We start from the raw sequence: 247516 nt of genomic DNA on the forward strand, positions 1-247516 counted from the left end.
CTAGGGCAAATTCGCAAGCGTTCGGTACCCTGTGCGCAACTGAGGATCTTCGTGAATTAGCGTTATCCAGACAAATTTACACGGTGCGATGTGCGCGAAGCCAGCGCTGGCGGATTTTCGGAGGTAAGTAAATTTACCCCTTGGATTTATGGGTAATTATGTGGACTAAGAAAGGACTGCACCAGGTCAGAAATACCAACATGTCTGGATCTGGACTATGGGGCGGATTTATCAAAGGACGAAGTGAATTTTCAAATTCAAAAATTTTTAATTTCAAGCTATTTTTTGTGTACGTCAACTAGGGAGTAGTCCAAATTCGATTCAGATTTGAAAAAAATTAGAAAATTTGAATATCGAAAAATTCAACTTCGACCATTCGCCATCTAAAACCTGCCGAATTGCTGTTTTAGCCTACGGGGAACCTCCTAGAACCCATTTGGACTCAGTTGGTGGACTTTGAAAAATCTAAGATGACCTATTTGATCGAAATCGGACCTATTCAGACAAAAAAAAGACTTTGACTTAGTTTCGGTTGGTCTTTTTGAATTAAAATTTCGAAGGTTTTCAAACTCGAAATTCGAAATTTGATAAAAATGCCCCTAAGAGTTCATATGGAATTCCTTTTATTCTACACTCCAATAATTCAGCCCTAATTTAGCCTCTTTGACCCACATTATCTTGTACCTTATCTGCTTGTCTCTTGCAGATCCCTTTGTAAATGACTGACACCTCACACACAGATTGATATTTCTTTTTGTTGGTCATTTGACCTATGACTTGAATGTTGTGTATATGTATATATATATATATATACCAGAGAACAGCACAGCTTGAAAATGGAACTGAAATGTTCTGAAAACTTGTTATGATTATATTAGTTAGTCAATAAAGGGATCACCTTTACACCACTTTTGTTATTTTTTATTTCAAAAGGGTTGCCCTGTAACATGGCCACAGGGGGGAGCTCTAAAACAGAATCCACAAAGAGATCTTTATCCCTCTGTCAGGGCTGCTTATATAAACGGTTAAATAAGTTTTAGTGGCACCTGGAAATAGCAGCCCCTCCTATTAATATAAATATTAATATAAATACATAGTAACACTGCTGAGGGGCACGAGGCTCCGTGTTGTTTGCAGATAAACTCACCTGTGAAGCGGCAGACAGGGAAATCGCAGGAAATATTTTCTCGCCAGTTCTTGGTGGATTGGCGCTACCCATGGTGACTTGGCACATTACAACCTGTCAATAAAGAAACAGAATTAGAATGTTTTTTCCATTGCTGAGCAAGAAATAACTTGTTCCATATCAGCAAATCACACACACACATGCAAATCTCTCTCTCTCTCTCTCTCTCATATATAAACCCATTAGCTCTATAGGTAGGACATAAGTAAACATCCAGATATGGAGGCTCCATTCAATGCAGGAAAGATGTACAGGTATGGGATCTATAACCCAGAATGCTTAGGAGCTGGGATTGTTCAGATTCACATGACATGGCAGCATGGACGTCAGTGCAGTCTGCGCTGAATCCAGGATTTGGTTCGGCCACTTTCAGCAGGATCGGATTTGGCCGAATCCTTGTGCCTGGCTGAACTGAATCTGAACCCTTAAAATCATGTGACTTTTCATCATAAAACACGGAAGTAAAAAAATGTTTGTGCGGCTCTCTTTTTCCCTCCCCCTCACTGATTTGCATATGGAAATTAGGGTTTGGATTCGGTGCATCCCTAATTGATTCATAATCAGCCCTGTAGCATCAGCTTCTATGACAGATTTGACGTCACTCTCTGCTTGGTGATTTCCCCCGACCCCTAAGCTTAGCTCCTCCCCAGCAGCCCACTGAGCATGTGCAGTGCCACTGACACTCCTGGGACAACTTTGAAGGCCTGGATCATTATAGTTATAGAGATGTTGACCATTTAGGCTAATACATTAGGGGCAAATTTATCAAGGGTCGTTTTGAAAATTCTGATTAGAATTTTTCTATGGTCAAAACTGTCAAATTCGACTAGTGATTTTTTTGTAAAAAAAAATTCAAATTCGATTTTTCATACTCTGGCCCTTTAAGAATTTGAATTCGCCACCTAAAACCTGCAAAATTGCTGTTTGAGTCAATGGGAGAGGTTGAGGGATCAATTTGGAGCTATTTGCAGCCTTCCTGACGTTCGATTCGAGTTTTCGGGTTGATTCAATTCAAATTTTAAAAACCCATGTGAATTCGAAATTCGACCTTTGATAAATGTGCCTCTAGGTTTAGTATATAAAACGTGGCATTCTAGTATATGCTCCAGTGTGTGACACAAGTATCACATGGGGATTATGATTTCTAGGAAGTGTTGTATTAATATATAATGAAATTCTGTCACAGGGAGTGCAAAAATGTTACCCTCTCTTCCTTAAAATATTACTTAAACGGAGACAGTGAAATTCCAAGATGTCACAGCTATTTAAAGGCAAACTTCCTTTTTAATATTTCATGCAAATTTCTCTGTGATTCACACGGGGAGAGGCCCATGGACAAGTCACTCGGCACTTCTCAAACCCATATCTGATCCGAGGAACAAGAACAAGCAGGACTTGTGGGGCCCAAAACTGTATATGGGCATCTTGAGACTGCAGATCTAATGAGTAGGGTTCTCTTTCCCTCCTGTATCAGTCAGTGTTTGTTCAGTTAATTGTGTATGTTGCTTCTCTGTTGTACAGAGATATGAAATATGTTGGAGCTGTGTTATTGGTCACGGGGTTTGTTAAGGGGTTGTTCACCTTCAAACAACTAGTTGTTTTCAGATAGTTCACCAGAAAAAAATGACTTTTTCCAATTACTTTATATTTTTTATTTGTGACCTTTTCTCTAATATTGAAGCGTAAAGTGTAATTTTTCACCTTCTAAAGCAGCTCTGGGAGGGGGGTCGCCGACCCCCAAATCTGTTCTAAATTGATACATTTCTTATCTTTGTCCCTGCTGAGCAGAATCCCTGGATTTCATTACAGGCAGCTGTTAAGACTTGATACAATAGTTGCTCAATGTAGACATGTACAATGGCAAAGAGGACATTTTTTTTTCTTTCTGTTCTGTAATCGAATGTGAAGCTGGCGCTCCCCTCTGCGCAGGAGAGCATCTATGATCTGAAAGTAAAGAAAAAAAGGTTAAGTCACGATGTAAGTGAATAAAAAAGATTTGAAAAGAATTGATACAATAGTTGCTAAAACCCCAGAGATACTGCTGAGAAATGTATCAACTAAGGGGCAGATTTATCAAAAGTCGAATTGAAAATTCTAATTTCAAGCTAATTTTTGTGTACTTCGACTAAGGAATAGTCCAAATTCGATTCAAATTTGAAAAAAATTTGAAATTTATCATGTACTGTCTCTTTAAAAATTTGCCCTCGACCATTCGCCATCGAAAACTTGCCGAATTGCTGTTTTAGCCTATGGTGGAACCTCCGAGAACTTATCTGGAGTCAATTGGTGGACTTCTAAAATCTAAGTTTTTTTTTTTTTTGGAATGCACTATTACTTCGATTTGAAACTATTCGAATTCGATCGCAAACAGACCTATTAGGTCCAAAAAAAAAAAAAATTTGGTTTCATTTGATTAATCTGCCCCTAAATGTAGCAAAATTGTAACAGTTTAGAGTCTGCGCCTGAATTACTGAGATGCCAGACTGAAACACCAGAGACGGGGAAATGAAACTTAGATTTTGGAAAAACAGTAAAAAAATAAATAATGGAAAGTAATTGAAAAAGTCTTTATTTCTGGGGAACAATCTGAAAACAACTGAACTGAAAAAAGTGTTGGGAGGGTGAACATCCCCTTTAAATCTTCCCGCCTGCTGGTCAGTTCTTTGAGACAATATTGTTATACAGGTATAGGACCTGTTATCCAGAATGCTCGGGACCTGGTGTTTTCCGTATAAGGGATCTTACTGTAATTTGGATCTCCATACTTTAAGTCTACTAAAACATCAATTAAACCCAACAGCATTGTTTTGCTTCCAATAAGGATTAATTATATCTTAGTTGGGAAGAAGTACAAGCGACTGTTTTATTATTACACAGAAAAAGGAAATCATTTATTTTTAAAATCTGAATTATTTCATTATAATGGAGTATATGGTAGATGGCCTTTTCATAATTTTTAGCTTTCTGGATAACAGGTTTCCGGATAACGGATCCTATACCTGTATCTGATTAAACTGAAGGGTCATAACCCCCCAAATTGTTGACTTCCAGGTGATTAGCCCACTCAGAGCTGGTTGGCACTGCCAGTTTAGACTCATAACCCCACAATATATTGGCCCTTTAGTTAAAGCTCAGACTCACAGTGATAGGGCTCAGTCACCCCATTATGCACACTGGGTCCTAGCTCCCACAGCCATGCAAGCACACACCACCTGACATGCGCTGCCCATTATGTGTTCTCTAGGTTGCGGCTGGGCCCAGGCCTTTGTGACCTCCCCACAAATCTGAGTCTGTCAATATGTCACTCACTGACCCACACCTGCCTCTGGCACCATGAGCCTCCCTGTAGCCAAATGAATATGAGAGACGTTCAACCCCAAATAAAGTTACATAATGAGCATAAACACCACATATATCTATATTAATAGCAGTGGTGATGTGACAATGGAGGAAGGATAAATATTCCCTATATGTAATTCCCAAGTATCTTGTTTTACTTTCCTTATTCAGTGCAGCAAATGTCCCAATTACCTCATTATCTGAGCTGTAATGTCATCACCAGAAATATTCTGCTTCCTTGGGAGATTCCTTTACTCAATTTGTAATTTTAGAATATTACTTCCTTCTTTTCAGCCACCTCAATTTCTCCCTCCACCCATCCTCTGAGCTCCTGCCCCTCAGCACCCATCCTCTGAGCTCCTGCCCCTCAGCACCCATCCTTTTAGGTCCTACCCCTCAGCACCCATCCTCTGACCTCCTGCCCCTCAGCACCCATCCTCTTATCTCCTGCCCCTCAGCACCCATCCTCTTATCTCCTGCCCCTCAGCACCCATCCTCTGACCTCCTGCTCCTCAGCACCCATCCTCTGACCTCCTGCCCCTCAGCACCCATCCTCTGACCTCCTGCCCCTCAGCACCCATCCTCTGACCTCCTGCCCCTCAGCACCCATCCTCTGACCTCCTGCCCCTCAGCACCCATCCTCTGAACTCCTGCCCCTCAGCACCCATCCTCTTATCTCCTGCCCCTCAGCACCCATCCTCTTATCTCCTGCCCCTCAGCACCCATCCTCTGACCTCCTGCCCCTCAGCACCCATCCTCTGACCTCCTGCCCCTCAGCACCCATCCTCTGACCTCCTGCCCCTCAGCAGGCCCATAGACACTCACTATTTAGTGGGCTGGTGGGGGGCTAGTTGGGCATCTGATTGCTTGAAATGCTGGGGCCTATTTGGACTCCCAGTCCATGCCTGGTGCCAAATCTCTCAGTTTCTACTCTTCCCCCCCAATGCCCAGTCTATCAAAGCTGGCCATACATATGGAGACCCACTGGTTTGACAAGGTCACCAAATGAAGGATCTGTTCCCTTGAGGTGGGCAACATGAGGCTGATCTGAACATAATGAGGAGAGATTGGGCAGTCAGATTGAGGACCGCATCAACAAACCAATACGGCCCTCCATCCGAAGGGATTTTTAAGCCTGGCCAACTTTCAGACAGATATTGATTGGGGAAGCCCATCAGAGGGCCCCATACACTAGGTAATAAGCAGCCAACTTGTATGCCCATGTATGTGGCTTTAATTCCTTGCGTTCTGTTCAGTGCACAACCACCAAACCATAATAATAGAGAAGTAAATGTTGACTTTCACTTTATTTTCCTGACGGTCTCTCGACTGTTTATGGTTATTTTAGGCAAAAAGTGATCGGTGCCGACCAAGTTGTGGAGAAATATACAGGATTATAAATAAATATAATAAATAGTGTTCCCTGATGTGATTATTCATAAAGCCACAGAAATGAATGTAATTAGCGGTCGCTATATAATCAAATGCTGATGATGTGACTGATGCACTGAATTCCCATTGACTCTCCTCAGCCTGGAGGCGCTGATCACTTATTGACTGGGACAGTGCTGGGGAGGGATACACAGGGATGCCATTCCTTCACTTCTTTATTTCTGTAAAATACTATCCCCTCAGTGGGGACGCAAGAGTTTTGAATCTTGGAACTTTCTATTGCTCCTCTCCTGTATGCAAATACAACACTAAGGTAAAATACATTATATAGTGAATAAAGTACCCCCTTTTGTAAAATATAAGGATATTATAAGTTACCGAGGAGTTTCATGACCATACAGGGCATGAAACTCCGAGGTTACTTCTAATATCCTCATATTTTGCAACTGGGGGTACTTTATTTATTATAATACACACGTTTTAGTGAGTCATGTGACAGAAATGACATCAGAACTCACCGTTTATAACTGATGACATCAGAACTCACCGTTTATAAGGATATCATTTACAAGATATTCATGGCTTTTGTGTATTATAGTTAAATATATAGAAGATAAAAGGAGAGAAAAGATTGCTGGGAGAGAAGTAGAAAGATAGAGAAGTGCTAAAGAGATAAAGAAGGTGGAGGCATCAGAGGAGATTATAGAGAAAAGGAGAGAAGAAACAAAAAGAGAAAATGAAGGGATTAAACAGCAGCAGATTAAGGAATAGTCAGAGAATGATATATATATATATATATATATATATATATATATATATATATATATATATAATAATCTTGGGTAATACAGAATATGATGGGGTTAATATGACACACAATATACAGATAAGGAGAGGCAGAATTGTCAGCCAATACAAATCATCATTTTGGGGTCGGTCCGGGTCACAGAAGTAAATCTATACTTACTGGGAATTAGAAGGAAATAGCAAAATGGCTTTGCTTTAAAAGTGGCTGAAACCAGAAAGTAATGGTGGGCGAGGCTTTTTATAACAATGGGTGTGGCTTGTGGGAGGAGCTTGTATGTGCACGCCCCTCCCCACACTGAGTTTCCCTCCACTTTTATCAGAACAATTCAAAGCTGTGACTGGGGGACTCTCGGCTCCTGTGACCCCTCATGTCCAGTCAGGAGTAGAAATACACACAGGACACTTACTGACAAATCTTTTATTGCCAGAGACCAGTCAGTTCCAGAGAAGCCTCCGTGTCCCTCCCTCACAGCCCCATAATCAGCACTAGGGTCGCCGCCCCCTGTCCCTCCCTCAGTCCCGTGCCCAGACAGGCACTTCCCGCCATCACAGCTCAGCCTCCCTCCCCTCAGTACCAGACACAGTAAGTCCCGCCCCGCCCCTCCTATGTGACTCCCCTCCCAGGCCGCGCTCACTAAAGGCTTCAGCCGCTCTCCCACCTGTCAGGCCCCAGAGCTCCAGCAGCTGCTCGGATTCCACGCTCATTATCCTTAACCATCCGCACTAAATCCCCGGCACCCGCCTGACCATGGCTGACTACCACAAGCCCGACCAGCAGACTCTCCAGGCCCTCAGGGACACGGCCAACCGGCTGCGAGTTCTCTCCATCAAAGCAACCTCAGCTGCTGGTTCCGGGTAAGTGGTCACGGCTTATATACTTGTTGGATGTACCACCTGCAGCCTTAACTGGGGGGTTATCCGAAAACTCTTCCAATAGTTCCCGCTAGTGCTGTGTGTCACGTGTCCTCCCCTTATTCCTCCTGCCCCCCATTCATTTCTTTCTTATACCTGAGCCTCACGTGATGCGGGGGACCCTCCCCTTTACTTATGTCAGTGCCCCTGCACCCCTTATCTTATTATTGGGAGTGGGCTCCTGGGCTCCAGCATCTTCCTCCCACAATGAATAAGGGGATAGGAAATTGCATCTCCCCATTATAAAGACACCAATGTTTAAAGGGGTTGTTCACCTTTAAATTAACTGTCAGTATGATGTAGAGAGGGATATTCTGAGACAATTTGTAATTGGTTTTCATTTTTTTATTTGTGGTTTTTGACTTATTCAGCAGCTCTCCAGTTTGTAATTTCAGCCATCTGGTTGCTAGTGTCCAAATTCCCCTAGTAACCATGCACTGATATGAATAAGAGACTGGAATATAAATAGGAGAGGCCTGAATAGAAAGATGAGGAATAAAAAGTAGCAATAACAATACATTTGTAGCCTTACAGAGTATTTGTTATTACATGGGTCAGTGGTGTTTAAGGGGAGGCTGCAGCCCCAATGCCCCCCCCCCCGCTCCATGATTTTAACTTCCAGCGTCAGAGCAGGTCCAGCAGGGTCACATCGCTGGTGCATTTAGCTCGATTGCACTCGCTGCATTAGCAGAGCAGAATTTCCCTGTTAAAAAAACAGAAATTTGTCTCTTAAAGTTACCGATTTAGCCCCTGGTAATTGGCAGCTCCACTGAAGCAACGTTTTCACCTTGCCTCATGGCAGGAGCGGCCCTGGATGGGGTCAGTGACCCCTATTTGAGAGCTGGAAAGAGTCAGAAGAAGAAGGCAAATAATTCAAAAACTATAAAAAAGAAAAAATGAAGACCAATTAAAAAGTTGCTTAGAGTTTGCCATTCCATAACATACTAAAAGTTAAAGGAAAACCACCCCTTTAATATTTACTCCCATACATTCAGTTAGCAGGCCCACCCTGAGTCATATCCTTTGGTCAGGCACCATTAGCCCATAAACAAGCCACGGGCACATGACACAGCAGCCCCCCAATATCCAACAATGCAAACAAGCTCTATCCTCCCCAATTCTTTAACCTTAACTTCCAGGCTGGGCCCCACTCTTAGTGGGAACTTTGTATTGATATGATAAACCCCTGGGGCAGAGATGCTGCAGAACCTCCTGGGAGCCCCACATCTATCAGTCGACCCTCCCTAAGCTTAAATCTGTACCCCCGGGGGCTGCCTCTTGTCTGACGATGTTTGTATTGGTCTCTATCTATCGGTCTCTATCGGTCTCTATCCATCGGTCTCTATCTGTCCACCTGTCTCTATCTGTCTGTCCACCTGTCTCTATCGGTCCACCTGTCTCTATCTGTCTGTCCACCTGTCTCTATCTGTCTGTCCACCTGTCTCTATCTGTCTGTCCACCTGTCTCTGTCTCTATCTATCAGTCTCTATCTATCACTCTATCTATCAGTCTCTATCTATCAGTCTCTATCTGTACATGTTATTCTATGGCCCAGCACTACTATAGTGGGTGTGGGTACAGCCCTATATCATCAATTTTCATGGTGCAGAAGTGGTGTTGCCCCATAACTCAGGGCCCAGTAAGGGACTCTTATTCTTGTTGCACCAGCAGTCTGTTTCCTGCAGTTACACAAGGGAGCGATTGCGAGACAATCATTTCCTCATCTTAGGTTAAAGGGTAACTACAGTGAAAATGTCAATAAAAAGGGGCGTGTCAGTAGTTCATGCGTCGATACATACCGGGGACATGTCTGAAACTGAAGCCTTAGAATAATTCCTGCAGAGTCATGACAGCTTGCACTCTGGCTGTTTATTCTTTCCTCCGTCCTCCCATCCCCCTGCGATTCACATCACTGATCTCATGTGAATAAAAAGATTTGCATTTTTATTTCTCAGGTTGCAGCAATTCTTATACCAGCGACGCTGGGTTCTGGGAGTTCTGGTTCTGCCCCGGGTACTATGTGCATGCTTATCTTTTCACTGTCCAAAACACATTGCTGGCTTAATGGGCTCACATAAAAGTGTGTGGTTAGACTGTAAGCTCTTCAGGGCAGCGATAGCTATGTATAGTTTATAGGAACGTAGGGTCCCCTGCTTATTACTGCGGTTACCCTGACTTTTCTTCTAAATCCGTTATTGCTATTTGCAATAATTCCATTTATTACCCATTTAATTTTTCTATTTTATTTACATTAGAACATAGTAACCAGAGCTAAAGGTGTCTAAGAACCTATTATCTGATCTCTATTAAATGGGTGGTTCACCTTAAAGTTAACTTTTAGTATGTTACAGAATGATTAATGCTAAGAAACTTTTCAATTGGTCTTCATTATTTTATTTTATTTTTATAGTTTTTTAATTATTTGCCTTCTTCTTCTGACACTTGCAAGTTTTCAACTGGGAGTCACTGACCCCATCTAAAAACATATGCTGTGTAAGGCTACATATTTTTTTATCATATTCCAGTCTCTTATTCATATCAGTGCGTGGTTGCTAGGGGAATTTGGACCATAGCAACCAGATGGATGAAACTGCAAACTGGAGAGCTGCTGAATAAAAAGCTAAATAAGTCAAAAATCACATAATAAAAAATGAAAACCAATTGCAAATTGTCTCAGAATATCCCTCTCTGCATCATACCAACAGTTAATTTAAAGGTGAACAACCCCTTTAAAAGGAACTCCACCCAACAATAGACATTCATTACACTTTTTCACTGGTTTTATTTCTCAATACACTGCTGGTTCTTACTCCTGAAACAGTGTTGCAGAAGCTAACTGGTTGAGATACCAGTGAAAAGTACACACACAAGGCTGCTGACTTCGGCTACATTATTTCGAGAGTCAGAACAGGCAATTACCTGCATATCAGGAAGTTGCTTAGAATTAACATTTGCTTTTATTGTGCAAAAAGCAGGTTTGGGGGGGAGTTCCCTTTAAATAGGATAAGAAAGGGATATTTTGTTTGGACCAGGGCCAATTTTGTTGATGCAATGGTCGAAAAGGGGAAGGATCAAAATGCAGTTAATTATTGTATAAGAAAAGAAAACGTTAGCCACTCAGTTGGGTGCGGTTCGTAAAGCCGTCAGCCTTGATTTACCTTTAAAATACAGCGCACACCTGGAATGGAACTGATCATGGCGTCTTCCTATTGTAAATCCCCCGCCAGGTTATTAAGGACACAGTATCAGTCAATTGCTGATGCTAATGTATAATAATGCAAGCTACATTATTCACGCTGGGAACCTGCAGTGCAGCAGTTCAGTTGTGGGTAGGAAGTGACGGTTCAGTATCATTTCTGCCCAGCAGCCTACTTGTATACTTGTGGGTGCTGTACCCTCACATTGCAGTGCCAGGGCCCAGTTCATTGGTAGGAATCAGTTGGAAAGACACGTGGGCCGTGGAGCAGAGTTAGGGGTCTCTGACTCTTTTTGATCTATTTTCACCGGCAACTGACTGAGAATCATGGGAAGTGCGGTGCCCACATATAATCTGCCCACGGCCCTTGAAGTTTGTCTGCAGGAAAGTGCCAGTTGCTGAACGTTTGTGCTGTTCTTGGATTCAGCAAATATAACAAGAGAAACAGAGGAATTGTGCCCTTGGGATTAACGTTTCTCCCATTCACTCTGTTCAGCAGTGTCACATCCAATGAGCCACAAGAACAAGATGCCCCAGTGAGTGGAGTCGGCAAGATGCCCGGGGCAAAGTTCTGCCCATTGTCCTCCCAATAGTCGGCACTGACACAACAAATCGGGTTATTTCCTCCCTGACATCCCACAACTTTATAGAAACTTCTGTACATAAAGGGGAACTATCACAAAAATGAAAATTTAATATAAGGTTCATTTTACTGAAATAAGAAACTTTCTAAATGCAATCCATTAAATATTCTGTACTGTTTCAGTTGAGTGTCAGACAGGGGTGTAACTACAGAGGAAGCAGACCCTGCAGCTGCAGGAGGCACAGGGGCCCCATGAGGCCCTAATTAATGGGCCATTTCAATATATATTGGTAAAACCGAAAACCTCTAGATATTTAGGGGGGCCCTAAGATTAATTTGCTGTGGGGCCCAATAACAACTAGTTAGAGGTCTTGGGATATGAAGTTATGGTACTCGTATTGTATATTCTTACCCTTAAATAGAAAGCCCTATGTACATTAGCGGCTGCTTTATCAGCTGGTTAGTACAGCAGCCCTATGGCCGTGTAGGTGTTGGTGCTGCTTTTTTGGAGGTGTATTTTGGGAGTGAAACTAAACAGGAATGTCATGCCCGAAGGCACAGGGGATGGGTATAAAGTGTACACCTTCCACGGCTTTATGTGTAAATATTTTTATAATTGCCCCTCCCACAAATTGGCTCAGCTGAGAAGCTCCACCCACTCATCACTTTTTTTATATGGTATATATAAATATATATATATATATATATATAGAGAGAGAGAGAGAGTTTTTATTTATCTACCAGTGCTGTGACCAGCCCCCCCCCACCTGGGTAGTTGCACATTATATTAAAGGGATTGTTCACCTTTAAATTAACTGTTAGTATGACGTAGAGAGGGATATTCTGAGACAATTTGCAATTGGTTTTCATTTTTTATTATTTGTGGTTTTTGACTTATTTAGCTTTTTATTCAGCAGCTCTCCAGTTTGCAATTTCAGCCATCTGGTTTCTAGGAGCCAAATACCCCTAGCAACCATGCACTGATTTGAATAAGAGACTGGGATATGAATAGGAGAGGCCTGAATAGCAATAACAATAAATGTGTAGCCTTACAGAGCATTTGTTTTTTAGATGGGGTCAGTGACCCTCATTTGAAAAATGGAAAGATGTCAGAAGAATAAGACAAATAATTCAAAAACTAAAAAAAACAAAAAATGAAGACCAATTGAAAAGTTGCTGAGAACTGGTCATTCTATAACTAAAACTAAAAGTTAACTTAAAGGTGAGCCATTCCTTTTAAAGGGGTGGTTCACCTTCAAACAACTAGTTGTCTTCAGATAAATCTCCAGAAATAACAAGTTTTTCCAATTATTTTCTATGTGTGACGGTTTTTCTAATATTGAAGTGTAAAGTGTCATTTTTCACCTAAAGCAGCTCTGGGAGGGGGGTCGTCGACCCTGTAAACTGTTCTAAATTGATATATTTAGTTGACTCATTTATTATCTTCTGCTGAGCAGAATCTTTGAGTTTCATTACAGGCAGCTGTTAGACTTGATACAATAGTTACTGATACTCCAGAGATGAGAAATGGATCAACTCAATGTTGTAAAATTGTAACAGATCAGAAACTGCACCCGAATTACTGAGCTGTCACTCAGACACCAGAGACACCAACGTTCAACTTTACACTTAGATTTTGGAAAAACAATAAAAAAAATAATAATGGAAAGTAATTGAAAAAAGTCTTTATTTCTGGGGAACAATCTAAAAACAACTGAATTAAAAAAAAAAGTGTTTGGAAGGTGAACTTCCCCTTTAAGGACGTGCAGCGCTGGTGCAATAAGGAAGTTCTAATAGGAAATCTGGGGTCATTATTTGGAAAGAACCAAAACAGAACTGCAAATAAATCCTGAGATCTGCCCTGAGTCACTGGTTCAATCAGATGGGACGGCGGGAGTTACATTGGGTCAAATGGAGATTTGGGATAAAAGGGGTAATGTCATTTGTAATTGTTTGTACCAGGTCTAGTAACCCTTAGCAACCAACCAGCAGGCACTCACATCTGGTTGCTCTTGAATACTTGACCTGGATCAAACTTGTATTTGTCCTGACTGGTCAACCTTCCCTCTAAGGGGCCCCCCATTATTTACTGTATAACTCGGCCTGCAGCCCCCCAGCTATTACATTTCAACTGCAGAAGTTATTATAAGATGAGGCTGCAAAGCCAATAGGCAGGAGTTATAGAATTGCGAAGTAGCTGCAGACTGCAGAGATTTTTATGCAGCCATGAAGCGTAATGGGCAGTTAGCATTTCAGTGTAAATATTTGATGAGCCTGATTTTTAAAGGGGTGAAGTGTTAGCACTAGAGGAGTTGGGGGTGTGAGTTACACTGTCACAATGACTTTGCGCTGCACCTTCTCTAGTGATTGTGCACATAAATGCAGTGTAGAAGTGCAGGGAATGTTGTGCGTCTGTTTTATGTGCTGAATAAGCCCTCGCCTCCCCTTTCATTCCTTGTCTGTGATTGGATCAGAGAACAAACAGAATCTGCGTGTCCAACCCAAACATCTCACTCAGCCTGACTTGACATTTTCTGCCTCCCACGTCCCATTGTCCCTTTATTTCATGGAAAAGCCTCCGCCCTGGAGAATGTGTTTTGTACTACAACTCCCAGAAGCCACTGGCTCAGCTTCCTGCTCTTTATTTATTCCATCTAGTCTTCCATTCCCCACATTCTGTGAGTCAATCCGACCTCCTGACAAAATGCTCTTGTGCACTTTTCTATTTTGTAACTGTGACCACAGAATGGGAAGATGAACAGTTACACAATTCCAACCCACACAACTTTATTGATTCACTCACAGACACAAGCACTCAATTTCTCCTGATTATAATCACAGCCTGCAGCCTTGTGTCTTTATATGGTCACAGAACAACCCCTCAGTGACTTCTTATATCCTTATCATTTACAGTAGGGGGTACATTATCCCTTATAATACATGAGTGATACTCAGAGTTCCCTGTATAACTCAGCCTGCAGCCTTGTGCCTTTATATGGTCACAGAACAACCCCTCAGTGACTTTGAATATCCTTATCATTTACAGTAGGGGGTACATTATCCCTTATAATACATGAGTGATACTCAGAGTTCCCTGTATAACTCAGCCTGCAGCCTTGTGCCTTTATATGGTCACAGAACAACCCCTCAGTGACTTCTAATATCCTTATCATTTACAGTAGGGGGTACATTATCCCTTATAATACATGAGTGATACTCAGAGTTCCCTGTATAACTCAGCCTGCAGCCTTGTGCCTTTATATGGTCACAGAACAACCCCTCAGTGACTTCTAATATCCTTATCATTTACAGTAGGGGGTACATTATCCCTTATAATACATGAGTGATACTCAGAGTTCCCTGTATAACTCAGCCTGCAGCCTTGTGCCTTTATATGGTCACAGAACAACCCCTCAGTGACTTCTAATATCCTTATCATTTACAGTAGGGGGTACATTATCCCTTATAATACATGAGTGATACTCAGAGTTCCCTGTATAACTCAGCCTGCAGCCTTGTGCCTTTATATGGTCACAGAACAACCCCTCAGTGACTTCTAATATCCTTATCATTTACAGTAGGGGGTACATTATCCCTTATAATACATGAGTGATACTCAGAGTTCCCTGTATAACTCAGCCTGCAGCCTTGTGCCTTTATATGGTCACAGAACAACCCCTCAGTGACTTCTAATATCCTTATCATTTACAGTAGGGGGTACATTATCCCTTATAATACATGAGTGATACTCAGAGTTCCCTGTATAACTCAGCCTGCAGCCTTGTGCCTTTATATGGTCACAGAACAACCCCTCAGTGACTTCTAATATCCTTATCATTTACAGTAGGGGGTACATTATCCCTTATAATACATGAGTGATACTCAGAGTTCCCTGTATAACTCAGCCTGCAGCCTTGTGCCTTTATATGGTCACAGAACAACCCCTCAGTGGCTTCTAATATAATATAATTACATGAGTTGGGTAGAAGCAGTTTTGTGCAGTGATTTATCTTTTGTTGGCAGATCCCAGATTAGAGTGCTAGCGCTATGATCTAGAATTTGATTAGATGAATGAATTATTTCCTTTAATTAATGTTTGCCATTTTTATACCATAAGAGAAACTGTCATTTCTTACATGTAAGTTATTGCTATAATTCCGCTCGATGTTCCAGGTTGTTAGTCGTTAGGTGGAAGAAGGAGCGTGGGAGACACGTAGGAGATGGATAAGTATGAATGGAGCCTGCAGGACTGGAATGATTAAAACCCGCATGCGGAATCCCTTGACTAATCTTTGTGTAACTCAATTAACACATTTGTCCTGATGTTGGAATGTTTTATTCTATAAATATTCCCAGTGTGTCTCTTTCTGCGCATGAGATTGTGCCGTTTTTTACTTCCCTGGTGGAAAACAATAGTGACCTTGGATTGTAGCGCCCGGACATTGGCACAAACATCAGTAGAAGAGACGGATCAGTCCTGTGTTGATTTGATGGAATTTATTTTATCTCCGTGTGTATATGCATGGCAACCAGCAGTTTGTTTATTTGTGTGGTTTGGCCAAATATGGTCCAACAAAAAGCATCCGTGTAAAGGGGTTGTTCATCTTTAAATTAACTCTTAGTATGATGTAGAGAGGGATATTCGGAGACAATTTATAATTGGTTTTCATTTTATCAGTTTTGAGTTATTTAGCTTTTTATTCAGCAGCTCTCCAGTTTGCAATTTCAGCAGTCTGGTTACTAGGGTCCAAATTACCCTAGCAACCATGCACTGATTTAAATAAGAGACTGGAATATGAATAAAAGAGGCAAAAAAAAAGTAGCAATAACAATACATTTTTAGCCTTAGAGAACATTTGTTTGTTTTTTTAAGATGGGGTCAGGGACCCCGATTTGAAAGCTGGAAAGAATCAGAAGAAGAAGGCAAATAATTAAAAATCTATAAAAAGAAAAAATGAAGACCAATTGAAAAGTAACCTAGAATTGGCCATTCTCTAACATACTAAGCATTAACTGAAAAGGGAACCACCCCTTTAAAGGAGTAGTTCACCTTTAAATCAACTTTTAGTGATAGTCTGAGACAATTTGCAATTGGTTTTCATTCTCTATTATTTGAGGAGTTATTTAGCTATTCAGCAGCTCTTCAGCTTGGAATGTTAGCAGCTATCTGGTTGCTAGGGTCCAAATTCCCCTAGCAACCAGGTACGGTTGGAATGTGATCTGGAATATGAACAGGAAAGGACATGAATAAATATAGTAACAAAAAATAGCATTTCAATTGTACCCTTGCAGAACGATCGTTTATGGGTTAGGCGGGGTGTCACTGAACCCCCATTTAAAAAAGCTGAAAAAAAGAGGAAGGCATATAATTCAAAAACTGTAATAAAACGAAGACCAAGTGAAAAGTTGCTAAAAATGATAACATTCTATAACATACTAAAAGTTATCTTGCAGGTGGCCTACCCCTTTAAGAGCCATGGCTCACATGCTGCTACTTTCTCCAAATAACGTGATCCCCCATTTCTAGCATTTGAGGACACGTTGGAGTGATCTGGGAGGTGATACAGTGGCATCTGCCATTGCCGCTGTGTATCTAGGAGAGACTGAAAGCTATTAGTATCTCAGCAGCGCTGAGCCTGGCACTCAGGGATTGGTACCGGTAAGTCTGATGCCGCTACATGTGGCACTGAGAATGTGATTATACATAGGCCAGGGCTTTAGATTGGGCCTGTAACTGCCCTGCAGCTGGTTGGCATGTTTAGTGGCACAGATACAGTTCTATGACCGCGGCAGTCGGGTCCAGACCAAATACCCAGACCCAAAGCAGCAGCCACTGTATAATATGAGTGAATATTGTGTGTTTGCTTCGCAGGCACCCGACATCATGTTGCAGCGCAGCAGAGATCATGTCTGTTCTGTTTTTTCATACCATGAAGTACAAACCCAAGGACCCCCGGAACCCCAATAACGATCGCTTTGTGATGTCCAAGGTAAGACACAAGTGATAAGTATTTTTGTGCCCTGGGCCCCTGCACCTTCAACTGCCCCCTCCCCTCAGAATATGGACCAATCACAGAAGAGAGGGGTTCCTATCTATTCCTTCACCTCTACTGCTGCATTTACTTATACATAGGCACCTGAAGCACACCCCACCTTAAAGGAACAGTTCAGTATAAAAATAAAAAGTGGGTAAATAGATTGTATGTGCAAAATAAAAAATGTATCCAATATAGTGAGTTAGGCAAAAATGTAATGCATAAAGGCTGGAGTGAGTGGATGTGTAACATAATAGCCAGAACTTTACTTCCTGCTTTTCAGCTCTCTAACTCTGAGTTAGTCAGTGACTATAAGGGGGGCCACATGGGACATAACTGTTCAGCGAGTTTGTAATTGATCCTCAGCATTCAGCTCAGATTCAAAAGCAACAGTTATGTCCCATGTGCCCCCCCCCTCAAGTCTCTGATTGGTTACTGCCTGGTAACCAATCAGTGGAAAGCAAGAGAGCTGAAAAGCAGGAAGTAGTGTTCTGGCTATTATGTTACACATCCACTCACTCCAGTCTTTATATATTACATTTTTGCCTAACTAACTATATTAGATACATTTTTTATTTTGCACAGCCTATTTATTTACCCAGTTTTTATTTTTATACTGAACAATTCCTTCAAGCAGCTGTCCTGGGCCTGTATCGGTGTATCAGTCAAGCTCCATTTTGGGTGTTCGAGCTCGGGTGTTCAAGCTCAGGTGTTCAACTCTTCTGCTCAGCTCTACCTCTCCACTGAATCATTAATCCCAACACATAATGCAAGCATTAACAAAGGACGATAAAGAGGCCTCATATTTACTCTAAAAATTTACTTTTAACCCAGAGGCAGGCTTAGCGATGCAACCAATGACTGTGAGCCTTCCTGTGATGTCATCACCTACCCAACTCCTAACTAGGGATGTACCAAATCAACTGAATCCTCTGTGAATGATGCGGCCGATTACCAAACCGACTCTGATCCCTTATTTGCATATGTAAATTAGGTTAAAGAGGGCAAAAGCAAAGTAAAAATATTTTTGACTTCCTTGTTTTTGTAATGAAAAGTCGCATGATTTTTTTTTTTTCGATGAGGATTTGGTTTGGCCAGGCACTTGGATTTGGCCGAATCCTGCTGAAAATGTCAGAATCTTGGCTGAATCCTGAATTCAGTGCCTCTCTATTCCTAATTGGATCCAGTAGTAAGAAAATGGGTCATGTCGAGCCCAAGAATGTAGTTGTGTGCCCCCGTGGGAATATTATAAGATTAGGGAATAGGAATCTCATTGGTGTTTTGGGTTCCATTGCAGCCAGTCTGTTTATATTGTGTCTATGAGGCTTGGGAAGCGCCACATTTCACGTGTGTTTTTTATTTCAGGGTCACGCCGCCCCCATTCTCTATGCCGCTTGGGCTGAAGCCGGGTTTCTGCAGGAATCCGAACTGTTGAATTTAAGGAAACTGGACTCCATTCTGGAAGGACACCCTGTGCCTGTTAGTACCTAAAGCTTACACACCACGGGAGCTGCCATAGTGTCTCCTTTTAGGGTTGCCACCTCACCCCTTTAAAACCAAGCAGATATGGAACCCACAGCCCGTATGGCTAATTAGCAATTCATTGGCATGGCTGCACAAAAATCTGTTCAGTCTGCAGCATGCATCTAAATGAATAGTTAATTAGCCATACAGGCTGTGGATTCGTAGGGGTCGATTTATCAAAGAGTAAAGTTAGAGATCACCACTGTCCTCTAGAGTGAAATTCCGCCACTCTCCATTCATTTCTATGGGATTTTGAAAGGTGTATTTATCAAATAGAGGAACTTTCACTTTCTCCCATTGATAAATACTGTTTTACAAATCCCATAGAAATGAATGGAGAGTGGCGGAATTTCACTCTAAGGACTGTGGTGATCTCTAACTTCACTCTTTGATAAATATACCCCATTGTGTTCAGTATTAAAGGGGTGAGTTGACAACCCTATCTCCTTTTCTGTATTATATTTCTATATATGCAGCCAGCACATTGTGTGCAGATAACAAACACAGTCCTTATTTAAATTTATAAATAACGGAAGGAGCTGCCCTGCTGTTTATCTTCTTTGTTTAGGAAGCTTTTCTCCAGACCAGTAACCCCCCTAGTGTCCATAAGCAGCTGTCACAGGTAAAGCCTGGAGCTGGGTCTTGTGGAACTATAAGCCCGCTGACCATTGTATATTGGGACTCATTTTTGGCATAAATTGAATTTCTGTAGAAAGATCTTTCCACTGAGAAGAGAAATAAATGCCTTATTCTCATAGTTGAGCCGTTGGTACTGTTTCTATTTTGGGTGCAGTTTCTTTTGCAGATTGGGGAGACGCATTTCTCTTTCTGCGCTGTGATATTCTCGGCACATTGACAGTACAATGCATTTGATAGTCTCTCGGATATTATAATAAATGGCTTCCAAAACCCCCAGCTCCCTGAGTCAAAGCAAAATGAGTTGAGGCCAAGGGCGTAACTACAGAGACCCTGCGGCTGCAGTAGGAGATATAGGGGCCCCATGGGGCCCTAATTAATGAGCAATTTCAATATATAAAACAGGACAACCTCTGGATATGTTGGGGGGCCCTACATTTAATTTGCTGTGGGGCCCAGTAACAACTAGTTACGCCATTGGTTGGGGGTAGTAAAGCAAAAACATTATTCCTGAAATGGTTTTAGACCTCAACGTTTTCCGTCGGATCGAAGCCCGGTGAAAAAACGCATGTGACAAATCGGATGGAGACGCAGGCGTCAAAAATCTAATTGGCCTAAATGAAAAATCGCAGGTACAAACTACATTACATTGGACGCAACACGACTGTCAGATGTGGACGCAGTAAGCAGCGTCTTCATCCGACAGTCGGACCGCGTAGTTTTTACCTGCGACTTTTCATTTCAATTATATTTTGACGAGTGCGTTTTGTCGCCGGGCGTTGTTCCATCCGAAAACGCTTGTGTAGCTGAGGCCTTAGGCACCAGACAATACAGCTTCCGACTGTGCTTGAACTATATCTCCCACCCTAGTGGGGCTCATTTGCTGTTGCCTCCGACGCAAGTGCTTCCCCATTCAGGAACAAATGTTATATCAATGACTGTTATAGGCGGGGAGTAAATACAGGGATGTCCTGCACCAGAGTTTAACTAGATATTACTGGGCCCCACCACAAACTATTTTTCAGCCCCCCAAATTGTTGACTTTTTTTTTTTTTTTACACCAATATTTATTGAAACTTTTTATGGGGCCCCTATACCTCCTGCTTTCTCTGTAGTTTCGCCCCTGTCCTGCACCTCCTGTCTCCCGCCTAACCTGTACTTTGTAATTCCATGCTCCTTAAGATGCAACCTGCAGAGGAATGCGCCCATTTATTGCACTTTATCTGTGGATTCCTAAACGAGACCTTATAAGCAAACCGTTGCACCCCTTTTGCCTAGTGTGAATGTGCTCCCTCTGATACACTCCCTCCCGGTCCCTCTGGGATATCAGTAGAACAGGCGCAGCACCCAATAGACCCAACTGATAAGGAGTTTATGTCAATATACATTGGCGGGAGTATTGTGTATATGGCACGTAGAGCAGCTCTAACCATTACCTATTTAGATATATATAAATTGTAAGTTTACCTTTAAATGAACTGTTAGTATGATGGAGACAGTTTGCAATTGGTCTTCATTTTTTTTATTCTTTGTGATTTTTAAAATGATAAAGCTTATTTTGTTCAGCAGTCCTCCAGTTTGGACTTTCGACTATCTGGTTGCTAGGGTTCCATATACCCTAGCAATCAGGCAGTGGTGTGAATGAGACTGAATAGAAAGACAATAACATAACGGTAACATTGTAGCCTGACGGAGAAATAGGTTTGTGGCTCTTCATACGAAGCCTCCAAGTGAAATTTTGGCTTTTTTTTTGTTCTAGAAACAAGAGTTTGTGGACGTGGCAACGGGCTCTTTGGGGCAAGGGCTGGGCGCAGCCTGCGGGATGGCATACACGGGCAAATTCTTTGACAAAGCCAGGTAATGTTCAAACATGTTCATCTGTCGGATTTAGCTGCCAGATCTCTCGTGAGCACAATGGCAATTTTCCAGTTAAACTTTTTTTATTACCTTTCGCTTCATTCTATAGCACTGTCTGCTGAACTATAAGTCCCAGCCTCCTCTGCAAGACTTTGTAGGTAGCTGCAAATTCAGCAACAGCCAGAGGGGTAAAGATTTCCCAGCAGGGTTGCCAGGTGTAATTTTCAAAACCAGCCAAAGTCAGCTAAAAAACCAACCCATAACTAGCCAAGAGGCACTTCAAAAGTAGCCCAAAAATAGCACAATACGTTCAGTAAATAAAAAAAATCTAAAAAAATATGTGAAAATACGTCTTTTTCAATTTTTCACTGTTTGCATATTTTTCCATTAAAGGGGAACTCTGGGTTCCAAACCAAAATGTGATAAAGAGGCCCCACATAACACAGAAACCCCTAATATACTATCACACTTACCTGTTTCTTCAAAAAGTATAATTAAATGGTATTTTCTATGCTGAAGTCCAGCTGTGTAACAATTCTTCTCTTTCTGCATCATTTGAAATCCTGGCAGGGAAGGAGGGACTAAACACTGATGTTACACATTGTACTTACAGACAACATGCAGGAACTACATTACCCACAATGCATTGCACTGGGATGTTCCTTTCCTTATTGAAATCACTTGTGCAGGGAATTGTGGGGTTTGGAGGATGCAGGCTGAGGACAGATGCTGTTGATACAAAGTAACAGTAGTCAGACAGCACAGCAAAGTAGTCAGACAGATCAGCAGGAGAGCAGGGGGCTGGGCTTAGGGAACTGTCAGAAACCATTAAAAATCATGAAAGTCTGCATATTGTTTTATTGATGTATATTGCAAAGTTGCTTGAAATTATGTTTACTTTTCAAAAAGCTTAAGTTATGTTTTTTGTGGAGTTCCCCTTTAAGCAAAATGGGACAGAATCGTCCGTCACCACGGGTATATCTACAGGGGGGGGGGGTATAGATAGGTCCTAATATATATACAATAAATATTGGTAAAACAGATCAACCTCTAGACATTTCGGTGGCCAGTAGATTTTTGCCCCCAAAATTGAATCTGAAATTGAGTAAAGTCACTGGAAAATGTGGGGCACAGAGGCCAAAATCTGGTAATTCCCGACTTCTACACAACTCGGTCCCATTGCATGCTGGGTATTGTAGTCTTACATTTAACCTGGCAGTTGGCAAAAACTACATTAGCCAACATGCCCATTAGGGCAAGAAAAATCTTTTCTAAAGTACAAACCAGCCAAAGGCCCAAAAAGTAGCCAAAATCTGTACCTTGGCTAGTTTGTTCTTTGAAAACCTGCCTGGGCTTTAAATTAGTAGCCCAATTTAGCTGGAAAACTGCCAACCCGGCAACAATGTTTCCCAGTAACTTGCTGTGATTGTGCAAGTGCATTGTGGGTCCGGCCTTTTGCTGCCTCCACCCTCCAATATTTGCATTTAGAAATCAGTGGAGCCGACACCGGCATTATCAGCAATAGTTACTGACTAATCTCTATGGACTGATTATCAGCCTGTTTGTTCAGCCCCACCACTACCTGCACTTGGCCATAACATTCCCGCAGCACCATAAGCAAATTCCCACAATATATTTATTAACCATTCTAATTCAGAAAGTGACTGTCTGGCTGTTGATAGTATCTGCATTGCTGGTTCTCACTCTTGAAACAGTGTAGCAGAAGTCTGCTAATTAACAAGCCTGGAAGTAAATTGACTTCTGCTTCATTGTTTCATGAGTCTGAACAAACAGTGCAGAAAGAGATAACTGCTGCTATCAATAGCAATTCCATTTGTAATACAAATTTCTTTAATGTATATTGGAAAGTTGCAGTGTAAAATCCCTCCTACAGTGACTCTGTTTCTTCTAAATGACCAACTGCACAGCGGGGTTTCTGTCATTTATCCAGCGGCCAACATTACTCACGCCATAGGACTTAGGGCCGGATCACTAACCTGTGATGGCAATGGCCAATGTGTTCTTGATATTATCACTTTTAATAAATTAATAAATGAAATAAATAAATAAAAAACTAAATAAAAATAATAAATATAATAAAATAATAAAACTATCTCAATTGGTGACTTTGATTTAACCCTTGTGTTGTTGTTCCTGTTCAGGATAGGTACATGTATACCTACCTAGAAAAAAAAATTACAAAATAAATAATGAAGACCAACTGAAAAGTTGCATAGAACATATTGATCTATGATGATTAAGTTCTGCAGCTTGACCAGTTTGGAATTAGAACTGCCAGTAGGTTGCTAGGCCCAGCTGCCCTAGCAACATGGCAGTGGTTGGGCTGTAAGAATAAAGGATAGATAGATAAGTGCCAATAAATAATCATATTGATTAAGCTGTAGAGGGCAGTGCTTCATAGCAATAAACATAAAGAAAGAATAATAAACATTTCCTGAAAGGGCTTTTGTTAAACTACACTGGGGTCACTGACCCTAGCAACAGATTTCATCTTAAATTGCAGATTAGCGTAAGCAAGTAATAAACAAACCACAGAAATATTCAAAAGCAGACCAACTGCAAAGCTGATTTTTTTTTCCTACTTCTTGAGATGTTCTGAGGTTTTTGGTCACCATTCTAACTGCCATGTATTGAATATTGTGCAGTTACCGGGTGTTCTGCCTCCTGGGGGACGGAGAGGTCTCAGAGGGGTCAGTGTGGGAGGCGATGGCCTTTGCTGGATTTTACAAGCTGGACAATCTGGTGGCCATATTTGATGTCAACCGTCTTGGACAGAGCGACCCGGCGCCTCTCCAGCACAAAGTGGAAGTCTATCAGAAACGCTGCGAAGCCTTCGGGTAAGTGTAGAGATGTGCCCCGGGGGCAGAGTGGCAGCTTGAGGGGCACAATCCAGGGGCTGAATTACAGTTGGATATATGGGGGGGCAGGAGCATACACGTGGGTGTCTCTGGGGTGACCGGTGTCCTTGCATAATGTCTCCACTAGGTGGCACAGTGTTGTTGTGGATGGACACAGTGTAGAAGAGTTGTGCAAGGCTTTCTGCCATGTCAAGAACCAGCCAACTGCCATCATTGCCAAGACGTTCAAGGGCAAAGGGATTTCAGGTAAGATTTTCCCTAATTATTATTATGTGTCTCGTCATGAACCCCCTTACTGTAACTAATTGCTCTCTCCTGACCCCCTCTGCTGTCCTTGCTTATTTGCCCCACCTTCTTTTAATGTCAGCAGGCGGCTCTGCATTGGCCGGTGCCTCATCCACATCCCGGTACTTGTGTTTGCTCTGCAGATCTGAGCCTATTCTGTTTATACCCTCCAGGCTGTTCTATTTGCCCCTTCTTTCTCTGTTCTTGCACTTTAAGGGTAGTGTCACACAATGGGAAAACACTCAGAAATACCCGTGCATAGGCTACAGTAGTAATTGCACTGACCGTGCTGCTGCAGTTGCGTGTCAGGTACGACTTCAACGAACACAAATGGAATCCACATCTGCATGGCTAATTAGCAATTCATTTAGATGCATGATACATGGCTGCACATAAATCAGTTCAGTCTGCAGCATGCACCTTAGGATACAACTACACGGACGATTTCCCCATGTTTGTGCCGGATCCGATGCTGTGTGCCAAAATGCAGGCGTCAAGTCGGATGCGACGGAAAACAAGTTAAGCAACAGGAACGTCGGATGGTGTTGCAGCGTCCGTCCGATGCGACGTGACTGTGGGATGCAGATGCTGCATGCTTCGTCTGCATCTGCGGCACCATCCGACATTTGTATTTCTCACCTTATTTTTCGTCGTATTCCGACTTGATGCCTGTGTTTTGGCGCAGAGCGCCGGATCTGGCACAGCTGCGGGGAAATCGTCCGTGTAGTTGTACCCTAAGGTGCATGCTGCAGACTGAACTGATTTATGTGCAGCCATGTATCATGCATCTAAATGAATTGCTAATTAGCCATGCAGATGTGGATTCCATATGTGTTGGGTTTTAGGGCTCTTACACACGGGCAGTTTTACCTGCACTCCCCTGCATTGCGCTTTCTTCCGTTCAGCCACAGGGGAGCGCAGGAGTAAACACACTGAATTATTGTCAATGGGGCTATACTCACACAGACGCATGTAAGCGCCGAACGCAGGTAAAATGCAACATGCTGCGTCCCAACCTGCATTTGCGCTTACATGCGTCTGTGTGAGTACAGCCCCATTGACTATAATTCTGTGCGTTTACTCCTGCGCTCCCCTGTGGCTGAATGGAAGAAAGCGCAACGCAGGGGAGTGCAGGTAAAACTGCTTGTGTGTAAGAGCCCTTAAAGGGATGAGGTGGCAACTCTAGGGTCAGGTGATTATTATTCGCAAATACTGATTGGTTTTGTTCCATTGGTGTCTTGCGGTTGCAGGGGTGGAGGATAAAGAGAACTGGCACGGGAAGCCCCTCCCCAAAGAATTGGCGGAGCAGTCCATTAAAGAGATTGAAGGAAAGATCCAGAGCAAGAAGAAGCTTTCCCCCGCCCTCCCTGTGGAAGATGCCCCGGTCATAAGCATCAAAAACATCAAGATGCCCTCGCCCCCAAGCTACAAGTTGGGGGAGAAGGTAAGTGAGGAGTTAACTGTATAGAGATGAGCGCAGCCTAATAAAGCTCTTGGGCCAGACCAAGTTGGCAGTTTGTATTTAGTGCTGAGCGAATCTGTCCCGTTTAGCTTCGCCCGAAAAATTTGTGAAACTGAAATTTCGTGAAACGCATTAAAGTCAATGGGGTTTTTTTTTTGTCCTAATGCATTAGTCAATGGGAGTTTTTTCTTATGGGCGTTTTTTCATTGCAAATATTTGCCGCAACTTTGCAAAGAAATTCACACATGGCGAAATTCAGAATTTCACTGCAAATCCATGGCTGGCGAATAAATTTGCTCATTACTATTTGTATTGGGTCTCCAGGAGGTTCTGACCAATCAATCCCTGGGCCAGTGATCAGATCATAATGGGAGGAACACAGAGATGTATAAGTTATGGCACCCACAGATTTCCCTTATTTACCAATCTAGTCTACCTCCCGTTTCTCTAACAGATCGCAACCCGGAAAGCTTACGGTCTGGCCCTTGCCAAGCTGGGCCACGCCAATGACCGAGTGATCGCTCTGGACGGAGACACTAAAAATTCCACTTTTTCGGAGCTGTTTAAGAAAGAGCATCCGGGTCGATACATTGAGTGTTACATTGCTGAACAGAACATGGTAAATATGTGACAAGTAAACAATACTCTATTGGATGGGCCTATTACTAGTGACAGGACTGCTGCCTGGAGAAGCCTATGACTGATCTATAAGAGTTTATCACCCCCAGGATACACACGTTATTCTTATTTGCCCTTTAGGAGGACTGAGAGGTTTGAAAGTCCCCTGAGATTTTAGTTTAGAGCAAATGTAGGTTGCAGAGAGTTGTAGTTGTGTGTCGTATGAATATGTACAAAGGTGTTTCCAGAGTCTGACCGGATGCTTTACTGTAGGTCAGCGTTGCCATTGGCTCTACCACACGAGACCGCACTGTGGCATTTGCCAGCGCCTTTGCCACGTTCTTCAGCAGAGCCTACGACCAGATCCGAATGGCGGCCATATCTGAGAGCAACATCAACCTGTGCGGCTCACACTGCGGCGTCTCTATAGGTGGGTGCAGAGTATCCTGTCAGTATATTTGTAGTAATACACTTAGGCGGGAGTTGCCATTGTGCATATCTCTGGGGCTGCCATATTACTTGTATGATAAAGGAATTCATATTGTGTCCATACAATAGATATACCCTTATAACTGACCAGGTCATGGAAACCCTCCCTCCCTGTAAATGAAACCCGCACACTTTCTGTTTCAGATCATCTGAGTTTCCCTTTACCAAACCTCTGGCATTTTGCAAAGCCCTCTGCTCTTTGGAAATGTTTTCAGACAATTTTCCCCTTTCAGTTATACTCCGATTGATTTGGAAACATCCTGCAGAAATGTTGCAAATAAAACACAACCTCCTAATTGTGGAGAATTAAAAAGAGAAAAAAAGCTGCACCCCCCCATGTTATTGCTAATGAAATCCTGTGCTGTTTCCTGTTATTACTTTAGATGATAAACACGATTATTAATGAAGGTAAAGTGTTTGGTTTGTGTTCTGCATGTCTGGGCTGTACTGATTCCCATGTACACTCATAATAACACTTGCTGATTGATGGATCTTGTTCTGCTCTATGAGATAACTTACCTCTATGCATTGGCTTCTATACCAGCCCACGACCCCTTTGTGTCTCTAAAGATGCCCCAGTAGCTCCCCATCTTCTTTTCTGCTGATTCACTGATTCACATGCTCTGTGCTGCTGTCACTTACTGAGCTTAGGGAGCCACTCACAATATACAGTACACATAGAATAGAAATGTCACAATATGCAGTGTATATATACAATATAACAGTCACAATATACAGTATATATATACAATATAACAGTCACAATATACAGTATATATATATACAATATAACAGTCACAATATACAGTATATATACAATATAACAGTCACAATATATATACAATATAACAGACACAATATACAGTATATATACAATATAACAGACACAATATACAGTATATATACAATATAACAGTCACAATATACAGTATATATACAATATAACAGTCACAATATATATACAATATAACAGACACAATATACAGTATATATACAATATAACAGTTACAATATACAGTATATATACAATATAACAGTTACAATATACAGTATATATACAATATAACAGGCACAATATACAGTATATATACAATATAACAGGCACAATATACAGTATATATACATTATAACAGTTACAATATACAGTATATATACAATATAACAGTTACAATATACAGTATATATACAATATAACAGACACAATATACAGTATATATACATTATAACAGTTACAATATACAGTATATATACAATATAACAGTTACAATATACAGTATATATACAATATAACAGTCACAATATACAGTATATATACAATATAACAGTCACAATATACAGTATATATACAATATAACAGTCACAATATATATACAATATAACAGACACAATATACAGTATATATACAATATAACAGTTACAATATAACAGTCACAATACAAGACTGATTAGTAATGAATTCAGATTCACAAGAAATGGCAGCATAGAAATCCGTGCAATTGATTAATAATCAGCCCTGTAACATCAGCTTCTATGACAAATGTGACCTCACTTTCTTCTTGATGATTTCCCCCGACCCCTAAGCTTAGCTCCTCCCCAGCAGCCCAGAGCCCACTGAGCATGTGCAGTGCCACTGACACACAAAAGATACTTAACCAGATGAGAATTTAATTTATATACTGAACTTACTGTACAGCCCAAAGTTGGGGAGCTACTTCAGGGGCACATATTGTCATTGCTAAAGGGGCTGGGGTGACCTTAGGCTGGTACAGAAAAAACAAAACATAAGGTTCAGCATTTCTAGTCTAATTCTTTGTTGAGCTTTAATTTTCTTTTAACCTTTAACCAACGTTATATTTCCAGCGATTAGTTGAATGATTTGCATTGCGTTGCCTCTAGGGTGTGTGTGGGATGTAACTAAGATACAAAATAGCATATTATTGCCCCAATGTGACCTTCTGTTCCTCAGGGGAGTGGCCAGCATGATGGGTGTGGCCTGATTTTTTTACTCAATGTTTTTCTGTTCTCCTAATCCTGTGGTTGGTGCAGTGATAACTTGTAATGTGCTGATTTGTCTGGTGCAGGGGAGGACGGACCCTCTCAGATGGGTTTGGAAGACTTGGCCATGTTCCGGGCTGTCCCCACCGCAACCGTATTTTACCCAAGTGACGCCGTATCTACGGAGAAGGCGGTGGAGTTAGCGGCAAACACAAAGGTAATTGCCACCATTCCTGCCCCTTCTCTTTCAGCTGATTAATATTTATTGATTGTGTTTCCATTTAGGGTGGGGTCATTAGTTCAGATGTCCTACATGATTGGTCAGAGGGGCGTCTTCTCTGTGATCAGGCTCCTCCCCTTGTTCTGTCTTCTTTAGAAGTAATTCATATTATTCTCACCAATTCGTTGGGTAATGAATCATGGCTGATCTGCTGGAGCTGGAAGCCCTCACTTACCCAGGAGGAACTAATCTCATTACTGTACCTCCTGTGTTTTTATTAGTAATAATTGGATGTTCCACACTTGCACCCTATTCTAGGAGATCCCATATCACTAAGCTCCCATCATTTTCTTCTTCAGGGGATTTGCTTCATAAGAACCAGCCGCCCAGAGGATGCCGTTATCTACAGCAGCACCGAGGAATTCAAAATTGGACATGCCAAGGTCAGTACTAAAGGAAGTCATTCTTCCCATTGCCCATTGGGACTTACAGGGTCTGTGTATAACAAGGTGCTAGGAGGTTCCATATTGATTCCCTTAGACAGTACAGTATGAGGGTATAGCTTATTGTGTGCCCAGAACATTCCTCCTCTGTATATTTGTATTTATACATATGGGAGGAGGAGGTGCCATATTGATTCCCTTAGACAGTACAGTATGAGGGTATAGCTTATTGTGTGCCCAGAACATTCCTCCTCTGTATATTTGTATTTATACATATGGGAGGAGGAGGTGCCATATTGATTCCCTTAGACAGTACAGTATGAGGGTATAGCTTATTGTGTGCCCAGAACATTCCTTCTCTGTATTTTTGTATTTATACATATGGGAGGAGGAGGTGCCATATTGATTCCCTTAGACAGTACAGTATGAGGGTATAGCTTATTGTGTGCCCAGAACATTCCTTCTCTGTATATTTGTATTTATACATATGGGAGGAGGGAGGTGCCATATTGATTCCCTAGTACAGTATGAGGGTATAGCTTATTGTGTGCCCAGAACATTCCTTCTCTGTATATTTGTATTTATACATATGGGAGGAGGGAGGTGCCATATTGATTCCCTTAGACAGTACAGTATGAGGGTATAGCTTATTGTGTGCCCAGAACATTCCTTCTCTGTATATTTGTATTTATACATATGGGAGGAGGAGGTGCCATATTGATTCCCTTAGACAGTACAGTATGAGGGTATAGCTTATTGTGTGCCCAGAACATTCCTTCTCTGTATATTTGTATTTATACATATGGGAGGAGGGAGGTGCCATATTGATTCCCTAGTACAGTATGAGGGTATAGCTTATTGTGTGCCCAGAACATTCCTTCTCTGTATATTTGTATTTATACATATGGGAGGAGGAGGTGCCATATTGATTCCCTTAGACAGTACAGTATGAGGGTATAGCTTATTGTGTGCCCAGAACATTCCTTCTCTGTATATTTGTATTTATACATATGGGAGGAGGGAGGTGCCAGACAGGGAATGTATAGATTGTATTTCTCAGTAACTTCTGATGAATGTTCTGTTTGTGCATCAGGTGGTGGCGCAGAACAAAGATGATCAGGTGACAGTTATCGGAGCGGGTGTCACACTGCATGAGGCCCTCGCAGCAGCCGAGCAGCTTAAGAAAGGTACAGGAATATAGAAATGATCATTGTCCAGAGAGTGTCTATGTTTTTATAACACAAATGTGTCTGATTTAATGTAATGAATAGTCTCAAAAAATGATACGAGAGGCGCTGAATGACCCCCCTCGTGTAGAGAATTAATATAAAAATGGATTCTATGTTCCCTCCCTGCAGAGAAAATCCACATCCGGGTCATCGACCCTTTTACCATCAAACCACTGGACAAGAAGACGATTGTGGAGAATGCCAAAGCCACCAATGGGCATATAATAACCGTGGAGGATCATTACCACGAAGGTAAGTGCCGCATCACTAAACCCAGGACTTTCCCTTATATTCTAAAGATAATAAACCAGAACCACTGCCCAAGCACTATAGTCTCTTCCTCCATTTACACCCGACCTGCTTGTTAGTGACCCCGGTAACCAGATAACAAGGTGCCATAATGCAACACTGATCACGGACTCTCCCCAGTGAAACTCTCTTTCTAGGAAACTCCTCCTTATCATTAAACCTGAGACACAGGCTGCAGCCGGGGGCGTGAAGGGGAGTGTCCTGTTAAAGCAGACATCTTTTGATTAAAGGGGGAATGTGGTTGAGGTATTGAGGGTTAAAACAAAACAATGATCCCTTTACTTTTGGAAAGGAAATCATTTTTTTTAAAATTTGAATTAGTTGATTAAAATGAGAGGATGCCTTCCTGTAATTTGGTTTCTGGATAACGGGTTCTTTACCTGATTATGGTGATCCAGGGATTAGTCTGATTGCCATTTTGGAATCAGGAAGGAATTTTTTCCCCCTCTGAGACAAATTGGTTAGACTTCAAACTGGGTTTTTTGCCTTCCTCTGGATCAACTGACAGTTAGGCAGGTTATATATAGACTTGTGTGACTATTTTACCTGTATATGTGTGTATTTTCCATCATAAAATTAATTTCTCTTTCATCTCTTCTCATCCAGGCGGCATTGGGGAAGCAGTGGCTGCGGCGGTGGTCGGGGTCCCCGGCATTACCCTAAAATCATTGGCTGTGTCCCACGTCCCCCGCAGCGGCAAACCCACCGAGCTCCTCAGGATGTTTGAAATCGACAAGGAGGCCATCGTGGCGGCCGTGAAAGGGTTGGTGTCCCACGCGACCAACTCAAAGTAATTCCCAAACATTCCCCGAGCAGAAAGAAATAACCCAACGCTTCAATAATCACATTTTTTTGTATTCAAATAAAAGCTCTGAGAACAGATCGCTGATTCCTATTGTTTTCTTTAGTACTTTTCTTAAAGGATAAGTAAACCTTTAAAATGAGTCAATGTAGAAATGACGAGGGGGCTATTATAAGCACTTTTGCAATTTACATTCATTATTTATTTTGTTTTTATTCCAAGATATTAAAGGATACATGTACTGTTAAAGGGATACTGTCATGGGAAAAAAATTTTTTCAAAATGAATCAGTTAATAGTGCTGCTCCAGCAGAATTCTGCACTGAAATCCATTTCTCAAAAGAGCAAACAGATTTTTTTATATTCAATTTTGAAATCTGACATGGGGCTAGACATATTGTCAATTTCCCAGCTGCCCCAAGTCATGTGACTTATGTTCTGATAAACTTCAATCACTCTTTACTGCTGTACTGCAAGTTGGAGTGATATCACCCCCCTCCCTTTTCCCCCCAGCAGCCAAACAAAAGAACAATGGGAAGGTAACCAGATAGCAGCTCCCTAACACAAGATAACAGCTGCCTGGTAGATCTAAGAACAACACTCAATAGTAAAATCCAGGTCCCACTGGGACACATTCAGTTACATTGAGAAGGAAAAACAGCAGCCTGCCAGAAAGCATTTCTCTCCTAAAGTGCAGGCACACGTCACATGACTGGGGGCAGCTGGGAAATTGACAATATGTCTAGCCCCATGTCAGATTTCAAAATTGAATATAAAAAAATCTGTTTGCTCTTTTGAGAAATGGATTTCAGTGCAGAATTCTGCTGGAGCAGCACTATTAACTGATTCATTTTGAAAAAAAATTTTTTTCCCATGACAGTATCCCTTTAAAATGAATGAATTCTGTTACAACAGCGCCACCTGCTGGTCATTTTCCCACCAGTCTGACCACCAAGTAGTCAAGGAAGTTGACAAGGAATGAAAACTGATATATATTGGCAAAATATAAAGTTTCTTAGTAGCAGCTGTAAACAACAAAATTAGGTTTAACCGGAAAGTCAGGGGACTCTGGGATTTGGGTAGCCCCTTCAGACCGAATCGTGGAAAGTCCAGATGTAGAAGTGCAAATTTTGGGCTTAATTTAATTTGAAGTTTGAATTTGAGAATCAGAAACTTCTCCAAGGTTGACCATACCATGCGTACTTTAGGACAACACCAGAGGTAGTGAAATAAGTCTACATTTTATTAGGTACATTTTGGACAAAAAGACTGAGAGTCCAAGCACGGTGTCTCCTTGTACAAGTTCCCAAAGCCCACATGGACCAATTTAAATAATAATAAATAAAATATGAATAATAAATGAGTGAGTTGGGAAGGAGTAATTGCAGTATGTAAGTAACCAGACCACTTTTCTGATACTATTTTAAGAGGATGTTTTTGCTTAGTTTCCTGATGACCATAATTTTTGGGAAATGAGATCAATATTCATTAAATGGGGATTCTTGATAAAATCATTCCTAGACTTCACTAGCCAGTGTTTCTGAAGAGCAAAATATTCTTTATTTTGGACTCCAATCAAACCACGCTTCATGAACATGTACTTGAAGTGGTCACCAGGCTTGAGGTTGCTCTAACGCAGTGATCCCCAACCAGTAGCTCGTGAGTAACATGTTGCTCTCCAACCGATAGAATGTTGCTCCTTGTAGCCTCAAAGCAGGTGATTATTTTTGAATTCCAGGCTTGGAGGCAAGTTTTAGTTGCATAAAAACCATGTGTACTACCAAACAGATCCTCAAAGTAGGTTGACAATCCACATAGATGCTACTAAATGGCCAATCACAGCACCTATTTGGCACCCCAAGAACATTTTTCATGCTAGTGTTGCTCCCCAACTCCTTTTTCTTCTGAATTTTGCTCTCGGGTTCACAAGGTTGGGGATCCCTGCTCTAACGTCTAAACATCTAAACTCAGGCCCGTTTATTAAGTTACCATTAGCTGGATCTACCACGTTTTTCATCAGTAGAGGTAAATTATTCTTCTTACCGGTGAGAAAAGAAGGATAGTCAGTTTTTTGAGTTTCCCCAGACAAGATGTATGTACAAGAAGGCATAAAGGGGGTCTGCATGCGATTTCACTTGTGGCTTGAAAACAGGAGTTTCCAGGTGAAAAGCGAGTCTGAATAGGGGATTGGTTTTGAAAACATTTATTATGTACAATAGCCAAGATTCAGGTTAGTAAATGTATTACCCCCAGTTATCCACTCGATAATGTATCTAGTAGTAGAAGCTCGGTTGAAGGCCCTAAAATCAGGAGCCTTCAACCCCCAGTTCTTCAGGGCAATGTAACTTTGAAAGAGTAATTTTAGGCTTCTAATTCCCCCAAATGAAATTGTTCAAAGATGAATCTTGTTTTTTTTTTTTATATATCCGAATGCTTTACTAGACGCAGAAACTTTATTAGCAGAAAGATTAGTTTGGGGGGAAATTCAAATTTAAAAAAAGGCTATCTTCCATCTTAAGTTAAATGGAGCATTTTTCCATTTGTGACAAAGAGAAAGTACCTTTTTATATAGCCGAAGTGAGATTCAAAGCATAGAGCTTCCTCAAATCTGCTGGAATTATGAGCCCTAAGTAAGTTAAATGAGGTTTGGGGTTCTTCAACTTTCTTAGAAGGGATCTCAAAATTCTTACATTAATATTCATAAGTTCTGATTTATTAGCATTTATTTTATAGTCCGAAAAGGACCCAAACTCTTGAAGTAAACTGAAGATTTCCCCCAGTGAGTCATTGGCATTTTGAGTTATCAGTAACAGGTCATCTGCAAAAGCAAGTGATTTCAAATGAACTCTGTTGATTCTGATACCATGGAAGGAGATCATGTTATTTAATGCTCTAATCAAAGGTTCAAGCGAAATATTAAAAAGTAGTGGGGACAAAGGGCATCCCTGTCTTGTTCCTTTGAAAATTTAAAGGAGAAGGATTTTACTCCGGCTAATAGTATCAGGGATTCAGGGGAGGTATAGAAGTATCTGATAAAACTGGAAAGGGAGCCCATAATCCCAAAAAGTTCCATGCAATTAAAAAGATGGTACCAAACCATGTTATCAAAAGCCTTTTCAGCGTTGAGACTGACCATAGTGCATGGGAGTTTGTGCTTTTTGGCATAGGAAATAGCGGAGAGGACTGCTCTCTTCTGTAACAAGTTACCCTGGTGGTCTAGTGGTGCGGTGGGAACGCCCGCCGTGCCATCGGCGGGGACGCCCGCCGCTCCGTTCCTTCCTCTATGCTGGTGTCTTAGGTGCGTATTCTTCTCTTTTGTAGGCGCATGCATGCAATGGCACGAAGTTCAAAAGTATTTAAAGTGCCAAAACACAATTCTCACTGCCCATTATAGGATCTTGTTCCTGAGTTTCCTGGTGCTTCTGTGCTATTGAGCTTTTGCTATTCTGTGATTTTGGTTACCTGGTTTGACCCCTGCCTGCTTCTGACGATTCTGACTTCCGAAATCCTGACTCTGCCTGGTAACTGACTCCTCTATTCTGAAACCCTTCTGATTGATCTCCTGGTTTGACCCTTGCCTGTTTAACTCCGCTTGTACTCTGTCTGCCCTGACCCGGCCTGATCTGACTTTGCTTTCTGTCTACGCCTTGTACCACGACCTTCTGCCCAAAAGACTTTGCATTACCGTTGTAGTAATAGTTGCACCACTCTGCTACAGCGTTTGGAGGATCATAAGCGGAAGCAAGATTATCTGATGCAAGGCTTCCATAACCTGACTCGTAGATTGGACACTTCACAACAGTCACCAAGTCCAGTAGCCTCTCCACTTGTTACTGTCCAAGTGGGTTCCTCTTCTGCCGTGATAGGTAATATTCCTAAATCCCATGAACCCAAAATTTCTTCCTCCGAAAAATTTAGTGGGGATAGAACAAAATTCTTTGTCTTCCAGGAGGCATGCAAATTATTCCTTAGATTTTTCCCTCAATCCTTCACTACTGGTGAGGAAAAAGTAAGGTTTGTAATGACCCTGTTACAGGGTGACCCCCAAATTTGGGCCCTAAGATTAACCTCCACTGATCCTGCCCCGTTATTCCCTTGAAACCTTTTTTAGCACTATGGCGATACTTTATGATGACCCGGATCGTGCATCATCTGCCGATACCGCGATTCGTAATTGTACTGAGTTCCACCGGTGGGCTGTAGAAACTGGTTGAAATGACATGGCTCTTCGTAGCCAGTTCCGGATAGGGCTCTCTGATTCTGTCAAAGACAGCCTAGTAAATTACCCTCTATCTACTAATTTGGATGATCTAATGTCTCTTGCCATCCAAGTAGATAGAAGACAGAGGGAGAGAAGGGGTGAGAAGGGAACTTCCTTTCCTACTGGGTTTTTTTTAATGTTAAGCCATCTACCCCCTCTGTGCCTCTACATCAGGAGGAGCCTATGCAATTGGGCATTACTCATCTAACTCCTGAGGAAAAGGCCCGCAGGTGGACACAGGGTCTGTGTATTTACTGTGGGGAAAAGGGTCATTTTCTTAATCAGTGTCCTAAGAGGCCGGGAAACATCAAAGCCTAAATGGAGAAGGGGAGCTCCATTTGGGTTGAGACGTTTCCTCTCCTCAATTTTCCTCTAGGATTATGGTACCTGTTAAATTAATAAGGTTTCTGCTTTTGTGGATTCAGGGGCGGCAGGGAATTTTGAGGATGCTGCTTTCTCAGCAAGTTTTAAATTTCCTCTATTGTCCCTTATTCCTCCCATGAGAATCTTAGCCATTGACAAAAGCCCTTTGGGATCAGGTGTGGTAACTAAGAAAACTGGGGCCTTATCCATGTGCACTAACAACTTGCACTCTGAGGAGTTATCTTTCTATGTTATCAAGGGTTCTTCTTCTTCTCCTCTAATTTTAGGGTTACCTTGGCTATGGGTACATAACCCACATATTGACTGGGTAACTGGGGAGGTTCTTCAATGGGGTCAAAAATGTAAGGGCTCTTGCATAAGTGTTCCTCAATTGGTGGCAGTCACATCCCTATAAGGTTTACCCACGGCTTATGCTGATTTTTCCGATGTTTTCTCTAGAAAAGCCGCAGAAACATTTCCTCCTCATAGGCGGTATGACTTCCCAATTGACCTCATCCCTGGGTCTACTCCCCTTAGAGGGAGAACTTATCCTCTTTATTTGCCCGAAGCACAAGAAATGAAAGAGTACATCAGTGAAAATCTCGAAAGAGGTTTTATTAGGCCCTCTAGTTCTCCTGCTGGTGGTGGGTTCTTTTTTGTGGGCAAGAAGGATGATGGTCTTCGCCCATGTATTGATTATAGGGCCTTAAAGGAAAACTATACCCCCAAAATTTTCACCTGCCGAAGCCAATTATGACATTGGAAATAGAGAATTATTGGGCCTTTGAGGAATGGCGACACTTGTTAGAGGGGGCTAAACATACTTTAACGGTCTTTACTGACCACAAGAATTTGCTTGACATTGAGTCTGCCAAACGGTTGAATCGTAGGCAGGCTAGATGGGCTTTATTTTTTACCCGGTTTAATTTCTCTCTCACTTACAGGCCTGGTTCCAAAAACACTAAGGCCGATGCACTCTCTAGGAATTTTGAGTCTAATTTGTCTGAACCTAGTGAGTGTGTTCCCATCATTCCGGGTGAGTTGATGGGATCAGACCTTGCCACACTATTGTTCAATCAGTTCAATCCCTCCGGGAGGTTATTTGTACCTGAGGGCTTAAGGGAACAGGTTCTGGGTGAGGCTCATAATTCTAAAATGGTGGGACATCCTGGTATCTCTAAAACTGTGTCTTTATTGTGCCGTGATTTGTGGTGGCCTTTATTTAAACAAGACATCAAAAATGTTGTTAATTCTTGCCCTGTTTGTCAGAGATCAAAGTCTTTTAGGAACTTGACACAGGGATTGCTAAGGTCATTACCTATTTCTGACAGACCCTTGGTCCCTTTTGCTTTGAGTAACGAGCAAAGAAAGAATCTCTTAGGGTGGTGGAAGACGGGGAGGTTAGTCGCCCAGTGACAAATCTTCTCTACTTCGAGCAACTAATGCCTTCCCGCCAGCAAGAATACGAATCACCGGTGGGATGGTATACGAATTGCTTCAGATTTCCAAAGCTGCCCAACGTTTCCTTGTGAGGCAACTTCGGGCGACTTTGGAAATCTGAAGTGATTCATATGCCGTCCTGCCAGCAATTCGTATTCTTGCCAGTGGGAAGGCATTTCAGGGAAATTACTCGCCCGAAGTGGAGATTTGTTGCTGGGTGGCTACTCTCCCCGTCTGCCACCACTCTTAAGGTTATCCAAGATTTTAACGAAGCCGTTATCTCAGATCACATTCTCTTTGTTGCTTACTCAATTTCAAAAAATGTCATTTAATTTACAAAAAGACGGGCCTTATAGGAGGAAATTTCACCTCTAATCACAGCCTTCCACGTCTCCGACAACAAGGGAGTGTCGTCCTTATGCTGGGAATTTTTATGAAGGAATAGGTCCCATCTTTCTGAGAGCATTTTAGAAAATTCCGGTTGGTATAGATGAGTATGTTTGCAGAAACTTTAAAGGGGACCCATCACCCCCAAAAAAATATTCAAAATCCTATTTTATCACATTAGTCAAGCACAATGAACTTTAATTACACTATATAAATGATTTGAATCTTGTTTCCTTCAGTCTGGGAACTCATAATTATAACAAGCAGGCAGGAGCCATTTTGTGGGACACTGTTATTAAGACAAGCCTTGTATCATCTCAGAATCTTGTTTGTGCACCAGAATGTGGGACCTGATGTCCATCCCCATGTCCTGGTTACACAATTAAATGGTGAAGAGAACGGGGGGAATGTGGGGAGAGCAGTGACATGTAGGAAGTGCTGAATGGAAAGTGAAAGTAATTGTCTGCCTAAGGCATAGAGGAGGGGTCAATATTTGATTGACAGCTGAGCAACTTAAGAGGAGTTATCAGCCACTAACCAACATATCTTTCTTTTTAGCTACTAAGAGTCAAACACCATGACGTCTTCGCTAGAAAGTAACAGAGAAATCTTTTTAGATGAGAAAGGTGATCTGGATGTTGACCTTGCTCTTTGAGTATCACCTAGGTCAGGGGTAGGGAACCTGCGGCTCTAGAGCCTCATGCGGCTCTTCATCCTGCTTGCTGCGGCTCAGTCTTGCGGCTTTGCCTCTCAGGTCGCGGTAAGCACACTCAAGAAGCCGCCAGCAGGTGCGAGGGATGTATAGACGTCCTAAGAGGGGCAAGACTGAGCCACAGCAAGATCATTCATCATGGTCCTTACCGCGGTCACACACTCAAGACAAAAGAGGAAAGATCAACATGGAGCTTCAGAAACAGAAGTCACATTAAACAGATGAGAACACTAGCATTTAATAGGGCTTTTATTTCAAAGTAGCCCTGCATATATACGTACACAATGCACTTCTGTTTGTTGTATTCTGTTGTTGTAACAGTTAAAATTAAAAAAAGGTTAAAAAAGTTTATAAGCTGTGTTATGTTTTGCGGCTCCAGGCTATTTTTCTTTAGTGGGAGAGGGGCAAAATGGCTCTTTTGATAGTAAAGGTTGCTGACCCCTGACCTAGGTCTTGTCTAGGCTCTAGAACTTTGAGTTTGCTGTTTCTGTTCTCTTTGGTTCCTTTGAGTAAGGGAGTAAGATCCTGGAGAGTGACGAAGAGTATTACTGATCCAAGACTTTTATTGTATGGCCAGAGATGGAAAACATTACAACTGTGGGGTTTTACAACTTTTCACACATTAACCCTTTGATGCCTTTTAAAGTAAAGCTTACAATTACATAGAAATGACTTCATGGGGTCCCCAAGCTCTGATTAGGGGTTCCTAAAGGAGGTTCAGCTCAACGTTACAAGTGGTCCAGAATGCCATTCTGTATATTCTAGTTGCTGTATCTAAGTGCATGCTGGGACATGATGTGAGGATCAGCGTTGGATGTGCCATATAATGCAGCCTCCAGCCACAGATACATATTGCTGGCACCCTCCAGTCAGCTCAGTGTGACACAGGAATATGCAATTGGTTTGATTGTCCATTTCAACGTATTTCAGTTCATGATCAAAAGATAAAAGTAGAGAGGAGAAGATTTCCATAGCTTGATACAGTTCTACCGCTCCTTCTGCAAACCTGAAAAACACAAAATATCACCTTCAAAAAACTTTTTAGTAGGATGTAGAGAGGGACATTCTGAGATAATTTGCAATTGGTTTTCATTTTTTATTATTTGTGGTTTTTGAGTTATTTAGCTTTTTATTCAGCAGCTCTCCAGTTTGTGATTTCAGCAATCTGGTTGCTAGGGTCCAAATTCCCCTAGCAACCATGCACTGATTGAATAAGAGACTGGAATATGAATAGGAGAGGACTGAAAAGAAAGATTTCTGACCCCCCATTTGAAAGCTTGAAAGAGTCAGAAGAAGGTAAATAATTAAAAAAAAAAAAAAAAAATGAAGACCAATTAAAAAGTTAATTACAATAGGCCATTCTATAATATACTAAAGTTAACTTAAAGGTGAACCACCCCTTTAAAGGATAAGTAAACCTTTAAAACATGTGGATGTAGACTTGATGAGGGGGCTATTCTAAGCACTTTTATCATTTACAGTCATTATTTATTTTGTTTTTATTCCAAGATATTAAGGGAAATGGATGAATTTTGTTATAACAGCGCCCCCTGCGGGTCAGAGCAGCCTCTTTCTTTCTCCTGACAACTTCCTTGACTACTTGCTGGTCAGACTGGGGGGAAAATGACCAGCAGGTGGCGCTGTTGTAACAAAATTCATTCATATTAACAGTACATGTATCCCTTAATATCTTGGAATAAAAAATAAATAAAAAATGACAAAAGTGCTTAGAATAGCCCCCTTATTTATGTTAGAGGTTTACTTATCCTTTAAAGGGGATATAAACTCAGCCATAGCGCCCCCTAGTTTTCTATAGACGTTGCAGAAAAACATAATTATAGATGCAAGAAATTTCACTAATAATAATTCTACTGATCAAAAGCTTCATTATTAATGCAAAAGAACCGACTAATAAGAATTCTGATTCCCAACCCTATGTCAGGAATCTTGCTGTTATATTATACACAGAGATAATAATGTTATTTTCTTTTCTTCGTTATATGACAGTTGGTGTTCAGTGCCGGGAAACTGGGCTCAAAGCTTCCAACTCCAGTTACAGAGATAAAGAACATGGATTATTTACAGATCTTTTTGCATTGGAGCATTTTTTGCATTTTAAAGCAATCACTGGCTGTGGAGTTTTAGGGGAATATCAGAATCAGAATTGTCAGATGGTCCCTAACTGCTCTGCAGGGAAACAATCATACTTATGAACAGCAGGGGGAGCCCCCGCCTTACTTCCCAGCCATGCAGAACTCAAGCAGCTTTGTTTGTTTCCCTGTAGAGCAGTCGGCGACTGTGTAGAGATTTGTATTGGATTTTATTTTTGCCTTTACATCCCCTTTACTGTTTCCAATTCCAGCTGCAGGGACAAAGATCATGGAGCCAGATTTAAACAGATAAGCTGGGATTCTATTTGGAGGATTATTTTGCTGCAGCCACTGGTTCTGCAGAGTTGGAGAAAGTTTATATTAAACAATACAAAAACTATAAAATCCACATTAGATTACATGACAACACAGGACCCAGTGCAGTCTGTATATTCTGATTATTAATCAGTCTTGTTGTATCGGCTTCTGGCAGATATTATTTGACTTGTGCTGTTTTGATCATTTATGACGATCCCTAAGTAGCCCAGACCTCACTGAGCATGTGCACAGTCTTGGTCTTGCAAAGATGTATAACAAAGTTACAAGATGGTGACCCCCTGTGGCCAACTTTGAAAGCATAAATCATTTGTTTGATTAGACTTGTGGTGCAGTAAATTCATGTTTATAAAAGGAAAAATGCAGCTGTAATCTAGGCTCTAATCCCTCTTACTACATCATAAAAATTGTCTAAAGCACAAAACAATTTTATGTGCTCAAAATTCTGTAGTGTCAAAACTGAATGCAGAACTATAGCTCACCAAATGGGAGAGTTGACCTGGGTGTAGAAACCCCATGTCCGACACTTAGGATTAATCAATTCAATTAGACTTTTTATCCATTGAAGTCACCAAATATCGCACTCACCGAATCCGGCAATCGGCGCGGGTGCCGTGCCCCAAACCCGTAACTTAGGCGATATCTTAATCAATGAATGTACACGCACTCCTGCAGCCAGCCGGTGAAGTAAAAAGAAGCTTTATTCCATATTGATAAAAGCTACACGTCCTAACGCGTTTCATATCGAAGGATACGTAATCATAGGCACCTGGCTTCTTTTAAGTGCGTGTACATTCAAGTTCATGTTTAGTATAAAAATACAGCATTTCTAGCCTTGTTCTATTTTACACTTTACTTCCCCTTTAAGAATAGAACACTGATGTTGCTGGACTACAGCTCTCAGCATTATAGGTGACATTATTGTGGGATTTGCAGTCCTGCAGAAGCGGAGTAAAGTTTGGTTGAGCAGTGCAGCAGGGTTTACTTGCCCTTTAAAGGAACATGAAATAGAAGGAACATTTAAGCAGTCAGTGGTATTTCTGTTTTGTAAATTGCTCTTATTCCTGCCCCAAAAGCCTCGGGGAGACAAGGGCACGTCTGTACACAGCCAGGAATCTGATTATACTTTACCCAGGAGGTGAATATTGATGGGGCTGAACAAGTCCATGTTCAGAAATCCTGTTTATCCTGATTGATTCTGAACCAAACCCTTTATTTCTCCATTAAATCATTTTTGCATTGGATTTCTCAACTTCAGGAATTTTGATTTCTGTGCCAACGTTCTGTTTGACTTGCCCAATGGCCACATTAACCAGGGCTAAAGTCGAGTTACATCACTGGCAAGGGCTCTCCCTATTGGCTGCCCTTATTTATTAATTCATTTTCCTCCCACAAATAATGTTCAATGCAGCAGTTCCCCGATGTTCAGGGAATATTTCCCTTCCAGTTTCTCAAAACAATCTCAGTCAATTCTTTACCAACTTTATTTGAGGTTTTACTTGAGTTAAAACTCTTTATACTAATGAAACAATTAGTTATAGAATTGAAAATATTCATAACTGTTTTAAGTTCATATCCCAATGGAAAATTTTCTTTCATACCTTAGACTCTGAAGAAAGAGTTAAATTTAATAATATTCTTAATTGTTCTATAGATACTTTCATTCTTTTCTAGCCTTATTGGTTGCAATGTCAAGAAAATAACTTTTGGATTGTTTATCTCGTTGTTAAAGGGATACTGTCATGGGGAAAACATTTTTTTTTCAAAATGAATCAGTTAATAGTGCTGCTCCAGCAGAATTCTGCACTGAAATCCATTTCTCAAAAGAGCAAACAGATTTTTTTATATTCAATTTTGAAATCTGACATGGGGCTAGACATATTGTCAATTTCCCAGCTGCCCCCAGTCATGTGACTTGTGCTCTGATAAACTTCAATCACTCTTTACTGCTGTACTGCAAGTTAGAGTGATATCACCCCCCTCCCTTTCCCCCCCCCCAGCAGCCAAACAAAAGAACAATGGGAAGGTAACCAGATAACAGCTCCCTAACACAAGATAACAGCTGCCTGGTAGATCTAAGAACAACACTCAATAGTAAAATCCAGGTCCCACTGAGACACATTCAGTTACATTGAGAAGGAAAAACAGCAGCCTGCCAGAAAGCATTTCTCTCCTAAAGTGCAGGCACAAGTCACATGACCAGGGGCAGCTGGGAAATTGACAATATGTCTAGCCCCATGTCAGATTTCAAAATTGAATATAAAAAAATCTGTTTGCTCTTTTGAGAAATGGATTTCAGTGCAGAATTCTGCTAGAGTAGCTCTATTAACTGATGTGTTTTGAAAAAAAGTTTTCCGATCAGGATCCCTTTAATAATCTTTTTCTATAGATAATTGTTCTATAGATACTTTCATTCTTTTATAGCCTTATTGGTTGCAATATCAAGAAAATAACTTTTGGATTGCTTATCTCGTTGTTAATGATAAATTCTTGAGGTTAATTTTATTATTACAATCTTTAGTTAACTTGTTGAATTTATTTTGTTGTTGTTTCATGTTGTTATCTGCTTGTTTTCTTTTATGAAAATAATTAAAAAAACAAAAAAACAATCTCAGCAACATCAGGGTTAAATTCGCACAAAAAAACTTTTCCCCAAATCTTAAAAGTGATCGAGATTTGTAATATATTAATGTAAATAAACCCAATAGGCTGGTTTTGCTTCCAATAAGGATTAATTATATCTTAGTTGGGATCAAGTACAAGCGACTGTTTTATTATTAGAGAGGGAAAAAGGAAATCATTTTTAAAAATTTGGATCATTTGCTTTTAAAGGAGTCTATGGGAGATGGCCTTTCTGTAATTCTGCGCTTTCTGGATAATGGGTTTCCGGATAACGGACCTGTACATGCAATAAATACATATGGACTGAGTCATGTGGTTTCTAGTGAGATAAAATGACTACTGGTCTTCTGTCTCCCTCCCTCCGTACATCATTCTCCCTAGTGATGGGCCAAAAAACATTGCTCCAGGCATAGGCTTGTAGGGCTCCCTTAATAACCTGTTATTCCCTCTGTCTTCTCTGCCACCCCGGGGTGCTCCCCCACAAGCAGGTGCTGCTCCCCAAATTACATCTCCCAGAGCCACCTCATACCTCCCAACATTTTGGAAATAAAAAGAGGGACAAAAAAGTTGGAGCGCAGCAAAAAAAAATTGACCATGCCCATTTTGTGGCCACACCCCCTAATTACCATGTTCATTTTACAAAAATTGGCAGGTTATGAAAGTTTGAACATATTTCTGTGTTTTTTTTCAGTTATGACAGTTTTGCTAATGAAGGTGAATTGCCCTTTAAACTGTTAGTCTAACTTTTTCCAAGGGACCAGTTATCTTATATTGTTACAATTACTTATTTGCTTATCTACAAATTGTTACAAAAGTGTCTTATCTGCAGCTGTGGCTGTTCTGGGCTCTCTGCCAAAAGCCAATTAAGTTAGAAACGTTGTTTCTTTTTCTGGCTGTTCAGTGCAGAGAAAAACAAGACTTTCCAGTACAAACGAGGGACTGCGGGTTGAGCTGTCCCTGTGAAAATGGGACAGTTGGAAGGTATGCCACCGCCCTCCCCAGATGAAAACCAATGAAATGAGAATGAGACTCACCGGCCAGAGGAGACTTCCTGAGAAGTGGTAGAAAAGCTTCAATAACTGTCCTTATTCTGTAAACTGCACAGGAAAACAATATAAATCACAATCAATTGGAATTCATGAAAAAGTCACCCCTCCTGCAGTTGGGTCGGTGCTGAGAATGAGCTGAAGTGTTTGGACTAAATGAGCCCCCTTGTTACATTGTGCCCCTAATTCCAAACAACAATCACATCCCTCAATGCAGGACTTATATTTACCTGCTGCTACATCGGATACTGTACATAATAAAGGAAAACCTCACCTAAACCAAAATAAATGCCAATGGTTTCTAGAGAAGCAAAGGCAAGTAGCCCGATCCCAACCGACACAGTCCAATCTGCAGAAAAAGAAATATATTGTGGATTCCCAGTACAGACTGAGATGAGAGATAAAACTATTGCTCAGTACCATCTCCTCCTATGAGAATCATTGTATCCCTCATATCCTTACTGTATAACACTGCTCACACCATTCATCCTCCTGGATGTGCCCCATTATTCCTTGGAGTGCCCCCAATCTGCGCAAAGCCTCACCTATTTGCCATCACCGTCTTTACAGGTTCACATACACAATCATCTTTTCCAATCATAAACCAATACATTGCCAGGTATAACTGCACCTCCCATAATCCTCTGATGAGCAATCAGTGATACAGATCCCACTGCTGGACCTTCTAACTAATGAATTGTCTTACTGAGGCCTCACACTAAATCCTGTTCTTTTACCTGAATAATTGTAGGAAGAGATCAGTGAGGAGCCAACCGCAAAGCAAATGATAATAAAATGAAAAAACTCATCTGCAAAGCAAAAGATACAACCGTTATATGAATTTATTGTATAATTATTCAAATACAGAAACACTGGAGGAGAGTCCCTAAAACATAATTATCTTTTTCAATAATCCTGTTCTGTGACCATATAAAGGCACAAGGCTGCAGGCTGAGTTATACAGGGAACTCTGAGTATCACTCATGTATTATAAGGGATAATGTACCCCCTACTGTAAATGATAAGGATATTAGAAGTCACTGAGGGGTTGTTCTGTGACCATATAAAGGCACAAGGCTGCAGGCTGAGTTATACAGGGAACTCTGAGTATCACTCATGTATTATAAGGGATAATGTACCCCCTACTGTAAATGATAAGGATATTAGAAGTCACTGAGGGGTTGTTCTGTGACCATATAAAGGCACAAGGCTGCAGACTGAGTTATACAGGGAACTCTGAGTATCACTCATGTAGTATAAGGGATAATGTACCCCCTACTGTAAATGATAAGGATATTAGAAGTCACTGAGGGGTTGTTCTGTGACCATATAAAGGCACAAGGCTGCAGGCTGAGTTATACAGGGAACTCTGAGTATCACTCATGTATTATAAGGGATAATGTACCCCCTACTGTAAATGATAAGGATATTAGAAGTCACTGAGGGGTTGTTCTGTGACCATATAAAGGCACAAGGCTGCAGGCTGAGTTATACAGGGAACTCTGAGTATCACTCATGTATTATAAGGGATAATGTACCCCCTACTGTAAATGATAAGGATATTAGAAGTCACTGAGGGGTTGTTCTGTGACCATATAAAGGCACAAGGCTGCAGGCTGAGTTATACAGGGAACTCTGAGTATCACTCATGTATTATAAGGGATAATGTACCCCCTACTGTAAATGATAAGGATATTAGAAGTCACTGAGGGGTTGTTCTGTGACCATATAAAGGCACAAGGCTGCAGGCTGAGTTTTACAGGGAACTCTGAGTATCACTCATGTATTATAAGGGATAATGTACCCCCTACTGTAAATGATAAGGATATTAGAAGTCACTGAGGGGTTGTTCTGTGACCATATAAAGGCACAAGGCTGCAGGCTGAGTTATACAGGGAACTCTGAGTATCACTCATGTATTATAAGAGATAATGTACCCCCTACTGTAAATGATAAGGATATTAGAATCACATTCTTACCATCCTTTCTAATTCCCCAGTATCTTCTACTCTTGTTTCGAGGTCCATCAACTGTGAGAATCAAAATATGTCCAAGGGAGTAAAAGAGTTAGAATATTATACTAAAAAATATTTATAGTTGGCTATAAAATATAATATTCATATTCATATATAAACATATATTTGTAAACGTATTATTTTATTGAATATTATATCATGCAAAGCACATTCTGAAAGGCTTATGTGAGGAAACAAAGTTGTTAAAGAGGTAGTTGTGCCATTAATTTTTACTATTCAACAAGATCTCTCTAAATGTAAATATAAAAGGACAGTGATGTAAAAAGTAAAAAATATCTTTATTAGGATAAGCCTGATGTGTTTCATGCCATATAGAGCAATTACTCATAGTATTAACTACAGATATTTTTTATTTTTACTGTTTTTACCTTTTTTTGAGGGCCTTGTTTAATGATTAAAATTTCATATATGTATAAGCAGTAAGTGAGATTTTCAGCAATCTGTCCAAAGAGTGGTGATAAATGGAACATTTTCTAATTGGACCAGTGTTGTTAGTGGAGTACCGCAGGGCTCTGTACTAGGTCCCTTGCTTTTCAACTTGTTTATTAATGACCTGGAGGTGGCCATTGAAAGTACTGTTTCTATTTGTGCAGATGATACTAAATTGTGCAGAACTATAGGTTCCATGCAGGATGCTGCCACTTTGCAAAGTGATCTGTCTAAACTGGAAAACTGGGCAGCAAACTGGAAAATGAGGTTCAATGTTGATAAATGCAGGTTATGCACTTTGGCAAAAATAATATAAATGCAAGTTATACACTAAATGGCAGTGTGTTGGGAGTTTCCTTAAATGAGAAGGATCTTGGGGTCTTTGTAGATAACAAGTTGTCTAATTCTGGGCAGTGTCATTCTGTGGCTACTAAAGCAAATAAAGTTCTTGTATAAAAAAGGGCATTAACTCAAGGGATGAAACATAATTGTGTCTCTTTATAGGTCCCTGGTGAGGCCTCATCTGGAGTATGGGGGCAGTTTTGGACTCCAGTCCTTAAGAGGGATATAAATGAGCTGGAGAGAGTGCAGAGACTAAGTGCAACTAAACTGGTTAGAGGGAGGGAAGAGTTAAATTATGAGGGGAGACTGACAAGGTTGGGGTTGTTTTCTCTGGAGGGGACATGATTAGACTTTACAAGTACATTAGAGGACATTATAGACAAATAGCAGGGGACCTTTTTACCCATAAAGAGAATCACGTACCAGAGGCCTCCCCTTCAGACTAGAGGAAAAGAAGTTTCATTTAAAGGAACAGAGTAGGGGGTTCATCACAGTGAGGACAGTGAGGTTGGGGAATGCACTGCCGGGTGATGATTCAGTTAATGACTATAAGAGGGACTTGGATGATTTCTTGGACAGACATTATACAAAGGCTATTGTGATACTAAACTCTATAGTTAGTATAGATATGGGTATATATCATTTATGTGACAGTAGAGAGGGGGGTGTGTATGGGGCTGGGTTTTCATTTGGGGGGGTTGGACTTGATGGACTTCAACCTGATTTAACTATGTAACTGTGTAACTATGTACTTTACTGAATTAAACTTTACTTATTTTTTTGGGCTATAATATACAGTTCGATGTAGTTGAACATGATGAGTATTTCTTGTTTGTTTTGGAATGGCTAATTTTTAACAACATTTCTACTGGATCTTCTTTTTTTTATAACCAAATTCCTCTACTTCTTTCCAGCTTCCAAAAATGAGCCACCGACCCCCATCAGCCAAGAAACGGTTGCTCTTTTGTCATTTGTGCTTTTACTGATTTATAGTCGGATATTGGGAGCTTTGTTTCAGTAGTACTAGGCATGTACCTCATCTCCCTGCCTAACCCTAATTTGGCTTTCCATAATTCCTGCTCCCAGGCCGAGAGAGAGCACGGCAATGAGATTCGAGAGGCTAAAGCTCATCTCCAGATCAACCCACGGTTCTGCCTTTGGCACAGTTGGCAAAGTTCACACAGACTTCTGTGGGCGGAGTTCACACCAACTGCTGTGGGCGGAGTTCACACAGGCCCCACCCTCCCTGCTGACCTGCACCTGCAGACCCACCTTCCCTAATGGCCCCCCACCTCCTTGTTGGAGTAGACAAAGGAGGAACATGGCGGAACAGGAATTTGTGATGCGGTGGTGAGGGAGAGAGTTTGTGGTGGGCATGGCGGGCACTTAAGGTGATGGCCTTGGCTACCCCAGTCTGAGCCTGACCCTACTGGTACTGCTGGGAGAAACCTTATATCATGTGCCTTAGAGGGAACTGATGTGTTACACTCGGGAGCTTTGGGGGTTACCAGTATCAGCCACGGGGTGCTTCTCTGTTTCCTTCTTCTTCTTGTCTTTCTCTCTGCTTCTCTCTGGGGATAGAACATTCCATGTTACTCACAGGACATGTATGGGATCTGTTATCCAGAATGCCGTTATACAGTAAGCTCTTAATTATGGAAAAGCCGTCTCCCATAGACTCCATTTTATTAAAATAATCCAAATTTCTAAAACAAGTTTCCTTTTTCTGTGTAATAATAAAACAGTCGCTTGTACATGATCCCAACTAAGATATAATTAATCCTTATTGGAGGCAAAACCAGCCTATTGGCTTTATTTCATGTTTATATGATTTTCTAGTAGACTTAAGGTATGAAGATCCAAATTAGGAAAGATACGTTATCTGGAAACCTCCAAATCCAGAGTATTCTGGATAGCAGGTCCCATACCTGTACATTGTACTTGATCCAACTAAGATACAATTCATCCTAATTGGAAGCAAAACCAGCCTATTGGCTTTACTTAATGTTTATATGATTTTCTAGTAGACTTAGGGGCCCATTTACTTAGCTTGAGTGAAGGAATAGAATAAAAAAAAACTTAGAATTTCGAATGTTTTTTTTTGGCTACTTTGACCATCGAATGGGCTACTTCGACCATCAACTACGACTTCGTAAAAATCGTTCGACTATTCTACTATTTCATAGTCGAAGTACTGTCTCTTTAAAAAAAACTTCGACCCCCTAGTTCGCCACCTAAAACCTACCGAAGTGCAATGTCATTGTATGGGGAAGGTCCCCATAGGCTTTCTAATGTTTTTTTGGTCGAATAAAAATCGTTCGATCGATGGATTAAAATCCTTCGAATCAAACAATTCAAAGGATTTAATCGTTCGATCGAATGATTTTTCGTTCGATTGTTTGATCGAACTATTTGCGGTAAATCCTTTGACTTTGATATTCGAAGATTTGCGGTAATTCCTTCGAATTCGATATTCGAAGTCGAAGGATTTACATTCGGCAGTCGAATATCGAGGGTTAATTAACCCTCGATATTCGACCCATTGTTAATCTGCCTATTAAGGTATGACGATCTAAATTACAGTAAGTAAAGTTCCATTATCCGTAAAACCCCAGGTCTCGGCATTGTGGATAACAGATCCCATACCTGTATTAACCCGCCAATCTTATTAATCTTATAAAATATACCCAAATGCTCCTTTCAATTCTGTATATTTGAGCTTTATATCCGTCTATTCCACTGAATTATGTGCTGATTACTGGAGCTGCCACCTCCCCAATTCCAGGCTTCCCACAGCAGGTTGTGTCAATAGTCATTTGTCCCCTGTACATTTTGTCCACAAAAGCACATTCTGTACACAAAATGAATCCCAATACACAGAATGAATGTCTCTGGAGGTACAAATGTAATTTTGGCCATTCACATTGGCACAAAATATACAAAAGGTGAAGATTGCCAACAAAATCAAGTTTGTGCACAAAAGGATAGAATTATATTACCAACTCCATTCTGTAAATTTAACATGCTGTCCCTGTCTCACAAATGTACATGTGTAAAGATACTTGTATTGGGGACCCCGTAGGCTCTAGCAGTTGCTGAACTACATATCCCAGGATCCTCTACTGCTGCTGATTTATTCTGTTATAATAATGGAAAGACAAACAATCTATAAGAATTATCATCACCTGTTACCGGGCGTCTCTCCTTTTCTTTTTTCATGATGTCATCTTTGGTATCTAAACACAACAACAAGAAATATGAGGAAATACGTATGTAGCGGATAATTAACCCCCCTGTTATAAAATATAAGGATATTAGTCACCGAGGAATTACATGACCATATGATGACCGGGTTATGTGACACAAATAATCACTAAATACCAATTATAACTGATTACATCAAGAGCTGTTTATATAATATTACAGGAAACTCATAGTTGTTGTCTGATGTGTCTACTGTATATATATATATATATATATATATATATTAGGCAAGACCTCAGAACCCACAGACAAACCTGGATCTTCCGGTGCTTCGCCCTCTGTTGCCTCTTTATTAGGCACCGGCATCGGCCTCACTGTGGCAATGGCAGAATTGGGTCTCACTCCACCTGGGAAACCAATGACAAAGGTGTCAGACACAATCTGCCCACAGACTGGCACATCCAATAGATCTTACACAGACTGGCACATCCAATAGATCTTATACAGACTGGCACATCCAATAGATCTTACACAGACTGGCACATCCAATAGATCTTACACAGACTGGCACATCCAATAGATCTTACACAGACTGGCACATCCAATAGATCTTACACAGACTGGCACATCCAATAGATCTTACACAGACTGGCACATCCACTAGATCTTACACAGACTGGCACATCCACTAGATCTTACACAGACTGGCATATTCAATAGATCTTACACAGACTGGCAAGGATAACTGATCTCTCTAGTACTGGTTTTCAGCTCATATAAATGGGCAACTATCTGTTTAGATCACAGGGCATAACCCCAAATACACTGGGTAGTAAAGTAATAGTATGATTGAATTAAGTAATTTTCTAACCCACAACTTGCCCCTTATCCACCCAAGGCTGAGAAGGTACTTAAAAGGGTAATTCAACTTTGAGTCAAATTTTTGTATATTATAGAATGGCCAATTCTAAGCAGCTTTTCAACCAGTCTTCATTTTTAAAATTTTTTAATTATTTGCCTTCTTCCTCAGATTCTTTCCAGTTTTTAAATTGGGGGTCACTGACCCCATCTAAAAAAACAAATGCTCTGCAAGTCCACATATTTATCGTTATTGCTACTTTTTATTATTTATCTTTCTACTCAGGCCTCTCCTATTCATATTCCAGTCTCTTATTCAAATCAATGCATGGTTGCTAGGGGAATTTGGACCCTAGCAACCAGACGGCTGAAACTGCAAACTGGAGAGCTGCTGAATAAAAAGCTAAATAACTCAAAAACCAAAAATAATGAAAAAATAAAACAAGTTACAAATTGCCTCAGAGTGTCCCTCTCTACTAACAGTTTAAATGCACCCACAGTTGATGTCAGAGGGGGTGGAGTCTGGGAACACTATTCCACCAATGAGGAGGTAAGGTATGGGATGCCCTAAACCTGCATCACTGTGCATATTCTATCTATCCAATCAGTAATATTAATGAAAGGCCCTTGTACCCCCTAACTGGCAACTTATACCCCCCTTTAATGGAAGAGGTTGAAAATAAAATTCCAGACTAACCGAACAGATTCCCTAAATATTAGCATGCACCGAATCCAGGATTCAATTTGGGATTCAGCCTTTTTCAGCAGGATTTGAATTCGGCAGAATCCTTCTGCCCGGCCCAACCAAATCCCCCTCCCCACCCCTAATTTGCATATGCAAATTAGGATTCGGATTTGTTTTGGTATTCGGCCAAATCTTTCATGAAGGATTCCAAATCCAAAATAGTGGATTCGGTGCATAGAAAATAGTTGACTGTCTCCCCCGGGGGCCATCAGACTTGTTACACGAAGGTTTCCATTCCCCAAAGGTCACTGCTTGAAATACCTTCCGATCTTGATTTCTGGGCCAATTCCATGACTTTTTTGCGCAACACAAACAGGAAGTTGTCACGGGCGATCGATAAAATTCCCAACTTCTCATCTGCATTGGAAAGACTCAGTATTAGGAAACATTCAAGTGAGATTTAACAAACCCAATATTCAGTTGCTACAGCTGCGATGCAATGGAAACCGACACACAGGCATAAAATATTCATCTAAAAATACAATTAACAGATTCAGCTTAGGGAGAGTAAAAATTAAGCAAGTCGACTCATTTACATATTCAAATCACAATCTATGGGAAAAAATGTTTAAATTTATTCTGAAGCCCTTAGACTTATTGTTATTCATAGACTTTTAACTTTAGAAGAAAAGAAAATGATCACAACCAATTTGCATATTTCAATGAGTGAAAAAATGTGACATTGTTCCTGTGCTGCTTTACATAAACAGTGGCACTAAAGAACTGATCATCATTTTTCTCTCCCTAAAATAAATGGGATGTGTATAAATCCTCACTAAGTTGGTCCTACATTCACAGATTTGGTTGAGTAGTTTAACTGCTGTTGACATGGCAAACAATATTAGGGATGCACCGAATCCACTTTTTTTGGTTCGGCCGAACCCCCGAATCCTTCGTGAAAGATTCGGCCGAATACTGAACCGAATCGGAACCCTACTTTGCATATGCAAATCAGCGCACGAAGTCCGAGGCTAAAAAAATATATACTTCCATGTTTTGTGACGAAAAGTCACATGATTTTCGGCCAGTCTCAAGGATTCGGCCGAATCTGAATCCTGCTGAAAATGGCCGAATACCGAAACGAATCCTGGATTTGTTGCATCCCTAAACAATACTATTCTATTATGGCATAAATTAACTAATACCGGATTTTTTGGTATAAAACCTTTTTCCACTTTACTGAATACGGATGAAAAAATGATCAGAAGTGCCCAGAAGATCATTATTGTGCTAATGACATGCTGAGAGTTGGCATCTGCCCACTTGGGTTTGCCCACAGCCCCCATCAGTAGTCTGGCATAGCTTTTGTTAATATGCTTGTCCATTTCCATACTGGCATGTCTGGGGTTAATATGCTCATCTATATTCTGTAGCGATTATACTGGCATGTTTGGGGTTAATATGTGCTTTAATTTTTTGGTGTGATGATTATACTGGCATGTCTGGGGTTAATATGCTCGTCCATTTCCGTAGTGATTATACTGGCATGTTTGGGGTTAATATGCGCTTTAATTTTTTGGTGTGATGATTATATTGGCATGTCTGGGGCTAATATGCTCATTCATTTTCTGTTGTAATTATACCGGAATATCTGGAAAATTATACTTAATGGAATTAAACCCAATGGAAAGTGGGACATACAGTTCAGCTACAAGTCAGTTGCGGGAGGAGGTGCACCCCACTAAGGAACCCCTTTGATTATGGGCTGCACAAAGAAGAATTTCAGGGTTCCCTTGTGTCCTATATCCACAATTCATCAGAACAGACTGGACACAAGTTGTAAGGAATGTGTATTGGAGCAAATACAATTTTGTGTCCATTTGTGTCTGTAAATGAGCTTTAATCTCCACTATACGTGTGCAACAGAAATGTGACCAGTGGGACCAGTACTTACCATTATCCTTGGAGCTTGGCAGTTCTTCATAGCTCTCCTCATTGTTCAAATTTAGGAAAAGATAAAAGATAAATATTGCGCTTGGTCCTTTGTCTGCAACGGATTTCAGGACGGCGTCACGCTGCTGAGAGGGCGGGGCCAGCTGTAGTAACTGAATAGAAATAGAAATGTGTCTTATAAATGGTCTAGGGGAGCCCCTAACAACCCTACAATTCTGTGTAGCCCCCACTATTATGTCCCCCCCTATATTAACATACCTCCCAACATTTTGGAAACAAAAAGAGGGAAGAAAAAGTTGCCACAAAGAAATTTTTTGCCCACACCCCTAATTACCATGTTCATTTTACAAAATTTGGCAGGTTATGAAAGTTTGAACACATTTCTGTGTTTTTTTTCAGTTATTACAGTTTTGTTAATGAAGGTGAATTGCCCTTTAAGCTGTGAGTTTAACTTCTCCCAAGGGACCTGTTATCTTATATTGTTACAATTACTTATTTGCTTATCTCAAAATTGTTACAAAAGTATCTTATCAGCAACCAGGCCCGGACTGGCAATCTGTGGGTTCTGGCAAATGCCAGAGGGGCTGCTATAATGTGCCATAGAAAGTCAGTATTAAGTGGGCTGGTGGGGGCTGTTTGGGCCTCTGTTTGGGCTGATTGGGCCTCTATGTACCTAAAGTGCCAGGGCCTATTTTAATTCTCAGTCCGGACCTGTCAGCAGCTGTGGCTGTTCTGGGCTTTCTGCCAAAAGCCAGTTAACTTAGAAACAGTGTTTCTTTTTCTGGCTGTTCAGTGCAGAGAAATTCGGGATTTTCCAGTACAAATGCGGGACTGTGGGTTGAGCTGTCAAAAGAGGGACTGTCCCTCTGAAAACGGGACAGTTGGGAGGTCTGTATTAAGACTCCAGTGGGTGCAGGTGATTTGTTACTGGAGTAAAAGACCTTTCCCCTGTACTGAATGGGAATCACTTGGCCAATGGCTCAGAGCACAAAGTATCACAGGGCAACATGGAAGGCAGCGTTGTCTTGTGATACTCGCTACAGATTTATATTGTCGTCAGTAACAAGGATGTGCTGAACCCACATTGTGCTATTAACCACAGCCAATCAACTTACAGTCTGAGCCTCCTCTTGCGTCAGGATGGAAAGCGCCGGCGCTTGGCACAGGTTAATGAACAGATCCCAGAATGGAGCCCCCAGTCCCTCATTGGACTTCAGATTCTCTAAATCCCGGCTGAAACATTTCCTAAATATCTCTGTTAGGGGAACAGAAACACATGGGTCAGTGATATAAGGTGACTTGTTTGGGCCCAGAGCAAAAAAAAACCTTTGGGGCCCCGTTATGTTCCCAGTGATCCCCAATATCAGACAGGAGGGAAAGTGTTGGGACCCCGTCATGTTCCCAGTGATCCCCAATATCAGACAGGAGGGAAAGTGTTGGGGCCCCGTCATGTTCCCAGTGATCCCCAATATCAGACAGGAGGGAAAGTGTTGGGGCCCCGTCATGTTCCCAGTGATCCCCAATATCAGACAGGAGGGAAAGTGTTGGGACCCCTTCATGTTCCCAGTGATCCCCAATATCAGACAGGAGGGAAAGTGTTGGGACCCCTTCATGTTCCCAGTGATCCCCAATATCAGACAGGAGGGAAAGTGTTGGGGCCCCTTCATGTTCCCAGTGATCCCCAATATCAGACAGGAGGGAAAGTGTTGGGGCCCCTTCATGTTCCCAGTGATCCCCAATATCAGACAGGAGGGAAGGTGTTGGGGCCCCTTCATGTTCCAGTGATCCCCCATATCAGACAGGAGGGAAAGTGAAGTTGCAGAGTTTGCTGTATGGCAGTTCCACCCCTGCACCCTATGTATTATCAGTAGGTAAAGGCAGTGGTCCCCTCTGTGGGTTTCTGCAATTATTTTGCTACATTTTCTTTGCAAAAAATTTAATAATTAACACATGAAAGGGATAATCAGGGGGGCTCCTGCCATTGTGAGAACCTTGACTCAGGGGGACACTTGGTAATTATAAGAGCTGAAATTCTGGTTATAATTATAGTCGTATTATGGCACAGGAATAACAAGAGCAGACTGCAGGGGCCATTGGGAAAGGGGAGAATTAATGTAACTTGCTTCAACTCCCCCCATGTGGCACAATGAGATGATCCACATTAACATCCAGGATTTGGTTCGGGATTTGGACAGGATTCAGCCTTTTTCAGCAGGATTTAGATTTGGCCGAACAAAATCCAAATCCTCATTTGCATATGCAAATTAGGGGCGGGAGTAACTTTTTATCACAAAACAAGGAAGTAAAAATGTTTTTTCTACTTTTTCCCTTCCCAACCCTAATTTGCATATGCAAATTGGGATTCGCTGAATCTTTCATGAAGGATTCGGACAAATCCCAAATAGTGTTATTGGTTGATCCCTTGCTGACACTATATCTGGATCAAGGTTGAACTTGCTGGACGTGTGTCTTTCTCAATCTCATCTCTATATTCCTGAGTTACCTTGTTGATCCGGGGAGAGTTTAGGGACTCGGAACTGATCCACGTTCATTGTCTCTCCTGTAACACAAAGGAAATATTTCACTTTATACAGGAAGAGATTTTATTCCCTCGTTAAATGTCCCCGACGCTTTCACTGAACACAATCGGTGTAATTTATAGTGAAATAGTGTTCTGGGTCTCGCCTATCTAGGGACGCACTGAATCCAGGATTTGGTTTGGGATTCGGATAGGAATCCTTCCGCCCGGCCCAAATGAATCCTTATTTGCATATGCAAATTAGGGACGGAAATCGAGTGAAATCCCAAATTAGGATTTGGATTCAGTTTGGTATTCGGCCGAATCTTTCGCGAAGGATTCGGCCGAATCCAAAATAGTGGATTCGGAGCATCTCTACTTCTATCCAACTGCGCTGTGAGGGGTAATTGGAGCAGAAGTGGGGTTTGTGGCCCAACTGCCCCTTCTGTTTAATTCCTTCTGTGTTCTGTGTAGCAAATCACATTGGTTTTTGTATGAGAGCACAGGCAGCACAGGAGACAGGGATTTCATTGTAAAAAAAAAGAGACAATAGAAAGAGACATTTATATATATATATACACTGTGTATATAAAAAAGAGACAATATTTTGGCACTGATGCTGTATATATCTATATACCAATAAAATGACTATTTTTGCTAATGGTGCCTGAAGCAGAAATAAAGTCTGCCTGGTGACTAGGATCAGCAATGGAGGCAACATTTATTCTTATAACTCTGATTATTGTTATTAATTTCTATTAGCCCCCCCCCTTCAACTTCTGGTCTGTCATTCAAACCACTACACAGTTGCTAGGGTAAGAGGCACTTTAGCAACAACATAACCATTGCCTTCATTATTGCCTTTAAATTATTAGGATTTTATTCTGAAATATAAAATGCAATGTGGTTGCTATGGTCTTTGATGCTTGGCAACTATATAACAGATACGGAGACTTGATTTTTGTTGTGATTAATATCATTTTTTTTTCTGAGCCACTTCCATTCTCCCAGTCTATCAGTAAACCTCCTGCCTGGTTGCTAGGCAAAGTGAGGCCCTGGCAACCAGATAGTTTAAATAGCAAACTATTCAATAGTTCTAAGAACCACCTAAGCAAACTAATGAGCGGTTCTGGTATTGCTCCGTAACCCACTCACAGTAACACAAAAAAATGACAATTGATTCAATAAGATCATTTTAAGACAATGCACTTGGATTTGATCACAACAACTCCTGAAAAGTGTTTGGATCCAAATGAATCCAGAAGTAAATCCTGATCCGGTACTAGTAATAAGGAAATGACAGCAGGGATTTACCCCAGACATGGACCACATTGTGCAATAAAATGACAGCAGTGCAATTAACTGAGGAATCATCTGCTGATACATTGTTACACAGTCACATTGCTCCTTTATTAGTCATTCATTCACTAATTATCCAGTAATTATCCAATCACAGGCCTGGGGACCTATAGTGACCAATCAAGGGTCTTTTCCTGATATGCCCACCTTGAGGTAGGTGATACAAGGCGGATCCGGTCTTTGGGCTAAACAATTGGATCACATTGGATGCTGGGACTTGTAGTCCAGAACAAATGGGGCTGCATGAAGCTAATATTATATTTAGAGTAGGTACAGATGATATTGAATCATCCTTCCGAGTCCTACCCGAAGGCATGGGCTCCGATGCCCAAGCTGTTCCCAGCTACCGCCAGCGAACAGCTCGAACGGGTGGGTCCCCCTTCGCCGAAGCTAGGGAGGGCCCACCACCCCGCCCCCCCGAAGGGGTTTGGGGGACGTTTGGACTCCCCTTCGCCGAAGCTAGGGGGAGTCCCGTCTACCCTGGGTTCTGCCGAAGCTTCCCCCAGGGCGAGTCATGGCCTGCGAGTCCAGCCAAAAGACCGTGACCCCATAGGTACAGATAGTCTAACAGATGGGCCACCCTAATATCTGCATGATGCATGCTGGGGAATCCTCAGCGGCTTTGCAGATGGTCTGCCACCTGGTATGAGATTGAGCAACAGACTGGAATATGTATAAAAGTGGGAGGTAATAGAGAGATAAATCATAGAAATATCATTAGAAATGATCATTTTACTGCACTTGAAAAAGTACTGAACCAAAGTCCAACTTCATTCTTTCCCCCATCTCCTTTTTATACCCAACGACTGGCAAGGAATGCTGGGAGGAGAAGTTCATTAGCATATTAGACCGTCCGTGGTGTAAGGGTAGAACTCCGTAATCGTTTTTCGTTGGAACAACGCCCGGCGTCAAAACGCACGCAACAATTCGGATGGAGTCGCACGCGTGAAGATATAATTGGACTGAATGAAAAGTCGGAGTTAACAACTACACGGTCCGACTGTCGGATGAAGACGCTGCTTTCTGCGTCGCGTCGGATGTAATGTCGTTTTTACCTGCAATTTTTCATTCAGTCCAATTAGAATCTTGACGCCTGCGTCTACATCCGACTTGTTGCGTGCTTTTTGTCGCCGAGTGTCGATCCGATGAAAAACGACAGTGGAGTTCTACCCTAAAGGAATTTTGTGTGATTCCAACACTGAGCTGCTGAGCATGCTGGGTACTGGGAGGTTTAGAAGTGACTGTATAGTGAGTGGGGCCAGATGAACTGTGTGTCAGGGACGGGTGAATGTTTATGTGATTATCTGACTGCCGATTAGTAAGATGCCAGTTAGTAATACACCCTGCAGTGATTTTGTTGGCATGTCTGTGGTTGTAAATGGTCTCAGAATATTACTGTCTATAATATTATACTAAAATGTAATTTAAAGGTGAACATCAGAGGTGGGCCAAGCTGGCCGGGTGCCTTATCGTATGTGGCCACCTCTCCCGCTGTCACATGCTTGCGCTAGTTCAATTGGTGACATCATGCTCAGTTGAACGGTGACATCACTCAGGGGCCCACAGACTGCAAATTCTATTTTGAATGTGGGGAAAAGGGCCGGGATTAGGGGTAATTAGATGGAAAAGGTTCGCCCTGTCGCCCTCTCTCTCTAGGCACATGTCTCTACCCCTAGTTTCAGCCCTAGTGAACATCCCCCAGACATATTAGCATTTAAAATAACCAAGTTTATCCAAGTATATATGTGTTATGTCAGAATACATTTCCCACAACATGGGCCCCTGGAGTCACACGGGTTAATAAAGGGGCAATTTCTGGGTGTTTGGCTCCTGCAATTGACCCGTGTGATCCCTCCCTGAATCCCATTCACCCGGCACTAGGGAATGTGTTTGGGAATCTTTGGCTGCACTTCTACTGAGTCGTAATCACACAATCAGATTCAATCCGTGGCAGTCGCCAATTTGCAGGTAGCTCAGCACAGAGACAACTCAGAGACAGAGCAGAGACAGCACAGAGATAGAGCAGAGATAGAGCAGAGACAGAGCAGAGACAGAGCAGAGACAACATAGAGACAGAGCAGAGTCAACACAGAGACAGCACAGAGACAGAGCAGAGACAACACAGAGACACAGCCGGGACAGCACAGAGACAGAGCAGAGACAGCACAGAGACAGGGGTGTCGGAACAGTGTCAGGCCCAACTGGATAAAGGGATTAAACCAAAGACACAAGTCCCAGAGCTTCTTTATCTCACCCAAGTTCCTCCAGGCTCTTCCCTGGGTTTCTGTATCACAAAGGGGCCACTTACCTCCCGTGAGATTCCACGTCCAGCTGTTTCCTGCTCCTCAGTGTAATTCCCACTCACTCTATGGAGGAAAGAAACATTCACTCTGTGTTTTCCGCCTTGGGGTTTAGTCAGAGCTCATTTATAATCCGTGACCTCACATTCCAGTTGTTCTGCCTGTTGTGTCACACACACACACGTATATACACACACATATATATATACACACATACACACGCACATATATATATACACACACACACACATATACACACACACGTATATATATACACACATACACACACACACATAACACATCAGGCTGAATACTCCCGGCAGTAGGTGCTCGTGGGTCACGTGGGGGGAGCGTGTGCTGAGTCCAATGACTATTAATGAATACGTTTATTCTCTGTGAGTTACGTCATTACTATTCCATTAGCCACACTATATTTACTAAATATGATACAATTCCTCATTAAAGGGGTGGCTCACGTTTAAGTTAACTTTCAGTATGTTATAGAATGGCCAGTACTCAGCAGCTTTTCAATTGGTCTTCATTGTTTATTTGTTATAGTTTTCGAATTATTTGCCTTCTTCTTCTGAATCTTTCCAGTTTTCAAATGGGGGTCACTGACCCCATCTATTTTTTTTTATTTTTATTTATTTCTATTCAGGTCTCTGTTTTTCTCCTAAAGTCCTATGAGACTGCTTGTTGGGCCGTGAGTGTTCCTGCTGTAAAGCAAGAGAGAACTGCTGTAAAGCAAAGGAAGTAGATACATGAGTGTCAGTACATACCCACCTTTTTTCAGAAGTAATGAATAATTATATTCACTAATACAGCTGTTTTTTACTCTTTATCGCTCTCTCTATATTTATTTATCTCCCTCTCTCTACCTACCTATTTCTCTATCTGTATAGATTTAGCTCCGCATGTTACTCCCAATTACTCATGATCAGTCACTGGTTTGGATGCAAATAAACACGATGAAAGGTTCCCTTTAATTAACCCACTGCTTCCCTGACTCAGTTACATGCCGGGCGTGTTTGTGCGAAGAGAATGATGATGTCATATAATTAAGATCCAGTCACTGGGAGCGCTCACCTGACCTTCTCTAGCCAATATACATTTCTATGTGGGGCCCCAAGATCAAAACAATCTTTTTTGGACTTGGAAATGCCAATTGGAACTGTCCCAGGATCACAACTGAACTATAACTTTTAGCACCGGACACTTGTATTTTATCTTTTGCTAAAAAAAGGCATCCGGCCCTTCCTTGTACCTACTGTATATAATGTATCTGCCAGTACAGCTGATTTAATCCCACAACCTCCCAGCTCTCCCTGTAACACCCCTTTTCCCTCCTTAGATCTACGGCACATGGGGTGATATTTGTGAGTTTTTCCCTTTCAAGTGATTCCCAAATGTCATGGGTAAACACATCAGTTTATAGTGCTGCTCCCACAGAATTCTGCACTGAAATACAATTTTCAATAGAGCAAACAGATTTTTTTATAATTAAATTTGAAATCGGACATGGGACTAGACATATTGTTAGTTTCCCAGATGCCCTCAGTCACTCTTTACTGCTACACTGGAGTGATATCAAGCAGCCTAACAACAGAACAATGGGAAGGTAACCAGATAACAGCTCCCTAACACAAGATAACAGCTGCCTGGTAGATCTAAGAACAACACTCAATAGTAAAATCCAGGTCCCACTGTGACACATTCAGTTACATTGAGTAGGAAAAACAACACCCTTTCAGAAAGCAGTTCCATTGAGCAGTTCTGAAAGCAGAGGATCAGGTACAATGACCTGAGATGGAGCATACACAGCAATATTACAGCTAATAGAAAATACACTTGTTAGTTCAGAAATGACATTTTATGGTAGAGTGAATTATTTTCAGTATAAACAGTAACAGTGAAATAATCCCTTTCAGGGCCTTAAAGGAAGAGATCGAAATATAAATAAATGTAATTTATATTTAGTCAGCAGTAGATGAAGAGACATTTCTTTTAATGTTTTCAGATCATTAGCCTTCCTATTCTGCATCTTGCTGCTCTGCTTCTGATATGGTTCAGTCTGTTTAGGGGGTCACTGACCCCAGCAACCCAACATTAAAAAAAAACAAAATAAAAACAGACTGACAGTGAGATCAGTGGCATAACTACAGAGGAAGCAGACCCTGCAGGGGGCCCGGCAAGGCGCTAATTAATGAGCAATTTAATATATCTTAGTAGGATAAGCCAATTTATCAATATATTGGGGCAATAAATTGAATTTGCTATGGGGGCCCAGTAACATCTAGTTACACCACTGAGTGAGGGTTCAGTTTTATTATTATTATTATTATGATACAGTTTATTGCTAATATTTACATTTAGTGCTCATTAGCATCATTAACCCCTTAGCAACCAGACAGATGAGTGGGGGAAGTGTTTTGCTGCGCGCGCTTTACTTCCTGGGGTTTGGCTGCTTATTACAGAGCTTGTGTGGGTGAGGAAGCAGAGCAAAGGCATAATCACTGTGTGGCAGGAATGTTGCTCGACCGGATCCTTCTCCAGGGCTTGTCTGGGCAGCAGGCTGGGAGCCGACACTTACTCACACCCATCCAGGAGAATGTCGTTATATTGGAACCTCATATAGTAATAAATATTTCATAGAGAGCTTCTCTGCAGTTGCAATAATAAGTCCATGCGACATCAGTGGATTTACAATTGAGCAGGATCTTTATGCTGAGCCTGAACCCCTCCCATAGCACAGAATGGGGTTCTACTGCTTTAATCAACACATTGTAATGACAGTTGCACTTGCACCTTGCCCCTGATTAAAGGGGAACTCCACACAAACATAACTTGAGCTTTTTGAAAAGGAAACATAATTTCAAGCAACTTTGCAATATACATCAAATAAACAATATACAGACTTTTCATGATTTTTACTGGTTTCTGACAGTTCCCTAAGCCCAGCCCCCTGCTCTCCTGCTGATCTGTCTGACTACTTTGCTGAGCTTTCTGACTACTGTTACTTTGTATCAACAGCATCTGTCCTCAGCCTGCATCCTCCAAACCCCACAATTCCCTGCACATGTGATTTCAATAAGGAAAGGAACATCCCAGTGCAATGCATTGTGGGTAATGTAGTTCCTGCATGTTGTCTGTAAGTACAATGTGTAACATCAGTGTTTAGTCCCTCCTTCCCTGCCAGGATTTCAAATGATGCAGAAAGAGAAGAACTGTTACACAGCTGGATATCAGCATAGAAAATGCCATTTATTTATACTTTTTGAAGAAACAGGGAACTGTGATGGGAATATTAGGGGTTTCTGTGTTATGTGGGGCCTCTTTATCACATTTAGGTTTGGAAGCCGGAGTTCCCCTTTATTTAGTCTGGGAAACATATTTGTAACTTCTACCAAAGTTTATTGTAAATGTGTTTCTTTGGGGGGGTTCTACTTTTCTAGCTGGGGGATAAAGCGCCACCTAGTGGCTTCCTCATCATAATAGAGAGAAACATGAATGTTTTTATTTGGCCAAAAATAACGACCGTAGAGTAAATATCACTTTGTGGATTCAAAGTTTTAGAGCGCCCCCCTGTGTCCATTTGTTCACCTTTGAGTTAACCATTAGTATAATATAGTGACTTATATTTTGAGGCAATTTGCAATTGGTTTTCATTTTTTATTATTTGTGGTTTTTGAGTTATTTAGCTTTTTATTCAGCAGCTCTCCAGTTTGCAATTTCAGCCATCTGGTTGCTAGGGTCCAAATTCCCCTAGTAACCATGCACGGATATGAATAAGAGACTGGAATATGAATGTGAGAGGCTTGAATAGAAAGATGTATGGCTAGGAATAACTTTGAAAAGACATGAAATGAGTTAATTGAGTTAAATAACAACAGTTTGGGGGCTTCGAGGCACCTGGGAAGAACCCAGAAGAAATTTGCTTTTTCAGATTTAAAACTGAGAAAGGATCAAAACTGAAAAAATAAAATCATTATTACCTATTTTTAGGATACAAGCCTATAACCAAGGGGGTTATTTATCAGTCCGAATTTATCTAAATATTTTCTGGAAAAAACTCCGACCAAATCCGCATGGGTTTTTCCCTGAAAATTTTGTTTGCAGGAAAAACTCCGAAATAATTGTGAAAAATACAAACTTTAGGAACTTTTTGGAATTTCCTTCTGATTTTCATGATTTTTTCGGATTTTTCACCCGAAAACTCAGATTTCTTATGCTTTCTGCCCAAAAACTTCGGGGTATTGCAGGAAACCCAACAAACATCAAAAAAACATTGAGACTTCTCCTATTGACTTCTATGCAACCTCGACAGGTCTGAGATGCCGGATTTTCTGATTCAGACTTTTCCATCCTCAGGGTTTAATAATTTCCTTAAAAATAATTTTTTTTCCAATAAAAATTTAGATTTTATAGTAACAAAAAAAAACACATATTTTTCAGGTTTTTGGCATTCGGAGTTTAGTAAATAACCCCCAAAAGTTTGTAACATGAAACGCGTAAGGCTATGGTGATCTGACATAATAAATACTTGACTTATCTCATTGCCTGGTGGAACACTGCCTTTTTGGCTGCCTGCTCTACACATTTCTGGTTGGGAAGCTTTGACCAATAGTTTTCTGCAATGGAAAATCTCAAATCCAGAAGTGTTAAAGTGAGGGATTCTGATAGGAAAGTAACTGAGGGTTAAGAAGGAATTCCTCTGATTTTGACATTATGGTGAGAGATTTCAGAATAAGGGATTTCAAATGATTGAAAGTTGTCCACCAATGGGATTTGAGAGATAAAAAAAAGAAAGAACTCAGAGGCATTAGTACATACAATAATCATTGGCTAGAAATGCAAGAGATTTTGAAGAGCCATTGGAGGGTTCTAGAAGGAGACCTAACGCGTTTTGTATCAGTTGGGGCATTTACTCAGAGGCTTATGAGTTATTGCCCCAGCTGGCATGAAACGCAAATTCTTTCCCACTAACAATTTGAGTTTTTGCCCCACAAGGCCGACCAGATAAATTTGTGGTTTAGTAAATACAATCTCCATATTCTCAAGCAGAAATCTGGCAAAATACTGACTCAACCCCCGCTGTTCATTTTATGGTGAAAGAAAGAAGAGTTTACCGACACTTTTGTGAATATGTTGATTAAAAAGACAAAAACTAAACATTTTTAAACTGGAGTAAAACTTAGTGTAAGTCTTCTCCATCCTCAACTCTGCATTGTTCCCTCAGTCTCCATTCACCCCTCCTTCAGTCTCCATTGTTCCCTCAGTCTCCAGTTATGGATGTGCAATGGGCCACAGTTACGTTGGTGCAAGTGTAAGGGATGTGGTTGGGGATGATCTGTGCACTGCTGCGAAAACTAAACATTTGTTTGGAGGTTTTACTTTCTCTTTAACAGGAGACAATGCCTATTGGATATAACTCATGTGGTGCTGCATTTATCAACTGAGCGATTAGAAATTCACCCTATGGTATTCCCCCATATTGGCCAGGAAAACTTTTTTCTTTTGTATATTCTGCTTTATTGAACAAAATATTAATACATACTCCAGTTTAAAGCATTTAGTTCCATTATGTAAGCATAGCCTTCTTAAAGGGATACTGTCATGGGAAAACATGTTGTTTTTTTCAAAACACATCAGTTAATAGTGCTGCTCCAGCAGAATTCTGCACTGAAATCCATTTCTCAAAAGAGCAAACAGATTTTTTTATATTCAATTTTGAAATCTGACATGGGGCTAGACATTTTGTCAGTTTCCCAGCTGCCCTCAGTCACGTGACTTGTGCTCTGATATAATTCAGTCACTCTTTACTGCTGTACTGCAAGTTGGACTGATATCACCCCCCTCCCTTTCCCCCCAGCAGCCTAACAACAGAACAATGGGAAGGTAACCAGATAGCAGCTCCCTAACACAAGATAACAGCTGCCTGGTAGATCTAAGAACAACGCTCAATAGTAAAATCCAGGTCCCACTGAGACACATTCAGTTACATTGAGTAGGAGAAACAACATCCTGCCAGAAAGCAGTTCCATCCTAAAGTGCTGGCTCTTTCTGAAAGCACATGACCAGGCAAAATGAGCTGAGATGCACCTACACACCAATATTACAACTAAATACACTTGCTGCTTCAGGAATGACATTTTATATTGTAGAGTCACGTATTTGCAGTGTAAACTTAATTTATTATCACACACATAGTAAAGAATCTTAGCTCATACATTAATGTTTTCTGGACGATAAAGAACAACCAAACAATCGGTTTATTAATATCTTGTGTAGGATAACAAGGGGTAAGTCCCAAGGGAGGGACTGTAGTCGATTCTCAATTAATTTTTAATAAATGTTTTAGTAGGTATCTTCCAATTTTTCCAATAAAACTGCCTCCAGAAAAACCAAGTAGCTGTAAAGTATTATTTAATTATAGAAGTGTCTGTAAATGTAGATGGAACAAGAACAATGAACCATAATTCAGAAAAATAACATTTCCTTCTCTAACATGGACAAGAGCAGGTCAGACATTGAAAAAGGAAACAAATTCTCAAATTAATTAACTAGTTAATTAATATAAGAACATCAAAGTGACTGAGATGAAAAGCGCTCCTTAAAATTATATATATATATATGAACTTTCTGTTAATCTCCCTATCTTTAGAGTCAAGAATATTTAAAGGAGAACTAAAGTCTTAAATAGAATAATCCTAGAAATGCTGTATTTTGTATATTAAACATAAACTTACTGCATCACAAGCCTAATTAAACAAATGATTTATGTTTTCAAAGTAGGCAGCAGGGGGCTGTCATCTTGTAACTTTGTTATACATCTTTGCAAGACCAAGACTGTGCACATGCTCAGTGTGATCTGGGCTTCAGTTGGGAGGTTAATCTTAAGGATCGTCATAAATGATCAAAACAGCACAAGTCCAATGTTATCTGCCATAGAAGCTGATACAGCAAGACTGATTAATAATCAGAATATACATATTGCACTGGGTCTGTGGATACAAATCTCGACACAGTCGCCGACTGCTCTACAGGGAAACAAACAAAGCTGCTTGAGTTCTGCATGGCTGGGAAGTAAGGCGGGGGCTCCCCCTGCTGTTCATAAGTAAGATTGTTTCCCTGCAGAGCAGTTAGGGACCGTCTGACAATTCCTATCCACAGCAGTCAGAGCAAGTAAAATGAAGGGGGAATGCAACGCCGCTCGCGCATGTGCATGCCGGTGTTCATGCATGCACACTGAGCGGCGTATTCGCACAGTCGCAGTAGGGGGCGGGGGGGCCGGAGAGGAGCCCTGGTCCAGCAGTCCAACCCTTATGAGGGGAACTCCTAAAACCTATTTGGAGTCAATTGGTGGACTTTGAACAATCAAAGTTTTTTTTAAATCGAATGAAAATGGGCTATTCACCTAAAAAAAAAACTTTGATTTTTAAAATAAGTTTCGGTTGGACGTTTTTTTTTTTATTTGTAATTCAACCCTTGATGAATCTGCCCCTTAATGTGATTATTAAAGTTCTTAATGGAAGATAATAAATGACGAGGAGTAATATCAACTTTTAATAGAGACGACTAGTGATGGGCGAATTTGCGCCGTTTCGCTTCGCCGAAAAATTCGCGAATTTCGCGCGAAATTCGCGAAACGGCGAAAAATTCGCGAAACGGTGCCGGCGTCTCGTTTTTGACGCCGGCGCCCGTTTTTGACGCCGGCGCCCGTTTTTCCGACGCCGGCGCCCGTTTTTGGCGCCGGCGACTTTTTTCGAAAAAAAATTTTTTTGACGCCGGCGAATTTTTACCGCGAATTTTCGCTGGCGTTTCGCGAATTTATTCGCTCGACGCGAATCGCGCAAATTCGCCGCGAATTCGCGCATGGCGAATAAATTCGCCCATCACTAGAGACGACCAACTGCTAGTTGGGTTTTGTAAAGGGTGAGGACTTCCAGGAGATATTCAAAAGAAAAGATCGGTAATAAATGAAATTCTATCAATTCTATCATCTACAATATTCTGAATCACTTTACAGAAAGGAAGTTGGGTTGATAGCAATACACTTTTCCTGTTTGATAAGATCAATAACACATAAGAATCTCATATAAACCAGTCTGTCACATTCATTGAGGCAAAATTTGTTCAGTTTTCAGCAGGATTCGGATTTTAGCCAAATTCTTGTGCCTGGCCAAACTGAATGTGAATCCTAATTTGCATATGTAAATTGAGGGTGGGCAGGGAAAATCACATGACTTTTCATCACAACAGAAGAATTTTTTTCAATTTTTCCTTTCCTGCCCCTAATTTGCATATGTAAATTAGGATTCTGATTTGGTTTGGTATTCGGCCGAATCTTTCACCAAGGATTCGGGGATTCGGCTGAATCCCAAATAGTGGATTGGGTGCATCCCTGAAGGAATCCCTAGGTACAGACTCTCCTGTTTCAGCATCAACACTTTGTAACAATCCGGAGATTCCCTTCTTTTGTCTCAACACTGTGCACACAGCACATACTCCCAGTGTAATAATTATTATTATAGCCAGTAGGTGGCAGCACATAGTCACAGAGCAGCAGGTGTAGATATATATATATATATATATGTACATAACATTACAGGCAGCAGGTGCAAAGTCCGTGTTTGGTGCCATTCTACATATAATTAAGGAAATAAAATCCTCATAAAAGCCTATTGAGCAGACGCTGTGTGTGTTTTTTTTATACTTATACTACTGAGCAATGGTTGTTGTGTTCCATATTCAGTGGATAGATCAATAGGGGTGGTGGATTAATTGTGGGGTGGGGGGGATGAAGAAGAAGGAAGAAAGAAAGGGTTTGCTTTTTGTAAATAGTAAGAGAGAGGTAATTGCTCCATTTCGTTACGCTCTAGTTAAGGTTTTGTATACGTCTGTGTCTTTGAAGAGAGCCCAGTGTATCCATTTGGCTGTGAATTTTGTGGTTGTGTTGGAATCGGTATATGTATATTTATTTTGTGTCATCAGGGGGGCACAGGGGGTACTGCTGTAACAGGCCTGAAGAGGGGCCCGGCTGTGCTGCACTTTTCGAAATAGCTGGGCCCCCCTTGACAGCACAGAAGCAGTGCCGCCTCTCCTGAAGTGCTGAACAGCCGAAGTCCCGAAGCGGCGAAAAGACCCAAAGTCATGAAAGGAAGCGAAGTTGAAGTCCTGAAGCCATGAGTTCAATTCTACTGAACACCAATGTGTGTGTGTGTGTTTTTTTTAATCCCCTGGCCACCAATGTATTATCTATAGGCCCCTGCCACCAATGATTTTTTTAACTTCGAAGGGAGGCCCTGGCACCACTGCTTTTTTTTTTTAACTTATAGGGGGGCCCTGGTCACCAATTATCTTTTTAACTTGTGAGGGAGCCCTGACCACCAATTTTAAAAAAAAAACTTTTGTGGGGAGCCCTGGGGCCACAGTTTTTTTGGGGGGCCTTGACCATCAATAGCTTTTTATAACTTGTGTGTGGGGGTGGGGTTACCTTTTTTAGCATTGATGTCTGTGTGGTCTTTTAACTGTGGTGTGGATGGGATCTGGGGTGGGGCTTGCGGCCCTGGGCCCTGAAAATGTTGTTGTATGGCGCCCCGTGATTTCTAGTGGCAGCCCTGTATATAGGTATATATATACACTGTATTTGGGGATGTGTATAGAGCAGATGTATGCGCTGCACAAAGAGCTGACAGTCAGCGTGTACGTATAATAGCAGCCACTAGATGTCAGTAGACGTGGGCACATAGACACAGCGGACACACAAGGTGCTTATTATAAAGGGCAGCAGGAGGGTGGCAGCATTTGGGCACACAATAGTGAGTAGATAAACACAAGGCAGTGCCAGGCAGATTGTGCAGCAGTAGTGTCGCCTCTTGTCACACAGACACTAACCTCGTTGTGCTACAATTTGGGGGTCGCTTTCCTGCCATAGAGATGATTTAACTCCTCCAGGCCTGACTACGAATTGATCTTCCCCTCTCCTGTAATACTGGAGACTAATGACATGCCCTTGCCACCTGATGCTGCAGTCTGCACTGATTTCTATGCTGCCATGCCTATATAGTATTCGCTATGAATTCAGCATTGGGGATTATTCACAGGTCAGTTCTAAATTGCTGACTTGACAACTGTAATTCTACAGCGTATGTCAACTTGGTATCAAGAAGCAGCGCCCGTGTGCCAAGTGTTTAGCGTAACTGATGTGTGAGTTCATTGCCACTTGCTCTGTGCCAGGGAATAGGAGCCGACAAGTATCCAGCAGCTGCTTCTGGGCTTAGTCGGCCGCATAGTTTCACCGAATTCCTCCAAGTCCTGAAGTTGCTTTGGATTTCTCTGTGCCGACGACCCCCCTGTTAGACTTGGTTCTGCCTGACTGAGACCTGATCTTGAGCCTGTTGGGGTTTCTATTTCACAGGGAAGGGGCCCGACAGCTGCCAGTGTGGATGGAGTCAGAGATTCCTATATATGTGTATTTATATTTATACTGTATATGTGCCTGGAGGTGTTTATTAAGTGATATGGAGTGTAATGTACCCCGAAATGTGCCCCCCGAACTACCAACCAGCCCAAGTCTTACATCAGGGAAACGGTGGGTACAGAGGGAGACATGGCAAGAAAAGTCTGGTCCATTGTGGATGGGATTTAATATGTACACTCAAAGTCTATTTGTGAAATCCCCCTACATTTGGTTGCTATGGTGAATGACCTTGGCAACCAGTCGGTGGATAGAAGATGAGGACCTGGATGTAGGACAGTGTAGATATAATCAGTGTATTCACCCCCCAGAGAGGAACAATAATCTAAATAACAAGTTGCAGCTACTTTTGATACTTGGGGGAGTTTTTGTGTCTCTTGGAACAAGTTTGGCTGAATGAGCGGCTTCTCTTGTTGCCAAAACCTGCCCTTAGTCCCTGTACCTGGTGTGGGGTCGAGACGTCTGTTCCTTAAACCCAAGGGGGGGCTCAACAGCACCAACAACTTCTACTTCATTTAATAGAGGAACGCCAGCCGCCCCCCAGTCCTTTCACCTAATGAAGTTACAAAAGCTGCAAGCGGATTGGCTGAACCTTCTGGGCACAGACCAAACACTCAAACAGCCCCTCATATAACTGATATAATTGTATATTCCAAATAAATATCCCAGAATATTCCACTGATCCCTATTGATGTGCCATAAGCACTTGTGATACACGGCACTTACATTTCGCTGCTCATTCCTCAAACATGAAAGGTTGGAACCAAAAGTTCTTTTGGCTTTGTACCCACAGCTGGGGGCTTATTCACTGTTAAAGGAGAAGGAAAATTAAGTAAGATTTATCAGAAAGATCTATATAAATAAACCAGTAAACCCTCAAAGTAATGCTGCTCTGAGTCCTCTGTCAAAAGAAACATCACATTTCTTTCCTTCTATTGTGTACTCATGGGCTTCTGTATCAGACTAACTGTTTTCAGCTTAAACCTCCAGGGCTAGGGCTTGAGCATGCTCAGTTTGCTCCTCTCTCCCTCCCCTCCCTGCTGTAATCCGAGCCCAGAGCTATGAGTGAGCAGGGAGAGACTCAGGCAGGAAGTGATGTCACAGCAAGCTAATATGGCAGCTGCTATCCTTAACAAACAGAGAACTTCTAGAGCTAATTACTCAGGTATGGTAAAGCATTCTACATAAATAAATATAGTGTTATAGCTTGCACTATTGCAGCTAATCTATTGGCAATAAACTGCTTCAGTAACTTACCTTCTCCTTTAAGAAGAAAAGAATCCGTATAGCGGAGAATAACTTAAACAGGGGGTCTCACTACTGGGAATATATTATATTATTAAGGGGATTTGAAAAAGCTATGGGTGAAATGCGCATCGGGGTGGACTCGCAGTAATGGGACTAAAGGATTGGGCAGTGCCAGGCGGATGCCTTCATTGTAGCCTCTCAATTTTGTGAAAGGATTTATATTTGCTTATCACCCACTAGTATTGTTTGTATGGGAATCTTTTTTGAACACCCGGCTACTCAATTAAATGTGTTATTTTACTTTTAATGAAACAAATGGATTGACGCTGCACCTAACACATTGCTGCTATGTCTAGTTTTTTAATATGTGGGTGTATTTTAAATTTGGAATAAATAAATATATTCCCACTAGTGAGACTCCCTGTTTAACTATTTCTCCGCTATAAAGATTCTTTTCTTCTTAAATGTATTTTAACGTTACTTTGGGGGGGGGAGCTCCGGGTGTACTTTCCCTTAAAGATACAGGGTAACTATATGAATGTTGCACCTCCAGCTGCAGCTTTGGGATATTATTTTTCTTAGGATTATTCACTGTACAGGGGACTCTATGGAAAGTCTTGGCACTACTTTGTAACTCCTTAAATCTGCAGGGAAATGAGCAAACTCTGTGCCAAACAGGTCAGTGATGTGTAACCTGCGCCTGGTACTTGTATATGGGCAGTGCCCCTTATCAACTGCAACTGGACTCGGCCGTCTTTTATGAAGTGGAAAATTTTGCCAAGTTGAGCCAAAAGAAATGCCATAAAATTACTTTGTAAAAAGAAGGAAAATGCAGGTCAGTGGGTCAACCATTTGGCACAAACTAGGCAAAGAGCCATCAGCAAGGGGGGGCAAAGGATTCAGGAGGGGTGTGTGACTGTGATAGGGACCTTACATTGTAAGCTCACTGGGACAGGGACTGATGGGAATGTGATAGGGACCTTAGATTGTAACCTCACTGGGGCAGGGACTGATGGGAATGTGATAGGGACCTTAGATTGTAACCTCACTGGGGCAGGGACTGATGGGAATGTGATAGGGACCTTACATTGTAACCTCACTGGGACAGGGACTGATGGGAATGTGATAGGGACCTTAGATTGTAAGCTCACTGGGGCAGGGACTGATGGAAATGTGATAGCGACCTTCGATTGTAAGCTCACTGGGGCAGGGACTGATGGAAATGTGATAGGGACCTTAGATTGTAAGCTCACTGGGGCAGGGACTGATGGGAATGTGATAGGGACCTTAGATTGTAAGCTCACTGGGGCAGGGACTGATGGGAATGTGATAGGGACCTTAGATTGTAAGCTCATTGGGAGAGGGACTGATGGGAATGTGATAGGGACCTTCGATTGTAAGCTCACTGGGACAGGGACTGATGGGAATGTAATAGGGACCTTCGATTGTAAGCTCACTGGGACAGGGACTGATGGGAATGTGATAGGGACCTTCGATTGTAAGCTCACTGGGACAGGGACTGATGATAGGGAGCTTAGATCAGCCCCTACATGACATTGGAGCTGGTAGCGTTAGAGTGCAAGCTCTGTTGCCCAGAAGTCTGTTCAGAAAATGTTTATCAGATAACTCCGCCCACAGTCCCTCGTCTCCTAATAAGGATCTTCCAACTGAACCTCAGCCTCATGCACTTCCCCAGATGCCCTGCAGGTGGCGCCTCGTACAAAGCAGCTCTGAGAAATGATTGAGGTTTTGCAGCAGTTCATTGTGGCCCGGGGGCCAGTCTATTTGGAGCAAACATCCGCTGCCAAGAATTATCGGCAATTTTTAAACTATCCTGCCCTTCCCTCAGCTTCCAGATGTTCTGCCCTTAGTCTTGGCCCCGCCTTCCGGCTTTTCTGCGCTACTGAGCATGCGCACTGCCCGTCTTTTGCTTAGGGAGCGAGTGCAAAGTGTTGCGTCTGCAGGAAGGCTGCGCCCTGTACTTGTCATCTCGCTCCCTCCTCAGCCGCCCCCACTATTGACAGACGTTCCCTGCGCGCAGCCTGCGGTAGGGAATGCGGAGTCCGGGCTGGACAGGGGGTCGGTGCGGCGCCTGAGCTGTGGCCGGGGATCATGGCACTAAACACGGCGGAGGAGGAGGAGTACGAGCGCTTGTTACTGGAGTCCGGAGCGGAATGGCTGCGGGGGGAGGTTCGGCGGCTGCTGCGGGAACTGGCGGAGACAACACGGGAGAAGATCCAGGCGGCGGAGTACGGACTGGCGGTGCTGGAGGAGAAGCAGCAACTGAAGCAGCAAATGGACGAACTCGAGGCCGAGTGTGAGACGGAAAGACACGAACTGGAGCAGCTCAAAGAGGTACCGGGGGGGGGGGATCTTATTATTTATATGATGTATTATAGTGTGTAATATATAATCATGTATAGTGTGTAATGTATATCATAGAATAATTAGTGTATAATAATGTTGTGTATAATGTATCATATATAGTGTAATATTATAATATATAGTGTATAGTGTAATGTATATAATATAGTGTATAATAATGTAGTCTATAATATAATTGAATGTATCATATATAGTGTATATAATATAGTGTATAATGTAATATAATAATTAGTGTATAATCTAATGTATCGTATATAGTGTGTAATAAAATATAATTTATCATTCAGCCGCAGCATAGAGATGATCCTAATTGAGAAATATAAATGTTCTTGGGGTAAAACAATGACAAGTGAGGGGGATGTGCCCAGAAACTGCCCTGGGGCAATAAACTCTGTGTCTGGGGGGGGGGCAGTTACTGTGAATATTGTGCCACTTACTCCCCAAGATTATTCTCTGGAAAGAAGCAAAACACTGGGGATTCTTCTCATGGCACAAGAAAGCACAGAGTGGACCCCAAGCCAATAATAAATGGATCAGTCTGTTCTGTCCCATAAAGACTTTCTCCAACCGACCAACTTAATATTATTATTAGTATTATTAGTATTATTATTATTATTATTGCACCTACTGCAGGTTTCCTCTTTCTCTGCTGTTCTGTCTAAAACAATCAGACTTGCAGAACTGCAGTTCTCAGTCTCTGCTAGAAGCTGGTTGTGGTGCTTAGTGTTCTAGTTCTGCAGGAAGGGCTTTCTATCCTCAATGAGTTATATTTCATTTCAGAGTTTCCTTCGGCCGACTGGTCTTTATCTGGATCTTTCCTCTGGGCCCCTCTCTTACATTTACTTCTATTTGGCCCCTTATTCACATCTGCAGAATCATTCTGTGCTCACCCCCTGCCCCCACCACTGGTTCAGCTCTAAAGACCTTTCTTGGGCCCACCCTGCGCTTATAATGACTCTTTGTGATCACCCCCTGAATCCCCCTATTATATGACCTTAAAAGTTGGATTGATTCAGTTAAGGTGCTGCAATCGAAATGTGCCCGACTCACTGGCTGTTAGAGCGCTGGCTGTTAGAGCGCTGGCTGTTAGAGCGCTGGCTGTTAGAGCGCTGGCTGTTAGAGCGCTGGCTGTTAGAGCGCTGGCAGTTAGAACGCTGGCAATTAGACTGACACATTGTACTGCACATATATAGGTGCCAGGGAGTAATGCTGCAAGTTGGTACAGGTGCCTGGACTGCAATGGGTTAAGATTCTGATTTCCAGATCCAGTTGTGCTGTTCATAAGTAGCTGCTTCTGGTTATTCTGTATTCAAAAGAGGGATCAGCGGCTGAGAATTCCCACTTCCATAATGATTCCTTCCGCTGGGCTGTAGGGCCCTTCCTTCCTGGCACATCAGATCCGACAGTCGTTGCCCTTCTCAGTGGATGTGGCATCTGCCCCTGTGCTGGGAGTCTGCGCGTTCAGCCCCCTCTGTGGTTTTTCCACAGACATCTGCTCCTCCAACTCCAGCCTCCAGTATTCCCATCAGTATTCCCATCAGTATTCCCATCAGTATTCTTATTGGTATTCCCATCAATATTCCCATCCAGCTCCAGCGCTGGGAGCACAAGCCGAGGCTGATTATCCCGAGTCGCTGCCCCGGGGCATTAGAGTGAGACGTTGCTCAGTCAGTCGGGGCAGTGAGTGTGTCACATGTTGGACATTATTAGTAAATCTGCAGCTTTGTCTCCCCTGGGCTCATACACTTGTGTCACTGACTCCTGCAGGGAACGACTCCTATTTCCCAGCTGAGGGCTGAATGCCGGGGGGGGGGTACATATTATCTTAGGGGGGCAGAATTGATTTCACAGGTAGATCTGTGACTCCCCGACATTTGTCACTGTGATATGATTTTACTTCACTGCTGACAATTCATTTGCACCCCCACTTGTGCCACAACCAATCACAGCATTTGCTCTTTATTCCCAGAATTCCAGAGCCGTTCCAGTGCAGGTGCCACAGACACACAGATATAGATATACTGTAGATATATAGTCACTAGCACTGTGTGTGGGGTTAGCTGGGAGCTGCCATATGTATTGTCAGTGTGAGTGTTCAGCAACTCCGTGTGTCTCACAATCACTATGTCCCGTCTCCCCCGTGTGTGAGAAATGTCTCTAAATATCCAGTGCCCCCCCCAGCTTTCACTCCCAGTCTGTTCCACCTCTCGCTGCTTCCCTCTCACTTTGTGGCATTTCAGGAATTCTCACTAATTTGCCCTGACAGGAGTCACATGATGCACAAGTCACACAGGGGGGGGGGGTATTTGCACACTAATGTCACACTTGTGTTATTTACACTCAGGATTTCCAGTATTTATTCTACAGTGCAACTCCCTGCACCCTCCAACAAGCAGGGAGTAGATTTAAAGGGTGGTTCACCTTTAAAGTAACTTTTAGTATTTTATAGAACAGCCAATGGTAAGCAACTTTTCAATTCGTTTTCATTATTTATTTTTTTATAGTTATTTGTCTTTTGCTTCTGATTCTTTGCAGCTTTCAAATGGGCGTCGCTGACCCCTTCTAAAAAAAACCCCAAATGCTCTGTAGGGCTACAAATGTATTGTTATTGTTACTTTTTATTCCTCATCTTTCTATTCAGGCCTCTCCTATTCATATTCCAGTCCCTTATTCAAATCAGTGCATGGTTGCTAGGGGAATTTTGACCCTAGCAACCAGATGGCTGGAATTACAAATAGAAGAGCTTCTGAATAAAAAGCTAAATAAGTCAAAAACAACAAATATTACAAAATGAAAACCAATTGTAGATTGTCTCAGAATATCCCTCTCTACATCATACTAACAGTTAATTTAAAGGTGAACTACCCCTTTAAGCAATATAATGTCAGAGCTATATAAATAAATGATGATGATAATGATCTCCTTTCTGATTGGCTCTCAGAAGGCTGCATGTTTAGGTTTGTTTTGCCCCCCCCATGTTTCTCTTGGATATTTCTGTACCATCAGCTGCTTGTCTGGGTGGGGGGTCCCAGCTGTTCATTGGGGTGCGAATGTTTCTAGGGAGAGACACTTGTCTGTGAGTGACAGCTGAACTATAAGAGAGCGTTTTGTTTGTTGGGCTCCTGCAGCCCAGACACAAATCTCAGTCCTTGCCCAATAGTCATGTGACTCCCCCTGGTCGGGATTTGGTTGGGGAGTTGGTCGTTTTGGCAACAAACTAGAAAACGAGACTGAGTTGTCACATAATAAAGACTACGGGATAAGGAAGCTCCGCAAGGAAACTATTGGCTGAACTTATATCATGTGATCACTAGTGGGAATTTCTAATGATACAGAATTAATTTGCGATGATTGGAAATTAAATCAAATCTTTAGAAATGGAAATTTATAATTTAAAGTTCAAGATTGTGGCCCTTTATCACTTTATTATAAACACTGACCCCCCCCCCAAGGCCAACGAGTCGATGTTGAGCAGCCGAGGCCTCGTGTCCCTGGGAATAAAGTTACAATAAATACGTGCGAAACGCAACAAACGCCAGGGTTTTGGGCACAATAAAAACCCCAATGGGAAGGGACGGGGGGGGGGCGCATCATAAAGCAACAGCGTCATTTTCCCTTTGTTGTTATTAGCAGCAGATTTATTACAGGGGATTTGGGGGGGTTCAGTTGTTCCAGCGCATTGATCTTTGGCCCCCGGGATAGGAAAACTCCTTCTGCTGAATGTGACTAATGGGGGGAGTCCGAGGGCCAGAGACCCCCCGGGAAGCGAGTGATTCATTGTGTGAGTGTTTTGTTTCCCGGCGCTGGAACAACAAGCGTCAGTGTATTGGGGGGTAATCGGGTCCAGAGAGACGGGAGGGGGTTCTCTCTCTTAGTGTGTTTGTGAGTCAGGAAAGCAGTGCACCCGCTCATCAGGGATTTATACTGAGTCGCATCTTCACCCTACGAGTAAATACACAGGCAGTGGGTACAGACACATTAAAGGGGAAATAAAGCCTCGCATACAGTTTACATTTACAGACTTGTTAAAGGGGTATCACTGCTCTGACCCTCACCCCGTAGCTCACCTCCCCAGATGGGGGTTTCCCATGATGCATTTCAACAGCCTTGTGCCCTGTAATCAAATTCAAATATCCGGCCAATGGCACAGGCAACAATATTCTCCGACACGGCACAGTGTGAAGACATTTTATTTCGTTGGTGTATTGGGACACATACTGTAGCCATAAGTTACATTAGATAATCAGCCTTTTTGGGCAGGACCTTCGTTATTTCTCAGGCTTGAATCTCTACTGTACTGCACTGTGCGACACTCTAATAAATATAATAATGGAACAGATTTTTATTTCCGTTCTTAGTTGCCCTTTAATCATGGCAGAACCAGCTCCACGTGTGAGAGAGTAGGGACAATGATCTGCGGGGGAATCATGTGGATTCAGGGAAGAGACTGGTCTTTGTGGAACCCCATCACCTGCACTGGCCAATAATAAAAGCTCTCTACTTTCATCTCATATATGAGCAGCATCCGATTGCAAGCTTCTAGGTCCAGACTACCCCAGTCAGTGTGACACAGCTTATTAATGACATTCACACAAACCATCAGTTCTGTATCTGCACTGGGGTGGCTCCCAGTATTGGGCCCTTGTAGCCGGATGATGCTGAGCTCTAACACTAAGTAATTCTATGTGCGACTGACCACAGGGGGCGCTGTTTCATTGATGCCAAAATGAATCTACTTGTGTCCCCTGTACCCCATGTCTGTATGTTTTACTGAACTATTATATTTATATATATTTGTGTGTTTTCCCCTTATATGTTGTTTCCCCTTTAAGCAGAACTGCCTAATTATAACCCTAGTAAAATAGCAGCTCCCCTGGTTCTTGGGCAGGACAAGGCATTTGGGCTGGAAATGTGAGTTCCGTGACTGTGGCTAATAAAGTGCATTGAGCCTTAAGGTAGGAATGATAAATACATACCAGCATGTTCTGCACGTGGCCCATTAGTGGCCCATAAAACTCAAATACTCGGCTTGTTGTTTTGGGGATTTCATCAACAAATAACGTTCAGTATACGAGGGTTATACAAGAACTGAGCCCCCCTGTGACGTGTAACTGTATTTATATATACACACAAACACACACACGTGGGAGCTGCCATATTGTTTACTGACTATGAAGAACCATCCCTGCCCCCAACCTGAGAGTCTGATAAGATAAACGAGTAAAGTTCAGGCGGAATTATTTTATTGTTGTCGTGTTATTAGAGAACATTTTCATCTGTATTGTGACTTCCAACTGGAGAAGGATTTATCCTGCTGGGCTTTGAAACACGACTGTATCGATATTTATGTAACAGAAACCAACTGGTTAACAGACCTGGAGGAAATCTGACTTCTGATACATTGTTTCACCAGAACCAGCAGTGCAGAGACGAGAAAGGGACAGACACGACAGTTACACAGAACTATAAACCCAGTGAGAATGAGGAATGAATGGATATTGGGAAGTTGTATCAGGAGTCAGAAGCAGCAGTGCAGAGAAAGGGACAGACACAATGACAGTTACACAGAACTATAAACCCAGTTAGAATGAGGAATGAATGGATATTGAGAAGTTGTATCAGGAGTCAGAAGCAGCAGTGCAGAGAAGAGAAAGGGACAGACACAATGACAGTTACACAGAACTATAAACCCAGTGAGAATGAGGAATGAATGGATATTGGGAAGTTGTATCAGGAGTCAGAAGCAGCAGTGCAGAGAAGAGAAAGGGACAGACACAATGACAGTTACACAGAACTATAAACCCAGTGAGAATGAGGAATGAATGGATATTGGGAAGTTGTATCAGGAGTCAGAAGCAGCAGTGCAGAGAAGAGAAAGGGACAGACACAATGACAGTTACACAGAACTATAAACCCAGTGAGAATGAGGAATGAATGGATATTGGGAAGTTGTATCAGGAGTCAGAAGCAGCAGTGCAGAGAAGAGAAAGGGACAGACACAATGACAGTTACACAGATCTATAAACCCAGTGAGAATGAGGAATGAATGGATATTGGGAAGTTGTATCAGGAGTCAGAGGCAGCAGTGCAGAGAAAGGGACAGACACAATAACAGAATGGATTTTGGGAAATTGATTAAAATGATAATTTTTCTTTATTTGTGGGTGTATATGCCATTTAGGGTCAGGACACGCTCAGATTCGGGGAGTGTATTCGCCCAGTGACAAATCTCCTCTCCTTTGGGGCGAATAATGTCCTCGAACTTCCTCCCTCTTCGGGCGACTTCGGAAAACGAATCGCTCCGAGTGCCGTCCTGCCTATGATTTACATTCTAGCCGACGGGAGGCAATTCGGGGAGATTAGTTGTCGTAAAGGAGAGGAGATTTGTCGCTGGGTGACTAATCTCCCCAAAACTGAGCATGTCCCCCGACCTTTATAGAAGCACAAGGGTCTGTAACATTACTGGGGGTCTCAGTGCTGGGAATAGAGATGTGTCCCGGGATCAGCAGTTCCAGCACATTGAGTCTCAGTATAAAGTTGTATCACAAGTGAGTCCAGCGGGTGTCAGGGGGGCAAATGTGTCCTGAGAGGAGGGGGGAGTCAGTTCATTTAGAAACTCATGAATATTCATGGACCCCCCTCTCTCCGCTCAGCACAAACAAACAGAGGGAATTATTCTGCCCCCCCCTTCCAGATTTCCCTTTATTCCTCTCCTGGAAGGAATGTCCCCCCCCCGAGAGCAAAGTGTGGGAATTAGGGGGGCCACAGAGGCGACATTACTTTTGTCTCTTTGGGAAAGTGAGAGAAGGAGTTGGCTGGGGGGGGGGGACTAGCTGCTGGAGTTGGAGTTGCCATACAGTCTGTCACTGAGAATGTTAAAGGGGGGGGGGTCACCTTCAAGTTAACTTTTAGTTTATTATAGAACGGTCAATTATGAACAACTTTTCAATTAGTCTTCTTTCTTTTTTTTTAATAGTATTTGAATTAATTGCCTTCTTCTTCTGACTCTTTCTCCCTCCGGATTTCAAATGGGGGTCACTGACCCCATATAAAAAACAAATGCTCTGTAAGGCTACAAATGTATTGTTATTGTTACTTTTTATTCCTCATCTTTCTATTCAGGCCTCTCCTATTCATATTCCAGTCTCTTATTCAAATCAATGCTTGGTTGCTAGGGTAATTTGGACCCTAGCAACCAGATTGCTGAAATTACAAACTGGAGAGCTGCTGAATAAAAAGGTAAATAAGTCAAGAACCACAAATAATAAAAAATAAAAACCAATTGCAAATGGTCTCAGAATATCACTCTCTACATCATACTAACAGTTCATTTAAGGTTGAACAACCCCTTTAAGTGCCCTATAGAGGGGGGTCATTCCAGTATGGGAAACCATGAAACCTGCTGGAGATGCAACAAATAGGTGTCTATGGAGCAGGTCACACACAGAGGGATATGTTGGGATGTGGCCAGTGGACACACATGGAGGTTCATATTTAATATTTCTCCAAGGGCAACTACACCCACTGAAAACAAATAGACCCCAGGAAATGTTCACTCATGTGTTTGTATTTATCATCCTCCCCACACACACAGCTGTTCTGTGTTTGAGATGCACTCTTTGTTGCCAGAACAGAACACATCAGTAACATGCGCCTGCAGGTGCTGCTGCTGCATTCGCTGTGTCCTCCAGTGTTGTCTTTTTATGGGAATCAGATTTCTTTGCCCTTCTCATGTAACAAGTCCATATGCCGTTACAAAGGAGATTTTAGCATTAGTCGGAACCCCAGTTATTGGCTATGGGTTCAACCTGCAGTTATTGCCCTATGAATGCGCCAGTGCAATATCTGCTGCAACTTCCCACCATTCAAGTGCAGTTTCCAGTGAATATTACACAGATATTGATACATTGTATCATCATTGCCCCTATAGCAGCAGTACCACCCGTCTGACCACTAGGGGTGCTCTTGTTCTGCCAGTCCATGTACAATGGCACTTCTGAGCCAACTAATATGGCAGCTTCCACTTGGAGCAATAACAGGGTTGGTGTAATGGTGTCACCCAGCTCCTGTGCTGCCTGTGTACAGACATAAAGAATTTCCTTCCTTTGTTCTACTGTCTATTTAAAAAGTCCAAAAACAAAATAATTTACAACACGACCCACTGTAGTCAGCGACTTCTGCCCTCCCTGTACCCAGGGGTCGTGTGGGATCCTGCGCAGCTTTAGCCGGGGGCACAGACACTGCCTCACTTGCCCCAGACACGGGTTGAATCACTGCCAATGATTCACTTAAAGCCAATTGTTTTGAGAAATGCTTTGGCCCCTCGTGTGGCCCTATGAATGGGAACAGCGTCTCGTGTTAGAGGCGAGGCTACGCAGTGGGAGGGGCTGGCTTTTTTTTTTTTTAATGATCTGCAAGAATGTCTGGGAAACACTTCAAAGAGTGGAATCTCACCACGGCGTCTTCGGTTATTTTGTCTCGTCTTCTTTTAAAGGGGAACTTTGCTTAGAATAATATTTTCTATTATTAGGCAAATGCCCATTGTAAATTAATTCCTTATACTCGCTGGTTTTAAATGTAATTGCCGTTGAAATCAGTTTCTGTTTATATTCTCTGCACTTCTGGTTCTGACTCCTGAAACATTGTAGCAGAAGCTAGCTGATCAACAGACCTGAGGCAGAACTGACCTTGACTTATGTTGGCAGTTGAGATGAAAGTAGTTGCAGGTCGGGTAGAGGAAGGAGCGGGCGCAGACGTGGTTATTTTTATTTTTTTAAAGCTTTGTGCCGAGAGGTGACTACAGGGCATTGACTGGGCAGAATGATGGTTTCAGTAGTCTAATCCCTGATTATATTATTTATACTCTTATGTTCAGCCGCATCCTTTATCTGCAGGATTTGAGGGTATCTAGAATAAATACTATCCAATAAATCTCAGATCTGCCCCTTTAACAAACACCCCGGCTGCTTTATTGCACTCTAATCCCCCCCCCCAGCAGTCGCCTAATTAGCAGTGACCTTGTTGGACCGGCCAATCTGGCAGGAGGGATCATTGTATCCAAATGAAAAGAGCGATGTGCCCCCCTGGGGGTTCCTTTATTCACTTTAATTACTCGCCTGTTGCCAATTGTGTCTGGTTCATTTGCTGAAAGGCAGAGACTGGGGGTCATTTCATGAGGGTCTGGGAGAGGCCGTGTTTATTTAGTTACTGTCAGGGCAGTTCTTCATAAGAGAATCAATATGGCAACACCCAATCCTGTATATTAAGTTCCTACATTTGGTCTCAATTAGAGACCCGGGCATGAGGTTGGAGGATATTGAGGCTGAAACACGGTGCTGAGCAACCCTAAATCTCTTCCTGCCCAATGTATATAGTGTATAAAGTGCATATAGTGTATAAAGTGCATATAGTGTATAAAGTGCATATAGTGTATAAAGTGCATATAGTGCATATAGTGCATATAGTGTATAAAGTGCATATAGTGTATAAAGTGCATATAGTGTATAAAGTGCATATAGTGTATAAAGTGCATATAGTGCATAAAGTGCATATAGTGCATAAAGTGCATATAGTGCATAAAGTGCATATAGTGTATAAAGTGCATATAGTGTATATAGTGCATATAGTGCATATAGTGCATAAAGTGCATATAGTGCATAAAGTGCATATAGTGCATAAAGTGCATATAGTGCATAAAGTGCATATAGTGCATAAAGTGCATATAGTGCATAAAGTGCATATAGTGTATAAAGTGCATATAGTGTACAAAGTGCATATAGTGTATAAAGTGCATATAGTGCAGTGATCCCCAACCAGTAGCTCGCGAGCAACATGTTGCTCTCCAACACCTTGGATGTTGCTCTCAGGTTCCTCAAAGCAGGTGCTTGTTTTTAAAATCCAAGCTTCAAAGCAGGTTTTAATTGCATAAAACTTAGTATAGTGCCTAAGTACAGCCTCTTGTAGGCTGCCAGTCCACATAGGGGCTACCACATAGCCAATCATAGTCCTTATTTGGCACCCCAAGTGCCTTTTTTATGCTTATGTTGCTCCCCAACTCTTTTTACATTTGAATGTGGCTCACAGGTTAAAAAGGTTGGGGACCCCTGATATAGTGTATAAAGTGCATATAGTGTATAAAGTGCATATAGTGTATAAAGTGCATATAGTGTATAAAGTGCATATAGTGCATATATTGTATAAAGTGTATATAGTGCAAATAGTGTATAAAGTGCATATAGTGTATATAGTGCAAATAGTGTATAAAGTGCATATAGTGCATATATTGTATAAAGTGTATAAAGTGCATATAGTATATAAAGTGTATATAGTGTATATAGTGCAAATAGTGTATAAAGTGCATATAGTGTATAAAGTGCATAAAGTGCATGAAGCACATAAAGTACATAAAGCATATAATGCATATAGTGTATCAAGTGCATAAAGCGTATAAGGTTTATATAGTGTATCAAGTGCATAAAGTGTATATCACGGTTGGCACCCTAAATTCAGAACCAATGTTAAGCACCCTGATCTCGGCTCTTGCATCTGCCTTCAACAGCCGCCTTTCACCTCGGGAGGAGCCCTCGGCTAATCGGAAGCCGCTAGGTCTTAATAAGAGAGGTGCCAAGAGAGAGGTTCTGAACGAGCAAAGGGGCACGACTGTAAAGCAAAGTCTTTTGGGCAGACAGTCACGGTACAAGGCATGGACAGGAGGCATAGTCAGATCAATCAGGCAGGCAAGGGTCAAACCAGAAGATCATTCAGAAAGGGGTACAGAAACAGCTGTGTTGGTAATCAGGCAGGGGTCAGGATTCAGAAGTCAGGATCGTCAGTAGCAGGCAGGAGTCATAACAGAGAATCAGATTTACAAAAGCTAAACAGCAAAGAGGCACCAAGAAACTCAGGAAACAGGATCCTATAACGGGCAATGATCACAAGCCCAAATGCGCCTTTTAAACATTTTGAATTGCGCGCTGGCGTCATTACGCCAGCGCGTCTGCGCCTATAAACTGAGAGGAGGCGCGCTGCGTGCGCCCTTAGGAACCGGCGCATCAGGGGAGCAAGACTGGCGTGATGGGCGTCCCCGCCGGCCCACTAGGCCACCAGGGTGAGTAATCCTCACAGTGTATAAGGTACATATAGTGTATCAAGTGCATAAAGCGTATAAGGTTTATATAGTGTATAATGTGCATGAAGCGTATAAGGTGTATAGAGGGCATGAAGCACATAAAGTGCATATAGTGTATAAAGTGCATGAAGTGCATAAAGTGCATATAGTTTATCAAGTGTATAAGGTGTATAAAGTGCATGAAGTGTATAAAGTGCATATAGTGTATAAAGTGCATATAGTGTATCAAGTGCATAAAGTGTATAAAGCGCATAAAGCGCATAAAGTGCATACAGTGTATAAAGTGCATATAGTGTATAAAGTGCATATAGTGTATCAAGTGCATAAAGTGTATAAAGCGCATAAAGTGCATACAGTGTATAAAGTGCATAAAGTTGTCTCCTCCAGACTTACTCTTGTAGGACCCCAAAGCCTATTAAATGAATATTGGCGCTTCCCTGACTTCTGACCTCTCTATTGTTGTTGGTTCAGTCCCTGGGACCCCCCACCTGCAGGAGGCGCAGACGCCTACGTGATGTAATATGATTGGCTTGTCCCCCCTTGTTGTCACTCTCTGGCTGAAATGAAGGGGTTAAACACAGTTGTGAATAATGCGTTTGAGTCCCAGGCGTGTGTTAGTGCACAGTTAGTGTATGGGGGGGGGCAGTGTGTGAGTCCCAGGCCTCCCTTTTGGCCGAGTGAATGGGGGGCTTGTTTATGTGAGTCAGGGGCCGGTACTTGAGCAGCTGTTTGAGATACTCCCCTCCCCCATCACAAGCTTCTCTGTGTATAGCCCCCCCCCACTCTGGCAACTCCCCGCTCCCCTTGGGATTCCTCCCCGCTCACTCCCTGCAGCCTACAGACACATTAGTGTATAAAGAGCCTGTAGCCTGGGCTCTCCCAGCAATTAGAGTGTAAGCTCCTGTAAATAGCGCTAACGCCTAAATCCCCCCTCGTGTCGCTCCAGCGGATGATTATTTCTCTGTCAGACCCTCTCCCGCCTTTCCTCTGCCTCCTGCCTGAGCCTCATTTCTGGGGGGTTTCCAGTCAGAATGTTGGTTGTGATTTATAAAATGTCATTTTCTGTCTTGTCTCTAAAACAGGAAGTGATGAGTGCAATGGAAACTGCGTCCCCCGCCTGACAAAACATTCACTTCCTGATACCGTCACTCAGAAGTAACACTGGGCAAGATCAATGAATAAACGTCTTGCACGACTCATGAACATTAATAGGCAGGGCTTCCCCTATAGAATAGTGTTGCGTACATACGGACAGTCACGGGTCACCAATCAGTTGTATGAGACCACAAATATAACCGTGGATTGTCTGTGAGTGAGCTGAGTCTATCACTGATACAGTGTAATGAGGATATATTTGTTCCCCAGTTACATTCAGCCCATGTGACTCCCTAAAATACTGGTTCTCTGCCCTGGAGCTGCCATATGTATTTACAACAGTGTTTGTTTCACACTCGGTTCTGTGACTTCTAGAACAGATATTTACTTTACTGCCACCCAGTCTCTTGTAGGTCCCACCTCATAGTCTGTACAGAGAGATCCCATAAAACTATGACAGCATAGGTATTCCCTGTACTAAGCACAATTCAGCAGGAACAGTCCCTAAGTTTGCTCATAGTCTGTACAGAGAGATCCCATAAAACTATGGTACATAGGTATTCCCTGTACTAAGCACAATTCAGCAGGAACAGTCCCTAAAATGGCCATACACAGGCCCAACCCACATGATGTCTGACCCCAAAAATAGCTGTTTGACGCTGCAGCATCTTATTTCCGAAGAAAACTTTGTGAAAAGGCAAAAGTGTTGTCTGTGTAGGTGACACAGGTGAGATTATAGTGATCAGGTTATTGCCCGACGTATAAACAAAACACAGTGTTGGTCGGTATCTGGGCTGGAGCAGAAAGTCAACATAAATAATAACCCCCTGAGTTCAATCAGATGCTGATAGTGAATTTATTGCACATGAGCCCTAACAGCCCCGGAGTAGAACTCATTTATTGTTTCAAGAGTGAGAACCAGCAGTGCAGTTGGAGATAAACACAATGACACCAACACAGAACTATAAAATCAATTGGAATGAGGAACAAAGAAATATGTAGAAGTTGTTTAGAATATTTGTTTCATTTTGCAAAAACAGTTTTTTGGTGAAGTTCCCCTTTAAGTGCTCCATAGTCCCAGGGTTGGGTGGGGGTGCAGGTGGGTTGGGTGGGGGTGCAGGTGGGTGGGTGCCCTTCTCTCCCCTCTCTCTGTGCTGCTGACCTGTGACATGTAAGTGGCTTATCCCGACTCCCAAGCACAGGCCCCACTAATCACATGGACTATAAATAGCCGGAGCCAGGCTGCTGGGTCACATGACATGGGCTCTTTCCCTTTTATGTGCGGCACGAGGAAATGCTCTTCCTGTTGTGTTGCCTCTTCCAATAATATCCTGCGGCCCCTGTTGTTCCTGCTGTGTTTTGGGGCCACACGTGAATCACATGCAAATATTGCACACAGTGCCCTGAATATTTCTTTTCCTTTTGTTATTTATATAGCACTGACATGTTCTGCAGCGTTGTACATAGATTATACATCATTCCCTATCCCCTAGGTCCCTATCACATTCCCATCAGTCCCTGCCCCAGTGAGCTTACAATCTAAGGTCCCTATCACATTCCCATCAGTCCCTGCCCCAGTGAGCTTACAATCTAAGGTCCCTATCACATTCCCATCAGTCCCTGCCCCAGTGAGTTTACAATCTAAGGTCCTTATCATATTCCCATCAGTCCCTGCCCCAGTGAGCTTACAATCTAAGGTCCCTATCACATTCCCATCAGTCCCTGTCCCAGTGAGTTTACAATCTAAGGTCCTTATCATATTCCCATCAGTCCCTGCCCCAGTGAGCTTACAATCTAAGGTCCCTATCACATTCCCAGCAGTCCCTGCCCCAGTGAGCTTACAATCTAAGGTCCCTATCACATTCCCATCAGTCCCTGCCCCAGTGAGTTTACAATCTAAGGTCCCTATCACATTCCCATCAGTCTCTGCCCCAGTGAGCTTACAATCTAAGGTCCCTATCACATTTCTATCAGTCCCTCCCCACTGAGCTTACAATCTAAGGTCCCTATCACATTCCCATAAATCCCTGCCCCAGTGAGCTTACAATCTAAGGTCCCTATTACACTCCCATCTGGCTCTGCCCCAGTGACCTTACAATCTAAGGTCCCCATCACATTCCCATCAGTCCCTGCCCCAGTGAGCTTACAATCTATGGTCCCTATTACACTCCCATCAGGCCCTGCTCCAGCGAGCTTACAATCTAAACTCACTTTGATATTTACGCAGGCTAGGGTCTGGAGACATTGGAAGGACCTACATACTCTATGTGCAGACAGAGCTCAGGTTGGAATTGATCTCAGGGCCTGAGTATCACAAGGCAGCAGATGAGTATTTGTGAGACTGTTCCATTTGTAAAGGAACTGGGGGGAGTCGGCTGACTGAGTATAAACATGGAGCTAAACAGTATAAACAGTGGAGGATATGCAGGATTATATATATATACATATGAGTATCTTTATTCTGGGGTGTTGATGGCCCTATAAATATGTGGGAGTCTATCAGTTTTCCCCAATGCCGGGCATATGATATGGGTGTTCCCCTGTGTCGTCTGTTTGGAACAGAAGTGAATTGTGAAGTTGTAGCTTTGTATTCGTTAGTGATTCTTCTTTGTGCTCATCCTGATTGGCTGATTGGTCGCTTCCCACACTGGTTTTCTTGTTTCTGCTCAGGCTGAAAGCTGATTGGTCGGCTCGGGCAGTGCCAGTCATTGAGGGGTAATTGGTTCAAGATGCTCTGAGTGAGGACTTTGCCTTTGTTTTATACCGAGGGGCTTGTGTTTGTTTGGGACACTGAACAAATCATATGGGATTTATTAACACTTGTTTTTCCCTTATTTGTCCCCCCTAATCCTCTCTATTAACTGCAGCTCCTGCGCCGGGCGAGACTCACAGTTACGTTTGTTCTGCTCACGAGCCTCCCGTTATGTTCCCCAACCAGAGTCCCTTTATATGAAGGAGCCGGGCTGCTGGTCATTTAGGGGTGTCATTAGCACTTTGAGGCCTTTACAAACGTGTTCGTGGGGTCCCCGAGTCGTATCCAATTTTACATTAAAAAGCCGGTGCCCCTTTGGGTCATATTTGTATAGTAATTCCCCCAATTCATGTGATTCAGCTTTGGGGAAATAGATTTTATTTTGACCCTTTGCTTCTTCCCTAACTATTGTCTGACGTGTCATAAAGGTCCCAGTGTTTCCCAGACGGGGGAAAAACCCCTCTGAGACCAGAAGAGCAGAGTATTAATATCAGTACCCCGGTATTTCCTCCCTCAGTAAAAAGGCATCCGGCCCTTTCTTGAAGCTGCTGATGTAAGTACAGTATATGACTCAGGGAGAGAGGTGGGAATAATTCTGAATATATGAGACATCCCCAAATCCCTTATCTGTGCATCTCCCCCTCCAACATCTCTCGATACTGAGCTCGACAGGAAAGCTGATTGGCCAGATTGTGTGTCATTCTCCCGATTCCCCCAAACTGTGGGGATAAGTCTATTCTCGAGGCCGGGACTTGAATGAATCCCTTGTGAGCGCAGAGCCCTGATTGGGCTGAAAAGAGAAATGAAATCAGGGCTGCGTTTGGCTTTATACAAAACCCATTGATTGTACGAATAGTGCTGTGACCCCTGTAACGAGTCCTGGAATATTGCAGCTGATTATTAAACGTTGGCGTTTTCTGTAGTGATCTTACTGGCATCTGTGGGGTTAATGTAGTGCTCTGAATCAGTTTTCTGCAGTGATCATACTGGCATGTCTGGGTTTAATGCAGTGCTCTGAAACTTTTTCTTCAGTGATCTTACTGGCATGTCTGGTGTTAATTAAGTGCTCTGAATCGGTTTTCTGCAGTGATCTTACTGGCAAGGGTGGGGTTAATGTAGTGCTCTGAATCTTTTTCTGCAGTGACCTTACTGGCATGTCTGGGGTTAATGCAGTGCTATGAATCATTTTTATGCAGTGATCTTACTGACATGTCTGGGGTTAATGCTGTGCTCTGAATCGGTTTTTTGCAGTAATCATACTAGCATGTCTGAGGTTAATGCAATGCTCTGAAGCTTTTTCTGCAATGATCTTACTGACATGTCTGGGGTTAATGCAGTGCTGTGAATCATTTTTATGCAGTTATCATACTGGCATGTTTGGGGTTAATGCAATGCTCTGAATCTGTTTTCTTCAGTGATTTAGCGGCATATGTGGGTCGTTCATGGCTAAAGAGGGGAATAATAGATTTTCAATAAGGCACTACAGCTCTGCATTTTTGGGGGCCCTAGAGTGACATTTGTCTATATATTATATTTTGTTGAGGCGGCCCTTTAAACATTTAAAGGATCTTTAGTAGGACAGTGGCAAAAGAGCGTTGGGAATGTCGGGGTGTCTGGGTAACATGGGGGGGTCGATATGATCAGGATCCCGGGCTGTATAATTAGGTGTATAATTAGGTTTCCCATCACAGACACATTATTGTGACAAGATATTCTGTGAATTTCACTTCTTGTGCTACAATTGTCTGTGAGTCGCATCCTCCACTGCCTCCAGTAATGGCCGTATCCATGGTAACCGCAGCATCTCCACGTGCCAAACTCTACGCTGCATTTATTTTCCCTACACGAGAATTTAAAGAAAAATTCAAATCTTTACAATCAAAAACATTCATTGATTTACTTGCTGAGTTTTAAAGCTGTACCCCCCCATTAATGTTACTGGTTGGGAAGAATGGGGGGGGGGGGCTGTTCCTCGTTAGAGCCGCCAGCTCGTTAGGGGAGATGTGATGAGAAGCTGAAGGGTTTGTGGGTTTCTTGTCTTATTTTTAGCTGCAGATTCCTCGGCTTCACACCAGCCCCCGGCCCAGCGGCCCCCGGCAGTTTCACCAAATTGAATCAAGTCCAGAAAATATAAAAATATCAGATACATTTGTTCATTCATATTAAACTTTATATATAAGATTTTATTTGTATTCGAATAATTACAGTTTATTCCCCTTTGTATTCGCCTCTCTGGAGATGAACAGACATTTCCCTATAGACATTTGCTTTGACTTGTGGCTTCAGTCTGTTGTAAAACTCCATTGTTCTCACTGATTGGCTACAGACTTTCCATAGCCCTGAGTTACCTCCCAACAGCCACCAGTGATCCTGGTCTGTCATCTCTGTGCGGAGGGGCCGATTCCTTATGCCCAAATATGGAAATAAAATTGCTGAGCAACTTCTATAAAACTCCTTATGTGTGACTGGACCAGCATAGGTATTCCCTGTACTAAGCACAATTCAGCAGGAACAGCCCCTAAGTTTGTTCATAGTCTGTACAGAGAGATCCCATAAAACTATGGCAGCATAGGTATTCCCTGTACTAAGCACAATTCAGCAGGAACAGCCCCTAAGTTTGCTTATAGTCTGTACAGAGAGATCCCATAAAACTATGGAGCATAGGTATTCCTCTGTACTAAGCACAATTCAGCAGGAACAGTCCCTAAGTTTGCTCATAGTCTGTACAGAGAGATCCCATAAAACTATGGCAGCATAGGTATTCCCTGTACTAAGCACAATTCAGCAGGAACAGCCCCTAAGTTTGCTTATAGTCTGTACAGAGAGATCCCATAAAACTATGGAGCATAGGTATTCCTCTGTACTAAGCACAATTCAGCAGGAACAGTCCCCTACGTTTGCTCATAGTCTGTACAGAGAGATCCCATAAAACTATGGCAGCATAGGTATTCCCTGTACTAAGCACAATTCAGCAGGAACAGCCCCTAAGTTTGCTCATAGTCTGTACAGAGAGATCCCATAAAACTATGGCAGCATAGGTATTCCCTGTACTAAGCACAATTCAGCAGGAACAGTCCCCTACGTTTGCTCATAGTCTGTACAGAGAGATCCCATAAAACTATGGCAGCATAGGTATTCCCTGTACTAAGCACAATTCAGCAGGAACAGCCCCTAAGTTTGTTCATAGTCTGTACAGAGAGATCCCATAAAACTATGGCAGCATAGGTATTCCCTGTACTAAGCACAATTCAGCAGGAACAGCCCCTAAGTTTGCTTATAGTCTGTACAGAGAGATCCCATAAAACTATGGAGCATAGGTATTCCTCTGTACTAAGCACAATTCAGCAGGAACAGTCCCTAAGTTTGCTCATAGTCTGTACAGAGAGATCCCATAAAACTATGGCAGCATAGGTATTCCCTGTACTAAGCACAATTCAGCAGGAACAGCCCCTAAGTTTGCTTATAGTCTGTACAGAGAGATCCCATAAAACTATGGAGCATAGGTATTCCTCTGTACTAAGCACAATTCAGCAGGAACAGTCCCCTACGTTTGCTCATAGTCTGTACAGAGAGATCCCATAAAACTATGGCAGCATAGGTATTCCCTGTACTAAGCACAATTCAGCAGGAACAGCCCCTAAGTTTGCTCATAGTCTGTACAGAGAGATCCCATAAAACTATGGCAGCATAGGTATTCCCTGTACTAAGCACAATTCAGCAGGAACAGTCCCCTACGTTTGCTCATAGTCTGTACAGAGAGATCCCATAAACTATGGCAGCATAGGTATTCCCTGTACTAAGCACAATTCAGCAGGAACAGCCCCTAAGTTTGTTCATAGTCTGTACAGAGAGATCCCATAAAACTATGGCAGCATAGGTATTCCCTGTACTAAGCACAATTCAGCAGGAACAGCCCCTAAGTTTGCTTATAGTCTGTACAGAGAGATCCCATAAAACTATGGAGCATAGGTATTCCTCTGTACTAAGCACAATTCAGCAGGAACAGTCCCTAAGTTTGCTCATAGTCTGTACAGAGAGATCCCATAAAACTATGGCAGCATAGGTATTCCCTGTACTAAGCACAATTCAGCAGGAACAGCCCCTAAGTTTGCTTATAGTCTGTACAGAGAGATCCCATAAAACTATGGAGCATAGGTATTCCTCTGTACTAAGCACAATTCAGCAGGAACAGTCCCCTACGTTTGCTCATAGTCTGTACAGAGAGATCCCATAAAACTATGGCAGCATAGGTATTCCCTGTACTAAGCACAATTCAGCAGGAACAGCCCCTAAGTTTGCTCATAGTCTGTACACAGAGATCCCATAAAACTATGGCAGCATAGGTATTCCCTGTACTAAGCACAATTCAGCAGGAACAGTCCCTAAGTTTGCTCATAGTCTGTACAGAGAGATCCCATAAAACTATGGCAGTATAGGTATTCCCTGTACTAAGCACAATTCAGCAGGAACAGCTGCCATATTGTTTCAATTAGTACAGTATTGGGGTGCAGGTGGGGAGAGTGTTGGGCTGTTACAGTATAATACACAGTGAGTAACAGTCTCTCTGGGTCGCTGGCAGTAACATGAGACGTCAGTTAATATAAAGAGTCAGTATCTCACTTCTAAGGTTCCCGGTGCTGCCGTTGGGGTGATGGGATAGAGGACAATGGGTGCCGTGTGTCAGTTCTGCGCTCAAGAGAAAAGAGCAGTGTGTCCTTTATTAAAGGAATCCCCTTGTCATGTGACATTCTCTGGCCGAGTGTCACTCGGAGCTGTCTGCGGGGAGTTGTTCTGCGGGGAGTCACAAACAATAGATTCACATAACTGGTACAATGTGTTGAAGTCAGGGTTTCAGTGACATTGAATGGCAATTTGTGTGTAATAACTGCAAAATGTGCTGTGCCTGCAGCAAATGGAAACTGAGACTTGGATACAGAGCTTGCAATCTAATGCTGTGATTTCATGGAGTGGCTGCAGCAAGCGGTGCAAGTGTAGCAGTCAGGGGTTTTTAATAAAGATGCAGTGCGGACGCTGATTTATTGAGTCGGTAGAAAAAAAAGGAAGCAGAAAAAGGGGAAGTCAAGATTAATGATTTGCACTTTGATTTATTGGGACGGGAAGTACCTTAACCCTTAGTTGTTGGCAGTTTTTTTACAGATAAACGGTGGCCTTTGGCACGACTAGAGATGATCAGATTATTATAGTTGCAGTTGGGCTCAGAGATTGGGGGAACCTCCCTCCAGCCCGACCCAATTTAAAGGGGTTGTTCACCTTTAAATTAACTGTTAGTATGATGTAGAGAGGGATATTCTGAGACAATTTGCAATTGGTTTTCATTTTTTATTATTTGTGGTTTTTGACTTATTTAGCTTTTTATTCAGCAGCTCTCCAGTTTGCAATTTCAGCATTCTGGTTGCTAGGGTCCAACTTAACCTAGCAACCATGCACTGATTTGAATAAGAGACTCGAATTTGAATAGGAGAGGCCTGAATAGAAAGATCAGTAATAAAAAGTAACAATAACAATACATTTGTAGCCTTATTTCTAGATGGGGTCGGTGACCCCCATCTGAAAGTTATAAAGTGTCAGAAGAAGAAGGCAAATTCAAAACCTATTAAAAAGAAAAAATGAAGGCCAGTTGAAAAGTTGCATATAATTAGCCATTCTATAACATACTAAATGTGAAGCACCCCTTTAAGTACTAATACTAGTGAGACCTCAAATGCCATTGAACTGCCCAAAGGAGACGTCGGAGAACCTGTAGTTCCCAGTCGGTATGTATTGTAGGGCTGGAGGGTTGGAGTCCTGTTCTGCGATTAGAGCAGTGGGAATGACGTCCAACCTCTGTTTATTTAGACAAAGCTTCTCGGATGGATCCATTCGGCTTTATTTGCCCTCAGAACTGTGTATGGGAAACAAGCCGATCAAGCAGAACCGCCTGACTTGTGAAAGAAATTTCCATCTTTCCACGAAATTCAGACTTTTGCCCAGTTAAGAGACGACATACGGGAAAAGATCATCCGGTGATGCTTGTTGAGACTGATTGGGCCAGTCTGTAACTACATCTGATGGTGTCAAGCACCAGTGTGAACAGCCCCATAGACTCCCAGTGTATCAGTTCTTATTGGACATGTGAGTTAAGTTGTTGCTATAGATACAGATGGAAGGTGCCAATGTGCAGATAAATACCCAGTAATGATATTATGTGCCATTCTGCTATGTGACTCCTCTTGTACTGGTAACAAAATGCATTGGCTGATTAGATCAAACCCAACAGATCATTTGAGACCCAGCAGAACCTCAGATATATATATACACCCAGATAGGCAGAGATTAGGGTTAAAATCGACCAACCAATCAGCTCTCTAAATCTGGGCACCTTCATGTATATCCAATTCTTTTGGGATTTGCAGGATAGGACCAAGGACCCTTCCCATTAGTCACTGCCCATTGACTTGAAATGCCCAGCAGCACCAGTACTGATGTTATTCAGCCCAAAAAAATGGTCTAAGCGCTGGCACTGTTGGGCATTTCCCATTGATGTTGTGCCCATGTGCCAGGAGCCTTAAAGGAGAAGGAAAGCTACCGAAGCAGTTTATTGCCAATAGATAAGCGACAATAGTACAAGCTATAACTCTATATTTATTCTGTAGAATGCTTTACCATACCTAAGTAAACAGCTGTAGGAACTCTCTCTATTTGTTCAGGATAGCAGCTGCCATATTAGCTTGGTGTGACACTTCCTGCCTGAGTCTCTCCCTGCTCACTTATAGCTCTGGGCTCAGATTACAGCAGGGAGGGGAGAGAGGAGCAAACTGAGCATGCTCAAGCCCTAGCCCTGGAGGTTTAAGCTGAAAACAGTAAGTCTGATACAGAAGCCCATGAGTACACAATAGAAGGAAAGAAATGTGATGTTTCTTTTGACAGAGGACTCAGAGCAGCATTACTTTGAGGGGTTACTGGTATATTTATATAGAGCTTTCTGATAAAATTTACTTTGTTCTAAACTTTCCTTCTCCTTTAAGGAGGAGCATGTGGTGTCCCATGTGGTGTCCGGTGCAGACTGGTTAGAAACACAGTAATGTCACTTTTGGCTCATTTGCCCAATGGAGACAGAAAACAGGTGTCGTCGGCCCTGGGGGGAACATTAACCAAAAGTCATTATTTAAAATGGCCCTAAAATGTTGTTGTTCCACATGGGAACTGGAGGAGCTGGAATTGTCTGTGTCTCCCTGTGACCTTGAATCTAACGTCAACTGTCATTTTGCTGAGCAACTGCCGCCTGTCACCCCACTAGTAATTGGGCTCATTCTCAGAGAAAGGGAAGGACCTCGTTTCTCACCCTCTGGGCCGGAGTTAATTGCTTTTCATTGGCTGCAGACGCTCTGTTCCCTGCCCTGCTCCTCTGCCCGTTTCTCTCTGTCACATGAATTATGTATCAGCAGCCGACCCCATTATCTGCCTCAACTACTCCTTAGTCCCAGGCAGGCCACTGCAGTGCCCCCAGCTATATGTGTGCTACAGTCTCCTCAGTACATTAGCCCAGGGAGAGACGCAGAAAGTGGCGCCAAGCTGGAAACTAGAGCACAGGCTAGAGATGTACTTTATATAGAATTTGTATTTATCAATCAGAGTCATAGCAGTGCAAAATTACATCTTATATTTTGCAAAACTATTTGGGAGGAGTTCCCCTTTAACGCCTTTAAATTTTAGTATTATTTTTAACATATATTTTTAGTAGGGATGCACCAAATCCACTATTTTGGATTCGGCCGAACCCCCGGATCCTTCATGAAGGATTCAGCCGAATACCGAACCCCCCAAATCTTAATTTGCATATTCAAATTAGGGGTGGGAAGGGGAAAACTTTTTTTACTTACTTGTTTTGTGACAAAAAGTGATGCAATTTCCTTCTCCACCCCTAATTTGCATATGCAAATTAGGATTCGGTTTGGCTGGGCAGAAGGATTCGGCCGAATCCAAATCCTGCTGAAAAGGGCCGAATCCTGAACCGAATCTTGGATTCAGTGCATCCCTAATTTTTAGAGCACGAACATATTGTGCATCGCTGTCTATGGTGTATAGAGAGGGATTTACTGATAAAATTCGCAGTTGGTTTTCTTTTTTTTATTATTTGTGTTTTTTTAGTTATTTGGCTTTTTATTCAGCAGCTCTCCAGTTTCAGCCATCTGGTTGCTAGGGTCTAAATGACCTTGGCAACCATGCATTGAGACTGGATGGTTAAGAGACGGGAATATGAATACATAGGGCAGTACATTTGTAGCCTCAAAGAGCATTTGTTTTTAGATGAGGTCAGTGGCCCCATGTGAAACCTGGATAGAATCACAAGAAAAAGGCAAATTATTCAGAAACTATAAAAAAAGAAGAAATGAAGACCAATTATAAAGTTGCTAAGAATTAGCCATTCTATAACATACTAAAAGTTAACTTAAAGGCGAACCACCCCTTTAACCAATTGCAAGAGAAGTGGGTGTGGCTTTTCCATTAGTAGCAATTTGTTTGTCTAAACCAGGAGGATTAACACTTAAACCGGCAGTTGGGGATTGAGACTGGTAATTGTAGTCTGGTGGAGCTGCCATATTGTTAATAAAACAGATTCACCAATAGGATCGTCGTGTTCCGCACAGTGACTGCTAAATATAAACGTGTGAGTAAATATAGAAGGGATTTCCAGTGTCTGCTCTGAGATCATCATGGGGAATGTGTGGATTTAGTATCAACTGGATATTTATTTATTCTAGACTGATATTTATATACTCCTGTAGCTTCTAAATATGGACCAATAATCCCTGCCTGTCCCTTAACAATCATAATAATTACCCCTGCACTGGTTTAATTATTATCATCGTATATTTATAAAACTCCTACATATTCCCCAGCACGGTACAATAAATGGGTGTATGCACCGAACATACACAGCAACCAAAAGAGCTTACTTTCTAATTTCTAAAAATAAACGAACATTCCTTCTCTGTATATTTGTATTTATACATATGGGAGGAGGGAGGTGCCATATTGATTCCCTTAGACAGTACAGTATGAGGGTATAGCTTATTGTGTGCCCAGAACATTCCTTCTCTGTATATTTGTATTTATACATATGGGAGGAGGTGCCATATTGATTCCCTTAGACAGTACAGTATGAGGGTATAGCTTATTGTATGCCCAGAACATTCCTTCTCTGTATATTTGTATTTATACATATGGGAGGAGGAGGTGCCATATTGATTCCCTTAGACAGTACAGTATGAGGGTATAGGCTTATTGTGTGCCCAGAACATTCCTTCTCTGTATATTTGTATTTATACATATGGGAGGAGGAGGTGCCATATTGATTCCCTTAGACAGTACAGTATGAGGGTATAGCTTATTGTGTGCCCAGAACATTCCTTCTCTGTATATTTGTATTCATTTACATGCTGCTGGTAGAATATCAGAGCTGGTTATTGGGCACATGGAGCCTCATTTCTCAGTGTTTATGAATAAAGGGGAGAGGGAGCTGCCATACTGTCTCTGCCTCTCCCTGATCTGATTACATTAGAATGTCTCATCCCGGTGACATAGGGGCCCTTGGCCATGTCAGTATTTACATATTCTGTTACTGATCCCTAAATGGTTATATAATGCCCCCCTTTAGGCTAAATACTCCCCTAAGTTTAGTATTTCAGGACTGGGATTTATCATTGTCATTGACAACTGATGTGTGGCCCTACATATATACGTGGTGCCTGGGGGCCACACTTGTTATTATTATGTTGGGTTCCGGTGTCTCTGGGATGTGGGTGGCCGTGTCCTCAAATATCCCATTAACCCCCCCCCCATCCATTTTCCTTGGCTAAACACATTGTTGGTTTATAAATAAAGATACAGTTTGTCGTATCCAATCAGAATCATTTGAGCTGCTCACTGGAGTGTGGCCCCGGGGGACTGGATACAGACTCGGAGCCACTTGTAAAGTATCTTTATTCCATTAGTTTTGCTGTAGTGTAACATCAGGAATCCAGTGATTGCCCTTAGAGATATATATATATATATACACACACACATATACAGAATAATCCCTGTCATTAATAGTGAGCTGATATCAGGGCAGAAGGATTTGGGGGAACAAGTCTGTAATTACCCAGTGCCGGGGTATTAATATCTGATGTGGTTCCTCCAGGCTGAGATTCAGAGGGACATTTATCAAAGGTCGAATTTAAAAACTCCCATGAACTCGAAATGTATTTAAAAAAAAAAAAAATCGAATTTGTTAAATGCAGGTGAAAAGGACCACCCTGAAAACTCAAATCTAATTCAAATCAAATTTTAAAAACTCGATTTGAGTTTTTTCTCCGAAATAAACTCGAATGTCAGGAAGGCTGCAAACAACTCCAAATTGATCCCTGGACCTCTCCCATTGACTTAAACAGCAATTCAGCAGGTTTTAGGTGGCGAATAGTCAAATTCAAATTCTTAAAGCGCCAGAGTATGATAAATCTTGAAAATTTTATTAGAATTTTTTTGAAAAACTCTAATTGAATTTGAATGACTCCCTAGTCAAATTTGACAGTTTTGACCATCAAAAAAACCAGAAAATATCAATTTTCAATTCGACGCCTTGATAAATCTGCCCCTTAGTGTCACGTTGTCAAGATAAAATACATTTATTGGCCGTCGGGATGAGTGTTTTCCCCCACGGGGCCCTGGTTTTTTTTTCACTTTGGATCAAATAACGACTCGGCTTGTTGGCGGTTCTGGATGATTAAGCAATGGTTGAGGTTCCTGTTACTGGGGCAGTCGGTGCCGGTCGGATGTGTATAAATATAAATATATAGAGGGGATTGTTACATTCTGGTGCTACCGAATCCTTTTCATTAGCGCTTGAATACATAAGGACATCCATGCTCTGCCATATCTCCTTTCCTATAGGGCCCCTGGAGCCCACACCCACACTAGTGTTCTGACCGGACAAAGAATGGATGGGGTGGCGGGTCTGTATGCGTTTATTGTGTGTGCCCCCCATTTTTGTACATTTAGAGGCACATTTATCGCAGGTCAAATTTCTAATTCATGTAAGTTTTTAAAAACTCCCATGAACTCAAAATACGACTGATTAAAAAATTCTATTTTAAGAACAAATTTCAAACTCGGGTGAATAGGATCGACCCAAAAACTCGGAAAAACTTTTTTTTTCTCCGAATGTCAGGAAGGCTGCAAACAACTCCGAATTGATCCCTGGACGTCTCCCATTGACTTAAACGGCACTTCGGCAGGTTTTAGGTGGCGAATAGTCGAATTCAAGTTCTTAAAGGGCCAGAGTATGATCAATCTAGAAAATTGTCGGTCAAATTTTTTCCAAATCTCAAATCGAATTTGCCAGTTTTGACCGTATTCGAATGTTCAATTCGACTCTTGATGAATCTGCCCCTTACTGTGTAGCCCAGTGCTGCCCCCAACTGGCATCCTGCAGTGTGTGTAGGGGTTAAGTTAGTGGTGGGTACAGGGTTGGGGTGCGGCTCTCTAACACTGGGCCCTGTGATTGGTATAGGCAATTGTTGCTCATATGTACAGCATCGGGTTTCCAGCTGCAGCATCTGTACCTGTGCCCGAATGTGCTGCATCTGGCACCTGTGATGCACCTTTACATCAGATTCAGCTGCAGCCAATCAGCAATTAGAGTGCATTTTACCGACGTTCACAGTTTACTATCCCACTGAAATAAGATGATTTCCCAGTGTGTCTGTGTGTGAAGGGCATCTTGCCTCCCTTTATCTTAAAGGGGTTGTTCACCTTTAAATTAACTGTTCGTATGATGTAGCGAGTGATATTCTGAGACAATTTGCCATTGGTTTTCATTTTTTATTATTTGTGGTTTTTGACTTATTTAGCTTTTTATTCAGCAGCTCTCCAGTTTGCAATTTCAGCCATCTGGTTGCTAGGGTCCAAATTCCTCTAGCAACCATGCACTGATTTGAATAAGAGACTGGAATATGAATAGGAGAGGCCTGAATAGAAAGATGAGGAATTAAAAGTAGCAATAACAATACATTTGTAGCCTTACAGAGCATTTGTTTTTTAGATGGGGTCGGTGACCCCCATTTGAAAGCTGGAAAGAGTCAGAAGAAGAAGGCAAATAATTCAAAAATTAAACAAATAAGACCAATTGAAAAGTTGCTTAGAATTAGCCATTCTATAACATACTAAAAGTTAACTTAATCCAGCAGCCCTGTGTATTAACTGTAATGGGACGGACCCAACATTAAAAATAAAATTGCTCTTGAGATCAGATAAACATTGTTGGAAATCAGAGAAACTACATGAATAATGTCACCCCCTGGCACCCAGTCTCCTGGCGCTGGCACTCACCTCTACTTACCTGTCTCTCCCTCAGGCCTTCGGACAAGTCCATAGTAACAACAAGAGAGTAGCGAGAGATGGAGAGAGCCGAGAGGAGACGCTGATCCAGGAATCCCAAACTAAGGAGGAATATTATATGAAAAAGGTTCTGGAGCTGCAGACGGAGCTCAAACAGTCCAAAAACATTGTGACCAACACCCTGTCTGAGAATGAGAGACTCAACTCTGTGGCACAAGAACTGAGAGAGGTAAGTACCCCTGGAACCCCAATGTTTCTATATCTCTGTAAAGTCCAGTGTTATATTTACCGCACCCTCACCTTGTCCACTTTCCTGCACTGGTGGTGCTGGTTCACCGCGGGCCCGGCAAGGCCCCTCAACAAATTGCAGTATAATCACTGCTCCGCACACACTTCATAATCAGCAGGTTATTTATTGTTATTTTCACCACACATCAACGTTTCGGGGGGTTTTCACCACCCTTCATCAGGATAAAACACCCAAGTAACACAAACCCTTATAAGTGCAATGCTCCTCCTTCTATTCCCATGATGCAACTTCTGGTTAACCCTTTATATGGGTTAATACTTTATACATTTCTATTAGTGATATTTACTCTTTTCCATCCTTATTCTCATATATCATCAGTGTTATACAATAATTTAAATCGCACACATAAATATTAAGTTATATAAATAGTATAAAGCATTTATAAAAAATATTTATAAAAAACATATGAAAGTGCATTAGTGCCCATTACTCACTATCGGTGACCATATTAATTTTCTCTAACCACCACCCATTTTGATAGTCCTCACATGGATATTTCTCATCTAAAACAAAAAATGGAAAAGACACAAGGATCTTAAACTTTTGTAATTAAAAGCATATTAAAAGCATTGTGCGTTATCTTATAAAAAGCATGTCAAGCTGAAATTCTCATTTAGACCTCCCGGAGTTAATGTCTTAAGTTGCCAAATCCAGAAGGCCTCATTTTTTGTTTTAGATGAGAAATATCCATGTGAGGACTATCAAAATGGGTGGTGGTTAGAGAAAATTAATATGGTCACCGATAGTGAGTAATGGGCACTAATGCACTTTCATATGTTTTTTATAAATATTTTTTATAAATGCTTTATACTATTTATATAACTTAATATTTATGTGTGCGATTTAAATGATTGTATAACACTGATGATATATGAGAATAAGGATGGAAAAGAGTAAATATCACTAATAGAAATGTATAAAGTATTAACCCATATAAAGGGTTAACCAGAAGTTGCATCATGGGAATAGAAGGAGGAGCATTGCACTTATAAGGGTTTGTGTTACTTGGGTGTTTTATCCTGATGAAGGGTGGTGAAAACCCCCCGAAACGTTGATGTGTGGTGAAAATAACAATAAATAACCTGCTGATTATGAAGTGTGTGCGGAGCCGTGATTATACTGCAATCTATATATCTGTAACCTTGTTATGAGCTAAGGGGGCCCAGTCTGAAGGTCAGTTAGGGGGAGATTTGGGGTGAGTGCTTATTTGTACCCTGGGTACCCCTGGAACTATAGCAGGGTGACACCCCAATGTTTCTATATATCTGTAACCTTGTTATGAGCTAAGGGGGCCCAGTCTGAAGGTCAGTTAGGGGGAGATTTGGGATGAGTGCTTATTTGTGCCCTGGGTACCCCTGGAACTATAGCAGGGTGACACCCCAATGTTTCTATATATCTGTAACCTTGTTATGAGCTAAGGGGGCCCAGTCTGAAGGTCAGTTAGGGGGAGATTTGGGGTGAGTGCTTATTTGTACCCTGGGTACCCCTGGAACTATAGCAGGGTGACACCCCAATGTTTCTATATATCTGTAACCTTGTTATGAGCTATGGGGGCCCAGTCTGAAGGTCAGTTAGGGGGAGATTTGGGGTGAGTGCTTATTTGTACCCTGGGTACCCCTGGAACTATAGCAGGGTGACACCCCAATGTTTCTATATATCTGTAACCTTGTTATGAGCTAAGGGGGCCCAGTCTGAAGGCCAGTTAGGGGGAGATTTGGGGTGAGTGCTTATTTGTACCCTGGGTACCCCTGGAACTACAGTATAGCAGGGTGACACCCCAATGTTTCTATATATCTGTAACCTTGTTATGAGCTAAGGGGGCCCAGTCTGAAGGTCAGTTAGGGGGAGATTTGGGGTGAGTGCTTATTTGTACCCTGGGTACCCCTGGAACTATAGCAGGGTGACACCCCAATGTTTCTATATATCTGTAACCTTGTTATGAGCTATGGGGGCACAGGCTGAGTGAGTGGGGCAGTATCTGATATAATTACACATATATATATATATAACTGTGTGACAGATGAATATAACAATGGTGCCCGTCTCTTTACATTCATGGCACAAAGTGGCACAGATGGGTTTGTATAAGATTTAGAGGAGACTGCCCCCCCCATCCCCATTTTACTCTTTGTATTCAGATAATGAAACGTTTATTCTCAGTTTTCTGACTCCGGGGCCCCTCCCCATTCACCCCCCAGTGCAACTAATAGCCGGTCTCGTTGCAAGTTTTCCTGATAATTGTGCTAATTACCCGGGGAGCCGATTGTTATGCTAATTTGTTCTTCATTAATTTGCATGTATTGAAGTGTAATGTTAGGGCTGCACCGGGTGTCTGTGATTTATGCAAATGAGACGCTGCGACCGGCACTTGGGGACTGACAGTCGGAAGATACAGGGAAGTCAATTTCCTTCCCAATTGTTACTTTTTATCATTCACGGCCAAATATGGAGGGAACCTTGATACAATGTAGCAGAAGCCGCATGCAAGGGATTGTGGGAAACAGAGTATTGACTGGAGAGAGAGACCTGCTGCATTATTTCAGGAGTCAGAAGCAGCAGTGTAGAGAACAGGGACAGACGGGCATTGATTTCAATAGCAATGACATTCACAGATAACCTTATAACCAGTGACAATGTGGGTTTATATATTATATATATTAATGACACAATATTTTTGTTTCTTTGGACACCAGACATTTCCGACTTTCCCCCTAATTCCCGTCATTGTAAATCTGTAGGTAATGGGGTGGCAGGCGCTGGGGGTGAGCCAGAGACTCCCAGCTCCCTAGGCCGATGGAAGCCAAGCTGGACGGGAGTTTATATTTTTATGTGACACGGGATATTATCTAATCCTTCAGCCGGATGAAGCAAAAAGGAACAGTGACGCCCCGACTGCGAGATCTGTGAATTGCCGGGGGATTTAGGCACCGCGCTGTGGAACATGGAACGAAACACAGACATTAATAAATACTCTTCTATAAGGGTTTCTTCCAGAGGATGATGGGAGTTGTAGTTTTATAACAGTGCGATTGATATCCCCATTGTACAACCATTAATCTGTGTGGTTAATACACACTGCTTGGCCCAAGCTTGCTTCTGCTTTGAAACTACATCTCCCATCAGCCTCACTAACAAACAACATGGGCCTCATTGATTGGTGGGATTTAATGATTCAATTAAAGGGGTTGTTCATCTTGAATTAACTTTTAGTATGACGTAGAGAGGGATATTCTGAGACAATTTGCCATTGGTTTTCATTTTTTATTATTTCTGGAGTTATTTAGCTTTTTATTCAGCAGCTCTCCTGTTTGCAATTTCAGCCATCTGTTTGCTAGGGTCCAAATTCCCCTAGCAACCATGCACTGATTTGAATAAGAGACTGGAATATGAATAGGAGAGGCCTGAATAGAAAGATGAGGAATAAAAAGTAGCAATAACAATACATTTGTAGCCTTAAATTCGTTTTTTGGGATGGGGACAGTGACCCCCATTTGAAAGGTGGAAAGAGTCAGAAAAAGAAGAAGAAGGTGAATAATTCAAAAACTATAAAAAGAAAAATGAAGACCGATTGAAAAGTTGCTTAGAATTAGTCGTTCTGTAACATATTGAAAGTCCAGCCTCTCCTTTAATATTCATTACTAGGACAGAATTCTTTTGGCAGTTGATTCAGCGACAGTTTGAATATGATTTGATGGGAGATTGCAGGTTAATAAACGATTGCTCAGTACAGCAAAGCAAGACTTCTGCCATGTGTCAGGAAATCACCACCAGAGGGCGCTGTCCTATAAAAGTCAAGGGATGGGGAATACTAATGGGACAAATACACTTCTTTATTGCAGTTTTGTATCAAAATCTCCTTATACATAACAAATGGGAGAGACTCCCAGACACCCTTCTGTTGGTGCATTTTTCACATACTTTTTGCCACTGGACCTGCAAGTCAATAGCCCCCCCCCCACACCAGTGAATTCCTGAGGGTTTTTGGCTTCTTTCTTGAGGGTGAAATGACTTGGGAACAAAGGAGGGACATGGCTGGGATTCCTAATGAGCCGAATCTCTTGGCTGAAAGACTGGGACTGTTTGGTGACAGATACATTGAGGTATGTCGAGAGCTGCGGGGAGTTGCTGTAGAGAGGGGCGGGATCTGACGGGATCACTTCATGTTCTACTTGTGAGCAGAGGCGGTTCATTTGTCACAAACGCAACTCCTCGTAATAAATAAGATTTGTGACATTTCTGTTTAGCCAGAAACTCCCAGCACCTCTGACACCTGTTGTACTTCATCAATAACGAGGGCAGCACTGCTGTAAAGTGCAAGTTTCACCATCTACCCTACAGCATAATCATGCCCCACTGTACCCATCATGCCCTGCTACTCATGTGACTGTCTCTACTTCCTTTACACGGGGGAGTGTATTTCCTGTTACTCCTGTGACTTTCTCTACTTCCTTTACACGGGGGAGTGTATTTCCTGTTACTCCTGTGACTGTCTCTACTTCCTTTACACGGGGGAGTGTATTTCCTGGTACTCCTGTGACTTTCTCTACTTCCTTTACACGGGGGAGTGTATTTCCTGTGACTTTCTCTACTTCCTTTACACGGGGAGTGTATTTCCTGTTACTCCTGTGACTGTCTCTACTTCCTTTACACAGGGGAGTGTATTTCCTGGTACTCCTGTGACTTTCTCTACTTCCTTTACACGGGGGAGTGTATTTCCTGTGACTTTCTCTACTTCCTTTACACGGGGAGTGTATTTCCTGTTACTCCTGTGACTGTCTCTACTTCCTTTACACGGGTGAGTGTATTTCCTGGTACTCCTGTGACTGTCTCTACTTCCTTTACACGGGGGATTGTATTTCCTGGTACTCCTGTGACTTTCTCTACTTCCTTTACACGGGGGATTGTATTTCCTGGTACTCCTGTGACTTTCTCTACTTCCTTTACACGGGGGAGTGTATTTCCTGGTACTCCTGTGACTTTCTCTACTTCCTTTACACGGGGAGTGTATTTCCTGTTACTCCTGTGACTTTCTCTACTTCCTTTACACGGGGGAGTGTATTTCCTGTTACTCCTGTGACTGTCTCTACTTCCTTTACACGGGGGATTGTATTTCCTGGTACTCCTGTGACTTTCTCTACTTCCTTTACACGGGGGAGTGTATTTCCTGGTACTCCTGTGACTTTCTCTACTTCCTTTACACGGGGGAGTGTATTTCCTGGTACTCCTGTGACTTTCTCTACTTCCTTTACACGGGGGAGTGTATTTCCTGTTTCTTCTGTGACTTTCTCTACTTCCTTTACACGGGGGAGTGTATTTCCTGTTAGTCCTGTGACTTTGTCTACTTCCTTTACACGGGGCAGTGTATTTCCTGGTACTTGTGTGACTGTCTCTACTTCCTTTACACGGGGGAGTCTATTTCCTGGTACTCCTGTGACTTTCTCTACTTCCTTTACACGGGGGAGTGTATTTCCTGGTACTCGTGTGACTGTCTCTACTTCTTTGCATGGGGGAGTGTATTTCCTGGTACTCATGTGACTGTCTCTACTTCCTGTGCATGGGGAAGTGTATTTCCTGTTACTCCTGTGACTGTCTCTACTTCCTTTACACGGGGGAGTGTATTTCCTGGTACTCCTGTGACTTTCTCTACTTCCTTTACACGGGGGAGTGTATTTCCTGTGACTTTCTCTACTTCCTTTACACGGGGAGTGTATTTCCTGTTACTCCTGTGACTGTCTCTACTTCCTTTACACAGGGGAGTGTATTTCCTGGTACTCCTGTGACTTTCTCTACTTCCTTTACACGGGGGAGTGTATTTCCTGTGACTTTCTCTACTTCCTTTACACGGGGAGTGTATTTCCTGTTACTCCTGTGACTGTCTCTACTTCCTTTACACGGGTGAGTGTATTTCCTGGTACTCCTGTGACTGTCTCTACTTCCTTTACACGGGGGATTGTATTTCCTGGTACTCCTGTGACTTTCTCTACTTCCTTTACACGGGGGATTGTATTTCCTGGTACTCCTGTGACTTTCTCTACTTCCTTTACACGGGGGAGTGTATTTCCTGGTACTCCTGTGACTTTCTCTACTTCCTTTACACGGGGAGTGTATTTCCTGTTACTCCTGTGACTTTCTCTACTTCCTTTACACGGGGGAGTGTATTTCCTGTTACTCCTGTGACTGTCTCTACTTCCTTTACACGGGGGATTGTATTTCCTGGTACTCCTGTGACTTTCTCTACTTCCTTTACACGGGGGAGTGTATTTCCTGGTACTCCTGTGACTTTCTCTACTTCCTTTACACGGGGGAGTGTATTTCCTGGTACTCCTGTGACTTTCTCTACTTCCTTTACACGGGGGAGTGTATTTCCTGTTTCTTCTGTGACTTTCTCTACTTCCTTTACACGGGGGAGTGTATTTCCTGTTAGTCCTGTGACTTTGTCTACTTCCTTTACACGGGGCAGTGTATTTCCTGGTACTTGTGTGACTGTCTCTACTTCCTTTACACGGGGGAGTCTATTTCCTGGTACTCCTGTGACTTTCTCTACTTCCTTTACACGGGGGAGTGTATTTCCTGGTACTCGTGTGACTGTCTCTACTTCTTTGCATGGGGGAGTGTATTTCCTGGTACTCATGTGACTGTCTCTACTTCCTGTGCATGGGGAAGTTTTTTTTCTGGTACTCGTGTGACTGTCTCTACTTCATTTACATGTGGGAGACCAGTCTTGCCTTATGACGTAAGGGAAATTGGAAATTTGCAGAGATATTGACCAGGTCGGACACAAGTAAAGTTTGTAGCCGTGACTCAGAGGCCCGGGATCTCATGTGCCACCTGATCATAAAAATCAGCCCCCACACACTACAAAAGACTGCCCTGAGCTATTGATACCAGTTGATTACAATGTAATTCTCCTACCGCAGTTCACCACTCCTGCAAGCTGGTGGTGCGTTCCTTCCGTTGACCCGGCCGGGTCCCTTAGCAACCAATGTGTAAAAGAAAACGGATCCGCACACACACCGATTAGTGCAGTCGGGGATTATCCCCTTTTATTCAGCCACCAAACATCAACGTTTCGGGGGGGAACTCCCACCCTTCATCAGGATGAAGTTTTCTTTTACACATCTATTGATACCAGTGCCAGTACAATGGTGTATTCAGTAGATAATTTCAAGGAAGGGACGGATGCATTTTTTCAGTATTGCAGTGAATTCCTGTTTGTGTTACAGGGAGGGTTTGGCATGTGGCTCATAAGTCAGACGAGGTTGTTTCTCAGCCTGAGGATTAACTCACCTCTGATTTGGCGATGAAAATATATTCTCGGCTTTTTCACTCCAAAATGGCAAGTGAGATCACCCGCAAGCCAAGAAACCTTATGTGTAGCCTTAGATATGGGCTAGTGGACTCGTGCTCTGATAGAATGGGGTGACTGGTTTGGGGGGTCTGGGCTCTGTCTCACAGTAGGAAACGGGGTCGGACAAACAAGGAACCGGACAGGACTAGAGAATGAAGTCATGGGCTAAAGACAAAAACATGTGAGAGATTTCAGGGAGTTGAGTCATCGATGTCAGACTTCCCTCTTCTCCCTCCTCCTCCTCCTCCTCACACACCGGTGCTGGGGCTCTGGTCGGCTCTTGGGATGGAGACTGTACGACAGGAACAGGAAGTGCTGTGTCTGGGGCAGAGGGTTCAGGGAGTGCAGAGGGTTCGGGGAGTGACGCACTGAGATTCACAGAATAGGACAGGGCAAATGAAGATCAGTATCTCACACTTGGTCCCACCATCGTGGACTGGAACTACAACTCCCAGCATGCTTAGGCAGCCAGTAAATTAAGGAGCCAAGTTTTGCCACCCTTGAATAAACCTTTTTAATGTGTAGGATTAAAGGGGCGTCACACTGATCATTCATATCCACTTGGAGAAACAGGGGACATACAAATAAGGTTGAGTGCCCTTTAAAGCTACACAATGCCCCGGGGCCAATGCTAAACTGACATGTAGTGGCCAAACTGCCGAGTGCAGCTGCCGGTTGTGTGACACTTTGCTCTACTGATGTCTGACGTAGGGCCCTCTGACTTGATCTGCGGGGCCACAGGAGGGGCATCTCTGCTGTTCTGTGAGTGGCTGAAGTGAATCAGGGGAGTGGCCAAGAGTGCACTTATTTTTCCATTCTAATTGTACCTTCTGTCTAGGGGCCCAGGTGACAAATGAGGTAATAACTGGGGCCCCATAGATCGGAACACCCCATTAACAGGGTAGATACTGATTGGCTGGTGGGGGCCCAGGGTTCAGCTACTGGATGTTACTGCTGGGCCACTGGGAGGGGTATTATAGGGCAATTTGTTTGTTGTTAGCTGTTATATGGGGGGGGGGGCTTGAGCCGTGGCATTAGTAGAAGTCACTGGTCCCCACTGAAGATTTATTTTGGGGCCCTCCTAATGGGCATTTTTCATAAATATATATGGAAACTGTTACTGTTTGTGACTTCAGCAGCTGTTAAATCTATTTCCCGCTTAATAATAATAATAATAATAGACCTAACAGTATGCCCCATTCCAACACTGAACAGGTTAACAGGACCGAGACAAAGGGGCACCCCATCTGTTAATCCACTGGCAGCTCCAATTATTTCCCTATTTCTCAGCACAATGATGCGTCGGCCATAAATCCACTGTCCCCACCCTCCCCCTAGGCAGCCATTTTGTTTTGTTAATGTCTGCGGCAGAGAGCGGTGATTTGTGTGGCTTTGTCTCATCTGACACCGTAACCGCTGGTGATTAAGGGCTCCCGGCCGGGGCCCCTCCTGTCTTTCATGTGTTTGCCATGAACTCTTGGCTTCTCCCGGGGTGCATTGTTAGTCGCTTAATTGCCCTTTGTGGGGACCCTATATATCATCCTTGTAACTGCTGGGCACGAGGAATGAGTCTGTTGCACCTCTTTCTGAGTCTCATGTGCCTGTGATAATATTATAGGGATGGGGGGTCTCCTTTGGGTCAATGGGTAATGCGAATTTGATAGGGACCTTAGATTGTAAGCTCACTGGCACAAGGACTCATGTGAATTTGATAGTCACCTTAGATTGTAAGCTCACTGGGCAGGGACTGATGGGAATGTGATAGGGACCTTAGATTGTAAGCTCACTGGGCAAGGACTGATGGGAATGTGATAGGGACCTTAGATTGTAAACTCACTGGGACAAGGACTCATGGGAATGTGATAGGGACCTTAGATTGTAAATTCACTGGGGCAAGGACTGATGGAGATTTATTAGGGACCTTAGATTGTAAAATCATTGGTGCAGGGACTGATGGGAATGTGATAGGGACCTTAGATTGTAAGCTCACTGGGTCAGGGACTGATGGGAATGTGATAGGGACCTTAGATTGTAAGATCACTGGGGCAGGGACTGATGGGAATGTGATAGGGACCTTAGATTGTAAGCTCACTGGGTCAGGGACTGATGGGAATGTGATAGGGACCTTAGATTGTAAGATCACTGGGACAAGGACTCATGGGAATGTGATAGGGACCTTAGATTGTAAGATCACTGGGACAAGGACTCATGGGAATGTGATAGGGACCTTAGATTGTAAATTCATTGGGGCAAGGACTGATGGAGATTTATTAGGGACCTTAGATTGTAAAATCATTGGTGCAGGGACTGATGGGAATGTGATAGGGATCTTAGATTGTAAGCTCACTGGGTCAGGGACTGATGGGATTGATCTTTAGATAGCTGTGGAATATAATACAATACTAACTGTATAATCTTGTCCAGCTATGCTGCATTTTGTCCTGTGTGAGAGTGACCACTAGTGGTTAGATTGGGTAGTGAGTTGGTAAATGGGTTCTATTGTTGTGTACCTGGGAAGCTTCTCTTGCCCCACCTAAATCCTTTGTACTGATACTGGCAGGGCAGATACTTGCTGAATAATCCACAGAACATTCTTTTGTCATTCTGAGCCTGGGAGTGGAATGACCGGCCCCATTCATACAATTAATCATGTCCGTTCAAAAATCCACTTGTTGTCTCTGAAAATGGAGATTGTTACTTTTCCTTGGGATTTTATTTTCGTGGCCAGCAGAGGGGGCTGTTCTATTTGACAGGGTGCATTATGGGTAACTCGGCTTCTTATAATAAACTGCTAGTACTTGCTATTCCCATAATATAAATTTGTTTCTCCCCGCAGCTGAATCAGAACATTGAAGCCCAAAGAGGCCGCCTGCGAGATGACATCAAAGAGTGCAAGTTCCGAGAATCCCGACTGCTCCAGGACTATACGGAGCTGGAGGAGGAGAATATCTCCCTGCAGAAACAAGTTTCCGTCCTGAAACAGAACCAGGCAAGTACCAGCACCAAAACCCGCTGTATCTGTAGCTAGAGTGGTTTCTACGTGCCATACAGAAAGGTCTGAGGGGCCCTTGAGCAATGTGTGCCCCATAAAGAGGGCCACATCCAACATTCGGACCTTGAGTGGGACATCCATGATCTAGAAGTTAAGTGATAGGAACCCCCCAATACAAGGTTCTACTGATCATTTTCATGTCCATAAATGTCTTTTTCAGGTGGAATTTGAGGGTCTGAAGCATGAGATCAAGCGGCTGGAGGAAGAGACGGAATTCCAGAACAGCCAGTTGGAAGATGCCATCCGGCTGAAGGAGATTTCCGAGCGGCAGCTGGAGGAGGCGCTGGAGACGTTGAAAAGCGAACGCGAGCAGAAGAACAACTTGCGCAAGGAGCTCTCGAACTACATGAACATTAACGACTCCATGTACAGCAACCACCTCAACCTGTCTCTAGACGGCCTGAAATTCAGCGACGAAACCTCGGAGCCCAACAACGACGACCTCATGAATGGCTATGAGCAGAATGGGGTTATCAGAATGAACGGCAACAACAAAATGTCCACTCCCAAAAAGATGGAATTGGGGAACCCAGCACCCAGCCTTGTGTCTGATCTCCTCAGTGAGCTGAACATCTCCGAGATACAGAAACTGAAACAGCAGCTGATGCAGGTGCCATAACAAATCCTAACCACTCTCTCCCTCCCACTCACTGATAGATTGCTAGCCCTTCAGCCTAGTTACTGCTGACCAGCTTTTAGGCTAAACCTCTGCTTTTATATTTCATTGTAGAAGTTGGAAGAACACAAATATAGTGTAATATGCAAAATGTATACAGTGCAATGAAGTAATATGCAAATGAAGTTACATTTGACTATACATCTGTCTAAATGAAACCATATGGGGCATAAACCCCACATTAATCTGTAACTATTCATCTTGTGATATTGTTTTCTTGTTGAAGGTGGAAAGAGAGAAAGTCGGCCTACTGTCCACCCTTCAGGAGTCGCAGAAGCAGTTGGAGAACACTAGAGGGGCGCTCTCGGAGCAGCACGACAAAGTCTGCCGCCTGACCGAAAACCTAGACGCCATGAAGAAACTCCATGCCACCAAGGAACGACAGTCTGCTCTGGACAACGAGAAAGAGCGGGACAGCAACGAAGATGGAGATTATTACGAAGTCGACATCAATGGGCCTGAGATTCTCGAGTGCAAGTACAAAGTTGCAGTGTCAGAAATCCGTGACCTGAAAGAGGAACTGAAGAGTGTGAAGGCCAAGTATGAAGAGTACGAGTGTAAGTACAACGAGGAGAAGAACAGGTATGAGAGCGACACCCAGGTGATGACAGAAAAGATCTCTGTGATGGAAAAGACCACACGGCAAGACCGAGACCAGGTACTGAGGCTGGAGAAGCAGCTAAAGAAAGTGACAGATGTAGCCGGCGAGAGCCAGGGCAGTCTAACAGTAGCCCAGGATGAGCTAGTCACGTTCAGTGAAGAACTGGCCAACTTGTACAATCATGTCTGTATGTGCAACAATGAGACACCCAACCGGGTCATGCTTGACTACTACAAAGAGGGCAAAGGTGGGAGGTGCAGCCCTGAAGGCAGAGGCCGTCGATCACCCATACTGCTTTCCAAAGGTCTTTTAAATTCAGAGAACGGCCATAACGATCCCGGATCTCCTGCATCACCCCTTCCATCTCCCGTGTCCGATCTGCGGAGAGAACCCATGAACATTTACAATCTCGTCGCTATCATTCGTGATCAGATAAAACACCTCCAGGCTGCTGTGGACAGGACAACAGAATTGTCGCGGCAGCAGGTGGCGAGTCAGGAACTTGGACCGGCCGTGGATAAAGACAAGGAGGCTCTCATGGAAGACATCTTGAAGCTGAAGTCTCTTCTGAGCACCAAGAGGGAACAGATAGCCACTCTACGGACTGTGCTTAAAGCCAACAAACAGGTGAGAAACTTTTCTGTAGCAAAAAGACTACGAATGGCAACCTTATGTGCGCTCTCTCTGCCAAGCTGTGCAGGCTCACTTTCTATCAGTCTGCGGCATCACCACTAAACAGAATTTGTATCATTTGCTGATGTAGATGGCTTATGTAAAAGAGAGCTAAAATGGCTACAGTAAGTCTGTGTGCTGATGATACGTCTAGAGAATTCTAGAACTGAACACAGATGTAATGATTGTATCCCTTTAAGCAGTTTTTCATGAATAAAGTAGGTTCTATTTCCCATATCCGTTTTTGCAGTTATTCTCTGAATTATCTGAATGTGCTCGAGCTCCTCAGCTGGTGAAACAGAAAACATTGCTTTCCATCTAACAGTATCTTATGTTCTGTACAGTGTCAGACACATGCCAGGCCTTATACATATGCCACAGCCTTGGTTTCTGCAGATAAACCTTCGGGGTTATTTTACTTCACTTTGAAGAATTGCTGACGGTTTGTGGGTTCTTTGCCCCCTTTTTATGTTTTCAGTGTTTCAGACGTGATGCTGCTGATCTCCTGCTACTGATTGGATATGGGGCAGAACTTGGTGCCGTTATAGACTGCGAGAGAGCCGACCCCGTTGGAGTAAATGTCTCTGTGCTTCTGTTACAGACGGCAGAGGTGGCCTTGGCCAATCTAAAGAGCAAGTATGAGAATGAGAAGGCGATGGTTACGGAGACGATGATGAAGCTGCGCAACGAGCTGAAGGCATTAAAGGAAGACGCTGCCACCTTCTCCTCTCTCAGGGCCATGTTTGCCACAAGGTACTTAGCTGACAAAGTATATAATCCTTTTATTCTGCCCCTCTGGATTTAATAGGAACCTGAGTGACTGCTTTGATAACTTATGCTCCAGACTCAGCAGAGTGCAGCTTGCCCTGAAATCCCACAGGCACAACTTAGTACTTATGGCTCCAGCTTTTGCATCCGGATATCTGACGGAATGTAATCCCAGCCCACCATAACTATGTTTTGCTACAAACATGACAGTTGCAGTTGGCAGGCAATATCGATTCTTATGTTTCCTGGTCACGGGTATTCTACAGGGATGTAGCGATCCTGCTTGTGGATATAGGGGCAGGCAGTTAAAGGGTTTAATGCTTGTATATAAATGATGTAATTGCTCAATGATGTCTCTACCTGAATTGTACGTTGTGTTTCAGATGCGATGAGTACGTCACTCAGCTGGACGAAATGCAGAGGCAGCTGGCGGCGGCGGAAGACGAGAAGAAGACATTGAACTCCCTGCTCCGCATGGCCATCCAGCAGAAACTGGCGCTCACCCAGCGATTGGAGCATTTGGAACTTGATCACGAGCAGGCGAGACGCACCCGCACAAAGTCAGCGTCAAAAACCAAAAGCAGTAACCCTAGTGTAAGTCACGTGCACTCCTGTGCGGACAGGTCCGAGGCGTCTCTGCTTAACAGCCAGGTGCTCTGCAGCGAGAAGTATAAGATCTGTTGTGACTAGGCATGTCGGAGACTCTGTAGCTCTATATATTCCTGCTTGTATAGTCAGCATGAAGCCTCGCTCTATTCTGCGGTGTTGTTGCAACATAACCGACGTGGGTTCTTGTTCTTGCCTGACCCAAAGGGTATTTGTAACGCTAAGCTTCGGTGTAACTAATGAAAGGGTAGTAATTCAGTCATTGGGTCGATAAGTAGATACTGGAAGGCAAATCACTTGGTGTGGCACCCACTTTTGTTACTTATGGGCCTTATCCATCCACTGTGCAGTGTAAATGTATGGTGGTGGTAGGAAAATATCGCACACGAGAGCCGGCACCGTGAACCAGAGATTGTCGGTATGTGGTAACTGCGCTGATCTTTTGCGTGGATGCCCACAATAAGCATAATATTGGCTGCAGAGTGGGCACAGAACCTGCCCTTTTTCTGTTTCTTGCAGTCATAGTTGTATTAATCCATTTGGATACATATATTGTACTTACATCTCTGATAAAACAGCACAGGGTCCCTCCTGGGCCAGCATGGAAATCCAAGGGAACATTGTTTCCATATAGAAGCTGGAGTTCCCAGCCCTTTTGTCTGGTTCAGATAGATCAGCCCAAATAACTTATATAGTTCCACTCCAGAAGGGTTGTTTGATCTTTATGTGGTTGTCAGGCTATTGCAGTTTAGTAGCTGCTAACTTAGTAGTATAGTTGTCTACTAACTTAAAAGTTTTCCTGGATACATGGCACATATTGTCAGGGCTGATAACCCAGAATTCCTTCTGATTCTGAATTCCTGTTTCGTCTGTTGTTGCTCAGCCCATGTGTTCTGTTACAGGGCATGTTACTACCCCTGTTTATAAGTCAGGTTTCCAACAGGCAGAAGGTGTTGATGCACAGCATATAATGTTCACAGAAGGTTCCTTTATTTGCCTGCATGCTAAGTAGTGGGAGCTGCCATGTTGTTCTGAAAACGTTCTGCAGACTACAGAAGCAAGTGCATGATCTCTTTATGACCACTAGGCGTGCTCTTGCGTTTTGTAGTCTAGGAGACTTTACCTGCTGTGAATGTTTAATGCAAATATTCTGTGCTGTCGGTGTGTCGGAAAATAGACCTGACTTAAAAATAGGGCGTATCCTCCCATTAAAGGGGTTAACTTTAAAGGAACATTTTAGTTGCTTTAATTACCAAAAATATGCTGGTTCCCTCTGTGTTGCATTTCTGTATGTGTCATTGAGGACCGGTAATTCAAATGATGTCAAAGCCAGAAAGTGGGTTCCCTTGGTGTTACTGAGAGCGCTGTTAGGGCACTAGACCCAAAGTGGGATTATGATATGAGGGAATATATATATATATATATATATATATATATATATATATATATATATATATATTTACAAGCACAGATACTAACAGGGCTCTACATTATGGAAATGGGGAGAATCAAACTTTTTTGGAAAAAAAAAAATGAGAATTTCACTTATTACTGGGGTTAGTTAAAACCGTGCACTTAACTAATTGTGCCTGTGTGTAACGAGGAGAAATAAGGTGAAAAGTTACAATGCTAGTGCAAGGTATCGACCTCACAGATATCTGTCTGAGTGGGGGGGGGGGTAGCTCAAGTGCCTAATTAGCAATTTTCTGGTAATGTAAAACCCTGTTAGTTTTTTCTAGTTGTTTTTCCAAGAGAAATTGTGTACATAAAGCTTAAAATGCATATTGCAAGACTTTACTGCCTGCTGGTGTGTACTAAATTTGCCATCACTCGCATCACCCCTTTTCTCATGCCCATTCCTTGTAGGTTGCCAACATCTTGCCATTGTCACGTCCATCTGCCTTTAAATAGCCAATGGAGATTCGACCCCAATTCTAATGGAAGGTAACAATTCCCCCCCCCATCACGTCATTCTATGTGGCGCTCCAATTAATGGAAATAAAAATCTGCCGGATTTGTGCACGGCAGGTGCTTGTCATTCATGTGCTTAACGCTGTCTGTTAAACGTTCGCTTCGCTTCCAATGATTAATCCAAAATGACTTTTTTTATATTCATGCAGCATTTGTGTAATTAACGCTCCATTAGATCTCGGTTCTTAGAGCAGCGGCGCAGATCATAGCCGGGAGTATTAGTGGCCGGAGCCCCCGCTCACATTGAAAACCTTGAGGCGATAGACTTTTCCTAGATTTGAGCTGAGCTTTTATTGAAAAAAGATGCTGACATGAAGTTGTCATATTCAGTGAAAAGAGAGAAATGATTTGGCTGCAGTCCCCGCGAGCGGAGGATTAAATACCAGTCAGGATTTCTCCTAATCCCCCTACTTGTTCCCAGTTCTCTTTCACATGCTCCAATCTTTGATTTTTGGGTGTAAGATAAAAAATCCCATTTATAAATCAGCTTAATTTCCCTCAGACAGCTGCCATACTGTTTGCATGATCTCCTCAGATGCAGCACCCCTAGTGGTCATAAACAGATTATAGCCAGGAATTACTGGATGGACCCCTGCTCACACTAACAACCTTGGTGTGATGGACTAACTTTGATGGTGCTGCTTTAATTGCGGTCTTTATTGAAGTCTTTGCATACAGTATGGCGGCTCATGCATATATGCAAATCTATAGAGTTTTCTCTGCATAATATGGCAGCTCCCACTATCCTAATAAGCTGTCTGAGGGAAACGGGGTGGCCAGAAACCGATACCAGTTTTCCTGCAAGAGTCAGGATGAGGCTGAATGTAAAGCAGCCATTATTTATGTATTCCTCTATCAGGCCAAGGGCTGGCTGTGAATGCTGGCAGTTGAAATCGGTATAGTTTTTATCGAGATTTAGGTTGATTTAGTGCTAGAGGATTGTAAATCCGGACTCGGGGAATCTTCCTTCAGTGTCAGAGAGGGCTCCTAGTGCCATTAGATCTATAAATCTCCAGCCAAGCAGGGAATCATTCCTATGAGGTTTATATTTGGGGAGTTGCCAGTTCAGGAATTGGCACAGAGTCCAGTCTCCTATCAAACAAGGCAGAGGCATTATTCATGCGCAGCAGTGCTTCCACCGACCCTTGTGCTCTGCTAATCAGCTCAGCCGTGATTTTGCTTTTTGAGATGCAAATTGTGGTTGATTTTGGGCCTGGTCTCGCCAGTTAAAGTCTTTTCTCCTATTATCTTTATTACTCTGACTAAAGCATGAACACTTCTCTCCGAATGACCTACCTCGTCCAGCAGGCGCCTCTTCTGAATGGACACAATGCTTAAACTTTTCCACTACTAGCCGCAGGCTGCATGACTCTGCATGTCTCTGAGGACCTTATGCTTCATGCACATATACATTTGTACACCTTCCTCTGTGCTTGCTGTCACCTCTCTCGGAGCTTCAGCACCTGTGCTCAACACTTGTAAGAAGTCCACTTCCCACCAGCCATTATTGGACAGTATCATCGGACCGTATTTGGCTTCAGCAGGCCTTGCCTGTCCCTCTGGGAACTAACCAGTACCAGCTTTGTTTCCAAACTAACCTGCTCTGCACGAGCTCCTTTCAATTCACAATTTCCTTCCCTAGTGTTAAGTCTCTAATATCTTGTTTTGTCCCTCTTTTTTTTTTTTAGCTGTAGAAGATGTATCCGTCCAGTGCATTGGGGTCACTCTTAGCAGTGACCCAAAACGGAAAACCACTACACGTTCTGTTAATCTGTTCCCCTACAGCCCTGGTTCCTTTCAGGGGCTTTATCCTTATAGGCTCTAAATTAAAGCTTTAACCATAAAGTGCTGCTGATTTTGGAAGATCCCTTACAAGTGCTGAACAAATAAACTCTCAACGCCTGAGCTCCGGGTGTACTCAGCGCCAGCAAACCGGGAAGTCCATACACTTTACATCTGAAATTAAACTCAGTTCCGATTTATTTTCGGTTATTTTATTTTTTTCAATTTGTTTTTGAAACCTGTGCACTTTTTGATATTTTTTTAATATTCTACTTTATATTTTATGTAGACGTGTTTCTAGAATGCTGTTTGGTAACCAGAATTAACCATGGCTGTTCCAAACATGTTCTACGTTGATAGCCACAGCATGGCTGATCTCCATGTTAGTATTACGCTTTGTACTTGTTGATTTTGGCATCAGCATGTTGCAGGGATTTTTTTAATGATTTAACACATGCTTTGGCATTCAGTAAAAACATTATATTATATATTATTAAATATGTTCTGTGCAACTTCAGCTTTTGTTTGTCAGTATAATATGTTTAGGTTTGTGTTGAAATTACTGTTTTTTTAACTGCCATATTCATGGAAAAAAAAAATCCAGGGTCTCCAAATTCTGGGGTTTCATTATGCTGTTATTATTCTTAGGAATAGTTTAACGTAACAAGAAGAAAACTTGACTTTGCTTTGATTAAAAAACAGTAATAGGCACTTGAAAATGATATATATAAATATATATAATAAGTAGTATTACCTAAAATGCCAGAATTATCTGATTTTTTAGGAACTCAAGGATTGCTGACAAACAGAATTTTATACAACTGTACCAGTTAGATTCCAAATTGGAATTGTTTTATTTCATTTTTTTATTTTGTACCGTGCCAAATTCTGGCACATCTAGAGAGAGAGCGACAAATTCTAAAGTTGTCTGTTTCTACACTTATGTTACAAATGAAAACCGAAGGTGCCTTTTTTTTTTAATTGCCGAGGGAATTTAAGGATAGTTAAAACTAGAAAAACAGTTTGAGAGTTTTGGAAAAAAAAAACCCATAACATTTGAAGCAAATTGCAGAGCAATAAATGCAAACAGGGAACTCACCCTAAATATTTTTAACCTTAGCATATATTTACAAAAAGAAAGAAAATTGTAGAAAATTCAGTTGGTCAGTGATTCTTGGAAAAGCCGATCCTTGCCGATTCACAGGGTTGGAAAAGGTTTGTCAACCAAAGCGAAAAGCTTTTGAACTTTCACAAGCAAAGACACATTTGTGGTAGCCGAACCGAAGATATATACGGGAAAATCCGGTGGTATGATAAGCTTCTTTTTAACGGTGGTGGACTGTGTCTAACCATAATAATGTTGGCAAATGTGAAAAAAATGTTAAAAATGAAAAAAAAAAAAAAGTATTAATATTCAATCTTGCATGTTGTATTCAATCGCTGTTGTTTTCAGGAAACAGAAAGTGAGAGGCATCAACAAGCGGCACGTTTGTTGAGGCCGAGCCGAATGCTTCAATTGGTACTCAATTGCTGTCGTTTCTGACAGGAAAAAAAAGCTTTGAAAATGTTAAGTATGGTTGACATTTAAATTAAAAAAAAAACGAAGATTTCTGTTTGCTGGAAAAACTGAAAAATCCCTCGTTGTGGGACTTTTTTTTTTTTTTTTAATGTTATCGCCTTTTTACAGTATTGATTCTTAAACTATTGTTACTGCAGATTGTTTCCTTTATGTGGGTATTTATTTGAAATGATATCATAAAGTACTGTATTATGTTAATGTGCATTACCTTGAGTGGCAAAGTCATCTCTCTTTCTATGTCATATGCACGGAGATTTGCCACGTGAGCTTACACAAGGCTGATCGTATACTGGTTTGTTTAGCGAGCGAGGCGTTAATGAGCTAATAATAAAAGGCTGTGCGTAGAGGCTCTGTAAGGTAGTCACATGTATCAATAAAGGTGATAAAAGGCCCCAGGCTCTGCTTCTCTATTCATTAATATGTGTGCATTGCAGGAAAACTGCTCCGAGATTCTACTTCTTTTTTTTTTTTTTTTACTTATTTGAAAAACATATCTGTGCCCAGTCATCAAGGTAAATATGTTTGGCTGAATAGATATTCAATACCACCTAGTTCTGCACAAAGAACTGCGCCTTCAGAAACAACCCATGGACCTAGATGCAAATTGCAAAGAAAATGGCGCTTAGCTGATCCATGGATGAATACAGTGCATTTGTCAGCACTGTATTCATTAGGGATGCACCGACACAGGATATGGTTTGGAACCATTAAAGGGATACTGTCATGGGAAAAACAATTTTTTTCAAAATGAATCAGTTACTAGTGCTACTCCAGTAGACTTCTACACTGAAATCCATTTCTCAAAAGAGCAAACAGATTTTTTTATATTCAATTTTGAAATCTGACATGGGGATAGACATATTGTTAATTTCCCAGCTGCCCCTGGTCATGTGACTTGTGCTCTGATAAACTTCAATCACTCTTTACTGCTGTACTGCAAGTTGGAGTGATATCACCCCCTCCCTTTTCCCCCCCAGCAGCCAAACAAAAGAACAATGGGAAGGTAACCAGATAACAGCTCCCTAACACAAGATAACAGCTGCCTGGTAGATCTAAGAACAACACTCAATAGTAAAATCCAGGTCCCACTGAGACACATTCAGTTACATTGAGAAGGAAAAACAGCAGCCTGCCAGAAAGCATTTCTCTCCTAAAGTGCAGGCACAAGTCACATGACCAGGGGCAGCTGGGAAATTGACAAAATGTCTAGCCCCATGTCAGATTTCAAAATTGAATATAAAAAAACTGTTTGCTCTTTTGAGAAATGGATTTCAGTTCAGAATTCTGCTGGAGTAGCACTATTACCTGATGCGTTTTGGGAAAAAAATGTTTTCCGATGACAGGATCCCTTTAAGATAAATCCTAGCATTTTTCATAGGATTAAAATTCAGCTGAACCAAATCTGAACCCATAAAGGGGAGGTTCAAATTTAAAGGGGAACTATCGCGAAAATGAAAATTCAATATAGGCTTCAGCATAAAGAAGTAAGAAACTTTCTAAAAACAATCTGAAATATTCTGCAGTTTCTGAAATAGTCAAGTTTATCTTCACTATCCCTCTCTCAGCATCTGTTTCTCTTCATTCTGTTTTCATGCAGCAGTTGGGTGTCAGATAATCACTGACAGTTAGATCCAATATATCTTATAGGGGGGCTCCTTTTGCCTAGAAGATGTATTAGAGGTCACTCTATTAAACTCACCAGACATCATGTCTCTCTACATGCAGGATTTGTGCAAAAGGCAGTTATTTTGTTAGATTTTGTTTGTACTGGAATCAGTTATTTGAGTGAGCTCTAATACATCTGTTAGGAAAGGAGCCCCCCTATAAGATATATTGGATCTAACTGTCAGTGAATATCTGACACCCAACTGCTGCATGAAGAGAGAATGAAGAGAAACAGATGCCGAGAGAGGGATAGTTGAAGGTAAACTTGATTATTTCAGAAACAGTACAGAATATTAAATTGATTGTATTTAGAAAGTTTCTTACTTCAGTATGATGAAGCTAATATAAAATTTTCATTTTCGCAATAGTTCCCCTTTAAGTGAACTTGTAGTATCTTATAGAATGACTGATTCTAAGCAACTTTTCAATTGGTCTTCATTTTTTAAAAGTTTTTTTTAACTATTTGCCGCCTTCTTCTGACTCTTTCCAGTTTTTAAATGGGGGTCACTGACCTTATCTAAAAACAAACGCTCTGTAAGGCTACAAATGTATTGTTATTGCTACTTTTTATTCCTCCTCTTTCTATTCAGGCCTCTCCTGTTCATATTCCAGTCTCTTATTCAAATCAGTGCATGGTTGCTAGGGGAATTTGGACCCTAGCAACCAGACGGCTGAAATTACAAACTGGAGAGCTGCTGAATAAAAAGCTAAATAACTCAAAAGCCACAAATAATAAAAAATGGAAAAACAGTTGCAAATTGTCTCAGAATATCCCTCTCTATTATACTAAACGTTAACTCAAAGGTCAGCAAATGCTTTTTTAAAGTTTACCTCAAAACATTGTGCTGTTGATCGTACCAAGGTTTTGTTCACAATTCATACATTATTTTCAAATTTCCTGGTTACCTCACAAGACACTTTCCCCTCCCTCATTAGCTGTAATTACTTCCTGGTTACCTCACAGGACACTCCCCCTCACTCTCTCATTAGCTGTAAGTACTTCCTGGTTACCTCACAGGACACTCCCCCTCACTCTCTCATTAGCTGTAATTACTTCCTGGTTACCTCACAGGACACTCCCCCTCACTCTCTCATTAGCTGTAAGTACTTCCTGGTTACCTCACAGGACACACACTCTCATTAGCTGTAAGTACTTCCTGGTTTCCTCACAGGACGCTCCCCCTCACTCTCTCATTAGCTGTAAGCACTTCCTGGTTACCTCACAGGACACTCCCCTCACTCTCTCATTAGCTGTAAGTACTTCCTGGTTACCTCACAGGACACTCCCCCTCACTCTCTCATTAGCTGTAAGTACTTCCTGGTTACCTCACAGGACACTCCCCCTCACTCTCTCATTAGCTGTAAGTACTTCCTGGTTACCTCACAGGACACTCCCCCTCACTCTCTCATTAGCTGTAAGTACTTCCTGGTTACCTCACAGGACACTCCCCCTCACTCTCTCATTAGCTGTAAGTACTTCCTGGTTACCTCACAGGACACTCCCCCCTCACTCTCTCATTAGCTGTAAGCACTTCCTGGTTACCTCACAGGACACTCCCCCTCACTCTCTCATTAGCTGTAAGTACTTCCTGGTTACCTCACAGGACACTCCCCCTCACTTCTCATTAGCTGTAAGTACTTCCTGGTTACCTCACAGGACACTCCCCCTCACTCTCTCATTAGCTGTAAGTACTTCCTGGTTACCTCACAGGACACTCCCCCTCACTCTCTCATTAGCTGTAAGTACTTCCTGGTTACCTCACAGGACACTCCCCCCTCACTCTCTCATTAGCTGTAAGTACTTCCTGGTTACCTCACAGGACACTCCCCCTCACTCTCTCATTAGCTGTAAGTACTTCCTGGTTACCTCACAGGACACTCCCCCTCACTCTCTCATTAGCTGTAAGTACTTCCTGGTTACCTCACAGGACACTCCCCCTCACTCTCTCATTAGCTGTAAGTACTTCCTGGTTACCTCACAGGACACTCCCCCTCACTCTCTCATTAGCTGTAAGTACTTCCTGGTTACCTCACAGGACACTCCCCCTCACTCTCTCATTAGCTGTAAGTACTTCCTGGTTACCTCACAGGACACTCCCCCTCACTCTCTCATTAGCTGTAAGTACTTCCTGGTTACCTCACAGGACACTCCCCCTCACTCTCTCATTAGCTGTAAGTACTTCCTGGTTACCTCATAGGACCAGATCAAATCAAACTCACTAAATCTGATCAAAGTTTCCTGTGTAGTTTAGCCCTTAGTGTTTCACACAGTACTTTCTATACAGCTTGGGGTGTTAGAGTGAAGTTACAGTAATGGCTGCATGAGCCTGCTAATAAATCACTGTTATACCCTACTCATCCTCGGCTACCAAAACACAACATTTTCTCGATCAGATTTTATCTGATCTTTGTAGGATGCTACGTAATCTGATTCCCCTCAGCTGTAATGTAATGCAGGATCAGACATAGTTTGTGCGTTTACATCCGACAGTCAATGTATTTCAATGAGGAAAAGAGAAAGTCTTTCCTACACCATCAGTTTTTATCGGAGTCCTTCCTCGGACCCCTCCTTTCTTCCTGTGCAGCTCCCACTGTTCCTATAATATTGTAGAGAGTATTTGTACCCAGTGGAGTAAAGAAGGAGGAGCAGAATGTACATACTCCAATGGGGTTTCCACAGAAGGGAAAAATAAACATTTACTGTGGCCCTTCTGCAAAGTGCTGCCTCCTATAGGGCCCCTGGGTGAATTCCAATTATGCTGCATTGTAGCTGTGGAGCTCTTTATCTGCTGTACATCACTATATTTGTATTTGTGCACATTTTCTACTTGAACCCAGAGGCCATAACTTATTGCACAGATCCACAGTACAAATCATCAACTCTATGAAAATGTATGCCTTTATAGGGATCTTTAGGTGATACATATAGAGCCACACGAAAAGATACTGCGGGCCGGGGGAAAATGCTGGAGATGGAATACAATCCAGACACCGATAATAATTTTCACTATGGCCAAGTCCATCTCCCAGGGGCCTTTACTACATGCACTGCCAGGGATTTAGGCCCCGTGAAACACGCACCCATAAGAGCGTACCTTAAATCTTTTTTTCCTGACTATATTTTTTTCTGCATTGTTTAAAGGAACAATAACACCAAAAAATGAAAGTGTTTTAAAGTAATACAAATATAATGTACTGTTGCCCTGCACTGGTAAAACTGATGTATTTGCTTCAGAAACTCTTCTATAGTTTATATAAACAAGCTGCTGTGTAGCCATGGGGGCAGCCATTCAAGCACAGGATACACAGTAGATAACAGATAAGTACTACTATAGTTTATATAAACAAGCTGCTGTGTAGCCATGGGGGCAGCCATTCAAGCACAGGATACACAGTAGATAACAGATAAGTACTACTATAGTTTATATAAACAAGCTGCTGTGTAGCCATGGGGGCAGCCATTCAAGCACAGGATACACAGTAGATAACAGATAAGTACTACTATAGTTTATATAAACAAGCTGCTGTGTAGCCATGGGGGCAGCCATTCAAGCACAGGATACACAGTAGATAACAGATAAGTACTACTATAGTTTATATAAACAAGCTGCTGTGTAGCCATGGGGGCAGCCATTCAAGCACAGGATACACAGTAGATAACAGATAAGTACTACTATACTTTATATAAACAAGCTGCTGTGTAGCCATGGGGGCAGCCATTCAAGCACAGGATACACAGTAGATAACAGATAAGTACTACTATACTTTATATAAACAAGCTGCTGTGTAGCCATGGGGGCAGCCATTCAAGCACAGGATACACAGTAGATAGCAGATAAGTACTACTATAGTTTATATAAAGAAGCTGCTTTGTAGCCATGGGGGCAGCCATTCAAGCACAGGATACACAGTAGATAGCAGATAAGTACTACTATAGTTTATATAAAGAAGCTGCTTTGTAGCCATGGGGGCAGCCATTCAAGCACAGGATACACAGTAGATAACAGATAAGTACTACTATAGTTTATATAAACAAGCAGCTGTGTAGCCATGGGGGCAGCCATTCAAGCACAGGACACACAGTAGATAACAGATAAGTACTACTATACTTTATATAAACAAGCTGCTGTGTAGCCATGGGGGCAGCCATTCAAGCACAGGATACACAGTAGATAGCAGATAAGTACTACTATAGTTTATATAAAGAAGCTGCTTTGTAGCCATGGGGGCAGCCATTCAAGCACAGGACACACAGTAGATAACAGATAAGTACTACTATAGTTTATATAAACAAGCTGCTATGTAGCCATGGGGGAAGCCATATAAGGAGAAAGGGCTCAGGTTACACAGCAGATAACAGATAAGCTCTGTAGAACATAATGGTGTTATCCGTTATCCACTATTTAACCTGTGCTATATAAACTTTTTTCAATTTCTCCCATTGCTACACAGCAGCTTGTTTATATGAACTATAGTAGTGTTTCTGAACCAAACACACCAGTTTTACCAGTGCAAGGCAACTTTACTTTAATACACTTTCATATTTTGGTGTTACTGTTCCTTTAAGAGCCTACCAAAAAAAAAAATTACGAAGAGTAATGAGTAGTGATGTCCCAATATACAGTAATTGTAAATTTTCACTTTTTATTTCAAGTTATCTCTAAATGTTATTACTGTTGAAAGCAGTACCTGTCTGGCTGTTCATTTTTTCTACACTGCTGGTTCTGACTCCCGAAATAATGTAGCCGAGTAATCTCAATAACAGACCTGGAGGAGAACGGATTTCTGCCATGGAACAGAAAGGGATAAACAATTACGGCTTTCGATGGCAATTACAATTTCAATGATTCAACGTACATTGTAGTTGCTTGTAATTAATTATTTATTCCCCAGTAACAGATCTCTTTAAAATCCAAGAATTTATCAAATGTGACCCTCTAATGTGTTATAAAATAAGAGTGCTTTATATAAAACATATTTTTGGGAGGGGGGTTGTTTTTGTGATCTTCATACCAACTTTCTACCTAAAGCACCCATCCCCTTTGCTGAGTTTTTAGGTGTGTTACTGTTCCTTTAATGGCCCTTAATGTGCTATTCCTGGGTTGTTTCCCATTGCCTCGTGGTTTTATCAAGTCATTTGATAATTAAGCAAATTCCTATTCAGCTGGAGGCAGAGGCTGAAACGGAGAGACTGTCACAAAGAGACTGTGTTTCCTGATTCAATAACAAAACAGCACATGAGGGTCACGCCTGCCTGTTAGTGACGTGGCCCCCCAGCAGCACCTTATGTTCTACCAGTGTAATAAATGCTCCATATCTGGGGCTTGTGTAGAATCTTATTTCCTCATCTCAATGCGATGATGAACTGCTGCCATGTTAAAGGAGAATAATAGTGCAACAAACAATTAGAAGTTGAAGTTGTGGGCCCTATACCACCCCATTGTGCTACTGAAGATACCCCCAACAGCTCCCCGTGTTCTCTTCTTCTCATTCACAGGCTCTGGGCTGCTGTCACTTACCTGAGCTTACGACCCATCCTCCAGAAATAGATACAGGGAGCGTGTCCAGAATGAGAATTGGGTGCCAGGATTGGACGGTATGGGTTTATGGTTTTGGTACAGATTGTGGGGCAAGGGTAGTTCTTGGGTCCTTACCAGGCCTGCTATATATGTGGCTCCCCTTGCCTTCAGTAATTATCAGTGCAGTCTGTATCAGAATTGATTCATAATCAGCCCTGTAGCATCAGCTTCTATGACAGATATGACCCCCACTTTCTGCTTGATGATTTCCCCCGACCCCTAAGCTTAGCTCCTCCCCAGCAGCCCAGAGCCCACTGAGCATGTGCAGTGCCACTGACACACACAAGATGCCTAACAAGATCAGGAGATGGGGCGCTGCTGGGGAAGGGCTGGATATAGCCCACTATATACTGACACAGTCACATGAGTACTGGGAAATACACTCCCCCATACAGAGGAAGTAAAGACAGTCACATGAGTACCAGGAAATACACTCCCCCGTGCAAGCATTTCCCCCATCCCCCCATTATCATTAATAAATAATGGAAGTAAATGCAGACATATTAAGGGCTCTTACACATGGGTGTTTTTGCCCTGCATTGAACACTCTCCCCTGCGTTCCTTTTTTAAAACGCATCTGATTTTTCCTTATGGGCGCATAGTAATGACACCACATTTAAGTGTCGAACACAGGTGGAATGACTGTGTAATTCCTAATTCCTAGTGTGCCACAGTCTTTGCCCTACGGTGATCTCCATACTCCATACCATGGCCCAGACTTCTCCAATACAATAATTGTAATAAAACAGTAGAGAGAAATTCTTTCACATTTCCTACACTGTGAACCAACCACCTTGAATGTTTTGCTTTTTGGTCCCAATCACTGACTGTGACACATATACTCATCAGCATCTCAGCACCCTATAAATAAGTAGGGACGCAGTTACATTGAAGCTAAAATGATCCCCTATTCTTTACCTAGGGGCACTTCAGATATAGGGGCAAATTCACTAACCTCCGAAAATTCGCCAGGCATACTGTAGATTCGCCAGGACAACGCTAATTCAATTAAATCCGAAGTTGCCCCAAGGGCGCCGAATGCTGGCGAAGGTGCGCTAGTGTTACTGCACCAAGCGAAGCGAAGTTGCGCTAGTGTTGGCTAGTTTGCATACGGCGGGAAGTTAAAGTGGAATGGACGTATATATGTTGCAGCAAATACATTACAGTACAAAAGCCCGGGAAACCTTAATAAAATAAAGTTGTTATATTGCCCTACACATGAACCCAGTGCTTAGTAGGGATGTAGCGAACTGTTCTGCTGCGAACTAGTTCGCGCGAACTTCGACCGTTCGCGTCCGCCGAATGTTCGCGAACGTTTGGGAACGTTCGCATTTTGAGTTCGCGTTCGACCATTCGACCATTCGAATTCCTTCGACCGCTAAAAATCGAACGATTTCCATTCGTTCGAACGATTGTAAGCATTCGATCGAATGAAAAGCATTCGATCGAATGGCTTCGATCGTTCGATTCGAATGAAAATCCTTCGATCGAATGATTAAAATCCTTCGATCGTTCGAATCGAACGATTTTAGCGGGTGTTCGAAGTTCGCAAACTGTCCGCGAACGTTCGCATTTTTTGCCGGTGTTCGCGAACGGCGTTCGCGAACACCAAATCGGCAGTTCGCTACATCCCTGGTGCTTAGTTTAGGTGCCATATGTTAAGAAATGTAGGGAGGGAGCCGGTTACCCCAGTCTATCACCCTGAAAAACGAAAAGACTCCAGCGTTTTGTGGGAATTTTTTGAGGAAGTCATATCTACTCTATTGCACTTCGCTTGGTCTGAGGTGGGGAAGTAAAGTTTGGTGCAAGTTTAGTAAAATCCGCATCTTAGTGAATTTGCGTATTTACGTCCAATTGCCAGAGCACAAATTGGCCAGGTTTTAGGGAGCGAAGTACCGCTAGAGTCTATCTCCTTCGCTAGCGAAGTTACGCCAGTCACCGTTAATAAATTGGCGAAGTACTGAAATGACGTCATTTTTGACAGCGTTAGTCACTTCACCCTTTAGTAAATTTGCCCCATAAAGATGATAGAGAAACAAACAGCAGCAGCAATAATATTATTAATACTAGTAATAATACATATATGAGAGACAGAAGCTCATAGGGCACATGGTTGCAATCAGGATAGATAGAATTAAAAGATCCCATTCTAACAACCCCCCCAATAGGGCTACTCCCTACAGAGAAATCATATAAACAAACAGGGAAAGTTACAATAAAACAAAGAATATTCCTATAACACAACCCTGCTCTTTTGATTGGCTGGCTCAGAGCCTGCTGTGGAGGCTGATTGGCTCCCCAAGAGAGAGTCCTATAGGACTGATTGGTTTCCTAGGAGAGTGGATTGGGCGGAGCCTGTGCAGGGGTCGGCGGCTGCAAGCTGAGAGGTCAGTGAGGCTGGTGCTGCTTTGAGAATGAATCAAAAAGTTGTTTTCTAAGTTTCTGCTCCCAAGCAACATCCTAGTGTGGAAGGCAAGGAATCCAACCCTCTGGAGGCAGAAGAGCATGAACAAGATGACTGGCCCCAGAGCTAACACTCTCAGTGGGGCAGAGGGTGAGTCTAGGGGAATACAGGAGGGGGTGTATACTCTGGGGACTGGTAGGAATTGTACTGCTGGGGAATTAAGATGTCACATCTCTACTCAGAGCTGTCTCTGGGGGTGCAGTTCAGGCAGGGGCCCTACAGAGCACCCTTACATTGAGAGGGCAGCAACATTTATCTCGAATGTCTGATCTACAGCCTCAGGCTAATGTTGCACTACAAATATCAGAATCCCATGCCACAGGTTCTCAGGGGCGCTGGGAGTTGTAGCTCAGCAATAACTGGGTATATTGCCACTACATGAAACTCTCGCATCTGACTTGGAATTCTGTAGCCTCTGGGAATAACCCATTAAAGTGTAAGATGCTCAGAAATGATTTCTGGTTATAAAATGTGGGACTATGGGCTAATTGGCAATTCATTCAGATGCATACTGCATGGCTGCATATTACTCAGTGTAGTCTGCAGCGTGCATCTACGTTAATTGCTTATTAGCTCTGCAGGGTGTAAATTCAATGTGACACATTTATCATATTCGTTTGCTTTGGTTTCTCTCTTTAATATGTGCCCAATTTTACAAGGGCGTAGCCATATCGAAAAAACCTAGGGGTGAAGTTAACCTTATTGGGGTTTGATTGTAAGTCAGTGTATTAGGTTGGACACTGTGTATAAAGTGTATACACCTTTCTGCTTGTAGAAATAATAGGGGCCCTTTAGGGCTCTCACTTGTGGGGGTTTATGATTTTAAGATTCAGGTTTTGGCTGATGGTACCCAAAGTGTTGCTTTTCGCGCAGTTGCATGTGATTTGCATGTTTCCAAACACTTTTAGTCTGATGTAGAGAGGGATATTCTGAGACAATTTGCAATTGGTTTTCATTTTTTAATTAATTGTGGTTTTTGACTTATTTTTAACTTATTTTCCTTATATGATTCTGTATATGTGTGTATGTGTGTGTGTGTATATATATATATATATATATAATTTGTGTGATTTGTCTTCCCCGTGTATACTCTTCTTTATCTATTCTGCTTTTATGCACTGAACAGCACTGTGGCTCCTTAACAGCCCTTTACAAATAAAGTTATACATACATACATACATACATACAAATAGGGGAGGCCTGAATAGAAGGATAAGAAATATAAGGCAACATAACAGAGGTGCTTGGGTCAGGGACCCCTATTTGAAAGCTGGAAGCAGAAGAGGAAGGCAAAGAATTTAAAAAAGTATTAAACATTTTCAATGGAGAAGTTGCTAAGAATAGGACATTCTATAATATACGAAAATATAGCCCAGAGGGGGTGGAGTCATGACATAATGGGGGCTGGCTGGGCCATGAAGTGACTAATAGGCATTAGATTTGGTGAGTAGGCAGGTTTAGGGGAGAGGGGTTGGGTCGGATGGAACAACTAGGGACTACAAATTTACGGGCACATACATTGCTGGTAATTGTAATGCTAGCCCCAGCCTAGGCTGGTATTTTAATGGCTGAATCAGTGGATTACTACTAGCCAGGTGGCAACCCTTCCTACAAATGACTTGACCATCACACGTGATTCATGGGCCTCCAGGTTCTATGAGAGAGGTGTTGGGGTTTCGAGAGAAGCCTGACGACTTCTAGTTATGCCACTAACTATGAACCTTAGTTCAGTGATACTTGTTGCTTCCCAGAGGGACATAATTGGCTGCCCCTATCCACTGTCTACACTCTGCCCTTTACTTATTGCTATTCTGTGGTACTTTGATGCTAATTAAATGGGAACTAAAGTTCCACAAAAAATAAGGCTAATGCCATACATTACTGATTCATCAGCTTATACACTGGCCGAGGATCAGTCCCCAGAAATACAAGTGAGTCTCCCATGGATTTTGTCAGGCAACACACGCAGAGAGTTTATTGTTATTCAATTTTCTAACCTGTCCTATCGGCTAAATGATTGGTCGCCTTGGTACGAAAAATGTCAGAACGATTCACAACACTCCAAAAATCATACTTTGTTCTGTACAACTATATCTGTGTATCTTTGGCTAGCTTAAAGCTAGAAATGCTGCACCTTATTATTTAGGTTTCTGTACCAGCCCAAGACCTCCACAGCCGCTTTAGCAGTAAAGATCTGTGTCTCCAAAGATGCCCCAGTAGCTCCCCATCTTCTTTCTGCTGATTCACTGCATATGCTCTGGGCTGCTGCCACTTACTGAGCTTAGGGACCCATTTACAAGATTCAGTTTAAAAGTTACAATATACAGTATATATACAGTATAACAGTTACAATATGCAGTATATATACAATATAACAATTACAATATACATTATATATACAATATAACAGTTACAATATGCAGTATATATACAATATAACAGTTACAATATGCAGTATATATACAATATAACAGTTACAATATACAATATATATACAATATAACAGTTACAATATGCAGTATATATACAATATAACAGACACAATATACAGTATATATACAATATAACAGTTACAATATACAGTATATATACAATATAACAGTTACAGTATACAGTATATATACAATATAACAGACACAATATACAGTATATATACAATATAACAGGCACAATATACAGTATATATACAATATAACAGGCACAATATACAGTATATATACAGTAAAACAGTTACAATATACAGTATATATACAGTAAACCAGTTACAATATACAGTATATATACAGTAAACCAGTTACAATATACAGTATATATACAATATAACAGTTACAATATGCAGTATATATACAATATAACAGACAATATACAGTATATATACAATATAACAGTTACAATATACAGTATATATACAATATAACAGACACAATATACAGTATATATACAATATAACAGACACAATATACAGTATATATACAATATAACAGGCACAATATACAGTATATATACAGTAAAACAGTTACAATATACAGTATATATACAGTAAAACAGTTACAATATACAGTATATATACAGTAAAACAGTTACAATATACAGTATATATACAATATAACAGTTACAATATGGCCTGTTACAGGGGACACTACTTCACATATACTGGGAATTTATAGAAATACAAAACTTTTGGACAGTAATATTAATGTCTGCCATATGGAACTACAAATTGAGGTCACCAGGGACCCAGCAGTCATCCTCCTCCATCATAATGAGCGCTCAGTTGCCTCCTACAAAAGGTCATTGACCCAATATGCCTTGAATGGAACGAAACTTGTGATTCCTCGTAAATGGAAATCCACGCAGATACCTACGTTAACAGAGTGGATCATAGAAATGGAGGACAGACGCAAATACGAAGACCTACATGCTGACTGTTACAAAGCTAAACGCAACCACTGGGCAACTTGCCGATTGTGGCTTCAGTATATGGAGGTTATGCAAAGGGGAAACCAATAAGAGGAGCCATACCTGGGACCTCTGCCAGATCATGACATGGGTACGAGGACTGGAAACTTGCTTAATATAATATTTTGACCAAGCCATTGATTACAATGCCTACAGTACGGGTTGTGTGTTCTGATGGGGAAAATTTTAAAATTTGCTGGTTTCTATTGCAGACTGAATCTTTAGCTTTCGCTGTTCGATTTGACTCGACATGGATCTGCTAAACCTGGAATTCCCCCCCTCCCTCCCTCCCTTTTATTTATTTATTTGTTTTTCCTTTTCCTCCAATTCTGTGTACAGAAATTATATTTAGATCTAACAATGACAGCGGACGGAGCAGTCTATTTCTGTTGAGATAGTCAATACATTTTGCTATCACAGATAAGACTGGTCCGGTTTTTCCTATGACTATGTGGTAGACTGTAGAGCATGGAATGTTCATATGATCTATCTATACATGTGATTTATTGCATTGATGTAATGTAATATGCTTAGGAATTGGAATAGGTTTTCAAATCAATAAGAATGAAAATTTAAAAGAAAAAACAGTTACAATATACAGTTCAATATAACCGGCACAATATACAGTATATGTGTGTGTGTGTGTGTGTGTATATATATATATATATATATATATATATATATATATATATATATATATATATATATATATATATATATATATATATATAGTATATGCAATGTAACAGTCACAATACAAGACTGATTAGTAATGAATTCAGATTCACATGACATGGCAGCATAGAAATCCGTGCAATTGATTTATAATCAGCCCTGTAGCATCAGCTTCTATGACAGATGTGACCTCACTTTCTTCTTGATGATTTCCCCCGACCCCTAAGCTTAGCTCCTCCCCATCAGCCCAGAGCCCACTGAGCATGTGCAGTGCCACCAGTGTCGGACTGGCCCAATGGGATACCAGGAGGGCCCAGGTGTCTGTGGGCCGTTGTACTGCTAAACATTTGGCCTATTTCATGGCCAATCCCTATTTCTTTGAGAACAAAGAGCTAAATAGAAGGAATAATATATTACAGTATGTAAAGAATAGAGATTAGGAGAATAGAGGCTGAGTGAGGAGAAGAAGAATAATAGTGCTCAGAGAGGGTCCCTAGTCTATGGTTCTTTGGTGGGTATAAGGTTTTTTGGGTGGGCCCCTGGTGTCCCAGTCCAACACTGAGTGCCACTGATACACACGAGATGTCTAACAAGATCAGGAGATGAGCGACTGCTTGGGAAGGGCTCGATCATGACTGTTATAGGGCTGCTAAACCTCTGGGCTGATACAGTAAGTACAGTATATAACATATTCTCTATTATTTCCTCTTTATAAAGAATATATACCATTCACATGAGTGCAGCTTTTATTGGCCTATTCATTTCTAGGCTTTAGTTCTCCTTTAATCACACTTCTTGCCCGTGTCACCCGAATCTTCGTATGACGCACTGTGGGTCCCAGCCCTGCCCTAAGAACATTTGGCCGCTCAGTTCCCTGTATTATTGTGTCACGTTGTGCTGCGACTGGTTATGTAACATCCTTGTTTTCTTCCCTTATTCTCCCTTAACAACGCGTGAAACAGTCGGATATTTTGTATTTCAGTTCATTTGGGAAAATCTGTTGGTTCTTCTGTGAGTTCCTGTCACGCAGTTTCTCTCTGTCGCCCCGGGGAGATCCATTTCTATCAAAGTGTTTATTTGTGTTACATTGAGTCTCTCATACACTGATAAAGATATGATATATATATATATATATATATATATATATATATATATATATATATATATATATATACACTATATATATATCTATATATCTATATATCTATATATCTATATATCTATATATCTATATATCTATATATATATATATATATATATATATATATATATATATATATATATATATATATATATATATATATATATATATATATATATATATATAAATTGCACGTGGTACCGGCACTCACAGGGTTTGCATGAAAAATCAATCGTTCAATATAGTTAAATAGGAAAAAAAAGGTTTATTGAATCCGACGTTTCGGTTCCCCACAGGAACCTTTCTCAAGGGCAAAAGCCCCCCAAAACTTTCTGAAATGTCTCTAAGCTCCTGGGTCCTAATTTCAGCAAAATCTGTTGCATTAGGAAATATAAAATGAGTTCCGTGATTTAAGATCATTCCACTGTACTAAAACTGTAAGTTCTTGGGGCAAAGGCACAGGAATTAATCCTAGTGTGTGAATTGAAGACTAAATTGTTATCTCTCCTGGAGAGGAAGAAACATTCTCTGTTACACAATCTGTTGGCTGTACATAAGTAAGAATGTTATAATAATCAGACATTTGCTAAGTTTTGATGAATTTCTGGAAATGAGCAACAGTACATATTAGGAACTCCTCTCTGGCTCCTCAGAGGCGTGTCCCTGTGTAGGTGGGAGGAGTATTCCCCGTTTATGCTGTGCTTGGTGGTATATATAACACAGACTTATGTAACCCCAGCCCAGAATGCACTGGAAACACCCACTATACCCTCTGGGGCATGTTTTTTTAACATTGGATACAAGCATCTCCGATGATGTTGCCCATAGCAACCAGTAAGCAATTGGATTTGAACAGTCATCTGCAATTAGAAAACAAAAGTATAGATCTGATTGGTTGCTATGGGCTGCATCTGTGTTCATTGAAGAAGGTTGTTGCAGAACTATGACCATCAGGCTTATTTCATCAATTGGGTGTAGGGATGTCATCTGAAAGCTGGGCAGAGGAGCGGGCCATTGGCATCACAAGGGCAACTTGATGACATCACAGGAGAGGGAATATGACATGGTGATTGGCCGATCTCCACGTCAGTCTAGGAAAGTCCTGCCTGTTTTTTTTAATTTGGAGAACCAGGCTGTCTGGGTGAAAACCAGACAGGTGGCAAGGGGGATCTTAAAACAAATGAGAACTCTTTATTTACAGTATCACAACCTCCAGGAGGATAGTACAAATATTCTGCATATACTCGAGTACAAAGAACACATCAAGTTTTCATTAAATGGTGGATTTGGAATTGCTGGGACTACCTCTGCCCAGACCCTGCCCTGTACTCACTACTCCAGGAAGCTGGAATTCCAAGAGGCAGAATGTATGTAGGATTCTCCTTTTATGGAATAGAACAGTGACCCCTCCTGGCCAGTTATTGAACTGCCAGGGATTCTGTCATTATTTTTATGGTGTAGTTTTTATTTCTAATTTACATTGTTTACACTGCAAATATTTCACTCTACCATGTACAATTTCATTCCTGAAGCAGCAAGTGTATTTAGTTGTAATATTGGTGTGTAGGTGCATCTCAGGTCATTTTGCCTGGTCATGTGCTTTCAGAAAGAGCCAGCACTTTAGGATGGAACTGCTTTCTGGCAGCCTGTTGTTTCTCCTACTCAATGTAACTGAATGTGTCGCAGTGGGACCTGGATTTTACTATTGAGTGCTGTTCTTAGATCTACCAGGCAGCTGTTATCTTGTGTTAGGGAGCTGCTATCTGGTTACCTTCCCATTGTTCTGTTGTTAGGCTGCTGGGGGGGTGATATCACTCCAACTTGCAGTACAGCAGTAAAGAGTGACTGAAGCTTATCAGAGCACAAGTTACATGACTGAGGGCAGCTGGGAAACTGACAATATGTCTAGCCCCATGTCAGATTTCAAAATTAAATATAAATAAATCATAAATTTGCTCTTTTGAGAAATGAATTTCAGTGCAGAATTCTGCTGGAGCAGCACTATTAACTAATGTATTTTGATTTTTTTCCCATGACAGTATCCCTAACTTAGGTTAAGGAAGCAGCTTTCCCTACCAGCACTAAATTAGGAGACACTAAAAAAAAACTTTAGGGGACTTCCAAATAAAGGGTAACTTGCCTTTAGTCCCCTATATGTATAGGAGAGTGGCCAACCAATGGCTCATGACTAACAACTTGCTCCTAGTGGCCACAAAGCAGTGCTAGTTATTTTAGAATTCCTGGATTGGGGGCAAGTTTTGGTTTTCTGCCAGACAAAGCCTCCTTTAGACTATCCACATATCCAGCCTATCCACAACGGGGCCACCAAATAGCCAATCACAGCCCTTTTTTGGCTTCCCCAGGAACTGTTCTCTTATACACTACTATCTACTATTCCCCTGCAGAGCAGTCTGCTGTATGACATCATCATATTCACGTGGGATATTGTGTTTATTCCACTCTGACATCATCTTTACTTTGTGAATTATTCTATTTATTCCTCTCTAACATCAGGCTTTCCCCATGGAATATTCCAATTATTACATCATGACACAAGCCTTTCCCCATGGATTGTTCTATTTATTCTCCTGGAACATCAGCCTTTCCCTACAGTATCATCAATATATATTCCTCTCTATTCTCATCCTTGATCTAGTTGGTCTGATTTTAGCAGTGGCGTAACTAGAAATTAATGGACCCGATGACAAATTATTTTTCAGGCCCCCAAAATGTCTTTTTTTTTTTTTTTTTTTATCCAATATTGTTTGAAATTGTATATGAATTAGGGCTTTCTGTGGCCCCTAAACCTCCTGGGCCCCCTGCAGCCGCAGGGTCTGCTTCCTCTGTGGTTATGTCCATGGATTTTAGTGACATAGGAATAGGTAGAATAGGTTGGCCCTACAAAAGGGGCTGGAGGTGGGGGTAGAGCGACTGGGGGAACCAGATCCAAATTTAACAGTAGAAAATAAAAAATTATAAATTTGCTTCTTTTAAAGGAACAGTAACTCCAAAACATTTGTGTATTAAAGTAATGAAAATATCATGAACTGTTGCCCTGCACAGGTGAAACTGATCTGTTTGCTTCAGAAACACTACTATAGTTCATATAAACAAGCTGCTGTGGAGCAATGGCGGAAATTGAAAAAGGGCTATGTGGCACAGGTTAACTAATGGATAACAGATAACACCATTAGACAGACAGAACTTATTTGTTATCTGCTGTGTAACTTGAGCTTTTTCTCCTTTGAATGGCTGCCCCCATTGCTACACAGCAGCTTATTTATATAAACTATAGTAGTGTTTCTTAAAGGGATACTGTCATGGGGAAAAAAAATGTTTTCAAAATGAATCAGTTAATAGTGCTGCTCCAGCAGAATTCCGCACTGAAATCCATTTCTCAAAAGAGCAAACAGATTTTTTTACATTTAATTTTGAAATCTGACATAGGGCTAGACATATTGTCAATTTCCCAGCTGCCCCAAGTCATGTGACTTGTGCTCTGATAAACTCTTTACTGCTGTACTGCAAGTTGGAGTGATATCACCCCCTCCCTTTTTCCCCCCAGCAGCCAAACAACAGAACAATGGGAAGGTAACCAGATAGCAGCTCCCTAACACAAGATAACAGCTGTCTGGTAGATCTAAGAACAACACGCAATAGTAAAATCCAGGTCCCACTGAGACACATTCAGTTACATTGGTAGGAGAAACAACAGCCTGCCAGAAAGCAGTTCCATCCTAAAGTGCAGGCACAAGTCACATGACCAGGGGCAGCTGGGAAATTGACAAAATGTCTAGCCCCATGTCAGATTTAAAAATTGAATATAAAAATATCTGTTTGCTCTTCTGAGAAATGGATTTCAGTGCAGAATTCTGCTGGAGGAGCACTATTAACTGATTAATTTTGAAAAAAAATTTTTTTTCCCCATGATCGTATCCCTTTAAGCAAACACAGCAGTTTTACCAGTGCAGGGCAACCCTGCATTATATTTTCATTACTTTTAAACACTTTTATTTTTTTGACGTTACTGTTCCTTTAAGGTTTTCTAACTGAATCACTAAACGTTGTATTGAGCCTTTATCTCCCCTTTTTAAAGTTAGTTTTAAATGTAATTGCCCCCAAAACATTGTGTCAATAGTACTGGCTGAGACTCCAATTCCCATAATGCCTTGCATGCTTTGTAATTGACAGGGAAGAAAGTGAGGAAGGCATTGTGGGAAATGAAGTTTTGAGTGGATGCGGCTAGGGTTGTCATCTGGCTGGTAACAATGATACTCCATCCCATTGTTATTACTATGGCAGAAAGCTAAATATATACTGGAGGGTCATGGAGACAGCAAATGAAGTGGGACTAAATCACTGGAACAAGGTAAAACAACCCTAGTGTCAGTGAATGGGGTCCAGAGAGTAACTGGAATGAGTGGATGGTGTTTGGGGTGTAATACCACATTTTGGCCAGTAGATGTCCCTACTTGCTTGATAGAATGAGAGTGTAAGACATAAACTGATTTTGCTTAAGAAAAACATTGGCACAGTTACAGCAATCACATCCGCTTGTTACTTCTGGTTTGGGAATTAAACAGTAAGGGCAGGACTTGACCATGTCGGCTCCAATCGCGTCGTCAAGTCCTGCCCTTAGGGCAGAGACACATACTCAGATTTGGGCGACTAAATCTCCCCGAATCTGAGCGTATGTCTCTGCCCTTAATGTGAAATAAGCATTTAAAGGGGCGGTTCACTTTTAAGTTAAGTTTTGCTAATGAAAGTGAACTGCCTTTTTAGCTGCGAGTCTCGGTTCTCCCAATAGACCTGCTTATCTTAAATAGTTACAATTGTATCTTTGCTTATCTTAAACTGTAACAAAAGTATCTACTGGAAGTGCAGCTGCTGAGTGTTCTGGGCTCTCTGCCAAAAAGGCTTTTATTTGAAATAAGTTTCAGAAACTTTGTATCATTTTCTCGAGTCATTGAAGAAGATCAAAGAGAAAGTAGGAACAGTAAGTAAGAAACCCGGGACTGTGGGCTGAGCTGGCAGAATCGGGACATATATATATATCGCTGCCAGCGGGCATTGGTGCAAATGAATGTGAATTTTAGGAAAGAACAGTAAATCCTGAGCAACATGCAGAGGAATAATCAATCTTTCATCTCTGGTTCTGCCCCAGTCTAATTGTGACTTCAGGTGTAAAGTGATGAATCTGTGATTCCGGGGCCCCAGCTCCGCACACTCGGGGCCTCATTAAGAGCAAGTGAATCATACGGACCAGTAATATATCACTATTACTTTCATCTTCTTTCTTTTATGGAAAACTCAGCAGATTGGGGGCCGGTAACCTGCCTTTAGTTGTGTCCCAGGGGAGGGGTCGCTGATGGATTAAAGGCTAAGAAAAAGCTTGAGTCAGATTTTTGTTCACTGGGGGGAAGGGGCTCCTGTTGTTCGGATTCCCTGCAGGTCTTTGTACTGGGAGTCCTATGTTGCTAGGAGACCACAGATTATCTGATGTATATTTGTGTACCCCCCCCCCCAAATTTGTGGTTTATTATAAGAGGTAACTTAATGTAGGGAAAAAGTGTAATTGAAGTGTCACATTGTTTTGATTTTAGTTTTTCATATTTTTCTAAGATACATTTAATTGAGTGCATGACAGTTAGTGCTGCAGGTGAGTGTGCAACTCATGTGGTCTGATATCTCCACTGTGAACTGTAGACCCCACAAGTAAACAGTTCAGTTTCTCTACTTGCATGGTGAGATATACCAAGAATTTTGCTATTATAAGGTGAGTGTGCGAGTGCAGATTGTTGGAGTGCACGTCTGTTAGTACTGCAGGTGAGTGTGCAAGCGCAGATTGTAGGAATGCATGGCTGTAAGAGCTGTAGGAGAGTGTGCAAGCAGCTCAGATTGTTGGAGTGCATTGCCTTCAGTGCTGCGGGTGAGTGTGAGAGCGCAGGTTGTTGGAGTGCACATCTGTTAGTGCTGCAAGTGAGTGTGAGAGTGAAGATTGTTGGAGTGCATGCATGTTAGTACTGCAGGTGTGTGTACATGCGCAGATTGTTGGAGTGCACGTCTGTTAGTGCTGCAGGTGTGTGTGCAAGCGCAGATTGTGGGAGTGCATGACTGTTAAGAGCTGTAGGTGAGTGTGCAAGGACAGATTGTGGGAGTGCATGACTGTAAGAGCTGTAGGTGAGTGTGCAAGGACAGATTGTGGGAGTGTAGACCCCACAATCTGTCTAAGAGCTGTAGGTGAGAGTGCAAGGACAGATTGTGGGAGTGCATGACTGTAAGAGCTGTAGGTGAGAGTGCAAGGACAGATTGTGGGAGTGCATTGCCTTCAGTGCTGCGGGTGAGTGTGCGAGTGCAGATTGTTGGAGTGCACGTCTGTTAGTACTGCAGGTGAGTGTGCAAGTGCAGATTGTAGGAGTGCATTGCCTTCAGTGCTGCAGTTGAGTGAGAGAGTGCAGATTGTTGGAGTGCATGCATGTTAGTGCTGCAGGTGTGTTTACAAGTGCAGATTGTTGGAGTGCATGCCTGTAAGAGCTGTAGGTGAGTGTGCAAGGACAGATTGTTGGAGTGCATGCATGTTATTGCTGCAGGTGTGTGTACAAGCGCAGATTGTTGGAGTGCATGCCTGTAAGAGCTGCAGGTGAGTGTGAGAGTGCAGATTGCAGGAGTGCATGGCTGAGGTGCAAGTGAGTGTGCAAGGACAGACTGTAGGGGTGCATGACTAAGTGTCACACAGATGAGGAGAGATCCTTTTTGTCATCCAGTGATTCGCCTCTGTGCTCAGTGGCTGCTTTTGTCATCCCCCCCTCCCCCCCGCACATTTATTTCCATGGCAACAGTAGGGAGGCTTTCTGCTGCTGCACTCTACTCCCAGTCTCTCCTCGCTGGGCTGTATGGTCAGGGCTGAGTGCGGCTGTGAATGAAGGAGTGGGGGGCCCCGGGACCCTCTGAGATGCAGTAACATTGGGTGGAACAACCTTCAAATGACCCAGTTGGCTGGCGCTGAGAGAGGAGACTGGGGGCTGCGCTGGGCGACTCTTCTGGCCATCAGGATTCAGGGTGCCAGTGAGACGGGTGCCAGTGAGGCAGGTGCCAGTGAGGCGGGTGCCAGTGAGGCGGGTGCCAGTGAGGCGGGTGGCCGGCAGATGGAACAGTTGGGGTAAGTGCTTTCAGCCCATTGGCTACAAATTCACATTCCCCCTTTATTTGTGGGGAGAGGATGTGATCTTTTGGGGTATAATGTCTCCTTCCTCACACCATGCCAAGGACACCAGAGCCTTCCTCTCCAGCTGTTACACTGCTCCCTGCACTGGCTCCTGGAGGATTCTGGGAACTGTAGTTGTCAGAGACACACCTGCTCTGTAGGCTCTGCTCTCTGCAGCATCCAGCTCCCCATTTATAGGCAAAATGAACAACATATAGAAATGAATGTGATCCCTGAATGGTTGAACCTGACCGATCCCTTATTTTTTTTTTTTAATATCTTGTGGGTGTTTGCGCTGGTACCAAACATTGTTCATATTTGGATCCCACTACACCATTATAATAATAGTAATGCAGATATTCATGAGTCTGCAAAAGGAGCTCTAGTTTCACGTGCCCTTCAGAATGTCAGCTCTGTGGTCCAGTGGGAAATGGGAGCTGCATTGCTATGGCAACAGGCAAAACTAACGCATGTAATGCTTTTATATTACATCCTGTATTAGCCATATATATATATATATGTATATGATCTCCCGGGAGGCGAAGGCAGCGTTTCCTTTATTTCCAGGAATTGATCACTAAGCTGGTAGTTGTTAAAGTCGGAACTTCCCCGAATATTATTAGTTTCGACCGAGCCATTAGAGCGTCACACCAGGTGTATATTTGGTATGTGTGCAGAATAGGAAACTGTCTAATAGTCAAAAGAAAATTAGAAATATAGAAGTAAAGGGGAAGCTAACCTTTACATTGCCGGATTGTGATTCCCTATAAAGCCGCTAAATTGTCAGTTACCCGTGATCATTACCCATCGTTCTATTGAGGCCCTTTGCTTCACATGCCACATTCATATGCATGGTTGTTAGGTAACTCAGCCTAGCAACCAGCACCAATGCTGTAGAATCTAAAAGTTGTTGATCAGTTGGTGCCTACGTTTGTGTAAGAGAGAAGGGGAGGTTGAAGAAAGACTCTGGGCATCAGGTTCAGTCTCACTGGGAACAGAATCCCTGACTGATGTACTGAGAGAGGAGGAGAAGGAAGATGACAGTTTAATGGCTTTCATAATAAATCTGGGATGATGCACATTCCTCTTAATGATGGGTCAGTCCTGAGAGATGCCAGGGATGTTGCCCTGACAACCAGAGACCCTAAATTGGATTTTATGGGGGGAAATAATGGAAGTTTTTTGCCCTATTCTGGTGTCTGTTCATTATTTTCCAATAGAGAAACCTCTGGCTGCTGCAAGGGCCGATGGGAATACAAATCTTGTTATTACATCTGTCTGACCCGGGGGCCGAGGGGGCCGCTCTGCCGACACGAGGCCTGTGATTGGAATTTAATGATTGGAACTTAATGAGCCGGAATCTGTCAGCTCTTCCTATTGATAATCTGACCCATAATATACATGTGTATAAAGCAGTCCCTGTGTGTTTGATAAAGCTTTGCAATGTCATATACAACATCCAGTTTCCATAAGCATTTGTGTTTGTTATTAAATGCTGCGCTCTATAGACCATAGTCCTGTTGGATAAGGATATTTGTTGAGTTTTCAGCCTGCAGCCGGGGTCTGCTTCTATGGACCGGACAGCTTTGCCTGGGTGGGGCGATTGTTACGGACAATTTGGGGAGGGTGTGAGAGGATCAATGAAATCCGCCCTGATAGCAGGACCCGTGCAGCTGCCAATAAGCACATGAAAGCTTTGATTGACAGCTCTGTACCCCAAGAGATTTCCCTAGCAGCTTAATGTTCAACCTGTTCTGATTCAATGACTGACAGTTTTCCCTGGTGGATATCTGGCCAAACTGCCATCCTCTTTGCCTTATAATCTCACAACTGTGCTGGCGGCTCATTGGTCTACTAAGGAAAACAGCAGCCAATCAGAAATAAGCAGGCCTTTGCTCTAAATATATATATTTGTATGTGTATAATTATATGTGCTTATGTACATGTATGTGTGCATGTAGGTACATATGTACCTTTGTTTAATTCAGAGGTTCAAGCAGACGCCTGGGCCCCGAGTTTGTTCAGCCTCCCACGTTCCTATAATAAAATGAGACTGAGCGGCAGGAAAAAGTGTTATAAGAGGTGGTTTACCTTTAAGTTTACTTTTAGTATGTTATAGAATTGCCAATTCTAAGCAACTGGTCTTAGTTATTTCTTTTTTTTATATAGTTTTTGAATTATTTTCCTTCTTCTTCTGGCCTCTCCTGTTCATATTAAAGCCTCTTATTCAAATCAATGCATGGTTGCTAGGGGAATTTGGATCCTAGCAACCAAACTGCTGAAATGCAAACCGAAGAGCTGCTGAATAAATGCTAAACAACTCAAAAACCATAAAAAAATAAAACCAATTGCAAATTGTCTCCGAATATCACTCTCTACATCATGTTAAAGGTTAATTTAAAGGTGTACAACCCCTTTAAAGGGGATTTAAACACCTATTTGCTTCTTAACAACACCAGCACCCAAAAACCTACCCTTTCCCTGGTTGCCAAACGCAGAACTGCTTGGTGGGTTTGGTGGGCACAGGGCTGTTATCACTTCCTAGCCCAGGCTCCCTACCAGTCATCACCAGCCAAGAGCATGGCCTGGGCCACAATTCCAGCGCCCATGATACTAGGAGTGGATGGGGCAATGCCAAACACTGTGCCCTCATATCTTGCCCCGCAGTTACATTTGCCCACAAGTACCTGGGAGAGGGTCAGTTTTGGGAGTTGATTTGATGGGTTTAGAGGGGTGCTAAATGGGGGAATACTAGTTAAAAAGTGATGGGAGGGGGTTTAGTTCCCCTTTAAATGAAATAAGCGCAGTTGCTGATGGATTCAGAGTGTGGTGCTCAGATAATGGAAGGAAAGTGAGTGACATACAGCAGTTTCGTGTGATGTTTTCATGCAGAGATTAATCCCCAGCCTGGCGCTGTTTTCCCAAATCCCAGGAATTATTATAAACTGGTGTTTCCATTGTTTCTCCTGTAATCTGCCGACTGACCTACTTAACATGGGAGCGAGTTCTGCCCCACAATCCCTAATCTGTCCGATTACACGAATACTCAGATCAGCACATTTATTAGCACTCCTTTCCTGCTTTATTGTACAATGGAAGTGAATTACAATTACTGGGGCTCCGACACCAGCCAATAAGCTATCGGTCACAAATTGTAGCAAATGTTTTATCTGTTTGCTGAAACGTCTACAGTGCTGACTGCCAGACCCAGGAGCTGCTGCCTCTGGGCATTCCATTCAGTCTTATGGGGGAAATGCGTTTCATGCAAGTGCTTGCTGCTGGCACAGGGAGGGTTAAATCTGAAGGATTTGGCTATTCTATTTACTGGGGTGATATAATCTGTTCTTTATACTGTGTTCAGGGCCACCCAGTGTCGGACTGGGACACCAGGGGCCCACCCAAAAATCTTAGACCAGGGGCCCACCTAAAAATCTTAGATCAGGGGCCCACTCTCCGTACTGATATCTCACTCAACCTCTATTCTGCTAGTCTCTTTTCTTTACATATTATAATCTATTATTCAATCTATTTAGTCTCTTTCTTCTCATAGAAATAAGGAATGGCCATGAAATAGGCCAAATGTTTTGAAGCAGGAGGGCCCTCTGACACCTGGGCCCACCGGGAGTTTTCCTGGTATCCCTGTGGGCCAGTCCGACACTGGGGCCACCATCCGGCAGGTACAGGGGGGGGTACTCTAGTGTAAGGTCCCATGGGAGAAATGCAACGGCCCATTTTGAGGGCTGCAAAAGCGGCAGGGTTTGGGGGTGGAGGGGAACAAGTTGGGTGGTTTTATATTAGAGTGCTCTTACCTATACAGCTATAATAGTCATCAGTTGTGATGGTACTCGCTTGTAGGTCGCTTGTAGACATGTTTGTAGTCAGACCGAAGAATTTAGAGGCACACTAGTAGTTACAATCAAGGTGAAAATTTTATTTAGCCCTCCAAAATGTAAGGCAGGCAACATTTCAGACCCCACTGAACCCTTTTCAAGGCTTGAAAAAGGGCCCAGTGGGATCTAAAATATTGCCTGCCTTACATAGTTACATAGTTACATTGTTACATCGGGTTGAAAAAAACAAAATCCATCAAGTCCAACCCCTCCAAATGAAAACCCAGCATCCATACACACACCCCTCCCTACTGTCACATAAATGATATATACCCATATCTATACTAACTATAGAGTTTAGTATCACAATAGCCTTTGTATTATGTCTGTCCAAGAAATCATCCAAGTCCCTCTTATAGTCATTAACTGAATCATCACCCGGCAGTGCATTCCCCAACCTCACTGTCCTCACTGTGATGAACCCCCTACTCTGTTCCTTTAAATGAAACTTCTTTTCCTCTAGTCTGAAGGGGAGGCCTCTGGTACGTGATTCTCTTTATGGGTAAAAAGGTCCCCTGCTATTTGTCTATAATGTCCTCTAATGTACTTGTAAAGTCTAATCATGTCTTTAAAATCAATTATAATGTGGAACCATCATTTTACATACTGTAATTTTGTCTCCCTGATTTTTGCACCATTTTTTGTGGTCTCCCCAGTATATGATGCATTTCCCTGATTTTACATTTCCCCTGGATTTTGCGCCATTTTTTTCCTGGTCCCCTGAAAAACCTAAAATTGGGGTCCTACTGTGTAAAATTTGTGTATTTCATGATGAGAATAAAGGGAGACTTACACACTGTTCTGCACTGAATTTATACAGGTAAAGGATCAGTTATCCAGAAACCCATTATGCAGAAAACTCCAAATTACAGAAAGCCCGTCTGCCATAGACTACATTTTATCGAAATAATCTAAATGTTTAAAAGCGATTTCGTTTTTCTGTGTAATAATAAAACAGTCGCTTGTACTTGATCCCAACTAAGATATAATTAATCCTTATTGGAAGCAAAACCAGCCTATTGGGTTTATTTAATGTTTACAGGATTTTCTAGTACAGGTATGGGATCCATTATCCAGAAACCCATTATCCAGAAAGCTGCAAATTACAGAAAGCCCATCTCTCATAGACTCAATTTTATTTAAATAATCCAACTTTTTTAAAAACAATTTCCTTTTTCTGTGTAATAATAAAACAGTCGCTTGTACTTGATCCCAACTAAGATATAATTAATCCTTATTGGAAGCAAAACCAGCCTATTGGCTTTATTTAATGTTTATATGATTTTCTAGTAGAGGTATGGAGATCTGAATAATGGAAAGATCTGTTATCAGGAAAACTCCAGAGTGTTCTGGATAACAGGTCCCATACCTTTAGTGCATATATATCCATGTGCATCTCTCTGAATGTATCATCACACTGTGACCCCAGGTTGACATGACTTGAAAAACACATTCAGGCCCCTGGGGTTTGATGGGAATTCAATGCAGCTTGTATGGTAACTGTAATGCCTTTAATTGACTATTAGCTCCCTGACATTGCAAAATCCAATTACTGATAAAATTCAATGGAGTTGCTGGTTGTATGGGGGGCAGTGTGGGGCCAGGGGCTGAGCAGGCGATTGGGCGACATACAGAATAAATGAGAGAATATCCAGTTTACTGTGTTTATTTCACTGCTGACACATTGGAATCACTCACGGTTTTACCGAATGATTCTGTTTAAAGGGAAATGTACTGGTGCAGTCAGTGCAAAGAGAAATCCCAAGGCGAATAAATGTCCAGGAGTAAAGATTCTATCGGGGGTTAAATAGGAGGTGAGTGGAGCACTTAGAGGATCTGAGTTCCATTCACTAGACGGACGCAGCCCAGGCCGTACATTGTGCAGATATGGATCATATAAACACACAGGAATTTGCTGAGGCTCCATTTAGGCCTGGGAATTTGATGGGAAATAGAATGAAGAAGCCACTTAAAGGCATAAACTATCATCTTCCATTAGCCCAGTGGTTGTTGGACTCTTTCAGTGGATCATGGAGGTTTAACCTTTGGTCAGAGCTTCCCTGGACTCACAACAAAGTTACAGATATAGGAAAATATCGGCTTAATGGGGCTAAATTTAAAACACAGTTGCGGAGACTTTCCTTCTCCTTTTTAACAGGCTTTTGTGCGACATGAAATCTAGAATATTGCTGCAAGGATTAGGTTTGTAGATAATGAGTCGTGTCCTGCTGAGAGGCCTGTAATTGCTATGGATGGAGGGGTCGGGGCAGGACATGCTGTCAGGCGCCTGGGAGGGTCGGAGCTTTTAAAGGTCTCCAATAGCTAAACTTCACTTTGTAAAGCAAATATGTCTCTACTTTGTACAGTCATGCTGATGGGAAGATCAATGAAGAACAACGTACCCTTTGTGCGAGGGAATTATAGCGAGTGTTGCAGAACTGGAGCTTTTTGCAGTAAAATTTCCATATCCTGCAGGATACAGGGCACATATCTCCCAGGGATATATAACTAGGGGTGCATCTAATTTAGATATCTGCTGTCAGCCATTCTCACTGGAACATCACACTATTAACTGCTGTGTTCAGTATGCAAGTAGCCCAACTATGCTTATTCCTGTGCCCAAGATGCACTTGATTTAAAGGGTTCTATTAGTATGTTATAGAATGGCTAATTCTAAGCAACTTTTCAATTGGCCTTGATTTTGTTTTTATAGTTTCTGAATTATTTGCCTCCTTCTTTTGGCTCTCTTCAGTTTTCAAATGGGGGGGGGTCGCTGACCCCATCAAAAAAAGAAACGTGTGAATATCACTCTCTACATCATTAGGGGCACATTCACTAAGCTCGGGTGAATGAATAGAGGGAAAAAACTCGAATTTCGAGGGATTTTTTGTGCTCCTCGACTATCGAGTAGAATGATTCAAATAGATTGAGCGAAAAAACGCTGCGACTATTCGCCCATTGGATAGTCGAAGTACTGTCTCTTATAAAAATCATTCGACTGCCTACTTCGCCAGATTAACCCTACCGAATTTATTTAAAAGCCTATGGGAAAGTCCCATAGGCTTTTTTTCTAAGTTTTTGATCGAATAAAAAGGCATTCGATCGAATGAAAATCCTTCGATTGAATATTCGATCGCTCGACTATTCGCCGGGCGAATATTCGCCCATTCGACTATTCGCAAGTGTGTTAATTCGCCTGAATTCCCTATTTGATTCTATTCCCCAGTCGAATTTCGAGGGATTTAACTCCTCGAAATTCGACCCTTGATACATCTGCCCCTAACTGTTTATTTATAGTGAACAACCCCTTTAACAGTTTAGAAATCAGATCGAGCTTTCCACCATTTTTCATAAACTGACCAGCAGAGGGCGCCGCTGCTGTTGATGAATTTGCACTGACATGAATAAACTCAAATATACAGATGACTGAGGCTCCTTTGGACAAACAATATTTTACTGACCATTTATAATAGACGGGTCACGTGGTCCCTTTAGACAAACGTCTGATTGTTACATTATTGCACCGGAGAGAAATCCGGCCAATCATTGATCTGTTCCTGGTTTAAGGGTCAGGGGACACAGGCAGATCCGGGGAGATTAGTCGCCCGGTGACCAATCTCCTCTTCTTCGGGGCGACTAATCTCCCAGAAAGTAAATCGCCAGCGGGATCGTACTTGGAGCGATTCGTTTTCCGAAGTCGCCCGAAGTTTCCTCACGAGGGAATTGATTGCTATCTCACGCTCTCCAAGATGTCGGAGCAGAAAGTGCTTAAAGGAAGGAAACAAAATCACTTTTTCTACAGAAACAGAAATTTGTTCTTTATTAGTCTTGTGCCCCAGGTTCCAAGCTAAACGCATTTTTAAGTAGTGTCCCTTTAAAGGTTTACATGGCGTATTCCGGCGGAGAAGCTGCGGCAGGAGCTCAGCAAGAAGCCCAAACAACTCCCAGTAGAGTAGAGAAGTGGCTGGGAGTCTCTAGATAAAAGAGAGATAAGAGCAGAAGTCTCGTCTGTCTCGTACAGTCAGGAAATGTCTCCGACTCTATTGATCGCTCTCAAGGTTGATGGTTTCCTCGTATCATGGCCGCTCTCTGGTTTTATGGGAATGTTAATACATTGTCCCAGGAGGTGATGATGGAGTGAAGTGATGTGTCTTGTGTAGATCTATGAGCGGCTCCTGCTTGATTACTCCATATGTAATGCCTTAGCCTGTCCTCCATCAATATTAATGCCACGGCCTAAGGGGAAGACGTCTGCTCTGTTCTATGTCTCTGTTTGTACAGTAAATATTTTTATTCTGTATCTGTACACACTGGCGTTGTCTACAGACACTGCAGATACAAGGGCATTAAAGGGGAACTACAGCCAAAAAACACATTCATTGTCCATAATGACATAATGTTTGAAAGGAGCATTTTGTTTTTTCCCTTTTTGCACTCCCGCTACTTGGATTCTACATTCACAACCAAAAGTCAGTTCTCCTCTGGGTCTATTGATCTGCTGTCTTGTGGTATATTGTTTCAGGAGTCAGAACCAGTAGTGCAGTGAATAAAAACAGATAATTATTGCTTAGTTACTGTTTGGGTACTATACCTGGTGCAAAAGCTGCATCTCTAATTGCAAAACTATATTCTATAAACTAGTGGGGCTGCTTCTCTGCACCGATGTTGGCAGCACAATAGGCGATGCTATGGCTCAGTTTAGGGGGCAATTGGGGGAGGTTAATCAGGAGGGTCGGAGGTGGGGAAACAGGGGGTTTGGGCTATCAGGAGAGGGAGGTGGGCAATCAGGAGGGGGGCTATCAGGAGGGGGAGGTGGGCAATCAGGAGGGGGGCTATCAGGAGGGGGAGGTGGGCAATCGCAGGGAGGTGGGCAATCAGGAGAGGGAGGTGGGCTATCAGGAGGGGGAGGTGGGCTATCAGGAGGGGGGAGGTGGGCTATCAGTAGGTGGGCAATCAGGTGGAGAGGTGGGCAATCAGATGGAGAGGTGGGCAATCAGGAGGGGGAGGTGGGCTATCAGGAGGGGGAGGTGGGCAATCAGGAGGGGGAGGTGGGCTATCAGGAGGGGGGAGGTGGGCAATCAGACAAGGAGGTGGGCAATCAGGAGGGGGAGGTAACAGAAGGGGGGGGGGACACAATGTTATGTCAATCAAATTTCGTTTTTTTTTCTTCCCTAAATCTTAGAAGAAGGAAATAGATAGTTTTTGAGGGCCCGACTCTTACCCGGCCTAGGGCCCCAATTAGCCTTCATGCAGCTCTGATGTTGGGGCTTTAGAATTACATGTTAATACTAATAACTTGTGTTTTCTGGGAAGTCCAAGCTTTCCTGTTCTCCATTTTCATTTGCAGTACAGAGATTCCTAATTACAGGTATTTTACTTGCCCAGTCAAACACAGTGGGATTTTCACCCGCCACCCGGGGGTTGTGGGTAGGAATATGCAAATGTCCTAATTATGCCTTTAGCCTGATCGCTTTGTGCAAACTGAACACCCATAAAGCAAAAGAATCGACGCCCCGTCTGCTCACGGCCTGTGACTGGAGGGGCGTAAATGCTATAATTATTATTCTGTTTATAGAGAAAAGGAAATAGACTGAATCTTTATTCTCACGCTCTATAAATATGACACACACAACTTGTATTTGCCACCACTGTAGCCACAGACGTAATACACACAAATAATACACACAATACAGGTCTGTTTAAAGGGGAAGTAAATAATAAGAATAATGCTTGAAATGCTGTATTTTGTATATTAAACATAAACATGAACTTACTGCACAACAAGTCTAATCAAACAAATAATTTATGCTTTCAAAGTTGGCCACAGGGGGTCACCATCTTGTAACTTTGTTATAGATCTTTGCAAGACCAAGACTGTGCACATGCTCAGTGTGGTCTGGGCTGCTTAGGGATCATCATAAATGATCAAAACAGCACAAGTCAAATAATATCTGCCAGAAGCCGATACACAAGACTGATTAATAATCAGAATATACAGACTGCACTGGGTCCTGTGTTGTCGTGTAATCTAATGTGGATTTTATAGTTTTTGTATTGATTAATATAAACTTTCTCCAACTCTGCAGAACCAGTGGCTGCAGCAAAATAATCCTCCAAATAGAATCCCAGTTTATCTGTTTAAATCTGGCTCCATGATCTTTGTCCCTGCAGCTGGAGTTGGAAACAGTAAAGGGGATGTCAAGCCAAAATAAAATCCAATACAAATCTCTACACAGTCGCTGACTGCTCTACAGGGAAACAAACAAAGCTGCTTGAGTTCTGCATGGCTGGGAAGTAAGGCGGGGGCTCCCCCTGCTGTTCATAAGTATGATTGTTTCCCTGCAGAGCAGTTAGGGGCCGTCTAAAAAATCCTATCCACAGAAGTAAATGAAGGGAGAATCTCACTGCATACAGTCAGGTTTCTTATAGAAACGTTACACATTTTTTAATTAAAGTATATTGGAGATAAGTTTATTTTTCATTAAAGAAAGTAAAAATGGGATTTAATTTTTTTGCCTTTACATGCCCTTTTAAGTTTAATAATCTTGTCTCTAGTGTTTGTCTGACAGCTCTGTGATCCAGGAGCATCTGAACAGTTACAATTTACTACATTTAGTTGATACAATTAGTTGATCCATTTCTCAGTAGGATCTATGGGGAATATAAGTGTAACTATTGTATCAAGTCCAACAGTTGCCTTTAATGAAACCCAGGGATTCTGCTCAGCAGGGACAAACACAAGAAATGGATCAACTAATGGATCAATTTAGAACAGTTTACAGGGTGTGTGGGCCGGGCTGATACCTGTGGGACCTCACACTCTCCGGGTCGCTGGTGGGTGCGGGTTGACCTTACAATTGCCGGCTTCCGACTTCCAGGTTGAACTTTTATAGACACATGCTCCGCCCCTTTTGTGATGTCATCGGCGGGGCGTCTATAAAAGAAAATCAGAAGTCGAGATTGTGCGAGCGCGGACTGAGGGCGGGCGGGTGTGGGTCGGTAAAATCCTGACCCCACATCACTAACCCCCTCCCAGAGCTGCTTTATAAGGTGAAAAATAGAACTTTACACTTCAATATTTGCACAAATAGAAAATTGGAAATAAATGGAAAAAGTCTGAAACTGAACTGAAAAAAAACCCCCTTTAATATAAAGTGTTTCTGCCTCCTTCATGCACTTCCATCTCCTTCTACATCTACTACTTATTGTCTTCTATTCTAAGCAACTTTTCAATTGGCCTTCTCTTTTCTTTTTTTTATAGTTTTTGAACTTTTTGACTTCTTCTGACTCTTTCCAGCTTTCACATGGGGGTCACTGACCCCATCTAAAAAACAAATGCTCTATAAGTGTATAATATAATATAAATGTATTGTGATTGCTACTTTTTATTACTCCTCTTTCTATTCATTCCCTCTCCAATTCATTTTCCAGTCTCTTATTCAAATCAATACATGGTTGCTAGGGGAATTTGGACCCTAGCAACCCGATTGCTGATATGGCAAACCAGAGAGCTGTAGACTAAAAAGCAAAATAAGTCAAAAAACCAAATAATGAAACATGAAAACCAATTGCAAATTGTCTCAGAATATCCCTCTGTACAACATAGTAAAAGTACATTTAAAGGTGAACCACCCTTTAACTATATAAGTGCCAGGAAGATGCTGAGTTGTTGTCCTTGATCTTTTCCTATAATTAGTGGGCTGAGCCTGTCCTATATTTGTGTTACTTGTGATAAATTATTTTACTTGTGCTCATGGCAAGGACATTGTTACACAATTAGTCACTGTTCCCCCCCCCCCTGTATTTGCCCCCAGTGCTATGAGATAGCTGCATTTTTAAAGGGCCAGTCTCCTGTCTCTGTTGGAATTTATTCACTTTAGATACTGAATGCCGGCCAGGGCTCTCTGGGTAACATGTCATTTGCCTTCGGAGATGTTGGCGATAAGGAGCTCTTGGGGTTTGTGGATATTTTATTGTACTTGACAAGGGAGGGGGCAGCGAAGGCAGTTATTTATTGTCCCCCCAAACTGAACAAATGGGAATAAAGTTCACAGAAAATTGAGTTCTTATATTAGGGATACAACGAATCCAGGTTTCGGCCGGGATTTGGCCTTTTTCAGCAGGATTCTGATTGGACCGAATCCTTCTGCCCGGCTAATCTGAATCGTAATTTGCATATGCAAATTAGGGGCGGGGAGGGAAATCGCGTGACTTTTTGTCACAAAACTAGGAAGTAAAAAAGTTTCCCCCTTCCCATCCCTAATTTGCAGATTCGGCCGAATCTTTCGCAAAGGTTTTGGGGGTTCGGCCGAATCCAAAATAGTGTATTCGGCACATCCCTACTTGTTTAAAAAAATGGAATAGCTAAAACTCGAATGCATATGCAAATTAGGGTTCAGTATTCAGCTGAATCTTTTGTGAAGGATTCGGGGGTTCGGCCGAATCCAAAATAGTGGTGCATCCCTAGTTTATAAATATTATCTGGAAAAATATAGTGAATAAAGTACCCCCTCTTGTAAAATATAAGGATATTATTAGTTACCGAGGAGTTTCATGACCATATAAAAGTACGAGGCCGAAGGCCGAGTGTTTTTATACAGGTCATGGAACTCCGAGGTAACTTCTAATATCCTCATATTTTACAACTGGGGGTACTTTATTTATTATAATACACAAATTTTAGTGAGTCATGTGACAGAAATTACATCACTACTCACCGTTTATAACTGATGACATCAGAACTCACCGTTTATAAGGATATAATTTACAGGATATTCATGGCTTTTGTGTATTATATATATATATAAACTGGAAATAACTCAGCTCTGTCCTCTTATAAGTGGGATGGGCAGCCCTGATCAACTAAGCAGCGTTCTTGCACAAACCGCCCAACAACTTCTTCTAAGGAACTTTTCCTCTGCTCTTCCTTCTCCCCTGAATCATAGAAGTATTTTTATTGGGGTTTTTTGGCCAATTAGGAATTACTGGACTAAACAGCAAAATGTTTTTCCGCCCTCTCCTTTCCGCCAGGTCAGACTGGGCACAAATAATAGATCTGCACAGCCGAACCCCCATTATTTTATTAATTCCGCTGGTATTTCTTCTTCCTTCCCCAGTTCAAACTTTTGCTTCTCCTTCCCCTTTAGGGGAGTTGGTAAAACCACATGTTCTGCTTCTGCCCTATGCCCAGAATAGAGAATAATATTTAAAGAAATACAGACACTGTATCTAAAAATCATTTCTGTGCCATACAGGGGACCAGGGGGTGGCATTTTTCTTTTCTGCTGGTGCTTTGGGTTGTTGGTTATGAATTAAGGTTTTAACTTTTTAGCAACTATAATATTGCTGGCCTGGAATTTCAGGCAGGAGACCAGGGTCTGGGGTTTGTGAACAAATAATATGTTTAAATAGTATTGTATCTGTTTCCCCCTGTATCTGTTTTTTTTATCAGCCTGGCATGTATTTGTTGTTGTTGATTCCCATCAGTCCCTGCCCCAGTGAGCTTACACTCTAAGGCCCCTATCACATTGCCAGCTATCCCTTCCCCATTGAGCTTACAATCTAAGTTCCCTATAGCATTCCCATCAGTCCCTGTCCCAGTAGAGCTTACAATCTAAGGTCTTTATCACATTTTCATCAGTCCCTGACCCAGTGAAGCTTACAGTCCAAGGGCCCTATCACATTACAATCAATTCCTGCCCCAGTGAGCTTACAATCTAAGGTCCCTATCACATAGGGTCTCTTCCCCATTGAGTTTACAATCTAAGGTCCCTATCACTTTTTAATCAGTCCCTGTCCCAGTGAGGTTACAATCTAAGGTCCCTATCACATTTCCATATGTCCCTGTCCCAGTGAGGTTACAATCTAAGGTCCCTATCACATTCCCATCAGTCCCTGCCCCAGTGGAGCTTACAATCTAAAGTCCCTATCACATTTTCATCAGTCCCTGAGCCAATGAGCTTACAGTCTGAGGTCCCTGTCACATTCTCATCAATCTCTGCCCCAGTGAGCTTACACTCTAAGGTCCCTATCACATTGCCATCTATCTCTTCCCCATTGAGCTTACAATCTAAAGTCCATATCATTTTTTAATAAGTCCTGCCCCCGTAAGCTTACAATCTAAGGTCCCTATCACATTCCCATCAGTCCCTGACCCAGTTGAGCTTACAATCTAAGGTCCCTATCAAAATCTGTCAGGTATCGGTCAAGTATTGTAACTTTGTATAACTTTATTTAGTTGCAATAGAATAGTGGGAAATAAACTCCTATATATATATATAATATACATTTGTGCTGAGGGTTTATAGTTCCTTTCTTTGAAATGGGGCTTCCCTTATCCCCAATAGGGAGACAGGCCTGAAACAGACAGATCTTCCATCAGGTCACACAGAACAAGAGGCTGAAAGGGAAACAAAATAGAAAGTGAGGGGCAGGGGGGAAGCACAAAAGTTTGGGCACAAAGAGAGGGACAATAGGAGCTCACACTATTCTGCTGCAGGAAGGGGGAATGTGACATCAGCCTTTTATTACTGAATGTGCCAATGGAAATAGGGGGATAAAAAGGGGAGAGAACCCGGGAAGGGATTGGAGCTGTCGGAATGTGGAATCAATGTGACAGCCCTATTGTACGACCTCTGCCAGGAGCCTGGAAATACACAATTACTTTTGCATCACTAAAGTTTCCTTTCTGATAATTTGGCCTTGTGATGTGCCCCGTGTCTCTCCTCCTTCAGTAAAGCCTTGTGGACATCCCAGGAACAAGATAACCCCCTAGAGTGCAAGCTCCTATGGCATACCTCCCTACTGTCATGTGTTTCGTGGGACATTCACGATTTTGAAAGCTCAACCCGCAGTCCCGAATTGTTACAGAAATGTCCCGAGTTTCTCTTTGATCTCCTGCACTGACACCAGATAGTGATACAAAGTTTTTAAAACCAGAGCCAATGAGGAGCCAATCAGGCGGCAGTGCCCCTCAGTATACAGGGGCGGCAAAAAGCAACTCCTGGTACCTTTAAAAGATGAACTTCCATTCTTTCAAAGTGGAAATTCGACTCTTCTAGTTTCGATAGAGTGTAATTGTGATCTTTGCACTTGCAATGACTCAGACCCCCTCTGTCTGGTGGGCAAGGGGGTGACATTGAAGCAGCTGCCCCTTTCTAAAACTTAAATTAGAGGCAGAGAGCCCAAAATTATCAGCAGCTGCACTTAATAGGCAATAAAGATAAATATATAGGAAGGTCAGTGATCCCAATGTTATTAATAGGGAATAAAGATAAATATATAGGAAGGTCAGTGATCCCAATGTTATTAATAGGGAATAAAGATAAATATATAGGAATTTCAGTGATATGATCCCAATGTTATTAATAGGGAATAAAGATAAATATATAGGAAGGTCAGTGATCCCAATGTTATTAATAGGGAATAAAGATAAATATATTGGAAGGTCAGTGATTCCAATGTTATTAATAGGGAATAAAGATAAATATATAGGAAGGTCAGTGATCCCAATGGTATTAATAGGGAATAAAGATAAATATATAGGAAGGTCAGTGATCCCAATGGTATTAATAGGGAATAAAGATAAATATATAGGAATTTCAGTGATATGATCCCAATGTTATTAATAGGGAATAAAGATAAATATATAGGAAGGTCAGTGATTCCAATGTTATTAATAGGGAATAAAGATAAATATATAGGAAGGTCAGTGATTCCAATGTTATTAATAGGGAATAAAGATAAATATATAGGAAGGCCAGTGATCCCAATGTTATTAATAGGGAATAAAGATAAATATATAGGAAGGTCAGTGATCCCAATGTTATTAATAGGGAATAAAGATAAATATATAGGAAGGCCGGTATTTTTTTCATGGAAATGTGGCAACCCTGAAGATAAGCAGGTCTCTTTGGAGAACAGAGACTCACAGCTTAAAGGGCAATTAACCTTTATTAGCAAGACTATAATAACACATAAAACCTAACCCTAAAACCCCCACAAATGTGTTAAAACTCTCCATACAGGGTCGGACTGGGCCTGCGGGACACTGGGAAAAAACCTGGTCGGCCCCAGACCCCCTCCCCTGATCTCCTGGGCCCCTGAAAAAACAAACAGTTGTGGCATATGCTGGCATTTGCATATACGCGGCGGTTCACGCATGCGCACAGGGACTCGGAGTTGGTGTATGCGCACGGGGGCCCCAGAGTTTGGAACCTGGTGGACCCCCAATGTCCAGTCCGACCCTGTGTCCATAACCTGCCAAATCTTGTAAAATAGACATGGCATTTAGGGGGTGTGGCCATAAAATGGATGTGGTCAAAACTGTTGGGAAGTATTCTATGGCAGGGCCCTTACACTTCTGCCTCTGTCCCCCTGACATTCCTTTATAAATGAGCTGTAATAATAATTATACCGACTGTGAGACAATGGCAGCCTAATACAAACTTGCTCCTTAGAGCACCAAGTACTACTGCCTACCCATAATGCAGTGCATTTAAATATACCACCCCCACTCATTATGACACACTCTGGGGAGGCATTAGGTGCTACATATTAGGGATGCACCGAATCCACTATTTTGAATTCGCCCGAACCCCCGAATACTTCACGAAAGATTCGGCCGAATACCGAACCGAATCCGAACCCTAATTTGCATATGCAAATAAGGGAGGGGAAACATTTTTGCTTCCTTGTTATGTGACAAAAAGTCATGCAATTTCCCTCCCCACCCCTAATTATTAGGATTCGGATTCGGTTCGGCCAGGCAGAAGGATTCGGCCGAATCCGAATCCTGATGAAAAAGGCCGAATCCTGGCCGAATCCTGGATTCGGTGCATCCCTAATACATATAGGGGGGCAGGGGCATTTTGCCTGAAAAATTTAGATTTTGATCAGTTTGCCCCTTCTTTGTAAATAAGCCCTAATTTGTGTTTAGTAATTATTTATAGACAATGAATATAAAGCTGGCAATAAGTGGGGAATGGATTTAGTATGTGGATATGACATAGGGAACAGAGCAGGAATCGGTGACATTTTCTGCCATTAATCTCTGCCTGACAGTTGCACAATGCTGGCTGACATGGGCCCTGTGAATCCTGTGTGTGACGGCCATGATTACAGGTTCAGGTTTCAGCACAACATCGCTTGCCCTTTAATCCTTCCGCCAGACAAAACGGAAACCATCGGCTCTTTGTTCAACCTGACAATCCCTGTGCTGTAATTTCATCCTCGCGGGGACGGAATCAGTTTATGGAGAAATAATTGCAGGGGAAATATTCCTTTAATTTCAGCTCTTAAAAGAAAAAAAGTTGAATCTTGAGCCCCCATTTATTTCTAAACACCCTTCGGGCCCTTTTCTGAATACCTGTCGGATCGTGACCAGGTGTTTTATATTGTTTACGGACATGTTAAATGTTATTTTCAGTTTAATCCTGATGTTGGGGTGAGTAATTGTGACCCAGGGGTGCATCTGGCGCAGTGATGGATTCAGCACAGTTCTCATAATAAAGGGGTTGTTCACCTTTAAATTAACTGTTAGTATGATGTAGAGAGGGATATTCTTAGACAATTTGTAATTGGTTTTCATTTTTTATTATTTGTGGTGTTTGTGTTATTTAGCTTTTTATTTAGCAGCTCTCCAGATTGCTATTTATGCAATCTGGTTGCTAGGATCGAAATTCCCCTAGCAACCACACATTGATTTGAATAAGAGACTGGAATATGAATAGGAGAGAATCTGAATAGAAAGATGAGGAATAAAAAAGAGCAATAATAGAATATTTGTAGCCTTACAGAGCAGTTGTTTTTAGATGGGGTCAGGGACCCCCATTTCAATTTCAGAAGAAAACGGCAAATAATTAAAAAATAAATAATGAAGACCAGTTGAAAATTTGCTTGGAATTGGCAATTCTATAACATACGGTAAAGGTGAAATGGAACAGAATGTGCAGCTTTCTCTGTTCCTCCCACCTCTCTGTGTGATCCAGTGTAAAGGCATCAGATCTGGCTGGTTCTGGGGATTAGTCAGACTGAGGAAAAGGATATAATTACATTATTACTCTCTGAGTTTTTTTTTATTAAATCCTGTTTTGTTTTTACACAAGCTTTAATTGGCTCATTTTCTGCTGCATTACAGTCTCACATTACTTACATTTATATATTGTTACATTCCCATGGTATTCAATTCCCTGTCTCATCTTCCCCTCTCCTATTTAATTACTCACATGTATCGCCAGTGGGCAGTGCTGCAAACAGGGCCGACCATTAGAAATCACAGGGCCCCATACAACAACATTTCTGGGGCCCCCTGGGCCCTGCCCACCCCAGCCCTCAAGCCCCGCCCCAGATCCCGCCCACTCCACACCACAAATAAAAGACCACCAACACTAAAAAAGGTAACCCCCACACACACACACAAGTTATAAAAAGCCATTGATGGTCAGGGCCACTTATAAGTTAAAAAAAACTGTGGTGTCAGGGCTCCCCATAAAAGTTTTTTAAAAAAATAATTGGTGGTCAGGGCCCCACTACAAGTTCAAAAAATAAATAATTGGTGACCAGGGACCACCTATAAGTTAAAAAAAACATTGGTGCCAGGGCCCCCCTTAAAAGCTAAAAAAAAAATTGGGGCCCCAGAGAAATTTTTTTTTTTTAAAAACAATGGCACAGGGGCTTGTAGAGTATTAAAATAATACATTGGTGGCCAGGGGATTAAAAAAAACAAAAAACACACATATTGGTGTCAGCAGAATTCAACTCGTGGCTTCAGGACTTCAACTTCTCCTCCTTTAGTGACTTTGGGTATTTTCGCTGCTTCAGGACTTCAATTTGATTGTTTTCGTGACTCCGATCTTTTCACCACTTCAGGACTTCAACTTTACTGTTTTTGTGACTTCAGGTATTTCCACCACTTCAGGACTTCGGCTGTTCGCCATTTTGGCTGTTCAGGGAGGCCCGGATATTTTGAAAAGTGCAGCACAGCTGGGCCCCCCTTCAGGCCCGGTACAGTAGTACCCCCTGTGCCCCCCTGATGGCCCAGGCTGCAAATGTTTTATCTGCCATTCTCTGGGCTGCTGTCACTTACCTGAGTTTAGGGACTGACTCCCAATGATGTGACCTCACTTTCTGCTTGATGATTTCCCCTAAGCTTAGCTCCTCACCTGCAGCCCAGAGCCCACTGAGCATGTGCAGTGCCACTGACTCACAAGAGATGTCTAACAAGATCAGGAGATGGGGAGCTTCTGGGGAAGGGCTGGATCATTAATGTTATAGGTCGGCTGGGTCTCTGGGCTGGTACAGTAATTTCTGTATATAAAAAATATACTTTATTGACAGCTTTTTTAAGGCTTTGTTCTTCTCTTATATCAAACATCATTTTTTAGATGCAAATAAACACATTTCTTCCCTTAGTACTGCACTAGATTGTTGATCAGTATGTGACTTTTTCTGTATTGAATATCCTTAAAGCCTGAATGACTGAGATCTGTTTGTAAAGTAGTAATGGAAACAGGTGCATAAGGAATAATAAAGCCAACATGTCTTCAAATATGTGCAGCAGCGATCAGATTTCACTCTAATCCCCCCAGAACTCCTCACTTTGTGCAGCAAATCCTTATAAACCTGGTCTGATTCTCCCCCAAGGCACATGCATTGGCTCTTTAAATAAACAATAAGGTATAAAGTTCCTAAATTTAGAGAGTTTCCCCAGACAAACTCGGATTTCATTGCTTTCACCAAAATCACCAACAGCCCCTCCGTGACTTTTAATATCCTTATCATTTACAGTAGGGGGTACATTATCCTTTATAATACTGTATTATAAAGGATAATGTACCCCCTACTGTAAATGATAAGGATATTAGAAGTCACTGAGGGGTTGTTCTGTGACCATATAAAGACACAAGGCTACAGGCTGAGTTATACAGGGAACTCTGAGTATCACTCATGTATTATTAATACATGAGTGATACTCAGAGTTCCCTGTATAACTCAGCCTGTAGCCTTGTGCCTTTATATGGTCACAGAACAACCCCTCAGTGACTTCTAATATCCTTATCATTTACAGTAGGGGGTACATTATTCCTTATAATACACGAGTGATACTCAGAATTCCCTGTATAACTCAGCCTGCAGCCTTGTGCCTTTATATGGTCACAGAACAACCCCTCAGTGACTTCTAATATCCTTATCATTTACAGTAGGGGGTACATTATCCCTTATAATACATGAGTGATACTCACAGTTCCCTGTATAACTCAGCCTGCAGCTTTGTGCCTTTATATGGTCACAGAACAACCCCTCAGTGACTTCTAATATCCTTATCATTTACAGTAGGGGGTACATTATCCCTTATAATACATGAGTGATACTCACAGTTCCCTGTATAACTCAGCCTGCAGCCTTGTGCCTTTATATGGTCACAGAACAACCCCTCAGTGACTTCTAATATCCTTATCATTTACAGTAGGGGGTACATTATCCCTTATAATACATGAGTGATACTCAGAGTTCCCTGTATAACTCAGCCTGCAGCCTTGTGTCTTTATATGGTCACAGAACAACCCCTCAGTGACTTCTAATATCCTTATCATTTACAGTAGGGGGTACATTATCCCTTATAATACATGAGTGATACTCAGAGTTCCCTGTATAACTCAGCCTGCAGCCTTGTGCCTTTATATGGTCACAGAACAACCCCTCAGTGACTTCTACATTATGTGCTATAAAGTTTCACTTAAAGTGGAAGCTATATAGAGGAAAAGCATAAGAGGGGTATCTAGAACATGCTGAAAGTGGTTCTTATTGTAAATGTTTGAACATTAGTATTTGAGTATCCAATCATTTATATTCACTGAAAGGCAATTTATGGAGTCATAGAAGCTGCTCTGCATCATTAGTTATTGTATAAGACCATATAAACACCAGCCCATTGAATTAAACAATATGTCTGTGACTACAGGTTGCCACCTGGCCGTTGTTGCACAGAAGTGTCGGTTGCCTCTTTGGCCCTGTCTCTTACATTATGTCAGTTATATCATTTTGGAGGGTCCCTTTGGGTGCAGTGATACAGTTGGTGCTAAAATGATCGAATTGCTGGGAGATTTTATTTTCCCTTTAATTTCTGCAGATGAGACAATGTTCCTGTAACACATTTTGAATTAGAAAAGAAACATTTTCCAACAAACACAAGATCCTTTCTTCTTTGGTGTCTGATAATAGAGGCTAAACATGGAGTATAATCTGCCGCTGCCTCCAATGTAATCTGGGGTTTTACACTTTAATTAAGCACAAGGGGGTTTATCTGGGGGAGGAAGTGCGATAAGGAGGAGGCTTGTGAATTCCGCCCAGTCTGTCAGATTGGAATGTGAATCCCAAAGCGGAGAAACTCCAGAGCATATTGTAATGCAGGAAAAGACAGAAAATCCTCCTTTTTGTTCTATTTTCCTTTATATGGTTTGTAGTTTATTATCAGATCCCGGCTGTGATTAGTACAACACTGCATCCCCTGCACTTGTACTAGAATGGTATGGCCTGTGCTCTCATTGGGTCAACTTTGTGTATCACTCATGTATTATAAGGGATAATGTACCCCCTACTGTAAATGATAAGGATATTAGAAGTCACTGAGGGGTTGTTCTGTGACCATATAAAGACACAAGGCTGCAGGCTGAGTTATACAGGGAACTCTGAGTATCACTCATGTATTATAAGGGATAATGTACCCCCTACTGTAAATGATAAGGATATTAGAAGTCACTGAGGGGTTGTTCTGTGACCATATAAAGGCACAAGGCTGCAGGCTGAGTTATACAGGGAACTCTGAGTATCACTCATGTATTATAAGGGATAATGTACCCCCTACTGTAAATGATAAGGATATTAGAAGTCTGTATATACATCATCCCTGGATTCATGACTGCAATGCAAAACCCCAGTTAGTGCTTTCAGTTACAACCAAATTTCTCCCATATACTGAACATGATAACAGACTTAGCAGATCCCCAGTTGTTATAATGTTGTTGCAGTGAACATTTTTAAGATGTAAAGTCAGTGTAAATCCTGTAATTTCCCTGCACAGTGTTGCTGTATGTAACAACCAGTCCACCAGCTGTGTGAGCCTCTCCCCCATCCTCTTGATCCCAGAGTCTGGAATATTACCTTTATCATCGGCCTCTCCCTTCCCATAATCAGAGCAGCGTCTGGGACATGAGGATTCCCAGTTACAAGGGGAAGTACAAACAGACTAAATTAACCAGTAGCTGTTGGGTCTTCTCTGTATTTGCATAGAGATGAGCACAGGGAGACATATCCATATATTACTGACATGCCGATGCTTATATACAGCTCATTATCTTTACTATAATCTTTCTGGCAGATTAAGGGCCTGATATTTCTCTGCCTTGTCACCTGCTTTGTTGCTGCTTTGGCCTTCACTGTACTTCTGTCTCGGTACATCATATTTCTGTTGTAGGGGATTTAGTTACCCTTTATTGTAGGAAGACCCCTCAGGTTTGGGGTTTGGGAAGGGGAGAGGTCCACGATCCACTCAAACTAAATACACAGGCTTTGTTCATGATAAATGCTGAATAATTGTACTTTTATCATCCCTGACTATCCTCCGAGAGAAACCCCTACATCTCTGCATATAAAGAGTGTTTTAAAGGGGTTATTCATCTTTAAATTAACTGTTAGTATGATGTAGAGACTGCTATTCTGAGACAATTTGCAATTGATTTTATTTTTTATTATTTGTGTTTTTTGAGTTATTTAGCTTTTTATTCAGCAGCTCTCCAGTTTGTAATTTCTGGTGGCTAGGGTCCAAATTCCCCTAGCAACCATGCACTGATTTGAATAAGAGACTGGAATATGAATAGGAGAGGCCTGAATAGAAAGAGGAGGAATAAAAAGTAACAATAACAATACATTTGTAGCCTTACAGAGCATTTGTTTTTTTAGATGGGGTCAGTGACCCCCATTTGAAAGCTGGAAAGAGTCAGAAGAAGAAAAATAAATAATGAAGACCAATTGAAAAGTTGCTTAGAATTGGCCATTCTATAACATACTAAACGTTACATTAAAGGTGAACAATGCCTTTTAAGAACCACTGGTGCCCAACTGGTACCTCAGTTTAACGGCAGATAACGGAGTCTACAATTTGGTTATTACTTCTAACGGGTCACCGACAACTCACTGACAGGCCAGGGCAACAAATGGCCAAAAAGGGTTGTGGTTCCATAGTAAATAACGGAGGGGCTGTTTAGAATACAGTGGGTTTAGTTGTTACTCGGAGAGTTAAAACCTTTCTCCTATAAAACAGAACATTTTTTGCCAAACAATGGTTTCTATTTGCAGGTGCTGGATTAACAGATGTACATTTTAAATTTATAAATAAAAGTAATAACAAAATTAGTATTTGATGATACTTTCCCTTTAAATTTGTGGGGGGCACCAAAGTTGTTGCATTTTGGCCCCACAGTTGGTAAGACTGTCCGTTAATACAAATGAGGGTCCCAAGTGGAAGGAAAGGTGGGGGGGGGGCTTATTAAACGACCCAGTACTTTTTGGTGCAATTTCTATTGAAAAGTTGTTAAACTTCCCCTTTCGCAGGTGTCACTGTGATGTCTCCACAGCCAGACGTCCTTATGTACTAATTACTAACCCTGAAACCACATCCTCTCACTGGGCCCATGCCCCTATTCTCACATCTTCCTCCTCCTCCTCCTCCTCCTCATAACTCTGTGACTAACTACAGCTGCCCAGTATAGCGGCACCATATAATGACGTGTATCTGTATTATTATATATATATTATATGGCCTTGTTCCCTATAGAAGGTACACAATGAGGTTGTATTATTATTATTATTATTATTATTATTATTATTATATATATTATATGGCCTTGTTCCCTATAGAAGGTACACAATGAGGGTGTATCTGTATTATTATTATTATTATATATTTATATGGCCTTGTTCCCTATAGAAGGTACACAATGAGGGTGTATCTGTATTATTATTATTATTTTTATATATATTATATGGCCTTGTTCCCTATAGAAGGTACACAATGAGGGTGTATCTGTATTATTATTATTATTATAAATATATTATATGGCCTTGTTCCCTATAGAAGGTACACAATGAGGGTGTATCTGTATTATTATTATTATTATTATTATTATATGTCCTTGTTCCCTATAAAAGGTACACAATGAGGGTGTAGAGTTAATGTTCATTTATATGTAAGAGCTGCGGGTGCTGCCACATTCTTTTCCTTAGTGACACCCTGTGACTACAACTCTTCTTCTATTTATTTCTCCTGACACTAATGAGGCAGTATGTTGAGCAATTGAGCAGAGATGTAATAAAGGAAATAACAGCAGTGCAGTCTGTGTCCCTCGGTCTCTTTCTTTATTCTCTGACTCGGAACCTCTTTCTGTTTTGTTCTTCAGATCTGCTGTCTGATATTTAAAGAGGCAATTAACACAAAAATAAATTCTGTCAAATGAAAGAAAATGTAATTCTTCAACACTTCCTCATCCCCCTTCCCTTTCTGTCCTCTGCACTGCTGCCTCTGACTCCTGATACAACTTCCCAATATCCATTCATTCCTCATTCTCACTGGGTTTATAGTTCTGTGTAACTGTCATTGTGTCTGTCCCTTTCTCTTCTCTGCACTGCTGCCTCTGACTCCTGATACAACTTCCCAATATCCATTCATTCCTCATTCTCACTGGGTTTATAGTTCTGTGTAACTGTCATTGTGTCTGTCCCTTTCTCTTCTCTGCACTGCTGCTTCTGACTCCTGATACAACTTCCCAATATCCATTCATTCCTCATTCTCACTGGGTTTATAGTTCTGTGTAACTGTCATTGTGTCTGTCCCTTTCTCTGCACTGCTGCCTCTGACTCCTGATACAACTTCCCAATATCCATTCATTCCTCATTCTCACTGGGTTTATAGTTCTGTGTAACTGTCATTGTGTCTGTCCCTTTCTCTTCTCTGCACTGCTGCTTCTGACTCCTGATACAACTTCCCAATATCCATTCATTCCTCATTCTCACTGGGTTTATAGTTCTGTGTAACTGTCATTGTGTCTGTCCCTTTCTCTTCTCTGCACTGCTGCTTTTGACTCCTGATACAACTTCCCAATATCCATTCATTCCTCATTCTCACTGGGTTTATAGTTCTGTGTAACTGTCATTGTGTCTGTCCCTTTCTCTTCTCTGCACTGCTGCTTTTGACTCCTGATACAACTTCCCAATATCCATTCATTCCTCATTCTCACTGGGTTTATAGTTCTGTGTAACTGTCATTGTGTCTGTCCCTTTCTCTTCTCTGCACTGCTGCCTCTGACTCCTGATACAACTTCCCAATATCCATTCATTCCTCATTCTCACTGGGTTTATAGTTCTGTGTAACTGTCATTGTGACTGTCCCTTTCTCTGCACTGCTGCTTCTGACTCCTGATACAACTTCCCAATATCCATTCATTCCTCATTCTCACTGGGTTTATAGTTCTGTGTAACTGTCATTGTGTCTGTCCCTTTCTCTGCACTGCTGCCTCTGACTCCTGATACAACTTCCCAATATCCATTCATTCCTCATTCTCACTGGGTTTATAGTTCTGTGTAACTGTCATTGTGTCTGTCCCTTTCTCTTCTCTGCACTGCTGCTTCTGACTCCTGATACAACTTCCCAATATCCATTCATTCCTCATTCTCACTGGGTTTATAGTTCTGTGTAACTGTCATTGTGTCTGTCCCTTTCTCTTCTCTGCACTGCTGCCTCTGACTCCTGATACAACTTCCCAATATCCATTCATTCCTCATTCTCACTGGGTTTATAGTTCTGTGTAACTGTCATTGTGTCTGTCAGTCACTGTCTGTCTGTCTCTTTGTGCTCTGCACTGCTGACTCATTTGGCAAATTTTGCTTATGGGTTGAGAAATCTATTTAACATATATGGTTTCTATGGTCTCACTGTCCATAACAACCAGGCATGGGATTTGAATGATGATGAGTAATAGCTAAGCAGAAACAGAATAGATAATAGCAATATCAGTTTAGCCTCATGCTGCCTCTAGTTACCAGGTCACTTCCCCTAGCAACCAGCTTAGTAAATTCCAGGTTAGAGAGATAGAGAGAGAGATACAGGGTACAAAGAGAAACATAAAGCAGTTGCAGAGTATCTCTGATGACTCTCATAGACACACACAGAAAGCTGCTTTATAGGCAGAAGTGTCGGCTGTCAGTGCTTCCTATTTACCATGAGTCTCTGCTGTTAGTAAATCCTGGCAGTGAGCAATGCTCAGAACTCGCCCCGACTGGTTCCTGGTCGGCTGTCCCTGCATGCACTACTAGCAGCAATGTAACTGCTCTGTCATTTGTGTAATGCGACGGCGGCGGCTTCACTAGCAGAATAGGAAGTCGCAGCAAGTGCAGGAGGTGCAGCAGCCGTGGGGCCCCAGGGAGCAGCTCGGTGAGTCTCCTCTTTTATTTCTAATGTCCTTTCTCTGCTTCTCTGCACTGTGTGCCGGACTCTCTGATGTTTGTAGCTTTATTCTCATAGAGAGCAGAGGGGCAGCAGCTCAGGGCTTGGAGGGAGCAGATCTGCTCTGAAATTGGGGCGGAAAGTGTTTAACCCCTTGCAGCCTGATACTGCCTCTAACACCCAGTGGAGAGAGAATTTCACATGTGACCTGGTTATTTGTGACATGAACGTTGTCTTTACGTGTTGCTCTCTGTACTGTAAGGGTCTCTGGGAGTTGTACAGAGACACACGGGGGCAGGATTCTTGCAGGGACCCTCCTTCCAAATTCAACATTTTGGCTGTGTTTAGAAAAGCAGAAATGTGGTCGTTTTTGAGGTATTGATGCTGCATTGATACTCTCATCACTTCTGTTTATTCATGAAAACAACTGCACTTTATTTGTTGGGAGGTGGAAGAATTTGGCAAAAAGAGAAGAAAATGTTATTTGGCTACAGAGTTATTACTGGGCTGGTGCGACACTGTAAAAAAAACCCAGGTGGGCCCGGCCCTTGTGGGACCCCATGGATCCAGACCTGCCCCTGCCTGACCCCTGGGTGCTGCACCTCCCCCTGATCTCAGCTGAAAGTGGAGAGAATTGGGAATGTACAGGGGTTGTGACTGGGGCAGGGGTCCCAGGGAGGTGTGTGACCCCCTTAGGTGACAACCCCCTTTTCCCCTCCGTGTAGCCTATTTTCTCATGGGCCAGTGGAGTGGTCAGGGAGTAGCGCAGGGTTTCAGGTGGGGAGACATTCGGGATTGACGGGGTCGGAGAAGCCAATTTGCCCCCTCCCCCCAGTGCTCCTACACTGGACCAGGGACCCCTTTTTCATGCTAATGGCAACTCCCCTGCACCCAGGGATCCCGGAACCAGTTCACGTGGGCAGTACTGAAATATCCAAAAATGTTCTGTATTGTTCCTGCACTCGCCCAGGGGGAACCTGAACACAGAACCAGTGACTCGCCCAGGTAGGGATGCACAGAATACAGGATTCGGTCCTGGATTCGGTAGAATCCTTGTGCCTGGCTGAACCAAATCCAAATTTGCATATGTAAATTAGGGGCAGGTAGGGAAATCACGTGACATTTTGTCACAAAAGAAGATTTTTTTCCTCTTTTTCCTTTCCAGACCCTAATTTGTATATGCAAATTCAGATTCGGATCGGTAACAAGGATTCGGCCGAATCCAAAAGAGTGGATTCGGTGCATTCCTAGTCCCAGGGTCCAAATATGTATATTTTGTAATAAATCAGCCAATAGGATTTGTGCATTCAGTTCCATGATATAAGCCAGGGGTCAGCTCTCGCTCGTGCACAAAACAGCATCACAGCCAGGCCCAGAAGCTGAAGAATGATCTGAATTTTGCAGAAATGTTCTACTTGGTGTTGCCGTGTCTGTGTAACGGAGCTGGGAGGGGGGAAGCGGCCGAATTGCCATAAAGATTTTAGTTGTGTCGCAGTTTACCGAGAGGTTTTATTAAAAGCGTAAATCGTTTTTGTTTCCATTATACTTCATACACTGTCCGATTGGTTGCTATGGGTTACTGGACCAATAAAGGACGAGAAGGAAGGGCTAATGATAGGTTAAGGTAAGCGATGTGTCAGACCAATCATGTGCCGCACCCCCAACCCAACTTGTACAGGATTTTCTGGTCCATTCATATCCTGGTGAATCACAGCAGGGTGTTTGTTTTCAATAATTAATATTAAAGGGATACAGACGGCTTCCAGATTTTAACAGCAACATTTCCTTTGCCTTTTAACTGCTTCTTTGCATGTTTTAAAGTGAACTCTCTGTCTCCCCCCAAGTGATTTGTATCTTGCCAGTGTAGGTCCCTTGAATAATATCGGATTGAAATCAATAGCACCCCTGAGTATTCAGTCTTTGCCCTGTCCCCAAGTCCATATTCCAGTTTGGGGGAGCAGGTATAGCCGGCAGGGATGATTTATTAACAGGGGTCCAGATTTGACAGGGACTTGGTTTTAGAATATTAAATTGGTGCCGGGTTGACAAGATGTGCCCAGTTGCCCGAAATTTGGGCAACTCTCTCTTCAGTGTGTGACTTGCTGTCTCTGTCCCTTTAACAATGAGAGAGGGAAAGTCTCTATATTGAGATCACTCAGTTCTGCTTCATATTGAGAAGTGAAACTGTTCTGTATCTGCTTTATATTTGGACTGATGAATGAATAATGCAGCCCCTTCCTTAAGCCTCTCCTGCTTGTTCATTGGCTGCTTCTGACCCACTTCTGCTCCACCCTGAGGATTCCTGTCATGTTTATGTGACAGTTGCAGCAGCCCGGGCAGTTTTGCTCAGAACTTTGAGTCCGTGTGTCTGGGGTTGCTGCTATTGGATTCAGTGCTGTACAGTTCTGATCAAGGACTCTGCTGTGTTTGTCTGCGGCTGATCAATAGGGGGCGCTGTTCTGTTACTGCCTATGAAAGGGATCTGACACAGAGGTGATATCTCTATGTACTGCAGTGTCCAGGGAACTCCTAGAATAAGTGCAGCTCATTATAATAAGTTGTCAGGGGATCCTCTTCCTAATTGGCTTTAAAGGGGTGGATCACTAGTTGTTTTCAGACAGATCTTCAGAAATAACAACTTTTTCTAATTACTTCCTATTTTCTATGTGTCGCCGTTTTTCTAATATTTAAGGTGTAAAGTGTCATTTTTCACCTTCTAAAGCAGCCTTGGGAGTTGGGGGGGTCGCCGACCCTGTAAATTGTTCTAAATTGATGTAGGACTCCACGAGCGATTTTGTTGCGATCCGACGCGCTGCGACAAAACGCATGCGAATTGTCGCATGTGACAAAAAATGCGTCTGCATCCGACAGTCGTGTAGCGTCGGATCAACGATGCGACACCATGCGACAATTCTATCTCTTACCTTATTTTTGTCGCAGCGCGTCGGGTCGCGACAAAATCGCTCGTGGAGTCCTACCCTTAGTTGATCCATTTCTTATCTGTGTCCCTGCTGAGCAGAATCCCTGGGTTTCATTACACTCAGCTGTTAGACTTGATACAATAGTTACTAATACTCCAGAGATGAGGGGCCCATTTACTTAGTTCGAGTGAAGGAATAGAATAAAAAATACTTTGAATTTCGAATGTTTTTTTTGGCTACTTCGACCATCGAATGGGCTACTTCGACCTTCGACTACGACTTCGATTCGAACAATTCGAACTAAAAATCATTTGACTATTCGACCATTCGATAGTCAAAGTACTGTCTCTTTAAAAAAAAAAATACGACCCCCTAGTTCGCCACCTAAAATCTACCAAAGTCAATGTTAGCCTATGGGGAAGGTCCCCATAGGCTTTGCTATCTTTTATAGGTCAAAGAAAAATCGTTCGATCGATGGATTAAAATCCTTTGAAGCGAACGATTCGAAGGATTTAATTGTTCGATCGAACGTTTTTTTGTTCGTTTGATGGAACGAATTGCGGTGAATCCTTCGACTTCGATATTCGAAGTCGAAAGATTTCCATTCGGCAGTCGAATATCGAGGGTTAATCGACCATAAGTAAATTTGCCCCTAAATGTTGCAAAATTGTAACAGATCAGAATCAGCACCTGAATTACTGAGCTGTCACTCAAACACCAGAGACACCGACATTCAACTTTACACTTAGATTTTGGGAAAACAGCAAAAAACAAATAATGGAAAGTAATTGAAAAAAGTCTTTATTTCTGGGGAACAATCTAAAAACAACTGAATTGAAAAAAAGTGTTTGGAAGGTGAACATCCCATTTAAAGGACCAGTAACATCATTTTTTTTTAAATTCATTAGTATAGAATGAAAAAAACCACAGACAAATTAAACTTTTAAACCGCTAAGTCTTTATTAAGAAATAACTTACCGAAACTCAGCTTGCGCTCGTCTTCAGAAAAGGTGATCCATCGTGCGCCGCTCGATTTCTCCTCCCTGCTTTCCGTATAGGAGATAGCCAGAGAGGAGAAATTGAGCGTCGCATGATGGATCGTCGCCGTTTCACCTGTTTTTGAAGAGGGCGCAAGTGGAGTTTCGTTAAGTTATTTCTTAATAAAGACTTAAAAGTTCAATTTGTCTTTGTTGTTTTTTTTCGTTATATACTTACAAATTGTTTTTTTTTAAAAAATTGATGTTGCTGATCCTTTAAGCTCTGCCCAAGTTCTCTCTATCCCTTTAGTCAGCAACATCTGAGCAAGAACATCTGATTCACGATTCAGTCCGAGGGATATAATTATATCTGAAAGGAATTATTAAAGGGGAACTCCACCCAAAACAGTGTTGTGCCTAATAAAGTAAAATATTATTCTAAGCAGCTTCCCAATATCCAATCTTACTGGGTTTATAGTTCTGTGTATCTGTCATTGTGTCTGTCCCTTTCTCTTCTCTGCACTGCTGCCTCTGACTCCTGATACAACTTCCCAATATCCATTCATTCCTCATTCTCACTGGGTTTATAGTTCTGTGTAACTGTCATTGTGTCTGTCCCTTTCTCTTCTCTGCACTGCTGCTTCTGACTCCTGATACAACTTCCCAATATCCATTCATTCCTCATTCTCACTGGGTTTATAGTTCTGTGTAACTGTCATTGTGTCTGTCCCTTTCTCTGCACTGCTGCTTCTGACTCCTGATACAACTTCCCAATATCCATTCATTCCTCATTCTCACTGGGTTTATAGTTCTGTGTAACTGTCATTGTGTCTGTCCCTTTCTCTGCACTGCTGCTTCTGACTCCTGATACAACTTCCCAATATCCATTCATTCCTCATTCTCACTGGGTTTATAGTTCTGTGTAACTGTCATTGTGTCTGTCCCTTTCTCTTCTCTGCACTGCTGCTTCTGACTCCTGATACAACTTCCCAATATCCATTCATTCCTCATTCTCACTGGGTTTATAGTTCTGTGTATCTGTCGCTGTGTCTGTCCCTTTCTGGTTCCTGGGTCTCTCTCTTGAAACATTGTCGCAGTATTTCTCGTCAGCTGATTTCTGCTACATTGTTGCAGGAGTAAGAATTAGCAGTGCAGAGAGAAAATAAACTGCCACACTGCTGCTCTTTTTAGCAGCCACCCCTGCAAACTTTAAAGGGGTGGTTCGACATAAACTTAACTCTTAGTATATTATAGAATGGTGAATTCTAAGCAACTTTTCAATTGGCTGTCATTATTTTTTTTTTTATATCGTTTTTGTATTATTTGCCTTCTTCTGACTCTTTCCAGCTTTCAATTGGGGGTCACTGACCCCAACTAAAAAAACAAATGTTCTGTAAGGCTACAAATGTATTGTTATTGTTACTTTTTATTCCTCATCTTTCTATTCAGGCCTCTCCTATTCATATTCCAGTCTCTTATTCACATCAATGCAGGGTTGCTAGGGGAATTTGCAAATTGTCTCAGAATATCATTTTATACTTCATATTAAAAGCTAATTTAAAGGTCAACAAACCCTTTTAGAGCCAAAAATGTCATTGTTTAATACCGTAATGAGACTTTTTTTTGTGCCTGTGCACTTGATTGTAATAATGTGTATTTAATGGACAATTCGTGTATATTAGTAGAGCAGCTGGTGTGAGTGGGGCAAGAGTGGGGTGTAGGTGCAGTGGGCTCTGGGTTACTATGGGACAGAATTTGTTGCTATGGAGTTGCTGGTAGAATCTGATTGGTGCTTCGGTTGCCTCAGCTGGTGATCTGGTGCCCTGATTGACAGATACCCCTCAGAGCACGTGGCCTTTCCCTCATCTCCAGCAGAATTAGTCACTCTTGTTAATGACACTTCTTCTAATTACAGCCGACCCTCAGGCTGCCACGTTACTCCCTGCCCTTGTCACGCACTGACTCCCAGCACCGGGCGACAGCAGGTTACAAAGGATTCCTTCCCTATACACCACTCAGGTTTATATACATGAATAGATATGACTCCGTATCCCTTTGCTTTAAAGTGACATGAAAATCGGTTGCATACAGTGCCCTGCAAAAGTATTGAGACCACTAAACCACTTGGCAGGATGATACCCGCCACCAGACCTGCCCATGGCCATTGTTCTATTGGTTGTTATGATGCATCTAATCCACAATTCAGCCGAACCCCACACTTTTTTGTTCAGGATTCAGATTTGACCAAGTCCAGCTGAACTGAAAATAAACCCTTAAAGTTCACCTTTAAAGTAATTGTCATGATTTTTATGGTGTTGTTTTTATTTCTAAATGACACTGTTTACACTGCAAATAATTCACTGTACAATATAAAATGTCATTCCTGAACCAGCAAGTGTATTTAGTTGTAATATTGGTGTGTAGGTGAATCTCAGATCATTTTGCCTGGTCATGTGATTTCAGAAAGAGCCAGCACTTTAGGATGGAACTGCTTTCTGGCAGCCTGTTGTTTCTCCTACTCAATGTAACTGAATGTGTCTCAGTGGGACCAGGATTTTACTATTGAGAGTTGTTCTTAGGCTAAGGCCACACTAGGCGATAGCGCCGCGATTTGACTCGCGGCGACTTTTCGCCGCGACTTTTAAGCCGCAATCGATGGGGAAACTTTTGCGCTTGCGTCTATGGGGAATCGCGAAAAATCACCAGCGTAAAAACACACGCGGCGATCTTTTTTCTATTGTCGCTCGAAATCGTCTAGCAAGGCAATTTCGAGCGACAGTAGAGAAAAGATCGCCGCGTGTGTTTTTACGCTGGCGATTTTTCGCGATTCCCCATAGACGCCAGCGCAAAAGTTTCCCCAGCGATTGCGGCTTAAAAGTCGCGGCGAAAAGTCGCGGCGAGTCAAATCGCGGCGCTATCGCCCAGTGTGGCCTTAGCCTTAGATCTACCAGGCAGCTGTTATCTTGTGTTAGGGAGCTGCTATCTGGTTACCTTCCCATTGTTCTGTTGGGGGAATGGGAGGGGTGATATCACTCCAACTTGCAGTACAGCAGTAATGAGAGACTGAAGTTTATCAGAGCACAAGTCACATGACTGGGGGCTGCTGGGAAACTGACAATATGTCTAGCCCCATGTCAGATTTCAAAATTAAATATAAACCAATCTGTTTGCCTTTTTGAGAAATGGATTTCAGTGCAGAATTCTGCTGGAGTAGCACTATTAACTGATGTGTTTTGAAAAAAACATGTTTTCCCATGACAGTATCCCTTTAAGTTCATTTTTAGTATGATATAGAATGGCAATATCTAAGCAACTTTTAAATTGGCCTTCATTTTTTTAATATTTTATATTTTATTATTTCCCTTCTTCTGACTGTTTCCAGCTTCCAAATGGGGGTCACTGACCCCATCTAAAATCAAATGCTCTGTAAGGCTACAAACATATTATTCATCTTTCTATTCAGGCCTCTCCTGTTCATATTCCAGTCTCTTATTCAAATCAATGCATGGTTGCTAGGGGAATTTGGGCCCTAGCAACCAGATTGCTGAAATTACAAACTGCTGAATAAAAAGCTAAATAACTCAAAAATACTAAAAAAAATGAAAACCAATTGCAAATTGGCTCAGAATATCCCTCTCTACATCAGACTAACAGTTAATTTAAAGGTGAACAACACTAACAGTGGTAAAAGAGAGAGAGACTTTAGGACAGAATAAACCGAGGGGGTTAATTAGGGCCTGGGATTGGGTTAAGGGGTATTGGTTTTAGGATTATGTGGGGAGTATGTGGGGTCCCCAGGTTGAGGTGTGGGGGGAGTAGCACCTTATGAACAAGACTTGTTCCGTCAGTGGGAGAGAAATATTCCAGGTTATTAAATGTGCAGTGAATGTTCAACTGCTGCAGATCACACAGCGGGACCCTCCTAGTCCTGTGTTTATCAGAGACCTCCTTCTGTGTTATAAAGTAGCGCAGCATAAACGGTGCCAATAAACTCTATGTAACGGCTCTTCTCTTTATGTACATTATATACACAGTATATGCACCTCACAGGCACCCTTATAAGGGGAAATAAGCCTGGGTTCTGCCTTTCCTTTTCTCTCCAAAAATCTATTTTTATTATAAAGCATTGACCATAGTTTTGTTTTTACACTTACTCCCTCCCCCCTGTAAATCAGAAAAATGTGTTTAAATGGAAGTTCTGTATAAAAGAGCCGCTCCTTCCCCCAGATAAGGAGGAGTTAATAAAACAAGGTTTCATGACTATGATTTGAAATAATGACCTTCTCTTCTCACAACTGCCCCAAAGGAGCAGGGAAGTTAGAAAACGAAAGTACTTTCAAGTTCACTCTTCTGCACTCATTGGAAATAATACAAACCTCCGATTTATCCAGTTAAAAAGCACAATTAATTGAGTCCCATATGTGGGAGAGGAATGAGCTGTCCCGTATATATGACTGTGTAGCCTGGCAGGGCCGTTAACTCTCGATGGATTTCCTTCCGCGTCGGTGAGAAGTTGTCGCTTCCTGTTACTTGCGGGAACTTGCGCTGCCACTTCTGTAAAATGAGTTTTTATGAAGAATTTATTTCTCTCTATTTTTGGCTTTAGACTTGTTTGTAAATCAAATTAACAGGGAGTGGGATTACTGGAGTGCGTAAAAAAGATCAGGGTCAGAAGAACGAATGAGGATGACGCCCCTTGATTGACCTGCATGTGGGGGACTTGCACTTCTGGGGGTGCAGCAAAATTGTGACACCAGGAGTAAATGAGTTTATCCCAAACAGACTAAATGTTGGACCACCCTGTGCTGATGGCAGTTATTAATACTAACCTCTAGCACCTGCCATTGTTATATCTTTATGGGAGGTGAAACTGTTACCCCTCTATTACTATAGGTGCCCCCTCTATTACTATAGGTGCCCCCCTATTACTATAGGTGCCTCATCTATTATTCTAGGTGCCCCCCTCTATTACTATAGGTGTCCCCCTATTACTATACGTGCCCCCCTCTATTACTATAGGTGTCCCCCTATTACTATACGTGCCCCCCTCTATTACTATAGGTGCCTCATCTATTATTCTAGGTGCCCCCCTCTATTACTATATGTCCCCCCTTCTATTACTATAGGTGCCTCCTCTATTATTTTAGGTGCCCCCTCTATTACTATAGGTGTCCCCCTATTACTATACGTGCCCCCCTCTATTACTATAGGTGTCCCCCTATTACTATACGTGCCCCCCTCTATTACTATAGGTGCTGCCTGCACATTCGATAGGTGCATCTCAGGTCATTTTGCCTGGTCATGTGATTTCAGAAAGAGCCAGCACTTTAGGATGGAACTGCTTTCTGGCAGCCTGTTGTTTCTCCTACTCAATGGAACTGAATGTGTCTCAGTGGGACCTGGATTTTACTATTGAATGTTGTTCTTAGATCTACCAGGCAGCTGTTATCTTGTGTTAGGGGGCTGCTATCTGGTTACCTTCCCATTGTTCTGTTGTTTGCCTGCTGGGGGGAAAGGGAGGGGGTGATATCACTCCAACTTGCAGTACAGCAGTAAAGAGAGACTGAGCACAAGTCACATGACTGGGGGCAGCTGGGAAACTGACACTATGTCTAGCCCCATGTCAGATTTCAAAATTAAATATAAACCAATCTGTTTGCCTTTTTGAGAAAAGTACAACCCAGTATTAATGATGGTGCAGCACATAGAGAAGTGTTACACAGAACTGCAGCTTTCCCCATGATACAGATGGAGCAAACGTTGTGTTGTCCCTACTATTCTCATAGGTTATTAGTCTGTATTGCTTTCCTTCTATTCTCTAGATGTGCCAATAGTTATTACTAATAGTTATTATTGTTATTATTACTATAGTTATTACTTATAGTTGTTGTTATTACTATAGTTAGTACTAATGTTACTATATTAACATTCTCCCCATGCGTTTCATCGCAGTATTACTTAGTGTGATTATTCCAACATACTAGGGCTGTGCTGCCCAACAGTTACTACTTGGTGTAACTGCCCAGCTATTATAAGGGTGTGTTGTGTGTCAGTTTCTCTATCATCTTCAATGGCCTGCTGCAGACTGTGCCGCCTGTTATACACGACCCTGTTAATAAGTCCCTTTTACATTCAGCTCTTGTCTTGCTTCTCTATTTAGAAATGTGGAAGAGCTTGTGGTTATCCAGGAGCTGCCCCATTGGCTCGGAGAAACCATTAATAACTTTGCTCGTTGGATTGTTTATATCTAGTAACACATCTAGTGACACTGAAGTGTTCCTTAAAGGGCCAGCGACCTCAGAAAGTGATGTTAAAATGAATCCTTGGTTTTATTGGCAACAGTACCTGTAGCTACTTACTGTACTTGACCCTCCAGTCTGGCACCTGGGAGCTTATTGGACTGTGTATGGGGTCAAACCATTGGTCGGTCTGACTGAGAGGATTGGCCAGATTCTAATTGGCCTATTAATGTCGTGCTTTACCTGCATAACCACCTAGTGTGATTTGGTTATTAGAGACAAGCAGATCTTCTTATGTATGGACAGCTTAAGAAGGGTTTCCATTGTGTTCTTAGTGAATATATAGATATATAAACGTATATACAGTATATAGTGGAACCCCCATTTTACATTTTTCAGGGGACCAGGAAAAAATTATGTAAAACCTGGGAAAATGTCAAATCAGGGAAATATGTTAAAGTAACTTTTTCTTCAAGTACTGAAAGGATATAAGCACAGGAGTCCATTATACTTTGAGATACAATATTTACTGGTTAATAACAAGGGTTAAACATTGCAGGGTTAATGTTACACTATGGGGGGCGAGTGCAAGACTCTCTGTCAGTCACATACACAACCTAAAGCAATAAGTGATTGGTGCAGGACTGTATATAAACGAATTGCAATTGACCATTTACAGGCAGAACCCTGGCAATATATACATCTGGTTAGTATTTTATCTTTATTTCACAAATAATAACATTCATAGAGGATGAAAAGTTTTTGGGAACATCAGGGCAAAATTACTTAAAATCGGGAAAATGCACCCATTGAAATGCATTAGAAGACCAGAAATAAAAAAAAATTTAAATGGGGGGAAACTTAAAATCAGGGTACTTAAAATATATATATTGTCCCAATAAGTTCAGCACACCATGACCAAAAATACACTGACCCCGGTGCTACATACTATAACCTTACAAACGTCCAAAAATGAAGGTGCACTCGGGGGACCTTTGAGAAGTTCTTTAAAAATCCAAAATTTTATTTAATACATTAAAAATGGAAGGTCAACGTTTCGGTCTGTTCCTAAGACCTTTTTCAAGACCACAATTGTCTTGAAAAAGGTCTTAGGGACAGACCGAAACATTGACCTTCTACCATTTTACAGCTGTGCTGGCTTCCAGAACCCTATGTATATATATACAGGGGTGTAACTATAGAGCAAGCAGACCCTGCGGTTGCAGGGGGGCCCAGGAGTGTAGGGGGCCCAGTGAGACCCTAATCAATTAGCAATTTTAACATATCTTGGTAAAATAGGCCAACTTGTAAATATTTTGGGGCCCTAAATTGAATTTGCTATGGGGCCCAGTAACAACTAGTTACGCCACTGTATATATATATATAAATCCCACAATAGAGGACTGTGCCTGATATTGGCCCTTTAATACACTGGTACCATGTAGCCAGTTGGAACTTCTATTTAATCTATTCCTCTATGAAAATTCTCCCAGAAAAGGATTGTTCCATGTTTATTATGAATTTATTGGTGTAATCTTCCACATTCCGGGCACTGTGCCCTGTGAGACCCACAAACTTATCTCTTTAAATGGTGAAGTTCTCCTGCCAAGCAGAGCGGCACTAAATGAAAAGTTCATTGTATTTTCCTTAGGCCTCTGCCTCCCTCTGACCCAAATACCGCTCTCCGTCTCACCGCCTTCCCCTCCTGGAATAAGCTGCTTTCTGCTTTATTTAAGGTCAAAAACATTTCGTTTTTCATTCCCACTGGGAGACTCAGACATAAAATCCCACGCTATAAGATCTCTATAGAGAGGAACGTTGAACTTATTAACACTCATATGGAAGTGCCTAAATATCTCTGTAATGCTTTTTGAATGGCTCAGATTTATTTAATGTTTATAGATTTTTATTTAATGTAATAGATTTGTATTTCTTCACATGAGTGGGGCTGCCATACTGCTTGCTTGGCACAAGTACAACACATTCTCTCTAACCTTGTATAGGGTCAGTGTTGGCATTTCTGCTGCAATGGGATTGGACAGGCTGATTCCAAGTAGAACCCTATCCAGTCTCCTCTCAGAGCAGTGGTACAGAATAGTAAGTGGGTTAGTGGGTAAGATCACTGGTGAACTGATGGACAAGATAAAAGTGTAGGCTGAGTTCTCATACAGTAGATCACACATGACAGACAAACATATGTAAATAGTTAGACTTTATTCTTCGGCACAAGATGGGCATCAGATCCAATCACACACTTCCGATTGTTTCAGACGTTCAGCAATAACTGTTTCTGTCCCAACAAGCGACTTCCCCAACTCACAGGATAATTTATTCAGCATTACCTTCATATCACCTGGAGTTCTCTGTCTTAACACATTGGGCTCTCTTTTAGTTCCACTGCCCTCAATGAGATGTCTCTATCTCCACCTGCCCTCAACAACCCAACGCTCCTTGTTGGTGCCCCTGTTATTCTGGACAGGCCCGTAACCCACAGAACTTATTCCCTGACTGGTGAAGTATTCGCTCCTCTTAACTCCTGGTTGGGGCCCTTGCTATCTTTGTCTTTCCTAACTTGTACACCCAGTACCCTCTATTACAAGTATTCTTCTACCACTGTCTAAACCTGTCACCTATTGTCCAGGGCTGGGCTTCTCTCCTCCAGCAGGTGTTCTTCACTGAACCACCCCACCTATAATAAGACAATGGGCTTGGGGTAGACTTGGGGAAGGTACAGGAGAGCAACCACAGGGGAAGAAAATGGTAACAGGTAGAGCACTGTGGGAAATGAGGAAGAGAATTACTAGGAATCATTAGGAAGCAAAATGTGCCAAGGAATAGTGGAGAACAGAAGAGATGGAGAACAGAAGAGATGGAGAACAGAAGAGATGGAGAATATGTGCAATAAAAAAGCAAATTAGAGACCATTATTATTTGCTGGTCACTTTGATTGGACTGAGCTGATATGATCCATAATGGCTTTCCTGGGATATCACTGACTGCTTTTGTGTCTCTTTTCTTCACACCAGGAATGCCCCTAAGAGAGTGCCCCTAAGAGAGTGCCCCTAAGAGAGTGCCCCTAAGAGAATGCCCAAAAGAGAATGCCCATGGCACGCCATCATTGGCACCAGGGCACTTTCCATGCATTTTAAATCAAATCTTGATCCGTGTTAAAGAATAACTTGCCATTAGCATCAGGATATAACATTTCCGGGCTCAGACATAAAAAATTGGATTTCTGGAGGGAGGGAAGCAATGCATTGTGGGTATAAACACATCTATTCTTCTCGTATGGACCCCAGAAGTGCAGTGTATTAATGGCTGCCTAACAGAACCCCTTTTTTGGTTTCACACAATAGCTGCCATATAAATAAGTGTAAATATTCCTCTCTAGGGGTTTCTTTAAAGTCAGTTAATTCACATTCCGTATTTTCGAGGGCAAATTGTATTAAAAGACAATGTCATACAGAGATCAGGCTGGGGGTGCCATAAAATCTCTTAAAGGGCCACACCCAGCCTGTGGGCCTCCCATTGCACAGTTGTGTTTACTAGAACATCACTAACTGGGGATACTCACTGAGGGGCCCGGGCACTGGCCACTTGCTGCTTTTGGCTGGAATAATAACATTGTTTTCCTGTATTGCAGAAATGTAATAATACAGGCATGGGACCTGTTATCCAGAATGCTCAGGACCTGGAGTTTGCCAGATAACAGATCTTTCCATAATTTGGATCTCATTACCTTGAGACTACTAGAAAATCATATAAACATGAAATAAACCCAATAGGCTGGTTCTGACCCCAATAAGGATTAATTATATCTTAGTTGGGATCAAGTACAAGCGACTGTTTTATTATTACACAGAAAAAGGAAATCATTTTAATAAATTTGAATTATTTGATTATAATGGAGTCAATGGGAGACGGCCTTTCCTTAATTCGGAGCTTTCTGGATAATGGGTTTCCGGATAACGGATCCCATACCTGGATTTTAATAATATTATGTTATTCTTTTTAAGACCAAGTTGAAGGTGGAATGGATTTTTGCATTATATAAAAGATACAGTCACATGACAAGGGGGAGGAGCTGTCTCATTGCAGGCATAAGTAACCAATAACATTAGCTCTCATTATAAAACATGAATATAGTGCAATACATTGAGGCATAATTACTGCCCCATGTTTGTTGTTACAGTCAGTACTGTGGACCTGTTTGGCCGGTACAACTGTCTGTCCCCCAATAGGGAAAAGCACGTTTTATTGTTTTTTTGCTGCCTCAGTATTTTTTTGCTTCTCTTGGGGACTGGTTATTAAATGCGACAGTAAATGCGACAGAGGAAGAGAAGTTTTGTGTCTCCTGCAGCCCCACCGATCTTTGTGTCACTGGAAGGAAGTCTTGTGGTTTCTCTGCTCACGCAAGTGCTGCTCTCTGTCACTGATACTACTTACTTACTTACTTACTTACTTACTTACTTACTTACTACATGTATCTACGGGGAGACTGAGCCCCAAAATCCACCCTCCTCTCCGGCCAGGAGGAAGAACCGGCACCAGCCTCTCTGGGGTAAATCGGTGCCGGTACCAATGTCGCCCTTCTTTGAGGAGGAGGATGCACAAAATCTTATTTTTTAAAAAGAAATGTGGCTATATATATATATATATATTTATATATTATGATTATAGTTCAGCCTAATGCAAGTATGATATCCATGATTAGGATGAAGCTTCTGTTATGGGCAACCCTACCCAAATCCTTCCAGCTCTAATATAAATCCTAGTGACCCCTTCCCTTTGAGTCAGCGCCTTTATCCCTTTCTTTGCCCCAAAGTCTTACACCTCTTTCCCTTTCTTTTGCAGGTCGCAGCTGCGCCCCCTCTCAGCTCAGATGTCACATTGAATCAAGCGCGTGCGTCCGGCTGCAGCAAATTGGCCCCGTACCATGTATTCAGCAAAGTGGAAAGAAGTGGAAAGGCAGAGCTCGGCCAATCAGAACGCCTCCTTCCGAAAAACCCCAAGGTACAGCTGTGCTGGGAACTGATGGTGTCGGTGATGAGATGTGACAGGCGCAGGGGCTTATTTGTGTGCGGCGCACAGGGGACACTTTATAGGGGGTGCCAAGAACAGAAAGGTTTTGGGGAAAAATGAAGAACATTTCATAAATTGTTACTGACTTTATTCCTTCAGACTGGTCTTTTGTAGGATGCTGGGAGCTGAAGTTTAACAAATTGAAAATAGTCTCTTATTTATAAGCAAATCTTCTACTTCCTTCTATTTCCTGTAGATTTAGCAACTGTGCTGTACCACAATACTGTACAGAATAATAATTGGGGTTGTGCCTTTAAGGGAGTTGCCTACTAATTGCCGTGTGCTTCCTTAAAGGGGTGGTTCACCTTTAGGTTAACTTTTAGTCTGTTATAGAATGGCCAATTCTAAGAAACTTTTCAATTAGTCTTCATTAATTATTTTTTATAGCTTTTGAATTATTTGCCTTCTTCTTCTTCTGACTCTCTCCAAATGGGGGTCACTGACCCTTCTAAAAACAAATGCTCTGTAAGGCTACAAATGTATTGTTATTGTTACTTTTTATTCCTCAACTTTCTATTCAGGCCTCTCCTATTCATATTCCAGTCTCTTAATCAAATCAGTGCATGGTTGCTAGGGGAATTTGGACCCTAGCAACCAGATTGCTGAAATTACAAACTGGAGAGCTGCTGAATAAAAAGCTAAATAACTCAATAACCACAAATAAGAATAAATGAAAACCAATTGCAAATTGTTTAAAAATATCACTCTCTACATCATACTAACAGTTATTGCAAAGGTGAACAACCCCTTTAAGTCTTGAACCTCTAGTAGGTCCTGGTGCATATTAAAGGGGTGGCTCACCTTTTAGTATGTTATAGAATGGTCAGTTCTAAGCAACTTCTTAATTGGTTGTCATTATTTAGATTTTATAGTTTTTACATTATTTGCCTTCTTCTGACTCTTTCTTTGAAATGGGGGTCGCTGACCCCTTCTAAAAACAAATGCTCTGTAAGGCTACAAATTTATAGTTATTGCTACATTTTATTACTCATCTTTTTATTAAGGCCTCTCCTATTCATATTCCAGTCTCTTATTCAGATCAGTGCATGGTTGCTAGGGGAATATGGACTCTAGCAACCAGATTGCTGAAATTGCAACCTGTAAAACTGCTGAATAAAAAGCTAAATGATAAAAAATGAAAACCAGTTGGAAATTGTCTCAGAATATCCCTCTCTACATCATCCTAAAAGTTGACGCAAAGGCGAACAACCCCTTTAAGTTCACTTTCATTGAGCAGTGTGCTTGGTTTAATGACGTTACTGTTGTTCCCTAGAAGGACTCTCTTGCAGTTGGTCTGTCCAGACAGAGAATACAGAGTATTCCCTCCATACTGCATGGGATCCTCTGGCTACATTTACATGTGATTGTGGATGGCCATTAGTAGGGCAAGAGGTGCACAGTCAATGGTTCAGTTCTGATTGGCCCATTTCTAGACATAAGTCCCATGTATAAATCATTGGGGCCTTGGCCTCACATTCACCTTCTTTATGGTCAAAACTGTTTGAAAGTTGCCCATACATGAGCAAATATTGGCCAATTTGGTCTCCCTTAATCATAATTATTTTGCAAACCAACCAATAGAACCAGTCATTAGCTTGATTCAGAAAAGGATGGGGTCAGATGAAAGGGGTCTTGGACTAGAAGTTTTTCAGTCAGTAGTCTAAGTCCGTCTGCAGTAGTCCAATTTTCCATGGCTTTGTACTTGGCCACTAGTACCAAAAATGGGTTAACCCTTATTCACAGCAGTGATTTGGGACTAGGGTTGCCTTAAGGGTTTAATTCCTACTTAAAAGTAGGGATGCACCGAATCCAGGATTCCGTTAGGGATTCTGCCTTTTTCAGCAGGATTCGGCCGAATCCTTCTGACTGGCCGAACCGAATCCTAATTTGCATATGCAAACTAGGGGCAGGGAGGGAAATCTCATGACTTTTTGTCACAAAACAAGGAAGTAAAAAAGGTTTTCCCCTTCCCACCCATAATTTGCATATGCAAATTCGGATTCAGTTCGGTATTCGGCCAAATCTTTGAGGAAGGGTTCGGCCGAATCCAAAATAGTGGATTCATTGCATCCCTACTTAAAAGTCTTAGGAGGCCCAAAGATATGGAGAACCTCTTTATTCAGTCGGCTTCTCTGTGCATCAGTTGTTTGTTTTAATATCTGCTCCTCTGCAAACAGTGGCTTAATACAACCAGGAAGTGAGGACAAGATGTTAAAAATGAAAGTAAATTAGTCAATGGGGTAAAGACTGCGCTCTGTCCAAAACGTGGGAAAGAAAGCTGCACCAAAATTCAATCTATGGATCCACTCGTCCACATACAATTCGAAGGAAAAATGAAAGTAACTTCATACAAGATATAACAAAAACCACGGATATTTCTCATTGAATAAAACAGGCAAAAAGTGTGTTCAGCACAAACCCAATTGATTGAGCTCATGTTGAACAAGGAGGTTTACTGCAGCGTCTAGAGTCAATTTGTCCACATCTTGGCCAAAGTGCTGAATCCTGGATCCAGTTGTTAACCCCTAATTTGATTAGTTCCCAGCATCCTCCACCAGCAACTCCTGAGATGGTCAGAATTTTGCTTCATTGGTCATTGGACCCCCTCTGCGCCTCTTGTGCAAGTCCAGAATGTGAGTGTGAGGGTCTGGGCGAGTCGCAGGGGTGCAGGGAGTACTAATGAGATGCTCTACACACTGAGCAGCTGTAATGAGAAGGAAGGAAGGAGGAAAGTGGTTAGCCACATGTTTAGAGAACAGGGTGTATGTGGGAGGAAGGAAGATCTAAGTGTGTGTGTGCTCACTCTCAACCCGAAAAGATACCTCCCAACTGTCCTGTTTTTAGCGGGACAGTCCCAATTTTGACAGCTCAGCCCCCAGTCCTGGATTGCTACTGAAATATCCCAACTTTCTCTTTGATCTCCTGCGCTGAACAGCCATAAAGATACAAAGTTTTTAAAACTGAGGCTTTTGGCAGAGAACCCAGAATATGTGGCAAGTGCACTTAGATACATTTATAGCAATTAAGAGAAGCAAAGAAACAATTGCAACAATTTAAGATAAGCAGGTCTCTTGGGGAAACTGTGACTTGCCGCTTAAGGGCTAGGCCACACGGGAAGATTTCAGGGAGATTAGTCGCCTGGCGACTAATCGCCGCGTCTAATCTCCCTGAATGACTTGCTGGTATCTTGCACCCGCTAGCACTAAAGTCGCCTGCGCCTATTCACACGCGGCGACACGTTTTTCAAAGTCGCTCGAAATTGTCTCGTGAGCAATTTTAAAATTTAAGATTTAAATGGGCTAATTCTAACAACTTTTCTATTGGCCTTCATTTTTTCTTAGTTTTCAGATCATTTGCCTTCTTCTTCTGACGCTTTCTAGCCTTTAAATGGGGGTCACTGACCCCATCTAAAAAAACAAATGCTCCATATGGCTACAAATGTATCATTATTAGGATTCGGTACGGGTTTCGTCCTTTTTCCGCAGGATTCTGATTCAGCTGAATCCTAGTGCCTGGCCAAACCAAACCCAAAAAATCATGCTACAAGGAATTCCAAAATTTCTTAACAGTGTGCTGCAAGCGCAATTCTCTTTCCCCTTTCCCCCCCTAATTTACATATGCAAATTAGAGTTTGGATTTGGTTCGGTATTTGGCTGAATCTTTCACAAAGGATTCTGGATTTGCCCAAATCACTGGATTTGGTGCAACCCTAATTGTTACTGTTACTTTTTATTCCTCATCTTTCTATTCAGTCCTCTCCTATTCATATTCCAATCTTTTATTCATATCCGTGCTTTTTTGTTGCTGTGGTAATTTGGACCCTAGCAACCAGACGGCTGAAATTACAAACTGGAGAGCTGCTAAATAAGTCAAAAACCACAAATAATAAAAAATGAAAACCAATTGCAAATTGTCTCAAAATATCCCTCTCTACATCATACTAACAGTTAATTTAAAGGTGAACAACCTCTTTAATGGGAAAACAGTTACTAAAGTCTGTTCCTAGTAAGTTGCAACTAATGGATCCCCCTAACACTGCCCCCCTGCAGTTCTTCGCATTACCCAGACAGCGCATTCTTGTATCACAGTCTATTCCCCCCCATCTTGTCATTATCCATTATATCAATAGGCCGCTGGGGTTAATTAGAGTTAATTGCAGCTGTCCTATTGCTCTATAGTGTAAGTCCTATTTGATAGTATTGTACCTGTTGTGTAATGTCCCACCTCAACTCAGTTCACTCACTGCCAGGGATTCTGGGTAATATCCCACCTTACCCCATAGTCAAGCAGAGCCTCCCTCTGTGAGTCATGTCCTGTCTTACCCCATAATGACAATCACAGAGTGTCTGGCTCAACAGCAGTTCCTCTGTCTCTACATTTATTTGTGTTTTTAGCATTTCCAGTCAATTCTGCTTGTTTATATTCTCCATGTGCAGTACCTCCTAAACCGGCCCACCTGAAAGCATCGGGGAAACAAATCCTAAACCACAGGATTCCACCAGCCCCATCAAAGTCATTGCCCCTAGCACCCAAACCCACCAGACGACCTGGAATTAAAGAGCGGGGTGGGTCTGAGACCTCAGATATTAGTATCCTCATCAAGAAGTTTGAAAGCCTTAGGTAAGTACATGTTGGCTGATCTAGAACTCAATCCTCATGTGCTCCATGCTAGCAGGGTACTTGCCTCTTTACATGTGTCCATCTCTAGGAGTCATGCCCTTTCCTTCTGATAATATAATGTCTCTGCTTCTCATTAGGCAGCCGGTCCAGCTTGGGAGACACAGTCGCTACCATTTTAGGGTCAAGATGGAGCAAGGAACAAGCCCCCTGTGTTGTGCCCATGTGTCTACTAGAGACTCGGACAGTGGGATCCCATTGGGTGAGCAAGGAAGGCCAACCGAGGAGGAACCCAGTGCAGAAATGCCCATGGATAACCTGAAAAGCAGAGACTTTACAATAAATGATATTAACAATTGTGGAGGTAATAATGCCTCTGTGAACCGGACTGAGCAGCCTCCTCAGGAGAACGGGAATCTGACTGTGGATCATAATGATAATGGGAAAATTCCCAACAGAGACAGTGGCATTGACAGCCCTTCTTGTAGTGTCGTTGGGGAGGTGTTTCCCAATGACGAGAGTGTGGAGCACAAAAAGCTTTCCTTGCCTGTCCACATGGTGGAAATCGGCATCGTCCGGAAGAATTCCGACTCGTCGTCTGTGGATCAGAAGAGAGATTCCACTCAGGATGAGGACAGTGACCTGGATGAGGGCAGCAGTGAAGAACATGAGTCCATGGAGGTGCCCAAGGCAGAGAACATCGATTCCACCAAGGTAAGAAAAAAACTCAAGCATCAAGTATTGAGGAGCAAAGGATTGTTTGGGTCTCACTTAACCTAGCAAGCTACCAAGGTTCTCTGTGCAGAATAATCTATTGTCAATAAGTTTTACTGAAGATTATTATATAATAGTGATCCCTGCTATTTATAAGGTATATTTTCCCTTTCATCAAGCACATATGATTGTTGTGGTCCTTAGAACCTCCACTTGAGGCTGCACAAGGGGCCTAGAGAGATCCATGCCCTTAAGTTCCTACTTGAACCCTATCAGTAATGGCTGTGAAACTGCTTTAGCCCATAACTTGTAATTGCGTCCATCCTTAATGGCCACTGTTGTCAAATTTCCCCTTTGACAGCCCCAGTAAAAATGAGAAATACATCCCTGTACTGCTGAATCCAATTCATTATGGCAGGCTCTGTGCACTAATACTGTCCTGGTTTGGGTGCTGGATCCCTTTGCAGTGCAATAACAACCCCCATATTGCCTATTTTAGAGTATTCTTGTCTTAAGATAAGTCTGCCTTGTATGTCCAGCCATTACTAACAATATATGGTGTCCGATGACTTGTCTGTGGGCCGGTTGAAATTTTACCCCTTATTGTGATCACTTGATGGACGTGTCCAGCTACTTGGCCAAAACTGACCACAACAAGGAGATATTTTGCTCAATACCATGGATTCTGGTTCAGGCCTCTTTATATGTAGGTTCCCATCCATGTTGGGCAGATCTATAGACACTTATCACATTGGCGCATGGAAATTTAATTAGTATTTTAGCTTCCTGTCTCTTTAAATCTATTTCTATATTCTTGTAGGGTGAGGTATCATTATCCGATTCCATGGGCAGATATAAAGGCGCATAATGATAACCCCAAGCCGCTCACAGGCCACACGTTAATCATGAAAGATCTCTCTGATTTCTCTGCCGCCGCCACACAAACCCTCTCTGAATCCAAATGAGCCAAATTCATTCTTGTTTTATAGAGAAAGGGCAGTTTCTGTTGTTTCTGTAAATATCTTCAGTAAAAGGTTCTGTGCTGCCTTGTTTCTCGCCAGCTACTCGTTGGTTTGATAGGTAAAATCTAGAAATTTCTGCAATTGTGTTTGTGGGTATGACAAGACTTTGCACTTGAAAGAAGGTCCTAGAGTTTTGTGGCTGTGTTTGTATCCTTACACACTATGTATGGGGGTCTCACACTAATAAAGCTGAGGACTAGGTATCTTGACTGGCGTTATAATAATTAGTCCTACTCTGTCTCTGAAGGGGGCCTTACACAAAAAGATACACTGTATGCCCATGGATATGTAGATACCCCTCCTCACTATTCCTCACCGATCATCCCCAACCCAGGTGCCACCACATCATACAATGACATTCCTCACAATTCCGTGCTCCCTACTTTGTGGAAAGGCCCTCTCCTGTTTCAGCACAATAATGCCCCATGCACAGAGCCAGGTCCATTCAGAATGGGTTTGCTGAGATGGGAAGAACCTGACTGCACAGAACCCTGACCTCAATCCAACTGAACCCCTGTGGGATGAATTGTAACCCCGACTGATCCCCAACATCAGTGCCCAACCTCACTAATGCTCTTGTGGCTTAATAGAAGCAACTCCCAACATCTAGTGGCAACCTTCCCAGAAGCACCAGAGCTTCCAGAAAGACTTCTATCAAGAAGATCATTTCTAGAACAGGTTGATCATCAGACAATATATGCTCATGGACAATATCTCTACATTTACATCCAACTTTACTACAGCTTTAAAGGGATACTGTCATGGGAAAACATGTTTTTTTCCAAAACGCACCAGTTAATAGTGCTGCTCCAGCAGAATTCTGCACTGAAATCCATTTCTCAAAAGAGCAAACAGATTTTTTTTATATTCAATTTTGAGTTCTGACATAGGGCTAGACATATTGTCAGTTTCCCAGCTGCCCCAGTCATGTGACTTGTGCCTGCACTTTAGGATGGAACTACTTTCTGGCAGGCTGTTATTTCTCCTACTCAATGTAACTGAATGTGTCTCAGTGGGACTTGGCTTTTACTACTGAGTGTTGTTCTTAGATCTACCAGGCAGCTGTTATCTTGTGTTAGGGAGCTGCTATCTGGTTACCTTCCCATTGTTCTGTTGTTAGGCTGCTGGGGGGGGGTGATATCACTCCAACTTGCAGTAAAGAGTGACTGAAGTTTATCACAGCACAAGTCACATGACTGGGGGCAGCTGGGAAACTGACAAAATGTCTAGCCCCATGTCAGATTTCAAAATAGAATATAACAAAATCTGTTCGCTCTTTTGAAAAATGGATTCAAGTGCAGAATTCTGCTGGAGCAGCACTATTAACTGATGTGTTTTGAAAAAAACATGTTTTCCCATGACAGTATCTCTTTAAATAACTTTGGTGACTAGTTTGTTGGTGGAACTAAAAGACTGACCAAAATGGGTCACCTTAATTGGAAAAGTCAAACAGAACCAATGACTGGTCTTACTGGTTATGACCCTGACAACTACTTGGGGAAACCTCTTTCTCATCAATACAGACCTGGTTGACTTGACTTAAAATATTGAGAAATGAAGCCATAATCAGATGGACCCATAAAGTGCTAGAGCATGACTCTACACCAGAGGTCAGAATATGACTGATATGGCATATATTGTGACCTTCTCTAGTTCTGAAGCTCAGTCTTTTTCTATTCCGCTATGCACATAGTCAGTTTGGTTTTGTACAGTTTGGTTCTGTCCCACAAAGCACTGATTAAACATTTCATTTTTAGTGTTCTGAACATCAGAGACTGTACAACATCGCCAGAGAGCTGCTGCAGACGGAGGAGGCCTATGTGAAGAGGCTGGATCTTCTGGATCAGGTATGAAGGTTTGTGGTACCATGTTGGGTGCATGAATCAGAACAATAGATGCAAACCGTTCCCCATGATGCTTTGCATTGTGTGTCTACAAGACTTGCCTTGTCTAACCATGTGCCATCTCTTGTTGTCCTAGGTCTTCTGCACAAGGTTATTATCTGCCGGTATCCCCCAGGATGCGATAAATGGAATATTCTCCAATATATCCTCAATCTATCGCTTTCACTGTCAGTTTCTCCTTCCCGAACTAAAAGCGAGAATAATGCAAGAGTGGTGAGTTCTTTTCTTTATTCTAGCTCCAGAATGAGTCCCTTCACTTCACTAGATTTCGGTAATGATTTTGCCATGACTAATGACATCATTTGTCCCCCTGTTTTCAACCTCCTGGTTTTCTTATTAGTATTTACCCATTTGAAAAGACAATTCTATCTACTACCTCTCACTGGTTTCTGTTACCAAGATTGTTTGTACCCAAACATTGACTGTTTGAAGTGTGGGCATCAGTTGTAGGAGATTTTTTTTGGCCAACTTTTAAGATGACAAAGGTAGAACCAAGAAGAATCTAATGATACCATTAAAACAATCACTGCACAAAGAGTGAATTGACTAAATCTGAAAGGATTAATTGAATTAATCCAGTCAATTTGCTCTTCTCTCTAGGGATACGAACCCCCGGATTGGTGACATCCTACAGAAGCTTGCCCCGTTCCTAAAGATGTATGGGGAATATGTCAAAAACTTTGATAAAGCGATGGACTTGGTCAACAGCTGGACGCAGCGTTCCTCTACCTTTAAAGAGGTGGTTTATACAATCCAGGTAACTCTACTCAATCTACTCTACTCAATCGCCCAACTTTCTCCACCCTGCTTCACCCCACTAGACTATCTACTGAATTCCATCTTTTGTTTCCCGGTGCTGTACAGAAGGACCCAGTGTGTGGAAACCTGACGTTGCAGCACCATATGTTGGAACCAGTGCAGAGGATTCCCCGCTATGAGCTTTTGTTAAAAGATTACCTGAAGAAACTCCCAGAGGACTCTCCCGACCGGAAGGATTCAGAAAGTAAGAGTTTAATCTTATAGTTGATAGCGTTCTCTTTAATGGAATGCAACCTACACCTTAAGCTCCCCATAGACTGGACGATTCTTCTTGCCGAACGGCCGATTTAAGGGAAGTCCGACCAATCCTTCAAAATTATCGTGCGGTTAGTGGGATTCGAACGATCGTACATCTTACGATTTTTCGGCCGACATCTGTCGGGAAATTGAACGGCCAGGTCAAAAAATCTTTGTCGGGCCCAGTACAATGTATCTATGTCTGCAGGGCCAAGCAGGCAGCTACTCTTTGTTTAACTGGTAAATTGGTCTTTTTAGTTGATGGTAAATTCGTACGATCGTTCCGAGAAAATCGTGGTCTCACGATGAGGATCTGATCTTTTAAGAATCTCAACATCTATGGCCAGCTTTAGTGTGGTGGTTCCCAAAGTGTAAGAATATTGGCAGAGCAGATCAGTCTAAATGCCAGTTACGGTTTCCAGAAGACTAGCTTGAAGATCTGTTAGGGATAGATTTTTGGTGAAGCAAAATGTAAGGTTCTTCAAAGAAATCAACTAAAATTTGTTAAAAATACAAAGTCATTTATTAGGACATGAGAAACAAAAAGCCTAACACGTGTTGTGCCAACTGGGGCACCTGCACATAGGCTGTGAGTAAGTGTCCCAGTAGGCACAAAACGCGTTCAGCTTTTTGTTTCTCATGTCCTAATATATGAGTTTGTATTTTTAACAACCGTTTGTTGATTTCTTTGAATAACCTCACATTTTGGTTTTGTTTCCGGAGACTGGGGTGATCTGTGAGTTCTTCTTATCATTTACTTTCGTTACTGAACTGTTACATATTTTGATAGTGCTTATATTTTCACTAGTGCTCTGCACCATTTCCTGCTTTTGACCCCACTATGTGAGAGTTACAGTACAACCAGCCTGGACTCCCCTTGAACCATCTCTGTGTGTAAAACAAGTCTTACACAATGCTGTCATTTCAGGCAGCACATTTATATTTGTATCTGTATTTTATATAACCATTCTCTTCTAATTTCAGAGTCCCTGGAATTGATTTCTACTGCAGCCAATCACTCAAATGCAGCCATTCGCAAAATGGTAAGTCACTTTGTGCTCTGTCATGTTCTTTTATTCAAATTTTGCTTAAATTGTATCCTTATAAAGAATTGTCACCATATTTCATCCTCTGCATTTTTCATGTCCCATATAATTGTTCTTAAATGTATGTTTCCCACTTTCCTTTCAACCCACACACGCTCTCATCACCTCTAAACTACTTTTATTTATCTTTAGCCATATCTCTCATGTATTATAAGGGATAATGTACCCCCTACTGTAAATGATAAGGATATTAGAAGTCACTGAGGGGTTGTTCTGTGACCATATAAAGGCACAAGGCTGCAGGCTGAGTTATACAGGGAACTCTGAGTATCACTCATGTATTATAAGGGATAATGTACCCCCTACTGTAAATGATAAGGATATTAGAAGTCACTGAGGGGTTGTTCTGTGACCATATAAAGGCACAAGGCTGCAGGCTGAGTTATACAGGGAACTCTGAGTATCACTCATGTATTATATGGGATAATGTACCCCCTACTGTGAATGATAAGGATATTAGAAGTCACTGAGGGGTTGTTCTGTGACCATATAAAGGCACAAGGCTGCAGGCTGAGTTATACAGGGAACTCTGAGTATCACTCATGTATTATAAGGGATAATGTACCCCCTACTGTAAATGATAAGGATATTAGAAGTCACTGAGGGGTTGTTCTGTGACCATATAAAGGCACAAGGCTGCAGGCTGAGTTATACAGGGAACTCTGAGTATCACTCATGTATTATAAGGGATAATGTACCCCCTACTGTAAATGATAAGGATAATAAGACATCTGTGACTATATAAAGGTACAAGGCTGCCACTGTGATTGTAATTAGTGCCTGATTATTATATTTGAACCTCTGTGTTTAGAGGTTTTTTAGTCCTGTTGCTGCTGATATATTAAGTCTTTTAAGTAAAAAGTCTATTGTTTCTAAATTGAGTAGACGGAAGTCACAGACTGAAACTTAGTGCAACACGGCAGCTTTTTCTGTAACTGGGTTGGAACAAATGAAACGGCAGAAATATATAGTTAGAATCTTGCTGTAATGAGATGTAAATGGATTTGGGGGTGATATTTTACTCTGAAGTCAGCAAATCAAATGATCTTTTTCACTGGACACATTATATGGGGTAGAATGAATTCAGTGAGTGTATAATACAAGGGTTGAGACATTGGAGCATATATAGTACAAACCCCAGCTGAGTTTAAATAGAATTTTCTTCTGACTCATCTTTTATATCAGAGAAACAGTAGGAGAAACTCTATAGAAATGTACAAGTATTTCTGTCTCAGCAAAAGAAAAGCTCATTTACCATTGTGGCAGGTGCAAAGATCTCCAGCACTTTGCACCCCAATAAAACTCCAGGGGAAAGTTCTGCTTGTGTCTCATGAACCCACTAACCCACTCACTGAATTTATCTGCTCAAGGGCCCAGAACTGGGAAATATCAGTTAATTTAGACAGTGCCAAATGGTGAGGAATAAAGTAGAAACCCACAATAATGTGTAAGAAAAAAGGGTAATTTTATTTTATTCCATATAAAGGAGAAGATGCACAAACTGCTGGAGGTCTATGAGCGACTTGGTGGGGAGGAAGATATTGTTAATCCGGCCAATGAACTCATTAAGGAAGGACACATCCAAAAATTATCAGCAAAGAATGGAACCACACAGGACCGGTATTTATACCTGGTAAGTCTGACACATTGGGCTGGTCAGTGTTCAACTCTCAGCCATATATATATATATATATATATTATTTGTATAACTGAGAACATCTGTATTTAGTTCTTCATTTGAAATCTGATTGGCCTGTGTCTGTAATCCTCCCCCCTACACACACACTGGGCCCCAAGATCCCCCTCAGTGAGTCCCTGGGAATTCCTAATCTTGTGCTTTTGTGCAGTTTAACAGCATGCTCCTGTACTGCGTGCCCAAGTTACGGCTCATGGGCCAGAAGTTCAGTGTTCGGGAAAAGATTGACATCGCTGGAATTCAGGTTGGTGCCAAGAAATGTCCTTCTGTTACTTAATATAAACATGGACTTTTGTACAGAAAATCTTGTTTTTATAAGGGGAAATGATCTTCCCACATCAGATCTGTTATTGGAAACTGTGTCCCTTTCACTGATGGACAGAGAGACTGCACCTATATAGATCTACAGAGAGAGAGAGACAGAGAGCAAGACAGAGAGATAAAGAGGAGATAGAGAGAGAGAATAGAGAGAAACAGAGGGAAAAGCGAGGAGAGAGAGAGCGAGAGAGGGAGAAAAAGGAGAAGAGAAAGAGAGCAAGGGAGACGAGAGAGAGCAAAAGAGTGAGAAAATTGAAAGGAGATAGAAAAAGAGAGAGCAAGAGAGGGAGAAAATGGAGAAGAGATAGAAAGAGAGAAAGCAAGAGGGAAGAAAGAGAAGCGAGAAAAAGAGGAGAGAGAGCAAAAAAAGAGATGAGAAAGAAAGGAGAGAAAAAGTTGGAAAAGAGAAAGAGAGGGGGAGAGAGAAAAAGAGGGAAGAGAGAGACAAGACAGAGAAGAGAGACCGAGGTATATTTGGTCCTGTCAGTAAATCTGATTTAAATCTGAGGGAGAAAGATACATGTAGATTGAGAGACATATCGATCACATACTAGATCTAAACAACTAGATAAAAACAGATCTAGGGGGACAGACACATTTTTAAAGCCTCAGATCCATAAATGGTTACAGACTAGAAGAGACAGACGACTGAGAGAGAGAGAGAGAGAGAGAGAGAGAGAGAGTAGGAAATACAGAGAGATGTTGGTATTGGAGGGCATTTACAAGAGATAATGGGGCTCATTTATAACCACTGGGCAAACTTGCATCTGGGCAGTAACCCATGGCAACCAATCACATGATTGCTTTCAGTGCTCAACCTGCAGCTGGCTGAAAAAATGACTGGTTGCTATTGGTTACTGCCCAGTGTTTATTAATGAGCCGCACTGTGTTGCTGTATGTGACACACCTTCGAGGTTTATTTAGAGGCAAAGTCAGTGGGACTGGGAGACAGAGCTTTGCTCGGATTGGCGGCAGCTTGGTTGGGAGGAGTCAATCAGATGCAGGAGGGCACAGTGGGCGGGGTTAGGGAGGTTGAGCGCTATATAAAACCTCAGGAAATGTCATACAATATGTGATACATCGCTGTGATTTCCAGGGCAACACATGAGTTTACTTCTGTCTTTGTCTTTTCATCCCTCTTCCCCTTTTACCTTCTGAACATGTTGCCCTTATAGGTGTCAGTTCCTCAGCCGAACAGTAACACGTGGCTTTTATATCCCATGTGCTGCCTGGTCCATGGGCCCCTTCCATCAGCTGCTATTGATCTTGTCTCAACATTCTGAGCCTTGTGCTGCCCCCCATCCACAATCCTATTGTACTGAAAGCATCAACAGTTTGGTTTGACTTCCCCTTACCTGCTTTCCAGGCCCATGAGATAGGGTGGGAATATTGAAGTGTATGACGGGCCCTGAATAGAAATAAAACATTTTTAGTTTCTTAATCATTCCCATTAGTTTCTTCTGGGCTCACAGGCGCTGGCACCCTGCTATTTAATCCTTCAAGGGGTTGTTCACCTTTAAATTAACTGTTAGTATGATGTAGAGAGGGATATTCTGAGACAATTTGCAATTGGTTTTCATTTTTTATTATTTGTGTTTTTTGACTTATTTAACTTTTTATTCAGCAGCTCTCCACCAGTTTCAGCCATCTGGGTGCTAGGGTCCAAATTCCCCTAGCAACCATGCACTGATTTGAATAAGAGAATGGAATATGAATAGGAGAGGCCTGAATAGAAAGATGAGGAATAAAAAGTAACAATAACAATACATTTGTAGCCTTACAGAGCATTTGTTTTTTAGATGGGGTCAGTGACCCTCATTCGAAAGCTGGAAAGAATCAAAAGAAAAAATGCAAATAATTTAAAATCTATAAAAAATAAATAATGAAGACCAATTTAAAAGTTGCTTAGAACTGGCCATTCTATAAAAACCCCTTTAACCTGCCAGGCTGTGTGATCATTCTGCCTAGCAACTGATTCTACCCATTTGTTTTCAATGGAGTGAGAAAGCTTAGAATAGTTTAAAAGTTTAGAGATGCAATTCAAAGCCGGAGAATAAAATATATATAAATATAAGTAAAATATAAAATGAGGACCAACTGCAAAAAATTTTAACCCTCCCCCTTCCCCAATAGTTTTCTATTATTCTGTTCTCCTCTTATTCTGGGGTCGCTGGATCCATAGAGATTGGTCTAATCATATGAGTAAAGTAAGGGAAGAATGATGTACATTATAAAGCTTCTCCCCATGTAACTAAAGAGAAGGGCTGAGAAGAGCAGCTGATTATTTACCTGTACAATTCTGCCCCTCTTATTAACCCCGTGTGGGGAGGGAGGGGGTAATTAGCAGCACACACACTCGTTAGCCGTAAATTGATTCCTGGGTACAAGGGAGGGCTGTGATGTCATTTCACTATGAGGCTGATAATAAACTCGTTCCTTTTATAATTTCCCCTCGTCCCCTTCCCCAGAAGCCAATTAACCCCTATGAGTATTTCTCTCGCCCGCTGGATAATTAAGGAACATTTCAGGCTTTGATCTTTTATATTTTATCCATGTGACTCTGGGGGGAACTGATACATCAGAGAAAGTATTTGCCTTATAACGAAACTAACGAGGATTTGTACAGAAAGGAACCTGCCCCCCGGGATTAATAGTAATGAGATATTTGTGCCCAAAACACAGCGCTCAGTAGCCTTACAACGTGACCCCCTCGCTGTCACACTGGGACTTAAACAGATTTTCTTCTCTTCATCTCAGGTACAAGAGACTGTAAAGAACAATTCCGCTCATATGTTCCAGATAATTGGGAAAAAGAGATCCCTGGAGCTGCAGACGAGGTACCGACTCATTTCTATATGTCCATCTGCATCATGGGTAATATTTATTGTGTGTCTGGCTACAAACGCTCATTATTACTCTCAGTACAGTATGAGGGTATAGTTATTGTGTGTCCAGAACATTCCTTCTCTGTATATTTGTATTTATACATATGGGAGGAGGAGGTGCCATATTGATTCCCTTAGACAGTACAGTATGAGGGTATAGCTTATTGTGTGCCCAGAACATTCCTTCTCTGTATATTTGTATTTATACATATGGGAGGAGGTGCCATATTGATTCCCTTAGACAGTACAGTATGAGGGTATAGCTTATTGTGTGCCCAGAACATTCCTTCTCTGTATATTTGTATTTATACATATGGGAGGAGGAGGTGCCATATTGATTCCCTTAGACAGTACAGTATGAGGGTATAGCTTATTGTGTGCCCAGAACATTCCTTCTCTGTATATTTGTATTTATACATATGGGAGGAGGAGGTGCCATATTGATTCCCTTAGACAGTACAGTATGAGGGTATAGCTTATTGTGTGCCCAGAACATTCCTTCTCTGTATATTTGTATTTATACATATGGGAGGAGGTGCCATATTGATTCCCTTAGACAGTACAGTATGAGGGTATAGCTTATTGTGTGCCCAGAACATTCCTTCTCTGTATATTTGTATTTATACATATGGGAGGAGGAGGTGCCATATTGATTCCCTTAGACAGTACAGTATGAGGGTATAGCTTATTGTGTGCCCAGAACATTCCTTCTCTGTATATTTGTATTTATACATATGGGAGGAGGTGCCATATTGATTCCCTTAGACAGTACAGTATGAGGGTATAGCTTATTGTGTGCCCAGAACATTCCTTCTCTGTATATTTGTATTTATACATATGGGAGGAGGGAGGTGCCATATTGATTCCCTTAGACAGTACAGTATGAGGGTATAGCTTATTGTGTGCCCAGAACATTCCTTCTCTGTATATTTGTATTTATACATATGGGAGGAGGAGGTGCCATATTGATTCCCTTAGACAGTACAGTATGAGGGTACAGCTTATTGTGTGCCCAGAACATTCCTTCTCTGTATATTTGTATTTATACATATGGGAGGAGGGAGGTGCCATATTGATTCCCTTAGACAGTACAGTATGAGGGTATAGCTTATTGTGTGCCCAGAACATTCCTTCTCTGTATATTTGTATTTATACATATGGGAGGAGGTGCCATATTGATTCCCTTAGACAGTACAGTATGAGGGTGACACTCTGTATTACTATTACAGGACAGAAGAGGAGAAGAAAGAATGGATACAGGTAAGCAGGGGCTGCACTTTACTTTTTTTTACTTTATGTGAAACCTTGGCCCCTCCCATGTTACTAAGTGGCAGGTTAATGTGGCCTTTATCTAAAGTCCTTGCACTTACAGATCAGTATCTTCACATCAGGGGAGTTTCAGACATAGAGGAAATGGAGGATGTGTCCAAATTGGTAGAATTTAATTAAATCCACTGACAGATTCATCGGTGATAAAGGGCAACTCCACCCAAACATTGTTTTCTTTGCCTTATGAAAAAATATAACTTTCAGCACCTTCTTAATATCCATTGGTTCCTCATATTGGATTTGTAGGGACGTCTAACTGTCATTTCTATTGTCTGTCACGGTCTGTTCTGTGAGTCTGACCCTAGGCACAATGAAGCAGATATCAGGTCTGTTATTCTGCAGTCTTCTGCTACAATGTTTCAGGAGTCAGAACCAGTAGTGCAGAGCCACTGTGGTCAATATTTACCTATAACTGGTGACAATGAGAAATGAATGGATATTGGGAAGTGCCTTAGAATTATTTCATTGTTCAAAACGCTGTTATTGTGTGGATTTCCCTTTTAAAGGAGACTTGTTAGAATCACCTATTTATTCCTTTATCACTGCAGATAATTCCTGATATGTGAGAAATGCAGAAATGAATGTGAATAGGATTTTAATAGGACATGGGCACCACCTACTGGTCATTCCTGCACATTGCAGTTAAAGCAGAATAATATGGTGAAGTCCTTCCTTGATACATAAATCAGTCAGAGGGTTATTCATATGCTGTGTGTATATACAGTATATATATATATATCATATATTCTAAGGATATTGGAGGATTTGACTGGCAAACCTGCAGCCCATCTCTGGCCGTTGGTGGGATGTGCGGTGTTAATGAATAATTGAAGTGCAGGAGGGATTTGGGCTCGGGGATCGATTCCGTTATTTGATTCAGCGAAGAATAAAGAAATAAAGGAATATCAGCAGTTCTTGTGGCAGATGGATTATCCCATCACAGGTTGTGAGTAGGAGTCGGCGGATTTTGGCAGTTCATCCCCTGCTTCACATAATAAATACCCCCCCCCCATTTCTCAGAATTAAATAAGTAAAAACCCAACAAAGAGCTGCACATTTATATATCTATAATATTTATACTGTACCTGTATATGATTTCAGCCCCAGTGCCCCTAATGATTAATGTTTAATATTTGGCACAAGGGGCGCAGTGTAAGGTCCCATCAGACTCAAGTACAAGGTGGGGGGGGGGATATTTTCATTTATCAGTAGAACATTTCATGAGCTCGGGGGGCATTGGCAAAAGATCGGACCTTGAAATGTGAGTTTAGCTGAAGCCCCCCAGCTCTGTGTTGGACCCCGTGGGTTATTATTATTGGGAGCCTCTCCCCTTGGGCATTTTACTCTCTCCCCATCTCCCCTCACAGACTACAGATCTGCTGCTCCCCCCTCTCAGTTACAGACTGCAGGTCTCTCTCACTCACTCTCTTACTCTCTCCGTCTCTCTTTCTTTCTTTCTCTCTCTCTCTCCTTTTCTCTCCATCTCTCTCACTCTCACTCTCACTCACACTCACACTCACACTCTCTCACACTCTCACACTCACACTCACACTCTCTCTCACTCTCTCTCTCTCTCTCTCTCTCTCTCACTCTTTCTTTCTCTCCGTCTCTCTTTCTTTCTCTGTCTCTCCTTTTCTCTCTCTCTCTCTCTCTCTCTCTCTCTCTCTCTGTCTTTCTTCTCAGTCTCTCTCTCCATCTCTCTGTTTCTCACTATCCATCTCTTGCTCTCACTCTCTTTTTCTCCTTCTCTCTCTGTGTCTTTTAATCTCTCTCTCTCTCTCTCTCTCTCTCTCTCTCTCTCTCGCTCTCTCTCCACCTCTCTTTTTCTTTCTCTCTCTCCATTTCTTTCTCTCTGTCTCTCTCTCTCTCTCAGTCCCCATGGATTATATTGAGCCTTTTAAAATAAATAAGTAGACTACCAGTAATCACATGGTTAAACATCACTCCCAGTATATTGACTGGTGTGGGTGCCCATGGGTAGTACAATACAGACCTAAATACAAACATTTTTTTTGCAAAACATTTGTCCCTTAGGACCTTCAAAGACCTTTTATACGGTGAGTGTTAAAGGAGACGTATAAGATAAATGAAAAAACCCTAATTTTGTAGGCAATTATAAGTAATATATGGTGTTGCTTTTACATGGGGCTAAAAATTATTATCTTTAAAATTAGCCCCTTTATTGGAGCTCCCTATAGATGTTCTCTGGTCCCTGTTTTAAATGAGGGGTGGGCGTGTCCCTGCCAGAAGCACAGTAGGAGGGGGACAGCCAATCACAGCCCTGCAGTCACACAAGCACAGACAGGCTTCAGTTCCCTATCAGGTCCTGCTAGCTGCTGATTGGTTCCTGTCCTACAGTGCAGTGAGCTGAGAGCACAGCCTGGGAATTCAGGGAGCAGCAAGTGGAAGAGAAGGGAGGGATTAACGCACTGGTACACAAAATGTCTCCTTTAAAAACAACATACATTACACACTCAAATCAACACAATTAAAAAATATAAGAACATCACTGATAACCAAATACCCCACGTACATTGTTCATATCTGTGAGGGTTGAAGCATCACAATGTAGGGGAGTTATAGTTCCACTGCTTCACACCTGTTAAGAGCAGTCCCATAGGGGGAAATAAAAGTTCATCCATCAGATTATAAAACAGTCACTTGTATAGACACACGTGGAGCTCGACATAATTCCGATGAGATGACTTTAGATATAAAGCACAATTAGTTTACAAGAAAAATCTCCTACAGCTTTGCCCAAGTCTCTATGAAGATTATTTGTGGGCTCCAGAATCACATCACGGGGTCCGGCTGTATCTGCCCATGTTCATTTCACTCCACAACATGGAGTTTTATCAAGGCTGTTAGAATTGATACAATAGTTACTGATACTCCAGAGATGCTGCTGAGAAATGGATCAACTCAATGTTGTAACTAATGTAGGAAACTGTAACAGTTCAGAATCTGTATTTTCATTTCCTGAGCTGCCAGACTGAGACCCGAACATTAAACTTCGATTTTGGAAAAACAGTAAAAAATAAAAAACAGAAAGTAATTGAAAAAAGTCTTTAACGTGAACACAATTGAACTGAAAAAAAGTTTTTGGAAGGTGAACTTCTCCTTAGACCCCTTAGGGCAGAGACACTCGCTCAGATTCGGGGAGATTAGTCGCCCGGCGATAAATTGCTTCTTCTTTGGGGCGACTAATCTCCCCAAACTGCCTCCCGTCCACTAGAATGAAAATCGCCAGCGGGATGGCAATTTGAGCACTTTGTTTTCCGAAGTCGCCAAAGTTTCCTCGTCAGGGTCGGACTGGGGGGCCCGGGGCCCACCGGGACTACTGCCCAGGGCCCCCCGACCCCACCTACCGTGATGCGCACTGCGCGCCTGCGTGACGGCACGGCTCGCCGCTCCTTCTTGAAAGGCACCGCTCAGAGCTCTGTATTTTGCTGCACGCATGCGCAGATAGCGCAGCGCGGCGCCTAAAGAAATCTTTTTTTTTTTATCAAAATGGTCGGGAGAGGGGTCTGGCCCGGCGGGGGCCCATTAAGGGTCGGGGCCCACCGGGTTTTTTCCCGGTTTCCCGCCGGGCCAGTCCGACACTGTTCCTCGTGAAACAACTTTGGGCGACTTCGGAAGATGAAGCGCTTTGATTGCCATCCCGCCGGCCATTTACATTCTAGTGGACGGGAGGCAGTTCGGGGAGATTAGTCGCCCCCAAAGAAGAGCAGATTTGTTGCTGAGCGACTAATCTCCCTGAATCTGAGCGAGTGTCTCTGATCTTAGACTTCACAATTTTCACAGGAATAGTTTCCTTTAATTGAAGCCCCTCCTCTTGGAGTTAAAGGACCAGTAACAGCAAAAATTTTCTAAAAAAGTTTTGTTAGTATGCTATGAAAAAAAAAAGACGCCAACACATATTAAACTTTAAAATCGCTAAGTCTTTATTAAGAAATAACTTACCGAAACTCCGCTCCTCTTCAGAAACGCTGACAGGGCGACGATCCATCGTGCGACGCTCTATTTCTCCTCCCTGACTATCTCCTGTAAGGACGGCAGGGAGGAGAAATGGAGCTTCACACGATGGATCGTCCAATCGCCTTTTCGTAAGCGGAGTTCCGGTAAGTTATTTCTCAATAAAGACTTAGCGACTTTAAAGTTTGATATGTGTTGGTGTCTTTTTTTCGTAGCATACTAACAATTTAAAAAAAAAAAAAAAAAGAAATGTTGTTGTTACTGGTCTTTTAAATTTCTTTTGTTTCATAAACACTGAATGAACGGATTTATCCCTTATTGATGGAGTTTTCTCATCTGTCATTTGTGCCTGATCTCCCCCCACCTGTGTTACTTCTAGAGATGCACCAAATCCACTATTTTGGATTCGGCCGAACCCCCTAATCCTTTGCGAAAGATTCGGCCAAATAGCGAACTGGATCCTAATTTGCATATGCAAATTAGGGGTGGGAAGGGGAAAACATTTTTTTACTTCCTTGTTTTGTGACACGCAATTTCCCTCCCTGCCCCAATTTGCATATGCAAATTAGGATTCGGTTCGACCAGGCACAAAGAGTCACCTGAATCCGAATCCTGCTGAAAAAGTCCGAATCCTGGCTGAATCCCGTACCGAATCCTGGATTCAGTGCATCCCTAGTTACTTCCTGACCTTCTTGGAGGATGGGCCAGAATTTATCCAAAATCCTCCTAATCTCATTCCATTGTCACATGTAGTTCTCGTAGATTGTAAATTGCCTTATTTATCCATTTATTTGGGTAGGAGTGATGTGTGGGCTGAACTCGCTGATCCTCTTATGGGTCGCCGTGAGTTTGGGTTGAGCTCCTCTGTCTGTTCTCCCTGCCCTCAACCTTTAACTGTCGGCTTCCAACTTCCTGTTTTATACAGCGCTGTGAAATATGTTAGCGCTATATGTTAATAATAGGCATGCGCCTGCCCCACCCCTTTTGTGACATCATCATCGGGGCTATAAATGGAGGCGGGTCGGGAAGGCGCCAGAGGGGGCATTTGCCTCTGAGGTGGGGGACCCTTTGGAAGCTCCCCGTTATCTGATGTTTATATTTTATATAATTCAGAGACCAGTTACCTCACTAATAAATCCTTAAATCAAGAAACGGAACCAAATGGCAACTCGAGTCACATGTGAGGACCAGATTCTGATTATTCTGATTAAGTGTTTTTACATCTCGAGATCTTTGTGAATTCCCTCTCATTATAGTAAAAATAAGGCTGATCCCAGTGTTATTAATAGGGAAAATGAATATAGAAAGGCCGGTATTTTTTTCCAGAAAAGGTGTGAGAAATCTCTCCCATATTATCAGGACCTGGTCAATATAATGGAACCAGGGGGTCACCCCCCATCCTCTGCCGTGTCTCACCCACAAAAGACACCCCCATCTCCCCAGTTATAATCAGACATAGGAGGGGGTGCAGGTGGCCCCCATCGCTGTTCCTCTGATCTGTCGGGAAAACTCCCTGTGAAATTTGAATTATTCTCCAATATAAATGTGTATATATATTTATATATGGGGGGTATATAGAGGCTCAAGCAGCAGATACACAGGGATAGAGACACATTAGATTGTGGGGTTCATGTTGCTCCCCGTGTTTAACTAGGGAATAAATCTCGTGTTACAATGTTGCTTTTCTGGAACGTTCCAGGTTATCCAAGCGACGATCGAGAAGCACAAACAGAACAGCGAAACCTTCAGGGCGTTTAACAATTCCTTTTCCAGAGAAGACGATTATTGCCCTGACTCACCGGTGAGTGGGAAACGTCCTACTGCTTCCCCTGTGTCTCTCTTGTCTGATCTTTCCATGAAAACCTCCTGATTTTTTCCAAAGAGCCCCCAAAATCTTCTGCTTAGTGGGTAACATTACATGAGACTTGTGTTTGTTTTCTCTTGTACAGCAGCCCGTGTCTTCCTTCTGCTCTCTAACCTGCTCTCCATGCACTCAATGATCACTGGGCAGCTTGATAACTCCCTGCAGCTTAATAACTCCCTGCAGCTTAATAACTCCCAGCAGCTTGAATAACTCCCAGCAGCTTGAATAACTCCCGGCAGCTTGAATAACTCCCGGCAGATTGAATAATTCCCGGCATCTTAATAACTCCCAGCATTTTAATAACTCCCAGCAGCTTAATAACTCCCAGCAGCTTAATAACTCCCAGCAGATTGAATAACTCCCAGCAGCTTAATAACTCCCAGCAGATTGAATAACTCCCAGCAGCTTAATAACTCCCAGCAGATTGAATAACTCCTAGCAGCTTAATAACTCCTAGCATCTTAATAACTCCTAGCAGCTTAACAACTCCCAGCAGCTTGAAAAACTCCCAGCAGTTTAATAACTTCCTGCAGCTTGACATCTCCCAGCAGCTTAATAACTCCTTGCAGTGTAATAACTCCCTGCATCTTGACAACTCCTAGAAGCTTAATAACTCCCAGCAGCTTAATAACTCCCAGCAGCTTAATAACTCCCTGCAGCTTGAATAACTCCCTGCAGCTTGACATCTCCCTGCAGTGTAATAACTCCCAGCAGCTTAATAACTCCCAGCAGTTTAATACCTCCCAGCAGCTTAATAACTCCCTTCAGCTTGTTAACTCTCTGCAGCTTCAATACTCCCTGCAGCTTGATATCTTCCTGCAGCTTAAGAACTTCCTGTAGCTTGATAACTCCCTGCAGCTTGATAACTCCCTGCAGCTTGATAACTCCCTGCAGCTTGATAACTCCCTGCATGCTCCGGGTGGCTGATCCAGTAACACATCAGTATATGGGCTATAACTTCTCTGTATAGTGTGTTGCTGTACATGCGGCTAAACACAGCAGCCACAAATAAGCCTTTTTTTAACCTTAGTTACCCTTTACTCTCTATACTATAAAGAATATCAGTAGACTCTGCAGATTTAATAGAAACTCGGCCCAGATTTGTATAAACGGAGCTTCTTTGTCTTCTTTATGATCAGTGAATCTTATTAGAGACTTGTGTTCGGCGCCAGTAGAAGGAAATATTTTGTGTGTTGGACCCGTTATAGTTCCAGTCCGGCCATAAATTCTCCCCAATTACAGCTCGGAGATATTTAATTACTTTCTACACTTCTCAGGAAAATGAACCCGGTGTAATTGCCTCTTAAATCTATAGAAATGTGTTCAGTGTTTAATTGGTTTCCATAATTTGCCTAAAGAGCCGGAGTCTGTAATAAATCTGCCCTGAGACATAAACCTCTCGCTGCGACTGTTTCGCTGTAACTGAAGAATTCCCGGCGTCTGGAATGAGACTGGCACTGCCCATGTTAGTGATGCCAACTAGAGCGGGCACAGGACCACAGGGATCCTCATTAGAATAGATAGAAATAACTGGAGCCCAGAATCACAATGTAACTGGAGAGAGGATTCCTGAGTAACACTGAGATTTCTTATTCCCCCTGTAGGTCGCAGGCTCGGGGGGCCCCTGTGATTACTCCTCGGGGATGGAAGGCTGCGGCTCTCCTGGAGGGGTACGTTTTCCCTTCGTTGCACAGACTCATATGATTGAGTTTAAGGGCGAGGTCACACGTTGTGTTTTTAAAAACGCACGGCTGAGCGTAAATACGCCAGTAAAACCACACACACGTTTTTCTGCCTGACGTTTTCTTTTCCCAACATGCATTTCTGTGTTTTCTCGTTCCCCACAATTCCACTCAGAAGAATTCTAGAAAACTTTTGTGAAAACAATTTTCATGCAGAATAAAGCCATACTGCTCGTACGCAGCGTAATCATGTCGCCAGCATACAACGCCGTAAATACGTATATGTGAAATCCACCTCGCGAGAATGTTGAAAATACGCAGCGTATTTCAGCGAAGTATGTTTCCAAACCTGCAGATCCCATAGACTTCAATAATGGCATTTCCTCCGCGTATTGGCGTTTCTGCTAAAAAAACGCAAATACGGGCGTCTTGTGGCGGATGTTGGCTTGCAAGCACCACGCGGGAATTGCTATAGTGCGTATTCCATTATTTTCCAATAGGGCTTCATTTTGTGCGTATTTACGCTCGGCTGTACGTTTTTAAAAACACAAAGTAAAAACGCCACGTGTGACCTTGCCTTAAGCTCTCGGCTCATGTATCAGAATATCTGTAGTAATTGGGCTCATTTATAAACTCTGGGCAGATTTGCACCGGGGCAGTAACCCATAGCAACCAATCAGTGATTAGCTTTTTTCAGTCAGCCGCAAGGTAGACACTGAAAGCAATCATCTGATTGGTCGTCATTGGTTACTGCCCCGGTGCAAATTTGCCCACTGTTTATAAATGAGCCCCATTGAGTATTGCTTTTCTCACTGGGGTCCCATACAATACAATAGTGTTACTAATAAGTTGCTAATATGATGAAATGGAAACAGCGCCACCTGCTGGTCAGTTCTGACAGTGCCTGAGCTGATCCCCATGATATTTACACTGTGGGGCAGATTTACCTAGGTTCGAATATCGAGGGTTAATTAACCCTCGATATTCGACTCCCGAATTGAAATCCTTTGACTTCGAATATCGAAGTCGAAGGATTTAGCGCTTTTCCTACGATCGAACTATCGAAAGGAATAATCGTTCAATTTTAATCCATTGATCGAAGGATATTCCCTCGATCAGAAAATTGTTAGGAAGCCTATGGGGACCTTCCCCATCGGCTAACATTGTCCTCGGTAGGTTTTAAGTGGCGAACTAGGGGGTCGAAGAATTTTTTAAAGAGACAGTACTTCGAATGGTCGAATAGTCAAACGATTTTTAATTTGAATCGTTCGATTCGAAGTCGAAGGTCGTAGTCGAAGTAGCCAAATCGATGGTCGATGTAGCCAAAAAAAAACATTCGAAATTCGAACTATTTTTCCTCTATTCCTTCACTCGAACTAAGTAAATGGGCCCCTGTATCTCTATCATCCCCTTTTATTACACTGAAATGTCATTTTGCTTTTGACAAAAGGGGACAAGTGTTTAATCTGATCATATCTTGGCACCCCGGGCAAAATCACAGGTTTAATATAATGGTCCCATTCAATCCAGTCACCTTCTCTCGTTTCTTGGGTTTGAAGGGCCCAATTTGGTCCCCCAAGTGCCGGGTCATTATACAGTGGGGTCTATGGAGACCGGTCACATTGTTGCAGTTAAAATGTTCATTTACATTGGTCGGGCAGTCTGGTCAGTACACAAGTTCCGGAGCAACTTATTTGGCGCTTTTATCTTTTTTTTATATTGTTTTAGAATGTCCAATTGCTAGCAACTTTGCAATTGGTCCTCTTTATTTATATTTCATAGTTTTTGAGTTATTTGCCTTGGGGGTTTTTTTTTGTCTCTCTTCAGCTTTCAAAGGGGGGGTCACTGACCCCATCTAAAAACAAATGCTCTGTCGGCTACAAATGTATTGTTATTGTTACTCTTTATTACTCATCTTTCTATTCAGGTCTCTCCTATGCATATTCTCTCAAATCAATACATGGTTGCTAGGGGAATTTGGACCCTAACAACCAGATGGCTGAAATTACAAACTGGAAAGCTGCTGAATAAAAAGCTAAATAAGTCAAAAACCACAAATAATAATAAAAAAAACTCTCTACATCAAACTTACAGTTCATTTAAAGGTGAACAACCCTTTTAAGAAACTCAGATGTATATTTCCTGAATTCACCAGCAGGTGGCAGTGATACTCAGGCAGCCAATGGCGTCTGTTTATTACAAGGGTATTTGTGTCCTACAATATTGTCTAATTAACACATTTCCTACTTGTAAATCATTTGCTGAACATTGGGTTGGACTTGGCAGAACACTTGTAGTTTGAGGGCACGGGCTAAAAATACTGTTTGTTTCTCATTTTCACCCACACGCACACGCCAGCAGCCTGGGGGGCTTTTCATTTGTCGTAAACTCTTCTTTAAAGGGGAAGTGTTACTACAATTCAAGTAGCAGTTATATGCAGTGTGTTTAGATACAAGGCAACAACAATCTGTATGTGCAGCCAATAAATATTAAACTCTATAGATTTGGGGTGACATTGTGGGTGAGCGGGTGCTGTGAGATTCACATTTAATTCCACATGTTCTTTATCTCCTCTACAGGCAGATTCCCTCCGAAAATCCTCTAAGATAAAGCGGGAGAAGGAGAAGCAGAACTGCAAGGGCTGCGGGGAAAGTTTTCACTCCATAACGAAGCGCAGGCACCACTGCAAGCAATGCGGCGCCGTGAGTCATGTCCAGCAGTGACGCTTTGTTATAGAGCAGCGCATTCCCCTGCAGTCTGGGCAAGAAGGGGGCCATTAGGGGTCATGGATAGTAGTAATGGTCCCCAGCCTGTGACCTGCTGCACTTACACTACAACTCCCAGCATCCTTAGTAAACAACACAATAATTAACCCCTTTGGCCTTTACAGTATATCCTATGTAGACTCCAGTAAGTGAGGATATTAAATATATTTTGCCCGTATATAGGTCTCTATCCTTTCCTGCACTGATTTCCCAGGGGAAAGTGCCGCACATTAAACTGTAATTAGAAGAAATTAATTTTAGTCTTTCGTTGTGCAAGATGCAGATTTTATGGCCTTTAATCCTTTGCAGGAGACCAAAATGCAGAATGGAGCCGGGATGATAATTTTTTGGTTATTTCCTCCAATTTCAGGTGATTTGTGCCAAGTGCTCCGAGTTTAAGCTGCTGGCGGAAAACAGTCGACATAACCGGGTCTGTAAGGAATGTTTCCCTCTGGTTTCGTCTGTTCCTGGAAGTCCGGGGGGCTCCGCAGATTCGGGGGAATCGAAGAGGAAAGTGGAGGTAAGGATAAAAGACTCGGCTCTGGGGCAAATTACTTGGGCTACTATGAGGCAGATCTGCCATGGTTCATATTTTGTGCTTCTATATCAGCCCAAGGCAAACACAGCCCTTTAACAGTAAAGATCTGTGTCTCCAAAGATGCCCCAGTAGCTCCCCATCTTCTTTTCTGCTGATTCACTGATTCACATGCTCTGTGCTGCTGTCACTTACTGAGCTTAGGGACCCACTCACAATATACAGTACACATAGAATAGAAATGTCACAATATAAGGCTGATTAGTAATTAATACACATAATTACTACATGGCAGCACAGAAACCAGTGCAATTAGCATCAGAATTGAATAATCAGCAAACCTGTAGCATCAGCTTATATTACAGCCAGGGAAGCTCATTTTCTGCTGGATAATTAGTGACGACCCCTAAGCTTAGCTCCTCCCCAGAAGCCCAGAGCCCACTGAGCATGTGCAGTGCCACTGACTCACAGAAGATTTCTAAGAAGATCAGGAGATGAGGAGCTGCTGGGGGGGGGGCTACACTGGATCATTACTGTTATAGGGCTGCTACATAGATATATATATATATATACACAGCATTTGTAGCATTTAGCCCCATTTAACCCTTTTGTGTCAGGGTGCTAACGTTAACTAAGTCAGTACAAGACAGGGAGCCCTTCCCATAGAGAAGCGACGGCTTTATTGGGATCCTGTAATTTACTGTGTCATCTTTAGCCGCGAATCGACCACTTGTTCTCATTCCCCTCTGTGGGAGTTTAATAAGGATTAATGTAGCACATTTATGGGGTGATTAAAGTGATTTAGTGAGCGCTGAGCTTTATGCCCGGCATCTACTGACTCTTCTCTAATTTCTCTTTCTTTATAGAAGCAAAATTCCTTATCTCCGGAAAACTGCGTGTTCAGCAGTAACCTCCTTTACCTGGAGAAGGGGAAGACGTGGATGAAAGTGTGGGTGTCTGTCCCCAGGAATGAGCCCCTTGTCATGTACCTCCAGGGGAGCGGCCAGGTGAGAGATTTATCTGGGAGGGGCCTGTTACGTTTTGGGCAGCTGGGGATTATGGGAGTTAAAGAGTCAAAGTTGTGAAAAGAGAATAAAGTTGGATGCACCCCGTATAGATCATTCAGGGGGTACAGGGTCTGGCATCACTCTGCATTGAGCACAGGGTAAATGCACAAGTTAGTGGACGGAAGGAGGGACACTTACCTGCCACCCCTCATGAATAGATCATTAGCAAGCACAGGCAGCCCTGTATTCATGGAGGTGAATGCAGGTTCTAGTATTTTATTTTGGACCCATTTCAGTCCATATAATTAAACCCCAATTATAACAGCTGCTTCCGGCTCGTCCCCCTTTATTTCTCTCTTCCCTCCCTACCCCTGTCTTTAACACCGACCTTCACGCTTAGTGTTGCCTGTTTGCACCTTTATATACAGGAATAATGATAATAGAAGCTCTTGGAAGTACTAATTATTAAAGCCTATAAATTTCGGTATTTAAGAAATTCTCCTCATTGTGCCGGAGCTGTGAGCTCAATGTTCCAGAATGCAGGGACAGGGCATTGGGCCGGTTCTGTAGAGCGACTCCCGGAGATGAAGAGATGCCTCACGTGTCTGTTCATTTTCCATCCGCAGTCGTCGGCAGGTCCCACCGTGGGGCATTTAATGGGCAGACATAAAGTTCATGAGTCGTTTCTCAGCCTGATGAATAATTGGATTCTAAGAGGCAAATAAGTGTATTTTAAGGATTTGCTCAAAGTTGTTTTATGTCCCCAGGCCTCTCAGTCTTATAAATGAACCATAAACCCATTTAATGCCGAATTTACCAACACTGAACTGTCTCTGCTCCTGCAGAATAAATTGCGCTTCCTTCCCTGTCCTGCCCAATACTCTTCCCACCGGAAACCACTTCCCTGGAGGGTAAGAGAGACGCTGCCCAATACAGGCCCAGAATCTGTTCTCACCAAATCATGTCGTTGGGGTCTTTTCACTCCGTGGGCAGATCCTGATTAAACTGGATTTGCCAATTTATTCAGTGTTGTTCCAGAAATCAAATAAAATAAACCGAGATGCCGAGTCTGTGCCAAACTGCCCAACGTATCTCTTCCCTGTGGCCCAATAAAGACCTGGCTGGCAGTTAGTGTAGAAGGTTAAACAGAAGAGGAAAAAAGAGAATTTCTCAGATGTTTCCAATTTCCTTTTTCAATTTGTCGGCAGAAATATTCCCTTTGATCTTCAGATAATGAGTAACGAATTTATTGCAGGAATGACTTACCTCTGGCAAAGAACATTGGCTTCTTCCTTTGTACTGAAATCTCTTCTCACCCAGAAATTTGCACTTGTGAATTCTGTTCACTAATGAGTGACATTAAACTATAAATATTTCTATATCCAGCACTTTATAACTGGCTCTGTCGCTGCTTTCTGCTCAAGGAACTGCCGTGTAATATTGTTTAATTAGACTTTTCCTTTATTCCTGTAAATACTTTTATAATATACAAATAGTAAGCAATGATATTTATATACATATTAATATATGTGATACTCTGATAATTAGTTTCCCCTGTATAACTCTGATACTTTATATGGTCACAGAGCAACCCCTCAGTGACTTCTAATATCCTTATCATTTACAGTAGGGGGTACATTATCCCTTATAATACATGAGTGATACTCACAGTTCCCTGTATAACTCAGCCTGCAGCCTTGTGTCTTTATATGGTCACAGAACAACCCCTCAGTGACTTCTAATATCCTTATCATTTACAGTAGGGGGTACATTATCCCTTATAATACATGAGTGATACTCAGAGTTCCCTGTATAACTCAGCCTGCAGCCTTGTCCCTTTATATGGTCACAGAACAACCCCTCAGTGATTTCTAATATCCTTATCATTTACAGTAGGGGGTACATTATCCCTTATAATACATGAGTGATACTCAGAGTTCCCTGTATAACTCAGCCTGCAGCCTTGTGCCTTTATATGGTCACAGACCAACCCCTCAGTGACTTCTAATATCCTTATCATTTACAGTAGGGGGTACATTATCTCTTATAATACATGAGTGATACTCAGAGTTCCCTGTATAACTCAGCCTGCAGCCTTGTGCCTTTATATGGTCACAGAACAACCCCTCAGTGACTTCTAATATCCTTATTATTTACAGTAGGGGGTACATTATCCCTTATAATACATGAGTGATACTCAGAGTTCCCTGTATAACTCAGCCTGCAGCCTTGTGCCTTTATATGGTCACAGAACAACCCCTCAGTGACTTCTAATATCCTTATCATTTACAGTAGGGGGTACATTACCCCTTATAATACATGAGTGATACTCAGAGTTCCCTGTATAACTCAGCCTGCAGCCTTGTGCCTTTATATGGTCAGAGAATAACCCTTCAGTAACTTCTAATATCCTTATCATTTACAGTAGGGGGTACATTATTCCGTGTATTGTTTTTTTACCATAAATACAATAATTATTGTTACTGTGTCTGTTGGTTTATTCAGTAGAGCAAAACAATGATTTAATCTATGTCCATGTTACCCTTTATTTCAGGAGGGGAAGAGCCCTCGGGCAATACCACTGCCGGGATATGATGTGAGTTTGCCGAGTGCTGGCGACAAGGTGGACTTGAAACACGTATTTAAATTATCCCAGTCGCAGCAAACTCTGTTTTTCAGCGCAGAGGATGAAGATTTGCTCCAGAAATGGAGGGCGATTCTCAGCAAAGCCTCTAGAGGTGACACCTCCATTACGGCAGAGGATCCAGAAAAGCTCTAGAGACTCTTGTAATGAACTAAATGATGATGATAATGATGAACTATAAATCTCCACTAGGACCTTGGAGAGATGCACTTTGTCCTGCACGTGTTTGCTACAACCTCTCCAGCTATGACTGACTTGCACAGGGTACTGGGAGTTGTAGCAGGAGGTGGAGAAGGGGTTGATGGCTGTATGTGTCTGTATCAATAGGAAACCAGTTGTTTGTATGTCCAGTTATATGTCTGTGTAAAGTTCCCTTTGTATAATGATGTTTTGAGCTCATTTGGGACGGAGGGTCGGAGCCAAAATATTCCAATTCATTCCACATGGTCCATCTCTCTCGCACTGTTCTGTATATGTGTATTTAAATAAGGAGAATCCCACATATTGTTCCAGTGCTGGTTGTATATGTGAATAGTTATAAAGATTATTGAATCTCTTTATGTCAGAGTAATAAAAGCACAAGACACGAGATCCACATGGAGCTGAAAGGACTGGTATCAAAGCTCTGTCTCAGTAGGAGCCTCAACTTCTGCTCATCATGGGAATTCAGCCAAGGAGCAAGCTGGAGATACCCACTGTGTGTTGATTTATATAGTCAGTCTGTCTGTCCAACCATCAGCTTTGATGATAATAATAAAGGGGAACCAGCTCCCAGGGTTGAAGAAGTCCAGATCCCATCAGCAGAAGGCACTTCTTCTTGTCTCAGTTGGTGGACACTTGGTCTGTTAAGTGGCTTCCACTCTTGTGGCATAAATAACATCCCGGAGCCATTGAATGGAGATGGGATGAAGTTTCAGGTGTAACTGCCAGGTTGTGGTGGCAAATCTTCTTCCTTTGTGTGAGGGGTCATCCAAGATGCTGCCAACTCCAACTGCGAATCCCATAAGAAAGAAGAATGTGGTAAAGTGTTTATTAAGGAAGGAAACTGCTAAGGTTGGAAGATGAGGATGGTGCTTAGAACAAGTCCAGAAGGACTCTATTTTGTCCTGCCCGAGCACCAGCAGCTAGAGATGTTGACCCAAGTCAAGACAAGTCAAAGGAAGTTCATGTAGGGTTGACTCCTTTCTGGGGAATATACTTCCCATCTTTATCTCTTTCTTCTCTACCCATAACGTTGGCACAAAGTATCATTTTTCTAGAACTCACCATCCAGGTGGAAAACCCTACGAAATGTTGCTGTGTTGGTTTCATGTATTACCCACAAGTCCAAGGAGGGAGCGACCAGGGAGACTCCTTTAAGGTTGCCTTGGTCACACCAAAAAAGGAAAAGCTCATTAGAGGGAATTGTGACTTTAAATAAAGAATGTCGAAGTTGAAGTAGGCCACATGCTAGAACCTACTCTAATTGGACTTGCCCAGCCTAGTGTTGGTCATTAAAGGCACCTTTGCTTAGAGGGTTGCCCTGTGATATCTCTTTAGATGCCCAGATACTGATGTGTAGAGGGTCAGTGTAATCGGTGTGGGTCTACTGAATGTGTCTTCCTTTAGGAATATGGGTTTACTGGTTTTGATGTGAACGGGAAGAGTTAGAAATGCGATGCTCTCTTGTGTTTTATTGGACCAAGACTGGGCCTCTGTGTTATGAGCTGTTGTCTGAGGCCCAAAGGTTCTTTACTTGGGCAGAGGATGATCTAATTGACCTGCTGAGCTCTGTGGGACGTGTAGTCCTCATTTGTTATATATCGGGGTCAGGCCAATGTATGTGACTTCCCCAATGCTCCATATCCCCTGGTGCCCCCCCTCGGATAACGTGTTCCATAGTTTTACAGGAGAATAATAAGTGGATTATTACACCCATGTGTCATGTGATTTCCTGCATTATTCCTGTGGCCCCTGGAGTGACCTTGCTGATTGGACGGTACCGGAGCCACAGACCAAGCACCTTTCGCATGTTTCCTGGACATAGAAATGTTTTATATAACGTGTGTGTTCTGCAGGGGTTTTAACGCAACTGGGAAGTTGTTTTTTTTTTTTTTAATTATTATCGGATAATCTGTGAGTTTATTTATGATGTGTAAATAAGGTTATATAAATATTTTCAAATGTTTAAAAAAAATAAGCTAATAAAAGTTTTAGCACAGACTGACGTGTTTTTTGTTGTCTGGAGACTTTGTATCGCTATCATTTCCTTCAATAAATTAAAGGAGTTGTTCACCTTTAAATTAACTGTTAGTATGATGTAGAGAGGGATATTCTGAGACAATTTGTAATTGGTTTTCCTTTTTTATTATTTGTGGTTTTTGACGTATTTAGCTTTTTATTCAGTTTGCAATTTCACCCATCTGATTGCTAGGGTCCAAATTCCCCTAGCAACCATGCAATGATTTGAATAAGAGACTGGAATATGAATAGGAGAGGCCTGAATAGAAAGAGGAGTAATAAAAAGTAACAATAACAATACATTTGTAGCCTTACAGAGCATTTGTTTTTTAGATGGGGTCAGTGACCCCCATTTGAAAGCTGGAATGAGGCAAATAATTAAAAAATTATAGAAAAAATAAATAAAGACCAATTGAAAAGTTGCTTAGAATTGACCATTCTATATCATACTAATTAAAGGCAAATCACCCCTTTAAAGGTTGTTAAATTCTGTTCCAATTGGCTGATACAATTAGTTGATCCATTTCTCAGTAGGATCTATGGGGAATATAAGTGTAACTATTGTATCAATTCTAACAGTTGCCTTTAATGACACTCAGGGATTCTGCTCAGCAGGGACAAACACATGGATCAACTCATGGATCAGTTACAGGGTCGCTGACCCCCCTCCCCAGAGGTGCTTCACAAACACATAAACGTTACACTTCAATATTAGAAAAAATTGGAAAAAGTATTTCTTAAAACTGAACTGAGAAAGTTTAGGAAGGTGATTCCCTAATGGGAATCCTTGGTTTATGTCCCGTAACTGTGAAATGGATAATGATCCAAAAGCTTCTCATTGGGTTGTTGTCTCAGGAGCTTCCCATTGTTCCCCCTGTGTTTGATGGTGGAAATGATGGCGATTGAGGTGCCCCCTCCGCCCCCACACGCCAACATCAGACAGACGAAAGACCGGTGAGGAGCATTGTGGGACCTTCCAAGGGGTCGGCTGTAGATCTGATGTTGGAGAGAGTCTGGGGGCTCAACACATGAGATGGATCAGCTGAGAGGTGGGTCATAAATCCTAACGGCAAGTCTGGTCAGCACCAAATCTACCAGTGGGGTATTAAAGGGATACTGTCATGGGAAAAAACATTTTTTTCAAAATGAATCAGTTAATAGTGCTGCTCCAGCAAAATTCTGCACTGAAATCCATTTCTCAAAAGAGCAAACAGATTTTTTTATATTCAATTTTGAAATCTGACATGGGGCTAGACGTATTGTCAATTTCCCAGCTGCCCCAAGTCATGTGACTTGTGCTCTGATAAACTTCAATCACTCTTTACTGCTGTACTGCAAGTTGGAGTGATATCACCCCCTCCCTTTCCCCCCCAGCAGCCGAACAACAGAACAATGGGAAGGTAAACAGATAACAGCACCCTAACACAAGATAACAGCTGCCTGGTAGATCTAAGAACAACACTCAATAGTAAAAACCCATGTCTCACTGAGACACATTCAGTTACATTGAGAAGGAAAAACAGCAGCCTGCCAGAAAGCATTTCTCTCCTAAAGTGCAGGCACAAGTCACATGACCAGGGGCAGCTAGGAAATGGACAAAATGTCTAGCCCCATGTCAGATTTCAAAATTGAATATAAAAAAATCTGTTTGTTCTTTCGAGAAATGGATTTCAGTGCAGAATTCTGCTGGAGTAGCACTATTAACTGATTCATTTTGAAAAAAATTTTTTTTCCCATGACAGTATCCCTTTAAGAACAACCCCTTTCCATTATTTCCCTACACTAATAACCCCCGACACAAAATAAACTGCACATTCAAGTCCATTAATAATAAAAAAAGCTCTGGGTTGGGTTAATAACTAACGAGAAGATTTACGGCTGATTTTGATGGAATTTATCACGCAGGCTGCTCGCTAGATGACATTCCTCACGGTAATTTAATATCCAATCCAAGTTCACGTTAAGCAGCAAAAGACACTTTAGAGTCAATTGCTAATTCAGCGATTTACAGCCCATTTATTCTTCATCCCACAGTTTAATGTCCCCTTTCTGCTGCTCACCCTGATCCTCTTGTTGCTCCATTGCTGCCCGGGGTTTAGGCGAGGAATTAAAATGAATATAAAATGATTGGACATAAACTGTGACTGTAGGTAGTGAGATATATATGAAGAAGTCGGTTGGCACTGACTACATACCTCCCAACTGTCCCTTTTTCAGAGGGACAGTCCCTCTTTTGACAGCTCAACCCGCAGTCCCTCATTTGTACTGGAAAGTCCCTCTTTTCTCTGCACTGAACAGCCAGAAAAAGAAACAAAGTTTCTCACTTAATTGGCTTTTAGCAGAGAGCCCAGAACAGCTAACAGGTGCAAATAAGATACTTTGTAACAATTTTGAGACACAAAAACACAGTTTAGATAAGGAGAAATATTTTCAAACTTTCATAACCTGCCAAATTTTTGTATAATGAACATGGTAATTAGGGGGTGTGGCCACAGAAAGGGTGTGGTCAAAAATTGCTGAAACATTTTTTGTCCCTCTTTTTACTTCGAAAAAGTTGGGAGGTATGTACTATACGCGGCCTATTCCCCCTGGATGCCAGTCCAGATACATAAGATCTTCTGCCAGGACCAACCGATATCTAAACAAACCGCCCTCTGTGATGCACCAAAACGGACACCATTTGTAATTTGGAAGTTTATTCAGATTATTCACTTCTTCTTCATTGTTTGTGGTCACATGGGTGTGTCTCAACGAGGCAGAAACTATGGAATCCGCTGAAAGGTGAACGTCAGTTTAGCGGCACAAGACATTCTGTTTGACGCAATGAACTGGTTGCTCTTTGTAAGTCATAGGAAGCCCTACTGGTTCCACCGTTACCCAATGAGAATGTTCACAAACCAGTGAAGTTCAAGGCTCCTTGTAGGTCCAGCCATTGCCCAGAGACCCCCTTGGACGTCTACCCTTTGGTCAAGGCCCTTCTTTCAATGTCATATTCAATTGTGTATAGATGTAGGCAACCAATACATATTCACTCCAAATGCCACCATAACCGACTTTTAAATTGGGCTTTCAGGTGTATCTAGGAGAGCAAATGCCCCTTCTCCACAATTCTCATCCTAGATGGCCTTCAGGCTCCAGTCAGGACCAGATTGGAACACTGAGAAAAATCCCAATGGGCCCCGGGCTCCTCTGTTGAATTCCAATATGGCTGCCCACATAGAGGGGTCCCACATTTGCTGATACAGTTAAGCCCCTGATGTCCTGCGGCCACACATTTGGACCACCAGACCCAAGCTTTATGTTTGCCTTAGGCTGCAGATTTTATAGCAATGGAAACTGGAGGTAGGAGGTTTCTGGTGGGCCCCAGGTACCCCAGTCTGATACTGGGCTGAGTTTTTTTTTGCCATTGCTCTAGGCCATTCCCCAGTTTGGGAATCACTGGTCTAAACCAACCTGCACAAGGTCTGGACCTATAGTACCTATATAACATGTTAGTGGGTCAACTAATTTATGACACCACCAGAATATTCATAGAGGAGCAGCTTGCATGCTTGCTCCATATAAGAGGCAAAGAAGCTCCTCCTGTTTGTTCATCTGAGCTCTATTTAAGCGTAACTTCCCCTTTAAATTCCAGGCACAATGCACTCATTTCAATTTGAGTAATTGCAAAAGGAACAGCGAAAAAGGCGAAATGAATCAGTGACGCACGGCAGCAAAACTGCAATAAAACCATCTTTGTAGCTCCGACGATATATTAGTATATTTCCCTTTGTTATTATCTCCGAGGAGCCATCGCCCCAGCTCTCCCCCCTTCTTTCCGTGCGCTGAAACATTTATTATAGAATATTTAATGGAGCGGATTCATTTTGAATGTATCAGTCGGGTCGATAAGACCTTTAAATGCCTCCTATTGGGCAGATTTGGATTTAATTAACTGCTCAGGAAACTTCATTTGTTGGTGCTTAGAAGAATATTTCTGAGAAATGGAGATTTCAGCGCAGGTTTCCTATTGTCTCCTTCTTTTAGTTGTCATGATAATTGCACTTGTTTGCCGCTCGCTACATCAAAACTACCTGCCCAGGACGATTCATTTTCTGCATGATGATGATGATGAAGATGGGAGCAGATGGAAATCATTGATTCTGAAGCTGGAACCCCGATTCTGCAGATCCCCCATTATAATGTAACAGTTCTAAACTGGATGGTTAGTTGTATCAGGAGTCAGAGGCAGCAGTGCAGAGAAAGGGACAGACACAATGACAGTTACACAGAACTATAAACCCAGGGAGAATGAGGAATGAATGGATATTGGGAAGTTGTATCAGGAGTCAGAGGCAGCAGTGCAGAGAAGAGAAAGGGACAGACACAATGACAGTTACACAGAACTATAAACCCAGTGAGAATGAGGAATGAATGGATATTGGGAAGTTGTATCAGGAGTCAGAGGCAGCAGTGCAGAGAAGAGAAAGGGACAGACACAATGACAGTTACACAGAACTATAAACCCAGTGAGAATGAGGAATGAATGGATATTGGGAAGTTGTATCAGGAGTCAGAAGCAGCAGTGCAGAGAAAGGGACAGACACAATGACAGTTACACAGAACTATAAACCCAGTGAGAATGAGGAATGAATGGATATTGGGAAGTTGTATCAGGAGTCAGAAGCAGCAGTGCAGAGAAGAGAAAGGGACAGACACAATGACAGTTACACAGAACTATAAACCCAGTGAGAATGAGGAATGAATGGATATTGGGAAGTTGTATCAGGAGTCAGAAGCAGCAGTGCAGAGAAAGGGACAGACACAATGACAGTTACACAGAACTATAAACCCAGTGAGAATGAGGAATGAATGGATATTGGGAAGTTGTATCAGGAGTCAGAAGCAGCAGTGCAGAGAAAGGGACAGACACAATGACAGTTACACAGAACTATAAACCCAGTGAGAATGAGGAATGAATGGATATTGGGAAGTTGTATCAGGAGTCAGAGGCAGCAGTGCAGAGAAAGGGACAGACACAATGACAGTTACACAGAACTATAAACCCAGTGAGAATGAGGAATGAATGGATATTGGGAAGTTGTGTGGAATTAGAATTCCTCTCATTAGGTAACATTTGTCATCAGGGGTTTATGTCCCCTTTAATCTGCAGCTTAGTAAACTGAGCCGTGTGTATCAGGAATCAGCCCAGACTAACTCTGTACAATCTACTGATGAATTGTTCTCATTCTAAATCCTGTCTCCTGTATCCGCCCTCATCTGCCGCGGTCCCTATAAAGTGACAGTTGTTCCCTGTCCTTCCGCTCAGCCTGATGCTCTGGAACTGCTGTGAATGTTGGCAGCCAACCAGATGGTTAGATTAGAGGGAGGGATTATCTAAACTCTGCACTGTTCAGCCAAGCAACACGACTACTGACACTACCGCCTAGGCAGAGGAAACAGATGTGAGAACCCACAGTGCAACTCAATCTTCTGACGTTACAATGGTCACCGACTGGAACTCACTAATCCAACCAGTGGCACCTGCTCACAGGGACTGGATCTACTGTATATGTAAATCAAATAAACAGAGGTTTTTTTAGGCATGTACTAACCACAATTCAGCAGGAACAGCCCCTGAGTTTGCTCATAGTCTGTACAGAGAGATCCCATAAAACTATGGCAGCATAGGTATTCCCTGTACTAAGCACAATTCAGCAGGAACAGTCCCCTAAGTTTGCTCATAGTCTGTACAGAGAGATCCCATAAAACTATGGCAGCATAGGTATTCCTCTGTACTAAGCACAATTCAGCAGGAACAGTCCCCTAAGTTTGCTCATAGTCTGTACAGAGAGATCCCATAAAACTATGGCAGCATAGGTATTCCCTGTACTAAGCACAATTCAGCAGGAACAGCCCCTAAGTTTGCTCATAGTCTGTACAGAGAGATCCCATAAAACTATGGCAGCATAGGTATTCCTCTGTACTAAGCACAATTCAGCAGGAACAGTCCCCTAAGTTTGCTCATAGTCTGTACAGAGAGATCCCATAAAACTATGGCAGCATAGGTATTCCCTGTACTAAGCACAATTCAGCAGGAACAGTCCCTAAGTTTGCTCATAGTCTGTACAGAGAGATCCCATAAAACTATGGCAGCATAGGTATTCCCTGTACTCAGGGCCGCCATTAGAAATCACGGGGCCCCGTACAACAAAATTTTTGGGGCCCCCTGGGCCCCGCCCACACTGACGACCAAGCTCCGCCCCATATCCCGCCCACATCGCAGTTAAAAGACCACACAGACATCAGCGCTAAAAAAGTAACCCCCCCCCACACAAGTTGTAAAAAGCTATTGATGGTCAGGGCCCCCTTATAAAAAAAATTGGGGCCCCAAAAAAAAAAAAATTTACATTTTTTTTTTTTTTTAAAAAACATTGGTGGCAGGGGCCCCCTTATAAGTTAAAAAAAACTTGGGGCCCCAACAAAAAAAAATGTAAAAAAAACTAAAAAATAAACAAACATTGGTGGCAGGGGCCCCCTTATAAGTTAAAAACAAATTGGGGCCCCAAAAAAAAATTTGGAAAAAAAAAATTTTTTTTGAAAAAAAAAAAACTGGTGGCAGGGGCCCCCTTACAAGTTAAAAACAAATTGGGGCCCCAAAAAAAATTAAAAAAAAAAAAACTGGTGGCAGGGGCCCCCTTACAAGTTAAAAAAATTTGGGCCACCAAAAAGAAAATTAATTTTTTTTAAAAAAAAAAACCAAAAAAAACAATGGTGGCAAGGGGCCCCTTACGAGTTAAAAAAAAAATTGGGGCCCCAAAAAAAAAGTTAAAAAAAAAAGATTGGTGGCAGGGGCCTATAGAATATTAAAATAATACATTGGTGGCCAGGGGATTAAAAAAAAAAAAAACACAAACTGGTGTTCAGTAGAATTGAACTCATGGCTTCAGTACTTCAACTTCGCCTCCTTTCGTGACTTCGGGTCTTTTCACCGCTTCAGGACTTCAATTTCGGCTGTTTTCGTGACTTCGGGTCTTTGCGCTGCTTCAGGACTTCGGCTTCGGCTGTTTTCGTGACTTCGGGTCTTTTCGGCGCTTCGTGACTTCGGGACTTCGGCTTTTTCCGTGACTTCGGGTCTTTTCGGCGCATCGGCTTCGGCTTTTCGGCACTTCCGCATTCGGCACTCAAGAGGAATGACGTACGGCTCGGGCGCTCGTAAGGGGGGCCCGGATCTTCAAAAAAATGCAGCGCTGCCGGGCCCCCCTTCATGCCCGGGCCCGGTACGCTTGTCCCCCCTGTCCCCCCCTGATGGCGGCCCTGCCTGTACTAAGCACAATTCAGCAGGAACAGTCCCTAAGTTTTCTCATAGTCTGTACAGAGAGATCCCATAAAACTATGGCAGCATAGGTATTCCCTGTACTAAGCACAATTCAGCAGGAACAGTCCCTAAGTTTGCTCATAGTCTGTACAGAGAGATCCCATAAAACTATGGCAGCATAGGTATTCCCTGTACTAAGCACAATTCAGCAGGAACAGTCCCTAAGTTTGCTCATAGTCTGTACAGAGAGATCCCATAAAACTATGGCAGCATAGGTATTCCCCTGTACTAAGCACAATTCAGCAGGAACAGTCCCTAAGTTTGCTCATAGTCTGTACAGAGAGATCCCATAAAACTATGGCAGCATAGGTATTCCCCTGTACTAAGCACAATTCAGCAGGAACAGTCCCTAAGTTTGCTCATAGTCTGTACAGAGAGATCCCATAAAACTATGGCAGCATAGGTATTCCCCTGTACTAAGCACAATTCAGCAGGAACAGTCCCTAAGTTTGCTCATAGTCTGTACAGAGAGATCCCATAAAACTATGGCAGCATAGGTATTCCTCTGTACTAAGCACAATTCAGCAGGAACAGTCCCTAAGTTTGCTCATAGTCTGTACAGAGAGATATTCAGCCCTTTCTCCTCACCCTATATAAAACCCATTATGTATAGGTGTGAGGCTGGGGGAGAATAAGTGCAAGTTGATCACAGTTCAGGCAGGAGGTGAGGAATTCTGTACTAATTGCACTTTATTAAATGATTTTGGGTAACCGCCAGATGAGGTGTTTGTGTGCCGGGCAGGAGTGATGATGAGATTTAGAGGTAAAGATTCTTCTACAGGAGATAAATAATCAGTCCCAACCCATTTTAATCAGTAGAATTTATGGGATCTATTCCTGCATCTCTGCCCCCGGCTCCGAGAGCAAAAACACACTGGGACATTTCTGTAGGTTCTGCTGGTTCTGAATATTCATCATTAACCACAGGGCAGGAACATCTCCTTTATTTCTCTTTCCACATAATTGTTCCTGTTCTTTTTACAGGATAACTAAAAATCTAAAGCAAATCAACCCATAAATGCTGCACATTATGTATTAGATTTCTGCTCCAGCCCAAGGCCCCCACAGCACTTTAGGAGGAAAGAAGCCCCCTGTATCCCCCAAATCTTCTGCTTATTTCCAGCAAATTCCCTGGTCTGCAACACTCACAATCCAGATATATAGAAACATTGGCGTAAATGTCACCCTGCTCTAGTTCCAGGGGTACCCAGGGTACAAATAAGCACTCACCCCAAATCTCCCCCTAACTGACCTTCAGACTGGGTCCCCTTAGCTCATAACAAGGTTACAGATATATAGAAACATTGGGGTGTCACCCTGCTATAGTTCCAGGGGTACCCAGGGTACAAATAAGCACTCACCCCAAATCTCCCCCTAACTGACCTTCAGACTGGGCCCCCTTAGCTCATAACAAGGTTACAGATATATAGAAACATTGGGGTGTCACCCTGCTATAGTTCCAGGGGTACCCAGGGCACAAATAATCACTCACCCCAAATCTCCCCCTAACTGACCTTCAGACTGGGCCCCCTTAGCTCATAACAAGGTTACAGATATATAGAAACATTGGGGTAACAGTCACCCTGCTATAGTTCCAGGGGTACCCAGGGCACAAATAAACACTCATCCCAAATCTCCCCCTAAATGACCTTCAGACTGGGCCCCATTAGCTCATAACAAGGTTACAGATATATAGAAACATTGGGGTGTCACCCTGCTATAGTTCCAGGGGTACCCAGGGTACAAATAATCACTCACCCCAAATCTCCCCCTAACTGACCTTCAGACTGGGCCCCCTTAGCTCATAACAAGGTTACAGATATATAGAAACATTGGGGTGTCACCCTGCTATAGTTCCAGGGGTACCCAGGGTACAAATAATCACTCACCCCAAATCTCCCCTTAACTGACCTTCAGACTGGGCCCCCTTAGCTCATAACAAGGTTACAGATATATAGAAACATTGGGGTGTCACCCTGCTATAGTTCCAGGGGTACCCAGGGTACAAATAATCACTCACCCCAAATCTCCCCCTAACTGACCTTCAGACTGGGCCCCCTTAGCTCATAACAAGGTTACAGATATATAGAAACATTGGGGTGTCACTCTGCTATAGTTCCAGGGGTACCCAGGGCACAAATAAACACTCATCCCAAATCTCCCCCTAACTGGCCTTCAGACTGGGCCCCCTTAGCTCATAACAAGGTTACAGATATATAGAAACATTGGGGTGTCACCCTGCTATAGTTCCAGGGGTACCCAGGGTACAAATAATCACTCACCCCAAATCTCCCCCTAACTGACCTTCAGACTGGGCCAGCTTAGCTCATAACAAGGTTACAGATATATAGAAACATTGGGGTGTCACCCTGCTATAGTTCCAGGGGTACCCAGGGTACAAATAAACACTCACCCCAAATCTCCCCCTAACTGACCTTCAGACTGGGCCCCCTTAGCTCATAACAAGGTTACAGATATATAGAAACAGTTATTTCACCCCGTTAGACTGGAGCAAAGGAAACACAATATAAAGGAGCACATGAGGTTCTGGTACCAGAGGGAAACTCATTGAATTGTATGGTGAGTAATGACTGGGTCAGTGTTCGACACAAAATTCCTCTGAGCAGCCAGTGAGGAATCTCATTCTCCCGGTTATCACGGTGCCACTGACGACCTGTTCCCCTTACAGGTACCAATGACCCACTAATAGTGATAAATGGTGAAAAGCTACAGGAGCAGATGAGCAGAAAGCTCGGCTGGTATAATCATTGTTTATAGGGACCATCAAAGCAAAAGCCTCTAGAGAAAGAGCATTTCATGAGTCGCCTTTGCAGTGAGCAGTGCAATGAGCTACATTTAGGGGGTTATTTACTAAACTCTGAATGCCGGATTTTCAGATTCAGACTTTTTCATCCTCGGGGAGTAATAAATTCCGAAAAATGTGTGATTATTTTTTTTATAAAATCAGACTTTAAAAAAATCATGAATTTTTCAGAATTTATCAATCTCCGAGGATGAAAAAGTCTGAATCTGAAAATCCGGCATCTCAGACCTGTCGAGGTTCCATATAAGACAATGGGAGAAGTCCCAATGATTTATTGATGTGCGATGGGTTTCGTGCAAAACCCCAAAGTTTTCGGAGTTTTTGGGTGAAAAATCCTTAAAAATCTTGAAAATCGGATGAAAAATCAGAAAAAAACCATGAAAATCAGTTTTTTTCCCAGCAAAGAAGGAAAATGTAATAATAAATAAGCGTAAAAAACCCGAGCAGATTTGATCGGAGTTTGTAGCAGAAAATATTGAGATAAATTCAGACTTTGATAAATAACCCCCTTAATTATTTGCCTACCTGGTGACATTATTGGGGGAAATGACGGGCAGGGGACATTAAGCAGTCGGGGGCAATTTGATTGGAGATTAAAACCCCCTGATTTACCGATCAAAGACACGGCAGCTCAGGAGCGATCTCATAGGTAATGCTAAATGGTTTCTCTTCCAGGGAATCTACCTGGCAACAGCATTTGATTGGTGGGAAGATTGGTTATATTATGTATCATTATTATTACTAGAATTAGACTGGGGATGCACAAAAATCCACTATTTTGGGATCCGAATCCTGCTAAAAAAGGCCAAATCCTGAACTCAACCCTGTATTCCTTGCACCCCAACATTAGACACAGTATTGATCATTGTACTCACACCCCAAGATTAGACACAGTATTGATCATTGCACTTAGGGACCTCTCAATACAGACAATTATGGACAGTGTTCCCTTTAAATGGGTTGTTCACCTTCCAAACACTTTTTTCAGTCCAGATGTTTTCAGATTGTTCCCCAGATACAAATACTTTTTTCAATTACTTTCCATTTTTTAACCATTTCCCAAAATTGAAGTTTAAAGTATAATGTTTGTGTCTCTAGTGTTTCAGTCTGGCGGCTCAGTGATCCAGGAGCATCAGAACTGGTACAGTTTGTTACATTTAGTTGATCCATTAGTTGGTCCATTTCTCAGTGGGATCTATGGGGAATATAAGTGTAACTATTGTATCAATTCTAACAGCTGTCTGTAATGAAATTCAGGGATTCTGACTTTAGAAGGTGAAAAATGAAACTTCACCTTCAGACACGTTTTTCAGTTCAGTTGGTTTCAGATTGTTCACCAGAAATAAAGACTTTTTAAAATGATTTTCTATTTGTGATTGTTTTTGTAATATTGAAGTGTAAACAACTCTAAAAGGAAAGGCCCCTAAAGTGAAAGAGTGTAAAATGTTCAAAAATGGTCTGGCAATAAAAGCACCAAATCGGCCATATTGGCTGGCAGTCAAAGGGTTAACTATGCAGTTATTTTTTTTTTTTTTTTTGATTTGCACAATTGTATGTGATTATTGTGAGTCTATTGCACTTTTAGCCTTGCATTTTATTCATTAGGGGGCCAATTCATTAAGTTCGAGTGAAGGGTTCGAAGTAAAAAAACGTCGAATTTCGAAGTGTTTTTTGGGCTACTTCGACCATCGAATGGGCTACTTCGACCTTCGACTACGACTTCGACTTTGCGTCGAAGGATTCGAACTAAAAATCGTTGGACTATTCGACCATTCGATGATCGAAGTACTGTCTCTTTTTCATGCAGCTGCCCCTAGGTGTTTCCTAGCACACTGGAGTAGCAAGACATATTTATCCCTATCGGATTCATCTGACTGTGAAATGATATGGCTTTTGGGTCTCTTTGTACAGTTAGGTAAACCCAATAGGCTGGTTTTGCTTCCAATAAGGATTAATTATATCTTAGTTGGGATCAAGTACAAGCGACTGTTTTATTATTACACAGAAAAAGGAAATAATTTTTAAACATTTGAAATATTTGGATAAAATGGAGTCTATGGGAGACGGCCTTTCCATAATTTGGAGCTTTCTGGATAATGGGTTTCCAGATAATGGATCCCACACCTGTATTTGAATTAAACTAGTGATAAGTTGAGTTCTCCCTTTCTACAGAACAGCACCCAGTGTCCAGAGCAGACTCTATCGGGCCAGACTGATGAATGTAATGAACACCCCATAATAGGGTCACATGACTAGGGAGCAGGTCAGATCCATAATGATGCTGACTTAGGGAGTCGGACGCAGAGAACCTTCATTATTCTCCAAATGATTCCAATAATCCTGAGCGCAGAAATGATTATTCCTCAATAGAGGAATAGAGATAATTACAGCGACTTTCAGGCGAGAACCTGATTTCCGTAAATGGCATTTGTCTCGCCTAATGGGTTCTGCTCCACCTGCGCAGGCCGGGCCCCGGCACTGATACTAATGAGCAGCTTCTAAAGTGCAAATTTCTGCCACTTGCAAATTTATTTCCAGATATTACTTTTCCCTGTGTTGCTTTCCTCCCTGCTGCTGCATTTTATTCTAATTGCGCTCTCTGTTGCACATCTCCTAATTCCCCCCATAAAGCAAAGGCTGAAAGCCCTGCCATTAACCCTATAGGGGAAGAATAGGAGCAGGTCTGAACTTCTTCTGCTCATTCGGATATAAAGTGGGTTTGGAGTTGGGTCTTGGGGACTAATCTGCCAAAAGTCTAACAAAAAATCACCACTTGTGCATTTACACCTTCCTCTAGTCCAGGGGTCCCCAACCTTTTTTACTTGTGAGCCACATTTAAATGTAAAAAGAGTTGGAGAGTAACACAAGCATGAGAAAGTCAATGGAGCTGTCAAATAAGGGCTGTGATTGGCTGGTTGGTAACCCCTATATGGACTGGTAGACTACAGGAGGCAGTACACCTGGGTTTTATACAACCAAAACTCACCTCCAAGCCTGGAATTCAAAAATTAGCTCCTGCTTTGAGGCCACTGGGAGCAACATCCAAGGAATTGGGAAGCAACATGTTGCTCACGAGCTACTGGTTGGAGACCACTGATCTAGTCTATACTGTTCCATTTCAATGTAAATTGCTTTTTTCTTACTTTGCCCTTTTTCTTAAAAAAAAAATCCTCCCCGCTGAAATCTGGAGAAATCCCTTTAGTTTCCTATAGGAAAAAGAGAATTTAGTTGCTGTTTGTGATACTCACTGGTATATTTCTCAGGCCTAATCAATTCACTTGAACCAAGCCCCAAAATGGACAGATCGGGGGGCTCTGACTTGTCTCCATACTTCTTTAGCCAGCCCGGGTGCTAAGTAAGGGGTCATTTAGTAACGCAGGTACAATGTGCAAAGTGCAAATTTAGTAAGTTACATATGTTGGAAATTTGCACTTTGCACACTGCCATATGGAGTTACATGACCTCCGGTAACTCCAGGTTCTGCATCAATAGGTGCACTTGTATGTAATTTGGAACCAGCATCAGAGTGGGTTTCCGGGGTCCACCAGGGTTGTCACCTCACGGGCCCTCCCCCCACACCTTGTTTTTTTCTTTTTGACGCAACACAATAAGGACAAGTAGACAAGGTCAGGGAGCAGGTCTGGATCAGCAGGGCCCTCAAGGGCTGGGGCCCATCAGGTTTTTCCCAGTCTGAACTTGTTTGGAACAGGACAATGGTTGAGTGAACACCAGCGCAACATTGGGGAAGTACAAAGAGCATGGTAGGGTGCAAGTACCTTGTTGGGTCACAGGGGTATTCATGGGAGGGGGGTCATGGGCACGAGGGGGCAACTGAATAGTAGAAACAATCCCCTTAGTATATTCCCATTTGAACAAAGTCTCTCTCTGAGATCTTCAGCCGATGGTCTTTACCCCTAATGGAAACCAAATGGCACAGAGGTTTGGGCTCAAGGGGACCCAATATTCAGTAAAAACCCTTTTTGGGAGTTAAATCAAATATCATCCAAAGTAAATAAAAACCATTCAGATCCAGGAAACCAACTGCCACGTCAGTAACTGAGATAGAGATGGGCAAGACGCAATTCAGGTGTCAGAATAGATGAATAATGTTTTCTGGTTGCAGGGGTCACTGACCCCAAGATACCATTTTTAGTTGCAGACCAAAAAACGTCAGGAAAGAACCTTAATAACCCCAAAACCGTAAAAAATATAAATTGAAGCCCAAATGAAAAGTTGTTTAGAATCGGTTCATCCATATTAACAAGCTCATTTATAGGTGAACATCATTGCTCTTTAAGGGGTGGTTCACCTTTAAGTTAACAGTATGTTATAAAATGGCTAATTCTAAGCAACTTTACAATTGGTCTTCATTTTAACTTTTATAGTTTTTGAATTATTAGCCTACATCTTCTGACTCTTTCTAGCTTTCAAATGGGGGTTAGTGCCCCCCATCTAAAAAACAAATGCTCTGTAAGGCTACAAATGTATTGTTATTGCTACTTTTTATTACTCATCTTTCTTTTCAGGCCTCTCCTATTCATATTCAACGTATGGTTGCTAGGGGAATTTGGACCCTAGCAACCAGATGGCTGAAACTGCAAACGGGAGAGCTGCTGAATAAAAACTAAATAAGTCAAAAACCACAAATAATAAAAAATGAAAACCAATCGCAAATTGTCTCAAAATATCACTCTTTGCATTATACTAAAATTTAATTTAAAGGTGAACTACCCCTTTAATGGAACACAAGCAGTAGCCACAGATGCAAAAAAACAAGAAATATGGAAAAAATACGACTTGTATTGCTCCTGTGCGTCACATATTAAACGTTAATGCAAGGTTTATGGCAGAGACACACGGTCAGATTCGGGGAGATTAGTCGCCCAGCCACAAATCTCCTCTTTTTCGGGGCGACTAATCTCTCCGAATTGCCTCCCGCCGGATAAAATGTAAATCGATGGTGGGATGGCAATCGGTGCGCCCAAGCCGCCCAAAGTTGCCTCACGAGGAAACTTCTGGCAACTTCGGAAAATGATTATAGACAATTACAAGATTCCTCTGCACTCAACCAATTATCAATATATTTAAGACAGAGACATTTTGTGCTACTGCTACTGAAAAATGCCTTACCCTTTAAACAACACAGGGATTGTTTGTCCATATATTGCAATATATTTAATCTGAACAACTACATCAAAGTCATCCCATATCTGGCCAGTCCTACGCTTAATTTTATCTGATTCATTAAGAATTAAGACTTCGGAAAATGAAACAATCCGAGGGCCATCCTGCCAGTGATTTATATTCTAACCGGCAGGAGGCAGTTCGGGGAGATTAGTCGCCCCGAAGAAGAGGAGATTTGACATCCAGGTGTCTAAATCTACCTGAATCTGAACGTGTGTCTTTGCTCTTAAGTTCCCCTTTAAAGATGCCTCACAAGGCCCCTTGCTGCCCCCAGTGGAAGGAGAGTAAAGCCAGACTGGTGATGCTGGGGGTGAGTGGAGTAGAAAGTAGGTCAGGTTTGTTGGAGGATCAATAGAGATGCAGAAAGCAAGTGTTGGGGATCCCAGAGTCATTAGTGCAGCCTCTCTGACACATATTTGCCTGCACCCCAGGGGCTCTTTATAAAGCCATTACATATAACACCGCCCATTCATCTTCATACGTTAAATATATGATCGCATCTTTCAGGGACAAATAAATATGAAAGCCGGGGAGTCATTTATCACCGCTGTGTTTGTGCCTCTCAGTGGAGCAGCCGCACACACTCATTCCCTGGGAGGACAAGGAAATTCAGCAGGTAAAACTGGAGGGGGAAGAACCTCATTGTCTTTAACTGGGGAAGGTTTAACCTCCGCATATTTATATATATATGAATTATTTCTTCTCTTAGAATCCAGGTCATCAGCACTTCTGTTCCTGGCGTGGGGGGCAAAGAGGGACAGTGTCTCAGAATGTGTTGTGATTGTTGGCTTAGCAGGGAAATGTGACCGTGGGTGGGGGGTCTCTCTTACAATAAATGTGGGCAGAGGAACATTAAGGTAGTGACTATCTTTTAGCTGTTGTTGTACTACAACTCCCCCCATGAGCAACTGACAACATAAGTGGCAGGACTAGGGGCAAAACAGACCTTGCCATATTGGGACTGTCCAAACTATGAGCATTCAGTCATTAAACCTTAAAACAGTCTCCTGCTGTACTCCCCAATGAGAGAACTGTTGCAGGTAGAGCATGTGTCACTGTTGCCCCCTTGCCCTACTGTCTATATTTTGTCCTGCTGTCTCCATCTTGCCCTGCTGTCTATATCTTGTCCTACTGTCTCCATCTTGTCCTACTGTCTCCATCTTTGCCTACTGTCTCCATCTTGTCCTACTGTCTTCATCTTTGCCTACTGTCTCCATCTTGTCCTACTGTCTCCATCTTGCCCTACTGTCTCCATCTTGTCCCACTGTCTTCATCTTGCCCTACTGTCTTCATCTTACCCTACTGTCTCCATCTTACCCTACCATCTCCATCTTGTCCTACTGTTCATCTTTGACTACTGTCTCCATTTTGTCCTACTCTTTTCATCTTGCCCTACTGTCTCCATCTTGCCCTACTCTCATCATCTTACTCTACTATCTCAATCTTACATTCTTGTATGTATCTTGCCCTACTTTCTCCATCTTGCCCTACTTAGCTTGTTCTAAAATTATTTTCTTTGCATATAAAAGGAGGATATGATGTCAAAAATACCACTCAAATAGAGAAAAAGACACTTTGGTGCATTTGATGCACAAAATGTCTCTGTCTTAAATATATTGATAATGGATTGAGTGAAGAGGACTCTTGTATTTGTCTATATGCATTTGAAATCCAAACATAGTGACCAAAGATGCCCATACTGGGCAATGAGAGATTTTACTGGTATTTTTGTGCCGTTTTTGTAATTGTTAATTTGTGTGTCATTGAACAGGTTTCTTTCCCTACTGAGCAGTTCAGTTTGTCATTTAATTTACTCCTGGTGAGAGCATCTCCCTGAGCCTTGTGACCTGCGTAGAGTCTATAAATCTGTAAAGGGCAAGTAAAATCTATACTCTGGGAAATCAACACAAGAGCTAATCAGCTTTCAGCTCTCAGTCAAGAGACAGAATCTAATCTTAGAAGCCAGTTAAAGATCAAATAATTTAATAATATTCTATGTCAGCTGTGGCATCTTTAACTCTCTGCACTGTACCTACTCCTCAACTCCCAGAGAGAAATGCCAGGACAGGCTGGTGAACCAGTAACGTAACTGGAGGGGGGCGGGCCCTGGTGAGGGACATGCAGCCGGGCCCCCCGCCCCCTCTGTACAAGATTATCTGTATGGAAATCGGCCGCTGCAGGCGGAAATCACCAGTGCGCGAACTGCCTGGGGCCCGGTAGTTCTGCCATTGTGGTGAACTGTCTCTTTTAAGAATTTCCCTGGGACCCACAGTGGTATCATATGACTCTTGCACTGTTCTGATATGCCAAGCTGATGTATGATGGGAAATCAAACTTCTATTTGGAACGACATATTCTATACAAATCCATTCATACTATTCCATGTATAATACCCCAGAACACTCAGCAGGATAAATACAGGGCCAATTCCATGTATAAAACCCCAGAACTTTATGTATAATACAGTACTTCCATATGAGCTTTCCAGAAAATGATGCATAATTAGGGATCACTTGCCTCCATACTGTAGTATGAACCCAACTAATTAGAATGTGGGCTCTACAGTCTACTGTCTGGTGCAAGAAGCAATTTTTTAACAACTGTAGGACTAAATCGATATCTCCCGCCCCCACTAAAGGTGACCCTGACGGTATGAAGCCATAGATGGGGGGCATATCTTTCCCTTGTATGATTCCTCTAATTCTATTCTGAGTGGAGCAAATCAGATCACAAGAAAAAAATTCCTCCAGGTGCCTGGCCAGAAGGAATCACATTATATGAGCGTTGCTTCCCCGCTGCTTGTGCCATATGTTACTGACGTGACTCTGAGCTTCAGCAGAGGAATCCCAAGTAATCAGCATTTCTACTGGAAGTATTCAGCAAATAGCAAATAATACAGATACTCAGAGTATACGGCCTGTGGGGAGCACTGCACCTTCAGCTTTATTCAACTATATAGTCTGTACAGAGAGATCCGATAAAACTATGACAGTATAGGTATTCCCTGTACTAAGCACAATTCAGCAGGAACAGTCCCCTAAGTTTGCTCATAGTCTGTACACAGAGATCCCATAAAAATATGGCAGCATAGGTATTCCCTGTACTAAGCACAATTCAGCAGGAACAGTCTAAGCACAATTCAGCAGGAACAGCCCCTAAGTTTGCTCATAGTCTGTACAGAGAGATCCGATAAAACTATGGCAGTATAGGTATTCCCTGTACTAGCACAATTCAGCAGGAACAGCCCCTAAGTTTGCTCATAGTCTGTACAGAGAGATCCCATAAAACTATGGCAGCATAGGTATTCCCTGTACTAAGCACAATTCAGCAGGAACAGTCCCTAAGTTTGCTCATAGTCTGTACAGAGAGATCCCATAAAACTATGGCAGCATAGGTATTCCCTGTACTAAGCACAATTCAGCAGGAACAGTCCCTAAGTTTGCTCATAGTCTGTACAGAGAGATCCCATAAAACTATGGCAGCATAGGTATTCCCTGTACTAAGCACAATTCAGCAGGAACAGTCCCTAAGTTTGCTCATAGTCTGTACAGAGAGATCCCATAAAACTATGACAGCATAGGTATTCCCTGTACTAAGCACAATTCAGCAGGAACAGTCCCTAAGTTTGCTCATAGTCTGTACAGAGAGATCCCATAAAACTATGGCAGCATAGGTATTCCCTGTACTAAGCACAATTCAGCAGGAACAGTCCCCTACGTTTGCTCATAGTCTGTACAGAGAGATCCCATAAAACTATGGCACATAGGTATTCCCTGTACTAAGCACAATTCAGCAGGAACAGTCCCTAAGTTTGCTCATAGTCAGTACAGAGAGATCCCATAAAACTATGACACATAGGTATTCCCTGTACTAAGCACAATTCAGCAGGAACAGTCCCTAAGTTTGCTCATAGTCTGTACAGAGAGATCCCATAAAACTATGACAGCATAGGTATTCCCTGTACTAAGCACAATTCAGCAGGAACAGTCCCTAAGTTTGCTCATAGTCTGTACAGAGAGATCCCATAAAACTATGTCAGCAAATTTTATTCCATGTGCATATTTTCAAACTTCTCTGCCCCAAGGAGCTGCGCTGGAAACTTATTGGTCCTCATTGGTGTTGAACAAGCGGAGAGGTTGAGAACAAAGGGAGCTCAGGAGGGAATGTGGATGCAAATAGAAGCCTTGGAGATGTGTAAGAGGAGATGTTGGCAACTTACCTGCCCCAGACAAGAATGATCTGTAAATCTCAGGCTGGAATAGTAACAATAGCCCTGTGCTTTCCTCCAAATCCCCGGCACAAAGAAGCTTTTCATGGCAAATGTGACCCAGCATATTCTGTACAGAGAGATCCCATAAAACTATGGCAGCATAGGTATTCCCTGTACTAAGCACAATTCAGCAGGAACAGTCCCTAAGTTTGCTCATAGTCTGTACAGAGAGATCCCATAAAACTATGACAGCATAGGTATTCCCTGTACTAAGCACAATTCAGCAGGAACAGTCCCTAAGTTTGCTCATAGTCTGTACAGAGAGATCCCATAAAACTATGGCAGCATAGGTATTCCCTGTACTAAGCACAATTCAGCAGGAACAGTCCCTAAGTTTGCTCATAGTCTGTACAGAGAGATCCCATAAAACTATGGCAGCATAGGTATTCCCTGTACTAAGCACAATTCAGCAGGAACAGTCCCTAAGTTTGCTTATAGTCTGTACAGAGAGATCCCATAAAACTATGACAGCATAGGTATTCCCTGTACTAAGCACAATTCAGCAGGAACAGTCCCTAAGTTTGCTCATAGTCTGTACAGAGAGATCCCATAAAACTATGGCAGCATAGGTATTCCCTGTACTAAGCACAATTCAGCAGGAACAGTCCCTAAGTTTGCTCATAGTCTGTACAGAGAGATCCCATAAAACTATGACAGCATAGGTATTCCCTGTACTAAGCACAATTCAGCAGGAACAGCCCCTAAGTTTGCTCATAGTCTGTACAGAGAGATCCGATAAAACTATGGCAGTATAGGTATTCCCTGTACTAGCACAATTCAGCAGGAACAGCCCCTAAGTTTGCTCATAGTCTGTACAGAGAGATCCCATAAAACTATGGCAGCATAGGTATTCCCTGTACTAAGCACAATTCAGCAGGAACAGTCCCTAAGTTTGCTCATAGTCTGTACAGAGAGATCCCATAAAACTATGGCAGCATAGGTATTCCCTGTACTAAGCACAATTCAGCAGGAACAGCCCCTAAGTTTGCTCATAGTCTGTACAGAGAGATCCCATAAAACTATGGCAGCATAGGTATTCCCTGTACTAAGCACAATTCAGCAGGAACAGTCCCTAAGTTTGCTCATAGTCTGTACAGAGAGATCCCATAAAACTATGGCAGCATAGGTATTCCCTGTACTAAGCACAATTCAGCAGGAACAGTCCCTAAGTTTGCTCATAGTCTGTACAGAGAGATCCCATAAAACTATGGCAGCATAGGTATTCCCTGTACTAAGCACAATTCAGCAGGAACAGTCCCTAAGTTTGCTCATAGTCTGTACAGAGAGATCCCATAAAACTATGGCAGCATAGGTATTCCCTGTACTAAGCACAATTCAGCAGGAACAGTCCCTAAGTTTGCTTATAGTCTGTACAGAGAGATCCCATAAAACTATGACAGCATAGGTATTCCCTGTACTAAGCACAATTCAGCAGGAACAGTCCCTAAGTTTGCTCATAGTCTGTACAGAGAGATCCCATAAAACTATGGCAGCATAGGTATTCCCTGTACTAAGCACAATTCAGCAGGAACAGTCCCTAAGTTTGCTCATAGTCTGTACAGAGAGATCCCATAAAACTATGTCAGCAAATTTTATTCCATGTGCATATTTTCAAACTTCTCTGCCCCAAGGAGCTGCGCTGGAAACTTATTGGTCCTCATTGGTGTTGAACAAGCGGAGAGGTTGAGAACAAAGGGAGCTCAGGAGGGAATGTGGATGCAAATAGAAGCCTTGGAGATGTGTAAGAGGAGATGTTGGCAACTTACCTGCCCCAGACAAGAATGATCTGTAAATCTCAGGCTGGAATAGTAACAATAGCCCTGTGCTTTCCTCCAAATCCCCGGCACAAAGAAGCTTTTCATGGCAAATGTGACCCAGCATATTCTCCCATTCCAGCTCAGCTCACGTTTCTTGCACCAGATACTGAGGCGGCTAAATTGAGCGTATTATTGGTAAGGAAGCAATGACTTTAATGAATTTGCCCCATTTCAACCAAATCTGAAAACATACAAAGATCAAATAAAGGGAAAGCAAGACACAAAGGAAGTGCTCAGACTAATAATGATGTTCCCAATAAGGCGGCCATTGCGACTGGAAAGTTCTGCATAATCCACGGGATGGAGAAATGAAGGTTGAAAGGAAGGAGTGTTGTTTCCCACCGGAGAGAGTGAGGATTAATGAAATATAATGAGATGATTCTGCTCCAGCGAGGGGGGGGTAGAGTAACAATTCTGAGTCTGTTGGGGCAGGTCAGTGGGGCAGAGTTGCTGAAGGAAAGGCTTATCTTGCCAATAAGTCATGGCTTCTCTCTTACACAGTCTGGGGAGCCACGGATAAAGCCGGGGATTAAGTTGCTCTGAGGTTTATATCACTTGGTTCTACTGGAACAATCACTTTATATTTGCTGTGAGACTTTGTTTTCTTGTTCAATCCCAGTAACAGTGAACAAATAAATCTTCCTTGTGTGGTACCCGGGGTGATATTTACCAACAACGCAGCTACTGGGTCTGGGCATTCAGTGGGCTACTCTAGTCTCCCCCGAGGGGCATTAGTTGAGTGAGATCCTGCACTCTGATCCATTTCAGCTTTGCATTGTTACTTATTATTATTATTATTATTATTATTATTATTAAGCTTCCTGGAAATTATAACACCCTGAAAAAGCAAACCCCACAACCTTATAATGGTTGATCTTCAGAAAGGACAGACAGAATGTGATATAGATAGAGGAGGAAATGAGGAAGGAAAGAGAAATGAAAAAAGAGAGAGAGTGGGGAAAAATAAAAGAGAAGAAGGAAATGGATAAGGGGGTTAAGGAGTAGAGAGACAAATGGGGGAGAGGAGAAATATAGAAGGGGAGAGAAGAGGGAGGATGAGGGAGAGTAAGGCCAAACAGTTGGGGGAGAAAAGGAAAGGAGAGGGGACGAGAGACAGAAGGAGAGAAGGGAAAGGGGGTTAGGGAGTAGAAAGACAAATGGGGGAGAGGAGAAATATAGAAGGGAGAGAAGAGGGAGGATGGGGAGAGTAAGGCCAAACAGTTGGGAGAGAAAAGGAAAGGAGAGGGTATGAGAGACGGAAGGAGAGAAGGGAAAGGGGGTTATGGAGTAGAGAGACAAATGGGGGAGAGGAGAAATATAGAAGGGGAGAGAAGAGGGAGGATGGGGAGAGTAAGGCCAAACAGTTGGGGGAGAAAAGGAAAGGAGAGGGGATGAGAGACAGAAGGAGAGAAGGGAAAGGGGGTTAGGAAGTAGAGAGACAAATGGGGGAGAGGAGAAATATAGAAGGGAGAGAAGAGGGAGGATGGGGGAGAGTAAGGCCAAACATTTGGGGGAGAAAAGGAAAGGAGAGGGGATGAGAGACAGAAGGAGAGAAGGGAAAGGGGGTTAGGGAGTAGAGAGACAAATGGGGGAGAGGAGAAATATAGAAGGGGAAAGAAGAGGGAGGATGGGGGAGAGTAAGGCCAAACTTTTGAGGGAGAAAAGGAAAGGAGAGGGGATGAGAGACAGAAGGAGAGAAGGAAAAGGGGGTTAGGGAGTAGAGAGACAAATGGGGGAGAGGAGAAATATAGAAGGGGAGAGAAGAGGGAGGATGGGGAGAGTAAGGCCAAACAGTTGGGAGAGAAAAGGAAAGGAGAGGGGACGAGAGACAGAAGGAGAGAAGGGAAAGGGGGTTAGGGAGTAGAGAGACAAATGGGGGAGAGGAGAAATATAGAAGGGGAAAGAAGAGGGAGGATGGGGGAGAGTAAAGCTGGCCATAGACACAAAGATGTGATTGAGGATTCGTACGATTTTCGGACCGTGTGCGATGGGAAAGTCCGATTGTACATTGATTCATACGATCGGATCTTGGCGTCTGTGACCAGCTTTAGGCCAAACAGTTCGGGGGAGAACTATATTTCTTAGGTATATTTCATTAAATGAAAGTAGTTGAAATGAAAGTAAATTAAGTAAATTGACATAGAAAGCTTAGAAAAATGGTGCAAGCGAACAAGAAAGGTTAGGAATATACTCATAAATACACATTCAAGTATTCAGTACTTTGTCCCTCAGGGTCAGACACAGGCTGGAGGATTAGCTTAACTCTGAAGTGTCATTTCCAGCTTTCAGGCTACAGTAGTCCCTAAGTCTGTACACTTAGAAGCAGATTTATCAAGGGTTGAAGTGAGAATTCAAATTTTGATTTTCGAGTTTTAAAATTCAAATTTTCGAGTTTATTTTAGTGTAATTCGACTAGGGAATAGTTAAAATTCGATTTGAGCTTTTAAAAAAATTTGAATTTAGAAATTTATCATGTACTGGCCCTTTAAGAATTCAAATTCGACTATTCGCCACCTTTAAACCTGCCGAATTGCTGTTTTAGGTTATGGGGGACATCCTGGAATCAATTTGGAATTGTTTGGAGACATCCTCCCATGAACTCGAAATTCGACCCTTGATAAATCTGTCCCTAGGTCTCTACTCTTTTCCTTCTGTCTGTACTCAGTAGTGCACCCAGAATTCTAATGATTACTAAATTCCCTTGGTGGAGCTTCAGGCTGCTTAGAAAGCTATTCCTACTCCTATCTGTCACACCTAGGGGCATATTTATTAACATTGGAGACAAACATTACCGTTGTTGCTGCCCATACCAACCAGTAAGCAATTAGATTTCAACAGTCTCTGTTAGAAGCAAAAGCAAAGATGTGATTGGTTTCATGGGCAACATCATCAGTGATGTCACCAATGTTGATAAATACCCCCTAGTGTGATCTATAACAGAGTATATCCAACTGACTTACCTGGGTTCCCATCACATACCAAAAAAAAGACAAAAACATTTGCCAAACGCAGCGCTTCAATTTTTACCACACCCATTTTGTACCCACACCCCCTAATTACCATGTTCATTTTACAAAATTTGGCAGGTTATGAAAGTTTGAACATATTTCTGTGTTTTTTTTCCAGTTATTACAGTTTTGCTAATGAAGGTAAATTGCCTTTAAGCTGTGAGTCTAAAGGTGGCCATACACGGGCCGATAAAAGCTGCCGACAGACTGTGTCGGCAGCTTATTGGCCCGTGTATGGGGGCCCCCGACGGGCTTCCCCGATCGAGATCTGGCCGAAAGTCGGCCAGATCTCGATCGGATGGGGTTAAAAATCCCGTCGGATCGCGGCCGCATCTGTTCGTTGATGCGGTCCCGCGATCCGACCGCCCGTTTGGCGAACGCTAGGATCCGATCGTTGGGCCCTAGGGCCCACGATCGGATCAGCCCGATATTGCCCACCTCAAGGTGGGCATATCGGAGGGAGATCCGCTCGTTTGGCGACATCGCCAAACGAGCGGATCTATCCGTGTATGGCCACCTTAACTTCTCCCAAGGGACCTCATTATCTAAATTGTTAAAATTACTTATTTGCTTATCTCAAAATTGTTACAAAGTGTCTTATCTGCAGTGGTGGCTGTTCTGGGCTCTCTGCCAAAAGCCAATTAAGTTAGAAACATTGTTTCTTTTTCTGGCTCTTCAGTTCAGATCAAAGTTGGGACTTTTCACCTCCCCTGAGGAGGTCAGTAGGCCGGCAGGTTGTGGGTCTAGGTCAGTGGGCCCACCATGTTTTTCCCAGTTTCCCACTGGCCCAGTCTAACCCTGCTTGAAAGAGAACAACTCCCTAGGGACAGAGGACAATATCACAGATGAAGAACCTCTTTCAATTCTTTTTGAGGATCCTTAGGCTTAGATGATCCCCCAACATCAAATTCATCAGGATAATCCCAAAGGCTCCTCTATTGCCCATCAAATTTCCCACAACCCCCTGGTGTTCCCGGCTGGTGCTGTTGGGTGCAGAAGAAGGTGCTCAGACTGAAGGTCACCCACATATGACCTGGCATCATTACGGGCACCTTCAATTAAAAACTTTAGGGATATTTTTACCAGATATTAAAGGCCAGACTGGGTATTTGACCCAAAATAGCATCATGTACTTATAATGAAATTATTCACCCCCAGCAGAGGCCTCCCCTGACTGGTTCTGTCGGCACATGAGGGAACACAGTGAAATTCGCCGGCAATTGGAGCATAAATTTCCCAGCAGAGTCTGCGCTGGACGGTGAGAGATACGCTATAAAAGGTTCAATATTTAATTTTCCTCTCGGCTCTACAGAAACAAACACAGTCCTTCCAGCTCGGCCCGATCAGTCTGCAAGTCACGCGCCAGCTAGAAATATGGCAGTTTTGCCTTTGCAGTCGGAACACTCTGTGCCCTTTATGGGGACACCAACGCTTATCCTTGAATATTTTCTCTTAAATTTACACCCTGAATCCTTCACAGGCCCAGTGAATCCTGTTCAAGTCTGATTGGCTTGGTTCCGTAATATTTAAAGATCCCATGTATTTTCATGGAAACACTTATGGTCTAGTAACCCATAGCAACCAATCACATATTTATTTTCAAGGGCCAGGAAATGCTGACTGCTGATTGGTTGCTATGGGTTTATTGACAATTACAAATTGCAAGACTGTTTAGTATTTCACTGGGTAACTGCACAGACCTGGGGCAACTAATAACTTAACTAGAGTGCAGTGCCAGGCCAAAAGCTGGTGGTGACTGGAGACCTGGATTGTGTGACCTGACCTAGAACCATGGATTGGGTTTTAGTGTTCATACACCGCCTCCCCAGTCACCACCATCTGAATGGCAGTTTGGGAGATGCTACAAGGGAGCAAGGGAAATCTCTTGAGAAGGGTTAGTTCTCCTTTAAAGGGGTCGTTCACATTTAAATTAACTGTTAGTATGATGTAGAGAGGGATATTCTGAGACAATTTGCAATTGGTTTTTATTATTTATGGTATTTGAGTTATTTAGCTTTTTATTCAGCAGCTCTCCCATTTGCAATTTCAGCCACCTGGTTGCTAGGGTCCGAATTCCCCTAGCAACCATGCATTGATTTGAATAAGAGACTGGAATATGAATAGGAGAGGCCTGAATTGAAAGATGAGGAATAAAAAGTAGCAATAGATGGGGTCAGTGACCCCCTTTGGAGAGCTGGACAGAGTCAGAAAAAAGGCAAATAATTAAAAAAACTATAAAAAATAAATAACCAATTGAAAAGTTGCTTAGAACTGACCATTCTATAACGTACTAAAAGTTAACTGGAAGGTGAACCACCCCTTTAATACATAATTATAAATTGTATTTTGTGTTGATGTTCCAGGAAGCCAAATGCAACCCCATGAATTCACCTTAATCCTCAATTGCCCCTTCTTGCACTGGAGCCCCTCAGAGGGTCTGACTGATGCACAGACAATGTTCTCATAGGTCTGAGCAAAGGCATCACATAATGTTGTATATAATAGACTGTAAGCTCTTCAGGAAAGGTGCTTCCTCTTCTATTTCTCTGTTAATACACTCGACCTCTATGTTTTGGTTAATATTAATATTTAATTGCAGTGTTGGCTCCCCTGTTACTGTCCTGTAATAACATACAGCACTGAGTATACAGGTATCACTATATAAATAGATATTCATACACACATCATTGGTAAAATATAGCCCGTAACCCATAGCAACCAACCAGACTCTGACACATCCCTACATCATGTTAAAGTCAATAGACAAGTGATAGGTAACGGTACAGGAGGTTACCAGTAATGAATACATTTTGTCTATGTTATTACATACCCCCCTCCTTCTGAATATGCACTTAAATAGCAGCATCATTACAGGGAACAGCTGGAAACTCCCGCACAGGATTAGTACATACTGGGAATTCTATTTGTTTTCTTGGAGCTCAGAGTAGAAAGCTGTTTAATATACAACTCATGTTGCCTTGTCTTCTCTGTGCCATGTCTATACACTATAGGTATAGTAGTGAGAGATGGTGTCTATAGTAACAGTGGATAATAGTCTCTGGGAAGGGAGTGTGACTGTGGGATAGCAGGTATAGTAGGGAGAGATGTGTCTATAGTAACAGTGGATAATAGTCTCTGGGAAGGGAGTGTGACTGTGGGATAGCAGGTATAGTAGGGAGAGATGGTGCCTATAGTAACAGTGGATAATAGTCTCTCGGAAGGGAGTGTGACTGTGGGATAGCAGGTATAGTAGGGAGAGATGGTGCCTATAGTAACAGTGGATAATAGTCTCTCGGAAGGGATTGTGACTGTGGGATAGCAGGTATAGTAGGGAGAGATGGTGCCTATAGTAACAGTGGATAATAATCTCTGGGAAGGGAGTGTGACTGTGGGATAGCAGGTATAGTAGGGAGAGATGGTGTCTATAGTAACAGTGGGATAATAGTCTCTGGGAAGGGAGTGTGACTGTGGGATAGCAGGTATAGTAGGGAGAGATGTGTCTATAGTAACAGTGGATAATAGTCTCTGGGAAGGGAGTGTGACTGTGGGATAGCAGGTATAGTAGGGAGAGATGGTGCCTATAGTAACAGTGGATAATAATCTCTGGGAAGGGAGTGTGACTGTGGGATAGCAGGTATAGTAGGGAGAGATGGTGTCTATAGTAACAGTGGGATAATAGTCTCTGGGAAGGGAGTGTGACTGTGGGATAGCAGGTATAGTAGGGAGAGATGTGTCTATAGTAACAGTGGATAATAGTCTCTGGGAAGGGAGTGTGACTGTGGGATAGCAGGTATAGTAGGGAGAGATGGTGCCTATAGTAACAGTGGATAATAATCTCTGGGAAGGGAGTGTGACTGTGGGATAACAGGTATAGTAGGGAGAGATGGTGTCTATAGTAACAGTGGATAATAGTCTCTGGGAAGGGAGTGAGACTGTGGGATAACAGGTATAGTAGGGAGA

General features: G+C 42.2%; 4 protein-coding genes across 9 annotated transcripts; 3 read left to right on the top strand and 1 right to left on the bottom strand.

The window, feature by feature from the left end:
* The first annotated feature begins 7444 nt into the window (after window positions 1–7444).
* On the top strand, window positions 7445–32276 carry tkt.L (transketolase L homeolog). Its single transcript, NM_001089843.1, is given in 14 exon segments — window positions 7445–7579; window positions 17288–17405; window positions 18816–18929; window positions 21370–21467; window positions 24134–24325; window positions 24474–24592; window positions 25882–26075; window positions 26548–26712; window positions 26985–27141; window positions 29282–29412; window positions 29775–29858; window positions 30952–31045; window positions 31217–31339; window positions 32003–32276. Coding segments are annotated over 14 exon segments (1884 nt in total). The 5' UTR covers window positions 7445–7472; the 3' UTR covers window positions 32191–32276.
* A 7629-nt stretch (window positions 32277–39905) lies between these two features.
* Window positions 39906–61369, bottom strand: LOC108704029. The gene is made up of 13 exons (XM_041590982.1): window positions 61147–61369; window positions 57465–57521; window positions 56077–56216; window positions 54963–55113; window positions 53330–53425; window positions 51780–51872; window positions 51447–51497; window positions 49770–49832; window positions 47434–47484; window positions 46192–46263; window positions 45729–45803; window positions 45443–45505; window positions 39906–40366 (listed from the first exon to the last, which is right to left on the bottom strand). Exons 2-13 carry the CDS (start codon window positions 57511–57513, stop codon window positions 40347–40349), a joined length of 924 nt encoding a protein of 307 aa, XP_041446916.1. The 5' UTR covers window positions 57514–57521; window positions 61147–61369; the 3' UTR covers window positions 39906–40346.
* Window positions 61370–74800: 13431 nt separating this feature from the next.
* LOC108704030 (protein bicaudal D homolog 2) lies at window positions 74801–122357 on the top strand. Of its 6 annotated transcripts, XM_041590985.1 has the most exons (9): window positions 74802–75218; window positions 102618–102830; window positions 113096–113248; window positions 113472–113921; window positions 114214–115215; window positions 115739–116013; window positions 116412–116622; window positions 118501–118578; window positions 120294–122357. In XM_041590985.1, exons 1-8 carry the CDS (start codon window positions 74976–74978, stop codon window positions 118543–118545), a joined length of 2592 nt encoding a protein of 863 aa, XP_041446919.1. In that variant the 5' UTR covers window positions 74802–74975; the 3' UTR covers window positions 118546–118578; window positions 120294–122357. The 6 variants fall into 6 exon arrangements, 5 of the variants coding, with proteins under 5 accessions (XP_041446917.1, XP_041446919.1, XP_041446918.1 ...); XR_005967079.1 differs by having other exon boundaries at window positions 74801–75218; window positions 116412–118578; XM_041590984.1 differs by having other exon boundaries at window positions 118501–122357.
* Window positions 122358–131568: 9211 nt separating this feature from the next.
* Window positions 131569–219078, top strand: fgd3.L (FYVE, RhoGEF and PH domain containing 3 L homeolog). The gene is made up of 19 exons (XM_018240399.2): window positions 131569–131764; window positions 185530–185688; window positions 190194–190377; window positions 190515–191088; window positions 193868–193957; window positions 194091–194227; window positions 194615–194771; window positions 194879–195017; window positions 196055–196113; window positions 197663–197809; window positions 198024–198116; window positions 200948–201027; window positions 202305–202335; window positions 208079–208180; window positions 209848–209913; window positions 212505–212627; window positions 213061–213210; window positions 214092–214232; window positions 216787–219078. Exons 1-19 carry the CDS (start codon window positions 131716–131718, stop codon window positions 217009–217011), a joined length of 2706 nt encoding a protein of 901 aa, XP_018095888.1. The 5' UTR covers window positions 131569–131715; the 3' UTR covers window positions 217012–219078.
* The last annotated feature ends 28438 nt before the right edge of the window (window positions 219079–247516 follow it).

This window comes from Xenopus laevis, chromosome 4L, assembly GCF_017654675.1.
Source record: "Xenopus laevis strain J_2021 chromosome 4L, Xenopus_laevis_v10.1, whole genome shotgun sequence".
NCBI classification, from domain to species: Eukaryota; Metazoa; Chordata; class Amphibia; order Anura; family Pipidae; genus Xenopus; species Xenopus laevis.

Bases quoted from the DNA above. Each gene is read 5' to 3' on its own strand.
- LOC108704030 (XM_041590983.1), top strand. From the start codon at position 74,976: ATGGCACTAAACACGGCGGAGGAGGAGGAGTACGAGCGCTTGTTACTG. The intron at 75,219-102,617 runs GTACCGGGGGGG...TCTCTCCCTCAG, and splicing joins AACTGGAGCAGCTCAAAGAG to GCCTTCGGACAAGTCCATAG. The intron at 116,014-116,411 runs GTACTTAGCTGA...GTTGTGTTTCAG, and splicing joins AGGGCCATGTTTGCCACAAG to ATGCGATGAGTACGTCACTC.
- fgd3.L (XM_018240399.2), top strand. From the start codon at position 131,716: ATGAACAAGATGACTGGCCCCAGAGCTAACACTCTCAGTGGGGCAGAG. The intron at 131,765-185,529 runs GTGAGTCTAGGG...TTTCTTTTGCAG, and splicing joins CACTCTCAGTGGGGCAGAGG to GTCGCAGCTGCGCCCCCTCT. The intron at 193,958-194,090 runs GTATGAAGGTTT...TTGTTGTCCTAG, and splicing joins GGCTGGATCTTCTGGATCAG to GTCTTCTGCACAAGGTTATT.
- LOC108704029 (XM_041590982.1), bottom strand. From the start codon at position 57,513: ATGAACGTGGATCAGTTCCGAGTCCCTAAACTCTCCCCGGATCAACAA. The intron at 46,264-47,433 runs GTAAGAATGTGA...TTTGCTTTGCAG, and splicing joins CTGGGGAATTAGAAAGGATG to ATGAGTTTTTTCATTTTATT. The intron at 45,804-46,191 runs GTAAAAGAACAG...CTTTTTCTGCAG, and splicing joins CTCTTCCTACAATTATTCAG to ATTGGACTGTGTCGGTTGGG.